The following is a 288,358-nucleotide window of genomic DNA, read 5'->3' as shown; positions in this document are numbered from 1 at the left end:
TGATTACTTAAATTAATTACCTTAAGTTGATTGGAACTTGATTCTGGAGAATAATTTCTTTTGTTTGGAAGAAAACTTAAATTCCTTTTTCTTTTTGGAGTAAACATGGAGGGTACAGAGACGGAAGACGAGGCAAGAGAAACATCACTGGCAGAAATGTTGGAGGTAACCGAAATAGAACGTTCTTTGTCATGCTCATTGTTATTGTGTCTCCTCCACCTATAGATCTTTCCAGAGGATAGATCATTCTGATCTCTTGATAATTTATTGGTATGTTTAATTTGAATATCCTTAACCAATCTTTCTAAATCCTTGTCCAAGGTATCACCAAGATTGCTAAATTGGTCTGGTAACAGAGCAATCTTCGCTTTGCCAAACAAATCATCAAGTTCTGAATCAATCTTGATAATAGATTTCGTGTTCAAGCCAATAAGAAGCTCCATGAGTTTCCATGATGTCTCATTGCAGACTTTTTCCCATGAAGTCACAAACTCAGCATCCTCGATTACAAAAGAGGGTGTCACTCTAATCCTAAGCCCTCTTGGTATCAAACACTTCTGAATATAATTCTCTAAAAAAGCTTTAGTCCACCAAATTCTAGTGCGTTTAAACAATTATTTTTTAATAGAATTAAAAAACGAGTCGAAATTTAGACCATCAACAGTTGCAGTAGTTGTGCCCAATTTACCAAACACATTATTCACCTGGCCCTGCCAGGATAATTCTCTGGTCTTATAATCCATCACAGTAAGTTGAAAAAACCTGTGCAAAACACAGAAAAATTAGAGAGAAGTAGAAAAAGAAACAACAACAATGTGTGACAAAATGTGTAATAAAAGAATATTATACAACAAAGTATACATTAATAAATAACCGATGTGTTTCTTTCAAAGATGGATGGCAGACCATCCGGTATACATAAGAATAAAACAAACTAGTGATGTAGATGGGAGAATCAGAATAATGAGAATGTATAAAAAAACAAAAATAAAACGTGTATAATAAAATAAGCCTTTATTGTAAATTTGGCCAGACAACAACAACGGCAATTAAAATAAATATATGTAAGAAAAGGCAAGAAAAAACCGCTCATTAAATTAGTCAGCAAGTATCAATACTTATAATGGTATCACCACTGTACAGCAAAAATGATTCAGATAAGACATATATAATGTTCCCCATGTAGAACAGCAAAAACACATATATAATAAGTGTGATGGATGGTGAAGTGATAATAATAAAAAATCATGAAAATAAAAAATGTGTGTACATATAGACCAATGTTAATAAATAATGCAAAAAATTGCTGTAAAAAAATAGTGTCTAAATATATATACCACAAGTGAAAACAGTGATGGTGAAATCAAAAAAACTTTAAATATAACAACAAGGTCTTTGCTGAACTGACACAAAAGATGCTAAAAAATAGCGCTGTAAACAATAGGCTGAATGCAGAGATAAATCCAATGTTTTTGAAGTAATAGTGCACTAAAAAAATGGATAATAAATGTGCATTGAAAAATAACTATACAAACGGTCACTAAAAAAGATCATAGAAAGCGCTATGTAGTAGAAGTGGGCCAAAGCCAAGAATCAGGCAGCAAAAACGCTGAACAACGCTGCACAATTAAAATGGGCCGAATCAAAAACAAGCCAGCACAGAAAAAGCGCAAGGAGTAATGAAGCGCCTGTTGGAAACCGGAGGAAAGAGGAACCGGCCCAGATAATCCAGCACGATATAGTGCAGTGCGCTGCCAACAAGGCAAATGACCATAAAGTAATAGGACCGATGTATTAATGGGACATGCCCCAATACGATACCTATACAATAAAGTATACAGCGCAATGCAACATAGTGTGTTACCTGAAAGGCAATGGAGCAGACAGTGGTGAGAGCGGTGTGCCTGAGGAACGCGCCCCGACGCGCGTTTCGGAAAATCTCCTTCGTCAGGGGGGTGTTAATGAATCATTCAGAAGGTCCATTTATAGTCCACAGGTTCTAATGCATAAAGCAAAGCGGCGCATGCGCTGTCACCGTCAACCCGAGACATGAAAGATAATTGACGTCATGCAATTAGTTAGTACACAGCCGTGCATATAATCAAGAGCATAAAGACGCCAATGCCTTGCAGTCTACCATGACGTCAGACAGCGATGCGCACAGCAATATACAAAGCCTGAATTTGTAAATGCACACACATATCTCGTCTAAAACATATATATAATATTAAGACCGAAGCAACAGTGATAACTAATCGCCAATGCAACACGGGGACACATCTCTATATAAATGTATAAATGATACATGGCATAATAATAATAAGATAATATAAACATATAATCAGCAAATAAAATATATGACAAAGTCAAACACATAATAATAATAGACTATGTATGACCAATGATACATGAAAATAATAAATATAAATATGAAAAAATGTATAGAAACTACACAAAAAAAGACAAAAACATATACATGTAAACAGATACATACATGAAAGATATCTATACAAAGAAAAGATATTTATATATGATGTGATATATGATCCCAAAATGTTACATGTAATTGCATATATTATATTATATTTTTAACCAATAAATATAAATATATTTCTTCTCTTGTGATTGTCAAGGTGTCCACATGTATACACAAGCGGAGAATCCCCTGCAGCTTCGATATATATGTATACATTCAAAGTAGTCCATAGGAACATTCACTAGACAGAGAACTGAAAGAAAACAAAACAAATTATTATAAAAATGGTATAAAAGACAGACTCTCATTGAGACCCAGTGGGGACACAGTACATAGTGTCCAAATCCACTGGGTCTCAAGTTGGGCAAGCTTTTTACTGGTGTTACCACCTCTGATCCCACCAGCAATCATATCTATTCCAACGACCCTTAGTAAAGAAGAGTCACTGTTGTGATATTTTAAAATGTTTAGGCAGTGTTTTCAGTGATGAAATATATTCAATATCCTTTGCTGCTTTGATGCCCAACACGTGCTCACGAACCCTCACCTTGAGTTGTCGGGTGGTTAGCCCAACATAGATGAGGGAACATGGGCACGTGGCATAATATACTACCGCCGTAGAGGAACATGTGATGTTCTTAGTGATGCTAAAGGTACAAGAATTATCAGAATTACTAAAAACAGAAGCTTTGATTATATTCGGACAAGCTGTAGACCCTGTGGGTCTTGTGTGGCTTGTCCGAATATAATCAAAGCTTCTGTTTTTAGTAATTCTGATAATTCTTGTACCTTTAGCATCACTAAGAACATCACATGTTCCTCTACGGCGGTAGTATATTATGCCACGTGCCCATGTTCCCTCATCTATGTTGGGCTAACCACCCGACAACTCAAGGTGAGGGTTCGTGAGCACGTGTTGGGCATCAAAGCAGCAAAGGATATTGAAGATATTTCATCACTGAAAACACTGCCTAAACATTTTAAAATATCACAACAGTGACTCTTCTTTACTAAGGGTCGTTGGAATAGATATGATTGCTGGTGGGATCAGAGGTGGTAACACCAGTAAAAAGCTTGCCCAACTTGAGACCCAGTGGATTTGGACACTACGTACTGTGTCCCCACTGGGTCTCAATGAGAGTCTGTCTTTTATACCATTTTTATAATAATTTGTTTTGTTTTCTTTCAGTTCTCTGTCTAGTGAATGTTCCTATGGACTACTTTGAATGTATACATATATATCGAAGCTGCAGGGGATTCTCCGCTTGTGTATACATGTGGACACCTTGACAATCACAAGAGAAGAAATATATTTATATTTATTGGTTAAAAATATAATATAATATATGCAATTACATGTAACATTTTGGGATCATATATCACATCATATATAAATATCTTTTCTTTGTATAGATATCTTTCATGTATGTATCTGTTTACATGTATATGTTTTTGTCTTTTTTTGTGTAGTTTCTATACATTTTTTCATATTTACATTTATTATTTTCATGTATCATTGGTCATACATAGTCTATTATTATTATGTGTTTGACTTTGTCATATATTTTATTTGCTGATTATATGTTTATATTATCTTATTATTATTATGCCATGTATCATTTATACATTTATATAGAGATGTGTCCCCGTGTTGCATTGGCGATTAGTTATCACTGTTGCTTCGGTCTTAATATTATATATATGTTTTAGACGAGATATGTGTGTGCATTTACAAATTCAGGCTTTGTATATTGCTGTGCGCATCGCTGTCTGACGTCCTGGTAGACTGCAAGGCATTGGCGTCTTTATGCTCTTGATTATATGCACGGCTGTGTACTAACTAATTGCATGACGTCAATTATCTTTCATATCTCGGGTTGACGGTGACAGCGCATGCACCGCTTTGCTTTATGCGTTAGAACCTGTGGACTATAAATGGACCTTCTGAATGATTCATTAACACCCCCTGACGAAGGAGATTTTCCGAAACGCGCGTCGGGGCGCGTTCCTCAGGCACACCGCTCTCACCACTGTCTGCTCCATTGCCTTTCAGGTAACACACTATGTTGCATTGCGCTGTATACTTTATTGTATAGGTATCGTATTGGGGCATGTCCCATTAATACATCGGTCCTATTACTTTATGGTCATTTGCCTTGTTGGCAGCGCACTGCACTATATCGTGCTGGATTATCTGGGCCGGTTCCTCTTTCCTCCGGTTTCCAACAGGCGCTTCATTACTCCTTGCGCTTTTTCTGTGCTGGCTTGTTTTTGATTCGGCCCATTTTAATTGTGCAGCGTTGTTCAGCGTTTTTGCTGCCTGATTCCTGGCTTTGGCCCACTTCTACTACATAGCGCTTTCTATGATCTTTTTTAGTGACCGTTTGTATAGTTATTTTTCAATGCACATTTATTATCCATTTTTTTAGTGCACTATTACTTCAAAAACATTGGATTTATCTCTGCATTCAGCCTATTGTTTACAGCGCTATTTTTTAGCATCTTTTGTGTCAGTTCAGCAAAGACCTTGTTGTTATATTTAAAGTTTTTTTGATTTCACCATCACTGTTTTCACTTGTGGTATATATATTTAGACACTATTTTTTTACAGCAATTTTTTGCATTATTTATTAACATTGGTCTATATGTACACACATTTTTTATTTTCATGATTTTTTATTATTATCACTTCACCATCCATCACACTTATTATATATGTGTTTTTGCTGTTCTACATGGGGAACATTATTTATGTCTTATCTGAATCATTTTTGCTGTACAGTGGTGATACCATTATAAGTATTGATACTTGCTGACTAATTTAATGAGCGGTTTTTTCTTGCCTTTTCTTACATATATTTATTTTAATTGCCGTTGTTGTTGTCTGGCCAAATTTACAATAAAGGCTTATTTTATTATACACGTTTTATTTTTGTTTTTTTATACATTCTCATTATTCTGATTCTCCCATCTACATCACTAGTTTGTTTTATTCTTATGTATACCGGATGGTCTGCCATCCATCTTTGAAAGAAACACATCGGTTATTTATTAATGTATACTTTGTTGTATAATATTCTTTTATTACACATTTTGTCACACATTGTTGTTGTTTCTTTTTCTACTTCTCTCTAATTTTTCTGTGTTTTGCACAGGTTTTTTCAACTTACTGTGATGGATTATAAGACCAGAGAATTATCCTGGCAGGGCCAGGTGAATAATGTGTTTGGTAAATTGGGCACAACTACTGCAACTGTTGATGGTCTAAATTTCGACTCGTTTTTTAATTCTATTAAAAAATAATTGTTTAAACGCACTAGAATTTGGTGGACTAAAGCTTTTTTAGAGAATTATATTCAGAAGTGTTTGATACCAAGAGGGCTTAGGATTAGAGTGACACCCTCTTTTGTAATCGAGGATGCTGAGTTTGTGACTTCATGGGAAAAAGTCTGCAATGAGACATCATGGAAACTCATGGAGCTTCTTATTTGCTTGAACACGAAATCTATTATCAAGATTGATTCAGAACTTGATGATTTGTTTGGCAAAGCGAAGATTGCTCTGTTACCAGACCAATTTAGCAATCTTGGTGATACCTTGGACAAGGATTTAGAAAGATTGGTTAAGGATATTCAAATTAAACATACCAATAAATTATCAAGAGATCAGAATGATCTATCCTCTGGAAAGATCTATAGGTGGAGGAGACACAATAACAATGAGCATGACAAAGAACGTTCTATTTCGGTTACCTCCAACATTTCTGCCAGTGATGTTTCTCTTGCCTCGTCTTCCGTCTCTGTACCCTCCATGTTTACTCCAAAAAGAAAAAGGAATTTAAGTTTTCTTCCAAACAAAAGAAATTATTCTCCAGAATCAAGTTCCAATCAACTTAAGGTAATTAATTTAAGTAATCATACTTTTTCTGGTCTTGAGATTGATCTTTTAAGTAGAGGTTTTACATTTTGCCCTACTGCAAATTTTGACCTATTTACAGTGGTCAAAGATCTACATCTTTTTGCTCGTAAACTTTTATTTAAACTTATTTTCCATGATGATAAAACATCTAAACTTTTTCCGACAGAGGCGGAACAAGAGGCGTTAGTGGCTCTTGAACAATTGGCCAAAGAACACACTGGCATAGATGAAGGTGAGGTTCCTGAGATAATTAAAAAACCCTCAATCAAATTTCCTGCTTTGTCATCATGTTCAAGCATTGATATGTATGTGAGGACAGTTTCTAAAGAACTTGAAAAAATCAACAAATTTTCTCAGTTTGACAATCTTACTTATGAGGAAAAGATTGGTCTAAGAAGATTGTCCGGGCTACAGGATATAGTGTTCAAGCCGGCAGATAAGGGTGGGAATGTGGTGGTGTGGCCTAAATCTATGTATGAATCTGAGGCGTTTAGACAATTAAACAATCCACATTGTTATAAAAAACTTACATTTAATCCTTTATCTAAATTCAATTTGGAACTCAGGAATCTATTATGTGAAGCTAAGGATGAAGGGATTATATCTAGTGATCTTTGTTTTAGTCTTCAGATTCATGAACCCACCATTCCCACCCTTTATCTTCTACCAAAGATACACAAAAACCTTGAAGCTCCGCCTGGAAGACCTATTATTTCCGGGAGAGGTAATTTTTTGGAAAACGTGAACAAATACATTGACTACATTTTGCAGCCATTTGTCACGTCTCTCCCTTCGTACACCAGGGATACTGGAGATTTCCTCAAAAAGGTGGATGGCATGTATGTAGGTGGGGACTCCATGTTAGTCACCTGTGACGTGGAGTCCTTATATACAAATATTAGACATTCTGATGGCATCATGGCTGTTAATTATTTTTTACAGCATTCTTCATTTTCCAGGGCATTTATTGTATTTTTTACCAATTTATTAGAATTTTCTTTATCACACAATTTTTTTACATTTAAGGGGTCCTTTTTCCTACAGACCCAGGGAACAGCTATGGGTGCTTCTTTTGCACCGGCTTACGCCAACCTGTTCCTGGGTCTGTGGGAAAGGGACCTCTTCTTATCTGGTAACCACGGCCAAGTAGAACATGTCCCATTTTGGACACGCTATATAGATGATGTGTTCTTCATCTGGCAGGATAATCATTCTGCATTATCAGAATTCATTTCAAAACTTAATTTGAATGCCATCAATATGCATTTCACCTATCAATGTCATGCTGAGGTCATCGAGTTCCTTGATGTGCGGATTTTAAGGGATTCCAATGATTGCCTACAAACGGATCTATATAGAAAACAGACGTCTGTTAACTCATTTCTTCACGCTGCATCTTCGCACCCTCAAGCGTTGATTCGCTCGATACCGATAGGGCAATTTCTACGTCTTAGACGTATATGCTCTGTCGAAGAAGATTTCAATAGACAGGCAGCCATTTTGAAGGACAGATTTTTGGAAAGAGGGTACAGCAAGCGCTCAATTAAGAGAGCTTATAATAGAGCTAGATCTCTGTCACGACATGAAACTCTCTACAATCCAAAAATCTCTAACCCTGACAATGTTGTCCGCTTTATTACACAGTTTAATGGACAGCATGAGTCTATTAGATTATGTCTAAACAAATTTTGGTCTATTTTGAAATTGGACCCCATAGTTTCTAAATATGTAGGGGACCATCCTAATATTACATTTAGGAGATCACCTAATTTGGGTGATGTTTTAGTTAAAAGTCACTATGTCTCTGATATTAGTGACAATACCTCTACTTCTAAACAAATTACTACTAAGGGATGTAGACCCTGTGGGTCTTGTGTGGCTTGTCCGAATATAATCAAAGCTTCTGTTTTTAGTAATTCTGATAATTCTTGTACCTTTAGCATCACTAAGAACATCACATGTTCCTCTACGGCGGTAGTATATTATGCCACGTGCCCATGTTCCCTCATCTATGTTGGGCTAACCACCCGACAACTCAAGGTGAGGGTTCGTGAGCACGTGTTGGGCATCAAAGCAGCAAAGGATATTGAATATATTTCATCACTGAAAACACTGCCTAAACATTTTAAAATATATCACAACAGTGACTCTTCTTTACTAAGGGTCGTTGGAATAGATATGATTGCTGGTGGGATCAGAGGTGGTAACACCAGTAAAAAGCTTGCCCAACTTGAGACCCAGTGGATTTGGACACTACGTACTGTGTCCCCACTGGGTCTCAATGAGAGTCTGTCTTTTATACCATTTTTATAATAATTTGTTTTGTTTTCTTTCAGTTCTCTGTCTAGTGAATGTTCCTATGGACTACTTTGAATGTATACATATATATCGAAGCTGCAGGGGATTCTCCGCTTGTGTATACATGTGGACACCTTGACAATCACAAGAGAAGAAATATATTTATATTTATTGGTTAAAAATATAATATAATATATGCAATTACATGTAACATTTTGGGATCATATATCACATCATATATAAATATCTTTTTTTTGTATAGATATCTTTCATGTATGTATCTGTTTCCATGTATATGTTTTTGTCTTTTTTTGTGTAGTTTCTATACATTTTTTCATATTTATATTTATTATTTTCATGTATCATTGGTCATACATAGTCTATTATTATTATGTGTTTGACTTTGTCATATATTTTATTTGCTGATTATATGTTTATATTATCTTATTATTATTATGCCATGTATCATTTATACATTTATATAGAGATGTGTCCCCGTGTTGCATTGGCGATTAGTTATCACTGTTGCTTCGGTCTTAATATTATATATATGTTTTAGACAAGATATGTGTGTGCATTTACAAATTCAGGCTTTGTATATTGCTGTGCGCATCGCTGTCTGACGTCCTGGTAGACTGCAAGGCATTGGCGTCTTTATGCTCTTGATTATATGCACGGCTGTGTACTAACTAATTGCATGACGTCAATTATCTTTCATGTCTCGGGTTGACGGTGACAGCGCATGCGCCGCTTTGCTTTATGCATTAGAACCTGTGGACTATAAATGGACCTTCTGAATGATTCATTAACACCCCCCCTGACGAAGGAGATTTTCCGAAACGCGCGTCGGGGCGCGTTCCTCAGGCACACCGCTCTCACCACTGTCTGCTCCATTGCCTTTCAGGTAACACACTATGTTGCATTGCGCTGTATACTTTATTGTATAGGTATTGTATTGGGGCATGTCCCATTAATACATCGGTCCTATTACTTTATGGTCATTTGCCTTGTGGGCAGCGCACTGCACTATATCGTGCTGGATTATCTGGGCCGGTTCCTCTTTCCTCCGGTTTCCAACAGGCGCTTCATTACTCCTTGCGCTTTTTCTGTGCTGGCTTGTTTTTGATTCGGCCCATTTTAATTGTGCAGCGTTGTTCAGCGTTTTTGCTGCATGATTCCTGGCTTTGGCCCACTTCTACTACATAGCGCTTTCTATGATCTTTTTTAGTGACCGTTTGTATAGTTATTTTTCAATGCACATTTATTATCCATTTTTTTAGTGCACTATTACTTCAAAAACATTGGATTTATCTCTGCATTCAGCCTATTGTTTACAGCGCTATTTTTTAGCATCTTTTGTGTCAGTTCAGCAAAGACCTTGTTGTTATATTTAAACTTTTTTTGATTTCACCATCACTGTTTTCACTTGTGGTATATATATTTAGACACTATTTTTTTACAGCAATTTTTTGCATTATTTGTTAACATTGGTCTATATGTACACACATTTTTTATTTTCATGATTTTTTATTATTATCACTTCACCATCCATCACACTTATTATATATGTGTTTTTGCTGTTCTACATGGGGAACATTATATATGTCTTATCTGAATCATTTTTGCTGTACAGTGGTGATACTATTATAAGTATTGATACTTGCTGACTAATTTAATGAGCGGTTTTTTCTTGCCTTTTCTTACATATATTTATTTTAATTGCCGTTGTTGTTGTCTGGCCAAATTTACAATAAAGGCTTATTTTATTATACACGTTTTATTTTTGTTTTTTTATACATTCTCATTATTCTGATTCTCCCATCTACATCACTAGTTTGTTTTATTCTTATGTATACCGGATGGTCTGCCATCCATCTTTGAAAGAAACACATCGGTTATTTATTAATGTATACTTTGTTGTATAATATTCTTTTATTACACATTTTATCACACATTGTTGTTGTTTCTTTTTCTACTTCTCTCTATAGATACAGTTGAAATGTTCTCAAATCAGGAGGAGACGCCCTCCGATGAACATAAAATTGACACTGTAAAATCAATATCAGTTCAGCTCCTTGAGCCGAGGACAGTAAATCATATACAGTTTGTGCTCAAAAGTTAACATACCCCGGCATAATTTTTGCTTTCTTGGCCTTTTTTCAGAGAATATGAGTGATAACATCAAAACTTTTTCTCCACTCATGGTTAGTGGTTGGGTGAAGCCATTTATTGTCAAAGTACTGTGTTTTCTCTTTTTAAATCATAATGACAACCCAAAACATGCAAATTACCTTGATCAAAAGTTCACATACCCCATTTGTTAATACCGTGTATTGCCCCCTCTAACATCAATGACAGCTTGAATTCTTTTGAGGCAGTTGTGGATGAGGTTCTTTATTTTCTCAGATGGTAAAGTTCTTCTCAAAAAGCCTCCAGTTTCTGTAAATGCTTGGCCTTGTGTTTTGGATCGTTGTCATGTTGGAGCGTCAAAGTATGTCCAATGCACAGCTTTCGGGCTGATGTTTGCAAATTTGGCTCCAGTATTTGCTGATAACATGCTGCATTTATCTTTCCTTCAACTTTGACCAAGTCTCCTGTGCCTTTGTAGCTCAAATATCCCCAAAACTTCAGCGATCCACCTCCATGCTTTACAGTAGGAATGGTGTTCCTTTCATCATAGACCTTGTTGACCTCTCTCCAAATGTAACATTTATGGTCATGGCCAAAAAGTTCAATTTTGGTCTCATGACTCCAAATTACCTTGTTCCAGAAGTTTTGAGGCCTCTCTCTGTGCTGTTTTGTTTTGTAGGCCGAGATTCTTTTTGGCATTTGTGTAGTAATGGCTTTTTTCTGATGACTCGATCATGCAGCCCATTTTTCTTCAAGTGCCTCCTTTATTGTGCATATTTAATATAATAATAATAAATTTTATTTTTATAGCGCCGACATATTCCGCAGCACTTTACATTTCAGAGGGGATTTGTACAGACAATAGACATTACAGCATAACAATAATCACATACAGTAGATTATAACAAATACCAAGAGGAGTGAGGGCCCTGCTCGCAAGCTTACAGTCTATGAGGAAAGAGGTAGACACGAAAGGTGGGTGGTAACAGTTGCCCTGATTGTATGGACCAGCCATAATGTTAAGTGTGTAACAGTACAGACACAGAGGGCTAATGGATGCATAAAGCATGTGGGAACATGATGCTGGGAACCTGGTTATGGTAAAATTTTTGGCTCTGCCACACAGGGATAGGTTAGGTTAATGTGTTGAGGCGATAGGCCAGTCTGAATAAATGCGTTTTCAGGACACGCTTAAAATTGTGGGGATTGGGGACTAATCGTATTGACCTGGGAAGTGCATTCCAAAGAATTGGCGCGGCACGTGTTAAGTCTTGGAGACGGGAGTGGGAGGTTCTGACTATTGAGGATACTAACCTCAGGTCATCAGCAGAACGGAGGGCGCGGGTAGGGTGGTATACTGAAACAAGGGAGGAGATGTAGGGTGGTGCTGAGCCATGGAGGGCTTTGTGGGTGAGGGTAATAAGTTTATACTGAATTCTGGAGTGGATGGGTAACCAGTGTAATGACTGGCACAAGGTAGAGGCATCGGTGTAACGATTGGTGAGGAATATGATCCTGGCTGCAGCATTCAAGACAGATTGGAGAGGGGAGAGTTTTGTAAGAGGGAGACCGATTAGAAGAGAGTTACAATAGTCGAGACGAGAATGAATAAGAGAAACAGTAAGAGTTTTTGCAGAGTCAAAAGTAAGAAAAGGTCGAATTCTAGAAATGTTTTTGAGGTGCAGATGACAAGAGCGAGCCAGTGATCGAATGTGGGGGGCAAAGGAAAGCTCGGAATCAAGTATGACCCCAAGACAGCGGGCATGTTGCTGGGGAGTAATAGTGGAACCACAGACGGAAATGGCAATGTCGGGTGTAGGTACATTAGTAGCGGGAGGAAACACAAGGAGTTCAGTCTTTGACAGGTTCAGTTTCAGATATAGTGAGGACATGATATTAGACACAGCGTTTAGACAATCGCCAGTGTTTTCTAGAAAGGCTGGCGTGATGTCAGGAGAAGAAGCGTATAATTGGGTGTCATCAGCATAGAGATGGTACTGGAAACCAAATCTACTGATTGTTTGACCAATAGGGGCAGTGTACAAGGAGAAGAGGAGGGGGCCTAGAACCGACCCTTGAGGAACCCCAACAGTAAGGGGAAGGTGAGAGGAGGAGGAACCGGCAAAAGAAACAGTAAAGGAGCGGTCGGAGAGATAGGAGGAGAACCAGGAGAGAACGGTGTCCTTGAGGCCAATGGAATGGAGCATAGTGAGGAGGAGCTGATGATCCACAGTGTCGAATGCTGCAGAGAGATCCAAGAGAATTAGCATGGAGTAATGACCATTTGATTTAGCTGTTAGCAGATCATATATTTAAACAGCCACAACACTAATTTTTAGAGAGTCCACTATTTCAGCTGATGTTGTTTGTGGGTTTTTCTTGGCTTCCTGAATAATTTTCCTGGCAGTTGTGGACAAAATTTTTGTTGGTCTACCTGACAGTGGTTTTGCTTTTACAGAGCCCCTGAATTTCAATTTGTTAATCTTAATCATAGTTCGAACTCTGCTGACTAGCATTATCATTTTCTTGGATATCTTTTTATATCCCTTTCTTGTTTTATACAGTTGAGCTACCTTTTTCTGTAGATCCTTTATCAATTCTTTTGCTTTTCCCATGACTCACAATCCAGAAACATCAGTGGCTGGATGAAGGATGCAAGAGTCTGTCTGGATCCCAGAAACTCACTCAGCATTTATGCACTCACACTGATTGCAACCAAACAGGTCACTGGTGAGGATATTACCTTTAGTACTCATTCAAACCCATTTGTGTCAGCTGTGGTAAAATTGGTATGACAGTTTTATTCTTTGGGTTAGTACGATTACAGTGATACCACATTTATATCTTTTGTATGTTTTGTCGCTTTTATACAATAAAAGCTATTTTATAAAAAAATAATTATTTTTGCATTGCTTTATTCTGAGAGTTATAACTTATTTATTTTTCCGCTGATGGACCTGTATGTATGATGGCTTATTTTTTGCAGTACAAGATGACGTTTTCAGCGGAACCATTCTTATTTACATTCATCTTTTTTATCACGTTTTATTGCACTTTTTCTTCGGTATGATGATAAAGCATTGGGTTTTTTTTACGCTGTTCACTGAAGGGATTAACTAGAGGGACAGTTTTTTTAGGTTGTCGTTACAGACGCGGCGATACCAAATATTTGTAATTTTTGGCTTTTTTTTTACATAAGTTAATGTATTTATTGGATTAATTTTTTTGTTTATTTGAGGATTTTTAAAAATATTATAACACTTTTTAATAACTTTTTTTTGCATTGTCCCACTATGGGACATAATTGAATAGTGACAGATCGCTGATCTGATAATCTGCAATGCTTCTGCACTGCAGAGCATCAAAACAGTGTGTGACAGGCAGGGAGGAGGCCCCTCTTCTTAACAGGCACACACAGGCCACCTTCCCTAAATTACCCCATGGCCATCTCGCAGCCAAGGGTCCCCATGGAGGCCATCAGCATAACATGATCTCATCGCATTGTGCTGATGGAAGGACACAGTGAGCTCATTCCTTGTGCGATGCTCCTGAATGTCGCTGTCACTTTTGACAGCAGCATCAAAGGGGTTAAGTGTCCGCGATCGGTGCTAGCTCTGATCATGGGCATTATGGCAGGGAGTCAGCTCTCATATAGAGCTTACACCAGCACTCAATCGCGGAGGCACTCAGCCAGCGTCGGACTGGAGTATCTTGGGCCCACCAGAGAAATCATTCTTGGGGCTCACTATGTAGCTACATAGAAATAAATAAAAGACCATCAATTGTGCGGTATAATGCGCTAATATCAGGATATAATATAAAGTAGTACACGTCTTAATTATGTAGCAGGGGTTGGGATAGCCCCCCCTTATAGAATATAAAGTAGCCCCCTCATAGTATATGAAGTAGCCCCCTCATATAGTTTAATGTAACCTGGTCACAGAATATAATGCAGCCCCCTCATAGAATATAACGTAGCCCTCTCATAGATTATAATGCAACCAGCCTGAGTATAATGCAACCCCCATAGGGTATAATGTTGCCCCCTTCATATAGTATAATGTAGCCCCCTCAGAGTATAATGCAGCCCCCTCATACGGTATAATGCAGCCCCTCCATAAAATATAAGGCAACTCCCCTCATATAGTCTAATGCAGCCTCTCATAGGGTATCATGCTGCCCCCTCATAGGATAGCCCTTAGACACAGAGCACACAGTCTTAGACAAAGGACTGGTTTCTGCTAATTACCACATTCCTGAGGGAGGGGTGAGAAGTTTAGTGTTACACACAAGCAGGCAGAGGGAGGAAGAAGAGAGCTAGGGGGAAACAGGCTCGCAGCTATAGATGTAGCAGAGCTTAGTGTGTGGAAAATTCTAGAAGGGAACTTTGAATGTAGGCATAATTGTAGTATAATTACTCCCCCGTTATGTAAAAGTGTAGATTTGTGACTTCTTGCATGCTAGGGTTAAACACTCCTCCAACCTTCTAGCCATTTTCTCCCCAGTACAGCTGAACCCTCCCCATTGAGGTGCAGCCCGTCTCTAGCATAGAACCTGTAGCCAACTGAGAAGTTGGCCCAGTTCTCCAGGAACCCAAACCCCTCCTTACTACACCAATTCCTGAGCCACTTACTTTTCTCCCTAATCTCCCATTGCCTCTCTGGTGTGGCATGTGGTACAGGCAGTATTTCAGAGAATACCACCTTGGAGGTCCTTGCTTTAAGCTTGCAGCCTAATTACCTGAAATAATCTTTAAGGACCTTCCACCTACCTCTAAGGCTGGTTTCACATTTGCGTTTTTTAGCGCTGGAAAAAAACGCATACGTGCGCATGCGTTTTTTCCCCTATATTTAACATGGGTGCGCATACCTGCGCGCTGGCATGCGCACGTATGCGATTTTCATGCGCTGCGTTTTTTTGGGGTGTGCGTTGGTATTTTCCAGACGCAGCATGTTGCATTTTTTGGCCCTGGAAAAAAGCGCATGCGCACGTATGCGCACGTTTTGCGCTAAAAATGGCCATTATAGCCTATGGATGCGCATACGTGCGCACTGGCATGCGCATGTATGCGTTTTTTTAGCGCTGCGTTTTTTTGGTGGTGTCCACTTGTTGTCCTAGTTATAATCTTCTAAAGTCAAAAAAAAAAAGTCTATATAAAGGAGGTGCCTGCCAAAACTCTGCCACTACTACACTGACAGATTGAAGAGCAGACAGTCAACCAAGAACCCATTATATCAGCGAAGAATGTGAGTATATTACATTATATGCCTGTCCTTTTAAATTATGTATGTACTAATGATTTTTATTATTTTTACATGCAGTATGTCTTCAGAATCCGAGTATTCCCCATCGCGGCAGGAATTGGCGCAAGCAGACCGTGAGGTGATTATTTTCGTGCATCTGGTAAGTATATCTGCTGCTTCTCCAAATCTCTTACGTTTTTTTCAACTTTTTTAAGACATCGTCATCATCATCTTCTGCGGACGGGACTAGTGAGGGCGAAGAGCAGGAGCAGCGAAGCCAAGTCCCGGTGGTGATACGGAATGTAAGTATCAAATGATTTGTAATGTTCTTTATTTTTTATCTTCTATTTTTACTCTTTTTTATGTTTCTTTTTTTGTAACTTTTTATTCAATTTAAATTTGATTATTCTAATGAATGTGTTTTGTCTAGGTTCCACAACGGGATGAAGACGTCTACCTGTATAATGAGCAGCTCATCAGCCTGGTCCAGGAGCGTTCGCCGTTGTGGGACAGCCGTGACCGGCTGCACAAGGACATTGTGGTGACCCGGCGGCTATGGAATGAGGTGGCCGCAGCGTTGATGGATGGCTGGGACAGCGCCACAGCATCCTCCAAAAAGGCGTTTAGTGAGTATTTCCCTGCTCTGTATTGTGCCGCAGTGACTGTTGTCCTTGACGGCACTGTTGGGTTTCGTGCTAGGCATATTCTAGCAGGAAACCCAACAGTGTCATCGGGGTCTACAGTGACTGCTTTGAGTATTGTATTGCTACATTGTGCCGCAGTGACTGTTGTCCTTGACGGCACTGTTGGGTTTCGTGCTAGGTGTATTCTAGCAGGAAACCCAACAGTGTCATCGGGGTCTACAGTGACTGCTTTGAGTATTGTATTGCTACATTGTGCCGCAGTGACTGTTGTCCTTGACGGCACTGTTGGGTTTCGTGCTAGGTGTATTCTAGCAGGAAACCCAACAGTGTCATCGGGGTCTACAGTGACTGCTTTGAGTATTGTATTGCTACATTGTGCCGCAGTGACTGTTGTCCTTGACGGCACTGTTGGGTTTCGTGCTAGGCATATTCTAGCAGGAAACCCAACAGTGTCATCGGGGTCTACAGTGACTGCTTTGAGTATTGTATTGCTACATTGTGCCGCAGTGACTGTTGTCCTTGACGGCACTGTTGGGTTTCGTGCTAGGTGTATTCTAGCAGGAAACCCAACAGTGTCATCGTGGTCTACAGTGACTGCTTTGAGTATTGTATTGCTACATTGTGCCGCAGTGACTGTTGTCCTTGACGGCACTGTTGGGTTTCGTGCTAGGTGTATTCTAGCAGGAAACCCAACAGTGTCATCGGGGTCTACAGTGACTGCTTTGAGTATTGTATTGCTACATTGTGCCGCAGTGACTGTTGTCCTTGACGGCACTGTTGGGTTTCGTGCTAGGTGTATTCTAGCAGGAAACCCAACAGTGTCATCGGGGTCTACAGTGACTGCTTTGAGTATTGTATTGCTACATTGTGCCGCAGTGACTGTTGTCCTTGACGGCACTGTTTTTTTTTTATCAACAGTGGACAAAGTCCGAACACGTTGGCGTTCGATCAAGGACCGCTTCAACAGTGATGTTCGTGCTGAGGGCCAGGTTCGCAGTGGATCTGCGTCAAGGACCAGAACTAGATACCGTCACTATCACGCGTTGCAGTTCCTAAGACCGGTCCTTGCCACGAGATCGTAAGTATTATAAATTTGGGGTTTTTATTTTTATTAATCTGTGTTTTTCTAATCCACAGCTGATGCTTCTTGTAAAGGCATGGTAGTAATGATTTTCCTTTCTTCCACAGCACCTGGAGCAGCACCCTGCAACCTGGCCCTGAAGCGGTCCTTCCTCGGACGTCCTCTGACCCGTCCCAGCCATCCGACAGCCAGGAAGCACCTTGCAGGTCAACCACACACACAGCTGGTGACCAGGAAGCTGGGCCATCAGGTGTTCCCCTGTCCCAGGTCTCTGCCACTGGTTATGCGGGCACTACCCGCCAGCGGCAGAGGGCCTTGGACAGGAATGTCTTGCCCGAGTTTATGCATTTGAGCGAGACATTTAATTCCAACCTCAAGTCACTGTCCGACAGAGTTGAAAGCGGTTTTGCACTCATGGAACGTGGTTTTAACCACTTTGAACACCGCTTCAATTCTGTAGAACAGCGCCTTGACCGTCTGGAGGCCGACCTCAACAGACCAGCACACCATTTTTTTAGTAAGATTGAAAAGGGCATGGCGGAACACCTTAGTCCTGATCAACAGCTGAATGTGCTGCAGGCCTGCAACAATGCTTTCTTGCAGGCTATGCAGCATAATCGGTACGGTCAGCAGTCAGTGGTGTCCTTTCCACCTGTGCCACCATTGACTCGCTTCACCTCACTACCGACTTGTGCTGCATACCACTGCACGGACACCTCTATTCAAAGCCAGGACACCACCACAAGTCTGAGTGCAGCTGGTCACTTCACCGACACCACCATGGCAAGCGCTGCTCCTGTCTGGAGCACCACCGCCACTCCCATGCATGCGTGGAGCTCAGCCACCACTAGGCAAACATGGAACAGCCCTGCCGCTACAACAACATGTAGTAGCCCTGCCACCACCACTCTGCAAACCTGGACCATCACTGCCGCCACCAGTCCTCCTGCAAGGACGAGCACTGACAACGAAGAGCAGCAGCAGCAGCCACCTCAGCAGTAGCCACCTCAGCAGCAGCAGCAGCCACCTCAGCAGCAGCAGCAGCCACCTCAGCAGCAGCAGCAACCACCTCAGCAGCAGCAACCACCTCAGCAGCAGCAGCCACCTCAGCAGCAGCCGCCACCTCAGCAGCAGCCGCCACCTCAGCAGCAGCAGCCGCCACCTCAGCAGCAGCAGCAGCCATACCAGCAGACGGGGGACCTACATTCAATATTTGCCCCTAGTTCAAGGCGAAATCTATCAAGGCGGGCATTGGGCAAAAGTCGGTCCAGGCACACAAGCCTACGGCGACATGCCATTACAACTAATGTACCTGAACAGATTTCCTCTCCTCCAAGTGTTCCTAGTTTAATTCCCTTAACTGGACTACCTTCCCCCACAAGTTTTGTTGCCCCTTCCCCTCAAACACCGTCTTCAACTGCAAGTGTTGCATATTCCCTGCACACCCCCAAATTGAAACCATCTGCCCCCAAACGCCGGAAAAAATAATTTTTTGGTTTATTTTTGTGATAAAAAATAAATTTACATTTGTGGTTCACCATTACTAAGTTTCATTAATGTTGTTTGCGCCGCTCACACACACTGATGGGTAAATACATGTTAAAAACCAACCCAAGGCCTAGTATAGTCATATGTGAAATAACACGGACTAGTATAGTCATACCAAGGCCTAGTGTAATAACTCGAGTTTTACCAACTTGGATCTGGTTTCATGAAAAACAAACTGTTGAAACTTGTCTTAAAAATAAGTTTCTTTCTAGTTTCACCAGTTTGTTTTTTGTGAAACAAGATGCTAGTTGTTAAAAATCGAGTTATTACAGTAGGCCTTGGTATGACTATACTAGGCCGTGGTATTTCACATATTACTATACTACTAGCCCCAAGGCCTACTATACTCATATTTGAAATACCACGGCCTAGTATAGTCATTACAAGGCCTAGTGTAATAACTCTAGTTTCACCAACTAGAATCTGGTTTCATGAAAAACAAACTGTTGAAACTTGTCAAGTTTCACCAGTTTGTTTTTCGTGAAACAAGATCCTAGTTGGTAAAATTCGAGTAGGCCTTGGTATGACTATACTAGGCCGTGGTATTTCACATATTACTATACTACAAGCCCCAAGGCCTACTATACTCATATTTGAAATACCACGGCCTAGTATAGTCAGTCATTCCAAGGCCTAGTGTAATAACTCTATTTTTACCAACTAGAATCTGGTTTCATGAAAAACAAACTGTTGAAACTTGTCAAGTTTCACCCGTTTGTTTTTCGTGAAACAAGATCCTAGTTGGCAAAAATCGAGTAGGCCTTGTTATGACTATACTAGGCCGTGGTATTTCACATATGACTATACTAGTAGGCCCAAGGCCTACTATACTCATATTTGAAATACCACGGCCTAGTATAGTCAGTCATTCCAAGGCCTAGTGTAATAACTCTAGTTTTACCAACTAGAATCTGGTTTCATGAAAAACAAACCGTTGAAACTTGTCAAGTTTCACCCGTTTGTTTTTCGTGAAACAAGATCCTAGTTGGCAAAAATCGAGTAGGCCTTGTTATGACTATACTAGGCCGTGGTATTTCACATATGACTATACTAGTAGGCCCAAGGCCTACTATACTCATATTTGAAATACCACGGCCTAGTATAGTCATTCCAAGGCCTAGTGTAATAACTTGTAAGTTGGAATGGAGCAGATTACATTCATCCACTCAATGCTGACTTGTATTCCCCATGGACTTTCATTGGGGTTGGGTTTTGAGGGTTGTGTTTTGAGAAAATCACATACTTTGTTTTCAACTAGTTGCACAATTTTCTCTTGAAAAAAAATGGTTTCCTGATTCATGGCCTGCAGCTTTGCTCGTTCCAATATATTTCACGCAGACTAGCAATGCTGCATTTTAACTCATATGTGTATTTACCTGCCCAGGTGTGTGAACATCAAAAAATTCAGTTATACATGGGAAGTTTTTTATTTAATTGGAGTTTAAAAAATATAGTGCACTCAGTAATGGTATCAAATAAGGTTTTTTATTACCATAAACAAACAAAAACATTACACCATTTCATCTTGCCAGTGCACCCGTCCTACATCAGAAATAAAGTAGGCCGCAAATTGGTCCCTCATTTGGCCAACTTCAACGGATGACCTGAGAGTGTGCTGAGTGAATTCAGGCAATGGGTTAGGAGCATCATCGTCCAGTTCAAAGGTCGGGTGCTCTTTAGCCATCACAAAGTTATGTAGAACCACACAGGCCTTCACCACCTCATCGACTGTTTCAAGTTTAAGATTAATGGCCGTGCCCAGAATTCGCCATCTGGAAACAAGAATCCCAAAAGCACACTCGACAGTTCTTCTGGCCCTGGTCAGCCTGTAATTAAATATTTTTTTGGTGTGGTCCAAGTCCCGGCTGGAGTAGGGTTTCAGTAAGTTTCCGCACATTTGAAAAGCCTCATCGCCAACCATTACAAAGGGCAGTGGCGGAGCTTCGGTGTGAGGAAGAGGCCGTGGCATAGGGAAATTAAATTGGTTGCCATACAACCTCCGGCCCATGTCTGAGTTTTTAAAAGCCTGTGAGTCATTACCACGGCCAAATGCTCCAATGTCCACTGCTACAAACATACATCCGGCATCCGCAATCGCAATGAGTACTATTGAAAAGTACTTTTTGTAATTATAGTACTCAGATCCCGTTCTTTGGGGTTTGATGATCCGTATGTGTTTACCATCAACAGCTCCCAAACAGTTGGGAAAATTGCATACTGTCCAGAATTTGTCAGCAATTTCCATCCACTTTTCAGCGGTGGGCAGGGGCATAAATTCTGGGCAAAGAACATTCCAGAGAGCCCGGCAGGTGTCAGCAACAATTCCAGACAAGGTAGAGATTCCAATACGGTACTGGAAGTGTAGTGAAGATAGGGTTTCTCCAGTCGCCAGGAATCTGTGAACAGACAAAGAAGTAAAATTAATATTTATGTATATTATTTTAAAAAACTATAAAATAAAATATTAGTACATTCACGAAAACTAATTACCCAAGGTTTTGAATACTAAATTTAAAAAAAACCATCAGACCGCACCCCTTGGTTTTTAAAACATACCGTAATGTCACCAGTAGCCGTTCCTCAGGAGGAATCGCACGACGGAGCTGTGTGTCCTGTCTCCGGATGGATTGTTGGACACGAGCAAGCAAATCCATGAAACTTTCGTGGGACATCCTGATATAATCTGTAAATTTCTCCGGGTTTGCCTGTAGCTCGCTGTAGAGGGTGTGGTATGCCCCACGGCTCTCCCGGAGTTCAACAATCGGATGTATCCACATACGCCGCCGTCTTCGCTGCCTCTCTCTCTTCCTTTGTTCATGGCAAGCAACTGCATACGCCTGAGCCATCGCGATGTCCAAATCCAAGTTGAAGTGAAAACTCTTCCAGCGCAGATCCATGGTCACGAGAAGAATCAAGCAAATGTGAAGAATACTGTAGACAGGGTCTATATATTAACATACCACACCCACAATGAAGTCCCATTGGTCTTGTGTGTTGTTGAATGGTTGTTTTTTCATTTTTGTGGGGTTTTTCCAAAATCTGTAAAAAAACGCAAACGCACAAAGAACGCATACAAACGCGCAAAAACGCTGCGTTTTTTTCCTGCATGCGCATAAAAATGCTTGAAAAAAACGCAGCGTTTGTATGCATTTGTATGCGTTTTTTTAATGCGTTTTTTTGCGGGAAAAACGCGCTGCAAAAAAAAGCAAGTGTGAAACTAGCCTAACATTGTCATTTGTGCCAATCTGCACCATAACCATTAGGTCCTCACCAGCCCCTCCCAGTAATCTGTCAACCTGATCAGCGATGTGTCGGACTCAAGCACCAGGTAGGCAGCACATTGTTTGACGATCCTTGTCTTTGTGACAGATTGCCTTATCTGTTCCCCTAATAATTGAGTCCCCCACTACCATCACCTGTCTGGCCTGCCCTGCTCTTCTATTTCCCCCATTACTGGAGAAAACACTCCACCAGCTTTCAGAGGACATGCCTTGCTGCAGCAGTGCTACCCCTGCACTGACACTCCCCTCATCTACCAACTTAGCAAACTTATTGGGGTGTGCCTGATCAGGACTAGTCTCCCTGGCCCTCTTCCCTCTACCTCCGCCTTCTGTCACCCGGCTAGCTGTCTCACTGTCCTGCTGTTCCTTACTGCCATGCTCCCCCACATCTATCCCATTGAGCATTTGTTCAGTGAGCAGCAGACTCCTTTCCATATTGTCAATGGATCTCAGTGTTGCCAGTTGCACATTTAGATCCACTACCTGGGATTCCAAATGCTCAATGTGCTCACTAGGGTTGAGTGATACCATCCGATATCGTGAAGTATCGGATCGGATTGGATCGGACCGATACCCAAAAAGTATCGGGTGTCGCCGATTCCGATACCGGAAACCCATGCAATTCAATTTTTTACTTGCACATCCAGTTTGGGAGGGGGGAAGAGTGTGGGCGGTGCGTGGGCGGACACTGCGTGTCTGTGTGTGCGGGCGGGGTCTGTACGGGCCTGCCGGGGGTCTGTGCGGGCTGCCGTGGGTCTGTGCGGGGCTGCCGTGGGTCTGTGCGGGCCTGCCGAGGGTCTGTGTGGGCCTGCCGGGGGTCTGTGCGGGCCTGCCGGGGGTCTGTGCGGGCCTGCCGGGGGATGTGTGTGTGTGCAGGCATCGTCCGATGGGACTACAAGTCCCATCAGGCTATGCCTGCCACAATGACAGTGATTGACACATTAGCCAATGATGGGACAGTAGTAGTCCCATCATCCGGCTAATGTGTTGAATGTAAAAAAAAAAAAATACATACTACTTACATACTACATTCATACAACATACATATATACTACATTCATACAACATACATACATACTACATATATACTACATTCATACAACATACATACATACTACATACATACTACATATATACTACATTCATACAACATACATACATACATACATACTACATATATACTACATTCATACAACATACAGTTGTGGCCAAAAGTATTGACACCCCTGCAATTTTGTTAGATAATACTCAGTTTCTTCCTGAAAATTATTGCAAACACAAATTCTTTGTTATTATTATCTTCATTTAATTTGTCTTAAATGAAAAAACACAAAAAGAATTGTCCTAAAGCCAAATTGGATATAATTCCACACCAAACATAAAAAAAGAGGGTGGACAAAAGTATTGACACTGTTCGAAAAATCATGTGATGCTTCTCTAATTTGTGTAATTAACAGCACCTGTAACTTACCTGTGGCACCTAACAGGTGTTGGCAATAACTAAATCACACTTGCAGCCAGTTAACATGGATTAACGTTGACTCAACCTCTGTCCTGTGTCCTTACATTGAGCATGGAGAAAAGAAAGAAGACCAAAGAACTGTCTGAGGACTTGAGAAACCAAATTGTGAAGAAGCATGAGCAATCTCAAGGCTACAAGTCCATCGCCAAAGACCTGAATGTTCCTGTGTCCTCCGTGCGCAGTGTCATCAAGAAGTTTAAAGCCCATGGCACTGTGGCTAACCTCCCTAGATGTGGACGGAAAAGAAAAATTGACAAGAGATTTCAACACAAGATTGTGTGGATGTTGGATAAAGAACCTCGACTAACATCCAAACAAGTTCAAGCTGCCCTGCAGTCCGAGGGTACAACAGTGTCAACCCGTACTATCCGTCGGCGTCTGAATGAAAAGGGACTGTATGGTAGGAGACCCAGGAAGACCCCACTTCTTACCCCGAGACATAAAAAAGCCAGGCTGGAGTTTGCCAAAACTTACCTGAAAAAGCCTAAAATGTTTTGGAAGAATGTTCTCTGGTCAGATGAGACAAAAGTAGAGCTTTTTGGGCAAAGGCATCAACATAGAGTTTACAGGAGAAAAAAAGAGGCATTCAAAGAAAAGAACACGGTCCCTACAGTCAAACATGGAGGAGGTTCCCTGATGTTTTGGGGTTGCTTTGCTGCCTCTGGCACTGGACTGCTTTACCGTGTGCATGACATTATGAAGTCTGAAGACTACCAACAAATTCTGCAGCATAATGTAGGGCCCAGTGTGAGAAAGCTGGGTGTCCCTCAGAGGTCATAGGTCTTCCAGCAGGACAATGACCCAAAACACACTTCAAAAAGCACTAGAAAATGGTTTGAGAGAAAGCACTGGAGACTTCTAAGGTGGCCAGCAATGAGTCCAGACCTGAATCCCATAGAACACCTGTGGAGAGATCTAAAAATGGCAGTCTGGAGAAGGCACCCTTCAAATATCAGGGACCTGGAGCAGTTTGCCAAAGAAGAATGGTCTAAAATTCCAGCAGAGGGGGGGCGTGGCCTGCATGCTGATGGCGACGGCTGCTTGAAAGGAGAGCTCTGTGCTTCAGCAGGATAAACCAGCTCTTATCAGCTCACAGATAACAGGATTACCAGCTACAGGAGGTGTGAGTAACCCCAGCCCTTAGTGATGCCTAAGTTGAGACCTAAAAAAACTGGCACTCCAGCCAAGCTGACAGACTTTTACCCCCGGGATAGGGAAGTCTCCTCACCTAGCAAGATGGTGCTGGCTTCCCACTCAGCGTCTTCCCACTCCTCACAAGGAGATACAGGCTGCGTGAGAGGCAATACAGGCATTCCTCTGACAGAGGAAACAATGCAATCTCTGCTGAAGACGCTGAGGGCTTCCCTACAGGGTGATCTCAGAGAAATAGTCAGAGAGCTGAAGGAGGAAATCAGGTCTCTGGGTGATCGCACAGAGCATGTAGAAACTAAAATGGCTGAATTTGCAACATCACATAACAATCTGATAGATGCTAACACAGCTTTGGAAAAGGAGGTGGAGGCATTAAAACTTAAAATCAGTGATATAGAGGACAGATCCCGAAGAAATAACCTAAAAATCAGAGGGATTCCCTCATCTGTCGCAGATAAAGACCTCCATGAATACTTTCACAAGTTTCTGCAGCTTATACTTCCTGGATGGGACGCCAGAGACCTGATAGTGGACAGAATTCATAGAGTCCCTAAATCCAAAGGCATAGATCCAGCTCTGCCTAAAGATGTCCTGGCTAGACTTCATTTCTATAAAACAAAAGAAGCTGTGCTGTACACACTGAGGGAAAGTCCAGCCCTGCCAGACACTTTCATGGGACTAAAAATCTTCCCAGATCTTTCTGCTACAACTCTTAATAAAATAAGAGAATTCGCCCACCTTTCTAAACTCCTTAGAGATCAAGACATTAAGTACAAGTGGGGTTTTCCGGTGAGGATGATAATTTTCAAAGATGGAGGCACTTACATATGTCATACTCCTTCTCAGCAGGGCAAATTGCTGGATGACTGGGGAATAGCCCACCCACCAAACCCTGGTGGGCGGGAGAATCAAAGAAGATCTCCAGACAAGATTAACCCTGAATGGTCAGCAACTTAGCTGGGACTCCTTCCTGCTTATGGCACCTGCTGTCCTTGCTCCTGTGACACGGGATGTCACGTAGCCCCCCTGATGTTCTCGCCTATGGCGAGCGGTTATACTCCGGTCACCCTACTCGGGGCAAACCGGTGTTGATGGAACTTTTTTGTTTTTGTTCTTCTTCTCAAAAATGTTCTTTAATTTTTTTCAGAAATTTCTTTCAATTCCTTGTTGGTCTAACCCTTCTCATCCCTGATGGCGTTCCTAGGAATTCAACCCCCCCTGCGGCTCCAATATGAAAATTAAGATATTGTCTATTAATGTGAACGGACTCAACTCCCCAGCAAAAAGGTCAATGATGTGGAGAGAGGTGATGGCATCTAACTGTGATATAGCGTGCATTCAGGAGACCCACCTTCTTTCCACAGATAATAAACGGCTACTTCATCCCAGGTTTCAACACGCCTTTTTTGCTAATGACTTAAAAAAAAGAGGAGGAGTGGCCATTTTAATAAAGAACTCAGTGGCCTTTAAATTGATAAATGTCAGTTATGGAGCGGATGGAAGATATATTATTTTGTCTTGTTATATTAACAGTGTCCCTTATACCTTGGCAACGGTCTACTCCCCAAATTCATCGCAATTGACCTTTGCTAGGAAATTTTTCCAAGCATTCAAGGATACTGCCACAGGGGCGGAAATCATCTGTGGAGATTTTAATATACCTGTTATACGCTCCATGGATTGCTCCAACATCAACATCTCACATGCTAAGGAACTTAAGCATCTCATCAATGAATTCCATTTTCATGACATCTGGAGATATTTACATGCATCAGAAAGAGACTATACATTCTTCTCTTCCAGGCATCGCTCATACAGTAGAATTGATTTCTTTTTGGTCGACAGCAAATCTATAAGTAATTGTGTTGCAGCTGATATTGGTTTAATCACTTGGACAGATCATGCGCCGATCTCTTTGTCTGTTCAGGGTGGCTTTAATGTTCTAAATTCCCCCAGGTGGAGATTGAATACTAGCTTGCTTGGTAGGCAGAAGGTACATGATGAAGTAGAGTCAGTGTTAACAGAATATTTCAAACTTAATAATAATGGGGAAATTTCTGACGAGACCCTGTGGGCTGCTCATAAAGCAGTAGTCAGGGGGCAGTTCATAAAACTGGCCTCCATCCAAAAACGGCAAAAAGACGCAGATATTAAATATATATTAACCCGTATTCATCACCTTGAATCCCTGAATAAAGCCAAAGCAACCCCTAACTTGACTAAAGAAATTGTAACCCATAGATTTCAACTAAGATCCCTACTCCTGCAAAATTACGAACATAATCTAAAAAAAAATAGATCGACATTTTATGCTATGGGGGATAGAGCGGGGTCCTTATTGGCAAGAAGGACGAAAAAACGTGAGAATCAATCTAAAATAGAATTCCTGAGGGACCCAAATGGAACAATCACTAGACATCCCATTGAAATAGCAGAAGCATTTGCGAAATATTATGAGGCCCTGTATAATCTAAAAAATGATTCCAACACGTCACAGCCGACTCAAGTGGATATACAGGGCTTTCTAGACACCCTGGATCTTCCCCGGGTCTCAGATGAGCAATTAGAGGAACTTAATCTTCCCTTTACTACACATGAAATCCTAGGTGCCATCAAAATGACTAAGTCTAACTCTGCCCCGGGCCCCGATGGGCTGCCATACGAATATTACAAACAATTTACATCCACTCTGTCCCCCTTTATGTTAAAAACCTTCAATTTTTGGCAAAATAAAGGGTCAATTTCCCCAGACAACTTGGAAGCGATTATTATCACGCTACCCAAGCCAGGGAAACCTGCAGACACCCCGGGTAATTTTAGGCCCATTTCACTCCTAAATTGTGATGTTAAAATTTATGCCAAACAAGTGGCGGATAGACTTCATAAAGTGATCCCGGCCTTAGTGGCCCCAGACCAAGTTGGTTTTGTGACAGGCAGGCAATCTAAGGATGGCACCAGACGGATGCTTGACTTGATTGGACTGGTGGAGATATCGGGTGAACCCAGTGCATTCCTGTCTCTTGATGCTGAAAAAGCCTTTGACAGGGTGCACTGGGGATACCTGGAGAGAGTCCTAACAAAATTCGGGTTCTTGGGAAGAATTAAGTCATCCATTCTAGCTCTCTACTCTTACCCAAATGCGTCAGTGTTGGCATCGGGGTTTCTGTCATCTAAATTTCAAATAAGTAATGGCACTCGCCAGGGGTGTCCATTGTCTCCCGCTATTTTTGCTTTAGTGGTAGAACCTCTGGCGGAAGCTATACGAAAAAACATAGCCATTTCTGGTATAAGAGTTGGGGAATTTGAACATAAACTTGGTTTATATGCAGATGATGTGATAATTTCCTGTTCTAACCCTGTAGTTTCGATTCCAGCAGTGGTGAACACATTATCGAACTTTTCTAAAGTGTCGTATTATAAGCTTAATGCGGCAAAGTCTTTGATATTGCCGTTTAATGTACCGGTGGAAGCCAGGAGTGTGCTGGAGGGGACCTTTCAATTCAAATGGTGCGACAGGGGGATACCTTATTTAGGTATTAAGCTGACACCATCGCAGATGTTAATTAAAGAAAATTTGGAACCTCTGATCCAAAATTTAGAAAAGGAATTGGGAAGGTATGAAAAAATATCGTTGTCCTGGATGGCCAGGATACAGTCCTTTAAAATGGTTTTCTTACCCAAAATATTGTATGTACTCAGATGCTTACCCATCAAAATTTCTCACAAAACCCTGATGAAACTTCAATCGTTGACTAACAAATTTGTCTGGGGTAATAAAAGGGCCAGGGTCGCAGGTAAAGTGTTATATCCCCCATATGACTCAGGGGGACTGGGCACCCCAAACATATCGGCATATTATAAAGCCTTACTAATTGAATCACTAAAGGAATGGTGGCGTCCAGGTAATTCACATAGATGGGCTCAGATTGAAAATTTCCTGTCCCGCCAGGGCTCGGTCAGAAGAATGATGGAAGCAGAATATTTGAGCCGTTCACGGTTCTCCCCGTGTGTTCCCACCATGTCAGCTTCCCTGGAGGTCTGGCGAAATGACTTGATTCATAAGATTCAGATTCCTCTTTCAGAGATTTCCCTCAAGTCGTTGGAATCTCAAATCCCCTTTTTGAATCTAGCCAGGTGGGAGGGATCAGGCATTACAGTGCTGGCGGATCTATTCTCTGATTTGGGTGTTAACCCCTTTAATGAAATAGTACGGAAACACCCCTCTTTAAAGGGTTGTTTCTATCAACACATCCAAATTAGTCATTTTCTGGCCTCTAAATTTCCTCTAAAGTCGAATCCTCTGTTACCTACAACAAAGGCTTTGGTATTTAAAAAGATAATTAAATCCAAAGGTATCTCCTCAACATACAAATGGCTCAATAACCCCCCCGAAGAGCAAAAATCTCCTTATATGAATAAATGGGACGTGGAGTTGAATGTTTCTACCTCTCCTTCAAACTGGCACTCGGCTTCAGCAAATATCCAAAAATATTCCAAGTGCATAAATCATCTGGAGCAACTGAAAAAAGTACACCTGCGATGGTATCGGTCCCCAGCCAACTTAGCACAGTTCCTCCCAAATTATTCGCCACATTGTTGGAAGGGCTGCCTCCAAAGGGGTACTCTTGGTCACTGCTGGTGGGCTTGTCCCAAGGTTTTCTCGTTCTGGCTGGAGGTGTTTGGCCTGATGGGTGAGCTGACAGGCAATACTATTAATCCGAATCCGGGTCTGGCAGTGCTAAACGTGGGTATAGAAGAGTTCTCTTGGGAATCCAGGGGATTATTGGTTCACATTCTAGTTGCTGCCAGATATTGCATAAGTAGCTATTGGAAATCCCCAAAGACACCTACATTAGTTGAACTATATAACCGAATTAATCTCCATTGCCAATACGAGTTCTGTCTGGCTCACTCCATCCGCGCCAAAAACAAAATACTTCAGACTTGGGACACGTGGCTAAACTCTGTATATGCATCCCCTGTCAGGCATCTGTTTCCAGGGCAAACTGTCTGAGATTAATAAAATGGGTCAAATAGGGTCAAAGAGAGTGTTACGCAGGGAGTTCATCCGTACCACATGTCAATATTCAAGGTGTTTATATCTATGTTGTTGTTACTGCTCGGGCTACCCTGAACGCCATCTAATTCCCTAGCTCCCCCCCCCTCCCTGGTTGCCTCTTTGCAACCATCCATGGTTCACCCCCCCCACCTCTTCCTCCCTCCCCCTTTCTTATCTTCCTTTCTTACTCTCTGGTTCTGGTTGTTTGAAACCCTCGTTTTGAGGATTAAAGATTAAATGGTAGGTTGACTTTATACGTATTAGGTGTTGATTAACCTAAAAAAAAAAAAGTTGTAACTTGTATCAGACATGATTGTTGGTGGTGTGATGGGAAATGTGAATCATAATCAAAAGATATACTACCACGTGTTACAGCGTTGTTCTCTTTGTGTATTAATGCCATTGATACCTGAATTTTTTCCCTTTTCTAATGTAACTTCCTACAATAAAAATTGATTGGAATAAAATTCCAGCAGAGCATTGTAAGAAACTCATTGATGGTTACCGGAAGCGGTTGGTCACAGTTATTTTGGCTAAAGGTTGTGCAATCAAGTATTAGGCTGAGGGTGCCAATACTTTTGCTGGCCCATTTTTGGAGTTTTGTGTGAAATGATCAATGTTTTGCTTTTTGCTTCATTCTCTTTTGTGTTTTTTCATTTAAGACAAATTAAATGAAGATAATAATACCAAAGAATTTGTGATTGCAATCATTTTCAGGAAGAAACTGAGTATTATCTGACAAAATTGCAGGGGTGTCAATACTTTTGGCCACAACTGTACATACATACATACTACATACTATACTATATATATATATATACTACATTCATACAACATACATACATACTACATATATACTACATTCATACAACATACATACTACATATATACAAGATTCATACAGCATACATACTACATGTATACTACATTCATACAACATACGTACATACTACATATATACTACATACATACATACTACATACATACTACATTCATACAACATACATACTACATACTTACTACATACATACAACATACATACTGCATACAATACATTCATACAATACATACATATAGACATACAGTACATATAACATAGAGTACATACTCACCATCACTTGTCACTTTGATCCCCGAAGCCAGTGTCATCTCACTGTAAAAAAATATTAAAATAACAAACAAGCAATATACTCCCTGATCCGCAGAAATCCACCAGTGTAGTATGTATGTTGTATGAATGTAGTGTATATGTAGTATGTATGTATGTTGTATGAATGTAGTATATATGTAGTATGTATGTATTATGCAGTATGTATGTATGCTGTATGAATGTAGTATATATGTAGTATGTATGTAGTATGTATGTATGTTGTATGAATGTAGTATATATGTTGTATGTATGTAGTATGTATGTATGCTGTATGAATGTAGTATATATGTTGTATGGATGTAGTATGTATGTATGTTGTATGAATGTAGTATATATGTAGTATGTTGTATGAATGTAGTATACTGTATATGAAGTATGTATGTAGTATGTATGTACTGTATGTTGTGTGAATGTAGTATATATGTAGTATGTATGTATGTAGCATGTATGTTTTTTTGTTTTTTTTTTACATTCAACACATTAGCCGGATGATGGGACTACTACTGTCCCATCATTGGCTAATGTGTCCATCACTGTCATTGTAGCAGGCATAGCCCGATGGGACATGTAGTCCCATCGGACGATGCCTGCACACACACAACTCCTGGCAGGCCCGTACAGACCCCCGGCAGGCCCGTACAGACCCCCGTCAGGCCCGCACAGACCCCCGGCAGGCCTGCACAGACCCCCGGCAGGCCTGCACAGACCCCCGGCAGCCCGCACAGACCCCTGGGAGGCCCGCACAGACCCCTGGCAGGCCCGCACAGACCCCCAGTAGGCCAGTACAGACCCCCGGCAGCCCGCACAGACCCCCGGCAGGCTCGCACAGACCCCCGGCAGGCCCGCACAGACCGCGCATCATGATGACATCATTTCAGCAGCCAATCACAGCCATGCCATTAGTTAACATGGCTAACACAACTGGCTGATAGCATTATGGGAACTTCCGATTCCGATATTCGATATTGTAAAAATATCGGTACTCGGTATCGGAATTCCGATACCGCGAATATCGGCCGATACCCGATGTTTGCGGTGTCGGAATGCTCAACACTAGAGCTCACATCTCGCACAGCAGTATGCACCCTCGACGAGCTGATCAAGGGTTTCATACATGTGGCAAGATGTACACTGGATGGCATTGTCATTAGTGGAGCACATTTCATAATGGGGATTGCACCTGACAGAAGTGTTAAATAAAAGAAATATAAACTATTAATAAAATATTACAGCAATTCAGTAATACCTCCCTTGGAAACTCCCTGAATCCAAAGTCACTGAATCACAAGTCACACACTTACCATCATTCGCACTTACGCTTCGGTCACACTCAGCTCGTTTACACTCGCTCAGGCAGATTTAAAGAGACTTTTTTTTTCCCTTCACCAGCAATCCACCCTACAGCTTAATGCACTTCCAAAAGTGCATTATAAAATGTTGTAGATAAGACCCAAAAGGCAGTGGCCGCATTTTCTAGTGGCAAAATGAGGTGACAGGTTCCCTTTAAATATATTGATTGTGATAAAACACTCCAGGATCGGCTTTGCTGGGGTCAAAGGTCACGTGCGTTCAGCATGAAACTAAGGCGCAGAGCTGGGATTCGGGTGAAACTGACACTGGGTCAGGTTTATTAACGGTGAAAGCATTGCAAAAAAGGAAATAAAACATAAAACAAATCCTTGCCTGTCCGGCACTACTTAAACAATGGACAACCTAACTACCAACTGGCGGGCTTCTCCCGTCCAGCCAAACCACAGTTGCAGTGGGCACTGCTTCCACTCACGTGTGTCTCTCACACACACAAGCTCTCTGTGTTCCCAGGCTGAGACACTCACACAACCACCTGGCATCCTTTTATATCCACCTCCCATTATTCATTAGCAAGCAGGTGCAATACTGACCAGACTAGGCCACATAGGAAAGGAATCTGGGCGAGATATACCTGCCCTCATCCACTATTCCCACATGATTCTCACATATCCCCCCTTCTGCTCAGACCACTCCGGTCGAGCAATGACACCCGCCAAACAGTGCACTCGGGACAGGGCATCTGCATTTCCCATCTGTACCCCTGGGCGGTGCGCCACCGTAAAAGTGTAGGCCTGCAGGGCAAGGAACCACCAGGTCACCCGGCTATTCCGTTCCTTGTTCAAGTGCATCCACTTGAGAGGGGCATGGTCAGTGATCAGTCTGAACTTTCGGCCCACCAGGTAATATTTGAGGGCCTCTAGAGCCCACTTAATGGCGAGGCACTCTTTTTCTACGACTGCATACCTTTGCTCGTGTTTATTCAGCTTCCTGCTGAGATAGAGGACTGGGTGTTCCACTCCGTCCCTCACTTGTGAGAGTACGGCCCCGATACCGGTATCAGAGGCATCCGTTTGTACCACAAACTCACTGCGGAAGTCCGGAGTCACCAGTACGGGCTGAGAGCAAAGTGCCCGTTTTAGGCTATGGAAGGCTTCTTCAGCCACTAAACTCCATTTAATCATGACGGAGTCTTTCCCTTTTGTAAGATCCGTCAGGGGGGCAGCGATGGCTGCAAAATTGGGTATGAACCGGCGATAATAGCCGGCGATCCCCAGGAAGGCTTGCACCTGCTTCTTGTTGACAGGTTGTGGCCAGTCCTGAACCGCCTGAATCTTATCAACCTGGGGTTTAACAACACCCCTCCCAATTACATACCCCAAATACCAGGCTTCTTCTAGCCCGATGTGACATTTCTTGGGGTTCGCGGTTAGACCTGCCTCCCACAGGTCGTCAATCACAGCTTGTACTTTCTGGAGATGAGTCTCCCAGTCCAAGCTGTAAATGACAATGTCGTCCAAATAGACCGAAGCGTACTGCCTATGTGGCCTCAGGACTCGATCCATCAGTCTCTGGAAGGTCGCCGGTGCTCCGTGCAGACCAAACGGCATATACACATACTGAAATAGACCTTCTGGGGTAGCAAATGCTGTCTTTTCTCTGGCAGCCTCCACCAGAGGGATCTGCCAATACCCCTTTGTTAGGTCTAGGGTCGTAATATACCGGGCTTTTCCTAACCGATCTATCAACTCGTCGACCCGGGGCATGGGGTAGGAATCAAATTTTGAGACCGCATTCAGTTTCCTGAAGTCATTGCAGAACCGGATGGTGCCGTCCAGTTTAGGAATTAGCACAATCGGGCTGGACCAAGCACTGTGCGATTTCTCAATGACACCTAACTCTAACATTGCCTTCACTTCTCGGGAAACGGCTTCACGGCGCGCTTCCGGGATTCGGTAGGGCTTTACGTGAACTGTGACACCAAGTTCCGTTACGATGTGATGTTTTATTAGCGTAGAAAAACTTTTGGTTGTGAAGTAGAAACTGCCTGACCTCAGTCTTTTGCCGCTCCGAGAGAGTCTCTGCAACCCGTACCTCCGGTACGGTATGCGAGCAGACAGGACGGGCCAGCTCCGCTGACAAGGCAGACCAATCCTTCCAGGGCTTTATCAGATTTACATGATAAATCTGTTCAGGTTTCCGTTTACCTGCCTGGTATACTTTGTAGTTTACTTCACCAACTCTTTCCTTGATCTCAAAGGGGCCCTGCCACTTTGCCAGGAACTTACTGTCCACCGTGGGGACCAGGATCAACACCCTATCTCCGGGTGCAAACGTACGGATCTTGGCGCCCCTATCATAGATTCTTTTTTGGGCTCCTTGAGCCTGTATCATGTGTTCTTTGACGATAGGCATAACAGCCGCAATACGGTCCTGCATTTGTGTGACGTGATCTATCACTGTTTTAAACGGAGTGACCTGACCCTCCCAGGTTTCTTTTGCAACGTCTAACAGTCCGCGAGGACGTCGGGCGTACAATAACTCGAAAGGCGAGAATCCCGTGGAAGACTGGGGTACTTCCCTGATGGCAAAAAGCAAATACAGAAGTAAATAGTCCCAGTTCTTCCCATCCTTGTCTATCACCTTTCTCAGCATCTGCTTCAGAGTTTTATTGAACCGTTCGACCAACCCGTCTGTTTGAGGGTGATACACGGATGTGTGTAACGGTTCGATTTGTAACAATCGGCAGAGCTCCTTCATTACCCTGGACATAAAGGGGGTCCCCTGGTCGGTGAGTATCTGTTTTGGTATACCGACCCGACTAAACACATGCACCAGTTCCTTGGCAATCGTCTTGGTGGCCGTGTTACGCAAAGGGATGGCCTCCGGGTAACGAGTGGCATAATCCAAGATGACCAGGATATGTTGGTGTCCACGTGCAGACCGTGGAAGGGGCCCAACTAAATCCATCCCAATCCTCTCAAACGGGACTTCAATAATAGGTAGGGGTACCAAAGGGCTACAGAACCAGGGCTTAGGTGCAGAGGCTTGGCAGTCAGGACAAGACTCACAATATACACGGATATCGTGATGCATGCCTGGCCAAACAAAACAGTGTAATATCCTTTGGGTGGTTTTCTGGACTCCCAGGTGACCTCCCATCACATGTCCGTGGGCCAGGTCCAGCACCTGCCGCCGGTAGGGTTTTGGCACGACTAATAGTTGCACCGTATCTTCCCCCTTTTTCTCTATCTGATAGAGTAAATCATTCTCCAGAACCATGTAAGGATATGCCAGACTAGAGCCAGGTTCTACGGGTACCCCATTTATCACTTTTACATTTGTCCTAGCCTGAGAAAGGGTAGGATCCTTTATTTGCTCGCTTTGGAAGTCATCTTTCTGAACTTCTAAATCCGGCAAACGGGGAGGTGGACGGCTGTCAGCCTCCTCCTCTTCCCCGGTCTGCTCCGTATCACTCGCCATGACTGAAAACGGGAACTGCAGGTCATTTCCCGCAGACTCTTCCCCCGAGTCTTCCGGGGAGACCTCTTCCCGGGGTTCGGGACCCACACGCGCCCTGGGAGAAGAATCATGTACACTATTACCCAAAGGCATCAACTGATTCTCCCACAATTGCCAGAAGTGGGCAATGACGTGCAATAACGCCAGGACGAGTCCCACTTTATGTTGCACAGACCCATAGGAAGTTGTAATGCATATGACCGTGGTGAGGTACGAACAGGTGTCTCCATGCACACATGTTACAGAAAATTTGTCTGATGGTCCAGTCGGGGCTGACACCAGACTGGCCTTCACCAGAGTCACCACACTTCCCGAGTCTAACAATGCCACCACATTTTTGCCATCAACAGTTAAATCAACAGTTAAATCACACAAGTGTTTTTCCACATCCTTTTGACCGGCATTCACACTCACTACCCGTGCAACCATAGACATGCGGTTTTTAGAGTCTGTGACGTCGCACTGCATGGGTTCAGTAGTGACCGGACAGTTCGCAACAATATGTCCCATCTCTTGGCAGCGGAAACACCTAACGGGCCCCTTGCTTAGACCATAGTTCGTTACTCTCGGCCTCGCAGTGCGGGCAGTCCCGTTTTCCTCCCCCACTGTCTTAGGGATTTTTCCATCTCCCCTACTCCCTGGAACAGTCTTACCGGTTCCACGTGGAGATGATGAAGAACGAGGTGGGGTAGCGTCGTCTCGGAGTCCTTCCGCCACGGAGTAACGTTCAACCAGATCCACCAGTTGATCTGCCGTCGTAGGATTTCCATGGCTTACCCACTTCCTCAGGGCTGGCGGTAGAGCTCTCAGGTACTTGTCCATGACGACTCTCTGGATTATCTCTGGCGCTGTCAGCACCTCGGGTTGTAGCCACTTCTTCGTCACGTGGATCAGGTCGAACATCTGTGACCGCGGTGGTTTATCCGGCTGATAAGTCCATTGATGCACTCTCTGTGCACGGACAGCGGTCGTCACTCCCAGCCGGGCCAAGATCTCGGCTTTCACTTTGTCAAAGTCCTGCGCAGCTTCAGGCTCTAAGTCATAATAAGCCTTTTGGGCCTCACCGGAAAGAAACGGGGCAATCAGGCCGGCCCATCTTGCCTTCGGCCATTTTTCTCGAAACGCCGTCCGTTCAAACGTAGTCAGGTATGCCTCGACGTCATCTTCTGTCGTCATCTTCTGCCAGTACCGACTCACGTGAATCACTCTCGACTCGGCTTCCAGGTTAACCTCAGGTAAGCTTGCCAAGCGCTGCGCCACCTGCTGGAGAAGCGAACGATCGGTAACTGTCATGTCCACCAACTCCTTCAGCTGGGCCATCATCACCCGATTAGCTTCTTCCTGGACGGCGGTGGACTGTACCAGCGCTTTCACCACGTCCTCCATGCTCATGCTTGCAACGTGATGCCCGCGTTCTCCACCACAATGTGATAAAACACTCCAGGATCGGCTTTGCTGGGGTCAAAGGTCACGTGCGTTCAGCATGAAACTCAGGCGCAGAGCTGGGATTCGGGTGAAACTGACCCTGGGTCAGGTTTATTAACGGTGAAAGCAATGCAAAAAAGGAAATAAAACATAAAACACTACTTCCACTCACGTGTGTCTCTCACACAGACAAGCTCTCTGTGTTCCCAGGCTGAGACACTCACACAACCACCTGGCATCCTTTTATATCCACCTCCCATTATTCATTAGCAAGCAGGTGCGATACTGACCAGACTAGGCCACATAGGAAAGGAATCTGGGCGAGATATACCTGCCCTCATCCACTATTCCCACATGATTCTCACATGATGATATGGTTCCATTATAAGGGAAACATGTTTCAATTCTGAGTTAAATACAACAATTCATTCGTTCAGTCATATATTCTTATTTTAGTTCATGGCTATACATTCTTACATATTATTGGTCTAATAAATATATTCTATTAATAAAGTTTAAGTAATAAAGATAGAAACACTTGTTACATAAAAAACACTGACACCTATGGGTTGAAAAGGTAATTACACCTATGACATAAAAATGTTCTATCACATAAAGAATATGGTTAACAATGTATTATCGTTTATTATTTCAAACATGAATTCCACATTAATATTCTGATAATAAGTATATGAATGTTACTTATTGCTATGGTATGCTGTGATATTAGGAAAATTACCAGATTTGGTATAGAATAGGGAATGAATGCAACTTGAGAATCTCTTGAAATCAGAATGTAGTCCAGGTAGACAACAACACAGGTATAGAGCAGATCCCTGAAAATCTCATTGATAAACTCCTGAAAAACAGCTGGTGCATTGCTTAGGCCAAACGTCATTACCAGGTACTCGTAGTGACCATCATGGGTGTTGAAGGCTGTTTTTCATTCATCTCCTTCCCGGATTCGGATCAAATTGTATGCACCTCTGAGATCCAGCTTGGTGAAGATTTTTACCCCTCCGAGGCGGTCGAACAGTTCTGAAATGAGAGGCAAATGGTACCTGTTTTCTACCGTGATCTGGTTCAGTCCCCGGTAATCAATACAGGGCCGTAAGGAACCATCCTTTTACTTCACGAAGAAGAATCCTGCTCCTGCCGGTGACGATGATTTTCGGATAAATCCTCTGGCCAAATTCTCCTGGATGTAGTCCAACATAGCTTGAGTCTCTGCTTGGGAAAGAGAGTAAACTCTCCCACGTGGAAGAGATGTTCCAGCAAGAAGATCTATTGGATAGTCATACTGTTAGGGACAGCAGAACGCACTAAATATTAAATAATAGGAAGTGTGTTCGCTGCCCAGGGTCTACCATGCAGTAGGTGTAAAAACCGCTTCTAGATAATGGCAGTCGTGCTATATGGCGGTATAGCACATGCGGGTTAAATGTCACCCGGTGTGCGCTGAGCGTACCCTGTTGATTCACAGAGTCGCCTTATGGCATGAACATAAATGCCGAGCCTGTTGAACTAACAGGACTCAGCGAAGTGCACGCACGGTATGTGGCAACAGGACTAACCCAAGACTCAGGGCGTTGTCCGACTAGACCTACCGTGCGTGCGGCATCGATACCGTGGACGCCAACTAGTGCTGCTACAGCAGCGTGGCGACTGACCCAGCCGCAATGCAACAGTGCCCTAGAGGGACGCACCGTCGGACGCTAGCATTGTGGAGGATGTGCCGTGTGGCCAGTAACTTGCCACTGACTGGCGCTGACTCTATAACTAAATCCCTAACGCACTCGTAATATCAGAGGGAGGGGAATCATAATGAGTCATTTGCAGTCCATACATTCATCACCATTCACACAGTAGCAATTAGAGTCTATACTAGAACATGGCCGAGAGGCCATGCGGACCTTTTATAGGCGTGCGCTTCCGGGACATTCCAGATCTCTGAGATGGACCAATCAGATCAGGAGAAGGATCTGAGCACGTGACTCCTGATCTCCAATGGGAGATCGTCTCGTGAGCATGCCCAGTTGCGCGACGAGAGGACTTAGCCACTGGGGTGGTTTGCTGCAGGACAGCCTGTGCTGCTATTGCTAACCCAGAGGTGGCAGCAACAACCAGTCCCACAGAGCTGGTCAGAGCAGAGCATCTGGGACGCCTAGATTGCTGTGCAGGCTCCTGAGCGGTCGGTGGAGAATGGAAGACCGCTGGATGCAAGGCTCTGGATTCCCGCTGTGCAGCTGCAGGAACCCAACGCCTAACATTACCCGCCCTCCTAGGGCCCCCTCCCCTCTGAGCCTCGCTACGCTCAAATGCCACGAGCGGGGTGTGGATGTTCTCCACTGGCTGCCAGGTTCGGGCCTCAGGCCCATGACCCTTCCAGTGCACCAAACAAAATTTTTTGTCCACGCACAATCCTGCGTCCCACAATGGCGTTGACCTCAAACTCATCCGAGGACAGGTCTGATGTCCAGGCAGATGACTTGGAAAACCGAGCCATGTGAACAGGCATGAAAAGGGACACATGGAAGGCGTCAGAGATGGCTAAGTGTGGTGGAAGAGCCAGATGGTAGACCACTGAGCTGATGCGCTCGAGGACTTTGAAGGGACCAATGTATCGCGGAGCAAACTTGGAGGACTCGGCCCACAGCTTGATATTACGAGCAGAGAGCCACACCAAGTCGCCAGGGGAAAAGTTGGAGAGGGACGCCGATGTGTGTCGGCTGACGCTCTCATTCTCTTTTTAGCGGCTCGAATAGCATCCTGGGTGCGATCCCAAATGTCGCGAACCTCCACTGCCTAGTCTGCCACTCTGGAATCAGTGGTAGACACTGGCATCAGGACAGGGATGCACGGATGCCGACCGTAATTAAGAAGGAACGGCATCTGACCAGTGGAATCAGCCACTGCATTATTCAGGGCAAATTCAGCCCACAGTAGTAAGGATGCCCAGTCATCCTGCCTGGCAGAGACAAAATGTCATAGGTATGTGACCAGAGTTTGATTGGCTCTCTCAACCAACCCATTCGTCTCGGGGTGATAGGCGGAGGACAAGTTTAGCTCGATACTGAGTAGACTGCAGAGCTCCCTCCTAAACTGAGACGCAAATTGGGGACCTCGGTCACTGACTATTTTGTCCGGCACACCGTGCAAATGAAAAACATGCTTTATGAACAGTGCGGCTAGACCGCGAGCGGAAGGCAGCCGCGCGAGTGGCACCAGAAGCACCATTTTAGAAAAATGTTCGGTAACCACCCAGATGACCGTGCTGGTATCGGACTTGGGCAGACCGACCACAAAGTCCATGCTGACCATCTCCCAGGGTTTGTCTGCCACCGGCAAGGGATACAGTAACCCAGCCGGCCTCTGCCTAGAGGACCTGTTCCGAGCACAAGAGACGCATGCTTGAATGTACTCTTTTGTGTCCTGAACCATGTGCGGCCACCAATAAGACCTTGCCAGGAGTTCTGTGGCCCGCTTAATGCCAAAGTGACCACCCACCCTGGATGCGTATGCCCACGCGAGGACCTCCGGCCGCACGCGAGGAAGGACAAAGGTCTTGCCCGGCGGAACTGCCTCAAGAGCGACCGGAGCCACGGTCCTCAAGCTTTCTGTGGGGACGATTAGCCGAGGCTCAGTCTCCTCTTTCTACGCTGAGACCACCGAGCGAGAGAGAGCATCTGCATGGACGTTCTTCTCTCCAGACAGGTAGTGCAGGGTGAAGCGGAAGCTGGAGAAGAGCGACCACCTACAGTAGCTTGACGAGAGTTCAAGCGCTGGGCCGTTTGCAAATAGACCAGATTTTTATGGTCAGTGTACACCTGTAAGGGAAACCGGCCTCCCTCCAGGAGATGTCTCCACTCAGAAAAGGCCAATTTCATGGCAAGCAACTCCCTGTCCCCGATGGAATAATTCCTCTCCGCCGGTGAGAAGGTCTTTGAGCAAAAGAAGCAGGGATGCTTCTGACCTTGAGCATCCTTCTGGAAAAGGACTGCTCCTGCACCAACGGATGATGCATCCACCTCTAGGATAAAGGGTTTATCCACATCGGGACGGTGGAGGATGGGAGTGCCAGCAAAATGGGCTTTCAGAGACGAAAAGGCCGTGGAGACCTGCTCTGACCAAACCTTAGGATTGGCTCCTTTCTTGGTGAGAGCGACCAAAGGAGCTACCAGTGTGTAGAAGTGGGGGATGAACTGACGGTAATAGTTAACGAACCCCAAAAAGTGCTGCACCGCTTTTAGAGTATGGGACTCCTGCCAGTCCATTACCGCTTGCGATTTGGCAGGATCCATAGCCAACCCCTGGGCCGAGATGATATAGCCCAGGAACGGCAAGGACTCCTGCTCAAACTGGCACTTCTCCAGCTTGGCGGAGAGAATTCGCCCGCAAACGGTCGAAGACCTTGCAGACGTTTCTCCGGTGAGAGGTCAAATCTGGAGAAAAGATGAGAAAGTCATCCAGATAGACCACCACCGAGGTGGAAAGCATATCGCGAAAGACATCATTTACGAAGTCCTGGAAGACAGCAGGCGCATTACAGAGGTCGAAGGGCATGACCAGGTACTCATAGTCTCCATCCCTGGTAGTAAAGGCTGTTTTCCACTCGTCTCCTTCGCGTATGCGGATCAGGTTGTACGCCCCCCGTAGATCCAATTTGGTAAAGATCCGGGCCCCTTGCCACCTGTTGAACAACTCAGAGATCAAAGGAAGGGGGTATTTGTTTTTTACAGTAATGGCATTAAGACCTCTGTAGTCAATGCAGGGGCGCAACTCTCCACTCTTCTTCTGCACAAAGAAGAACCCTGCACCAGCCAGTGACACCGATTTTCTGATAAAACCACTTGCCAGGTTCTCCCGGATATATTGTGACATAGCCTCCGTCTCGGGAAGAGATAAAGGATATACGCAGCCTCTAGGAGGTTCCGCGCCAGGCAGTAGGTCTATTGGGCAATCGTATGGACGGTGCAGCAGAAGTGTCTCCGCAGACTTTTTGGAGAAAACATCCGTGTATTGCCAGTAGTGTGTAGGAAGCACGGAAAGATCCGCGGGCACCTCTGTGGAGGCTACTTGGACACTGCCCCTCATGCATCTTCCCTCACAGTTCTTGCTCCAACCCAGTATACTCCCCGAAGACCAATCTATATGAGGGGAGTGATGGCAGAGCCATGGCACTCGGAGAAGTACCTGGTCGATGCCATCTGGCAAAATGAACAGGGACAACGTCTCGTGATGAGAGGGTGAGATTGAGAGACCAAGAGGTGCTGTTTGGTGTGTAATCTGAGATGGTAAAGGTGCACCGTCAGCCACCCTAATGGTCATGGGATGGGGTAGTAGTACCAGCAGAATAGCGTGCTTTTGGGTGAAGGATGAGCACATGAAGTTTCCTTCTGCCCCGGAGTCCACCTTGACCTCTACCTCCCAGGTGGTAGCACCGCAATCTAACGTCCCTCGGAATACTGGTTTGGGGGAAAAGGGTTTCATATCAGGTAGACCCCCACCTACTACCATGGTACGTGTTCGTTTTTTCTAGCGCTGCGGACACCTGTTAACCGGATGACCTAACTGTCGACAATGGTAACAGCGTACGAAGCCTCGCACCGGGCTCGACTTGGATGGATTGAGCTTGCTCCAACCCGCGCTCGGTATAACGGAGATCAATGCGGGTGGAGATAGCAATCAGCTCCTCCAGAGTCACAGAAACCTCCCTGGTAGCTAAGGCATCTTTGACATGCCCCGCCAAACCCTTCCAGAACACAGGGACGAGTGCCTTATCTGGCCGCTCCAACTCGGAAGCTACTGTCCGAAAACGGACGGCGTAATGGCTAACCGAGAGGGAGCCCTGTGTTAAAGCTAATAACTGGAGAGAGGTGTCGTGAGTGACCCGTGGTCCCAAAAGACCTGTTTTAGAGAGGTTAGAAACTGAGCAGCGCTCAGAACCACGGGATCACCATGCTCCCACAGCGGCGTGGCCCATTCTAACGTCTTGGCCAACAGAAGGGAGACGATAAACTCCACTTTCGCCCACTCTGTAGGGAATTACGTGGACAGTAACTCGAGCTGGATAGAGCACTGACTAACGAAACCCCTGCAGGTGGCACTGTCACCGGAAACAATATCGGGCAATGGGAGGCGGGATATTGTCGGCACAGGTGTGGATGTGGGCACACGCGAGACAGCCTCTGCGACTGTCTGGGCAGTGGCCATAGTAGCATTCGCAGCTGAGGTGGAGCTCTCAATAGCCACCAACCTGCTCTCCAGCTGCCGAATGTACCGCTGTAGCTTCTGCAGGTCCGCCATTACTAGCCAGACCCTGGCGCTAGTATAATGTTAGGGACGGCGGAACACACTAAATATTAAATAATAGGAAGTGTGTTTGCCACCCAGGGTCTACCATGCATTAGGTGTAAAAAACGCTGCTAGATAATGGCAGACGCGCTATAACGGTGGTATAGCACACGCGGGTTAAACGTCACCCGGTGTGCGCTGAGCGTACCCTGTTGATTCACAGAGTCGACTTATGGCATGAACGCAAATACCGAGCCTGTTGAACTCACAGGACTCAGCGAAGTGCACGCATGGTATGTGGCCACTGGACTGACCCAAGACTCAGGGCGATGTCCGTCTAGACCTACCGTGCATGCGGTGTCGCTACCGCGGATGCCAACTAGTGCTGCTACAGCAGTGCGGCGACTGACCCAGCTGCAATGCGACAGTGCCCTAGAGGGGTGCACCGTCGGATGCTAGCACTGTGGAGGATGTGCCGTGTGGCCAGTAACTTGCCACTGACTGGCGCTGACTCTATAACTAAATCCCTAACGCATTCGTAATATCAGAGGGAGGGGAATCATAATGAGTCATTTGCAGTCCACACATCCATCACCATTCACACAGTAGCAATTAGAGTCTATACTAGAACATGGCCGAGAGGCCATGCGGACCTTTTATAGGCGTGCGCTTCCGGGACATTCCAGATCTCTGAGATGGACTAATCAGATCAGGAGAAAGACCTGAACATGTGACTCCCGATCTCCAAAGGGAGATCGTCTCGTGAGCATGCCCAGTTGCGCGACATGCCACTGACGTGGCTTGCTGCAGGACAGCCTGCGCTGCTATTGCTGACCCAGAGGTGGCAGCCACAACCAGTCGCACAGAGCTGGTCTGAGCAGAGCATCTGGGACGCAGAGATTGCTATGCAGGCTCCTGAGCGGTCGGAGGAGAATGGGAGACCGCTAGATGCAAGGCTCTGGATTCCCGCTGTGCAGCTGCGGGAGCTCGACACCTAACACATACGACCTGTGGGGAGGAAATCTCTCAGCCTCCTTTTTCCCGAAGATATCCGGGAAGGACCAGTATGTGGATGGTAACCCAGGCAGGGTAGCAGGTTGGATAGGGGGTGAAACTGGTTCAATCCGGGTTAAGCATCGTTCCATGCAGAAATCTCCCCAATGCAGAATCTCGCCTGTTCTCCAATTAAGGACTGGTTCGCGTTTCTGGAACCATGGCAAACCTAAAAGCAAGGGGTTAGACAATCCAGGGTACACATAAAAACAGATTCTTTCAGAATGCATTAGACCTACCCGGAGTTCCACTAGCTCAGTCTGCAACTGGACGGCTTCGGTCAGTGGCTTGCCATCAACAGCGGTCACCCACAATGGATTGGGAAGAGACTGGACTGAAGCGGTAATGATCCACAAGCATCAGGATAAAATTCCCGGCGGCTCCAGAATCCAACAGACAGAGTCCAGAAAATGTTATCGCTCCGTAGGACACGGAGACCGAGATCTGCAATGAAGGAGAGGAATAGTCTCTATCTAGGGTGGCCTCTCCTACCGAGCCTAGGCACTGGAGTTTCCCGACTTCTTTGGACAGGAGCCGATCCGGTGTTCGAAACTACCACAATAAAGACAACTTCCCTCTTTGCGACATGCCTCCTGGTGGCGGCTGGCCAAACTTACTCGGTTAACCTCCATATCTTCGGGAGAAGGAGGTGAGGTAGCCATTTTGAAAGAACTAGAGTCCGGGTGGTTGGACCTCTTGTCTTGCTTGACCTCCATGGAACGCTCCTGAAAACGCAGGTCAATCCGGGTTGCCAAGGATATCAGATCATCCAAGGTGGTAGGCCTGTCCTGTCCCACCAGCTCATCTTTGATTTTTCCAGACAGGCCCTCCCAGAAGGTAGCCACCAAGGCCTCATTGTTCCAGGATAACTCAGACGAGAGAGTGCGGAACTTAACAGCATACTGTGCCACCGTGAGAGTTCCTTGGTGTAAGCAAAGCAAGGCAGAAGCGGTCGACGTGACACGGCCAGGTTCATCGAAGGTCCTGCGAAAAGTCTCTAAGAAAGATTGAAGATCATTTACCAGTGGGACTCCTCTCTCCTTTAGCGGGTTTAACCAGGCAAGAGCTTCTCCTGCTAGATGTGACATAATGAAGCCCTCTTTGGCACTGTCAGAAGCAAACATATGCCCCAAGATTTCAAAGTGTAGGGTGCACTGATTGAGAAAACCCCGACACTGAGTGTGATCACCATGGAAGCGGGTAGGAGCCGCCAGGTGAGGGCCCTTGCTTGCCGTGACGGCAGGTATCTGGGTGCTGGTAGATGAATCAGGAGCATGCCGGGGTCAGCAGAGAATCCATGCGGGTGGACAGGTTACGTAGATAAGTCGTGATCTTGTCCTGTTGATCTCTTAAACGGGTCACCTCTTGGCACAGTTCCATAGACGGAGGCCTCTGGGGTCCAGCGGATTCCATGGCTGGAGCAATCTGTAACGAATGGAAGCGGAGACAGAGATGGTGAAGTTCACATGTGTTTTTTTTTAAAGTGGAACCTCGGGACTATGGTCCGGGGGGCTCCGATGGGGGCGTAACTAGTGAGCCCCGGGGACCCGTAGTAAAGCCCCTCAGACAGGACCAGAATGGAATACCCAGAGGACACAGGTGCTACCTCCAGTTAGACCCCGGACACGTGGCAGCTGTCACAGCGGGACTAAAAGGGATAACAGAAAAAATAGCAGAGTCCGTAATGAGGTGGGTCCTGGATCCGGGTAGTTGGTAGATAGCAGGCTCCAGTAACCTTGCTACAGTCCATGGACTCGGATGGCTGTTGGCGGAACGGGATGGCTTTTGCACAGATGATTGCAGAGATAGCCACGATTATCAGGATACAGATAATCTATGGAGACAGATAGCATGAGAGAATGCACAAAGACTGCAAAAATAATTACCAGATTTGAAAAATGCACGCTGTCCCTTTAAGAAGCCAGGGGAACGCGCGCGCATGCTCTAATAGTTTTGCCTGGAGACCTGCTGGCCGGACATCAGGAGCTGGAGGAGGGGGAGGGAACAGGACGCCGAGGGACAGCATGGAGCAGGCAAGGAGCACGCTGCTGTACAGGGACATCATGCACGGCATGAGGTAAGTGGCCTGAACAGGGTGCAGCGGCAGTCCGGGGTGCAGAGACAGCCGGGGACCGGGTGTAACAAACACCATATAGAGAACACGTGCAATGTGGGATGTCTATAACACATGATCCACAGGAAGGGGGGCTCACATTTAATGCCCTCTTCACACAGGCATCTGATGGACAGGTGGTGAGTTAACCACATGTTTCTTTCAGTCATGCTTTTGACACAGACAAATGCAATCTACCATTCAAGATCCCAGGAAAGATGGGGAACAAACTTTTATATGGACAAATGGACAATCTCTTTGTAACTATTTCAACTATTTTAAGTTTTGCTGCAGTGATGCTTTTTGGTGGACAACCCCCATAAACCACTACATTTTTTATAAGAAGCATCGTGACATTTTATTTAGAGTATTGCATATGGTAAAGAGTCCTGAATAAATAAATTTACAAAATAAGTGTATGTTAGGCCGGTTTCACACGTCCTGATAGTTCCAGTAAAACGTCATTTTTAAATCAAGGTTACCATCTCACCTCCAATGATGATCAGATCATTAGGGGCCACAAGGATCCCTAGAAGTCAAGCACTTCAATACAGAAAAAAAGAGGAAAAAAATCCGTGTACCTCTGGTAGTGACTTACAGCCCACAGCTTGAAATGCTGAGGAAAAATGGCTAAGAAACGTCACCATATCCTACACAAGGATGACCGGTTAAAAATATTATTCAAAGGCCCCCCCCCCTTGCTATGTTACTGGCAACCTCCTAATTTAAGGAACATCATGATCCAAAGTTCAATGCCCTCGGACATATCCTTGCAATGGGAGGAGATGCAAATCCTGCAATCATATAGAGACCAACGACAAGATCCAAATCCCCAACACACAGCAGGACTATAAGATCCCCAGACTTTCACATGTTCCTCTTCCAATGTGGTTTATTTAATTCTATGCAATATATGTCCTGTGGGTGGCCTCTATGTTGGAGAAACAGGACAGAGTCTGAGAGCAAGGATGAGGTCTCATTGTCATACAATTACAGACAATAAAAAACATTTACCTGTGGCCAAACATTTCTGTGGTCCAGGACACAACATAGACAATATGAAAGTTGTCATTTTAAAAGGCAATTTCAAATCACAGAAACATTGCAGGGTCTGGGAATACAAATTCATTACCATCATTGATTCTGTTCACACAGGACTGAATTTGTCAGGAGGATTTATGGCCCACTTCCAAATCTGAGCTATTTCTTCCAAAAACAATGAAGGCACCACCAGCCCTTTGATCTCACGTGCCTATGAGGTCCATAAAACTTTCACACCACTTATCTAATCTTACCTAATGAAGGATTCTCTCTTCAAGCTCAGTGTTTATTGAAATGTCCATGGATCACACCATGCCTGTGCGCTTTACTGTATATAATTGGGTTTCTTCAAATATTTTGTTATATCAGCCTGATGAAGGGACGTAAGCAGTCCCGAAAGCTTGCATTGTAACATCATTCACTATTATTTGTTAGCCATTAAAAGGTATCACACCCACAAGATTCCTCTCTTGTTTCTCCCACTGAGAGCACTCTGTATCTTTTTTCCCATCCGTGTGTGATCCGTGTGCTGTCCGCATACTCTCCGTGTGTCCGTGTATTGAAACAATTTGTTTCATTGTTAACCCTATGACTTTTAAAACGCACATGTATGGCACATGGACGGCACACAGACGCCATCCGTATGCAGTACGTGTTTACACGGACCCACTGACTTGTATAAGTACATTTGATCCGTGCTGTTGCTCAAAAGTGGACATGTCTGCATGTTTTGCACACGGACACACGGTCCATGAAAACACGCTGACATGTACATTGACCCATTCATTTGAATGGGTCTACGTGTGTCAGTGTCTCCGGTATGTGAGAAAACTGTCACCACACGTACCGGAGACACTGTGAAACCGGCCTAACACGTAACACAGTGGAAGAGCCAGTGGTTTCACCCACAGACACAGATTTTGAACCCAGGAATTCCACCCACCTACTGGAGTGTTGCGTATGTCAGTAGCATATGGCGTATGCTAAGAGAGGTATTATGTAGAATTTCCCTTTATAAAGGGATGTGTGGGTAAGATTTTCAAAACCAGCAGCTGATACATATGGAGCTTGTTTCATTACTCATATTATTATTCTGTGTAAGGCTGAAACCTGAAGAAGTGTGTGGAGCATAGTAATGCATTTATGTTCCAAAATGTGCAAGTGCAGACCCAAAAATCAACATCAGGCTCCCAGATACATGGTGAAAGAGCCTGTGAGAAGGGCAACACAATAAACAAATTATAATAATATATGAAGATTGAGAATAGAAATTGAACCTTTGCATTGCACAATGTACAAAGGATTCAAAAAATTACCCCAAGGGGTCTGTATCATACATGCTAAAAAAGGCCGTGATGGGAATCTCACAATACATTTAACGGGTATAACAAGATGAGATATGGAGTACAAGTTTCATCATTGCACAATGTGCCAATTTTTAAAAAAATTAGCCAATGGATTTGTCTCAGACAAGTTGAAAGACTCCATGATGGGAACATCCCAATACACTTTGCAGGTGTTACAAGTGGTAGAGATCGAGTGCAAGTTTCACCATTGCACAATGTGCATAGGTTTCACAAAGTACAAAACATTACCCAAGTGGGGTATACATAGATGAACACTAAGTACTTGTTGCAGTAGGAGGGGCTGATTCCCTGAACAAAATGGTTTGGGATGGTAAGGGAAGGACGTTAAGACAACTTCACAAAAAAAAAACAACATTTAGCCTGTATTTACAAAGCGCTGCTGTCATCCCTAAGGCTTACAAAGTCAGAGGAAATCCAGACCTTGTTCAATTTTTTAGAAGAGTCAGCCTGTCTGCATTTTCCATAGACAGACTTGTGTGCCTATTTGTTATGATTGCACCTGCCGAGCTAAAACCCGCTCAAACAACACACTCACGGCAGGGCATGGCAACATCCCAAAGGCGTATAAGGAGAGGTCTGGCTAAGTGTGCAGCTTGGACAACCAATAGGTAAGAGGAACTGAAGGATCAGGAAGGACGCTGGTGTGGTCACTTAAGTAGGCCTTCACCATCTCTGTTAACTTCTCCTTCCTCGTCATAGTTATACCCACAGATAGCCCTTGCTGATGGGACAGTGTCATGAAAATGGTCCAGACGGTGGACATTTCCCCCCCTAAGTTGCACCTGGTGTGCGTGGCCCTCCCCTGTAATCCTTGTGGGTGAAAAGAGCCGGCCGGTACCTCTGCCAGCAGCGTTATCTGAGGGTAATCTTTTTAGTAAGTCTACGGCCCTCTGTCATGAATGCATGGAAAATGGCGGGTCTGCCTCTGACATTAGACAAGCAAATTTCTCCTTCTATCGTAGGTCAAGAAAGGTGCACAGCTAGTGTTTCATGTTGGACGAAATTTCTTTCACGCTAGGGTCTTGGGAAAGGCATCTGGACATGAACTCTGTCATGTGTGGCAGACTACAATGTCAAATATTCAGTGTCCTCACCAGGAAGAACACTAACCATCCTCTCCATCTCACGATGCAGAACCTCCTCCTCCTCTTCAGGCCATCCATGCTGGACAGGCATTAAGCTGGGATTTTGAGTCCCCTCTGTTGTGCAGAGCAAAAACTCCTGTTCCTCCTCATTATACTCCTACTGTTCCTCATCATCACCCCTTGTGGCCTGAAAATATTGTGTGAGACTTGGGTGTGTGGTACCAGCCACTGTAAAATCTTGTTCCATAGCCACCTGCTCGACATTCAAAGCTTCCTCTTTGATATTCTTGAACCTTTTAATAGACAGAGCAGCAGGATGGTTATGCTGATAATAGCATCATCAGTGCTCAAAGTTTTCAAGAACCTCACATAAGTCAGCAATCCACATCTACATCCACTCAGCAGTTGTTATGTATGGGGGCTGAGTGTTACTCTGATGGCCATTGAGAATCTGGAATTCAGAGACTGCCCTCTGCTGCTCACTAAGCCTTGCCAACATATGGAAGTTCGAATTCCAGAGTGCTGGCAGGTCACAAATCAGTCAGTGATGAGGCAAATTAAAGCGCTGCTGCAGTGAAGCTAGATCAGTCAGGAAAGTCAAGGTGTGTTTTTAAAAAATGCTGTATAACATAGTTCAGCACTTGGACCATGCATGGTACGTGTACCAGCTTGCCAATTTTAAAGCTGCCTCCAAGTCACACCCATTATCGCACACAAAAAGACCTGGTAGGAGGTTCAGTATGGAGAGCCACTGATTGGTCTGTTCTTTTATCCCTTTCAACAGTTCGGTTGCACTGTGAGCTTTATCACCTAAACAGATGAGCTTCAGCAGAGCATGCTGCTGCTTTGCCAAGGCAATGCTGCAGATTTCCCAGCTGGGGACTCATGGGGAGGCTAGTTCCACTCAGGATGAGGAGGAGAACTGGAATACGAGGAGACTGAAACCCTGATGGAAGGTGGGCCCGCTATTCTTAGTGTGGGTAAGATGTGTGATATCCCAGCCTGTGACTCTAACCCAGACTCCACCAGGATAACCCAGTGTGCCATCAGGGAAATGTATCATCCCGGTTCACAAGAACTTGTACTCGTGTCTGTAGCTAGGTGGACCTTCCCTATGACTGCATTGGCCAGAACACGACTGATATTGTGTAACATGTGCTTATGTAATGCGGGATGGCATACCAGGAAAAATAGTGGCAGCTGGGAATCGAGTACCGTGGGGCTGCGACCACCAAGAGGTCAGGGAAATACTCAGTTCTTACAATTCGAAACGGCAACATTTCCAGGGCTAGCAATCTGGCAATGTGGGTGTTTACTGTTTGTGCCGATGGGTGGCTGGATATTTCTGCTTTCTGGGAAAGGTCTGGGGCAGGGACAACTGAATGCTGCACTGGGACAATGAACTGGACATGGTTTCTGACTGTTGTGTGTATGCAACCACTGGTTGTGGGCAGGAGGCATCAGAGCCTGCTTCATGGTCAGCAGATTGGGAATGCCGTAACACAGGGGAAGGGGCAGTGGTTTGACCATCAGACACAGATTTTGTACCCATGCATTCCGCCCACCTACTGGGGTGCTTGGCTGCCATGTGCTTTTCCATGCTGGTGGTGCTCTGGTTGGCAGTGTTCTTGCCTCTTCTTATCTTGGTTTGGCAGATGCTGCAAATTACAGTTCTTTTATCTGAAGGACTTTCAGAAAAAAACTGTCATACAGGAGAACAATGCACCCATGGCCTGTTATCTAGCTGAGTGGGGGGCTCTGTGGAACTGTTGACGAGTTCTCCCTCTTGTCAAACCACTATCTCTTACCTGTTTTCTTGCTGCAGATCCATCCCTCTCTGCATTGCTGTGCTCGCTAGGCGTGCCAGGTTGGTTCAGTGTCCTCATCATTGACCATGTTGTCTTCCAATTCCTCAATGTGATCCTCCTCCTTAATTGCGATTTGAGGGTGACCTAATAACAGCTGTGCATCATGATTATCTTCTACCTCTTCAGACATAAATTCACCTTCCCCAACGTGGCTTGCTCCTAGCCATGGGTGCTCAAATATTTGGAAAATCACTGCACTCCACCGCCTCATTACTGTGATTGGCAAGCCAGTCCAGCATGTTCATTGGCTGCAAATAAAGCACCAAACATGCTGAGTGGGTCACTCGAATATACCAAGGCGAATACCTAATTACTTGCCTAGTTACAAATAGCCCAAATATTTGTGCGAGTGACAAATAGTGATGAATGTATTCGCTCATCACTATTCCTGAACAGTAAAGTTCGGAGACCGTACTGAACACCGCAGTTCAGCCCTGCTGGGAATGCAGCCTTAGTGACCAGCAGTAACCTCGATGACGTCACTGCTAGTCACTGACGCTGCACTCTCAGCAGCTCATTTAACAGTGGTTCTCAGCATGGACGGTTGCATTTTGGCATCGTCCAAGTTGAAAATTGTTTATCCTCCAGATATCTATTATGGAGTGGGACAGAACGATGGACAGGTGAGAGATATTGTTTTTATTTTTGTTTTATTACAGAAGATGAAGTATTAGTTGCTAGGTAAGTATAATTGTGCTTATTTTAAAATAAAAATGGAAAACTGTGTTTTGTTTTATTTCAAATGTCTCCCGGTGAACTTCTATAACCTGTATGATGTCACTACGAGAGAGAGAAAGTTCTCATGCTCGTGGTGCCATCAGCATAAAGTGCCATAGGTTTCATAGGGTCAGTGACCATTTAAATCAACTGCATCCCAGGATCCTGGCCCCCTGAGGAAGCCATTGCGAAATGCATGTAGGGGAGCGTGTCACGCTCACACTCACAGATATGGGTAAGAACCTATAATGATGGGATTTGCTTCACTACCATTGGGATGCAATTGATTTAAATGGTTACTGACCCTATGGAACCTATGGCACTTTATGCTACCCATTTGGTTGTGATTATGAATCGGTCATTACTTTAATGATTTGTTACTTGCAGTCACTTTAATTTGTTCTTGTATCAAATACTTTTGTTATATATTTCTTGTCCTGTATTAGTGTGGGTGGGGTGACAGCAGATTTCGGTCCACCCTTTTGACCGGATTCAATATCTCTGTAATGACATAATTGTTTATGAAAAGTGCTTGTTATGTTTTTATACTTTTGATTTGGGATCAAAGACATATATAATTTTATTACTATTCTTATGTAGTAATTGTGCTCCAAGTCTCACGGGAGTGGAAAAGAGCAACAATGAGAGTTTTTGTTGTTTCCATGGTGAGAATTGCACAGATTCTAGAGATGTTCTTTAGGTGTATATGGGAGGTGAAGGAAAGATTGATGTCAAACATAACACCCAGATGGCGAGCCTGCTACCGGGTCATTATTGTGGTGAAGCACTTGGAGAGGAAGATGTCAGCTTTAGGGAGGTGAATAGATGGCGAGAGCAGAAGTTCAGTTTTGGAAAGGTTGAGTTTCAGCTAGAGTGGACATGATGTTGGAGACTGTGGACAGTCACTGGTGTTCTGTAGTACAGTGGGTGTCAAGTCAGGGGATAGCGTTTACAGTTGTGTTTCATTAGCATAAAGATGGTACTGAAAGCCAAATTTGCTGATGGTCTGTCCAACTGAGGCCATGTAGAGAGAGAAGAGGGCCAAGTATTGAACCTTGGGACCCCAATAGTGAGAGGAAAAGGAGAAGTTGAGCCAGCGAATGATACACTGAAGGAGCGATCAGAAAGATAGGAAGAGAACCAGGAGAAGGCAGTGTCCTTTATGCCTGTTGCTTGAAGCACGGAGGAGGTGGTGGTCAACAGTGTTGAAAGCTGCAGAGAGGTCGAGAAGAATGAACTGCAAGTGTTCACCGTTACGAATGACACAGATTCATTATTAAAGGAGTCTGTCTCTTTCTTTCAATTAAAGGACTTTATTCTGGGTGTGTGTTTCTATACAATATGACTATGGTGTTAGTAATAGGGACATCTTGTAGACGCCTCTCCTTTACTAACCTCTGAGTTTGATGTCACCTGACAATACAAAGGTGACATCAACCCGATGAAGTATTACTCCACTTGCCACTGCATCAGGGCAAGTGGGAAGAGGAAGGCTAAGTGTCAGAATTGGCACATCTTATAGATGTGCCCTTTCTTGGTTGGCTGAGAGCTGATGTTTTTAGCCTGGGGGGCAATATCCAAGGCCCCTTCCTAGGCTATTAATATAAGCCCATAGCTGTCTGCCTAGCCTTTGCTGGTTATTAGTTATAGGGAGACCCTACGTCATTTTTTTGGAGGGAGGTCCTACATTTTAATAGCCAGTAAAGGCTAAGTATACAGCTGTGAGCTGATATTAGTAGCCTCGCAAGCTCCATGGGTATTACCCCCTTCTCAGGTTATAAAAATCAGCCCCCAGCCATTGGCTTTCTTTCTGCTAATTAAGAAAATTCCACCCATGCCATTTTTTTTTCAGGAAAACAATTCTTTAATAATTAAACACACGTACAGTAAGCTGCACACACACTGTACTAATTGTATGTGTCACTGACATCTGCATGTCTATCTATTCTATGTGTATATACTCTGTGTAATCCATTTATTCTATCCTTTCAGCTCCTGCTGTGATTTTACTGTACACAGCAGATTAATTGCTGGCTTTTTATCTATGTTTTTAATCTGTGTATATATACACTCACTGGCCACTTTATTAGGTACACCATGCTAGTAACGGGTTGGACCCCCTTTTGCCTTCAGAACTGCCTCAATTCTTCGTGGCAGAGATTCAACAAGGTGCTGGAAGCATTCCTCAGAGATTTTGGACCATATTGACATGATGGCATCACACAGTTGGCGCAGATTTGTCGGCTGCACATCCCTGATGCGAATCTCCCGTTCCACCACATCCCAAAGATGCTCTATTGGATTGAGATCTGGTGACTGAGGAGGCCATTTGAGTACAGTAAACTCATTGTCATGTTCAAGAAACCAATCTGAGATGATTCGAGCTTTATGACATGGCGCATTATCCTGCTGAAAGTAGCCATCAGATGTTGGGTACATTGTGGTCATAAAGGGATGGACATGGTCAGCAACAATACTCAGGTAGGCTGTGGCGTTGCAACGATGCTCAATTGGTACCAAGGGGCCCAAAGAGTGCCAAGAAAAAATTCCCCACACCATGACACCACCACCACCAGCCTGAACCGTTGATACAAGGCAGGATGGATCCATGCTTTCATGTTGTTTACGCCAAATTCTGACCCTACCATCCGAATGTCGCAGCAGAAATCGAGACTCATCAGACCAGGCAACGTTTTTCCAATCTTCTACTGTCCAATTTCGATGAGCTTGTGCAAATTGTAGCCTCAGTTTCCTGTTCTTAGCTGAGAGGAGTGGTACCCAGTGTGGTCTTCTGCTGCTGTAGCCCATCTGCCTCAAAGTTCGACGCACTGTGCGTTCAGAGATGCTCTTCTGCCTACCTTGGTTGTAACGGGTGGCAATTTGAGTCACTGTTGCCTTTCTATCAGCTCGAACCAGTATGCCCATTCTCCTCTGACCTCTGGCATCAACAAGGCATTTCCGGCCACAGAACTGCCGCTCAATGGATTTTTTTTCTTTTTCGGACCATTCTCTGTAAACCCTAGAGATGGTTGTGCGTGAAAATCCCAGTAGATCAGCAGTTTCTGAAATACTCAGACCAGCCCTTCTGGCACCAACAATCATGCCACGTTCAAAGGCACTCAAATCACCTTTCTTCCCCATACTGATGCTCGGTTTGAACTGCAGGAGATTGTCTTGACCATGTCTACATGCCTAAATGCACTGAGTTGCCGCCATGTGATTGGCTGATTAGAAATTAAGTCTTAACACACAGTTGGACAGGTGTACCTAATAAAGTGGCCAGTGAGTGTATATACATATATATATATATATATATATATATATATATATATATACATATACAGGTTAGTCCATTTATATGGATACACCTAAATAAAATGTGATGGATTGGTGACCCATAGCGGCGTGCTGAATTTGCAGAATGGGCAAAACAAAAAATGGAACAGGACTCTCAGTTTACACAGAACATTATGTTCAATGATGAGGCAAACTTTTTTGGGTGAACCACTCATGCTCTAGGCCATGCTGTGATCTCTGTCTGCTGCGAGCGGCATGCTCTGTCTCCTTTCTGCTCTCTGCATGTTTCTTGGCTGTATATAGAGGGGTGGCGCCAGAACTCTCTGGTTCTTATGGAGTCAGGGTGCACCTGTCTAATCTGTCCCTGTCCAATTACCAAGAGTCCTCTAGTATTTAGCTCAGCTCCATCCACTGGAACCTTGCCTGTGCAATGTGTTAACTCATTTCATATAGTACCCTGAGGATAGGGAATTTAAAAGGGACAGCACCGTGCAGGATCTAGGTGCAATATTAAAATGTCCCAAATAAAAATACAAAGCTGATGCACTCACCAAATTGAGGTTGAAGGAACAGCATATTGGCCTTGGGGGAATGTTCCAAACCAAGGTCCTAATTATTCGGTTTGCTGCACGGCTCCTGGTCAACGGGGTGATCCTCAGTCGTCCGCAGGTGCAAGATAAAAGAAAAAAAATCCAGTCTGATGCCGGCGCTCCCGAAAAAAGTGAAATTTGAGAGATAGGTTCACTTAAAAAAATTTTTTAAAAGATTTTTATTCTGAAGTAAAGCAGTAAAAACAGCATTGCGTTTCGGCTTAAAAAAAGCCTTCATCAGGTAAAACAAGAATAAAAATCTTTTAAAAATTTTTTTTAAGTGAACCGATCTCTCAAATTTCACTTTTTTCAGGCGCGCCGGCACCAGACTAGATTTTTTTTTTCTTTTAATGTGTTAATTCAGTTAGTTTCCTGCTGCTGAGTAAGCCAGGCCCTTTTCTAGGTCTCGCCTTCTCTGGAGGTTTTACTCCTAACTATGCCTAGTGCCTCTCTGTCTGCCCACCAGGAGGCTGATTATCCTGGTCCCTGTGCTATTACTCCTTGCCTTGTCTTGATCTAAGCCTTGCTTTGTATCTGAGTATACTTCAGTCCCTGAACCTTGTCTCGTACTGTTTCCCTGTCTGAACTCTGTCCTACCTTTATCTCTCTGTCTCCTTGTCTGTGGCTTCTTTCCTTGCTGTGTGTTTCCTTGTGTCCTCCCTGTCTCTGCTCTGCACCCTTGCAAGCTTTTCCTGCTCTGCACCATTGCAAGCATTGCCTGCTCTGCACCCTTGCAAGCTCTGTCTGCTCTGCACCCCTGCAAGCTCTAATAATAATAATAATTTTATTTCTATAGCGTCAACATATTCCGCAGCACTTTACATTATAGAGGGGACTTTTACAGACAATAGACATTACAGCATAGCATAGCAATAAACACATAGATCAAAACAGACACCAATAGGAATGAGGGCCCTGCTCGAAAGCTTACACTCTATAAGGGAAAAGGGGAGACACGAAAGGTGGGTGGTAACAATTGCTTTTATTGTTTTTATTGTTTGGACCATCCCTAGTGTAAGAATCGGGTGTTCCTGTTGCTGAATGAACCAGTTAACAGTCTAAATATGTAACAGTACAGACACAGAGGGCTATTAACTGCAAAAAGCATGTTAGAACATGATGTGAGGAAGCTGAATATGGTAAAAATTTTTGAAATGAGTAAGAACGAGAGAGAAGAGAGACATACTACACACCAGGGATCACCAAAAAAAATATATTACAAAATATGAAATACTTTATTCAATTGGTCATAGAAAAACACACGCCAAAAAATGGAATTAAAAACAATTACAAACAAGGACACTGAACCCCCAATGATGTAATGTGCCCCCTGCACCACAAATCGGTCACAATTAAGATGACCCAATTATAATCACATATATACAAAAGTGGTCACATAAATCAAAAACAAATTTGATATATGAAAGCAGAAAAAATGCTAAGAAATAACCATCATATCCTATTCCTGGATCCCCCCAAGACCTGCTGGAAAAATGCAAACTGAAGAAATAACATTTATATCCCACTAGTGGATCCCCCAAAGGCCTGAGGAGCGGTACAAAAGCCAATTTTTAACATGTGCATATAGTCCTGAAAAAAAGAATGTACTCACATGGACCAGAAATATTTAGAAATAGGCAAATAGTGGCTTTTCATTATATCCCACTGAACTTAGAACTCCTCTATACTGTCCATTGATCACACTTTTGCGTCAATAATGGTTAGTGTATCGTTCTCATGGCCTCTTTGGGGATTCAAAGTGGAATATTAATGCCACTTCCAGCATATATTTTGCCTATTTCTAGATATTTATTTCTGGTCCATGTGAGTACATTCTTTTCCAGGACTATATGCACATGTTAAATATTGGCTATTGTACTGCTCCTCAGGCCTTTGGGGGATCCACTAGTGGGATATAAATGTTATTTCTTCAGTTTGCATTTTTCCAGCAGGTCTTGGGGGGATCCAGGAATAGGAAATGATGGTTATTTCTTAGCATTTTTAATTCCTTCATATATCAAATTTGTTTCTGATTTATGTGACCACTTTTGTATATATGTGATTATAATTGGGTCATCTTAATTGTGACCGGTTTGTGGTGCAGGGGGCACAAAACATCATTGGGGGCTCAGTGCCCTTGTTTTTAATTGTTTTAATTCCATTTTTTGGTGTGTGTTTTTCTATGACCAATTGAATAAAGTATTTAATATTTTGTAATATATTTTTTTTTGGTGATCCCTGGTGTGTAGTATGTCTCTCTTCTCTCTCGTTCTTACACATATTTTTGACATACTCCAGGTTTCTATCCCATTGTTTATTTAAATTTGATGGTGCCCTCCATCCCTTGTATTCCAAAATTTTGAAATGAGCCACACAGGAATATTTAGGTTAGTGCGTTGAAGCGATAGGCCAGTCTGAACAATTGCATTTTTAAGGCGCGCTTAAAACTGTGGGGATTAATTGTATTGACCTGGGTAGTGCATTCCAAAGAATTGTCTTGGAGATGGGAGTGGGAGGTTCTGAAAATTGAGGATGTTAACCTCAGGTCATTAGCAGAATGGAGGGCGTGGATAGGGTGGTAGGCTGAGACTAGGGAGGAGATGTAAGGTGGTACTGAGCCATGGAGTGCTTTGTGGGTGAGGGTAATAAGTTTGTACTGAATTCTAGAGTGGATGGGTAGCCAGTGTAATGACTGGCACAAGGTAGAGGCATCGGTATAGTGATTGGTGAGGAATCTGATCCTGGCTGCAGCATTCAAGACACCTTGGAGAGGGGAAAGTTTGGTAAGAGGGAGACCGATTGGAAGAGAGTTACAATAGTCCAGACGAGAATGAATAAGAGAAACAGTAAGAGTTTTTGCAGAGTCAAAAGTAAGAAAAGTTTGAATTGTAGAAATGTTTTTGAGGTGCAGATAACAAGAGCGAGCCAGTGATCGGATGTGGGGGTGAATGAAAGCTCGGAAACAAGTATGACCCCAAGGCAGCGGGCATGTTGCTGGGGAGTAATTTTGGAACCACACACAGAAATGGCAATGTAGGGCATAGGTAGGTTAGTAGAGGGAGTAAACACGAGGAGTTCAGTTTTTGACAGGTTCAGATTCAGATAGAGGGAGTACATGATGTTAGAGACAGCGGTAAGACAATCACTGGTGTTTTCCAAAAAGGCAGGCAGATATCATGAGAAGAAGTAAATAATTGAGTGTCATCAGCATAGAGATGGTACTGGAACCCAAATCTACTGATTGCTTGACCAATAGGGGCAGTATACAAAGAGAAGAGGAGGGGGCCTAGAACCTATCCTTGAGGAACCCCAACAGTAAGGGGAAGATGAGAGGAGGAGGAGCCAGCAAAAGATAGTAAAGGAGCGGTCATAGAGATAGTGTTAGGAACGGCGGAAGGCACTGAATAAATAAATAATGAAGTGCGTTCGCCGCTCGGGGTCCACCGTGCAGTAGGTGTTAAAACCGCTGCTAAACAATGGCAGGCGCACTATATGGTGGTATAATGCGCTCGGGTTCAACGTCACCTGATGAGCGCGGGGCGGACTCTGTTAAACTCACAGAGGCGCTGTAACAAAACATACAAGTATGCACTGAGCCAGTTAGACTCAGTCTAACACAGGACACAGTTTCAAGACAGGGGACGGTGTCCGTCTAGACCTACCGTGCGTCCGGCATTGCTGCTGCGGACGCCGGTAAGTGCTGCTACATGCAGCGCGGTGGCAGACACAGCTGCTAAGCGATAGTGCCTTGAGAGACGTGACACCACCGGACGCTAGTGTAGAGGTGCGATGTGCACAGTGGCCTAAGGCTTGCCACTGATTGGCGCAGACTCTAACTATAGTTCCCTATCCACATGCGAAATATCAGAGGGAGGGGAATCTTAATGAGTCAGTCACCAGAATCATACATCCATCACCATTCACACATCTAGCAAGAATAGCCTATACTAGCGCATGGCCGAATGGCCATGCGGCCTTTTTATAGCCGTGCGCTGCCGAGACCTTCCAGATCTCTGAGATGGACCAATCAGATCAGGAGAAGGACCTGAGCACGTGACTCCCGACCTCCAATGAGAGATCGTCTCATGAGCATGCTCAGAGGAGTGGCAGAGGGACTTAGCCTCAGGAGTAACTTGCTGCGAAACAGTATGTGAGGCTCTGGACTCCTGATGTGTAGCCGCAGGATTCCAACACCTAACAGATAGGAGGAGAACCAAGAGAGAACGATGTCCTTGAGGCCAATGGAACAGAGCATAGTGAGGAGGAGCTGATGATCCACAGTGTCGAATGCTGCGGAGAGATCCAAGAGAATCAGCATGGAATAGTGATTTAGCTGTTAGAAGATAATTAGAGACATTAGTGAGGGCAGTTTCAGTAGAGTGTAGAGAGTGGAAACTGGATTGCAGAGGGTCAAAGAGAGAGTTATCCGAGAGATCTCAGATAAAACGGGTGTGGACCAGGTGTTCCAGGAGGTTAGAGATGAAGGGAAGATTAGAGACAGGTCTATAGTTCGCGGCACAGTTTTGGTTGAGGGATTTTTTTTAAGTAATGGCTGTATGATGGTATGCTTAAATGAGGAAGGAAAGATACTGGAAGAGAGAGAGGTTAAATATTTTAGTTAGGTGAGTGGTGACAGCAGGGACTGGAGGAGATGTGATGGAATGGGGTCACTGGTGCAAGTGGTAGGGCGAGAAGATGCAAGGAACCTGATTACTTCTTCTTCTGTGACTAGTTCAAAATCAGAGAGTGAGCTAGATGCAGTGCGGGAGGGAGGATAGTGCATGGTATGAGGGGATTAAGAGATAATTTCCTGTTGGATATGGTCAATTTTTTCTTTGAAATAATTAGCCAGATCGTCAGCATGGAGATCCGTGGTTGGGGCCTGCACTCTTGGATTAAGTAGGGAATGAAAAGTGTCAAAGAGACGTTTTGGGTTATTGGATAGTGAGGTGATGAGGGTGTTGAAATAGGTTTGTTTTGAGATGTGAAGGGCAATGTTGTATGTTTTAAACATAAACTTATAATGGATAAAATCTTCGGGTAGATTGAATTTTCTTCACAGACATTCGGCACACCTGGAGCACAGCTGTAGGAAACGTGTTTGCAGGGTGTGCGACGGTTGTCGCCGTCTGTGCCTAGTTGATCTATGTATAGGAGGTGCAGTTTCATCCAGGGCACTTTGAAGTGTTTCATTGTAATGTGTCAGTGCAGAAACAAGACATGAGAGGGAGGAGATGGGGGCTAACGATGACTGCAAGTTGTTCATAAGATTCTGGTTGTTAATGGCCTGTATGTTTCTAAAAGTGTGGGAAGTGGGGTTGACCTGGGCGGGATGGCAGTTTTTGATAGAGAATGATAGAAGGTTGTAGTCAGAGAGCGGGTGAGGGGAGTTTGTGAAATCATCCACTGAGCAAAGCCGGGAAAAGACCAAGTCGAAGGAGTTTCCATCTTCATGTGTTGGAGAGTTAGTATGCTGCGAGAGGCCAAAAGAGGAGGTCAGAGAGAAAAAGGTGAGAAGCAGATGGTGAGAGAGGAAGGGCAATGGGAATGTTGAAGTCTCCCATGATGAGGGTGGGGATGTCACAGGAGAGATAGTGTGGAAGCCAGGTGGCAAAGTGATCCAAAAACTGATGGAAGGGGCCCGGAGGCCGATACACCACCGCTACTCACATGGAGAAGGGGGCGTAGAGTCTGACAGCATGGACCTCGAAGGAAGGGAAGACAAGTGACTGTTCTTGAGGGATAACCTGAAAGCTACGTGTGGGTGATAGAAGCAGACCAACACCTCCACCTGCTCTGTTGTCCAATCGTGGGGTATGAGAGAAGTGTACTCCACCATATGAAAGAGCAGCAGCAGCGGTGCTGTCTGACTGCTGGATCCAGGTTTCAGTAAGAGCCAGAAGGTTAAGAGAATCGGAAAGGAAGAGGTCATGGATGAAGGCAAGTTTATTACACACTGAGCGAGAATTCCAAAGGGCACAATTGAAAGAGATAGAAGGCATGCAGGGAATATTAATACAATTAGAGGGGTTTCTTAGTGTAGCAGTTGAGGAGTTCGACTTACTATAACATGAGGGGCCGGGGTTGGGAGAGATATCTCCTGCGACTAGGAGAAGGAGGATAGAAAGAGTGAGCAGATGGTTAAGTGATTTGTGAGAGCGTCTTGTGTGTTGTATGGTGCGAGTGAATGGATCTGTGCTGTGTAGCAATTTGAAAAGAACTTGTGTGCTTTACATAGGAGAGGAAAGGACAGAGGAGCCGATATGGATGGAGTGAAAAGAGTTAATGCAAGGGATGTGGATGTGAGTGAATGCAGCAGCCAGGATATAAATTATACAAATGCATATGGTATATATTTGTGGTAATCCATATGTACAGGGTGTAGATTTATTAAATTGTCTTACCTGTCTCCTGCCCTGTCTAACTGCAATATTATAACTGCCCGTACTTTGATACATGTACTTCGATTATATGTGCATAAATGCCCCATGCATAAATGCATTCTCAGGCTAGCTCTGAATTTATAGAAGGCCAGTTCTAAGAGCTTCCTTTTTTTCCTCCCTCAATCATTAGCACTCAATCAAACTAAGTTAAGACAGCAGGACACAATAAATGTATTGAGCAGATAAACAAATGTCCAGGCATACATGGATCTTAAACCACTTTGAAAACTTACTTGACCTCATACCATAAGGGGACAAGCAGAGTAAGTTGCAATAACTATATACCATCATATATGCTGCAAAGATGAATGATATAGGTAGAACACATGCATGATTCAGTGAAGTAGCTTGAATGAGTTAAATTCCATTATATATGCTGCAAAGATGAATGATATAGGTAGAACACATGCAGTATTCAGTGAAGTAGCTTGAATGAGTTAAATACTCTGCCTGCTCTGCGCCCTTGCAAGCTCTGCCTGCTCTGCACCCTTGCAAGCTCTGCCTGCCTTGCACCCTTGCAAGCTCTGCCTGCTCTGCACCCTTGGAAGCTCTGCCTGCTCTGTACCCTCGCAAGCTCTGCCTGCTCTGTACCCTCACAGGCTTTGCCTGCTCTGTACCCTTGCGTCTCTGCCTGCTCTGTACCATTGCGGCTCTCCTCCTGTGTGAACAGGTCCAAACCTGTCCCTTCAGACTCAACTCTGTTATGATAAGGTAACCAAGGAGGATAACACGGGGATAGGCGAGGCAACCAGATAACCAGAGACGTTGGTAACTAAGCGGATTGCAGACCACTAAAATGACAACACAAATAGAATTAGCCGTGGGACGTCCCTACGATGCCCTAGACACCTCGGCACAGCCAAAGAGTTAACTAAGCCTAAAGAGAGAAAGGGGAAAGCTAAACTGCACCGAAGTAGAACTCCAAAGGAATAGATGGCCCCCGAACATATATTGCCGGTGAGACAAGATGAGGCACAAACACAGACAGAAAATAGAGTAAGCAAATGATGGGGCCCAAACTGTCTAGATAGAATAGGACAGGAAAAGATAGTGTCTGCAATCACGCAAAAAACCCTAAGAAAATCTCCAACATGTCTGATATGCAAAAATACTGAGGCCACATGACCTCTCCCCCACTAAATCAGAACTCTGGTGTAACTGGACGCAAACAAAATATACTGATATAACAGGGGATTAGAAATACTGTAAAGACTGACATAAGCTGTGGGAAATGAAACAGAGTCCAGCACAGGTCCCAGCAGGGAACCAGGATGGACTCACACCAGCAAGACAGAAATCAGAAAAAGCAAAAAATGGATCAAATGCAAAAAGATTCAAGCAGACAAATAACTTATCTGAAAGATGCAGGATGAAGCAGGAGGCAAGTAGACTTCCAAAATGCTCTGGAAGAAAACCAAATCACCGGCAAGAGCTGAGGGAAGATTGCTCACTTAAATCACTCCAGTCTGTAACACCTGACCTCCAATCATCCTGCTCAGGTGATTGACTTCTGTCAGCCAGACCAGCTCCATTACCAGCAGCAACCACCAAAGGGAGCCCACACTCAGAAGCCAGGTTAAAGGTGTTCACAACAGTACCCTCCTCTTGAGGAGGGGTCACCGAACCCTCACCTGTTATGAATGAGTCACCGTAGGAGGCAAAAACAGAAATGCTAGCTAAGTCCAGAAAACCAGAGAAGTTGGCAGCTATCGGATTGCAGACCCCTGAACCTATCAACACAACTAGCAGTAGCTGTGGGGGGTTCCTACGATGCCCTAGACCCATCGATCACAGCCGGAGGACTATATAGCCTAAAGACAGAAAGGGAAATCTAAACTGCCCCAGAGCAGATCCCAAAGCAAAAGGCAGCCCCCAACATATAATGACGGTGAAGCAAGAAGAAAGAACACTAACACAGACAGAAAGATAGACTGAGCAAAGACGGGGCCCAAGCTAACTAGATAGGAAAGGACAGGAAGGCTGCTGTCTGCAATCCGTGAAAAACCCTATGAAAATAAGAGCCAACAGACTGACAGTGAAAAAGGCCCTGAAGATGCTAGGCTTCAAAAAAGCTATGTCAGTACTCAGGAATATTCTGAAGACAGAGCAACCGGCAAAAGGAGATTCAGCTCACCCCAGCAGGGAATGGCAGAATCCAGAAAAGCAAGGCAAACAAAAACAAAACACAAATGCTAACAGGCAAAGCAGAAAACTTAGCTTTAGAGGAGCAGGAATCAGACTGGTCTCCTAGAAGTCCACAGAGAAATCACCCGCAGGGCAGAAGGGCGTCGGCAGCCTTATATCCAGTCCGTGACTCCACTCAGCCAGTCATCATCATTAGGCTCAGGTGCCTGATAATCAGGCTCATTACCTACCTTTACCAGAATAGGGAGTTCACCAGACCTCAGTGACGAAGGGGAAAATGAACTCACAACAGTACCTCCCCCTTGAGGAGGGGTCACCGAACCCTCAACCACGCCACCAGGGCGATCAGGGTGAGCCCGATGAAAGGCACGCACCAATCTTTTGTCATGAATATCAGAGGCAGAGACCCAGGAATTATCCTCCTGACCATAACCCTTCCACTTAACCAAATACTGGAGTCTCCGTCTAGCCAGACGGGAATCCAGTATTTTCTCTACCTCATATTCCATGTTACCTTCAACCAATACAGGGTCCGGAGGTGCCGGCCCAGGAACAACTGATTCAACAAACCTCTTCAACAAGGACTTATGGAACACATTATGGATTTTAAATGTGACAGGAAGAGCCAAACAAAAAGAGACCAGATTAATAATCTCCAAAATCTTGTAAGGTCCAATAAATTTAGGCTTAAACTTAGGAGAAGCCACCTTCATAGCAATATTTTTTGATCATAACCACACCATATCACCAATCTTAAACTGGGGACCAATGGTCCTATGTCGATTGGAAAACCGCTGGGCCTTTTCCTGGGAGAGAGATAACTTATCCACCACTTGGTCCCAGATCTGGTGCATTCTCTCCACAACAGTGTCAACACCTGGGCAGGCAGAAGGCTCCACCTGCCCTGAAGAAAATCGAGGATGAAACCCAAAGTTACAAAAAAAGGTGACATCAAAGTGGCAGAACTAGCTCTATTATTTAAAGCAAATTCGGCCAAGGGCAAAAATGAAACCCAATCATCCTGATCAGCGGAAATAAAACATCTCAAATACGACTCCAAGGTCTGGTTTGTTCTCTCTGTCTGCCCATTGGTCTGAGGGTGAAAAGCAGAGGAGAAGGACAACTGAATTCCCAGCTTGGAACAGAAAGTCCTCCAAAATCTAGACACAAACTGAACTCCTCTGTCAGATACAATGTTCTCAGGAATCCCGTGCAAGCGAACCACCTGTTGCAAAAACAGGGGCACCAACTCAGAGGAAGACGGCAACTTAGGGAGTGGTACAAGATGAACCATCTTAGAGAACCTATCACAAATCACCCAAATAACAGTCATTCTTTGAGAGACCGGCATATCAGAGATGAAATCCATTGAAATATGGGTCCATGGCCTCCTGGGGACCGGAAAAGGCATCAACAACCCACTAGAGCGAGAACAAGATTTAGACCGGGAGCAAGTCCCACAGGACTGCACAAAATTCCTGACGTCATGAGACAAGGTGGGCCACCAAAAAGAGCGACTCACCAGATCTCTAGAACCAAAAATACCTGGATGACCAGCCAATGCAGAGCAATGAACTTCAGACATCACTCTCTTCTTCCACTGGTCAGGAACATACAACTTTCCACTGGGACAACGCTCAAGTTTGTCCTCCTGGAACTCTTGCAGAGCAAGTCTCAAATCGGGCGAGATGGCAGAAAGAACTACCCCTTCGCCTAAGATGGTAGCAGGCTTGGTCACCATAGCAGGCTTGGTCACCACAGGAGAATCAGCAAAGAAGCTCCTAGAGAGGGCGTCTGCCTTGACATTCTTAGTTCCAGGAAGAAAAGAGACCACAAGATCAAAACGTGTAAAAAACAAGGCCCACCTAGCCTGTCTAGGGTTCAAGCGTTTAGCCGACTCTAGGTAAATCAAATTCTTGTGGTCAGTGAGGACCACAACTTGATGTTTAGCTCCCTCCAACCAATGTCCTCAAATGCCCATTTCATGGCCAACAGTTCCCGATTCCCCACATCATAGTTACGTTCAGATGGGGATAACTTTCGGGAAAAGAAAGCACAGGGATTCATTTTAGATGTTACAGGATCCTTTTGGGACAAAACAGCTCCTGCACCAATCTCAGAAGCATCCACCTCTACCTGGAACGGGAGTGAGACATCAGGTTGCCGCAAAACCGGGGCGGAGGTAAATCTTCGTTTCAGCTCCTGAAAGGAAGCAACAGCCTCCGGAGACCAATTCAACACATCAGCACCCTTCTTAGTCAGATCAGTCAATGGCTTGGCAATACTAGAAAATTTTGCTATAAATTTCCGATAAAAATTAGCAAACCCCAAAATCTTCTGGAAGGCCATCAAAGAAGTGGGCTGAACCCAATCATAAATGGCCTGTACCTTGGCTGGGTCCATTTCAATAGTTGACGGAGACAAAATAAATCCCAAAAATGAAATCCTCTGTACTCCAAAAAGGCATTTCGATCCTTTGACATACAGGGAATTCTCCCTCAAGATCCGGAACACAGTCCGAATATGTTCCACATGAGAATCCCAATCCTTGGAGAAGATCAAAATATCATCCAGATAGATAATCAAAAATTTATCGACAAAGTCTCGGAAAATATCGTTCATGAAGCACTGGAAGACAGAAGGGGCATTAGTGAGCCCAAAAGGCATCACCAGGTACTCAAAATGTCCCTCCGGAGTATTAAACGCCGTCTTCCATTCATCCCCCTGCTTAATGCGGATAAGATTATACGCCCCCCTGAGGTCAAGCTTGGTAAACCAGCAAGCCCCTCTAACTCTAGAGAATAGATCCGAAATCAGGGGTAACGGATACTGATATTTAATAGTAATTTTGTTGAGGGCCCGATCAATACAAGGCCTTAAAGAACCATCCTTTTTGGCCACAAAAAAAAACCCGGCACCTAAGGGTGAAGAGGATGGTCTAATATGACCCTTCTCCAACGCCTCCTTAATATAGGATCGCATAGCCTCGTGCTCGGGTACAGATAAATTGAAGAGCCGACCCTTGGGAAATTTACACCCCGGGCTCAGTTCAATTGCACAGTCATAACTCCTATGAGGCAAAGATGCAGACTCATTCTCACTAGAGTTGAGCGAAACGGGTCGAAAAATTTCAAAAGTCGCTGACTTTTGGCAAAGTCGGGTTTCATGAAACGAAACCCGACCCTAGGATGAGGTCGGCCACGAGGTCGGCGACTTACGCGCCAAAGTCGCGTTTCAAAAGTTAGTTTTGCGCTCTTTTCAGCCAATCAGGATCCACGGACACTGTGGGCAACGTGATGACATAGGCAGGGGTCACCACCATCTTTCAGAAGGGCATGCAAGTGATTGGCTTGCTTTGGTGGGCGTCACAGGGGTTATAAAAGGGCGTGCACGCCGACCGCCATCTTACTTCTGCCAATCTTAGCATAGGGAGAGGTTGCTGATTCTGTAGGGAGAGCTTTAGGCAGGGAAGAAGAAAAAAAAACTGCTTCTGCTGCTAGCGATTTTGCCTGTACAACACACCAGTCACTGTGTGTGCAGTGCAAGGGGAGGCTATATTGTGGTGGATCAGCGGTGTTGGTTGTTAGGCTGCCTTCTAAGGCTTCCTGACAGCTGCATTGCTGTTTACCCACTGCTCTGCAAACTGCTTTTTTAAAAGCAATCCCAATTTTTTTTTTCGTCCTGCTGAGGTACTGAGCGTGCATTTTTTCACACCATACAGCGGTGTACGCTCCTCACACAGTACCGTGTAACGGCTGTTATCACAGCCACAGTGAAGCTATCTGTGTGTCACTGTGGAAGGATAAGTGGAGGACTTGTTCCGTTCTTACAGACCTACACTCTAGGGAGATTCCTATTCTGCCCAATTCTACATACACCTTGTAGTTTGTGATACACTAGCCAATTTCTGCCTGTGACATAGCGCTCTGATATTCAGTGGGCCTCACACAATCCAAAAGTGTCCAGTGTCCACTAGTGTGTGCAGAAATTCAAAATCTCTCTTATCCTGTAGTCACTTTTTTCACACCTGTGCCATCGAGCCTGTAACATAGCGCTCTGATATTCAGTGGGCCTCACACAATCCAAAAGTTTCCAGTGTCCACTAGTGTGTGCAGAAATTCAAAATCTCCCTTATCCTGTAGTCACTTTTTTCACACCTGTGCCATCGAGCCTGTGACATAGCGCTCTGATATTCAGTGGGCCTCACACAATCCAAAAGTGTCCAGTGTCCACTAGTGTGTGCAGAAATTCAAAATCTCCCTTATCCTCTAGTGACATTTTTCACACCTGTGCCATCGAGCCTGTGACATAGCGCTCTGATATTCAGTGGGCCTCACACAATCCAAAAGTGTCCAGTGTCCACTAGTGTGTGCAGAAATTCAAAATCTCCCTTATCCTGTAGTCACTTTTTTCACACCTGTGCCATCGAGCCTGTGACATAGCGCTCTGATATTCAGTGGGCCTCACACAATCCAAAAGTGTCCAGTGTCCACTAGTGTGTGCAGAAATTCAAAATCTCCCTTATCCTGTAGTCACTTTTTTCACACCTGTGCCATGGAGCCTGTGACATAGCGCTCTGATATTCAGTGGGCCTCACACAGTCCAAAAGTGTCCAGTGTCCACTAGTGTGTGCAGAAATTCAAAATCTCCGTTATCCTCTAGTGACATTTTTCACACCTGTGCCATCGAGCCTGTGACATAGCGCTCTGATATTCAGTGGGCCTCACACAATCCAAAAGTGTCCAGTGTCCACTAGTGTGTGCAGAAATTCAAAATCTCTCTTATCCTGTAGTCACTTTTTTCACACCTGTGCCATCGAGCCTGTGACATAGAGCTCTGATATTCAGTGGGCCTCACACAATCCAAAAGTTTCCAGTGTCCACTAGTGTGTGCAGAAATTCAAAATCTCCCTTATCCTGTAGTCACTTTTTTCACACCTGTGCCATCGAGCCTGTGACATAGCGCTCTGATATTCAGTGGGCCTCACACAATCCAAAAGTGTCCAGTGTCCACTAGTGTGTGCAGAAATTCAAAATCTCCGTTATCCTCTAGTGACATTTTTCACACCTGTGCCATCGAGCCTGTGACATAGCGCTCTGATATTCAGTGGGCCTCACACAATCCAAAAGTGTCCAGTGTCCACTAGTGTGTGCAGAAATTCAAAATCTCCGTTATCCTCTAGTGACATTTTTCACACCTGTGCCATCGAGCCTGTGACATAGCGCTCTGATATTCAGTGGGCCTCACACAATCCAAAAGTGTCCAGTGTCCACTAGTGTGTGCAGAAATTCAAAATCTCTCTTATCCTGTAGTCACTTTTTTCACACCTGTGCCATCGAGCCTGTGACATAGAGCTCTGATATTCAGTGGGCCTCACACAATCCAAAAGTTTCCAGTGTCCACTAGTGTGTGCAGAAATTCAAAATCTCCCTTATCCTGTAGTCACTTTTTTCACACCTGTGCCATCGAGCCTGTGACATAGCGCTCTGATATTCAGTGGGCCTCACACAATCCAAAAGTGTCCAGTGTCCACTAGTGTGTGCAGAAATTCAAAATCTCCGTTATCCTATAGTGACATTTTTCACACCTGTGCCATCGAGCCTGTGACATAGCGCTCTGATATTCAGTGGGCCTCACACAATCCAAAAGTGTCCAGTGTCCACTAGTGTGTGCAGAAATTCAAAATCTCCCTTATCCTGTAGTCACTTTTTTCACACCTGTGCCATCGAGCCTGTGACATAGCGCTCTGATATTCAGTGGGCCTCACACAATCCAAAAGTGTCCAGTGTCCACTAGTGTGTGCAGAAATTCAAAATCTCCCTTATCCTGTAGTCACTTTTTTCACACCTGTGCCATGGAGCCTGTGACATAGCACTCTGATATTCAGTGGGCCTCACACAGTCCAAAAGTGTCCAGTGTCCACTAGTGTGCGCAGAAATTCAAAATCTCCGTTATCCTCTAGTGACATTTTTCACACCTGTGCCATTGAGCCTGTGACATAGCGCTCTGATATTCAGTGGGCCTCACACAATCCAAAAGTGTCCAGTGTCCACTAGTGTGTGCAGAAATTCAAAATCTCTCTTATCCTGTAGTCACTTTTTTCACACCTGTGCCATCGAGCCTGTGACATAGCGCTCTGATATTCAGTGGGCCTCACACAATCCAAAAGTTTCCAGTGTCCACTAGTGTGTGCAGAAATTCAAAATCTCCCTTATCCTGTAGTCACTTTTTTCACACCTGTGCCATCGAGCCTGTGACATAGCGCTCTGATATTCAGTGGGCCTCACACAATCCAAAAGTGTCCAGTGTCCACTAGTGTGTGCAGAAATTCAAAATCTCCGTTATACTCTAGTGACATTTTTCACACCTGTGCCATCGAGCCTGTGACATAGCGCTCTGATATTCAGTGGGCCTCACACAATCCAAAAGTTTCCAGTGTCCACTAGTGTGTGCAGAAATTCAAAATCTCCCTTATCCTGTAGTCACTTTTTTCACACCTGTGCCATCGAGCCTGTGACATAGCGCTCTGATATTCAGTGGGCCTCACACAATCCAAAAGTGTCCAGTGTCCACTAGTGTGTGCAGAAATTCAAAATCTCCGTTATCCTCTAGTGACATTTTTCACACCTGTGCCATCGAGCCTGTGACATAGCGCTCTGATATTCAGTGGGCCTCACACAATCCAAAAGTGTCCAGTGTCCACTAGTGTGTGCAGAAATTCAAAATCTCCCTTATCCTGTAGTCACTTTTTTCACACCTGTGCCATCGAGCCTGTGACATAGCGCTCTGATATTCAGTGGGCCTCACACAATCCAAAAGTGTCCAGTGTCCACTAGTGTGTGCAGAAATTCAAAATCTCCCTTATCCTGTAGTCACTTTTTTCACACCTGTGCCATGGAGCCTGTGACATAGCACTCTGATATTCAGTGGGCCTCACACAGTCCAAAAGTGTCCAGTGTCCACTAGTGTGTGCAGAAATTCAAAATCTCCGTTATCCTCTAGTGACATTTTTCACACCTGTGCCATTGAGCCTGTGACATAGCGCTCTGATATTCAGTGGGCCTCACACAATCCAAAAGTGTCCAGTGTCCACTAGTGTGTGCAGAAATTCAAAATCTCTCTTATCCTGTAGTCACTTTTTTCACACCTGTGCCATCGAGCCTGTGACATAGCGCTCTGATATTCAGTGGGCCTCACACAATCCAAAAGTTTCCAGTGTCCACTAGTGTGTGCAGAAATTCAAAATCTCCCTTATCCTGTAGTCACTTTTTTCACACCTGTGCCATCGAGCCTGTGACATAGCGCTCTGATATTCAGTGGGCCTCACACAATCCAAAAGTGTCCAGTGTCCACTAGTGTGTGCAGAAATTCAAAATCTCCGTTATACTCTAGTGACATTTTTCACACCTGTGCCATCGAGCCTGTGACATAGCGCTCTGATATTCAGTGGGCCTCACACAATCCAAAAGTGTCCAGTGTCCACTAGTGTGTGCAGAAATTCAAAATCTCCCTTATCCTGTAGTCACTTTTTTCACACCTGTGCCATGGAACCTCTGACATAGCGCTCTGATATTCAGTGGGCCTCACACAGTCCAAAAGTGTCCAGTGTCCACTAGTGTGTGCAGAAATTCAAAATCTCCGTTATCCTCTAGTGACATTTTTCACACCTGTGCCATGGAACCTGTGACATAGCGCTCTGATATTCAGTGGGCCTCACACAATCCAAAAGTGTCCAGTGTCCACTAGTGTGTGCAGAAATTCAAAATCTCCGTTATCCTCTAGTGACATTTTTCACACCTGTGCCATCGAGCCTGTGACATAGCGCTCTGATATTCAGTGGGCCTCACACAATCCAAAAGTGTCCAGTGTCCACTAGTGTGTGCAGAAATTCAAAATCTCCGTTATCCTCTAGTGGCATTTTTCACACCTGTGCCATCGAGCCTGTGACATAGCGCTCTGATATTCAGTGGGCCTCACACAATCCAAAAGTGTCCAGTGTCCACTAGTGTGTGCAGAAATTCAAAATCTCCCTTATCCTGTAGTCACTTTTTTCACACCTGTGCCATCGAGCCTGTGACATAGCGCTCTGATATTCAGTGGGCCTCACACAATCCAAAAGTGTCCAGTGTCCACAAGTGTCTGCAGAAATTCAAAATCTCCCCTGTCCTATAGACACCTTGTACCTTGTTTTACATTACTATATAGTTTGTTGGATTTTGTCTACATTTCTACCAAAAATGAGGAAGGCTGGTGGAAGAGGCCATGGAATTGGGCGGGGGTTGGCAGCTGGTAATGATGGTGTTGGTGGTGGATCTGATGGTAGTGGCAAAAGCAAAATAGGACCGAATGCAGGAGGTGTTGAGCCTGCGTCATCGTCTGGCTCCACAAGGCCTCGAAGGCTTAGTTTTCTAGGAGTTGGCAAACCGCTTTTAAAGCCAGAGCTTCAGGAAAAGTTTTGTCTTACATTGCTGACTCAGCCTCCAGCTCTATCGCCTCCTCTTCTGAAGTTGTAAAAAATAAAAGCACTGAGTCGTCATTGGAGGCTCATGTTCATGAACCACACCTTTCCTTGTGTCCTTCACCCCAACCAAGATTGAAGGATGACGCAGGCCATACTACTGATTACTCCATGGAGCTGTTTTCACATACCATGCCTGGATTATCAAGTGAAATGGTGAATCTGACATGGAGTGCACTGATGCACAACCGCTGATAGATGATTCTGCTGGTACATTCACTCAGAGCACTACATTGTCCTCGCAGTGTACAGAGCCAGATTCTGACCCTGATGAGACTCAGGTGCCCCTTCCCGCACACTATACCACCATACACGGTGACACAGAGGAAGGTGCACATGACATTGAAGAGGAGGTGATGGATGACCCAGTTGTTGACCCAGATTGGCATCCATTGGGGGAAGAGGGTGCTGCTTCCAATAGCTCAGATGAGGAGCATCCACAGCAGACATCGACATCGCAACAGCTGTTATCTGGCAGGCCCGGAGCACTCCAAAGACAGGTTCCAAAAATCAAAAGAGTTGCTGGACAGCTTGTCCAGAGGGTCAAAAGATCACAGCGTGCTAGGCCGCAAAATGTCTGCCAAAGTAGGAAGAGTGCAGTGTGGCACTTTTTTGAACAAAATCCTCATGATCAGGCCAAGGTTATCTGTAAGAAGGGCGCAAAGACCTTTAGCCGAGGGAAAAATCTGAAAAATTTGAATACCAGTTGCATGCTTAGACATTTAACCAGCATGCACTTGCAAGCGTGGACACAACACCAAACCTCAAGTGCCATATGTGCAACTGATCACAAAGAAGGTAGTCAGCAACGCTACATTGTTTCCCCCACTGTAAGCCCACCGGTTAGCACAGCAGCAAATGTTGAGGTGTCGTTGCAAGGCCACAGCAGTCAGGGAATCCCACTGTTATATCAACGAAATACTAAATCTAGGCCATCAGAAAGAACACCAACTCCATCACCATCATCAACCCTCTCTCAGTCCGCCCTGTCCACCGCTACTTCCACTATATGCAGCTCTCAAGTCCAGCTCACCCTCCCAGACACTATGAGTAGGTCAAGAAAGTACTCAGTCTCTCATCCGCGTACACTGGGTTTGAACGCCCACATTGCCAAACTAATCTCGTTTGAGATGATGCCCTATCGGTTGGTGGAAAGCGCAGCTTTCCGCGAACTCATGGCCTATGCAGTACCACGCTATGACCTACCCAGTCGCCACTTCTTCTCTCGCAAAGCCATCCCAGCCCTCCACCATCATGTAAAAGACCGCATTGTCCATGCACTCAAGCAGTCAGTGAGTGGAAAGGTGCACCTCACAACTGATGCATGGTCCAGTCGGCATGACCAGGGCCGTTACGTGTCCATCACTGCGCACTGGGTTAATGTGGTGGATGCAGGGTCCACAGGGGACAGCGGTGGTGGGACAGTGCTGCCTAGCCCACGGTATAGGAAACAGTTGGCTGTAGGCGTTCGACCCTCCTCCTCCTCCTCCAGAAGCGAAAGCTCGTCCACAGAGCGCAGTAGTACGAGCACTCCATCTGCAGCTGCCACTGTTGCACACGAGGTGTCCCCCTATCGAGCAGCTAGTGGAAAGCATCAGCAGGCTGTGTTGCAGATGATGTGTTTGGGCGACAGACACACCGCCGAGGTGCTGGCCGAGTACTTGAAGCGACAAACTGAGTCATGGCTGGGCAGTGTACATCTTGAGGCAGGCAAGGTAGTTAGTGATAACGGCCGTAATTTTGTGGCAGCCATAGCCCTTTCAAAACTCAGCCACATACCTTGCTTGGCTCACACCTTGAACCTGGTGGTGCAGTGCTTCCTCAAAAATTATCCGGAGTTAACAGCCCTGCTCCAGAAGGTGCGAAGACTGTGCGCGCACATCCGCCGGTCGCCTGTACACTCCGTTCGTATGCAGAAGCTGCAGCGATTGCTCCACCTTCCCAACCACCGCCTCATTATCGACATTGCAACAAGGTGGAACTCCACCCTGCACATGGTGGAGCGGCTGTGCGAGCAGAGGCAGGCCATAATGCATTTGTGGGAGGATACACGGCCAGGCACTTTGAGAGCAGACATGGAGTTGACAGGTGTGCAGTGGTCGAAGCTGAAAGACCTCTGTAAAGTCCTTCAGTGTTTTGAGGAGTGCACACGGCTGGTAAGCGCAGACGACGCCATCCTAAGCATGAGCATCCCACTTATGCGTCTGCTCATGCAAACTTTGATGCACCTTAAGGAGCAGGCGTCTGCAGCCAATGTTGATGAGGAGGAAGAGGAGGAGGGAATCCTTGATGACATTCAGCCATTGTCTGCTCAGGGACCTCTCCTGGACGAGGTGGAGGAAGAAGAGGAGGAGGAGGATGATGATGGGGATGATTACTTAAGGGAGGAGGATGCATCTCGTGGGGCAAGTGAAAATGTTGGCGTGGCAAGGTCTGGTACAGGGTTTGTGCGTGACTGGAGGGATGTGGATTTGCCAGAAAGTGCTCCTCCAACCAGCACTCGCAGTGCATCATTGACACCGGGAACATTGGCCCACATGTCAGATTATGCCTTGCAGATCCTAAAAAGGGACCCCCGCATTGCCAAAATGATGAACGATGACGACTACTGGTTGGCCAGCATCCTGGATCCACGCTATAAAGGCAAATTACAAAACATCATGCCACAGGAGAACCTTGACCTAATATTGGCTAATAAACAAGCAACTCTGGTAAATCGGTTGCTTGAGGCATTCCCAGCACACAGCAGCGGTGATGGTTCTCACACGAGCCGTACGGGCCGGGGGCAGCTTGGCAGAGGTGTTCATGGTGCACACAGCAGAAGTGGCGTTGGAGACAGGGGTTTCATGACAATGTTGTGGACTGATTTTTCAAGTACCGCTCACACAACTGGTAATACTGCATCGATGGAAAGTGACAGGAGACAGCAGTTGTCAACTATGGTTACAAACTACTTTTCCTCCCATATCGATGTTCTCCCACACAGGTCATTCCCCTTTGACTATTGGGCCGCTAAACTGGACACCTAGCCTGAATTGGCACAATATGCCTTACAGGAGCTCGCTTGCCCAGCTGCAAATGTGCTATCGGAAAGAGTCTTCAGTGCAGCTGGATCAATCCTGACAGAAAAAAGGACCCGTCTGTCAACCCAAAATGTGGATGATCTAACCTTCATTAAAATGACCCATGCATGGGTTTCCAAGGATTTTGTCCCACCTTCCCCTGATGACACATAGGGTGACAGAAAAATGGCTTGCTTTGGTCCACCTCTTCCTGGGACTTGACCTATTTCGCCTTTTGCATCAGCTGAATGTCCAACATCAACATATGCCACTTTCTAAAACTCCCTAACTGTGCTGCCCCCCCCATGGCCAGGGTCACCACCTAGCGCACGACACCGTGCGAGTGCCGTTGCCCTGGACAGGTGGGTAGGCCGACTCTTGGGCTTGGGCACTGGCACAGGGTCCCTAATAGTGCAATCAAGTGTCTCTGACGGTGGTGGTGCACACCCGCCGTCAGACACACCGCCGTACTATGAGGGGCCCAGTGCCAGTACCGACGCCCACGAGTGGGCCCCCCTTGCTTGGGCAGGGCCCCAGCATTTGCAATCTTTACCTCTCCCTGCTCCTCCGCTGTGTAGTCTGGGCCGTCAAATACATACTGTGCCTGACACCATCTGAGCCTGCCTCCTGATGTATAGACATATATTTTGAATGTGTACGCTATCCATACATGTTATCCGGGGATACGGTACCCTTTCTCACCTTTGTACAATCACGTGCAAGCCATACTGGGCCTAACACCGTCTGAGCCTGCCTCCTGATGTATAGACATATATTTTGAATGTGTACGCTATCCATACATGTTATCCGGGGATAAGGTACCCTTTCTCACCTTTGTGCAATCAAGTGCAAGCCATACTGGGCCTAACACCGTCTGAGCCTGCCTCCTGATGTATAGACATATATTTTGAATGTGTACGCTATCCATACATGTTATCCGGGGATACGGTACCCTTTCTCACCTTTGTGCAATCACGTGCAATCCATACTGGGCCTAACACCGTCTGAGCCTGCCACCTGATGTATAGACATATATTTTGAATGTGTACGCTATCCATACATGTTATCCGGGGATACGGTACCCTTTCTCACCTTTGTGCAATCACGTGTAATCCATACTGGGCGTGAGAACGGCTGGCGAGCTGTTAAGCAAGCTACAGCACCTGTGGTTTGCACACGTAAGTTTTTCATTTTTTCAGGAATGACGGTTAGGCCTAATTCCGGAACTGCGGTTGACCTGCACTTACTGGGAAATCATCATTCGCGGGTAATAATTGTAATCAGTGATCCCCATCACTAACGTTGTTCAGCGGGTTATCTGCACCTGTAAGCGACAAACGCTGGCCTTTTCAGTGTAGCGCACATGCAGCCACGGACATGTAAGGGCATGACACACCAGTTATTGGCCAATCTCATGTGCCAGAGCCTCAAGTGTCCCTCTAGTAAGCCGGACTCGGACCGCGGGGCATGATGGAGTCTCGTTCGTTAACGGAATTAAGCTTGCAATGTGTGCATCTGTTCTGTAGCTGGCATGGTTGAGGTTCCCAGGTGGAGTCAAATTTAACCGTAGGCTCCACTCCTGGTGGTGCCCTTCTGGACATTCCTTTAAGGTTCAGCTTTGCAACCATACTGCCCACGTAAAACAAACACTTTGCCTTCATGAACGCTGTTTGGAGGGTCATGACTCGTGGGAAAAACGCCGCCCAATCAGTTAACCTGCTAGAGAGATCCTTCGTTGCTCCCAAGCATGACATCACACTCCCTAGGAGGAAGGTAATGCCACTGTGGCGACCGTACTCCTGGGGGCGACACAAGTGCACTGATGCCCAGCCACTGCTCGATGAATCTGCTGGTACACTGACCCAGACCACTACATTCCCCTCGCACGCTACACGGCCTGAATCTGACCCTGATGAAACTCAGGTTACCCTTCCCATATACAGTTCCATCTTACCCGGTGACAAAGAGGAAGCTGCAGATGAAAGTGCAGGTTCGGCCCACCCGCCATCAGACACACCACCGTACTATCAGGGGCCCTGTGCCAGTGCCGTCGCCAACGAGTGGGCCCCCCTGCTTGCTCAGGATCACAGCACTTGCAAGGTTGAAATACTGTGCAGTGAGATGGAAGATGGGGACGACGAGGAGTCCAGACTAGTACAGGGATTCCCTAGCGAGGAGACTTATTTGATTGTTTTCAATGTTGGGACAGCAATTTTTGGGGAGCACTATACTCTGGAGAATGATAGATGGGGCCCACTATACACTGGAACATTCCAAAGGTGGACATCAGACACTGGAGCAGCATTTACAGGGCCCATTATACACTAGAGCATTAGAAATGGGGCCCATTATGTTTGGAGCATTATTTGGGCCCATAAGACAGTGGAGCTTCATCCATGGGGACCAACATATACTGTAGCATTATGTGGAGCTCATCATATACTGTTTCAAACATTATATGGGACCAATGATTCTGTATGGAGAAATAGATGGGCCTCATCATGAGATGTAAAAAGTGAAGTATTTTTCATTGTACTATACCGCTATTTCTCTGCCGTATCGGAGCATGATGAGTTGTGGTATGTGTTAAAGGGGCGCTCTTTCACCCAGGGCACATGAAAACCTGGAGCCAGCCCTACCCCCCCACAACTTTAGCCAAATAACCCCCATTTTTCAGTGCGTAACTTGTATTATGAAGTTAATTAAGGTTGACAAGCTTAAGTAAGAAGAATTGATGCTCTTGACATTCAAATGAGCACTGTAGGTGTGTTTCCTGTCCTCCTCTCACTGCCGACTTTTATTCCCCATTGACTTACATTGGGTGTCGTGTTTCGGGACGACCCCGACTTTTCCCTATAATGGGCCGATCTTGCTCGACCCGACTTTTGGAAAAGTCGGGTTTCACGAAACGAAACTCGACCCTAAAAAACCAAAAGTCGCTCAACTCTAATTCTCACTAAATACATCATAAAAGTCCGCCAAATAGTCAGGAACATCATGCGACTGAGGAGAGGTGGAAAAAACCGGAGCCTCACTAAAGGCACACCAACAACCCCAACTCACCACAGACACAGATTTCCAATCCAAAACTGGATTATGAATTTGCAACCAGGGAAACCCCAGAACAACGGCATCATGCAGACCATGCAACACCGAAAATCTGCAATTTTCTTGATGGTCTGGGGCGACCCGCATGACCACCTGGGTCCAAAACTGAGGTTTATTTTTCGCCACAGGAGTAGCATCAATTCCCCTCAAAGGGATAGGCGTCTGCAGAGGTGTCATCGGAAATCCACAACGTTTAGCAAAATCCAAGTCCATTAGGTTTAGCGCTGCTCCTGAATCCACAAAAGCCTTGGCGGAAAATGTGGACAGGGAGCAGATCAGAGTAATTGCCAGAAGAAACTTAGGTTGAACACCACCAACAGAAAACGTGTGTGCAAAGCGTTTCTCTCGTTTAGGACAAACAGAAATAATATGCGAGGCATCTCCACAGAAAAAACACAGCTTATTACGCCTTCTGAACTCCTGACATTGCGCCCTAGACAAAACTCTATCACATTGCATAGGTTCAGACGTCTGTTCAACCGGTGGCAACACCTCTCGTGCAATCCTGCGTTCACGTAAACGCCGATCAACCTGAATGGCTAATGACATAGAATCGTCCAGACCAGAGGGAACAGGAAATCCCACCATAGTATCTTTTATGGCTTCTGACAAACCCTTCCGAAAGAGAGCAGCCAAGGCATTATCATTCCAGGTAGTAAGGACCGCCCACTTTTGGAACTTTTGACAGTACAACTCTGCAGAATCTCGACCCTGGTTCAATGCCAACAGGGTCTTTTCAGCCTGATCAATAGCATTAGGTTCGTCATACAACAACCCCAAGGCTTGAAAGAATGTGTTCACATTAGTCAGAATAGGATCATCTGGTTTCAAAGAAAACGCCCAATCCTGGGGATCGCCACGCAGCAAAGAGATTACAATTTTAACCTGCTGCGTGGAGCTCCCTGACGAGTTAGGCTTCAAGGCAAAAAATAATTTATAATTATTTTTGAAACTCAAAAATTTAGATCGATCCCCAAAAAATACATCAGGTGTAGGGATCTTTGGTTCAACAGCATGCGAACGAGCAAGGTAGGCGGAAATTCCCCGCACTTCCGCAGCGAGCTGCTCCACACGATCAGACAATTGCTTTATCTCCATTGAGAGAAAAAAAAATTCCCCCTACGGCCTCAGAGATAAAGAGGAAAGAATATACACACTTTTTTTTTAAACACAATTCTTTCCTGCTATTGAGTACCCTAGGATCTACGGTATGGCGGGTGATTCTGTTATGAATGAGTCACCGTAGGAGGCAAAAACAGAAATGCTAGCTAAGTCCAGAAAACCAGAGAAGTTGGCAGCTATCGGATTGCAGACCCCTGAACCTATCAACACAACTAGCAGTAGCCGTGGGGGGTTCCTACGATGCCCTAGACCCCTCGATCACAGCCGGAGGACTATATAGCCTAAAGACAGAAAGGGAAATCTAAACTGCCCCAGAGCAGACCCCAAAGCAAAAGGCAGCCCCCAACATATAATGACGGTGAAGCAAGAAGAAAGAACACTAACACAGACAGAAAGATAGACTGAGCAAAGCTAACTAGATAGGAAAGGACAGGAAGGCTGCTGTCTGCAATCCGTGAAAAACCCTATGAAAATAAGAGCCAACAGACTGACAGTGAAAAAGGCCCTGAAGACGCTAGGCTTCAAAAAAGCTATGTCAGTACTCAGGAATAGTCTGAAGACAGAGCAACCGGCAAAAGGAGATTCAGCTCACCCCAGCAGGGAATGGCAGAATCCAGAAAAGCAAGGCAAACAAAAACAAAACACAAATGCTAACAGGCAAAGCAGAAAACTTAGCTTTAGAGGAGCAGGAATCAGACTGGTCTCCTAGAAGTCCACAGAGAAATCACCCGCAGGGCAGAAGGGCGTCTGCAGCCTTATATCCAGTCCGTGACTCCACTCAGCCAGTCATCATCATTAGGCTCAGGTGCCTGATAATCAGGCTCATTACCTTCCTTTACCAGAATAGGGAGTTCACCAGACCTCAGTGACGAAGGGGAAAATGAACTCACAACACTCACCCACGCCACCAGGCAGATCAGGATGGGCCCGGTGAAACGCATGAACCAATCTCTCGGCATGAACGTCAGAAGCAAAGACCCAAGAATTATCCTCCTGACCATAACCTTTCCACTTGGCCAAGTATTGGAGTCTCCATCTAGCCAGATGAGAATCCAATACCTTCTCTACTTCATACTCCTGATTACCCTTAACCAATACAGGATCAGGAGGCACAGCCATGGGAACTACTGGCTCCACAAACCTTTTCAACAAAGGTTTCTGAAAGACGTTGTGAATCTTGTAAGTTCCTGGAAGAGGCAAACGAAAAGAAATGGGATTAAGGATTTCCAAAATCTTATAAGGTCCAATGAACCTTGGCTTAAATTTTGTAGACGCAACTTTCATAGGAATATTTTTTGAGGACAACGAAACCATGTCACCCACTTTAAACCGGGGACCAACAGTCCTATGCCGATTGGCAAACCGTTGGGCCTTCTGAGAGTGAGACAACTTATCCACTACTTGATCTCAAATCTGCTGCATTCTCTCTACCACAGAATCAACCCCTGGAGAGGCCGAAGCCTCCACCTGCCCTGAAGAAAATTAAGGATGAAACCCGAAGTTGCAGAAAAAAGGAGACATCAAAGTGGCAGAACTAGCCCTATTATTTAGAGCAAATTCAGCCAAGGGCAAAAAGAGACCCAGTCATCTTGATCAGCAGACACAAAACATCTCAAATAGGTTTCCAAGGTCTGGTTTGCTCTCTCAGTCTGCCCATTGGTCTGAGGGTGAAACGCAGAGGAGAAGGACAACTGAATTCCCAGTTTAGAACAAAAAGCTCTCCAAAATCTGGAAACAAACTGGACTCCTCTGTCAGACACAATGTTCTCCTGAATACCGTGCAAACAATCCACCTGCTGTAAAAACAAGGGCACCAACTCAGAAGAGGATGGCAACTTCAGCAGTGGTACAAGATGGACCATCTTGAAAAATCTATCACAGATCACCCAGATAACAGTCATTCTCTGAGAGACAGGGAGGTCGGAAATAAAATCCATTTATATATGAGTCCATGGCCTCCTGGCCACCGGCAGTGGCACTAACAATCCACTAGGACGAGAGCAGGGTTTGGACCGAGAACAAGTCCCACAGGACTGCACAAAATTCCTCACATCACGAGATAAAGCAGGCCTTCAAAAAGACCGACTCACCAAATCTCTGGTACCCAAAATATCAGGATGACCAGCTAACGGGAAGCAATGAGTTTCAGACATTGTTCTTCTCCTCCACTGGTCGGGGACATACAATGTCCCCATGGGGCATCACTCTGGTTTGTCCTCCTGAAATTCCTCCAGGGCAAGTCTCAAATCGGGTGAAATAGCGGAAAGAACCACACCCTCATTTAGAATGGTAGTAGGCTCAGTCACATCAAGAGAATCCGCAAAGAAACTCCTAGAGAGAGCATCCGTCTTAATATTCTTAGTGCCCGGAAGAAAGGAGACCACAAAATTAAAGTGCGTGAAAAACAAGGCCCACCTAGCCTGTCTATTCAATCGCTTGGCTGATTCGAGATAGATCAAGTTCTTGTGGTCGGTGAGGACCACAACTTGATGTTTGGCCCCCTCCAACCAATGTCTCCACTCTTCAAATGCCCACTTCATAGCCTACAACTCCCAATTCCCCACATCATAATTACGTTCAGATGGGGAAAATTTTCGAGAAAAGAATGCACGAGGATTCATCTTAGAGGTTACCGGATCTCTTTGAGATAAAACGGCTCCTGCACCAATCTCAGAAGCATCGATCTCCCCCTGAAATGGGAGAGAAACATTAGGTTGACATAGAACGGGAGCAGAAGTGAATCTCCGCTTAAGCTCCTGAAACGCCGAGACTGCCTGTGGAGACCAATTCACCACAACAGGGCCCTTTTTGGTTAAATCCATCAGTGGTTTAACAATACCAGAAAAATTACTTATGAATTTACGGTAGAAATTAGCAAAACCCAAAAATTTCTGGAGAGCCTTTAAGGAAGTGGGCTGAACTCAATCATAAATGGCCTGGACCTTGACCAGGTCCATTTCAATAAGTACGGGGACAAAATGAATCCCAAAAACAAAATTTTTTGTACGCCAAAGAGACATTTCAATCCCTTAACATACAGAGCATTTTCTCTCAAAATCCAAATACAATCCAGACAAGTTCCAGATGAAAATCCCAATCATTGGAAAAAATCAAAATATCGTCCAAATAAACGATCAAAAACTTATCGACAAAATCCCGGAAAATATCGTTCATGAAAAATTGGAAGACGTAAGGGGCATTAGTGAGCCCAAAAGGCATCACTAGGTGCTAAAAATGCCCCTCGGGAGTATTAAACGCCGTCTTCCATTCATCACTGTGCTTGATGCGAATAAGATTTTACGGCCCCCTAAGGTCAAGTTGGTAAACCAACTAGCACCTTTCACTCTGGAGAATAAATCGGAAATCAGGACTAATGGATACTGATATTTAGCAGTGATTTTATTAAGGAGACGATAGTCAATACATTGCCTCAATGAGCCATCTTTCTTGGCCACAAAGAAAAAGCCGGCACCTAAAGGTGAAGAGGACGGTCTGATATGACCCTTCTCCAATGATTTTTTTTATATAGGATCGCATAGCATCATGTTCAGGTACAGATAAATTGAAGAGCCGCCCCTTGGGAAATTAACAACCGGGCGGCGGACACTAACTCGATCGTGTAATCATAACTCCTATGAGGAGGCAAGGACGCAGACTAACTCTCGCTAAACACATCAGAGAAATCAGCCAAATAGTCAGGGACATCATGAGACTGGGGAGAGGTAGAAAAAACAGGAGTGTCACTACGAACACATTGACAACCCCAACTAACCACAGACACAGATTTCCAATCCAGAACAGGATTATGGGTCTGCAACCAAGGAAAACCCAGCACAATAATGTCATGTAAATTATGCAACACCAAAAATTTACAATTCTCTTGGTGGTCCGGGGCTACTCGCATTATCACCTGGATCCAAAACTGGGGTTTATTCTCCGCAAAAGGGGTAGCATCAATACCCCTCAAAGGAATAGGAGTCCGCAGGGGTACCATGGGAAAACCACAACGTTTGACATAGTCAAAATCCATCAGGTTAAGGGCTGCTCCTGAATCAACAAAAGCCTTAGCAGAAAATGAAGATAAGGAGCAGATCAAGAAAACTGACAAAAGGAATTTAGGCTGTACATTGCCCAAAACAAATGAGTGAGCAAAATGTTTTTCCCGCTTAGGGCAGACTGAAATAGTATGAGAGGCGTCCCTACAAAAGAAGCACAACTTATTACGCTTTCTAAATTCTTGATGTTGAGCCCTAGAAAAAACCCTATCACACTGCATGGGCTCAGAAGTTTGTTCGAATGGCAACACAGCCTCTCGCATAGTTTTACGTTCATGTAAACGTCTGTCAATTTAAATGGCTAATGACATAGAGTTGTTGAGACCAGAGGGGACAGGAAATCCCACCATAACATCTTTTATGGTCTCTGTCAGACCTTAGCGAAAAAGAGCCGCAAGGACATCATTGCTCCATTTAGTAAGGACCGCCCACTTTTGGAATTTCTGACTATATAATTCTGCAGCTTCCTGCCCCTGGTTCAGCGCCAATAAGGTTTTCTCAGCTTGATCAATAACATTAGGTTCATCATACAACAACCCCAGAGCCTGAAAAAATGCATCCACATTAGCCAAAACAGGATCCCCAGGTGTCAGGGAAAAAGCCCAGTCCTGAGGGTCGTCGCGCAACAGGGAGATGACAATTTTAACCTGCTGCACAGAGTTCCCCGAGGAATTAGGTTTCAAGGCAAAAACAGTTTACAATTATTCTTAAAGATAAAAAATTTCGACCGATTCCCAGAAAATAAATCACGAATAGGGACTTTAGGTTCAACAGCAGACAACTGAGCGAGATAGGGAGAAATTCTCCGAACTTCAGCAGCGAGCTGCTCAACACGATCAGACAATTGCTTAGTATCCATTATAGACAAAATCCTCCTACGGCCTCAAGAGAAAGAGGAAAAAATATATAAAAAATTCTTACACTTTTTTTTTTCACTATTCTCTCCTTCTTTAGAGTACCCTAGAATCTACAGTTAGGCCAATGATTCAGTTATGATTAGGTAACCAAGGAGGATAGCAGGGGGATGTAAGAGAATGGTCAGCCATAATATACTGAGCGGCCATGATGAATCAGGCAGCCATCTTGTCAAAGTTAGAACAGATTCAACTTTCACAAAAGAACTAATAAGATGTACTTTGAAATGGAGGATGTGAAATGAGATCATGTCTGCTAGCAGAAAATTGGATCAATAGGGGAATAGTATTATCAAATATAAGGTCAATGTGTGTATACATGATAATGTTGGTAGAGAACAGAATCATTAAAATGTCAAATGTATGAATTTATGGATCAAGCCTGAAAGCAGTGATAAGATTAAGGACAGTAGCTATAGATACTGTACCAATGACTTATGGGTTTTAGTGTTGTTTGGGGAAACATTAATTAATGTCTTCGTATTATGTCATTATAGTCTCTGTTCTAAACCACGTTTCTCTAGAATTATCATGTAAATGCCCTCTGCGGCAAAATGCAGCTTTCTTTGTTCTCATTATGTATAAGAAGTCCCTGTTACTGTTGCTCGGGGCCATTCCACCGCCATCATGCCGCTGTGCCACACCATGGCAAGGGCACGGAGCCTTTTCATCGCCATACTTCACAGCGAATTTCTGCCCGTCTGAATTCCTGTTTTTGCCCGCATATTTCAACTTCACTGATTTTCTGTATCTGTTTTGCCATGTATCTCCTGAATAAACTTCGACCTCAGCTCGATAAGAGGATCATCTTCAATTTTTTCCGGCTCTTCCAGCTCTCCCAGTACGAACTTTCTCTTACAAGTGGCGAGACAGCCTGGAGTATCGGCTCCGGAGAGCTGCCTCCAGAAGAACCACGGGACAAAATTGTAGATGAGGGCTTGGAGGTTGGAGGAGTGAAGAAAAAACAAAAAAAAGTGTGTGGCCACACGTGAAACAGATCAAAGGAAACCAGCCTGAAGGAGAACCTCTCGTGATCGCTCCGAGACCGCCTGCCCGATTTTTATAAGAAAACTACAGAAAAAAAAGACTGTAAAAATATATGTGCAACTAAGAAGAAGTTATCTACAGGACGTGAGAACTTTTTTGTGCCACATAGCAAGAAGCTTTAAAAGGGCGTGGGGAGATGCTTGGCAAGCGTAACGAGTGAGGCTGGAATCACGGCTGCACCTCTTTTGATATTTTTTGGTCGACCCGATCAGCAGCAGGTCTTTCATCCAAGAGAGGTGTATCTAACTCTGCTTAAATTGCATTTGTTGATACTAGAACAGAGAAAAATTTGTCCTTGTAGACCACTGTAAATATGGAGAGGTTACAGAAGCAGGCAGAGAAAAAGGCAGGCACACCGCAACTGGAGGGGGTTAATGTGGAAACCACGTTGTTAAATTGTATGCGTTGGTTTACCAAAGAGAACAGGGAATTAGATAGAAAAAATTCACTAGGGAAGACTAGTAGCCGAGTAGCGGCTTTGTGTAAGACAGTCATAACATTTGATCAGGCTATTGATAGGCAGCCTATACAACAATATGTTAACATGATCACCCAGGGAGGAGCAGCGCATGGGGAGAGATTAGAAAAGCTGAATGAGATTCTGGAGCTAGCAGGGAAGCACAGAGAGGAGGGGTGCGAGCTGCAGCAGCTGAGAGCAGTTATGTCACAGATGGACACTGCAGCTTCGAGACACAGTGCTGATGTAAATACAGTTGTAGACTGGAGAAGAGAGTTAGGAGAATGGTTGTAGTATACATAACAAGATATAGTGTCCCAACAGCTCCAGTTTATGTAGACCCTAGGTTAAGTGTGACGCTGCTTCTACCCCAAGAAAAATCCCCGGCCAAATGTCCCTGGTCCATCTTAAATTTGTTAAAAATTTGCCTATTTGGGAGGAAAGTCAGGGAGTGTTTCGTAATATTCTTGGTTTTGAGTCATGGCTAGATAAATTCCAAATTAAGTCTAAGGAGGATGCTTCCTGTTATTTCATGTCTTTTGTGCCTCCTGAGTTCATGTCCCATCTTAAAGCTCAGCAAACCAGAGGGATTCAATATGATCTAACAGAACCCCAGGGGAGAATGAAGTTTGTGATTTCACAGAAGTTAGGGGGGAGAAAGCCCTCTCCGGCATTGTTAGATTCTTTTAAAATTAAGAAGGGGAGTGATTGAGGATAGAGGCAGATAAAGGGGTTGCAGCCTGGTGTGCTGTGTTTGATAAGACCTTAGATACTATGGACCAGGGTGATAAATTTGCTATGATGGAACAATTTGTAAAAAAGGTGCCCTTGGAAGGAGTGAAGGAGTTTTTAAATCAGGAGTTTTGCAAAATGCTGAATCTATTGAAGATGTTGTGAAGGCTTTGTTAACCAATGTTAGGACAATGCAGTCCGAGATGAAGGGTGATGAGTCCAATGTTTTTGCATAACATTCTCCTCGGGGTGTATCTGCTGATTCAGGGAGGCCAGGAATTCCGGGGGGGGGGTACAGATAGCTGCCGAGAATGGGCAGGTCCCGTTCGGCCGAGCCCCCAGGGGATCCCATGAGGGGCCTTCCCTTGTGTTAATTTTGCGGACATCTAGGACGCTAGACGTTTTTGTCCCAACCTAGTGCCAGGGACTGTACCCCGAGAACCTCGGGAGCCATTTAACCCCCAACGGCACTGGGAGTTCTCTAGACGACCTTTCGGAGTTAGACCTCCATATCCAGCAGTGAATGGCCCTAGGCAGAATCAGCAGTATAATGGTCTCCAAATGGTTAGCCCAGTCTCTCAGGAGCCTTCTGCTTCTGCTCCTTCCCCAATAGCTCCCACTCATCCATGCCCAGAGATCCATGCAATTCAGGGAGGGGTCACTCCTCTTCGTCCCTATGCTCCCCTAATCAAGCAGCTAAGGGAACATGAGAACCGGACCCTGACTAAGGATCTCTTTGGGGCAGAGGTGGCAGCTGTTGGACGGAAGCCATGTCCAGATGGGGATGATGGATTTTTCGGGCTTCCCACGCCAGGTAACACTGATTGATGGGGTGTACCCCTGTTCCCCTTACCCTCCTTGCCCACCTTTCCCTGGGCAAGAACCGGAGACCATACGTCAGAGGGAGAATAGAGAGGCTTCTGTGGAAAGACATCCTCATCGATACAGGGGCCTCAGTTTCAGTAACAAGACACAAATTGCAGTCTCCCCCTGGACTGCCTGAGACTACCACTTTGGTAGGATTTGAGGGCTCCTGTATTCAAGCAGTAAAAAGTCATCCATTAAACCTGAGATTTCAGGACACAGGGGGATCGAAGCAAAGGGGTCTTCAATGCGCTTTTTGGGTAAACCCACAGTTACGGTCCACTATTTTGGGTACTGATGTTTTGGGAGCAATGGGAATTGTTGCTGATTTATGTAACAAAGTCCTGTGGTGAAACAAAGAAGCAACTATCTGTTCTGTAATTGTACCTGTGGAGGAGCATGAGGAGAGTCACAAATTACCCATTGCTAGTTATGGATTATGTACTGAAGAAAATGTTGAAAATGCTGACAATGATGCTTTGAAAAATGAATTGAAGCAATGGTTCCCTGAATTGTGGATCTCAAAAAAAAAATTGTGGGTGAATGCAAATTCAGGTTAAAATTGATGGTGAAAAACTGCCACCTTTCCAGCGTCAGTACCGTATTCCTGAGGACGCCCTCCCTTACATAAGGGTTGCAGTCAGTGAATTGGAGAAGCAAGGTGTTGTTGTGAAAGGTAATTCTCCATGTAACAGTCCTATTCTACCTGTAAAAAAGGAAGATGGCAGTTTTGGAATGGTAGTAGACCTGAGACTTGTAAATAAGTACACTCCCTCAGCAGCTCACCTTGTTGCATCTGTCCCTGAGGTTATGTTACAGCTGAGGAGTGATTGTAAAGTGTTTTCTTGTTTGGACATTGCAAATGGCTTTTTCTCAGTACCTCTAACACCTGGATCTGCCCTCCGCTTCGCATTCACTTTTGAGAATGTGCAATACTTGTTCACGCGGTTGCCCATGGGATTTCACAGTTCTCCTGTGTATTTCCATCAGGCATTGGCTCAAGTGTTAGAACCCCTTGGCTACGGGGACAAAGTCTTACAGTATGTGGATAATTTATTGATTCAAACTGTCGATGAATGTGAACACAAAGAGACCCTTGAAAATGTTTTTCAGGCTTTATAAGATGCAGGACTCAAAATGAGTCTTGACAAAGAACAATTGATGAAATCAGAGGTTAAATTTCTGGGTGTGTCTGTCTCAGCAGAAGGAAAGAAACCCATGCATGACAGGGTTAAAGCTATTCAAGCTGTCTCCATACCAACTAATATTACTGAGCACTGAAAATTTTTGGATCTTATCAATTTTTCCAGAGAATTTATTGAAGATTTTGCTTTTCTGGCTAAACCACTGTATGATTTACTAAAATCTGTTGATGATGACTTTGCCCCTGTCAATATAGAGGGAGCCACCTTACAGGCTTTTGAGGGATTGAAGGGCTTTTGATTTTTTACGGCAGCTACCTCATTGGTTTATCCAGATCTGTCCCAGCCATTTTGCATTCAGACTCACACCGGTGATATCTCTCTTTCTTCTGTGCTTCCACAAAAATGGCTCAAAGAAAGCCCAGAAGTGTCTAGTCAGTTGTATGCCCTAGGTTACTGCTCTAGGTTGCTTACCCCTGTGGAAAAAGGATTCACTTTGTGCATGAAGCACCTACTGGGCGTGCACTGGACTATGAATCAATTGAGACATATAGTGGGGTTTGCTCCTTTAATTTTACAAACCCCGCATGTCACTTTAAAAACTTTGCTGAAAGGAAAAGCTTCAGGTATTAATTGACAGAGAATGGCCCAATGGATCATTGATTTTGAGACTAGAGCCTTACAAGTCGAAGTGGTTGAGAAATATCACTTAGCCCAGATGATGCAATATGCAGGAAAAACTCACGATTGTCAAATTGAACAGGCTAATGTCACTCCCTCCCCCCCTTTCGAGCAGATTTTCAGGAAGGAATTCGAGCAGATTTTCAGGAAGGAATCCCTTGAGCCTATATCGATGGAGCTCGCTATTGGCATGAGGGGCATTACGTCACAGGCTTCGCAGTGTGGCTTCCAGCTAAGCCACTGCTGCTGCAGTATAAACTCCCTGATCATTTCTCTGCTCAAAGAGCTGAATTGGAAGCAGCTTTACAGGCCATTCTTGTGTGTACAGAGCCAATGAATATCTTCAGTGACAGCGCCTATGTTGTTTCCTCCCTCACCCTGTATCTCAATGTATGGGCCCTGAGGGGGATGGTTGACTCACAGAATAAGCCTTTGCAACATGCAGACATTCTGAAACAAAGTGAACAATGGGGCAAAGAATTCCCGAATTTATGGTCCTTCTGTAAAATTAAAGGGCACCAGAGGTTGATTCCTGAACCCAACATCGTTGGCAATGCATATGTAGACCACGCAGCCAAGGAAGCTGCACTTACGGGTGATGACAAATATCCTCAAGAAGTCATTGCAGCAGTCGTTAAAAAACCCAGAGAGCCACCCCCTCATTTTTTCTCCTCTTCAAGATCTCGTAAAGGCACAGGAGAAGGATGGAGACTCATCCCTGTTCAATTCCCTTGAGTCCCTGCCCATTGAGGGGGAGTGCCTGTACTACAAAAGGGATAATGACAGGCTAGTTCCTTACATCCCAACAACAATGATTAAGTCTTTGCTCAAATTTCAAACTACAAAGGTCTTAAAGTTGTTCATATCAATCATTGTAGACTTATTTTACTGAGATTTCTGGTGAGGACTGATACTCCACTTTTTTCTATTTTCTCCAGGTCAGCTGAAGATTTTGATATTCGACTCCTGGGACCATGAACCTACTGGATGATCAGGAGAAGATGTTTCACACTATACAGTGGGACTCTGATAGAGTGAGAGGGGGAGAAGATCAGGAAAATCCAGAAGCCAAAGAATGAGAAGAAAACGACCAATAGACTTAATTATTGTGCAACTTATTTTTTTGGGACTAATATTTGAATTATTTTTTATTATGTGTTTGTACTATTTTTAGGGACTTTTGCCTTACACACACACATGCATAAAGCGTTGAATTACCTCAATATTCTTATTTTCAATAATTCACCCATGAATATTACAGTACTGTATGTTGTACTCTGGATAGAGTACAAGAGTCGGACTTGTAAGAGAATGGTCAGCCATAATATACTGAGCGGCCATGATGAATCAGGCAGCCATCTTGTCAAAGTTAGAACAGATTCAACTTTCACAAAAGAACTAATAAGATGTACTTTAAAATGGAGGATGTGAAATGAGATCATGTCTGCTAGCAGATCTGGCAGGAAAATTGGATCAATAGGGGAATAGGGTTAGCAAATATATGGTCAATGTGTGTATACGTGATAATCTTGGTAGAGAACAAAATCACTAAAATGTCAAATGCATGAATTTATGGATGAAGCCTGAAAGCAGTGATAAGATTAAGAACAGTAGCTATAGATACCAATGACTTATGGGTTTTAGTGTTGTTTGGGGAAACATTAATTAATGTCTTCGTATTATGCCATTATATTCTCTGTTCTAAACCATGTTTCTCTAGAATTATCATGTAAACGCGTTCTGCAGCAAAATGCACCATTCTTTGTTCTCATTATGTATAAGAAGTCCCTGTTACTGTTGCTCGGAGCCATTCCACTGCCATCATGCCGCTGTGCCACACCATGGCCAGGGCACGGAGCCTTTTCATCACCAGACTTCACAGCGAATCTCTGCCCATCTGAATTCCTGTTTTTGCCCACATATTTCAACTTCACTGATTTTCTGTATCTGTTTTGCCGTGTATCTCCTGAATAAACTTCGACCTCAGCTCGATAAGAGGATCGTCTTCAATTTTGTCCGGCTCTTCCAGCTCTACCAGTAAGAACTTTCTCTTACAAGTAGGCGAGGCAACCTGATAACCAGAGAGGTTGGTAACTTAGCGGATTGCAGACCCCTAAACTGACAACACAACTAGAATTAGTTGTGGGACATACCTACGATGCGCTAGACGCCTCGGCACAGCCAAAGAATTAACTAAGCCTAAAGAGAGAAAGGGGAAAGCTAAACTGCACCGGAGTAGAACCCCAAAGGAATAGATGGCCCCCGAACATATATTGCCGGTGAGACAAGATGAGGCACAAACACAGACAGAAAATAGAGTAAGCAAATGATGGGGCCCAAACTGTCTTGATAGAATAGGACAGGAAAGGATAGTGTCTGCAATCACGCAAAAAACCCTAAGAAAAACTCCAACATGTCTGTTATGCAAAAATACTGAGGCCACATGACCTCTCCCCCACTAAATCAGAACTCTGGTGTAACTGGACGCAAACAAAATATACTGATATAACAGGGGATTAGAAATACTGTAAAGACTGACATAAGCTGTGGCAAATGAAACAGAGTCCAGCACAGGTCCCAGCAGGGAACCAGGCTGGACTCACACCAGCAAGACAGAAATCAGAGAAAAGCAAAATATGGATCAAATGCAAAAAGATTCAAGCAGACAAATAACTTATCTGAAAGATGCAGGACGAAGCAGGAGGCAAGCAGACTTCCAAAAAGCTCAGGAAGAATACCAAATCACCGGCAAGAGCTGAGCGAAGGTTGCTCACTTAAATCACTCCAGTCTGTAACACCTGACCTCCAATCATCCTGCTCAGGTGATTAACTTCTGTCAGGCAGACCAGCTCCATTACCAGCAGCAACCACCAGAGGGAGCCCATACTCAGAATCCAGGTCAAAAGTGTTCACAACACCACTCCTTCCTTTCAGTACCCGTACCTGCACCTCCTGTGTGAACAAGTCCAAACCTGTCCCATCATACTCCACTCTCTCCTATCAGTACCCGCACCTGGACCTCCTGTGTGAACAGGTCCAAACCTGTCCCGTCATACTCCTCTCCTTCCTGTCTGTTCCAGTATCAGCACTCGCTCTGTGAACAGGTCTCTACCTGTTCCTCCATGCACCACACCTGCCTGCCCCGTGTCCCAGCTGTACCTGTCAGCCCTGTGTCTGAAGCCTTGCCCACTTACCAGTGTCTCAAGCCATGCCCGTCTGCCCTGTGTCTCAAGCCATGCCCGCCTGCCAGTGCTTCAAGTCATGCCTGCCTGCCAGTGTCTCAAGCCGTGCCAGCCTGCCAGTGTCTCAAGCCATGCCCACCTGCCATTGTCTCAAGCCATGCCCGCCTGCCAGTGTCTCAAGCCGTGCCTGCTTGCCAGTGTTTCAAGCTGTGCTCACTTGCCAGTGTCTTAAGCCGTGCCTGCCTGCCAGTGTCTCTGCCGTACCCACCTGCTAGTGTCTCAGCCGTGCCAAGGCCTGCCCAAGTGCGATCAGCAGCCACAGCCAGACACCACCCTGGAGTGGCACCTGGCAGCTGCCTGCTGCACAAGCCTGACCTCACCATCAGAGGCTCCAGTGAAAACCAAGGCAGCTGTCCTAGTCACGCCCTTTCCAGGGTAATCTGGTTTGTGGCAGAGTGGGGCCACAACCCCCTGGCTCACGCCCAACAGTCAGGGCGTGAGCATAACATATGGCTACACCTAAATAACATGGGAATGGTGACAGTTTTCTTGTGCAAGGTGTCTTGCATTGAAATCTGCTGCAATGACCCGAATATTGTGTTCACCAGACATCAACGCAATTTCAATCCTCTCCTCACGTGTTAACCTCTGTGAGATGTCAATGGCTGTAAACAAAGAGAAACTTGTAAATAACTGTTTTGCCAAGTATGCAAAGAGATCGAATTCGGCTTTAAAGAAGGTGATTAATTTTATTACAATAATTCAATGATTACAGTAAATAGGAAATATGGTGATACTGCGTACACTTTTGTATAATATACATTACAAAGGTTAAGTACTTACATTATACAGTACACAAGAAAAACTTCACCAGGAAAGAGGATCATCTATCCATAACGTCAACTGTGAGAAGCCAAACGGCGAAGACAGAGAATTGCTGGGATATCTACACTATAGATCTACATGGGCGTCCCCTTCCGATCTATAGGTTACAGGCTTCTGTCTTAGCTGAAATCTTCACTGGTTTATATCTTACTCTTGAAAAAATGCTTGTGTAACCCAATATTCACAAGCTATAACAAATTCTATTTGTCCCATATAGTATTTTTCTTCTGAGTTGCAAGCTGAACCCCAGCTTTAGTTATGGCCAAAGCCACCTTTTTTATTTCACTTTACCATGTTTCTTTTTACAAGTGTATTGTGCTACTCGTATTCCTGCTTTTTCTGCAACATGTTGATACACATCACATTTATCTATAAGCAGCATGTTCTGGCATTGTGCCACTGTGAAAACACTCTGCATCTCACATACTTGCTGTTCTAATGCTTGCATTTTTCCAAGAGCTGAATTCGTCTCTCATGCTGTTTCCTATAAGCATGCAGCAAAATCCAGCATCTCCTGCTCACTCCATTCAATTCCTTGTTCCTTTTAACTTTCACCTTCTGTAAACATGTCACTACTTCAGCTGGTTCAACCTACTTCATACACTTAAGGTGGAGTCACACATAGCGACCCCGACAATGATATCAATGTGTCAGGATCGCTGGTAAGTCGCTATATGATCGCTGGTGTTGTAGCTGCTTTTTGTCCTGACCAAGCGTCAGCTATGCCAGATCACCAGTGAGGCCGAATTATGAGGTTTCGCCCTTCTGTTGCAAGCGCTTGGAGACAAAGAGACTCAACACACACAAGCCATGGTCAAATCACTTTATCTGACGTAATGAAATACAAGGAAACTTTTATACCATTTACAACAATATGTGACTCTATGGAGCTCATTTGGCCCCCACCATCACCTTAGGGTCGTACCTTGTTTACAATGTACGCAGAACATGTTGTTGAGAACAAATATGATAACAAGTATAGTTTCCTTGAAGACAGAGACTAATAGTCTACATAAGAATAACACATAGCAATAATAGGCAAAAGGCAGTTGAAGTCTTAAAGGCAATTAAAGGGATATAAAAGCAAATCATTAACACTTCTATATCAATTTCACCCTTTTGTAAATGGTATAACCTTTGCCACAGGATCAGCTGATGTCCACAAAGGAGCTACTGTCTCATGGGTCTAGTACCCATAAGGGGGCTTCCTACCTGCTTCGCCCATCCACCCTCAGTGTGGACACTCACCTTCCCCATCAGCAATGGCCACCTGGGGTCTATGATACACTACAGGAGGTTCAGCCTTAGATTTCTTTCCCACACATACATTATTCAGTAGCTTAAGTAATACATATATTAGCGCTTTTATGGCTACATAAAGCAATAAGCAAAACAACAAAATTTGCATATAAGTCTATATAATGCCCAAAAAAATCCATCCTGCAAGGCCATTAAACCAATTTGCTGGATTTAGGAAAGAGAATGTGTTACCCCACCTGGTGTCTCTGGTTGCACTGTGTTGTTTTAACCATTGGTCTCAAAGTTCACCTATTTTGTCCATACTGGCTCCGATCTGGAGATTGCCAGAAGGGTCGATATAACTACAACAGGTGGGACCAATTATCTGACACATTCCTTCTTTTGCTGTCAGGTAATCTAATACTATAGTATGTTGGTTAGTAACTATGATTAATTGTCTCTGTTGTATTAGTTTCATTAAGAACTTCAAGAATCTGGAAAAATATGATCGTCCAGGTAGTCGGTAGCTTCCACTAATTTATCCCACATTTCTGTTATGAAGGGATCTATTAGCATACTACTGAATATTTTATTTGTTATCCCCATTTCTACTAGACGCGGCCTACCATTTGGCTGGGGCTTATTGTCTGCAGCCCTTCTATACGAGGTGTGAATTGGAACTGCTGCTGTGTCTATTTTACTATGATGAACTATGAAAGCGGCTGGTGTCAGTTTGGCAAGAGTGCAAACCCCTCTTATGTCTGGGCTCACCCACCTGTAGGCACGATGTCCGCAAACCAAGAATACTCCTTCGGGGAGAACACAAACGTGACCAGGGGTCTGTATACATTGGTATAAACTCAAAAGTCCTGACATAGGCTTAAGGGCACACCAAGTATTATTCATTTGTTTTCCACTTATACCAGATGTACATTTATCCCTCTCTTTCCTTATTATTTTACCCATAGATGCTTTACATCCGATTATAGCCAATGAGGCAGATATACCACGGGACACATCTTTTCCCCAAAACCTAGACTGAGTCCAAGTCTCATTATGTATGCAGTGTGGGGTTAATACCTCCTGTGGCTCAAGAGGTAAGGCTAAGTACGGCATAGTCCTCGCAGATACAGGGCTGTGTACAGATCCAACAGTCCTTCGGTTTCTGTCCTTCCATGTCCTTTATAAGAAGAGCATGATGCCGAATAAGTTTGTTGTCCCAGTCAGCATTTAAGAGTTTATCCTGTGTCTCTGTAGAGTGCAGTAATCCTGTCACTGCCAGCAAGGTGATGAGGAGTACAGTCATTCTACTGGTGGAAGGACCTTCTTGCAGTGACTGTCGTGGATCCAGGTGGGTTTTCTCTCAAGTTTTACTGAGGTGGATGTGGTCAGCTGGACTTGGAAGGGGTCATCAAATCGTGGGTCCAGGCTCCTTCTCACGTGTCTGCATATAACCACCAAATCACCTGGATTCAGCTGATGTACATCTGCACTGGCATTAGGATCTGGAATGTATGAGAACACGTTTATGCACCACATTAAGGTTTTCCTGCAAGGCTTGGACGTAAGCTTTCATAGAGACGTGTTGCATTTGTAGCACCTGTGGGAAGTACAGACCAGTCTTTGGTGCACTACCAAACAGGACTTCAAAGGGAGACAAGCCTGTGTTTCTATTTGGAGTGTGTCTGACTGAAAAGAGTGCAAGAGGCAAGCACTCTACCCAGCTCTTTCCTGTGTCTGCCATGGCCTTTTGAATTTTCAGTTTAAGTGTCCCATTTAGTCTTTCCACTTTCCCACTACTTTGTGGCCTATATGGTGTATGAAATGCTTGCTGTACACCCAGGGCCTGCATGACTTCCCTCATTAATTCTCCCATGAAGTGTGTACCCCTATCAGTTTCTACGGTTTCTGGGACACCATACCTGCAGATCAGTTCTTTCATCAGTTTGTCTGCAGTCGTTTTAGCATTTTCACATTTTACCGGATAGGCTTCCGGCCAACCAGAGAAGAGATCTACACATACTAGGATATTTGCATACACTCCTACCTTGGTAGCTGTATGTCGTCAATCTGCAGTCTCTGAAACGGGTACAGAGGCCTAGGTGTCGCTTTCTTAGGGACTTTTATTGTTTTACCTGGGTTGTGCTGTGCACAGATGAGGCATGATTGTACAAGTTTCGCGGCTGCGTAACTGAAACCAGGAGCGATCCAGAAGGCATCTACCATGGCACACATGTGACTTTTTGAGGTGTGAGTGGGGCCATGTGCTGCTTGCGCCATGATTGGGAACAGGGACTTTGGTGGGCACAATTTATCCTTATGCTCCCATACTCCATTTGAGTTCAGCTCAGCTCCCAGTCTCCCCCGGTGTACCGTCTCTGTTTGGGCAGCCTTTTGCCGGAGGGATTTCAGGACATCTAGACCCAATGTGGCTGGAATACGCTGACTCCCCACCACCGTCCACTGCTCTCTCTAGGCCGCCTTGTGCTACTTTAGCAGCCTCGTTCGCCCTTCTGTTGCCTCCACGGAGTCACCTTTGTGTGTGCTTTTACCTTGACAATGCCAACCTGGACTGGTAACATCAATGCCTCCATCAATTGTTTCCCCAGCTCTGCATTTTTAATGGGCTTACCGGCTGCTGTAAGGAGCGCTCTGCTTCTCCAGATAGGGCCATAATCATGGTCTATTCCCCATGCATAATTCGAATCAGTGTAAATATTAGCGACTTTACCTACAGTGGCTCTACATGCCTCAGTGAGTGCCTTCAACTCTGCCTCCTGCGCCGATATGTGAGGAGAGAGTGTTCCGCTCGGATTACCTCATGTGAGGATACTACTGCATATCCAGTGTAGAATCGTCCATCCTGGTGGTATCTGGAGCCATCTACAAAAAAAAACTCAAAGTCTGCATTAGGAACAGGTTTTTTTCATGAACGTGTGCAAACCCAACTGTCTCCTGACTCATCAGTTCTATGCAGTCATGTTCATGCGTCATGTCAAAGTATTCTTCCTCACTCGCTAACACGGTCACCAATTCCCCCTTTTCTGAATCCACAGGCAGGAGGGTGGCTGGATTCAGAACGTTACACCTTTTGAGGGTGACATACTCAGAAATTAGTAGAGCACACTCAAGTCGGAGCTGTCTGGCCATAGACAGATGTTTTGGTTGAACTTGTATGAGTATGGCATGGATGTCATGCGGAGAATAGATTGTCAAGGGAAACGTCAGTGTGATCTCACATGCCTTTCCTAGTAGTAGTGCAGCGGCGCCTACCGCACGGACACACGTAGGTGACCCTCTGATCACTGGGTCTAATTGTGCTGAGTAGTAAGCTATTGGTCTCTGTTTCCCTCCATGTTGTTGTGTCAGTACTGCGGCAGCATGTCCTCCCTGCTCTGTGCAAAACAAGAAAAATGGCTGGTTATAATTTGGAATGACACAATGAGCAGTTTGAGAGAATGGAAAGAATCAATTGTATTTTGTGTGAGGTCCCGGGTCTGATGACAAGCAGTCATAAAGTGGTTGCAACATTTGTGAAGCAGGCCTTATCCAAGGCCTACTGTAGGTCACTAAACCTAGGAAAGTGCATAGATGCTGATGTGACCTGGGTAGAGGGAGATTTTGAATTGCCTGTTTCCTGTCAGATGTCTGGTACCTTCTGCAATACAATGTCCCAACAAATGTCACCTTTTGTTTGCAATACTGTAATAAAAAAAACATAGCAAGGAAACCGTAGCTTCCCTGCAGGACCTCTGGTCCAGGCAGAACAGCAAAAGGTCATCCACGTACTGTAATAGTACAATCTGCGGATGAGGTGATTGCCACTACTCAAGGATCCCTGCCATCGCTGCTGAATAGATGGCAGGGGATTTCTTTCCCCCTTTGTGGGAGGACTGTCCAACAATATTGTTCACCTTTATGAGTAAAGGAGAAAGATACTGAAAGTCAGGGTGCAGGGGTACAGAGAAAAATGCACCTGCTAAATCAATGACTGTAAAACATTCTGACATCACTGGGATCTGTGACAGTATTGTGTGTGGATCAAGGACAATTGAGGTCACACTCACTGTATCATCATTAATAGCCCTTAAGTCATAGAATCATAGAATCGTAGAGTTGGAAGGGACCTCCTGGGCCATCTGGTCCAACCCCCATGAACCTTTCTGTAAGGGTCAGCAAACCCTTGAGTCCTTTTTTTTCCTAATGGGATACAAAGGGGTGTCGAAGGGGATAGATGTTTGCACTAGAACCCCTGCCTTAACATACTCTCTAATATCTCTGCTGGGGCCATTGATTTGGCTAGGCTCAAGGGGTATTGCTTTAAACAAGGAGTGTTTCCTTCTTTCAACTTAATCATGACAGTAAATTCATAGGGGTATTGTCACTAACAATAAGTTTTGTAAGTACCACAATTCCAGCACCTCACTGTTTCTAGGTACCTTGGTACCTTACTACATCTCCACTGTTTTCCTTGTGCTCCAGCATACATGACAGGTCGTCTTACCGTCCTTGTTTGCTCAACTTTTTAGCTACCTTAAGGAGGTCTTTCGGATCTACATATCTCCATTCAGGTCTGGTTGTCTGTACTGCGTCTCGTAAGTCTTTGTTCATACCGTCAATGAATGCATTCGCCAGTATTCTAACATCAAGTGGGTTTATGCAAATGTACCCCATGTCTGCACATTTCAGCTGTAACTGTCCAAAGTACATCTCTACCCTCTCTCCCTTTTGCTGTGTCACATTAGTCAGGAGTACGGACTGCTCTGATTGTTCCACTGTAGCCCATTGTCTTAGTGACTCACAGTACGTCTCCCCAGACCATGCAGATTTATCATCCATGCCCCAAGCCTGATTCTTTGTCATATCTGTGTGTGTCTTAATTATATGGCTTAGTGTATCACCTGCCTTTAAACTCACCAACCTCTCTAGGTCTGCCCAGGTACACTTATATGTCTGCTGTATTTTCTTTATGTGTCTGTAAAACGGGAATGGTTGGTCCTCAGGGTCAGGCAATTGCTTCAACAAAGCTAGCTGGTCAGAGGGGCTCCAAGGATAATACACCTGCATCTTTCTTATTCTAGTCGCCCTTCTAGGTCCTGATGTGGTTGGTCGTCTAATGTCTACTGTCAGCTTACTACTCAAAGGTCAATGTCCCCACTACCCACACTATTATGTCACTACATATGATCTTGTCTGGATAGGACTTAGTGCAATTTACTTAGGTCAGTGGCACAGGACATGTAAGTAGCTATTCAGTCTGGGTTTGTCGGAGTCTGACCACAGTGTTTACAAGTCCATCTGTTTTGTCTGGGTCTCTGGTTAAATTTTGTCAATCAAAACATTCATAATACACCTTCCATACTGCTGCACATTCTCAAACATCATTTATTCACTTGCTATTTTCTTCCCTTGTCTGTGCCTTTTTGTACATCCAAGCATTCACACTCTGGTATTTTTGCCTTTTCCAATATTTGTCCCACTTGTTTCACTGCTTCCTTTCTTCTGTCTTTTACAGTTTGCATAGCTGTCTTGGATCCCATTGGGGGCACCGACTGTATACAGAAAAAGTTGCCATGGCTTCAACCTTTTTCTACCGACAGCTAACTTTTATTCTGAAATGCCCCTCTAGTGTGCCTAACCTTATCTATGGGCGGCCACACGTAGCAAGTCAGAGCGAGCCTGCCAAGGTGTAGCAGGAAGACTCCTTGCCTCTCACCCGGTAGACCTACAGGATGTAATGAGAAGGCTCTCTGCCTCTCACCCGTTAGATCAGCTGGCTAGAATAGGAATAGGCCTTTTTCCTTCCAGCCCAGCTCCATGGATTGTGGGAAGGCTGCTTCAACTTAGACAGCTCACCTTTATTCTGAAATGCCCCTCTAGTGTGCATTACCTTATCTACGGGCGGCCACACGTAGCAAGCCAGAGCGAGCTTGCCAAGGTATAACCAGAAGGCTCCTTGCCTTCACCTCTCACCCACAACAAAAACCCAGCTGACTAAAGTAAGAAGGCCCAGGTGTGATAGGCCTCTGACCTACTTCATCAGCCATACAGTCGGCTACCTCCTTTGTTGATCCACAATTTGCTATACAAATCAATCACACAACTAGAAGCAGGTTCAAAACACATTAATGACCAAACAATCACTTACAATTTCCTTCTAAATTAGGCACCATATTTTACTTTCAACTTCAACTTACAAAATTTCATTCCACCTCAATTAAGTACTGTTGCTTTAAAATGCACAAATCTTATAGCGAGCATTTCAGAACCACAGTTCTGTGAATCCTCTTATTAGACACTCAGCAGAGATAAGACGAGGGGAGTGAGAGAAGGGGAGAGAAGAAACCATGCAGCGCCATCCTTCCTCCTCCCATCCGAATGTAGTGTCCTTCACAGAATTCCGTAGTTCTTTAGACTTATCAAAATCAATTTCTACAAAGAAAACTCAAAATCACGGGATTTCACTGTAAGAGCAGATAACTGTATAATGTGAGCAACCACGTCTTGCCCTTTTTCTGGCCAAATGCATTCAGGAAACTTTACAATGTAATGCCACATATAACACAAGCTATATCATTACTAAATTCATTCAGTCTCAGATGTAGATTTGAAATATCTATAATCCATCTGTCCGGGATTCCCCCACAACTAGAAAGGTAACAAATCTCTTGACACAAAAATGATGTGTGATGATTCATTCATATGTGCTCATTCAGGGATTTTTTTTTCCTTTCACTTTTCAGCAGTAATTTGATTTTACAAATCCCTTATCTCAATCATGCCACCTAATTCAGCTCAAAGTGAGTTGAATAATGTCCTCTGTCACATACAGAGGACCACGCCTAATGGAACCCCTCATCAATCAGGGATTTATTTATATCCCTTATACTCAATTACTCATCTCTCAACTCATTCAGAGGTTCTCATACAAGGATTCACACAGCCTGCCTATCTTGCGCTTTGGATTTGATACCTTAACTTACAGCAGTGTCCACTGACACTCTGAGAACATCAAAGCCAACTTTTTAAACAACAAGAATCAATGAAAACCAAACCAACGTCAGAAGGTCGAAAACAGCCAAAAACCACAGCCCTATACAAAATACAGCCTCATATGATTTACTGCCAATCCAAAATAGACGCTGCACAGAGTCTATTCCAGGCTCTGTGCTACACAGTACACCAGTACACAACCAGTTAGTATATTAGTATATTACCAGAACAGATTAACAGATAATACAGATGACAATTATTATCTTATTACTCTATTATTCAACTCTCATACAGACATACTCACCACTCACTGGTGATGTGGGTTCTTTTGAACCGTGTTGTACAGTCTTACCCAGAGATATGTAGGCATCCTTAGAAAGGTTGCAGATGCAGAATCAATGTAAGAATAAATGTTCTCACCTGCTGCAGCCTGGATTCTGCATATTCAACCTCCCAGGAAGCTCCCACATACGGATTCCGAATAGGCTGGTTTCCACAGTCCCCGTTGCACGTCAAAAACTGTTGTAGCTGCTTTTTGTTCTGACCAAGCATCAGCTATGCCAGATCACCAGTGAGTCCGAATTATGAGGTTTCGCCCTTCTGTTGCAAGCACTTGGAGACAAAGAGACTCAACACACAAGCCGTGGTCAAATCACTTTATCTGACGTAATGAAATACAAGGAAACTTTTATACCATTTACAACAATATGTGACTCTATGGAGCTCATTTGGCCCCCACCATCACCTCAGGGTCGTACCTTGTTTACAATGTACCCAGAACATGTTGGTGAGAACAAATATGATAATAAGTATAGTTTCCTTGGAGACAGAGACTAATAGTCTACATAAGAATAACACATAGCAATAATAGGCAAAAGGCAGTTGAAGTCTTAAAGGTAATTAAAGGGATATAAAGTAAACCATTAACTCTTCTATATCACTGGTGAGCTGTCAAACAGACAGCTTCACCAGCGATCAGCACAGCGATGCCGAGCGCGCGGCGTCGCTGTGTTCATTAGTTACCAGCGCGCTGATGCAGGGAGCTGGTAACTAACGTAAACATCGGGTATCCAAGGGACGTGCTTCCCTTAGATGCCCGATGTGTACGTTAGTTACCAGCTCCCTGTAACAGCGCGCTCGTAACTAACGTACACATCGGGTATCCAAGGGACGCACGTCAACTGTCAAATATTTCTTACAGAAGTCTTAAAAGGGTCTTCAAAGACAGGTTGTCTTAAAGGAGTCATTAAAGTCAGGATACCAATATGGGTTCCTGATGGTCTTTTGACATTTTAGCAGTACAATAACTCATGAAAGAATAGTTACATTAAAACTAACCACACCATTGTTTTCTTGTGAAATTTTCAATAAGTTTGATGTGTCACATAACCCTATTCCCATTGAAAAAAATAAAGATGGATCCAAAATGGTCGACTTCAAAATGGCCGCAATGGTCACCACCCATCTTGAAAAATGTTCCCCCTCCCATATACTAATATGCCACAAACAGGAAATTCATATCATCAATCATTCCCATTTTATTTAGGTGCATCCATATAAATGGCCCACCCTGTATACATATACAGTGCCTTGCGAAAGTAGTCGGCCCCCTGGAACTTTTCAACCTTTTCCCACATATCATGCTTCAAACATAAAGATACCAATTGTAAATTTATGGTGAAGAATCAACAACAAGTGGGACACAATTGTGAAGTTGAACTAAATTTATTGGTTATTTTAAAATTTTGTGGAAAGTCAAAAACTGAAAAGTGGGGCGTGCAATATTATTCGGCCCCTTTAACTTAATACTTTATTGCGCCACCTTTTGCTGCGATTACAGCTGCAAGTTGCTTGGGGTATGTCTCTATCAGTTTTGTACATCGAGAGAATGAAATTCTTGCCCTTTCTTCCTGGGAAACAGCTCGAGCTCAGTGAGGTTTGATGGAGATCGTTTGTGAACAGCAGTTTTCAGCTCTTTCCACAGACTCTCGATGGGATTCAGGTCTGGACTTTGACTTGGCCATTCTAACACCTGGATTAATATGATCGCTTGCACAGTGCTCCTTGGGATGTTTAAAGTTTTGGAAATCATTTTGTATCCAAATCCGGCTTTAAACTTCTCCACAACAGTATCACGGATCTGCCTGTTGTGTTCCTTGGTCTTCATGATGCTCTCTGTGCTTCAAACAGAACCCTGAGACTATCACAGAGCAGGGGCATTTATATGGAGACTTGATTACACACAGGTGGATAATTATCATCATTAGTCATTTAGGACAACATTGGATCATTCAGAGATGCACAACGAACTTCTGGAGTGAGTTTGCTGCACTGAAAGTAAAGGGGCCGAATAATATTGCACGCCCCACTTTTCAGTTTTTGTATTTCCCAAAAAATTTAAAATAACCAATAAATTTCATTCAACTTCACAATTGTTTCCTACTTGTTGATTCTTCACCAAAATTTTACATTTGGTATCTTTATGTTTGAAGCGTGATATGTGGGAAAAGGTTGAAAAGTTCCAGGGGGTCGAATACTTTCGCAAGGCACTGTACAGTCCTGTAGTAATGACTTTGTTCTCATGTTTTGTAGGAAGGTTCATCTGACTCCATCTTCTGTTATCAGTGTATTTGCGAAAGACGAGAGACCGACGACCAGTTTTACCGAGTGTGTCCGGGGTCAGATCTACAGGGGGATAGAGCCGGGGTTCTGTGACCAAAGCTGGGGGTATATGGGTATATACAGCATACACAGAGGGGTTTGTAACCAAATCTGGTGGAATACAGGTGTATATACGGGTGTATACAGTGTACACAGAGGGGTCTGAAACCAAAGGTGGGGGTATACGGGTGTATACAGTATACACAGAGGGGTCTGCGACCGAAGTTGGGGGTATATGGGTGTATACAGTGTACACAGAGGGGTCTGAAACTGAAGCTGGGAGTATACGGGTGTATACAGTGTACAGAGGGGTCTGCGACTGAAGCAGAGGTATACGGGTGTATACAGCGTAGACAGAGGGGTCTGTGACCAAAGCTGGGGGTATACAGGTGTGTACAGCATACACAGAGGGGTCTATGACTGAAGCTGGGGGTATATGGGTGTATACAGCATACACAGAGGGGTCTGTGACCGAAGCCGGGGGTATACGGGGGTATACAATGTACACAGAGTGATCTGCGACTGAAGCGGGGGAATACAGTGTCCACAAAGGAGTCTGCAACCGAAGCTGGGGGTATACGGGTGTATGCAGTGTACACAGAGGGGTCTGCGACCAAAGCTGGGGGTATACAGGTGGTTTCAGCATTCTCAGAGGAGTCTGTGACCGAAGTCGAGGGTATACAGGTGTATACAGCGTACACAAAGGGGTCTGTGACCGAAGATGAGGGTATATACAGCATACAAAGAGGGGTCTGCCCCCGAAGCTGGGGTATACGGGTGTATACAGCGTACACAGAGGGGTCTGAGACCGAAGCTGGGGGTATACAGCATACACAGAGGGGTCCGCGCACAGGAGTCTTTACACATGGCACTGCACACACAGGGGTCTGTACACAGAAGGCTCTGCTCCTTACACCTTGTACACACATGACTCCGCTCCGTGCACCTTGTACACACATGCCTCCGCTCCGTACACCTTGTACACAGACGGCTCCACTCCGTACACCTCATACACATGGCTCCGCTCCGTACACCTCATACACACACGGCTCCGCTCCGTACATCTCGTACACACATGCCTCCGCTCCGTACACCTTGTACACACACAGCTCTGCTCCGTACACCTCGTACACACACGGCTCTGCTCCGTACACCTCGTACACACGGCTCCACTCCGTACACCTCGTACACACACGGCTCTGCTCCGTACATCTCGTACACACGGCTCCGCTCCGTACACCTCGTACACACATGCCTCCGCTCTGTACACCTCGTACACACATGCCTCCGCTCCGTACACCTCGTACACACACGGCTCTGCTCCGCACACCTCGTACACACACGGCTCTGCTCCGTACATCTCGTACACACACGGCTCCGCTCCGTACACCTCGTACACACACGGCTCCGCTCCGTACACCTCGTACACACACGGCTCTGCTCCGTACACCTCGTACACACACGGCTCTGCTCCGTACACCTCGTACACACACGGCTCCGCTCCGTACACCTCGTACACACACGGCTCTGCTCCGTACGTCTTGTACACACACGGCTCCGCTCCGTACACCTCGTACACACGCGGCTCTGCTACATCCACCCTGTAAACCCCTCCTGACCCCACACAGAAACTTGCCCTCATCCAGCACCATGACAACCAGCACAGCAGAGTCCTGCATACACTGAGGCCCTGATCATGTGACCCCTGAGTCCTCCCCTCCTGTGACCTCATCACAGGTCCTGTGCGCACAGAGCAGCCATATATGTGGAGTGCGGCTCTGCGGGTGGAGGCTCCACACCAGGACTGTAGCAGGTAAAGACCCCAATATCCACAGGTGTCCCTTCTAATTGTGGAGAAACTATCCCCTCTAATAATCCTTGGACAGTTCTGACAAACACGGGAAAGTGCCCCTTTATGGAGGGGACAGAAAGTCTGTTTAGTCACTTTAGCTTCATAGTATCAGCTCTAATCCAATGGTGAGAGAGCGATTTACCCCGAAGAGTCACAGATTGTGGGGTTGTTAGAAAATGTTATATTTAGGGTTTTTTTTAAGGAAGCATGTTAGTCTAATAGTACGGTGCCTTTCTTGGTTCGCACACACAGTATAATGTTCCTAGAAATCCTCCATCCCCAATTTTTGTTGCTCTTGGTGTTTTCCATATGGAAGCCTACAAGAAAAAGCTAAACACATCATATCCATAGGAAACAATCTCTGTACATGGAGACATTGGCCTCAGATATCTCCTGTCTTGTTCTTACAAAAAATCTTTTATAAAAGCCTCAAACTTCTGTGTGTGACTCAGACCTGAGATCTAACGTGATAGAAGATTACAGTGCGGGGAAGACGGGAAACCTTCATATAGACGGCCGGTGGGGATGGAGTCAGTGACGGACTCTGGCCAAATATGTTTCTAGAGCCGTAGTAGAAGATGAAGATGTCGTCCTCACCATGAAGTAGTTATTTCTCCTGTCCCGTATAATGAATATCTCCTGCAGTATTACTAATGCCGATTCCAGTGTCGGGAAATGAGACGAGAATTAGCGTTATGGAAGATGAGTCTATGAGGAACGTATTCAGCTGCCGACTCCGAGGGAGAAACTGCTTGTTGTCTGTGGCCTAAATATATAGGTTTTATTAGTAGATGTAAAGAAGGAAACTAAATACTGTAAAATAATAAATCTCCTCATATGTTTCCCTTATTACCTCCAGTAATTGTATTATTACACAGGATTTTTATGATGTTACATCGTTTCATCTTCTTCTCATTCAGGTCTCTACAATATCGGATCCTCTCAGTGAAGATCTTCTGTATAAGAGAATTTTCCTGATTTACCCATCAAGGATGGATATGGACAGAGACAAGATGGTGGAGAGGATATTACACCTCACCCTAGAGATCCTCTTCCGGATTACTGGAGAGGTGAGAAATTCTGATGACGTCACATTACATCATTCTTATCTATGGGAATAACAGATGGACAGAACTGGAGAGGTGAGGACTCTGGAAATGTCTGTAGTGAGATTTATTAATGTGTCTCTCCATTACCAGGATTACACAGTGGTGAAGAAGACCTCTAGTGAGCGCTGTCAGGACCCTGTGTCTGAGGGATGGGGAAGACCCCTGAGCCCAATCACACGGCCTCCACCTCACCCCCTGATACATGAGGACATCAATAACCAGAAGATCCTAGAACTCGCCTACAAGATGATTGAGCTGCTGACTGGAGAGGTGACACTGCTGGGAATGCTGGGACATTATACAGTAACGCTATGAAGGGATTGGGAGATGACGGTATCATTGTATGTGTCAGGTTCCTATAAGGTGTCAGGATGTCGCTATCTATTTCTCCATGGAGGAGTGGGAGTATTTAGAAGGACACAAAGATCTGTACAAGGACGCCATGATGGAGGTTCCCCAGCCCCTCACATCACCAGGTAAGAGACAGGACTAAATACACACGGCCTATAATTATCTGTATGTAAAGAATGAATTCAGTCCCTGTATGTGTTTCCTCCAGATCTATCCAGTAAGAGGACAACACCAGAGAGATGTCCCCGTCCTCTTCTTCCACAGGACTGTAAAGAAGAAGATCCCAATGTTCCTCAGGATCATCAGGTAGATGGAGTGAAGGTGTCATGAGATCTCCCCTATGATGTGTAGCCGGCTGTGAAGATCTTGTGCTCAGTCTTGTTTTATCCACCAGTATTATATGTTTTATACTTGTGTAATGAGAACGGTGGAGATGGCAGGATTAGAGCTGATCATAGATGTGACTTCTCCATCTGTCTGTGACTTTTACAATATTTGTTTCAGGGTGAAGATCTGACCCATATTAATACTACAGAGACATATGTGAGGGGTGATGAGCGGTGTAAAGAGGAGATTCCTACAGATAACCGCCCAGGTGAGTAGTAACCACTAAATGTAGATTAGTCACAGATTATTTTCAGTCACCAGCTGAGGCTGCTTTATCAGGGATGTAGTCCGGACCTATCACAATTGTGTGATCGCCATTTTGCCTTTTATACCACAATATTCTCCTCCATCTGAAAATGTTAAAATTACTTTGTGAAATTGTGAAAGTGGCTGATCGTTACCTTCCCAAATCTGTAAACTATAAAGTCAAATGACAGCATACGTAGAATGTGCCGACAAGTTAGAAAATCACTTGAAAAAAATATTATGATGGGCCTGTAAGAAATACAAAATCAGAAGATGCAAGAACAATCCGTAAATGGGCAGGGGTCACAACAGGAAACAAATACACAAATCTGGAGCTGAGCACAGAGGACTGAACCAGAGGAGAACATGGCTGTATGTGGCAGATTCCAGCTATATGCTTCGAACTTCAGTAGAGTGTGGTACTTTCCAGTTGCCTGAAGCAGGGAGCAGATTACTCCAGCTGGACAGCTCACTCATCCATTCTGCTAGACTAGATGGTATTACTGGTCACAGGCACCCTAATTTTAGTGGCTGGACAGAGCCTGTGCCACCCAGAGCTTCTGGTTCTGACGTCTCTTCCATTACCAGCGACACCTGGAAAATGAATAAGGCTGCACCTGGTGACAGAAGCAGATGTCGCAGGAGCGGATCCCAGAAGAGATGGGACACACCATTTGCAGAAGCCCTAATATGACAAAAGGGCAGAAAATCAGAGCAGTAAGGTAAGGAGGAGGGAGGGCTCCCTGCAAAATTTGGGAAATTATAACCCTCAGTGAATTAATCCACAGGCTCTTTCTGGAAATTAGCACACAGTGGATGTTGGAGTGATAATTGCAAATATACTTTTTTATTACCCAGAACATAGCGCCCAGATTGTGCCCTAGGAGACACACACTGTAAATTAAGTGGCTTCCTCTCATTATAGTAATGCCAAATACATGGATGCTAAATGTGGTTTGGGCTCACTGCAAGGCTCAGAATCGGGGAGATTTGACATTGGGATAGCAGATATTGCTGGATTCGTTTATGGAAGCCTTGTTGCTTTTTAAGAGCCTTTTTTTTTAATCACATATTTTTTATTGAAATTTTAAAAACATAACATTCCCTACCTCCCCCCCATCCCATTCCCTGGTACAATGCTAAGTTATACCAAAATAGATACAAAGCATACATAAATAAGGCACACATCCTAAGGCGCATAGTATGATAATGTACACATAAATCATATTCAGAGTATCATGAACATGTTGTTACGATAACAAATTTACAGATGATAAACCTGGAATGTTCAACCATCCTGCCCAAATTTTTTCAAACATTGCCGGCCTTCCTCGTTTAAGATAAATGGCCTTCTCTCTGCACAATGTAAGGTTAAGCTTATTTACATATTCTCTACGCGTGGGGACTTTATCTGAGATCCAGTGATGCGCTATTAGTTTCCTAGCAATAAAGAGCATTCTAGCAACTGATGTTTGTAGATGATCGTCGCCCCTCACCTCCTCCACACATCCCAGTACACAGATAATGGGATCTCTGGGAATGTCCTGCTCAGTGGCTACATATATTAAGTTAAGAACCATAATCCAAAATATCTGTAAGCACGGACACGTCCAGAGCATATGTAGAATATCCGCATTGTCAAGCGCACATTTGGGACATTTTGAATCTTATCTCAAACCCAAATCAAACAACCACTTTGGAGTTCTATAAACCCTGTAGAGGATGTATAGTTGGGACAAACGACTGGGCTCACTAAGGGACAACTTAGGGATCATTTGCATTATTGATTCCCATTGGTCTGCCGAAATCCCACCTACTTGTTATTCCCATTTCATTAACGCCGTTATCGGGTGACATAATAGCACCTTTGAAAGGAGTTCCCCATACACAAAAGAAATCAATCCTCTCGTGGATGTCAGCAGACCGAGCCTATTAATTACAGCATCATGATGTATAATAATAGGGTGCATGCGAGTCTGCATTGTATAAGCATGCCTCACCTGTAAATACTGGTAGAATGTAGAATGTTGAAGTGGGAAATCTCTTCGCAGGTCATCGAATGATTTGAAGACCCCCCCCATCTATCAGCTGTGCAAGCCACCAGATACCCACAAGTCGCCACTGCGCGAACCCTTTCAATGTCCTCAATTGCGGCAAATGTGGATTGTCCCATATGGGAGCATACCTCGTGAACCCAGCAATTCCTCTTAAACTTTTGATTTGACCCCACACCTTAACCAAAAGCATTACCGTCGGAAGTTTAGCTATCCAAGGTCTGAATTTATTCGCCTCCAACTTAGACAATTGAGGTCCCCGACCCCCAAGAAACTGGAGAATCCCTCGAGCTCCCCCCATCTCCACAAATGCGTCTTCCGATCCCCCTGCTAGATGCTGACACTGAGAAGATAAAAAATATAACCAAGGGTTAGGCAATGCCAGCCCTCCCTCCTCCTTACCCCTTTGTAAGTGTTCTGACTTGATCCTCGCACCCTTTTTTAGCCAAATAAGTTCCCTCAACAGTGCATTAATTTTAAAGAACCTATTTTCAGAGAGCCAAATCGGGGAGTTATGAACAACATACAAAAGTTATGGCATAATCACCATTTTCAACAGATTCACTCTCCCCACCATTGACAGATGTAACTTAGCCCATGCCTTAATCTTTTGTTTAATCTTAGCTACAAGCTGTGAGAGATTTAAACGCTCATAGTCTGGTATGTTATTAGATACATTAATACCCAGGTATTTAAGGCACGACACCACCGGCACTTGTGGAACTCTGATCACAGTTGGGTCTAATGGGAGAATAGCAGACTTTTCCCAGTTTATAACTAGTCCCGAGACAGCTCCAAATGAGGTAAGAAGTGACATTGCACTATTCAGTGATCTGTCAGGGTCGGCTAAGAACAAAAGAATATCATCTGCATAAAGAGCCACTTTCTCCTCCAATGCCCCATACCTAAATCCTTCAATTTCCGGGTTTAGTCTTATCCTCGAAGCCAAGGGCTCCACCGCCAAGGCAAAGAGCAGCGGAGATAGAGGACAGCCCTGCCTCGTACCCCTGTGAAGAGGGAAGGGCCCAGACAGCAATCCGTTCGCGTGCAATCTTGCCAATGGTGCAGAGTACAGAAGCTTAATCCAACCAATGAAGCCATGCATTGAAGTGTGGCAAAAAGGTATTTCCACTCCACGCTGTCAAATGCCTTAGCAGCATCAAGAGACAGGACTGCCCTCCTCCCCACATTATCCGCCCCCACCTGCATGTTAAGATACAATCTTCTAATATTTAGGGCCGTTGACTTACCAGGCATAAATCCCGTCTGATCCGGGTGTACTAAAGATTCTACTACCTTCGAAAGACGAGTGGCCAGTACCTTTGCTAATAATTTGATGTCTACTGTCAGAAGGGAAATTGGCCTGTACGAGGCCGGGAGGGTGGGATCCTTATCTTTTTTCAGTAAGGCAGTAATAATAGCTTCCCGCATGGATGTCGGGAGGACCCCAAGTCCAAGGCTATCATTAAGTGTAGTCAGCAGCAGTGGGAGTAATACTGACTTATATTTTTTATAGACTTCCACTGGCAGGCCATCCACCCCCGGTGCCTTGCCATTAGACATAGTGCTCAAGGCCTCCTCAAGCTCATCCAAATCCAGGGGTTCGTCCAGCAAATTTCTGTCTGCGTCAGAGAGTCGTGAAAGTTTAGCTAATCCCAAAAAATCCTTAAGATCTTCCGCGGAAGCCCCAGAATGAGAGGAATACAGGTTAGTAAAGAAGGCCCCCAAAACTCCCATGATTCCCGGTGCATCAGTAACAAGTGTCCCATTTTCACCACTGAGCCCAGGTATGAATGATGACCCCTTTTGTGCTGACGTTATAACTGAGAGTAGGTGCCCCACACTTTCTGCATTTTCAAAGAATTGGGTCGATTGGAACATACGTTTCTGCGCTGCCACTTCCAGAGTCATTTTGGTCACTCGCAACTGAGCATCCTTAAGTCTCTGTTGTGCACTGGGAGTGACCTGTATTGAAAAAGCCCGCTCTGCATCGTCCAATTCCTGGAGCAAAAGTTTGGATTTCATTCTACTTTAGAACTAGACTTAATCTTTGAAATCTCACGTATGAACATACCACGCAAATATGCCTTCAGAGACTCCCAAACCACCGGACTAGAGGCCGAATTCTCATTAAACCCTAGAAATTCCTGTAATTCAGACGTGAATGAATCAGTCCTGTCAACTAGTTGTAGCCAAAACGGATTTAAACGCCAAAGCGGCCTATCTCGTGATATATTATTATCTCCTTTAATTATAATAGACAGGGGCGAATGGTCCGACACCGTCCTCGATAGATATTCAACATTCATAATTTTCCCCAGTATGAGACCGTCGCCCAGAGCCAAGTCGACGCGAGACAAGGAGGAAAAAGTAGAGGAGAAACATGAGTACTGATATACCCCAGGATTCCTGCATCTCCACAGATCAGTTAAGGCTAGTTCGCGCAGGAGCGCCCCGAATGGTGTGCAGTTGCCTTCCGGTTTTATAGGTGCATGATTACCTCTATCCCAATGGGCATCCAAAATGTTGTTAAAGTCACCCACCACTAAATATGGGACTCCTGGAAAATCTCTCGAAATAGTTAGGATTTTATATATGATTTTGCTACTATATGGCGGAGGAATATATATAGATATGAGTACCATCGTGACCGCAGACAACGTACAATACAAAAGAACAAATTGCCCCTCTTCATCTACCAACACCCGATTACATGAAAATTGAGCACCCTGTCTAATTAGTATACTGTTACCTCTAGAGTACTGGTAGAATGATATCACGCCACTATCCACCTTTTATCCAGAATATTAAGTGTTTCACGTGTAAGGTGCGTCTCTTGCAAGCAAATTACAGTTGGTTTGCGATCCATAATAAAAGAAAAAATCACCTGTCTTTTTACAGGAGATTTCATCCCTCTTACATTCCAGCTAAGAATTTTAACGTCCCCCATAATTGGTATTTTTAAATTTAAACAACAATATGCAACTAATCTTAGCTAAATACCTTTGGACATATGTGCACCTATCAAAGGACCTAACACCCCCCCATTCCCTCCCTCCCTCCCCCCTAATAACACATCCCAACGTAACTCTCAACTGTATTAGGCCCATCACAAAGAAGGACAATGTTATCCCCCTTAAAATGTATAAAGCCAAATACTGGGCGCTTTAGTTCCTAGCTCGCCCCCACATATTTCAGGATAATGCCCCACAACACAAAGCAACCATCTAGACACAGGAACAGCTCAAAACACCCAGAACGTCCAAAAGATTCATGTTTCTTCACCACAGTCCTCCACCTCCCTTCTTAGATGTTGTTCGTTCAGGTCCAACCATTCAGCTGCCTCTGTAGCTTCCAGAAAAAAATGAGATTTGTTCCCAACTTCGACCCGTAATTTGTCCGGGAAGATCATAGAGTACTTGATGTCAAGGGCCCTCAGTCGTTTTTTAATATCAACAAATTGAGCTCTCATTTTTTGCACTTTCGGTGAAAAATCTGGATAGAATGAAACTCTAGAACCATCAATAGTTAGATCAGGGTGGTCTCTTGAGAAGCGAAGAATACTGTCCATGTCTCTGTAGTGAAGTATTTTAGCCAGGATGGGTCTTGGTGGATGGCCAGGGGGAGGGGGACGAGCCGGGACCCTATGAGCGCGCTCCACCGCATACAAGTGAGTCAGATTGTCTGGCCCAACTTTTTCCTTTATCCAGGCTTCGATTAAAAGTAGTAGGGTTTTTGCCCTCGCAGCGCTCCGGGACTCCGACAATACGGACATTATTGCGCCTGGACCTGTTTTCAAGGTCATCCGTTTTATTCCATACAGCAGCAAGATCTTTTTTGAGCTCCTTATTATGCTGCGCAGAGTTAGAGACTGTATTTTTCACCACACCAACTCTTTTTTCTAATTGCTCAGTTCTGTCCTTAACTGTGTGGAGGTCATATTTTACATTCTGCATTGACGCCTGTACAAAGCCCAGCTGAGTGAGCACATTAGTAATGGCTGATCCACAATGCATAACAGCCACAAGCACGTCTTTTATAGTGGGTTCAGCAGGAACCTGCAGCTTCAGCGCTGTGAGCTGTTTCTTATTTTGCTCCACCAGTTCTCCCCAGCTAGCCAGAGCCGCCTGGTTCCTCTGCCCTCCAGCACTCTGTCTCCTCCTCCCCCTCTTCACTCATCCCCCGCTCTGTACCTTCTCCTCCGGTGCCTGGATCTTCTCCAACTGTTTGAGGAGATTCCTTCTCCACTTCCTCCACTCGGGCAAATCGCTGCAGACGAGCCGCTACTTCTCTATTTCTAGCTGCACTATCAGCTTCTGCATCTGCCAAAGCACGCGCTGAAGCAGCGGCACCATCTTGGGAACCAGCGGCCATCTCTCCTGCAATCCTCTTTTGACTTTTTTCAGCACGTTGCACGCCATGAATGCTCCCACGATGGCCCTACGACCTCCACCAGTCCCCAGGGCCTCTCCACAGTTAATTACCGGTTGTGCTGTGGGGATTTAGCAGCAGTAATTAACTAGGACATGCGGGAGCTCTGCAGGCACATGTCCTCCTCACATGCCGCTAGGCCACGCCCCCCTTTTTAAGAGCCTTTGAGACACTAATGATGTGGAAACCTCTGTTTTTCCATTGATAGACGATGGACCTGAGTAGAAACTTGTTTATTGTGAGATGAGTTGACATTTTTATTGGTATTATTTTCAGCTACATAACATTGGTGTCTTTTTTTTATTCCACATTTGGGAGGCAGAATGAACAAAGAAATGAACACCATGCTCTACTGGTTCATCCTATGATGTTTTCTATTAGAGTATGAACTGTCATTGTCTCAGTGAATGATTCAATATTTTACATAACTTGTCATTTTTACAGTTTAAGTGGAAATATTAAAAAATGAAAAATTCAAGAATATTTTACCCCAAAATAATAGGTTTTATTCTTAGCAGATGACTGTACCAGGAGATCAGAGGAACAGCTGACATCTTCAGTTTTCAAATCAGAAGATTTTGAGATCCCACAGGATACAACTGAAGTGAATGTCATTACTTCAGATATATCAACATCTCTTCACAGCAAAGATCAATCATCTGATTCCTTTAAACAGGTCCTGTCTTCTGATTCATTACCAATTACTGAGGAAAATCAAAGTTGCAAAATAAGCATTAAAAAACTTACTGGTCCTAAAGCAAAGAAGCCACTTTCACGTTCAGAATATGGAAACAGTTTTCCCCTCGAAAAGTCTTTTCTTAAGATTCACACAGCAGAGAATAGATTTTCCTGTTCAGAATGTGGGAAATGTTTTAACCAGAAAACGCAACTTGCTAGACACCAGAGAACCCACACAGGTGATAAGCCTTTTTCATGTTCAGAATGTGGGAAATGTTTTAGCCAAAAATCAGATTTGCTTAGGCACCAGAGAATTCACACAGGGGAGAAGCCTTTTTTATGTTCAGAATGTGGGAAATGTTTTAACTGGAAAACGCATCTTGATAGACACCAGAGAACGCACAAAGAGGAGAAGCCTTTTTCATGTTCAGAATGTGGGAAATGTTTTAGCCAAAAATCAGATTTGCTTAGGCACCAGAGAATTCACACAGGGGAGAAGCCTTTTTCATGTTCAGAATGTGGGAAATGTTTTAATCAGAAAACAAGTTTGCTTATGCACCAGAGAACTCACACAGGGGAGAAGCCTTTTTCATGTTCAGAATGTGGGAAATGTTTTAACTGGAAAACGCATCTTAATAGACACCAGAGAACGCACAAAGAGGAGAAGTCTTTTTCATGTTCAGAATGTGGAAAATGTTTTAACCATAAATCAGATTTGCTTAGGCACCAGAGAATTCACACAGGGGAGAAGCCTTTTTCATGTTCAGAATGTGGGAAATGTTTTAATCAGAAAATAAGTTTGCTTATGCACCAGAGAACTCACACAGGGGAGAAGCCTTTTTCATGTTCAGAATGTGGGAAATGTTTTAATCAGAAAACAAGTTTGCTTATGCACCAGATAATTCACACAGGGGAGAAGCCTTTTTCATGTTCAGAATGTGGGAAATGTTTTAACCATAAATCAGATTTGCTTAGGCACCAGAGAATTCACACAGGGGAGAAGCCTTTTTCATGTTCAGAATGTGGGAAATGTTTTAATCAGAAAACAAGTTTGCTTATGCACCAGATAATTCACACAGGGGAGAAGCCTTTTTCATGTTCAGAATGTGGAAAATGTTTTAACCATAAGTCAGGTTTGCTTAGGCACCAGAGAATTCACACAGAGGAGAAGCCTTTTTCATGTTCAGAATGTGGGAAATGTTTTAACCATAAATCAGATTTGCTTAGGCACCAGAGAATGCACACAGGGGAGAAGCCTTTTTCATGTTCAGAATGTGGGAAATGTTTTGTAGCAAAATCATCTCTTCTTAGTCACATGAGCAGTCACACAGGGTAGAAGCCGTTTTCATATTCAGAATGTTTTAACTGAAAAATGTACCTTCTTAAAGTTGTTGTCAACTACCAGGTAACCTCTTGTCATTCCTCATGTTTGGCCTCATTAATGTAAAATCAGTAATAATCTCCTACCTTGCCAGTGCCATTCCCAGCGCTGTCGGAACTCGCTTTCCCAGGGCTCATGTGACGTTACATTACACAAGCCCTGCGCCCAATCAAGGCCAGCTTCACTGTCCCCGCCTTCGGACATGTTGAATATCAACTGTAAGCCAGGGGTATGACTGCTCTCCAATTTCTTTTTAATGTTTGATTTGTTCAGGGCTCGCATAAGCCCTGGGTGTCGACACCTCTGGAAGGTCATCTGTATGGGAGGTTTGTATAATTGTTTTTATTTTAACAGGATCAAACCTGAGGAATGAAAAGGGGTTGTCCAAGTAGTGGACAACCTCTTTAAACATCAAAAATCCCACTATATATATACAGCTCTGGCAAAAATTAAGAGACCTCTTTCAGATTTTCGGTTTGTCTGATTTTTCTCTTTATAGGTATATTTTTGAGTAAAATGTAAATTGTTCTTTTAGTCTATAAACTTCTGACAACATGTCTCCGAATTTCCAAGCAATAAATTTTGTATTTTTGTTCTGACAAAGAAAAATGGTCAAAATATAAAAAAACAGTGTTTTCAGACCTCAAATAATGCAAATAAAACAAGTTCATAATCATTTAGAAACAATAATACTAATGTTTCTACTCAGGAAGAGTTCTGAAATCAATATTTTGTAGAATAAACATGATTTTAAAAAACAGCTATCTTGCCTCTTGGCATGCTTTCCACCAGTCTGTCACTCTGCTTCTGGCTCAAAAATTTCAGGAGTTCTTCTTTGTTTGATGGCTTGTGACTATCCATCATCCTCTTGACTACATTCCAGAGGTTTTCAATGGGGTTCAGGTCTGGATAATGGGCTGCCCATGACAGGGTTTTGATGTGGTGGTCTCTTAATTTTTTCCAGAGCTGTGTGTGTATGTGTGTTATATTGAATTTCACTCAAGAAATACTTATAAGCAAGAAATGGTTAGAAAAGAAAATGACCAAAAAGAAGTGTAACCCATAAAAATATTTTTATTGTAATCAATAAATATTAAAAACGTTTTTTTACAGTGCATAAATACTACTGGGCATTTGACAAAATGGGGGACCAACATCATGTATCATATAAAGTAGTGTATTCAAGCCGGTATCTAGCAAGTTTTACCCAAAGACCATGTACCAGAAATATTTAGGGATCACAATTCCCACTAATTAAAAACATACATAATTAAAACAAGCACGGTAGCAACACTTACATGGATGTAAAATAAGACAGGTCTCCACCGCCTCAACGCAGGTTTCATATTAAAATTTCTTCAGATGAGCCATTACTAATAAATGACTCATCCCATTTCCTATCGTTGGTCCTACTGAACTGACTATACCTATTGATACAGTTGAAATGTCAAATCAGGAGGAGACGTCCTCCGATGAACATAAAATTGACACTGTAAAATCAATATCAGTTCAGCTCCTTGAGCCGAGGACAGTAAATCATATACAGTTTGTGCTCAAAAGTTAACATACCCCGGCATAATTTTTGCTTTCTTGGCCTTTTTTCAGAGAATATGAGTGATAACACCAAAACTTTTTCTCCACTCATGGTTAGTGGTTGGGTGAAGCCATTTATTGTCAAAGTACTGTGTTTTCTCTTTTTAAATCATAATGATAACCCAAAACATGCAAATTACCTTGATCAAAAGTTCACATACCCCATTTGTTAATACCGTGTATTGCCCCCTCTATCATCAATGACAGCTTGAATTCTTTTGAGGCAGTTGTGGATGAGGTTCTTTATTTTCTCAGATGGTAAAGTTCTTCTCAAAAAGTCTCCAGTTCCTGTAAATGCTTGGCCTTGTGTTTTGGATCGTTGTCATGTTGGAACGTCAAAGTACGTCCCATGCACAGCTTTCGGGCTGATGTTTGCAAATTTGGCTCCAGTATTTGCTGATAACATGCTGCATTCATCTTTCCTTCAATTTTGACCAAGTCTCCTGTGCCTTTGTAGTTCAAATATCCCCAAAACTTCAGCGATCCACCTCCATGCTTTACAGTAGGAATGGTGTTCCTTTCATCATAGACCTTGTTGACCTCTCTCCAAATGTAACATGTATGGTCGTGGCCAAAAAGTTCAATTTTGGTCTCATGACTCCAAATTACCTTGTTCCAGAAGTTTTGAGGCTTGTCTCTGTGCTGTTTTGTTTTGTAGGCGAGATTCTTTTTAGCATTTGTGTAGTAATGGCTTTTTTCTGATGACTCGATTTATTGTGCATCTTTAAACAGCCACAACACTAATCTTTAGAGAGTCCACTATTTCAGCTGATGTTATTTGTGGGTTTTTCTTGGCTTCCTGAACAATTTTCCTGGCAGTTGTGGACAAAATTTTTGTTGGTCTACCTGACAGTGGTTTTGATTTTACAGAGCCCCTGAATTTCAATTTGTTAATATTAATCATTGTTCGAACTCTGCTGACAGGCATTATCATTTTCTTGGATATCTTTTTATATCCCTTTTTTGTTTTATACAGTTGAGCTACCTTTTTCTGTAGATCCTTTATCAATTCTTTTGCTTTTCCCATGACTCACAATCCAGAAACGTCAGTGGCTGGATGAAAGATGCAAGAGTCTGTCTGGATCCCAGAAACTCACTCAGCTTTTATGCACACACACTGATTGCAAGCAAACAGTTGACTGGTGAGGATATTACCTTTAGTGGTCATTCAAACTCATTTGTGTCAAATGTGGTAAAATAGTTAATACTGTTTTATTCTTCGGGTTAGTACGATTACAGTGATACCACATTTATATCTTTTGTATGTTTTGTCGCTTTTATACAATAAAAGCTATTTTATAAAAAAAATAATTATTTTTGCATTGCTTTATTCTGAGAGCTATAACTTATTTATTTTTCCGCTGATGGAGCTGTATGTATGGGGGCTTATTTTTTGCAGGACAAGATGACGTTTTCAGCAGAACCATTCTTATTTACATTCATCTTTTTTATCACGTTTTATTGCACTTTTTCTTCGGTATGATGATAAAGCATTGGGTTTTTTTACGCTGTTCACTGAAGGGATTAACTAGTGGGACAGTTTTTTTAGGTTGTCGTTACCGATGCGGCGATACCAAATATTTGTAATTTTTTGCTTTTTTTACATAAGTTAATGTATTTATTGGATTAATTTTTTTGTTTATTTGGGGATTTTTAAAAATATTATAACACTTTTTAATAACGTTTTTTGCATTGTCCCACTATGGGACATCATTGAATAGTGACAGATCGCTGATCTGATAATCTGCAATGCTTCTGCACTGCAGAGCATCAAAACAGTGTCTGACAGGCAGGGAGGAGGCTCCTCTTCTTAACAGGCACACACAGGTCACCTTCCCCAAAGGACCCCATGGCCATCTTGCAGCCAAGGGTTCCCACCGAAGCCATCAGCATAACATGATCTCATCGCATTGTGCTGATGGAAGGACACAGTGAGCTCACTCCTTGTGCGATGCTCCTGAATGTCGCTGTCACTTTTGACAGCGGCATCAAAAGGGGATAAGTGTCCGCGATCGGTGCTAGCACTGATCATGGGCATTATGGCAGGGAGTCAGCTCTCATATAGAGCTTACACCAGCACCCAATCGCGGAGGCGCTCAGCCAGCGTCGGACTGGAGTACCTTGGGCCCACCAGAGAAATCATTCTTGGGGCTCACTATGTAGCTACATAGAAATAAATAAAAGACCATCAATTGTGCGGTAAAATGTGCTAATATCAGGATATAATATAAAGTAGTACACGTCTTAATTATGTAGCAGGGGTTGGGATAGCCCCCCTTATAGAATATAAAGTAGCCCCCTCATAGGGTACAATATAGCCCCCTCATAGTATATGAAGTAGCCCCCTCATATAGTATAATGTAACCCGGTCACAGAATATAATGCAGCCCCCTCATAGAATATAACGTAGCCCCCTCATAGATTTTAATGCAACCAGCCTGAGTGTAATGCAGCCCCCATAGTGTATAATGTAGCCCCCTCCTTATAGTATAATACAGCCCCCCACAGAATATAATGTAGCCCCCTCAGAGTATAATGCAGCCCCTTCATAAGGTATAATGCAGCCCCTCCATAGAATATAATGCAACTCCCCTCATAGTCTAATGCAGCCCCTCATAGGGTATCATGCTGCCCCCCTCATAGGATAGCCCTGAGACACAGAGCACACAGTCTTAGACAAAGGACTGGTTTCTGCTTATTACCACATTCCTGAGTGAGGGGTGAGAGGTTTAGTGTTACACACAAGCAGCAGAGGGAGGAAGAAGAGAGCTAGGGGGAAACAGGCTCGCAGCTATAGATGTAGCAGATTTAGTGTGTGGAAAATTCTAGAAGGGAACTTTGAATGTAGGCATAATTGTAGTATCATTACACCCCCGTTACGTAAAAGTGTAGATTTGTGACTTCATGCATACTAGGGTTAAACAATCCTCCAACCTTCTAGTCATTTTCTCCCCAGTACAGCTGAACCCTCCCCATTGAGGTGCAGCCCGTCCCTAGCGTAGAACCTGTAGCCAACTGAGAAGTTGGTCAAGTTCTCCATGAACCCAAACCCCTCCTTACTACACCAATTCCTGAGCCACTTACTTTTCTCCCTAATCTCCCATTGCCTCTCTGGTGTGGCATGTGGTACAGGCAGTATTTCAGAGAATACCACCTTGGAGGTCCTTGCTTTAAGCTTGCAGCCTAATTACCTGAAATAATCTTTAAGGACTTTCCACCTACCTCTAACTTTGTCATTTTTGCCAATGTGCACCATAACCACTAGGTCCTCACCAGCCCCTCCCAGTGATCTGTCAACCTGATCAGCGATGTGTCGGACTCAAGCACCAGGTAGGCAGCACATTGTTTGACGATCCCTGTCTTTGTGACAGATTGCCTTATCTGTTCCCCTAATAATTGAGTCCCCCACTACCATCACCTGTCTGGCCTGCCCTGCTCTCCTATTTCCCCCTTTACTGGAGCAGACACTCCTCTGGCTCTCAGAGGACATGCCTTGTTGCAGCAGTGCTACCCCTGTACTGACACTCCCCTCAGCTGCCAACTTAGCAAACTTATTGGGGTGTGCCTGATCAGGACTAGTCTCCCTGGCCCTCTTCCCTCTACCTCCGCCTTCTAACTGTCACTCAGCTAGCTGTCTCACTGTCTTGCTGTTCCTTACTGCCATCCTCCCCCACATCTATCCCATTGAGCATTTGTTCAGTGAACAGCAGACTCCTTTCCATATTGTCTCTGGATCTCAGTGTTGCCAGCTGCACATTTAGATCCAGTACTTGAGCTTCCAAATGCTCAACGTGCTCACATCTCACACATCAGTATGCACCCTCGACCAGCTGATCAAGGGTTTCATACATGTGGCAAGATGTACACTGGATGGCATTGTCATTAGTGGAGCACATTTCATAATGGGGATTGCACCTGACAGAAATGTTAAGTAAAATAAATATAAACTATTAATAAAATATAACAGCAATTCAGTAATACCTCCCTTGGAAACTCCCTGAATCCAAAGTCACTGAATCACAAGTCAGACACTTACCATCATTCGCACTTACGCTTCGGTCACACTCAGCTCGTTCAGACTCGCACAACAGATTTAAAGAGACTTTTTTTCCCTTCACCAGCAATCCACCCTACAGCTTAATGCACTTCCAAAAGTGCATTATAAAATGTTGTAGATAAGCCCCAAAAGGCAGTGGCCGCATCTTATAGTGGCAAAACGAGGTGACACGTTCCCTTTAAATATATTGATGATATGGTTCCATTATAAGGGAAACATGTTTCAATTCTGAGTTAAATACAACAATTCATTCGTTCAGTCATATATTCTTATTTTAGTTCATGGCTATACATTCTTACATATTATTGGTCTAATAAATATATTCTATTAATAAAGTTTAAGTAATAAAGATGGATGTAAATACTTATGTCCCCCCCAAAAATTGAGAAAAGTATTCAAGGTGTGATACCTTTATTGGCTAACCAGAGAAATTATATTTGCATGCAAGCTTTCAGGGCTCAAAAGGCCCCTTCATCAGGCTGGATTAGCCTGATGAAGGGGCCTTTTGAGCCCTGAAAGCTTGCTTGCAAATATAATTTCTCTGGTTAGCCAATAAAGGTATCACACCTTGAATACTTTTCTCAATTTTTTGGGGGGGCATAAGTATTTACATCTATTTTTCTGGCTAACACGGTACCACAATTTTATTTTGTATTGTACATAGTAATAAAGATGGAAATACTTGTTACATAAAAAACACACTGACACCTATGGGTTGAAAAGGTAATTACACCTATGACATAAAAATGTTCTATCACATAAAGAATATGGTTAACAATATATTATCGTTTATAATTTCAAACATGAATTCCATATTAATATTCTGTATACAAAGGGGGCTAAAGGAAAAGAGGAAAGCGCAATAGGGTCTTATCCGGGTGGTGATTCAGAATAAATATGAAAAATCCACTCACCTATTCCAGGAGAGATAAAGGCACATGAACCAACTGTCAGCCTGCTGCACGCCCGAAGGTCCACTCCGTGACCGTCAATGTGAATCCTTATGGATAAAGTATTTTTCTCGAACTTACTGTGCGCTGCTTGACAAAGTTCAATTTAGTACGACATGAGAAATTTTAAGATACGCTTGGGAGAAGCAACCCGCACAAATAAAAAAATTTTTTTATACATATAAAAATAGTCCCCTTCTCCCAAGCGTATCTTCTTCCAGTATAGTGGTTCTGACCCCATACTTGGAGTCCCTTTCCCCTTTTTTTAACGGGTTCGTTATTTCGTTATTTCCAGTATAACCACTTTTTATTCATCATTTTTTTCTCTTTTCTTTTTTCTCCTTTCTTTTTTCCAATATAATGTCTTTCCTGTAACACAAACCAAAAGAAAAAGCATTTAATATTATTGTAAATGTATTAACATACTGTGCGTAGTTCCAACCTGTGAACTTTGACATTTGTTCCCCTATCACATGTGCTTTTGGCGCCAAATTTCAAATAATGTATGTATATAACTGGAGATGGCTGTATTTGTTCACTTCATGTCATCCCCTGAGGAAGAAGTGATAGACACTTTGAAACGCGTTGGGAATTAAACAGTTAAAATTTCTCATGTCGTACTAAATTGAACTGCGTCAAGCAGCGCACAGTAAGTCCGAGAAAAATACTTTATCCATAAGGATTCATATTAATATTCTGATAATAAGTATATAGATGTTACTTATTGCTATGGTACGCTGTGATATTAGGAAAATTACCAGATTTAGTATAGAATAGGGAATGAATGCAACTTTTGAGAATCTCTTGAAATCAGAATGTCGTCCAGGTAGACAACAACACAGGTATGGAGCAGATCCCTGAAAATGTCATTGATGATCTCCTGAAAAACAGCTGGTGCATTGCTTAGGCCAAATGGCATTACCAGGTACTCGTAGTGACCATCATGGGTGTTGAAGGCTGTTTTTCATTCATCTCCTTCCCGGATTCGGATCAAATTGTAGGCACCTCTGAGATCCAGCTTGGTGAAGATTTTGGTCCCTCCAAAGCGGTCGAACAGTTCTGAAATGAGAGGCAAAGGGTACCTGTTTTTTACCGTGATGTGGTTCAGTCCCCGGTAATCAATACAGGGCCGTAAGGATCCATCCTTTTTCTTTGCGAAGAAGAATCCTGCTCCTGCCGGTGATGATGATTTTCGGATAAATCCTCTGGCCAAATTCTCCTGGATGTAGTCCAACATAGCTTGAGTCTCTGCTTGGGAAAGAGGGTAAACTCTCCCACGGGGAGGAGATGTTCCAGGAAGAAGATCTATTGGATAGTGTTAGGCGTTGGGTTCCTGCCACTGCACAGCAGGAATCCAGAGCCTTGCACCTAGCGGTCTCCAATTCTGCGGCCGCAGTGGAGCCTGCTCAGCAGATTCGTCGGTCCCGGCACTCTGCCCAGGCCAACTCCGTGGGTTTGCTTGCTCCTGCCACCTCTGGCACAGCTATGACAATGCATGCTGCTCAGCAGCAAGATTCTCCAGGGACTTAGTCCTCATGTTGGGCCACTGAGCATGCCCGTGGAGTGATCTCCCATTGGAGATCGAGGGTCACGTGCTCAGGTCCTGCTCGTGTTCGGATTGGCCCATCCGAGAAGCCAGGAAGGTCCTGGACGCCCGTGGCTATAAAAGGTTCGCATGGCCGCTCGCCCATGCGCTAGGATAGACTGTATTTACAGGCTATAAGGTGTGAGATGTATGCACGTATGAATGTATCTGGTGATTGACTCATTATGAAACCCCTACCCTTGGTACGCATGTGTTGTGCAGCCTAGTCTGCTGGCGCCCAGGCTTAGGTGTAGGTAGGTCAGGGTTTGAGTCAGACATTGGTCCTCACCAGTGATCCAGCACGCCTCAGTGCACGTGCTCCACACTCCACTGCCAACCTCTTTAGCAGCGCTCGTGGCAGTGACGCCACGCGCTCAGTGGGCCTAGAGGGACTCTAACCCCGTGTCCTTGGGGTAGCGTTCTGTGGCCATACACTGTGCGCTCTTTTAGCCGAGCTCTGTGAGCACAAACAGGCTCCGGCATTTATGTTCAGCGGCAGTGCGGCTCTGTGAAGCAACAGAGTCCGCCCCCATACACATCGGGTGACGATAACCCGCGTGTGTTTCTATAGTATACCGCCATATAACATCCGCCATTACTGAGCAGCAGGTTACCACCCCTGCACGGTGGACCCCGGGCTGCGAACGCACCTTATTACCATCTTTATTATTTGGTGCGTTCCGCCAGCCCTAACATTATCCTAGCGCCAGGGTCTGGCTAGTAATGGCGGATGAACAGCGACTGCTGCAGTACATCCGGCAGCTGCAGGGCAGGTTGGCGACTCTCGAGCGTTCAGCCTCTGCTGTGGATATTACTGTGGTCGCTGTTCAGGCAGCCACAGAGGCTGTCTCCCGTGTGACCACAGCCATCCCTGCCCCGACTTTGTCCCGCCTCCCGCTGCCCGAGAAGTTCTCGGGTGATAGTGCTTCTTGTAGGAGTTTCGAAAGCCAGTGCTCTATACAGCTGGAGCTGCTGGCCGCACGATTCCCCTCTGAGCGGGCTAAAGTGGGATTTATTATTTCCCTCTTGTCGGGCAGGGCTTTGGAGTGGGCCACACCGCTGTGGGAGCGTGGTAATCATGTGGTGCAGAGTGTCTCTCGGTTCTTGGACACTCTGAAGCAGGTCTTCCTGGGACCACGAGTCACCCATGACACCGCGCTCTGGCTGCTGGCATTGTCACAGGGCTCGTCCATGGTCAGCCACTTTGCCATCCAGTTCCGGATGCTGGCCTCAGAGTTAGTGGCCAGATAAGGTCCTCATTCCGGCATTCTGGAGAGGTTTGGCTGGCCATGTGAAGGACGCTCTGGCCACCAGGGAGATTCCCGCTACACTGGAGGAGCTTATCACTGTCTCCACCCATGTTGATCTTCGTTTCGCCGAGCGAAGGTTGGAGCGAGACCAGTGTAGGCAGAGGTTTAGGTTGGCACCTAGTTTTGCTAAACCTCTGGAATCTTCCGATCGGGTGTCCGAGCATCAGGGGGCTTCCCGTGAGGGATCCAGGCCCCGGTCCGCTCGAGCTCCTGTGAGCTGTCATGTTTGCTGGCAGTCCGGTCACCTTGCCAACCGGTGCCCACAGCAGCTGGGAGTATGCTCGCGCCTAGTGGCCGTAGGAGGCGGCGCACTAGAATCAGCGGCGTTTTCCTCCAAGCTGTCCTTTATGGGGACACTTGAGTTTGATTCTTCCACTCTGGTGGTGGAGGTTTGCATGGATTCCGGGGCAGAGGGCAATTTTTTGTCATCAGCCTTCGTTCAACGGCATGCTATACCCCTGGTTATGATGTCTACACCAGTCACCGTCAGAGTGGTGAACGGCGCCACTCTACCCTCACAGATAACCCACCAGACCGCCCCCTTGTTACTCTCAGTGGCTCCATCTCATCAGGAGACGATATCCCTCCTCGTCATGCCCGAGGGTATTGACCAGGTGCTTCTAGGGGTACCCTGGTTGCGGTACCATTCCCCCCATATAGAGTGGTCCTCAGGGAGGATTATTGGGTGGAGTAAATCATGTGAGGGTAGATGTCTGAAGGAGTGCGTTCAGGTTGCCTCCACCGAGGTTCCCGCAGATCTCTCCTCGCTCCCCAAACACTATCGACAGTATGCGGACGTGTTCTCCAAAAAGGCGGCTGAGACCCTTCCACCGCATGGCCCCTATGACTGACCTATTGACCTCTTGCCTGGTGCTGAGCCTCCCCGTGGTCGAGTCTATCCCCTATCTCTCTCGGAGACAGAGGCCATGTCTCAATACATCAGGGAGAATCTGGCAAGAGGAATTATTAGGAAGTCAGTGTCACCAGCGGGGGCGAGATTCTTCTTCGTCCAGAAGAAGAGTGGGGAACTACGTCCTTGCATGGATTACAGGGGTCTTAACGCCATCACCGTTAAGAATAAGTATCCTCTGCCCCTGATATCAGAGCTGTTTGATAGGCTACGGGGAGCGAGGGTGTTTTCCAAACTTGATCTGCGGGGGGGCTTACAACCTGATTCGCTTCCGTGATGGGGACGAAGGGAAGATGGCATTTAACACCAGGGATGGGCACTATGAATACCTAGTGATGCCTTTCGGCCTCTGTAATGCCCCGGCCGTCTTCCAAGACTTTGGGAACGGCATCTTCCGGGATATGCTTACCACCTCGGTTGTAGTCTATCTGGATGATATTCTGATTTTCTCTCCAGGTATTGACTCCCACCAGAGAGATGTTTGCAAAGTTTTTGATCGCCTGCGGGCAAACTCCCTCTATGCCAAGTTGGAGAAGTGTGTGTTTGAGCAGGAGTCTTTGCCTTTCCTGGGCTATATCATCTCAGCCCGGGGATTGGCCATGGATCCTGCCAAGCTACAGGCGATGATGGATTGGCAGGAACCTCATTCTCTCAAAGCGGTGCAGCGCTTTATGGGGTTCATAAATTATCGCCAATTCATCCCCCACTTCTCGACTTTGGTAGCATCCTTGGTAGCCCTCACAAAGAAGGGTGCAAATCCCAAGTTGTGGTCGGAAGCGGTCTCCAAGGCCTTCTCCTCCATTAAGTCCCATTTCGCTAGCGCTCCCATTCTACATTGCTCCGGTCCTGTCTTCCATGTCCTTGATCCGTCCTGCTGTCTGAGGTTCGGTTCCGCAGTGCTACTCCGGTCCGGTCCTCCATAACCTTGCTCCGTCCTCCTGTCCGTGGTCTTACTCCAGTCCATTCTGAGCAGCCCCTCTCGGTACCGGCTATCGTGGTACCTGAACCCCTGGGCCTGCTCCTAACAATCCCTGTATAGGGGTCGGCTCCACCTGGCGGCTCGCCCGGGGACCCTCAGTGCCACTATCCAGAGGGTCCAGTCCTGGAGACTTTTTCCCACCTGTCCAGTCCGCTAACACTAAGTATACAGCTGTGAGCTGATATTAATAGCGTGGAAAGCTCCATGGATATTACCCCCTTCCCATGTTATAAACATCAGCCCCCAGCCATTGGCTTTCCTTCTGCTAATTAAGAAAATTCTGCTCACGCCATTTTTTTCAGAAAAACAATTATTTAATAATTAAACACATGTACAGTAAGCTGCACACACACTGTACTAATTGCATGTGTCACTGACATCTGTACATCTATCTATTCTATGTACTGCATATCTACTGTGTGTAATCCATCTATTCTATCCTGTCAGCTCCTGCTGTGATTTTACTGTACACGGCAGATGAATTTCTGGCTTTTTATCTATGTTTTTAATCTGTATATATATATATATATATATATATATATATATATATTGTGGAAGGGCTAAGGGTCGTGTAATCGATGGGTGATATGTGTCTCATAAATGGCTTGTCTCCATAATATAAGGCATAACAGATATTACTAGATGTGTATTTCCTGAAGGAAGTACAGATAGTGCTTTGAAATGGAGCCTGGGCTGCCCCTTTAAGAGAGACTTGCCTGCTGCCCCTGCAAGACTTTCAACTCAGGATCCGTTTTAACTGTGGGTGCCTCTCAGGGGCCACTTTGGCCTTTACGGCCCCTCAGGGTCTGATTTGGTGGGTGGGGCCCCTCAGGATCCGATTCGGTGGCCTGGGCTCCTCAGGGCTTGAATTGGTGGGCGGGGCCCCTCAGGGTCCAATTTGATGGGCGGGGCCCCTCAGGGTCCAATTTGGTGAGCGGGGCCCCTCAGAGTCCGATTTGGTGGGCGGGGCCCCTCAGGGTCCGATTTGGTGGGTGGGGCCCCTCAGGGTTCGATTTTGTGGGTGGGGCCCCTCAGGGTCCGATTTTGTGGCCGGGGCCCCTCAGGGTCCAATTTTCTGGCCGGGGCCCCTCAGGGTCCGATTTTGTGGCCGGGGCCCCTCAGGGTCCAATTTTGTGGGTGGGGCCCCTTAGGGTCTGATTTTGTGGGCGGAGCCCCTCTGGGTCCGATTTGGTGGGCGGGGCCACTCTGGGTCCGATTTGGAGGCCAGGGTGGCTCAGCCTCCTTTTTGTAGGCCAGGGTCGATCAGCCTCCGATTTGTAGCCTGGGGTCACTCAGCTTTCGATTTGGCGCGCAGGCCCTTTAAGACTCATTTTTGGTGCGCCGGCCCTTTAAGAATCACTTTGGCGCGTCAGCCCTTTAAGAGCTAGTTTGGTTCACTGGGCTTCTAAATCCACTTTGGCGCACATTCTCTCTCAGGGCATGCGTCATGTGATGAAGCTAGATTTGCATTTGTGCTGTGGGTTTCGCTTTAAGAACTGATATTATCTGCCAGAAACTCTGTCCTGGAGAGGTCATGTGACGTTCGTAGGCGTTGGCATAGTAACTGGGTCTGCCTGCGCATGTCAATGAGCTTAACTGCCATTTGAATCGCCTCAGGGCATGTTTTACCTTCCATTGAAAAGCATTGAGACAGTGCTGTTGTGAGTTCATTTTTCCCTTCACCATTGAGGTCTGATGAACTCCCTCCTCTGGTGAAGGAAGGTAGTGAGACTGATTACCAAACACCTGGGCAGCTAGATGATAACTGGGTGGCTGGAATTGAGGACTGGATATAAGGCTGCCGACGCCCTCCTTCCTGGCTGGTGATTTTCCTGCTGGATTCTTGGAGACCAGTCTGATTCCTACGTCTCAAAGCTAAGTTTTTCTGCTCTGCTTTGTACTCTTCAGTTTTCTGTTTGTTTTGCCTTGTTTTTTGGGAGTTCTGCCATCCCCGGCCGGGGGTGAGCTGAATTCCATTTTTGTCTCTGATCTGTTGATCTTTTGCTCTGTCTTCAGAAGATACCTGAGTGCTGATATAGTCTTTTGAAGCCTAGCGACTTCAGGGCCTGTTTTTCCTATCAGTCGGTTGGCTCATTTTGATAGGGTTTTTGCGGATGGCAGACAGCAGCTTTCCTATCCTGTCCTATGTAGTTAGCTTGGGCCCCATCATTTGCTCAACCTATCTTTCTGTGTTAGTGTTTTCATCTTGCTTCACCGTCATTATATGTTGGGGGCTGCCTATTGCTTTGGGGTCTGCTCTGGGGCAGTTTAGTTTTTCCCCTTTCTGTCTTTAGGCTATGTAGCTCTACGGCTGTGATCGAGGGGTCTAGGGCACCGTAGGAACCCCCCACGGCTACTGCTAGTTGTTGTGGATAGGTTCTGGGGTCTGCAGTCCGATAGCTGCCAACCTCTCTGGTTTTTCTGGACTTAGCTGGTATTTTGTTTTTTCCTCCTTCGGTGACTTATCATAACAGAATCACCAGCCATACCGCAGATCCTAGGGTACTCAATAGCAGGAGAGAATTGTAAAAAAAAAAAAAAAAAAAGTGTCAGAATTTTTTTTTTTTTTGTGTGCATATTTTTTCCTCTATATCTCTGAGGCCGTAGGGGGAATTTTTCTCTCAATGGAGATGAAGGAATTGTGTGATCGTGTGGAGCAGCTCGCTGCTGAAGTGCGGGGAATTTCCGCCTATCTTGCTCATTCACATGCTGCTGAACCAAAGATTCCTACTCCTGATGTGTTTTTTGGGGATCGGTCTAAATTCTTGAATTTCAAGAATAATTGTAAATTATTTTTTGCCTTGAAGCCTAACTCGTCGGGGAACTCCGCGCAGCAGGTTAAAATTGTCATCTCTTTGCTGCACGGCGATCCCCAGGATTGGGCGTTTTCTTTGAAACCTGATGATCCTATTCTGAATAATGTGAACGCATTTTTTCAAGCCTTGGGGTTGTTGTATGATGAACCTAATGCTATTGATCAGGCTGAAAAGACCCTGTTGGCATTAAGCCAGGGTCGAGATTCGGCAGAGTTGTACTGTCAAAAATTCCGAAAGTGGGCGGTCCTTACTACCTGGAATGATGGTGCCTTGGCAGCCCTCTTTCGGAAGGGTTTGTCAGAAACTGTAAAAGATACTATGGTGGGATTTCCTGTTCCCTCTGGTCTTGACGATTCTATGTCATTAGCCATTCAGGTGGATCGGCGTTTACGTGAACGCAAAACTACACGAGAGATGTTGCCACCTGTTGAACAGGTGTCTGAACCTATGCAATGTGATAGAGTTTTGTCTAGGGTGCAACGTCAGGAGTTCAGAAGGCGTAATAAGCTGTGATTTTTTTGTTGAGATGCCTCGCATATTATTTCTGTGTGCCCTAAACGAGAGAAACATTGTGCACACACGTTTTCTGTGGGTGGTGTTCAACCTAAGTTTCTTCTGGCAATTACTCTGATCTGCTCCCTGTCCACATTTTCCGCCAAGGCTTTTGTGGATTCAGGAGCAGCTCTGAACCTGATGGACTTGGATTTTGCTAAACGTTCTGGATTTCCTATGACACCTCTGCGGACGCCTATCCCTTTGAGGGGTATTGATGCTACTCCTTTGGCGAAGAATAAACCTCAGTTTTGGACCCAGGTGGTAATGCGGGTCGCCCCAGACCATCAAGAAAATTGCAGATTTTTGGTGTTGCATAATTTGCATGATACCATTGTTCTGGGGTTTCCCTGGTTGCAAATCCATAATCCAGTTCTGGATTGGAAATCTTTGTCTGTGGTGAGTTGGGGTTGTCGGTGTGCCCTTAGTGATGCTCCTGTTTTCTCCACCTCTCCCCAGTCGCATGATGTTCCTGACTATTTGGCTGACTTTTATGATGTATTTAGTGAGAATGAGTCTGCGTCTTTGCCTCCTCATAGGAGTTATGACTGCAATTGAGCTGAACCCGGGGTGTAAATTCCCCAAGGGTCGGCTTTTCAATTTATCTGTACCCGAGCGTGAGGCTATGCGATCCTATATTAAGGAGGCATTGGAGAAGGGTCATATTAGACCATCCTCTTCACCCTTAGGTGCTGGTTTTTTTTTCGTGGCTAAAAAGGATGGTTCATTAAGGCCTTGTATTGACTATCGTGCCCTCAACAAAATTACTGTTAAATATCAGTATCCGTTACCCCTGATTTCTGATCTATTCTTCAGAGTTAAAGGTGCTTGCTGGTTTACCAAGCTTGACCTCAGGGGGGGCGTATAATCTTATTCGCATTAAGCATGGGGATGAATGGAAGACGGCGTTTAATACTCCGGAGGGACATTTTGAGTACCTGGTGATGCCTTTTGGGCTCACTAATGCCCCTTCTGTCTTCCAGTGCTTCATGAACGATATATTCCGAGACTTTGTGGATAAATTTTTGATTATCTATCTGGATGATATTTTGATCTTCTCCAAGAATTGGGACTCTCATGTGGAACATGTTCGGACTGTGTTCCGGATTTTGAGGGAGAATTCCCTGTATGTCAAGGGATCGAAATGCCTTTTTGGGGTACAGAGGGTTTCATTTTTGGGATTTATTTTGTCTCCGTCAACTACTGAAATGGAACCGGCCAAGGTACAGGCCATTTATGATTGGGTTCAGCCCACTTCTTTGAAGGCCTTCCAGAAGTTTTTGGGTTTTGCTAATTTTTATCGGAAATTTATAGCTAATTTTTCTGGTATTGCCAAGCCATTGACAGATTTGACTAGGAAGGGTGCTGATGTGCTGAATTGGTCTCCGGAGGCTGTTTCTTCCTTTCAGGAGCTGAAGCGAAGATTCACTTCTGCTCCGGTTTTGCAGCAACCTGATGTCTCACTCCCGTTTCAGGTGGAGGTGGACGCTTCTGAGATTGGTGCAGGAGCGGTGTTGTCCCAAAAAGATCCTTTGACATCTAAAATGAATCCTTGTGCTTTCTTTTCCCGAAAGTTCTCCCCATCCGAACGTAACTATGATGTGGGGAATCGGGAACTGTTGGCCATGAAATGGGCATTTGAGGAGTGGAGACATTGGTTGGAGGGAGCCAAACACCACATCGTGGTCCTTACTGACCACAAGAATTTGATTTACCTGGAGTCGGCCAAGCGCTTGAATCCTAGACAGGCTAGGTGGGCCTTGTTTTTCACACGTTTTGATTTTGTGGTCTCTTTTCTTCCGGGCACTAAGAATGTCAAGGCAGACGCCCTCTCTAGGAGTTTCCTTGCTGATTCTCTTGTTGTGACTAAGCCTGCTACCATCTTAGGCGAGGGGGTAGTTCTTTCTGCCATCTCGCCCGATTTGAGACGTGCTCTGGAAGAGTTTCAGGAGGACAAACCTGAGTGTTGTCCCAGTGGAAAGTTGTCTGTTCCTGACCAGTGGAGGAAGAGAGTGATGTCTGAAGTTCATTGCTCTGCATTGGCTGGTCATCCAGGTATTTTTGGTACTAGAGATCTGGTGAGTCGGTCTTTTTGGTGACCCGCCTTGTCTCGTGATGTCAGGAATTTTGTGCAGTCCTGTGGGACTTGCTCCCGGTCTAAACCTTGTTCTCGCTCTAGTGGGTTGTTGATGCCTTTGCCGGTGCCCAGGAGGCCATGGACCCATATTTCAATGGATTTTATCTCTGATATGCCTGTCTCTCAGAGAATGACTGTTATTTGGGTGATTTGTGATAGATTCTCTAAGATGGTCCATCTTGTACCACTCCCTAAGTTGCCATCTTCCTCTGAGTTGGTGCCCTTGTTTTTGCAACAGGTGGTTCGCTTGCACGGGATTCCCGAGAACATTGTATCTGACAGAGGAGTTCAGTTTGTGTCTAGATTTTGGAGGACTTTCTGTTCCAAGCTGGGAATTCAGTTGTCCTTCTCCTCTGCGTTTCACCCTCAGACCAATGGGCAGACGGAGAGAACAAACCAGACTTTGGAGTCGCATTTGAGATGTTTTATTTCTGCCGATCAGGATGATTGGATTTCATTTTTGCCCTTGGCCGAATTTGCTTTAAATAATAGAGCTAGTTCTGCCACTTTGATGTCACCTTTTTTTTGTAACTTTGGTTTTCACCCTCGATTTTCTTCAGGGCAGGTGGAGCCTTCTGCCTGCCCAGGTGTTGACACTGGGGTGGAGAGAATGCACCAGATCTGGGACCAAGTAGTGGATAAGTTGTCTCTCTCCCAGGAAAAGGCCCAGCGGTTTTCCAACCGGCGTAGGACCGTTGGTCCCCAGTTTAAGGTGGGTGATATGGTTTGGTTGTCATAAAAAAATATCGCTATGAAGGTGGCTTCTCCTAAGTTTAAGCCTAGATTTATTGGACCTTACAAGATTTTGGAGATTATTAATCCAGTCTCTTTTCGGTTGGCTCTTCCTGTCACATTTAAAATTCATAATGTGTTTCATAAGTCCTTGTTGAAGAGGTTTGTTGAACCAGTAGTTCCTGTGGTGGCACCTCCTGACCCTATATTGGTTGAAGGTAACATGGAATATGAGGTAGAGAAGATACTGGATTCCCGTCTGGCTAGACGGAGACTCCAGTATTTGGTTAAGTGGAAGGGTTATGGTCAGGAAGATAATTCCTGGGTCTCTGCCTCTGATATTCATGCCAAAAGATTGGTGCGTGCCTTTCATCGGGCTCACCCGGATCGCCCTGGTGGCATGGATGAGGGTTCGGTGACCTCTCCTCAAGGGGGAGGTACTGTTGTGAGTTCATTTTTCCCTTCACCATTGAGGTCTGATGAACTCCCTCCTCTGGTGAAGGAAGGTAGTGAGACTCATTACCAAACACCTGGGCAGCTAGATGATAACTGGGTGGCTGGAATTGAGGACTGGATATAAGGCTGCCGACGCCCTTCTTGCTGGCTGGTGATTTTCCTGCTGGATTCTTGGAGACCAGTCTGATTCCTGCGTCTCAAAGCTAAGTTTTTCTGCTCTGCTTTGTACTCTTCAGTTTTGTTTTTGTTTTGCCTTGTTTTTTGGGAGTTCTGCCATCTCCGGCCGGGGGTGAGCTGAATTCCATTTTTGTCTCTGATCTGTTGATCTTTTGCTCTGTCTTCAGAATATACCTGAGTGCTGATATAGTCTTTTGAAGCCTAGCGACTTCAGGGCCTGTTTTTCCTATCAGTCGGTTGGCTCATTTTGTTAGGGTTTTTGCGGATGGCAGACAGCAACTTTCCTATCCTGTCCTATGTAGTTAGCTTGGGCCCCATCATTTGCTCAACCTATCTTTCTATCTGTGTTAGTGTTTTCATCTTGCTTCACCGTCATTATATGTTGGGGGCTGCCTATTGCTTTGGGGTCTGCTCTGGGGCAGTTTAGTTTTTCCCCTTTCTGTCTTTAGGCTATGTAGCTCTCCGGCTGTGATCGAGGGGTCTAGGGCACCGTAGGAACCCCCCACAGCTACTGCTAGTTGTTGTGGATAGGTTCAGGGGTGTGCAATCCAATAGCTGCCAACCTCTCTGGTTTTTCTGGACTTAGCTGGTATTTTGTTTTTTCCTCCTTCGGTGACTCATCATAACACAGTGCATTCCAATGACGGGAAAAAAAATTTTCAAACGCAAATTGCGCAAAAACTACAAATCCGATTGACACGAAAAATACTTAGCACACTCCTCGTGGACACTGGCTTCGGAACGAAACCTCAATGGAAATCAACTGAATAATAATAATAAGAAGAATAAGTTAGCAGCGTTCGGATTACAATATAGTGGTTTTTTCAAACCACTATAATTATTATTGTTTTGCAAGGACCTTTGGTGAGGTCACAGTCATGTGACCAGTCAGCTGCTGGGTTCGTGGGTGTGGCTACACCCTTATAATGTGGCCAGCTCCTGAACCAAGGGGCTGTATGTGAGGGGGTATACACCTCCTGTGTGCGCTGAGGCTCGCAGACTGAGCCTAAAGGAAAGGACATATGATGTTACTTTGTCGCCTGAACTGAAGGCTGTTTATTTTGGTGTCGCGCTGTTTGGTTTATGATGTAATAAACTGCATGAACTTTAAGGGAACCTGCCTCCTGACTGTCTCCCGTCGCACCTAAGCGAGTAGAATCCTTACAATTGGTGCTAGACGTGCGGGCAGTGTTCCCAGCAGAGCTGTGAGACTGTTGCTGCATGTCCTGGGTCAAGTCTGCAACAAGCCAGCAAGCGTTGCCTGGAAAAATGGAGGACCTGCTGAAACACCTGGTCCAGATACAGTCACAACAACAGGAGACCAACAGGCTGCTGTTACAACAGAGCCAGCAGGAGCAATGGCAGCAGTTCCAGCAGAGCCAGCAGTTCCACGGCAGCAGATACAGCTTCTGGCAACCGCCGTACAGGAGGTCAGGACGAGCGCCCCAACCCCAGGGGGCTGATGACACCCACGTCAGGAAGGCAGTAACACACATTGCAAAAAATGACCCCTGAGGATGATGTTAAGGCCTTCCTGACAGTGTTTGAGAGGGTGGCTGAGAGGGAAAAACTTCAGCCAGAGCAGTGGGCAGAGGTACTGGCCCCATACCTGACGGGGGAGCCCCAGAATCATAGAATCATAGAATCATAGAATCATAGAATCGTAGAGTTGGAAGGGACCTCCTGGGCCATCTGGTCCAACCCCCTGCTCAAAGCAGGATTCGCTAAATCATCCCAGTCAGATGTCTGTCCAGCCTCTGTTTGAAGACTTCCATTGAAGGAGAACTCACCACTTCTCGTGGCAGCCTGTTCCACTCATTGATCACTCTAACTGTCAAAAAGTTTTTTCTAATATCTAATCTGTGTCTCCTCCCATTCAGTTTCATCCCATTGCTTCTAGTCTTTCCTTGTGCAAATGAGAATAAAGTTGATCCTTCTACAATGTGACAGCCCTTTAGATATTTGTAGACAGCTATTAAGTCTCCTCTCAGTCTTCTCTTTTGCAAACTAAACATTCCCAAATCCTGCAACCTTTCCTCATAAGACAGGGTTTGCAGACCGGTCACCATTCTGGTCGCTCTTTTCTGAACTTGCTCCAGTTTGTTGATGTCTTTTTTAAAATGTGGTGCCCAAAACTGGACACAATATTCCAGATGAGGTCTGACCAAAGAGGAGTAGAGGGAAATAATGACTTCACGTGATCTAGACTGTATGCTTCTGTTAATACATCCTAGAATTGCATTTGCCTTTTTTGCTGCTGCATCACACTGTTGACTCATATTCAGTCTGTGATCTATTAGTATACCCAAATCTTTTTCACATGTGCTGTCACTTAGCCCTATTCCTCCCATTCTATATATGCTTTTTACATTTTTATTGCCAAGATGTAGTACTTTGCATTTCTCCCTGTTAAAAACCATTCTGTTAGTTGCTGCCCACTTCTCCAGTTTATTTAAATCTTTTTGAATCCTCTCTCTATCTTCTCTAGTATTAGCTATCCCTCCTAGCTTTGTGTCATCAGCAAAGTTAATCAGTTTACCCTCAATTCCTTCATCTAAATCGTTGATAAAGATGTTGAACAATACAGGGCCCAGGACAGAGCCCTGTGGAACCCCACTTGAGACATTCTTCCAACTGGATGTGCAGCCATTTATGACCACTCTTTGGGTCCGATCACTAAGCCAGTTATGAATCCACCTAACAGTTGCCTTGTCCATTCCATACTTAATCATTTTTTCAATAAGGATTGTATGAGAGACTTTGTCAAATGCTTTGCTGAAGTCAATATATACTATATCTACAGCATTTCCTTGATCCACCCAATCAGTGATACCGTCATAGAAGGAAATTAAGTTAGTCTGACATGACTTATTAGTTACAAACCCATGCTGACTCTGTTTAATCACTTCATTCTTATCCAGGTATTGACATACATGTTGTTTAATAATTTGTTCAAAGATCTTTCCTGGTATAGAAGTCAGACTCACCGGCCTATAGTTACCTGGGTCCACCTTCTTCCCCTTTTTGAAGATAGGAACAACATTTGCTCTTCTCCAGTCTTCTGGCACTTCTCCTGTTCTCCAAGAATTTTCAAAGATTATAGAGAGGGGTTCAAAAATTTCTTCTGCTATCTCCTTCAGTAGTCTGGGGTGTAATTCATCTGGACCTGGAGACTTGAATTCATTTAGGCTAGCTAAGTGTTTCCTCACTATCTTTCTGTTTATAGATATCCTGGATTCTTCTATTCCCTTAATAGGACAGTGAATAACAGTTGATGTTACATTTCCTTTCTGAGAGAAAACAGATGCAAAATAGGAATTTAAAAGTTCAGCCTTCTCAACATCCTGTCTTACCATTTCATCATTTTCATCCTGTAAAAATCCTATAGCATCTTTGACTTTTCTTTTACTTTTGACATATCCCCAAAATCCTTTATTATTGCTTTTGACATCTCTTGCAAGCCTCAATTCATTTTCAGCTTTAGATAATCTGATTTGTGCCCTGCAGGTTCTGCAGACAGCATTATATTCTTCTTTAGATATGCCTCCCTCTTTCCATTTTATAAACATTTTTTTCTTCCTTTTTAGCATGTGCTTAAGTTCTGTGTTCATCCATCCTGGTTTCCTTAACTGCTTTCCTTTGAAGGCGTACTTTGATTTGACTTTGCAAGATGCGAAGGAGTATCCCAAACTAAAAGCTGAGATTCTTGCACATTTGGGGGTGACAATGACTGTCAGGGCACAGCGAGTTCACCGCTGGGCCTATCACAGGGACAAACCGCCTCGCTCTCAAATGTTCGACCTGTTGCACCTGGTCCAGAAATGGCTGCAGCCCGAGTCTTCTACGCCTGCGCAGATGGTAGAGCGAGTGGTGATGGATCGGTTTGTGCATTCCATGCCGAGACCCCTACAGACTTGGGTTGCTCAGGGCGATCCCCAAAATGCCGATGAACTGGTTGGGCTGGTCGAGAGATACCAGGGATGGAAGGTTCCTTGGGGAAGCAGCCGATTCCGTATTGGGGGTCCCAGCAGGGGGCGGAGTCCCAAAAACGGGTGGCACGTCCAAGGTCAAAAGGGGCGGGGGAGGCGGTGCCTAAGGTCCCCACGGGTGATATTGTTTGCTGGAGGTGCCACGGGCCAGGACATATAGCTGGCCGTTGTTCCCAGACCACCGAGCAGATGGACTGCAGCATGGGACGCCGTAGTTCATACTATGCATATCCGGCTTGCAGTGTGAACTCGCCACCTAACGAGGGGCCGCATGCATGTCCCGTGAAAGTGAACGGTCGAGCAGTAATGGCGCTTCTGGACTCCGGAAGCTTGGTGACCCTTCTGAGGGCCAGTTTTCCTCTCAACATACTCCCGGGTAAAAAGTTTGGCGTTCGGTGCATACATGGCGATGCAAAGGACTACCCTATGGCTAGGGTGAATATTGAAACGGCGCATGGCACCGAGTTGCATGAAGTTGGCGTTGTTCGAGACTTGTTTGTAGCATCCTATAATTATTGGCTGGGATTTCTGTCTGTTTTGGGATTTGTGGGGGAAGGGTTCTGAGTGTGCTAGCAAGAGCAGGGAACCAATCCACCCCAATGAGGTATCGCCACTACCAGAGGCAGACGGGTTTCCTTTATGTGTCCTTGTTGGGGATGAAGAGGAAGGATCCCCTGTCCCTGACTGTCATGATCTGCTGTGTTTGTGTGATCAGGTAGTTCAGAGGTTAATCTGGACGGCCTCACTCTGAGACTCTGGGAGGCTTTTTATAGCCTCATTGTGGGCTCACTCCTTGTCGCTTATACTCAGACCCTTGGCTGAGTGTGTGACCCTAGTGTGCTTTGTGACTGTGATACTTTATGCTTGCTTGGTTTTGATCCGGTTCTGTTCCTGTTACGAGTTCTGCCTGTTCCTTTTGTACTGCTCTGCTATTCCCGTGTATGACTCTTTTGCCTTGGACCTGACTAATCTCTGACTGCCTCCCTTGTACTGCGTTGCTATCTCTGTGTATGATTCATTTTGACTATTCTCTGCTTGTCCCCCTGGTACCGCGCCGCCCTCTCTGTGTACGACCCCCGTTTGTCTGATCTGAGTTTCCCTAGCCTTTACTCCAGGAGTCCTGTTATAGAGCCCTATAGCCCTCTCCTGCAGCAAGACGCTAAGCCACGCCCCCTATGGTCACATGATCGTAGGTCCTGGTGCTGCTTAACTACTTTCAGTGTCGCAGGTCCTGGTGTCAGAATTTTCACTGCAGTATCGGACCCCGGGTCCCCCCGTAGTCTGGGTGAGTTATCCTGTTCAGCCGCAGCAGTCCGCCGGCGCTGACAGGATCCTGATACTGACATCCCGGAGTTAGGGGTGGCCGGGGAGAATTTTGGGACTGCTCAACATAGGGACCCCACGCTGAGGGAAGCCTTTAACACTGTCACCGTCATTAATGAGGTTGCACAAGAGCCGGGAGCAGACACAAGGTATCCCTATTTTATGTTGAGTGGGAAATTGTTATACCGGGTCACGAAAATAAGGGAGGAGGTGGTAGAGCAGTTAATAGTACCAGGCCCCTATAGACGGAAAGTGTTGGACATGGCCCATTCACACATCTTGGGGGGACACCTGGGGGTGGAAAAAACACAGGAACGGATTATACAGAGGTTCTGTTGGCCTGAGTGTCACCGGGAAATAAAAAACTATAGCAGGTCCTGCCTGACATGTCAGTTAACTGCCCCCACATCTTATTTTTGGAACCCTCTTGTGCCACTGCCCATTATTGAGGTACCATTTGAGAGAATTGCCATGGACTTGGTCGGTCCCTTAGTTAAATCAGCTCGGGGCCATCAGTATATATTAGTCACCCTGGACTATGCCACATGCTATCCTGAGGCCATTCCCCTGAGAAACTCCTCCGCGAAGAGTATAGCCCGCGAGCTGGTCCATGTGTTTTCCCAGACGGGTTTGCCGAAGGAGATCCTGACTGACCAGGGGATACCTTTTATGAGCAATGTGATGAGGGAATTGTGCAGAGTCTTGCAAATCTCCCAGCTGAGGACTTCAGTGTACCATCTGCAGTCAGATGGCCTTGTTGAGAGGTTTAACAAGACACTGAAGAGCATGTTGAGAAAAGTCATAGAGAAAGATGGTAGAGACTGGGATTGTCTCTTACCGTATTTGCTGTTTTCTATCCGTGAAGTCCCCCAGGCCTCCACGGGGTCCTCGCCCTTCGAGATTCTGTACGGCCGGCATCCGCGAGGTCTCCTAGATATAGCCAAGGAAACCTGGGAAGCCGAGATCATGCCACACAGAAGCGTCATTGAGCATGTGGCACTGATGCAGCAGAGGGTTGCGAAGGTGATGCCCATTGTTAAAGAACATCTCCGCCAGGCACAAGAGGCTCAGGCCAGGGTCTACAAGCGGTCAGCCAGAGTGAGGAAGTTCAATCCTTGAGACCGAGTTCTCGTGCTAATCCCGACGGTGGAGAGTAAGTTCTTGGCCAAGTGGCAAGGGCCGTATGAGGTGGTGGACAAGCTGGGAGATGTAAACTACAAGATCCAGGAAGACGGAAGCCATACCAGGTTTACCATGTCAACCTCATCAAGCCGTGGCAAGATAGAGAGCCAGCGGTAACTCCATGCTTGCTAGGCAACCTACAACGGGAGGTTGGAGTGGTTACCATAGCGGAGACTCTATCGAAGACCCAGAAACAGCAGTGCGGGGAGTTAGTCCAGAAAAACAGGGACCTGTTTTCAGAGTTGCCGGGGTGCACGAAGGTGGTGGAGCATGAAGTTCTGACCGAGCCACATGTGCGGGTGAGCGTGAAACCGTATCGTATTCCTGAGGCTCGGTGAGAGGTAATCTCCAAGGAGGTGCAGCATATGTTGAAGCTCGGGGTCATTGAGGAATCCAAGACCGACTGGTCGAGCCCAATTGTATTGGTCCCAAAACCTGATGGTGAATGGAGGTTCTGCAACGATTACCAGAAGCTGAATGAGGTCTCCAAGTTCGACACTTATCCCATGCCACACGTTGATGAGCTCATCGAGAGACTTGGACCTGCACAGGGAGCCAAGGAGAAGACTGCATTCTCCACACCAGACAGGCGCTTGCAGTATGTCCGGATGCCGTTTGGCCTGCAAGGAGCTCCAGCGACCTTCCAGAGGGCTATGGATAGAATCCTTGCACCTCATAAGCTATACGCTGCTGCGTACCTGGATGATATAGTCATCTTTACCCTGGACTGGGAGTCTCACCTGGAAAAGGTCCAAGCAGTGTTTGACACTCTAAGGGAGGCGGGGTTTACAATAAACCCGAAAAAGTGTGCCTTGGGTAAGGAGGAAGCCAAGGACCTCGGATATGTAGTGGGGCGTGGCGAGATCAACCCCAAATCAATAAAGTGGAGGCGATTCAAACATGGCCGAGACCTCTGTCAAAGAAGCAAGTTAAAGCCTTCCTGGGGATCGTGGGATATTACAGGAGGTTCATCCCTAACTTCGCCACAATGGCTGCACCTCTAACTGATCTGCTTAAGGGTACAAAGTCAGTGATGGTCAGCTGGTCTGAAGAGGCAGAGTCAGCCTTCCAAGAAATGATGGGAGCTCTTTGTAAGCAACCCGTTTTGGTGGCCCTAGACTTTAAACGTGAATTTGTCCTCCAGACAGATGCCTCAGATGTCAGGGTAGGAGCAGTCCTTTCCCAAGAGATACGTGGGAAGGAGCATCCTGTTCTCTACTTGAGTAGGAAGTTGTCTTCTTGTGAGAAAAATTACTCAGTTGTAGAGAAGGAATGTTGGCCATAAAATGGGCAGTGGATACATTACGATACTACCTGGTGGGATGGAAGTTCAGATTAATATCCGACCATGCCCCGCTCAGATGGATGAGGGAAACAAAGGGTCAGAATGCTAGGGTCACCCGCTGGTTCTTAGCCCTACAAGACTTCAGCTTCCATGTAGAGCATAGGGCCGGGAAGCTACATGGGAATGCCGATGCCCTCTCCAGAATCCCTTGCCTGGTTGGTGAAAGTGCCAAGCCCCATGGCTTTAGGCAGAGGGGGGCGTATGTGGCAGGGCTAAGGGTTGTGTAATCGATGGGAGATATCTGTTTCATAGATGGCTTGTCTCCATAATATAAGGCATAACAGATATTATTATTGTTTTGCAAGGACCTTTGGTGAGGTCACAGTCATGTCACCAGTCAGCTGCTGGGTTCGTGGGTGTGGCTACACCCTTATAATGTTGCCAGCTCCTGAACCAAGGGGCGGAATGTCAGGGGGTATACACCTCCTGTGTGCGCTGAGGCTCGCAGACTGAGCCTGAAGGAAAGGACATTTGATGTTATTTTGTCGCCTGAACTGAAGGCTGTTTATTTTGGTGACATGCTGTTTGGTTTATGATGTAATAAACCGCATGAACTTTAAGGGAACCTGCCTCCTGACTGTCTCCCGTCGCACCTAAGCGAGTAGAATCCCTACAATATATATACACAGATTGCAATTGTATTTAATTGTATACCGCACATGATATTATCTTCATTGTGCCTTTTGTTACTTTCTATTTCTATTTGCTGTCATTTGCCTATTTTATTACAAGTCATTTGATAACAAAACTCAGCAGATGCAATATTCTGCATTTTTATAGTTATCATATCTTCAGTAAGGAAATCCTCTCTCGTACAGTTTATACAAGAACTAGATAGTGGCCCGATTCTAGAATACGTATGTACTTTATTTATGAGGTTTTAATAATAATGCAATAATGCACCCCCCAATCCTGGTATGCATGGTCACCCTCATCCCCCTATCCTGGTATGCATGGTCCCTTCACCCCCCCTTTGCTGGTATGCATGGTCCCCCTCCCCCCCTTTGCTGGTATGTATGGTCCCCCCTTTGCTGGTATGTATGGTCCCCCCCTTTGCTGGTATGCATGGTCCCCCCCCTTTGCTGGTATGCATGGTCCCCCTCACCCCCTTTTGCTGGTATGCATGGTCCCCCCCTTTGCTGGTAAGCATGATCCCCTCACCTCCTTTTGATGGTATGTATGGTCACCCTCACCCCCCTTTGCTGGTAAGCATGGTCCCCTCACCCCCCCTTTGATGGTATGCATGGTCCCACTCACCCCCCTTTGCTGGTATGTATGGTAACCCTCTCCCCCTTTCCTGGTATGTATGGTCACCCTCACCCCTTTTCTGTTATGCATGGTCTCTGTTAAAATAACAAAAATATAGTTATATACTCACCTTCCGATGGCCCGCGATCTCCACTCCACGCGCCTGGCCTCGCGGTCCTAGTAATACATTGCGCAAAACACTGCTGATGACGTCGCGCTCTCGCGAGAGAGACGTCATCTCCGTTCTAAGGCGCGATGCATTACTGGGACCGCGAAGGCTAGGCATGTGGAGTTGAGATCGCGGCCGTCGGAAGGTGAGTATAACCTTTTTTTATTTTAATTCTTTTTTTTTTACAGAGCTCTGCGCCCGATTAAGCGCTGCACCCGACTGCGCCGCGACCAATCAGCACCACGGGATTTCGGTTACAGACAGGCAGACAGACATGATAAGACGATTATATATATATATATATATATATATATATATATATTGTGAGAATCATGTGGGAATAGTGGATGAGGGCAGGTATATCTCGCCCAGATTCCTTTCCTATGTGGCCTAGTCTGGTCAGTATCGCACCTGCTTGCTAATGAATAATGGGAGGTGGATATAAAAGGATGCCAGGTGGTTGTGTGAGTGTCTCAGCCTGGGAACACAGAGAGCCTGTCTGTGTGAGAGACACACGTGAGTGGAAGCAGTGCCCACTGCAACTGTGGTTTGGCTGGACGGGAGAAGCCCGCCAGTTGGTAGTTAGGTTGTCCATTGTTTAGTTAGTGCCGGACAGGCAAGGATTTGTTTTATGTTTTATTTCCTTTTGCATTGCTTTCACCGTTAATAAACTTGACCCAGGGTCAGTTACACCCGAATCCCAGCTCTGCGCCTGAGTTTCATGCTGAATGCACGTGACCTTTGACCCCAGCAAAGGCGACCCCGGAGTGTTTTATCACATTGTGGTGGAGAACGCGGGCATCACGTTGCAAGCATGAGCATGGAGGACGTGGTGAAAGTGCTGGTACAGTCCACCGCCGTCCAGCAAGAAGCTAATCGGGTGATGATGGCCCAGCTGAAGGAGTTGGTGGACATGACAGTTACCGATCGTTCGCTTCTCCAGCAGGTGGCGCAGCGCTTGGCAAGCTTACCTGAGGTTAACCTGGAAGCCGAGTCGAGAGTGAATTAACGTGAGTCGGTACTGGCAGAAAATGACGACCGAAGATGACGTCGAGGCATACCTGACCACGTTTGAATGGACGGCGGTGCGAGAAAAATGGCCGAAGGCACGATGGGCCGGCCTGATTGCCCCGTTTCTTTCCGGTGAGGCCCAAAAGGCTTATTATGACTTAGAGCCTGAAGCTGCGCAGGACTTTGACAAACTGAAAGCCGAGATCTTGGCCCGGCTGGGAGTGACGACCGCTGTCCGTGCACAGAGAGTGCATCAATGGACTTATCAGCCGGATAAACCACCGCGGTCACAGATGTTCGACCTGATCCACGTGACGAAGAAGTGGCTACAACCCGAGGTGCTGACAGCGCCAGAGATAATCCAGAGAGTCGTCATGGACAAGTACCTGAGAGCTCTACCGCCAGCCCTGAGGAAGTGGGTAAGCCATGGAAATCCTACGACGGCAGATCAACTGGTGAATCTGGTTGAACGTTACTCCGTGGCGGAAGGACTCCGAGACGACGCTACCCCACCTCGTTCTTCATCATCTCCACGTGGAACCGGTAAGACTGTTCCAGGGAGTAGGGGAGATGGAAAAATCCCTAAGACAGTGGGGGAGGAAAACGGGATTGCCCGCACTGCGAGGCCGAGAGTAACGAACTATGGTCTAAGCAAGGGGCCCGTTAGGTGTTTCCGCTGCCAAGAGATGGGACATATTGCTGCGAACTGTCCGCTCACTACTGAACCCATGCAGTGCGACGTCACAGACTCTAAAAACCGCATGTCTATGGTTGCACGGGTAGTGAGTGTGAATGCCGGTCAAAAGGATGTGGAAAAACACTTGTGTGATTTAACTGTTGATGGCAAAAATGTGGTGGCATTGTTAGACTCGGGAAGTGTGGTGACTCTGGTGAAGGCCAGTCTGGTGTCAGCCCCGACTGGACCATCAGACAAATTTTCTGTAACGTGTGTGCATGGAGACACCTGTTCGTACCTCACCACGGTCATATGCATTACAACTTCCTATGGGTCTGTGCAACATAAAGTGGGACTCGTCCCGGCGTTATTGCATGATGTTATCCTGGGCCGGGATTTTCCCCACTTCTGGCAATTGTGGGAGAATCAGTTGATACCTTTGGGTAATAGTGTACATGATTCTTCTCCCAGGGCGCGTGTGGGTCCCGAACCCCGGGAAGAGGTCTCCCCGGAAGACTCGGGGGAAGAGTCTGCGGGAAAGTACCTGCAGTTCCCGTTTTTAGTCATGGCGGGTGATACGGAGGAGACCGGGGAAGAGGAGGAGGCTGACAGCCGTCCACCTCCCCGTTTGCCGGATTTAGAAGTTCAGAAAGATGACTTCCAAAGCGAGCAAATAAAGGATCCTACCCTTTCTCAGGCTAGGACAAATGTGAAAGTGATAAATGGGGTACCCGTAGAACCTGGCTAGGCTGGCATATCCTTACATGGTTCTGGAGAATGATTTACTCTATCAGATAGAGAAAAAGGGGGAAGACACGGTGCAACTATTAGTCGTGCCAAAACCCTACCGGCGGCAGGTGCTGCACCTGGCCCACGGACATGTGATGGGAGGTCACCTGGGAGTCCAGAAAACCACCGAAAGGATATTACACTGTTTTGTTTGGCCAGGCATGCATCACGATATCCGTGTATATTGTGAGTCTTGTCCTGACTGCCAAGCCTCTGCACCTAAGCCCCGGTTCTGTAGCCCTTTGGTACCCCTACCTATTATTGAAGTCCCGTTTGAGAGGATTGGGATGGATTTAGTTGGGCCCCTTCCACGGTCTGCACGTGGACACCAACATATCCTGGTCATCTTGGATTATGCCACTCGTTACCCGGAGGCCATCCCTTTGCGTAACACGGCCACCAAGACGATTGCCAAGGAACTGGTGCATGTGTTTAGTCGGGTCGGTATACCAAAACAGATACTCACCGACCAGGGGACCCCCTTTATGTCCAGGGTAATGAAGGAGCTCTGCCGATTGTTACAAATCGAACCGTTACGCACATCCGTGTATCACCCTCAAACAGACGGGTTGGTCGAACGGTTCAATAAAACTCCGAAGCAGATGCTGAGAAAGGTGATAGACAAGGATGGGAAGAACTGGGACTATTTACTTCCGTATTTGCTTTTTGCCATCAGGGAAGTACCCCAGTCTTCCACGGGATTCTCGCCTTTCGAGTTATTGTACGCCCGACGTCCTCGCGGACTGTTAGACGTTGCAAAAGAAACCTGGGAGGGTCAGGTCACTCCGTTTAAAACAGTGATAGATCACGTCACACAAATGCAGGACCGTATTGCGGCTGTTATGCCTATCGTCAAAGAACACATGATACAGGCTCAAGGAGCCCAAAAAAGAATCTATGATAGGGGCGCCAAGATTCGTACGTTTGCACCCGGAGATAGGGTGTTGATCCTGGTCCCCACAGTGGACAGTAAGTTCCTGGCAAAGTGGCAGGGCCCCTTTGAGATCAAGGAAAGAGTTGGTGAAGTAAACTACAAAGTATACCAGGCAGGTAAACGGAAACCTGAACAGATTTATCATGTAAATCTGATAAAGCCCTGGAAGGATCGGTCTGCCTTGTCAGCGGAGCTGGCCCGTCCTGTCTGCTCGCATACCGTACCGGAGGTACGGGTTGCAGAGACTCTCTCGGAGCGGCAAAAGACTGAGGTCAGGCAGTTTCTACTTCACAACCAAAAGTTTTTCTCAGAAAAACCCGGGCAGACTACGCTAATAAAACATGACATCGTAACGGAACCTGGTGTCACAGTTCACGTAAAGCCCTACCGAATCCCGGAAGCGCGCCGTGAAGCCGTTTCCCGAGAAGTGAAGGCAAGGTTAGAGTTAGGTGTCATTGAGGAATCGCACAGTGCTTGGTCCAGCCCGATTGTGCTAATTCCTAAACCGGATGGCACCATCCGGTTCTGCAATGACTTCAGGAAACTGAATGCGGTCTCAAAATTTGATGCCTACCCCATGCCCCGGGTCGACGAGTTGATAGATCGGTTAGGAAAAGCCCGGTATATTACGACCCTAGACCTAACAAAGGGGTATTGGCAGATCCCTCTGGTGGAGGCTGCCAGAGAAAAGACAGCATTTGCTACCCCAGAAGGTCTATTTCAGTATGTGTATATGCCGTTTGGTCTGCACGGAGCACCGGCGACCTTCCAGAGACTGATGGATCGAGTCCTGAGGCCACATAGGCAGTACGCTTCGGCCTATTTGGACGACATTGTCATTTACAGCTTGGACTGGGAGACTCATCTCCAGAAAGTACAAGCTGTGATTGACGACCTGTGGGAGGCAGGTCTAACCGTGAACCCCAAGAAATGTCACATCGGGCTAGAAGAAGCCCGGTATTTGGGGTATGTAATTGGGAGGGGTGTTGTTAAACCCCAGGTTGATAAGATTCAGGCGGTTCAGGACTGGCCACAACCTGTCAACAAGAAGCAGGTGCAAGCCTTCCTGGGGATCGCCGGTTATTATCGCCGGTTCATACCCAATTTTGCAGCCATCGCTACCCCCCTGACGGATCTTACAAAAGGGAAAGACTCCGTCATGATTAAATGGAGTTTAGCGGCTGAAGAAGCCTTCCATAGCCTAAAACGGGCACTTTGCTCTCAGCCCGTACTGGTGACTCCGGACTTCCGCAGTGAGTTTGTGGTACAAACGGATGCCTCTGATACCGGTATCGGGGCCGTACTCTCACAAGTGAGGGACGGAGTGGAACACCCAGTCCTCTATCTCAGCAGGAAGCTGAATAAACACGAGCAAAGGTATGCAGTCGTAGAAAAAGAGTGCCTTGCCATTAAGTGGGCTCTAGAGGCCCTCAAATATTACCTGGTGGGCCGAAAGTTCAGGCTGATCACTGACCATGCCCCTCTCAAGTGGATGCACTTGAACAAGGAACGGAATAGCCGGGTGACCCGGTGGTTCCTTGCCCTGCAGGCCTACACTTTTACGGTGGAGTACCGCCCAGGGGTACAGATGGGAAATGCAGATGCCCTGTCCCGAGTGCACTGTTTGGCGGGTGTCATTGCTCGACCGGAGTGGTCTGAGCAGAAGGGGGGGATATGTGAGAATCATGTGGGAATAGTGGATGAGGGCAGGTATATCTCGCCCAGATTCCTTTCCTATGTGGCCTAGTCTGGTCAGTATCGCACCTGCTTGCTAATGAATAATGGGAGGTGGATATAAAAGGATGCCAGGTGGTTGTGTGTCTCAGCCTGGGAACACAGAGAGCCTGTCTGTGTGAGAGACACACGTGAGTGGAAGCAGTGCCCACTGCAACTGTGGTTTGGCTGGACGGGAGAAGCCCGCCAGTTGGTAGTTAGGTTGTCCATTGTTTAGTTAGTGCCGGACAGGCAAGGATTTGTTTTATGTTTTATTTCCTTTTGCATTGCTTTCACCGTTAATAAACCTGACCCAGGGTCAGTTACACCCGAATCCCAGCTCTGCGCCTGAGTTTCATGCTGAATGCACGTGACCTTTGACCCCAGCAAAGGCAACCCCGGAGTGTTTTATCACAATATATATATAGATAATATAGGTTGTATGTATAATTTTGGATCACATCTCTGTATTCAATCTCCTCATCTTGGCTAACCCTCCTATCAATTTTGTCCGCAGTTGTAAAGGGGTTGGTATAGCTAATAATAATAATAATAATAATAATAATAATCTTTATTTATATAGCGCCAACATATTCCGCAGCGCTTTACAGTTGAACAGTTTCAAACACAACAGTCATAAGTAACAACGTTAACAATACAATAATTAAAGCGAAATAAGACGACCCTGCTCGTGAGAGCTTACAATCTACAATGAGGTGGGGGAGATACAAAGCACAGGTTTGTATTTACAATGATGTATTTACAATGATGGTCCAGTCATCTTCAGGGGGTGGGGGTTAGATGGAGATAGTGAATGGGCTACACACACAAACATAACATGACTTTGATTACTGAATGTGATAGGCCGCTCTGAACAAATGTGTTTTGAGCGAGCGCCTAAAACTATGCAAATTGTGGATGGTCCTAATATCTTGGGGTAGAGCATTCCAGAGAATTGGCGCAGCACGGGAGAAGTCTTGGAGTCGGGAGTGGGAGGTACGGATTAGGGCAGAGGTTAGTCGAAAGTCATTTGCAGAGCGCAGCGGTCGGTTAGGCTGATAGACAGAAATGAGGGAGGAGATGTAAGGGGGTGCCGCACTGTGGAGAGCTTTGTGGGTGAGAACAAGTACTTTGAATTGTACCCTGTAATGAATTGGCAGCCAGTGTAACGACTGGCGAAGAGCGGACGCGTCTGAGTAACGATTAGCCAGATGGACAACCCTGGCTGCTGCATTAAGGATAGACTGGAGAGGGGAGAGTCGAGTGAGAGGGAGGCCAATTAATAGAGCATTACAGTAGTCCAGGCGGGAGTGGATCAGGGCGACAGTGAGAGTTTTTGTTGTTTCCATGGTGAGAAAAGGGCGGATTCTAGAGATGTTCTTTAGGTGTAAGCGGCACGAGCGGGCAAGAGATTGTATATGGGAGGTGAAGGAGAGATCAGAGTCAAACATAACACCCAGACAGCGCGCCTGCTGTCGGGGTGTTATTATGGTGCCACCCACAGAGAGGGAAATGTCAGATTTAGGGAGGTTGGTAGATGGTGGGAGCAGAAGAAGTTCAGTTTTGGAGAGGTTGAGTTTCAGATAGAGAGCAGACATGATGTTGGAGACTGCAGACAGACAGTCAGTGGCGTTCTGTAGTACAGCGGAGGTAAGGTCAGGGGATGATGTGTACAGTTGTGTGTCATCAGCATAAAGATGGTACTGAAAGCCAAATCTGCTGATGGTCTGTCCAATTGGGGCCGTGTAGAGAGAGAAGAGAAGGGGGCCAAGGACTGAGCCCTGAGGTACCCCAACAGCGATAGGAAGAGGAGATGAAGTGGAGCCAGAAAACAGAACACTGAAGGAGCGGTCGGAAAGATAGGAGGAGAACCAGGAAAGAGCAGTGTCCTTAATGCCTAGTGACTGGAGCCTAGAGAGTAGGAGAGGATGGTCAACAGTGTCGAAAGCTGCAGAAAGGTCGAGAAGAATGAGCAGAGAGTGGTCACCATTACGTTTTGCTGTCAGAAGGTCATTGGTCACTTTGATGAGTGCAGTTTCTGTCAAATGTAGGGGGCGGAAACCGGACTGTGAAGGGTCTAGGAGGGCGTGAGTGGAGAGGTAACGGGTAAGGCGGGAGTATATCAGGCGCTCCAAGAGTTTAGAGATGAAGGGGAGATTGGAGACTGGTCTGTAGTTGTTTGTGCAGGATGGGTCGAGGGTGGGTTTCTTTAGTAATGGAGTAATGATAGAGTGTTTGAAGGAGGAGGGGAAGATGCCAGAGGAGAGGGAGAGATTAAAGATTGTAGTTAGGTGAGTTGTGACGACTGGAGAGAGAGACTGGAGGAGATGTGAGGGAATGGGTCGGTTGTGCATGTAGTCGGACGAGAAGAGGAGAGGAGCCTGGAGACTTCTTCTGTGATGGGATCGAATGTGGAGAGTGAGCCAGGGGACATGCAGGGAGGGATGGGAATCACTGAATTTGGTGATTGGGAGCGGATTTCCTGATGGATATTGTCTATTTTCTCTATAAAGTGGGAGGCAAGGTCATCAGTGCAAATGTCTGTGATAGGGGCTTGTGCTTTTGGCCTGAGGAGGGAGTGAAAGGTGTCAAAAAGTTTCTTGGGGTTGTTGGATAGTGAGGAGATCAGGGTGGTGAAGTAGGTCTGTTTGGCGAGGTGAAGGGCAGAGTTATATGTCCTTAACATAAATTTGAAGTGTATGAAGTCTTCTGGTGTGCGTGTTTTCCTCCATAAGCGTTCAGCACACCTAGAGCATCGCTGGAGAAATCGGGTTTGCGATGTGAGCCAGGGCTGTTTCACTCTGTGTTTGGAGGTTCTGAGGGTGAGGGGAGCTACTTGGTCAAGGGTGCTTCTAAGAGTGTCATTGAAGTGATGTACAGCCAGATCAGGACAGGACAAAGAAGAGATTGGGGACAATGATGAGTGTAGGGAGTCTGAAAGTGTATGAGGGTTAATGGCTTGTAGATTTCTGACTGAATGGTAGGTAGGAGGGTGCTGGGGTGAGCGAGGATTTGTGAGTGTAAAGGAGAGAATGTTGTGGTCAGAGAGGGGAAGTGGTGAGTTATCTAGGTAGGAGATTGAGCAGAGCCGGGCGAAAACCAGGTCCAGGGTGTTACCGTCTTTGTGTGTTTCAGAGGTTGAGAGCTGAGAGAGGCCTAGAGAAGTGGTTAGTGATAGAAGCTGGGATGCAGATGTGGAAGTGGGGCTGTTAATGGGGATGTTGAAGTCTCCCAGGATAAGGGTTAGTAGTTCTGAGGACATGAAGTGCGGCAGCCAGGCAGAGAAATGGTCCAGGAAGTGGGTGGGTGAGCCTGGGGGCCGGTATATGACCGCTACTCTGAGGGAGAGGGGACGAAAGAGCCTGATGGTGTGGACTTCAAAAGAAGGGAATGAGAGTGATGGAACTGGGGGGATGACCTGGAAAGTGCATTGTGGGGACAGGAGTATGCCGACTCCACCACCAGGTCTGTTTGTCGGTCTCGGGGAATGGGAGAATTGTAAGCCACCATGGGAAATGGCAGCAGGAGAGACAGTGTCAGAATCCTGAATCCAGGTTTCCGTGATGGCCAACAGATTAAGAGAGTTGTTCAGAAAGTAATTGTGTAGGAAAGGAAGCTTGTTGCATACAGACCGTGGATTCCAAAGGGCACAATTGAAAGAAGGAGATGAAGGAGTGCAAATAATATTAGTAAGATTATTAAGGTTTCGATGTGAGGTAGGGTAGGGGTTGAGGTTGGGGGATGGTGGACCGGGGTTGGGGGAGATGTCCCCTGAAATCAGTAGGAGCAGGAAGATAAAGAGCAAGTAGTTTTTGGAATTGTATGAAGATTTTTTGTGCAGTGTGTTTGGGCAAGATGGACTGAGGTTTTTTAAGAAGGTGAGAAGTGCATGGGAGCTGTACATGGGAGAAGGAAAGAGAGAGGAGTTGATGTATATGAGTTGTGATGGAGGGGGGATTGGTCGGTGAAAGTGGATTGCAAGAGAACATAGGAGGATAGGAATAAAGCACATGGATAAAAGGGAGAGCAGAGTGTGGGTTACCTGACTCCAGCCCTGACTAACTGCCATGTAATAACTGCTGTATCCCGACGCTTATCTTCGTGACGCTTTGCTTCTGTGATGCGTGCACCCCTATGGATGGTTCTAAATTTATAGTCCAGACTGCAGGGTCAGAAGAGATGGATTGTGGGAACTGGTTGAGGATAATTTGGCAGCTGGGGTCAGCACACCAGGGTTTTTTTTTTTTTGGGATGATCAAAGACATTCAGCCTGGCAACATCTATTTTAACACCTCCACCATTTAAGATCTACACTGATCCCAGTCATGGAAATGCAACAGTGAGTTTTAAGTACAATGCACCAAATGATTTATAACACTGAATTAGCAGACACATTAAAATATGTTTCTAGATGGTAAAGCAGCAGATGACACAGCAGACAGCAAGCAGAGGGAATTTTTACCATTAGAGTCTATTGCAGCAGATGAGACAGCAATCAGAGGTGGGAAGTTGTACCATTTGAATATGTTGCAGAAGACAGCAAGCTACCATGCAAGCTTCTAGTATATTGGTAGCAGTCTTTGTTGATACAACGGTTGGGTAATGACAGAGGCCAAAAGGTCCATGCCTGTAACACCGATCAGCCACCATCTACAGAATTGAATTGGACACTAAACGGAAAGAACAGACTCATTATTCTCCGAGCTAACACCTGTCTGCTGGAACATGTTCCCACTTTTCTTGTCCTGGTTTCATCACTATGAACACATTGTCTGCCCCTCTAGCAGTCATCTCTGCAGGCTGTGGGGGACCTTTATCTCCAGGTTGTTTTACCCAAATTTTTGCACCATCATTTAATGTATGAGTGGGGCTAAAATCTTTATCCCCTCTGACTGTTATTACTGTAGGGGCTGTTCTCTTAATCATCTCCACTTTCTGGAGAGACAAAATCAACAATTGAGCTACCCTATCTCCTTTTTGAATCAACAAGTCACTATCCTTCATCACACCTAAAGGCCCTTTTACATTTAGCGATGCACAGCGATCCGACTGGCGATCCGACCCGGTCAGGATCGCTGGTGCATCGCTAAATGATCGCTAGTGAGCTTTCACACAGAAAGATCTCACAGCGATGCAGCAGCGACGCAGCGCACGATACTCACCTTTCACACACAGCGATCCAGACGTCCTCCTGCCCGCGTCCAGCGTCGCTCGTCTCACACAGCAGGAAGCCCAGCAGGAAGCAGACGACGAGAAATGGAGCCGCCCGATCTCGCGCGATCAGCGATGGACAGCGGGGGAGCCGGTCGGAGGTAAGTATCACACATAGCGATATTGCTAGCAATATCGCTATAACGTTACAAAACCAGTGACGTTTTAGCGATATTACTAGCGATATCGCTATGTGTAAAACCCCCTTTACCTGAGCACACCCCTCTGGTTTGTGCCCATCGATAAGTAGCTTTTTTTCTCCCAGATCTCCACATTTCTGGTGGGCTCACTGAGTCAATCCAAGTCGTTTTTCAGCTGAGTCAGGCTCTTCACTGGCATCAGCAACTGATATTCTGGAATGTTCTTCTGCTACTGAGTTGGAGTCTTTCCAGTGTACCTGAAGCTCAATCAGCATTAAACACAGTCACTTACATTCTTTGTACAATTGCCCAAATATCTTGCCACAGTTCTTTCCCCCACACATCCTTGCTGTATATTTTCCAATCATTCTGAGCTCAATTGGTAACCAGGTAGTTAACCCATTCACCACAGACCATGAATCTGTATACAAATAACATTCACTCAGTGACTCCTGTCTCAAGACACTGTAGATAAAGTTCGGCACATTGGCTTCTCGTTCCCTGTTTTTACCACAAACTCCAGTTAGCATACTGTTCCTGTACTGACACTTTTAGTTCCACAGGTTTATCCTCCAACACCGGCAACAAATCCAATGCCTTTTTGCACTGCTTCTTTTGCTTGTTCAAACTTTATCTGTTGCTCCTCACCCCATTCAGACTGATACTTTTTCCTAGTTACCTTGTAGAAAGATGTATTTGGTCCAGGTGTGGAATGTGCTGTCTCCAAAACCTCAAAAGTCTAATGACCCCTGTGGAGAAACAGGGTTAGTGGGTGCTTTCATCCGCTGGCCCGGCTGTCATTAGCAAGACTGCATGGACCAAGGCTCATACCACTGAACGCCCGCTCTACCTCCCCGTGGGCAACATAGTACACAGACAACACAGGGTTAGGGTAAAACAGTGTGGCCAAGCTTTATTGAACCACAACACCCAGTAGCAAACAGAACAATTCCAGCAATTCCCCCAAGATGGTGCACATTACAAGGTCTCTCCCCTCCGCTGGCTCATAGCGATGCTAGTGGATGTTATGTCAGAGCTCCCAGGGTCGCTATTCCACCTGTGATAACACAGAGAGGAGGTCACGACAAGCGTACGGAGATAACCAAGAGCAGTCCTGTGTTCTTTCAGCTGGGTCTGACATACCCTCAGCTGGGATCCTGAAGAGATTCTTGTCCGTTAAGTGTTTAGCAGAATGTCCGGCTGGTGGCTCTATGTGATGAGATGAGACCCCCGTCTCTCTGTCTCAGGGTCTTTTAAACCCGAGGCAGGTAAGCTAGTTTTAGAATTACCCAGTGTCCTTCAGTCCACCCTCACAGCCTTTCCCTATCTACATTCAAGTCAACAAACTGATTCCAGAATATAAACAAACATCAGATAAGTACACACTATGTTACATGATATATCATTGCGCAAGTCAGCCTTCTGAACCCACCAGAATCCACACTTAAATCCACAAGCCAAATATACAGACAAAAAGTCAATTCCTCCAGGCCTGTAAAAAAGCATAGTCGTCTGGGCAATTAAGATATACTCTGGTTTCTTCACAACCCCAAAAGTCCACTGTTGTGTTTGTACTTTGTCTTTAGGAACAGCAAAGGCAAGAACCCTTCTGTCTAGCCTTTGGTGTAATTTCCCTGTGTCCTTTGTTCCACTGGATACCAGGAACTGTACTGTTTGTGCAGGTCTCTGCACTTTATTAACCCCTTTCTGCCATCTGACGTACTATCCCGTCCATGGTACCCGGGCCCGTATGACCGGGGACGGGATAGTAAATCAGTAAGATCAGTGGCGCTCACGGGGGGGCACTACTATAGAAATTACATAGTTGAAGATCCACCTATCTAAATTAGAAGACGTTACCTGTCCAGATCTGTAAACTTTGAAGCCAAATGACAGCGTACATAGAATGTGCTGACAAGTTAGAAAATCACTTGAAGAAAAATATTATGATGGGCCTGTAAGAGAAAGCGGAGGGTAATGATGCTGTTGGCTTCCTAGATCCCTGATATCTTATTGGGTGAATCCACCTTCTCTCCTTCTGTGCTGCTGAATGTGCTCCTATGGTCCCTATAAGACCAGGTCCTGTCTTTCTGGCCAAACTTTACTGTAATGATCAACAACATTAACCCCTTTCTGCCTTGTGACATACTATCCCGTCCATGTGACCTGGGAATTAATTCACATGGACGGGATAGTACGTCATATGAGATCAGCGGCGCTCACAGGGGGAGCGCCACTGATCGTGGCCAGGTGTCAGCTGATTATCACAGCTGACACCCAGCACTATGTGCCAGGGGTGGTCACGGACCACCGCCTGGCACATTAACCCCTGGCACACTGCGATCAAGCATGATCGCAGTGTACCGTGGGAACAGGGAAGAATCACGTAGGCAGGGATGTGATTGTGCTGTTCCGAGGGCCTCCTCCCTGCAGGCCCCCTGGATCGAATATGGCAGCGGGGGCCTTCAGGGTCCTGCAGGGAGGCGTCTTCCTCAGTGTCTGCTGAGAGCAGGCACTGAGAAAGCCTCTGCAGCACCTGTCAGATCGCTGATATGACAAGGCGCTGTGCAAAGTGTCAGATCAGCGATCTGACACTAGACAGTGATGTCCCCTCCGGGACAATAAAATAAAGTAAAAAAAAAAAAAAAAAAAACACATGTAAAAATAATTTTAAAAAAATCTCTAAATAAATTTAAAAAAACATTCCCCAATAAATTGTTTTTTTTGTAAATAAAAAAAACAATAAAAGTACACATATTTAGTATCGCCGCATCCGTAACAACCTACCCTACAAAACTTTCCTACTAGTTAACCCCTTTAGTGAACCCAATAAAAAACAAAGCAAAAAACAATGCTTTATCATCATACCGCCGAACAAAAAGTGCAATAACGTGCAATCAAAAAGACGAATATAAATTACCATGGTACCACTGAAAACATCATCTTGACCCGCAAAAAACGAGTGACCATACAGCGTCATCAGCAAAACAATAAAAAAGTTATAGCTCGCAGAATAAAGCGATGCAAAAATAATTATTTTTTTATAAAATTGTATAAAAGCGCCAAAGCATAAAAAAATATAAATGAGGTATCGCTTTAATCATTCTGACCTGAAGAATAAAACTGCTTTATCAATTTTACAACATGTGGAACGGTGATGGTACCAATAAAAACATCAACTCGTCCCGCAAAAAATAAGACCTCACATGACTCAGTGGGTCAAAATACGGAAAAATTATGGCTCTCAAAATGTTGTGATGCAAAAACTATTTTTATAATAAAAAGCATCTTTTAGCGTGTGACAGCTGCCAAACATAAAAACCGCCATAAATAGTAAATCAAACCCCCCTTTATCACCCCCTTAGTTAGGGAAAAATAATAACATTTTAAAAAAATGCATTTCTTTCCATTTTCCCACTAGTGTTAGGGTTAGGGCTAGGGTTTGTGTTAGGGTTAGGGCTGAGATTAGGATTAGGGGTGTGTTGGGGTTAGGTTTGTAGGTAGAATTGGGAGGTTTCTACTGTTTAGGCACATCAGGGCTCTCCAAATGCAACATGGCGTCTGATCTCAATTCCAGCCAATTCTGCATTGAAAAAGTCAAACGGTGCTCCTTCCCTTCCAAGCTCTGCCATGAGCCCAAACAGTGGCTTACCCCCACATATGGGGTATCAGCCTACTCAGGACAAATTGGACAACAACTTTTTGGGTCCAATTGCTTCTGTTACCCTTAGGAAAATGATAAAATTGGGGTCTAAAAGATCATGTTTGTGAAAAAAATATGATTTTTTATTTTCACGCCCGGGCATAATAAACTTCTGTGAAGCACCTGGGGGTTCAAAGTGCTCACCACACATCTAGATAAGTTCCTTTGGGGGTCTAGTTTCCAAAATGGGGTCACTTGTGGGGGGTTTCCACAGTTTAGGCACATCAGGGACTTTCCAAACACGACATGGTGTTCGATCTCAATTCCAGCCAAAAATGTCAAATGGTGCTGCTTCTCTTCCGAGCTCTGCCATGCGCCCAAATAGTCATTTACCCTCACATATGGGGTATCATCGTACTCAAAAAAAATTTGCACAATAACTTTTGGGTCCTGTTACCCTTGGGAAAATAAAAATTTGGTTGTGAAAAGATCATTTTTGTGGAAAAAATATGACTTTTTAATTGTACGGCTGTACGTTATAAACTTCTGTGAAGCCCTTGGGGATTCAAAGTTCTCACAACATATCTAGCAAAGTTCCATGGGGGTCTAATTTTCAAAATGGGGTCACTTGTGGGGGATTTTCACTGTTTAGGCACATCAGGGGCTCTCCAAACGTAATATGGTGTCCGATCTGAATTCCAGCCAATTTGGCGTTGAAACAGTCAACCGGCGCTCATTCCCTTCTGAGCTCTGCCATGCGCCGAAACAGTGGTTCCCCCCACATATCAGATATCAGCGTACTCAGGACAAATTTCACAATAACTATTGCAGTCCAATATCTCCTGTTACCCTTGGTAAAATAAAAAAAATTGGACATGAAGTAATTTTTTTGTGAAAAAAAGTTAAATGTTCATTTTTTTTAAACATTCAAAAAATTCCTGTGAAGCACCAGAAGGGTCAGTAAACTTCTTGAATGTGGTTTTGAGCACCTTGAGGGGTGTAGTTTTTAGAATGGTGTCACTTTCTATTTTCTATCATACAGACCCCTCAAAGAGACTTCAAATGTGATGTGGTCCCTAAAAATAAAATGGTGTTGTAAAAATGAGAAATTGCTGGTCAACTTTTAACCTTTATAACTTCCTAAAAAAAAACAAAAAACTGTTGTTCTAAAATTGTGCTGAGGTAAAGTAAACATGTGGGAAATGTTACTTATTAAGTTTTTTGTGTGCCATATCTCTGTGATTTAAGGGCATATAACTTCAAAGTTGAAAAGTTGCGAAATTTTTGCCAAATTTCCATTTTTTCACAAATAAACGAAATTTATATGAATGAAATTTTACCATTGACATGAAGGACAATATGTCACGAGAAAACAGTGTCAGAATCACCGGGATCCATAGAAGTGTTCCAGAGTTATGACCTCATAAAGGGAAAGTGGTCAGAATTGTAAAAATTGGCCCGGTCATTAACGTGCAAACCACCCTTGGGGTAAAGGGGTTAAGATTGATCTCCCACTACCCGGTGACTAATGGTTGGGCTGTATCCACCCTTGGGGAGGACATGTGAATGTATATTGTCTTCCACGTGAAAGAAAACTGATTCTAGTATTTCTTGTCAGTTGGTTTGATGAAGAAAGCATTAGCTAAATCGATCTCTCCATAGCAGGTTCCTTTCTGTTTCTGTATTTGTCCAGTTCCCTATAATCCACACTCGTTCTCCATAAACCATCACTCTTTTTCACGGTCCAAACAGAATTGTTCCATACAGTAATTACAAACACAAGCCCACCTTATACCTTATTCCTCCTCCCTCCCATCCCCCGGACTCGGTATTGTTTCATACTGATCACCTTTGAGCTGAGAGGAATTCCTACAAGAGACAGCTTCATTTTCCCAAATATCACTGGCGCCGCTTCGATACTGGGCTTCACTGACAGCTGAGATGGTCCAGCTGCTACTGCGGGAGGTATCCCAAACTGATGCTATCCGGTAACTATAATATCATCCCTTTCAGTATATTAATGCCAATTATATACTCTGGAATAAGAACAATCATCACTTTGTACATTGTAGTAAGCAAATTTCCTATTTTTAACCCCTTACTTACCGATGACGGAATAGTATGTCATCGGTAAGTATCCCCTGCTTTGGGGTGGGCTTCAGCGGTGAGCCCATCTCAAAGCCGCAACATGTCAGCTGTTATAAACAGCTGACATGTGCCCACAATAAGCGCGATTGGAATCGCGATCCGCTCGCACCTATTAACTAGTTAAATCTCGCTGTCAAAGTTGCGTTTCCGACCGGAGGTGAGCGCGTCTCCGACACCCATCACGTGATCGGGGGTCGGCGACACTTTGCCTCGACAACCGGAGGTCTCATAGAAATGCATTGGGGCTGCAAAATCGGCCAGCAAAACACGGCAAGTGTAAAGCTAGCCTAATAAAGACTAGACTGCTACTGTCAAATATTTCTTAAAGTAGTCTTAAAAGGATCTTCAAAGACAAGTTGTCTTAACGGAGTCCTTAAAGACCGGCTACCAATATGGGTTCCGTCATTTGACATTTTAGCACTACAATAATTCATGAAAGAATAGTTATGTTAAAACCAAGCACACCATTGTTTACTTGAGAAATTTTCAATAAGTTTGATGTGTCACATGACCCTATTCCTATTGAAAAAAATAAAGCTGGATCCAAAATGGCCGACTTCAAAATGGCCGCCATGGTCACCACCCATCTTGAAAAATTTCCCCCCTCCCATATATTAATGTGCCACAAACAGGAAGTTGATATCACCAGTCATTCCCATTATATTTAGGTGCATAAATAAATCGATGTGTAAATGACAGAGAATTGGTCTATGTAAAAGCTCATGTTAAAATTGCATTGCAGTCTGATGTAAATTGGATGCTGGTGTGAAAAATCGGATTGTACTCACATAAAAACGCACTCGTCTGTTTTCTCGGTCCTGATATTGTAACTTTTTTCACACATATGGGTATGAGCTCTTCTGTCGCCTTCTGGAGATAAAGCAGCTTCAGCCGCGGCTCTTTGCCTCTCCTACAGGCAAAATGGGGAAATGAAATACTTTTATTAATCAGTTATTTTTTATTACAATTTTTATGAAGGGAAATTAGAGTAAAATGTCCCCAATCCCTTTTCCCTTCCCCCAATCCAGAATTCTGGGGTGGGATTATCTCTCCAGAGTCCCCTGTACAGGAATATTCGGGCCCCAGCCCCATTATACAGGAGAATAGCGCGATCCCCAGAGTTCTTACACCGGACACAGAGATCAGACAAGGTCTCATATTCAGGCAGTTTCTATTTTACTCCAACCCTCTTTATATGACCGAGATCAGAGTCTCATTATACCGAGTAGAGAAGCTCCAGGGACAAAGACCCCGTCTGGTCCTAACACGCGGGGGCCCGGAGTATCCAGCCACGGGGCCCGGATTCTCTCATTGTGGCCCCAGCGTTTCTTGTAGAATAAATCCCTTTCTCATTCAGTCCTGTAGTAATGACTTTGTTCTCACGTTTTGTAGGAGGGTTCGTCTGTCTCCATCTTATGTTATCAGTGTATGTGCGAGAGACGAGAGACCGACAACCACAGTTTTACCGTGTGTGTCCGGGGTCAGTTCTACAGGGGGATAAAGACACAGGGTCTGTGACCGAAGCTGGGGGTATACAGGTGTATATAACGCACACAGAGGGGTCTGCGACCGAAGCTGGGGATATACAGGTGTATACAGCATACACAGAGGGGTCTGTGACCGAAGCTGGGGGTATACAGGTGTATATAACGCACACAGAGGGGTCTGCGACCGAAGCTGGGGATATACAGGTGTATACAGTGTACACAGAGGGGTCTGTGACCGAAGCTGGGGGTATACAGGTGTATATAACACACACAGAGGGGTCTGTGACCGAAGATGGGGATATACAGATGTATACAGTGTACACAGAGGGGTTTGTGACTGAAGCTGGGGGTGTATGGGTGTAAACAACATACACTGGGGGGTCTGTGACCAAAGCTAGGGGTATACAGGTGTATACAGAGTATACACAGGGGTCTGCGACCGAAGCTGGGGGTATATGGTTGTATACAGTGTACATAGAGGGGTCTGCGACTGAAGCTGGGGGTATACACAGTACACAGAGGGGTCTTCGCTGGGGGTATACAGAGGACACAGAGGGGAACGCACACAGGGGTCTGTACACAGAGGGGTCCTCTCCGTACACCTTGTGCACACACAGCTCCGTTCCATACACCTCGTACACCTCGCAGAAAAAATAAAGACGCGCACTCGTGCTGTAGGAGGAGGTGCTGACTGAACGTGGATATACCACAGGTAAAAGTCAATGGGTAGACAGTCGCACTCAAAATTGAATGTCACTTGCATCAGAGTCATTAAAGGAATTATTATGATTTTTATTTATTTTTTCAATTAATCAAAAAAAGTGAAAAAACACCGCAAACAGAGATCAGATTCCAAACATGAGTATTATACGGATTACACGGTTACGTTTCGACCTATACCTAGGTCTTTCTCAAACCATACTCAATAGGAGTGTCAAAGCATAAGGAAAAAAGAGAATTTTTCAGAGTCTCAAAGCAGGGGCTGTGGCAAGAGAGCGGCAGGAGTCTGCGGTCCGCGACTGTCTAACCATTGACTCGTACACCTCGTACACACGTGGCTCCTCTCTGTAAACCTCGCACACATGGCTCCGCTCCGTACACCTCGTACACACACGGCTCCGCTCCATACACCTCGTACACACACGGCTCCGCTCTGTAAACCTCGTACACACACGGCTCCGCTCCGTATACCTCGTACACACGGCTCCGCTCCGTACACCTCGTACACACACGGCTCCGCTCCGTACACCTCGTACACACTCGGCTTCGCTCCGTACACCTCGTACACACGCGGCTCCGCTCCGTACACCTCGTACACACACGGCTCCGCTCCGTACACCTCGTACACACTCGGCTCCGCTCCGTACACCTCGCACACACACGGCTCCGCTCCGTACACCTCGTACACACACGGCTCCGCTCCGTACACCTCGTACACACACGGCTCCGCACCGTACACCTCGTACACACTCGGCTCCGCTCCGTACACCTCGTACACACGCGGCTCCGCTCTGTACACCTCGTACACACACGGCTCCGCTCCGTACACCTCGTACACACTCGGCTCCGCTCCGTACACCTCGTACACACACGGCTCCGCTCCGTACACCTTACACACACGGCTCCGCTCCGTACACCTCTTACACACACGGCTCCGCTCCGTACACCTCGTACACACGGGGTTCTGCTCCGTACACCTCGTACACACACGGCTCCGCTCCGTACACCTCGTACACACGCGGCTCTGCTCCGTACACCTCGTACACACGGCTCCGCTCCGTACACCTCGTACACACACGGCTCTGCTCCGTACACCTCGTACACACGGCTCCGCTCCGTACACCTCGTACACACACGGCTCCGCTCCGTACACCTCGTACACACACGGCTCCGCTCCGTACACCTCGTACACACGCGGCTCTGCTCCGTACACCTCGTACACACATGGCTCCGCTCTATACACCTCATACACACACGGCTCCGCTCCGTACACCTCGTACACACTCGGCTCTGCTCCGTACACCTCGTACACACACGGCTCCGCTCCGTACACCTCGTACACACACGGCTCCGCTCCGTACACCTCGTACACAGGGGTTCTGCTCCGTACACCTCGTACACACGCGGCTCTGCTCCGTACACCTCGTACACACATGGCTCCGCTCTATACACCTCGTACACACGCGGCTCTGCTCCGTACACCTCGTACACACACGGCTCCGCTCCGTACTCCTCGCACACAGCGGCTCTGCTACATCCACCCTGTAAACCCCTCCTGACCCCACACATAAACTTCCCCTCATCCAGCACCATGACAACCAGCACAGCAGAGTCCTGCATACACTGAGGCCCCTGATCATGTGACCCCTGACTCCTCCCCTCCTGTGACCTCATCACAGGTCCTGTGCGCACAGAGCAGCCATACATGTGGAGTGCGGCTCTGCGGGTGGAGGTCGGTGCCGGAGGCTCCATTATTCTCTGTGGAGTGCGGCTCTGCGGGTGGAGGTCGGTGCCGGAGGCTCCATTATTCTCTGTGGAGTGCGGCTCTGCGGGTGGAGGTCGGTGCTGGAGGCTCCATTATTCTCTATGTGGAGTGCGGCTCTGCGGGTGGAGGTCGGTGCTGGAGGCTCCATTATTCTCTATGTGGAGTGCGGCTCTGCGGGTGGAGGTCGGTGCCGGAGGCTCCATTATTCTCTATGTGGAGTGTGGCTCTGCGGGTGGAGGTAGGTGCTGGAGGCTCCATTATTCTCTATGTGGAGTGCGGCTCTGCGGGTGGAGGTCGGTGCTGGAGGCTCCATTATTCTCTATGTGGAGTGCGGCTCTGCGGGTGGAGGTCGGTGCTGGAGGCTCCATTATTCTCTATGTGGAGTGCGGCTCTGCGGGTGGAGGTCAGTGCTGGAGGCTCCATTATTCTCTGTGGAGTGCGGCTCTGCGGGTGGAGGTCGGTGCTGGAGGCTCCATTATTCTCTATGTGGAGTGCGGCTCTGCGGGTGGAGGTCGGTGCTGGAGGCTCCATTATTCTCTATGTGGAGTGCGGCTCTGCGGGTGGAGGTCGGTGCTGGAGGCTCCATTATTCTCTATGTGGAGTGCGGCTCTGCGGGTGGAGGTAGGTGCTGGAGGCTCCATTATTCTCTATGTGGAGTGCGGCTCTGCGGGTGGAGGTCGGTGCTGGAGGCTCCATTATTCTCTGTGGAGTGCGGCTCTGCGGGTGGAGGTCGGTGCTGGAGGCTCCATTATTCTCTATGTGGAGTGCGGCTCTGCGGGTGGAGGTCGGTGCTTGAGGCTCCATTATTCTCTATGTGGAGTGCGGCTCTGCGGGTGGAGGTCGGTGCTGGAGGCTCCATTATTCTCTATGTGCAGTGTGGCTCTGCGGGTGGAATTCGATGCTGGAGGCTCCATTATTCTCTATGTGGAGTGTGGCTCTGCGGGTGGAGGTCGGCTGGAGGAGCGCTGCACAATGGAGGAGATGGTAAACCGCAGCGGAATCCGCAGAAAGAATTGATATATCATTTCTTTCTGCGGATTGAAAACCGCAGCAAATCCGCGTGGAAAATTCCGCAGCGTCTGCACAGCGGTTTTTTTTTTCACATAGGGTATAATGCTACCGTACAACGCATCAGAAACTGCTGCGGATCCGCAGAGCCAAATCAGCTACGGATCCACAGCAGAATCCGCAGCGTGTGCTCAGATCCCAAGTCTAATAGTACGGTGCCTTTCTTGGTTCGCACACACAGTATAATGTTCCTAGAAATCCTCCATCCCCAATTTTTGTTGTTCTTGGTGTTTTCCATATGGAAGCCTACAAGAAAATGCTAAACACATCGTATCCATAGGAAACAATCTCTGTACATGGAGACATTGGCCTCAGATATCTCCTGTCTTGTTATTCTTTTCTAAAAGCCTCAAACTTTTGTGTGTGACTCAGACCTGAGATCTAACGTGATAGAAGATTACAGTGCGGGGAAGACGGGAAACCTTCATATAGACGGCCGGTGGGGATGGAGTCAGTGACGGACTCTGGCCAAATATGTTCCTAGAGCCGTAGTAGAAGATGAAGATGTCGTCCTCATCATGAAGTAGTTATTTCTCCTGTCCCGTGTAATGAATATCTCCTGCAGTATTGCTAATGCCGATTCCAGTGTCGATAAATGAGACGAGAATTAGCGTTATGGAAGATGTCTATGAGAAACGTATTCAGCTGCCGACTCCGAGGAGGAAACTGCTTGTTGTCTGTGGCCTAAATATATAGGTTTTATTAGTAGATGTAAAGAAGGAAACTAAATACTGTAAAATAATAAATCTCCTCATATGTTTCCCTTATTATCTCCAGTAATTGTATTATTACACAGGATTGTTATGATGTTACATCGGCTCATCATCTTCTCATTCAGGTCTCTACAATATCGGATCCTCTCAGTGAAGATATTCTATAGAAGATAATTTTCCTGATTTACCCATCAAGGATGGATATGGACAGAGACAAGATGGCGGAGAGGATATTACACCTCACCCTAGAGATCCTCTTCCGGCTTACTGGAGAGGTGAGAGATTCTGATGACGTCACATTACATCATTCTTATCTATGGGAATAACAGATGGACAGAACTGGAGAGGTGAGGACTCTGGAAATGTCTGTAGTGAGATTTATTAATGTGTCTCTCCATAACCAGGATTACACAGTAGTGAAGAAGACCTCTAGTGAGCGCTGTCAGGATCCTGTGTCTGAGGGATGGAGAAGACCCCTGAGCCCAATCACAGGGCCTCCACCTCACCCCCTGATACATGAGGACATCAATGACCAGAAGATCCTAGAACTCACCTACAAGATGACTGAGCTGCTGACTGGAGAGGTGACACTGCTGGGAATGCTGGGACATTATACAGTATTGCTATGAAGGGATCGGAGGGATGACGGTATCATTGTATGTGTCAGGTTCCTATAAGATGTCAGGATGTCGCAGTCTATTTCTCCATGGAGGAGTGGGAGTATTTAGAAGGACACAAAGATTTATACAAGGATGTCATGATGGAGGTTCACCAGCCCCTCACATCATCAGGTAATAGACAGGACTAAATACACATGGCCTATAATTATCTGTATGTAAAGAATGAATTCAGTCCCTGTATGTGTTTCCTCCAGATCTATCCAGTAAGATGAGACCAGAGAGATGTCCCCGTCCTCTTCCACAGGACTGTAAACAAGAAGATCCCAATGTTCCTCAGGATCATCAGGTAGATGGAGAGAAGGTGTCATGAGATCTCCCCTATGATGTGTAGACGGCTGTGAAGGTCTTGTGCTCAGTCTTGTTTTATCCACCAGTATTATATGTTTTATACTTGTGTAATGAGAACGGTGGAGATGGCAGGATTAGAGCTGATCATAGATGTGACTTCTCCATCTGTCTGTGACTTTTACAATATTTGTTTCAGGGTGAAGATCTGACCCATATTAATACTACAGAGACATATGTGAGAGGTGATGAGTGGTGTAAAGAGGAGATTCCTACATATGACTACCCTGGTGAGTTGTAACCTCTAAATGCAGACAAGTCACAGATTCTTCTCAGTCACCGGCTGTGGCTGCTTTATCGGGGGGTGCAATCCGGCCATATCACAATTGTGTGATCGCCATTTTGCCTTTAGACAACAATATTCTCCTCCATCTGAAAATGTTAAAATTACTTTGTGAAAGTGGCTGATTGTTACCTTCCCAAATTTGTAAACTACAGTACAAAGCCAAATGACAGCATATGTAGAATGTGCTGACAAGTTAAAAAATCACTTGGGAAAAAAAATATGATGGGCCTGTAAGAAAATACAAAATCAGAAGATGTACATGAAACAAGAGGGGATTATAGGGAGAAAAATGTGAAGCGCAAGCTTCTAAGTGTAGTAGTTAATTATCAAAGGTATCTACTTAGTGTGAATACACTCACCTATTTGGTGTCTTGAGATACTGCATGTAGATCCAATCCCTGGATCACTCCATTCCTCTTTCCATTCAGTTTGCTGCAAAGATCTGTGAACTAGTGAGAGCACTGGAAAGTGCTTTCATAGGTTATAACACTTGGTGAATGTTTTTCCCAGCAGTATGCGCTCCTGAAGGATGATGATGGAACTTGATATTTAGATTCAAGGATGATTTTTATTTTTTTTATTTTTAATTCAAAAATAGAATACTATTGTATGTGTATGTGGTTCCAGACTTCCCTCTGCATATAGCAAGAAGCTTTGTCTGTCCTGCACGGACGATGTATTACGTGCAGAGCAGCCCTCCCTACTGGACAGTATAAAAACACTCATCAGACAGGAAGTCCAATTTTCTATGGCGACATTTTCCCATACACTGACACCACAGCCCCCTCCTACTAGAAAGTGGAAATTGGCACCTATGGAATCTGACTCGGGTGAGATTGATACCTCTAACTCAGAGGATGCTTGGGAAAATGAGGGTTCCACTTTCGCCCACAAATCCGATAACAAGAAATACTATTTCTCTTCCGATATGGGAGAATTAGTTAGTATGGTGAGGGGCACTATGGGATTGGAAGAGGAGGAAGTGGAATTCTCTATACAGTATGAGATGTTTGGGGGGCTGAAGCCTAAAGCCCAAAAGGGGTTTCCCCTTCACGAAAATATCCGAAATCTGGTTATGCAGGAATGGGCCCTCCCCGAGAAGGGGCTTAGTGTCCCCTCAGAATTGAGAAAGTGGTTTCCCTTGGATGGAGATTGCTCCTTATGGGAAGTCCCTAAATTGGACGTGCAGGTATCCAGGGTAACTAAGAGAACAGCTCTTCCATTTGAGGATTCATCGCAGCTCAAGGATCCCATGGATCGGAAGATAGAGAGTTTGCCTAGGAAATCCTGTGACACCTCCACAACCCTGCTTAAAGCCAATATAGCCTCTACGTGTGTAGCCAGGTCCCGGTTCTGCTGGCTGTGTATGCTGGAGGATCACCTCACTCAGGGGACCTCCAGGGAAGAAATCCTTGACTCTCTCCCCCTATTACAAAAAGTGACAGGGTTCCTAGCGGATGCTTCCGCTGAGTCCGTCTGGGTAGCAGCAAAATCTGCGGTCCTCTCCCACTCAGCCAGGAGAACACTGTGGCTGAAATCTTGGGGAGGAGACTTTGCATCAAAAAACAAAACTCTGTGTGATTCCCTTTCAGGGAAATTATATATTTGGCCCAGTTCTGGACGATATCTTGTAGAAAGCCACTGATAAAAAGAAGTCGCTTCCGGAACAAAAGAAACACAGGAAACTATTTTTTCATTCCCCCCCCCGTGACCAGTCCTCCCAGAGAGATTTCAAGGGGAAGGGCAAAACGGGCTGGTGGAGTTATCCAAAAGGAGGTAAGGGCAGAAATATTCTTGCCCTCAACAACAACAAAATACCACGGACAAACAATGACGGTTCTCCAATCGGGGCCGACTCTCAAATTTCATAGATCATTGGAAATCCATATCAGACTCATTGAATAATAAAAGGAATATAACCATAATTTTTTGTGTACATGAATTCCCTTAAAAAACGAAACCTTTATTGATAATTTGGATTAAAAAATACCTATTCCCGTGAAAAAAATGGAACAAAGTCCACAAAAATTGACAAAATAGAAGACCATGAAAAAGCCCTACAAAAGAACTACAATAACCTATCTGCACACCTTCCTGTTATGATTGAGTCACTGTAGGAGGCAAAAACAGAAATGCTAGCTAAGTCCAGAAAACCAGAAAAGTTGGCAACTATCGGATTGCAGACCCCTGAACCTATCAACACAACTAGCAGTAGCCGTGGGGGGTTCCTACGATGCCCTAGACCCCTCGATCACAGCTGGAGAATTAAATAGGCCTAAAGAAAGGGGAAATCTAAACTGCCCCAGAGCAGACCCCAAAGCAATAGGCAGCCCCCAACATATAATGACGGTGAAGCAAGATGAAAACACTAACACAGGCAGAAAGATAGACTGAGCAAAGACGGGGCCCAAGCTAACTAGATAGAAAAGGACAGGAAGGCTGCTGTCTGCAATCCGTGAAAAACCCTATGAAAATAAGAGCCAACAGACTGACAGTGAAAAAGGCCCTGAAGACGCTAGGCTTCAAAAAAGCTATGTCAGTACTCAGGAATATTCTGAAGACAGAGCTACAGGCAAAAGGAGATTCAGCTCACCCCAGCAGGGAATGGCAGAATACAGAAAAGCAAGGAAAACAAAACACAAAAGCTAACAGGCAAAGCAGAAAACTTAGCTTTAGAGGAGCAGGAATCAGACTGGTGTCCTAGAAGTCCACAGAGAAATCACCCGCAGGGCAGAAGGGCGTCGGCAGCCTTATATCCAGTCCGTGACTCCACTCAGCCAGTCATCCTCATTAGGCTCAGGTGCCTGATAATCGGGCTCATTACCTTCCTTTACCAGAATAGGTAGTTCACCAGACCTCAGTGACTAAGGGGAAAATGAACTCACAACACCTTCCTTACCGTGGAGGTTGGCACCCTAAAAGATACGATTATTTGGCGCCCCCACTCAACGTCGACTCACCCTATCTCCCCTATCTCACCCTAGATGAAAAGGTGGGAAAACAATATTCAATAGAAAGGGGATGAAGGAAGGGGAAATAAAGCAAAAATGCAGAAAAAACCTTTTGTATAGGAAAAGATAACAATTCCTATTGTATCCACATGAAGGGCTAGCAGAAAAAAAGGCTATTTAGCCTAAAAATACTAAGCAATATATGCTACCCCAAAAAAGACCACTTTACAAAGATTTAGAAAATGTGATCAAAAAGAAGTACTAAACGTACATTGCCACAATTAATGATAGGCATAACCCCATGCAGTAATATACATGCGCCAAAAAGCGGTACTGATAGTAAATAACCTTATTTTGGACATTTAAAGTCCAATAGATGAAAACATATATAATATGCACCACATGGTGGTTACTTCTCATAAGAAGTCGCCTCGACGCATTTCCCCGGTGTAACGGTTCATCAGGCGGCCTAAGACTTTAGTGCCACAGATGTTGGATAAACTCTATGATGCCCCAGATACCATGATGAAAAAGGCATGGAAAGACTGGAATTCGAGAGTCCTCCCCCTCATCCCTGCAGGCACACCTCCAAACATCCTTGCTGTCAGATATACAGACACTTCTACAAGCAAGAGCAATCTCCCCAGTACCGCAACAGGAGATAGGCCACTCCTCTTGCCTGTTCGTAATAGTAAAACCATCAGGAAAGCACAGAGTCATCATAAACGTAAAACCCTTGAACCAAGTAGTAAAGTACAGACGATTCAAAATGGAGTCGGTCAAGTCAGCAATCCCTCTCTTAGGACAGAATTGGGTTATGGCCACAATAGACTTGAGGGACACCAACTATCACGTCCCAATTCATCCAGATCACAGGAAATTCCTCAGGTTTGCGGTTTCCCAGGGTCACCAGGTCAACCACTACCAATTCAATGTCCTGCCGTTCGGGGTGTCATCAGCCCCTCAAGTGTTTACCAAGATAATGGCAGAGGCAATGATCTTCATTCATCAGCAGGGGATTTGCATTGTCACGTACGTAGACAACCTTCAAATAGTGGCTCCATCCATAACTTGCCTGAACCAAGACTTGGGTCTCTGGAAATTTTACAGTCCTTGGTTTGGATCCCAAACTTGGAAAAATCAGACCTTCATCCTTCACCAAGGAAGAAGTTTTTGGGGATACTCCTGGACTCAGAAAAGAGAATGTCCTTTGTCCTTTTTACCCAGGGAATGACAGCTCGACCTTGTAAAGAGGCTCTCCAGGTTCAGGGATCAGAGAGCATCAACCCTGAGGGACTCGATGTCCATCCTGGGTTCACTTACAGCATGCATCCAAGCGGTCGCCTGGGCTCAAGCCCCTACTCTGATTCTTCAGTCCCATGTACTCTGGTGTGCAAAGAAATGTCGGAACTCGCTGACCAAGAGAACCCTCCCCCCTCCCCTTCCTGGTCATGTGAAGGCTTCTCTCCTATGGTGGATGTACTACCAGAACCACCAGCGGGGTGTCAGCTGGAATCGGCTTCCCCTAAAAATCCTCACCACAGACGCCAGTCAGAGAGACTAAGGTGCTATAGTGGAGAGATCACACTTCCATGATATATGGACCCCAGACGTCAGAGCCAGCTCCTCAAATGTGAGAGAGCTGAAAGTGGTAGAGGAGGCGTTGAAGGCAGGCAGCATCAACCCTTGTCCGAAATCATCATGTATGCATCTGTTCAGACATCGTAACTACAGTGGACTACCTCCGACACAAAATACTTCAATCTAAAATTAGTGGCTGCAAGAATTTTTTTCCTGGCAGAAAAACATCTGTTTTCCATATCAGCAGTACATCTGAGGGCATCAGACAATGCACAGGCAGACTTCCTCAGCAGGAAGGACGTTCATCCTGGGAATGGTGCCTGGACCAAACAGTATTTTTGTCTCTGGTGTCAAGGTGCAGAAATTCCGATGTAGACCTTTTTGCCAGCAGTCAAAACGCGAAGGTGGATACAATTTTTCTTTTTTTTTTTTCCCCTCAGTCCCATCGACGGAGCATGGGGAGTGGATACCCTCTACCATCCTTGCAAGTTCAGTTTAGCTTACGCCTTCCCACCGATTCCCATGATAGCAAGAACAATACAGAAGATGCGTTCGGAGCAGGTCACTACAATCCTGGTGGCTCGCATGTGGCCAGGGAGAAGCTGGTACGGAGCTCTATGAAACATGGCTCAGGAAGGCCCAATACTTCTGCCCCAGAAGGTCAACCGCTTTCTCCAGGGTCCTCTGCTGCATCCAAACCCACACAAGTTGAACCTTGTGGCCTCGCTACTGAAGCCAGAATTCTTAAGGCTAAAGGCCTTTCCGATAAAGTGATTCAAACTCTACAGAGAATCATAGAATCGTAGAGTTGGAAGGGACCTCCTGGGCCATCTGGTCCAACCCCCTGCTCAAAGCAGGATTCGCTAAATCATCCCAGTCAGATGTCTGTCCAGCCTCTGTTTGAAGACTTCCATTGAAGGAGAACTCACCACTTCTCGTGGCAGCCTGTTCCACTCATTGATCACTCTAACTGTCAAAAAGTTTTTTCTAATATCTAATCTGTGTCTCCTCCCATTCAGTTTCATCCCATTGCTTCTAGTCTTTCCTTGTGCAAATGAGAATAAAGTTGATCCTTCTACAATGTGACAGCCCTTTAGATATTTGTAGACAGCTATTAAGTCTCCTCTCAGTCTTCTCTTTTGCAAACTAAACATTCCCAAATCCTGCAACCTTTCCTCATAAGACAGGGTTTGCAGACCGGTCACCATTCTGGTCACTCGTTTCTGAACTTGCTCCAGTTTGTTGATGTCTTTTTTAAAATGTGGTGCCCAAAACTGGACACAATATTCCAGATGAGGTCTGACCAAAGAGGAGTAGAGGGAAATAATGACTTCACGTGATCTAGACTGTATGCTTCTGTTAATACATCCTAGAATTGCATTTGCCTTTTTTGCTGCTGCATCACACTGTTGACTCATATTCAGTCTGTGATCTATTAGTATACCCAAGTCTTTTTCACATGTGCTGTTGCTTAGCCCTATTCCTCCCATTCTGTATATGATTTTTTCATTTTTATTGCCCAGATGTAGTACTTTGCATTTCTCCCTGTTAAAAACCATTCTGTTAGTTGCTGCCCACTTCTCCAGTTTATTTAAATCTTTTTGAATCCTCTCTCTCTCTTCTCTAGTATTAGCTATCCCTCCTAGCTTTGTGTCATCAGCAAATTTAATCAGTTTACCCTCAATTCCTTCATCTAAATCGTTGATAAAGATGTTGAACAATACAGGGCCCAGGACAGAGCCCTGTGGTACCCCACTTGAGACATTCTTCCAACTGGATGTGCAGCCATTTACGACCACTCTTTAGGTCCGATCACTAAGCCAGTTATGAATCCACCTAACAGTTGCCTTGTCCATTCCATACTTAGTCATTTTTTCAATAAGGATTGTATGAGAGACTTTGTCAAATGCTTTGCTGAAGTCAAGATATACTATATCTACAGCATTTCCTTGATCCACCCAATCGGTGATACCGTCATAGAAGGAAATTAAGTTAGTCTGACATGACTTATTAGTTACAAACCCATGCTGACTCTGTTTAATCACTTCATTCTTATCCAGGTATTGACATACATGTTGTTTAATAATTTGTTCAAAGATCTTTCCTGGTATAGAAGTCAGACTCACCGGCCTATAGTTGCCTGGGTCCACCTTCTTCCCCTATTTGAAGATAGGAACAACATTTGCTCTTCTCCAGTCTTCTGGCACTTCTCCTGTTCTCCAAGAATTTTCAAAGATTATGGAGAGGGGTTCAAAAATTTCTTCTGCTATCTCCTTCAGTACTCTGGGGTGTAATTCATCTGGACCTGGAGACTTGAATTCATTTAGGTTAGCTAAGTGTTTCCTCACTATCTTTCTGTTTATAGATATCCTGGATTCTTCTATTCCCTTAATAGGACAGTGAAGAACAGTTGATGTTACATTTCCTTTCTGAGAGAAAACAGATGCAAAATAGGAATTTAAAAGTTCAGCCTTCTCAACATCCTGTCTTACCATTTCATCATTTTCATCCTGTAAAAATCCTATAGCATCTTTGACTTTTCTTTTACTTTTGACATATCCCCAAAATCCTTTATTGCTTTTGACATCTCTTGCAAGTCTCAATTCATTTTCAGCTTTAGTAATCTGATTTGTGCTCTGCAGGTTCTGCAGACAGCATTATATTCTTCTTTAGATATGCCTCCCTCTTTCCATTTTATAAACATTTTTTTCTTCCTTTTTAGCATGTGCTTAAGTTCTGTGTTCATCCATCCTGGTTTCCTTAAATGCTTCCTATTCTTCCCTCTTTTCGGAATTGTTAACAACTGTGCTCTGAGAATTTCATTTTTCAAGATTTCCCATCCTTCCTGGACATTTTTGTCTTTAAGGATATCCAGCCATTGGATCCCTCCAATTCTCTTTCTGAATCCCTTAAAATCTGCCTTTCTGAAATCTAACCTTGACGTCTGAGTCTTCACAGGTCTTCCGCCTCTAGTTATCCAAAATTCTAAAATGGCATGGTCGCTACCTCCTAGGGTCCCAGCCACTTTTACCTCCTCAACCATTTCCTCCCTGTTTATAAGGATTAGATCCAAGGTAGCAGTTCCCCTTGTTTTCTCCCTTACCTTTTGGAAGATAAAGTTGTCAGCAAGAGAGGATAAGGATTTCCTTGACCTGTTAGTTTTGCCTGAGAGAGATTCCCAACAAATGTCTGGATAGTTGAAATCTCCCATGACAACTATGTCATATTTTTTGGAGAACTTGGCCATTTGATGCATAAAGAGTTCATCCATATCTTCAGCTTGCACAGGCGGCCTGTAGTAAATGCCTACAATGGTGTCCTTTCCATTGTTCTGTCCTTGTATTCTTACCCAAACAGTTTCCACAGAACTCCCAGTCTCTGAAGCTTCAATCTCTGTGCAGATATACTCGTTTCTAACATACAATGCGACACCCCCTCCTCGTTTATCAAGTCTGTTTCTTGCAAATAAGTTGTATCCTTCTAGTCTTGTATTCCAATCATGTGTATCGTCCCACCAAGTTTCTGTGATTCCAATGACATCATATTTCTTTTCCTGTGTTAGTAGTTCCAATTCTCCTTGTTTGTTGCCCATGCTTTGTGCATTAGTATAGAAACATTTTAGTTTGTGATTGGTTTCTCTTTCTCCAATATTTTTATTAATTAGATTCTTTCGTCTTTGTTCTTCCTTTCCACTTCTAATTGCAGAGTTCTCAATAGCATTTGTCAGGTGTATGGCTTTTTCTGGTCTTTTGCTTCCCTTCCCATGTTGTTCTAGTTTAAAGCTCTCCTTACAAGTGTAGCAAGGCGACTTCCAAATACATGATAGCAAGAACAATACAAGAAGTAAGAAACCCGTGACTAACGCCATTTATGGGAAGGGTTTGGAAAAAATTTTCATCTTGGTGTTTCCCAGTCACTCCTGATCCCTTCCATCCTAATATCGCACAAATATTAGTTTCTTCAAAACGGCTTATATCTAGGACTCACACCTAGTACACTGAAGGTGCAGGTGTCAGCCCTTAGTTCTTTTTACGATCAAGATCCGGCGGGCCATTGATGGGTCAAACGCTTCATGACCTCAGAAACTAGAATTCATCCTAGACTCCGAGGTCAAGTTCCCCCTAGGACTTGAATATAGTTCTTAAATGTTTGACCAAGGATCCGTTTGAGCCTCTGTCATCCGTGACTCTAAAGAACTTAACACTTAAAACTCTGTTTTTGGTAGCAATTACTACCACGAGGTGTGTAGGAGAATTAAAGGCCCTGTCAATTCAAGAACCCTATTTGACTATCACAGAGGATAGTATCATCCTAAGACTGGATCCCTCCTTTACTGTATGTCTAAAGTAGTCTCAAACTTTCATAGGTTCCAGGACACTGTATTGCCTTCCTTCTGTCCAAATCCCTCCAATGCAAAGGAAGAAGTCTTCCACACCCTCGATGTCCGTAGGATAGTTGGAGAGTTGACCAGAATTTATTCGTTCAGTTTTCCGTTCGGAATAAAGGCAAAAAGGTGGCAAAGAATACAATTGCAAATTGGATCAGGCAAGCTATCAGCCTCACATTCATCCCAGAACGTTCCTCCTACATCTCTGAAAGCCCATTCTACTCGTTCAGTTTCAACATCATGGGCAAAGAGAGGGGACACTTCTTCGGAGCAGATATGCAGAGCCGCCACCTGGTCGTCTGTCCATACATTCACCAGACACTATAGACTAAGTTTCAACAGGGAGTTAACGTTTGGCAGACGAGTTCTGCAGGCTGTTGTCCCTCTCTAGAAATTAGTTGCTGGTACTCCTCCGATATGGCTGTCGTGGAAGGTGACTAGAGAAAATAGAGTTAGTCTTGCCAGTAATTCGGTTTCTAGGAACCTTCCAAGACAGCACTAATTTCCCTCCCTAGCTAATACTTATTGGATGGTTCCTGAACTTTGGTAACTATACCTGCTAGTGTGTCCAGTTAAAACACTGGAGATAGCAGGAAGGGGAGGGTTATTTAACCTCTTGTGTGTTTCCTGTCCCTCATTAGGGCGATGTGACATCCTCTGATATGGCTGTCGTGGAAGGTTCCTAGAAACCGAACTAATTCTATTTTTATTACCCGGCACACAGCGCCCAGATTGAGCTCCAGGAGACACACAAACTAAGTGGCTTCCTCTCATTATAGTAATGCCAAATACATGGATGCTAAATGTGGTTTGGGCTCACTGCAAGGCTCAGAATCGGGGAGATTTGACATTGGGATAGCAGATATTGCTGGGTTGGTTTATGGAAGCCTTGTTGCTTTTTAAGAGCCTTTGAGCCACTAATGATGTGGCAACCTCTGTTTTTCTACTGACAGATGAAAGACCTGAGTAGAGACTTGTTTTTTGTGAGATGAGTTGAAGTTTTTATTGGCATTTTCACCTACATAACATTGGTGGTTTTCTATTCCATATTTGGGAGGCAGAATGAACAAACAAAAGAACACCATGCTCTACTGGTTCATCCTATGATGTTTTCTATTAGACTATGAACTGTCATTGTCTTAGTGAATGATTCAATATTTTACATAACTTGCCATGTTTACAGACAGTTTAAGTAGAAATATTAAAAAATGAAAAATTCAAGAATATTTTATCCAAAAATAATAGGTTTTATTCTTAGCAGACGACTGTACCTGGAGATCAGAGGCACAGCTGACATCTTCAGTTTTTAAATCAGAAGATTTTGAGATCCCACCGGATACAAATGAAGTGAATACCATTACTCCAGATATATCATCATCCCTTCACAGCAAAGATCAATCATCTGATTCCTTTAAACAGGTCCTGTCTTCTGATTCATTACCAATTACTGAGGAAAATCAAAGTCACAAAATAAACATTAAAAAACTTACTTTTCCTAAAGCAAAGAAGCCATTTTCACGTTCAGAATATGGAAACAGTTTTCCCCTCGAAAAGTCTTTTCTTAAGATTCACACAGCAGAGAATAGATTTTCCTGTTCAGAATGTGGGAAATGTTTTAATCAGAAATCAGATTTGCGTAAGCATGAGATAATTCACACAGGGGAGAAGCCTTTTTCATGTTCAGAATGTGGGAAATGTTTTAACCGGAAAGCACATCTTGCTAGACACCAGGGAACCCACACAGGGGAGAAGCCTTTTTCATGTTCAGAATGTGGGAAATGTTTTAACCAGAAAAGAAATTTGGTTATACACCAGAGAACTCACACTGGGGTGAAGCCTTTTTCATGTTCAGAATGTGGGAAATGTTTTAACCAGAAAAGAAATTTGGTTATACACCAGAGAACTCACACTGGGGAGAAGCCTTTTTCATGTTCAGAATGTGGGAAATGTTTTAACCAGAAAAGAAATTTGGTTATGCACCAGAGAACTCACACAGGGGAGAAGCCTTTTTCATGTTCAGAATGTGGAAAATGTTTCAAACATAAATCAGATTTGCGTAAGCATGAGAGAATTCACACAGGGGAGAAGCCTTTTTCATGTTCAGAATGTGGAAAATGTTTCAACCATAAATCAGATTTAAGTAAGCATGAGAGAATTCACACAGGGGAGAAGCCTTTTTCATGTTCAGAATGTGGAAAATGTTTTAACCGGAAAACACATCTTGTTAGACACCAGGGAACCCACACAGGGGAGAAGCCTTTTTCATGTTCAGAATGTGGGAAATGTTTTGTATCGAAATCATCTCTTCTTAGTCACATGAGCAGTCACACAAGGTAAAAGCTTTTTTTGTGTTCAGAATGTAAATGTTTTAGCTGAAAAATGTACCTTCTTAAAGGTGTTGTCAACTACCAGGTAACCTCTTGTCATTCCTTATGTTTGGCCTCATTAAAATAAAATCAGTCATGCTCTCCTTCCTTGCCAGCGACATTCCCAGCGTTGTCGGAACTCGCTTTCCCAGGGTTCATGTGACGCTACATCACACAAGCCCTGCGTCCAATCAAGGCCAGCTTCACTGTCCCACCTTCGGACATGTTGAATATCAACTGGAAGTCAGGGGTTTGTCTGCTGTCCACTTTCTTTTTAATGTTTGATTTGTTCAGGGCTCACATTACTTAAGAACCTCACATGATCCCTGGGTGCCGACACCTATGGAAGTTCATCTGTATGGGAGATTTGTATAATTGTTTTTATACTAGCAGGATCAAACCGGAGGAATGAAAAGGGGTTATCCAAGTAGTGGACGACCCCTTTAAACACCAAAAATCCAACTATAAAATATATATATATATACAGCTCTGGGAGAAATTTAAGAGACCTCTTTCAAATTTTCAGTTTGTCTGATTTTTCTCTTTATAGGTATATTTTAAGTAAAATGTAAATGTATTCTTATATTCTATAACCTTCTGACATGTCTCCGAATTTCCAAGCAATAGATTTTGTATTTTTTTTCTGACTGTAATGTTTAAGTAAGATATGATTTTGCAGACCATTCTAGAATCTCCCATTGTTATTACTGTTGAGAAATCTTGCCTGTCACTCGATGCAGATGTGATCCTCCCCCCCCCCCCCCCCCCAGCAGCTGTGTGTGTCCTCTGCCTGCTGGTAATAGGACACCAGCCATTTCCTGTCCATTCTCCCCCTGCAAGGAATGTTGATTAGCTAAGTGAAAGGATCTCTTTTGTTTAAGCCCCATGCGGCTGAATAAAACTATGGATGATGTTAAAGAAGTCATATCGCAAGAGCCATATGCGACAGAGATATAAAAACCACATCTCTGCGTAGGGCATGAACCCAGTATTCTGATCCCTAATTTTCACGGTTCTAACACCCCCAGAAACTGAGATATGGGTTACTCCCAAATGGTGTGTCAGAACTACTGCATGTTTGGTTTTGTTTTATTGTATTCGACGAACTACAACAAATGATACCATATGCTTGTTTATATGAACTTCCCTCGTTTAGATATAGTCATTATAAGTTGTGGAGTTAGATTATAACTTCAAGAGTAGGGGGCAGACCATCTCCAGACAACCCCTTCTGTGATGTCACACAGCAGAGGCCATGCTGAAAGGACCCACCAGATGTTGGGAGATGTATGGCTGGCTGCCCATCCCCCGACCACATGGCTTGCCTAATGACCATTAAGCAACTGTAAGTGTTGATCTATGTTAACCCCTTTTATTTTATATTTGCAATGTACATATCTAATGTCTCAACTTTGTAACATCTGTTTATCTTTGTAATCACTGCCCCTTTGGGGAATAAATTGTAAATTTACGCTACTGAATTGGGTTGGCTTCGAACCCCTCTATTAAGTCTATAACTTAAGCAGAGACATTGGGAGCTGGTGGCAGCGTGGTGTGTTTCGCTTGGTTGGGCTAGCTGAAAATACGCAAGGGTCATATATGCTGAATGGGTGGCTGCGGCCACAGCATTGATAATTCCCTGTTATGATTGAGTCACCATAGGAGGCAAAAACAGGAATGCTAGCTAAGTCCAGAAAACCAGAGTAGTTAGCAGCTATCGGATTGCAGACCCCTGAACCTATCAACACAACTAGCAGTAGCCGTGGGGGGTTCCTACGATGCCCTAGACCCCTCGATCACAGCCGGAGAAATAAATAGGCCTAAAGAAAGAAAGGGGAAAACTAAACTGCCCCAGAGCAGACCCCAAAGCAATAGGCAGCCCCCAACATATAATGACGGTGAAGCAAGATGAAAACACTAACACAGGCAGAAAGATAGACGGGGCCCAAGCTAACTAGATAGAAAAGGACAGGAAGGCTGCTGTCTGCAATCCGTGAAAAACCCTATGAAAATAAGAGCCAACAGACTGACAGTGAAAAAGGCCCTGAAGACGCTAGGCTTCAAAAAAGCTATGTCAGTACTCAGGAATATTCTGAAGACAGAGCTACAGGCAAAAGGAGATTCAGCTCACCCCAGCAGGGAATGGTAGAATCCAGAAAAGCAAGGAAAACAAAAACAAAACACTAATGCTAACAGGCAAAGCAGAAAAACTTAGCTTTAGAGGAGCAGGAATCAGACTGGTGTCCTAGAAGTCCACAGAGAAATCGCCCGCAGGGCAGAATGGCGTCGGCAGCCTTATATCCAGTCCATGACTCCACTCAGCCAGTCATCCTCATCAGTCTCAGGTGCCTGATAATCAGGCTCATTACCTTCCTTCACCAGAATAGGGAGTTCACCAGACCTCAGTGACGAAGGGGAAAATGAACTCGCGACAGTACCTCCCCCTTGAGGAGGCGTCACCGAACCCTCAACCACGCCACCAGGGCGATCAGGGTGAGCCCGATGAAAGGCACGCACCAATCTTTTGGCATGAATATCAGAGGCAGAGACCCAGGAATTATCCTCCTGACCATAACCTTTCCACTTAACCAAATACTGGAGTCTCCGTCTAGCCAGACGGGAATCCAGTATTTTCTCTACCACATATTCCATGTTACCTTCAACCAATACAGGGTCCGGAGGTGCCCCCCCAGGAACAACTGGTTCAACAAACCTCTTCAACAAGGACTTATGGAACACATTATGGATTTTAAATGTAACAGGAAGAGCCAAACGGAAAGAGACCGGATTAATAATCTCCAAAATCTTGTAAGGTCCAATAAATCTAGGCTTAAACTTAGGAGAAGCCACCTTCATAGCAATATTTTTTGATGATAACCACACCATATCACCAATCTTAAACTGGGGACCAATGGTCCTATGTCGATTGGAAAACCGCTGGGCCTTTTCCTGGGAGAGAGAGAACTTATCCACCACTTGGTCCCAGATCTGGTGCATTCTCTCCACCACAGTGTCAACACCTGGGCAGGCAGAAGGCTCCACCTGCCCTGAAGAAAATCGAGAATGAAACCCAAAGTTACAAAAAAAAGGTGACATCAAAGTGGCAGAACTAGCTCTATTATTTAAAGCAAATTCGGCCAAGGGCAAAAATGAAACCCAATCCTCCTGATCAGCGGAAATAAAACATCTCAAATACGACTCCAAGGTCTGGTTTGTTCTCTGTCTGCCCATTGGTCTGAGGGTGAAAAGCAGAGGAGAAGGACAACTGAATTCCCAGCTTGGAACAGAAAGTCCTCCAAAATCTAGACAACTGAACTCCTCTGTCAGATACAATGTTCTCAGGAATCCCGTGTAAGCGAACAACCTGTTGCAAAAACAGGGGCACCAACTCAGAGGAAGATGGCAACTTAGGGAGTGGTACAAGATGAACCATCTTAGAGAACCTATCACAAATCACCCAAATGACAGTCATTCTCTGAGAGACAGGCATATCAGAGATGAAATCCATTTAAATATGGGTCCATGGCCTCCTGGGGACCGGCAAAGGCATCAACAACCCACTAGAGCGAGAACAAGATTTAGACCGGGAGCAAGTCCCACAGGACTGCACAAAATTCCTGACATCATGAGACAAGGTGGGCCACCAAAAAGACCGACTCACCAGATCTCTAGTACCAAAAATACCTGGATGACCAGCCAATGCAGAGCAATGAACTTCAGACATCACTCTCTTCCTCCACTGGTCGCGAACATACAACTTTTCACTGGGACAACGCTCAGGTTTGTCCTCCTGCAACTCTTGCAGAGCAAGTCTCAAATCGGGCGAGATGGCCGAAAGAACTACCCCTTCGCCTAAGATGGTAGAAGGCTTGGTCACCACAGGAGAATCAGCAAAGAAACTCCTAGAGAAGGCGTCTGCCTTGACATTCTTAATTCCAGGAAGAAAAGAGACCACAAAATCAAAACGTGTAAAAAACAAGGCCCACCTAGCCTGTCTAGGGTTCAAGCGTTTAGCCGACTCTAGGTAAATCAAATTCTTGTGGTCAGTGAGGACCACAACTTGATGTTTCGCTCCCTCCAAACAATGTCTCCACTCCTCAAATGCCCATTTCATGGCCAACAGTTCCCGATTCCCCACATCATAGTTACGTTCAGATGGAGAGAACTTTCGGGAAAAGAAAGCACAGGGATTCATTTTAGCTGTTACAGGATCCTTTTGGGACAAAACAGCTCCTGCACCAATCTCAGAAGCATCCACCTCTACCTGGAACGGGAGTGAGACATCAGTTTGCCACAAAACCGGGGCGGAGGTAAATCTTCGCTTCAGCTCCTAAAAGGAAGCAACAGCCTCCGGAGACCAATTCAACACATCAGCACCCTTCTTAGTCAGATCAGTCAATGGCTTGGCAATACTAGAACATTTTGCTATAAATTTCCAAGAAAAATTAGCAAAACCCAAAAACTTCTGGAGGGCCTTCAAAGAAGTGGGCTGAACCCAATCATAAATGGCCTGTACCTTGGCCGGGTCCATTTCAATAGTTGATGGAGACAAAATAAATCCCAAAAATGAAATCCTCTGTACTCCAAAAAGGCATTTCGATCCTTTGACATACAGGAAATTCTCCCTCAAGATCCGGAACACAGTCCGAATATGTTCCACATGAGAATCCCAATCCTTGGAGAAGATCAAAATATCATCCAGATAGATAATCAAAAATTTATCCACAAAGTCTCGGAAAATATCGTTCATGAAGCACTGGAGGACAGAAGGGGCATTAGTGAGCCCAAAAGGCATCACCATGTACTCAAAATGTCCCTCCGGAGTATTAAACGCCGTCTTCCATTCATCCCCCTGCTTAATGCGGATAAGATTATACGCCCCCTGAGGTCAAGCTTGGTAAACCAGCAAGCACCTCTAACTCTAGAGAATAGATCCGAAATCAGGGGTAACGGATACTGATATTTAATAGTAATTTTATTGAGGGCACGATAATCAATACAAGGCCTTAAAGAACTATCCTTTTTGGCCACAAAAAAAAAAGGCACCTAAGGGTGAAGAGGATGGTCTAATATGACCCTTCTCCAACGCCTCCTTAATATAGGACCGCATAGCCTCGTGCTCGGGTACAGATAAATTGAAGAGCCGACCCTTGGGAAATTTACACCCCGGGCTTAGTTCAATTGCACAGTCATAACTCCTATGAGGAGGCAAGGACGCAGACTCATTCTCACTAAATACATCATAAAAGTCTGCCAAATAGTCAGGAACATCATGCGACTGAGGAGAGGTGGAAAAAACCGGAGCCTCACTAAAGGCACACCGACAACCCCAACTCACCACAGACACAGATTTCCAATCCAAAACTGGATTATGAATTTGCAACCAGGGAAACCCCAGAACAACGGCATCATGCAGACCATGCAACACCAAAAATCTGCAATTTTCTTGATGGTCTGGGGCGACCCGCATGACCACCTGGGTCCAAAACTGAGGTTTATTTTTAGCCAAAGGAGTAGCATCAATCCCCCTCAAAGGGATAGGCGTCTGCAGAGGTGTCATCGGAAATCCACAACGTTTAGCAAAATCCAAGTCCATTAGGTTTAGCGCTGCTCCCGAATCCACAAAAGCCTTGGCAGAAAATGTGGACAGAGAGCAGATCAGAGTAATTGCCAGAAGAAACTTAGGTTGAACACCACCAACAGAAAACGTGTGTGCAAAGCGTTTCTCTCGTTTAGGACAAACAGAAATAATATGCGAGGCGTCTCCACAGAAAAAACACAGCTTATTACGCCTTCTGAACTCCTGACATTGCTCCTTAGACAAAACTCTATCACATTGCATAGGTTCAGGCGTCTGTTCAACCGGTGGCAACACCTCTCGTGCAATCCTGCGTTCACGTAAACGCCGATCAACCTGAATGGCTAATGACATAGAATCGTCCAGACCAGAGGGAACAGGAAATCCCACCATAGTATCTTTTATGGCTTCTGACAAACCCTTCCGAAAGAGAGCAGCCAAGGCATTATCATTCCAGGTAGTAAGGACCGCCCACTTTCGGAACTTTTGACAGTACAACTCTGCAGAATCTCGACCCTGGTTCAATGCCAACAGGGTCTTTTCAGCCTGATCAATAGCATTAGGTTCGTCATACAACAACCCCAAAGCTTGAAAGAATGCGTTCACATTAGTCAGAATAGGATCATCTGGTTTCAAAGAAAACGCCCAATCCTGGGGATCGCCACGCAGCAAAGAGATGACAATTTTAACCTGCTGCACGGAGCTCCCTGACGAGTTAGGCTTCAAGGCAAAAAATAATTTACAATTATTTTTGAAACTCAAAAATTTAGATCGATCCCCAAAAAATACATCAGGTGTAGAGGGATCTTTGGTTCAACAGCATGCGAACGAGCAAGATAGGCGGAAATTCCCCGCACATCCGCAGCGAGCTGCTCCACACAATCAGACAATTGCTTTATCTCCATTGAGAGAAAAAAAAATTCCCCCTACGGCCTCAGAGATATAGTGGAAAGAATATACACACTTTTTTTTTTTTAAACACAATTCTTTCCTGCTATTGAGTACCCTAGGATCTGCGGTATGGCGGGTGATTCTGTTATGATTGAGTCACCGTAGGAGGCAAAAACAGAAATGCTAGCTAAGTCCAGAAAACCAGAGAAGTTGGCAGCTATCGGATTGCAGACCCCTGAACCTATCAACACAACTAGCAGTAGCCGTGGGGGGTTCCTACGATGCCCTAGACCCCTCGATCACAGCCGGAGAAATAAATAGGCCTAAAGAAAGAAAGGGGAAAACTAAACTGCCCCAGAGCAGACCCCCAAAGCAATAGGCAACCCCCAACATATAATGACGGTGAAGCAAGATGAAAACACTAACACAGGCAGAAAGATAGACTGAGCAAAGACGGGGCCCAAGCTAACTAGATAGAAAAGGACAGGAAGGCTGCTGTCTGCAATCCGTGAAAAACCCTATGAAAATAAGAGCCAACAGACTGACAGTGAAAAAGGCCCTGAAGATGCTAGGCTTCAAAAAAGCTATGTCAGTACTCAGGAATATTCTGAAGACAGAGCTACAGGCAAAAGGAGATTCAGCTCACCCCAGCAGGGAATGGCAGAATCCAGAAAAGCAAGGAAAACAAAAACAAAACACTAATGCTAACAGGCAAAGCAGAAAAACTTGGCTTTAGAGGAGCAGGAATCAGACTGGTGTCCTAGAAGTCCACAGAGAAATCACCCGCAGGGCAGAAGGGCATCGGCAGCCTTGTATCCAGTCCGTGACTCCACTCAGCCAGTCATCCTCATCAGTCTCAGGTGCCTGATAATCAGGCTCATTACCTTCCTTCACCAGAATAGGGAGTTCACCAGACCTCAGTGACGAAGGGGAAAATGAACTCGCAACAATTCCCTTACTGCAGCGGTCTAATCGCCTGTGCACAACAAGCAGCCCGTCCGGCGACGACACTCTAAAAATAAATTTGCAAAAGTCAGTGCACAAGAAGTACCCATGGCAGTGCCTTTCTCAAAGTGGTAAAAGATACAGTCAAAGATAAAATAATTGTGTTTCAAAATGAACTGTAAAAATGTTTTTACCAAGTCATAATGTACACTGAATTGTTTGGCTTTAGTGGAAAGGAATTGTGCAACCACTGGGATGCCAAGATCTGTTGTGAGTTCATTTTCCCCTTTATCGTTGAGGTCTGATGAACTCCCTCTTCTGGTGAAGGAAGGTAGTGAGGCTGATTACCAAGCACCTGAGCAGAATGATGATGACTGGAATTGCTGACTAGATATAAGGCAGCCGACGCCCTTCTGCCTTGCTGGTGATTTCTCTGAGGGATTCTAGGAGACCAATCTGATTCCTGCTCCTCAAAAGCTAAGTTTTCTGCTCTGCTTTTTCCATTGTGTTTTGGTTTTGTTTTGCCTTGTTTTTCCGGATTTCTGCCATCCCCTGCTGGGGTGAGCTGAATTCCTTTTTGCTCTGTCTTCAGAGTACTGATGTAGTCTTTTTGAAGCCTAGCGTCTCCAGGACTTTTTTCCCCATCAGTCTGTTGGCTCTTGTTTTGATAGGGTTTTGGTGGATTACAGACAGCAGCTTTTCTATCCTGTCCTATTTAGTTAGCTTGGGCCCCATCATTTGCTCAGCCTATCTTTCTATCTGTGTGAGTGTTTTTTCATCTTGCTTCACCGTCATTATATGTTGGGGGCTGCCTATTGCTTTGGGGTCTGCTCTGGGGCAGTTTAGACTTCCCTTTCTGTCTTTAGGCTATTTAGTTCTCCGGCTGTGATCGAGGGGTCTAGGGCACCGTAGGAACCCCCCACGGCTACTGCTAGTTGTTGATAGGTTCAGGGGTCTGCAATCCGATAGCTGCCAACTTCTCTGGTTTTCTTGACTTAGCTAGTATTTCTGTTTTTGCCTCCTACGGTGACTCATTCATAACAAAGATCAATATTAGAGTATAAGGTGTAAACATCGAGGCTCGTGAGAATAGTGGATGAAGAGATGGTGATGTCACGTAATTTTAATACCATTTCCTTCGTGTCTTTGATATAACAGGGTAATGCATGGACGAATGGTGACAATCTCATCCGTGTTATCTGCTTATGCCCTCTATATATCATTGATTACCGGAGATAATCGGTCACCCTGGAACATGCTGGACCCTCTTGGGCACTTTTGGTAGTGCATAAAATGTGGCTATAGTGGAATGAGGGTTAAACAGAAATTTGTATTCATCTTCTGAGATCAAATTATCCTTAAGAGCTTCCTTACGTAAATTATGCAATTCTCTCAAATAGCTCTCAGTGGGGTCACTTTTTAGGCCCTCATATTTTTTTATTTTTTTAACCCCTTCATGACCCAGCCTATTTTGACCTTAATGACCTGGCCATTTTTGGCAATATTGACCAGTGTCCCTTTATGAGGTAATAACTCAGGAACGCTTCAACGGATCCTAGCGATTCTGAGATTGTTTTTTCGTGACATATTTGGCTTCATGTTAGTGGTAAACTTAGGTCAATAATGTTTTCATTTATTTGTGAAAAAAACGGAAATTTGGCGAAAATTTTGAAAATTTCGCAATTTTCACATTTTTAATTTTTATTCCGTTAAACCAGAGAGTTATGTGACACAAAATAGTTAATAAATAACACTTCCCACATGTCTACTTTACATCAGCACAATTTTGGAAACAAAATTTTTTTTTGTTGGGAAGTTATAAGGGTTAAAAGTTGACCAGCGATTTCTCATTTTTTACAACAAAATTTACAGAACCATTTTTTTAGGGACCGCCTCACATTTGAAGTCACTTTGAGGGGTCTATATGGCAGAAAATACCCCAAAGTGACACCATTCTAAAAACTGCACCCCTCAAGCTACTCAAAACTACATTCAAGAAGATTATTAACCCTTCAGGTGCTTCACAGCTACTAAAGCAATGTGGAAGGAAAAAATGAACATTTTAATTTTTCCAATAAAAAATTTCTTTTAGCATCAATTTTTTCATTTTCACATGGGCAACAGGATAAAATGGATCCTAAAATTTGTTGCGCAATTTCTCCTGAGTACACCGATACCTCATATGTGGTCATAAACCACTGTTTGGGCGCACGGCAGGGCTCAGAAGGGAAGGAGCGTCATTTGACTTTTTGAATGGAAAATATGCTGGAATATTTAGCGGTTGCCATGTCGCGTTTGGAGAGTCCCTGTGCGCCTAAACATTGGAACTCTCCCACAAGTGACCCCATTTTGGAAACTAGACTCTCCAAGGAACTTATTTAGATGCATAGTGAGCACTTTGAACCCCCAGGTGCTTCACAAATTGATCCATAAAAAAAAAAAGGACTTTTTTTTCACAAAAATTTTCTTTTAGCCTCAGTTTTTTCATTTTCACATGGGCAGTGGGATAAAATGGATCCTAAAATTTGTTGGGCAATTTCTCCTGAGTGCACAGATACCTCATATGTGGTCATAAACCACTGTTTGGGCACACGGCAGGGTCCCGAAGGGAAGGAGCACCATTTGACTTTTTGAATGGAAAACTAGCTCCAATCGTTAGTGGACACCATGTCGTGTTTGGAGAGCCCCTGTGTGCCTAAACATTAGAGCTCCCCCACAAGTGACCCCATTTTGGAAACTAGACCACCCAAGGAACTTTTCTAGATGTGTGGTGAGGACTTTGAACCCACAAGTGCTTCACAGAAGTTTATGACGCAGAAAAGTGAAAATAAAAAAATAATTTTTTTTCCTCAAAAATGATTTTTTAGCCCGCTATTTTTTATTTTCACAAGGCTAACAGGAGAAATTGGACCACAAAAGTTGTTGTGTAATTTGTCCTGAGTACACCGATACCACATATGTCAGGGGAAACCACTGTTTGGGCGCATGGGAGAGCTCAGAAGGGAAGGAGCGCAATTTTGGAATGCAGACTGATGGGATGTTCTGCGGGCATCATGTTGCGTTTGCAGAGCCCCTGATGTGCCTAAACAGTAGAAACCCCCCACAAGTGACCCCATTTTGGAAACTAGACCCCCCAAGGAGCTTATCTAGATGTGTAGTGAGCACTTTGAACCCCCAAGTGCTTCACAGAAGTTTATAAACGCAGAGCCATGAAAATAAAAAATCATTTTTTTTCCTCAAAAATGATTTTTTAGCCCGCTATTTTTTATTTTCACAAGGGTAACAGGATAAATTGGACCCCTAAAGTTGCTGTTCAGTTTGTCCTGAGTACGGTGGCACCCCATATGTGGGAGGGAACCACTGTTTGGGCGCACGGCAGGGCTCAGAAGGGAAGGAGCGCCATTTGACTTTTTGAATGGAAAATTCGCTCCAATCGTTAGCGGACACCATGTCGTGTTTGGAGAGGCCCTGTCTGCCTACACTTTGGAGCTCCCCCACATATCACCCCATTTTGGAAACTAGACCCCCTAAGGAAGTTATCTAGATGCATAGTGAGCACTTTGAACCCCCAGGTGCTTTACAGAAGTGTATAACGCAGAGCTGTGAAAATAAAAATATTTTTTTTCCTCAAAAAATGATTTTTTTTAGCCCGCTATTTTTTTATTTTCACAATAGTAACAGGAGAAATTGGACCCCAAAAGTTGTTGTCCAGTTTGTCCTGAGTACGCTGGTACCCAATATGTGGGGAGGGACCACTGTTTGGGCACGCGTCGGGGCTCAGAAGGGAAGTAGTGATGTTTTGAAATACCGACTTGATGGAATCGTCTGCGGGCGTCATGTTACGTTTGCAGAGCCCCTGATGTGCCTAAACAGTGGAAACCCCCCACAAGTGATCCCATTTTGGAAACTAGACCCCCAAGGAACTTATCTAGATGTGTGGTGAGCACTTTGAACCCCCAAGTGCTTCACAGAAGTTTATAACGCAGAACCGTGAAAATAAGAAATCTATTTTTTTCCTCAAAAAATGATTTTTTAGCCCGCAAATTTTTATTTTCACAAGGTTAACAGGATAAATTCGACCCCAAAAGTTGTTGTACAGTTTGTCCTGAGTACGCTGGTACCCCATATGTGGGGGGGGACCACTGTTTGGGCACACATCGGGGCTCGGAAGGGAAGTAGTGACGTTTTGAAATACCGACTTGATGGAATGGTCTGCGGGCGTCATGTTACGTTTGCAGAGCCCCTGATGTGCCTAAACAGTGGAAACCCCCTACAAATGACCCCATTTTGGAAACTAGACCACCCAAGGAACTTATCTAGATATGTGGTGAGCATTTTGAACCCCCAAGTGCTTCACAGAAGTTTATAACGCAGAACCGTGAAAATAAAAAAATCATTTTTTTTCACAAAAATCATTTTTTTAGCCCCCAATTTTTTATTTTCCCAAGGGTAACAGGAGAAATTAGACTCCCAAAGTTGTTGTGCAATTTTTCCTGAGTACGCTGATACCCCATATGTGGGGGTAAACCACTGTTTGGGCACACGTCGGGGCTCGGAATGGAGAGAGTGCTGTTTGACATTTTGAACGCAAAATTGGCTGGAATAAATCGTGGCGCCATGTCGCGCTCGGAGACCCCGTGATGTGCCTAAACAGTGGAAACCCCTCAATTCTAACTCCAACCCTAACTCCAACACACCCCTAACCAAAATCCCACCCTAATAATAACCCTAACCACAGCCCTAACGCCAACACACCCCTAACCCTAATCCCAACTCTAACCCTAATTCCAGCCCTAACCCTAATTCCAGCCCTAACCCTAATTCCAGCCCTAACCCTAATTCCAGCCCTAACCCTAATTCCAGCCCTAACCCTAATTCCAGCCCTAACCCTAATTCCAGCCCTAACCCTAATTCCAGCCCTAACCCTAATTCCAGCCCTAACCCTAATTCCAGCCCTAACCCTAATTCCAGCCCTAACCCTAATTCGAACCCTAAATGGAAAAAAAAATATTTTTTTTATTTTATTATTTGCACCTGGCTATGGGGGTGATAAAAGGGGGGTGTATTTACTTTTTTTTTCATTTTGATCACTGTGAGAGTGTATCACAGTGATCAAAATGAAAAATGAACGGGCAACCGGCAAATTCATGGGCGCCGCCATCTTGGACAATGGCAGGTGCACTGCGCATGCGCCCGCCATTTTGCAAGATGGCGGCGCCCATGATCCGGACGCCGGGAGCCACGGCGGGACACCGGGAGCACGATCGGAGGTCCTGGGGGCATCGGAAGGTGGGAGGGAGCGATAGACAGGGGAGGGGGAGCAGATGATGACGGCGGCGAACGATTGCCGCCGTCCATCGGTGGCGGGGGCCGATCGGCCCCGCCAGTCGGTGTGTGGGGGGGTCGGGGGTCAGTGTCCAGCCATGTCCGATGCTATTGCAGCATCGGCCATGGCTGGATTGTAATATTTCACCAAATTTCATTGGTGAAATATTACAAATCGCTCCGATTGGCTGTTTCACTTTTAACAGCCAATCAGAGCGATCGTAGGCACGTGGGGGCTAAGCCACGCCCCCAGGGATTAACTGTAGAGTGTCCTTTGTGTGCGGGTCGGGTGACCTTTCAGTGACCCCGGTCACCCGACCCGCAGGGGGGCTATTTATAGCATGACGCCTACGTAGGCGTCATAGGTCGTTTGGGCACGACTTTTCATGACGCCTACGTAGGCGTCATGGGTCGTGAAGGGGTTAATATTTTAAGTTATTTATTTTTAGTTCCTGTAATATTTCAGGTCCTTCATTTCAGCAAAAAATAATGAATGAGATGTGGTTGACATCACAGCACCTGGACCCGTAGAAGCAAGCAATCACGAAATGGCCATTGTCCGGCACCTCCCTCCCCTAGCATTTCTCTAACGTCCTGCATGTCCACTTTTTTTTGATGGAATCCATGTAAAATAAAGACGCACAGTGTTTCGGCTTTATTGGTGAGTGCTGCATTTTTTTCTTTTTTCATAATATCCATGATTTACCCTGGAAGGACATCTGTTGTGAATTCACTTTCTGGCCTACCTCTGGTTGCTAGTGAAGGTAGTGGAGCTGGTTGAATTGACAGAGGGGTCGTGAGTTCTCTTTCCGGGCTCCCTCTGGTGGATACAGGAGGTAATGGAGCTGATCTAATTAACAGAGGCCTGCCACCTGATAATGAGGAGGAGGATTGGAGATCTGGAGTTTTTGACTGGATTTAAGACAGCCAACTCCCTCTATCCCTGCAGGTGATTTTTTTTTTTTCTGCCTCCTGAGGTCTTAGTTTCCAGTTCAGTCCCTGCATGCTCAAGCTAAGTGTTCTTTGCTATTGTTCACATTTGATTTGGTTTTGTCTATTCAGTTTTGTGTGGTCAGCCAACCCCGGCTGGGGCTGTGCCAAATTTCCATCCTTATGTAACTGCTTGTGCCAGTTTGTTTTTGTCCCTTATTAGATTGGCCTCTTTTTTGCTATGCTTTCAGAATATGCCAGAGTGCTGATATAGTGGACGAAGTCTAGTGACTTCAGTGTTTTTTGTGCATCAGACGTGTTGGACATTTTTTGCAGGGTTTTTGGCGTGATTGCAGACAGTATCTTTCCTTTCCTGTCCTGTCTAGTCAGTGTGGGCTCCATTGTTTGCTCAGCCTATTTTCCTACCTGCGTTTGTGCTTTCATCTTGTCTCACCGACAATATATGTTTGGGGGCTATCTATTCCTTTGGGGTCTACTCTGGGGCAGTTTAGATTTCCCCTTTCTTACTTTAGGCTTATTTAATTCTCCGGCTGTGTCGATACGTCAAGAATCATCGTAGATAAGCTCCACGGCTAATGCTAGTTGTGTGGATAGGATCAGGGGTCTGCAATCCGCTTAGTTACCAACCTCTCTGGTTTACTGTGGCTTAGCTTGGTCTTTTTTTCCTCCTCGGTGACCCAATCATAACAGACATCCCCATTGGATAGGTGAGTGTTTCATAGTTCAAGCATAATGATTGACCTCTCTCTCAACAAATTGGATCTATTTTTTTTCAGTCTATTGAAAATCTCTTTTTGATTGGGTACTATAACTAAGCCATTCAGTGGAATACCCCTATGACATCACAACCTATCTTATATAAACTTGATTCTGCCCAGTAACCATTGTAGCCTCATTCCCATGAAGAAGCCAGCAATGGTGAAACATGTTGGGGAGGCAGGTGGTCATATGTTTTAACAGCAGTTGTTGTTATGGCCATGAAACATAACAAGTGGTAGTTTATAGCCACATAATGAAGAGGAACAATATAATGAATTACTAATTAGTCCTGAGTTGAGCGAAACGGGTTGGTCAAATTCAAAAGTCGCCAACTTAAGCTAAAGTCGGGTTTCGCCGAGCGAAACCCGACCATAGCGTGAGATCGGCCATGCGGTCGCCGACCCGAGCGCCAAAGTCGCGTTTCCCATAATGCTTACAGGTGCCTTTGCTCAGCCAATAAGCAAGGACGCACATTGTTGGCAGTGCGATGACATGTGCAGCGGCCACCACCATCTTATAGAAGGGCATTTCAGTGATTGGCTTGCTTTTGTGTGGCGTCACAGTGGCTATAAAAGCCCTGACTGCCGACCGCCATCTTGCTTCTGCTGATCTTAGCATTGGGAGAGGTTGCTGGCTTCTGCTGCTTCTCAATAGGGAGAGTGTTAGGCAGGAAAGGAAACAGATGGGCAAGAAAAAAGAATCTGTGCTTCTGCTCATAGCAATTGTGCTGTAAAGTTAGTGTGCAGTGACAGGGGAGAATTTTTATGTGTGCAGCAGCGCTGGTTATTAGGTTGCCTTATTAGGCTACCTGATAGCTGTATTGCTGTGTGCACAGCAGACTACTTTTTACACAGCACTCCTACTTTTATTCTTTTTTTCTGAACAGTTACTGAGCGTTCATTTTTTCCCTCACCGTATTGGGGTTGTACGCTCCTCACACACTACCGTGTATCTGCTGGTATCACGGACAAATACATGCTGTGTGTGACTCCTGAAAAAAAAAGACAAGAGATTTACATTTTTCCATATATCGGAACTACCCATTGTGCTGATAGGATCTGCACGCGGCTCACATTGCTCAGCAACGTTGGCTTGCGTGCACTCCGAAGACACAGTAGGAAGTTTCCTGTTGTAGGATGAGAGCTGCGTCCGCGCACACGCCGCTTGGTCATCTGGCACTAATAGTCGGGACTTCTGATTCGCTATGATGGGGTATATAAACTATATCCGAGGCTAGGTTAAACCACGCCTCCTGACAAAGTTATATCGAAACGTGCGAAGGGGCGCCAATGCACTTCCATATTAGTAAGTACTCAGCTGCCGGCATTATTTATATTCCCTGATTAACAAACTTAAGGTCCGGTCTCTGACATATGACATATTGGGACTAGCGGCACTCTTATTTTCATTAAGCTATGTTTGTCACTGGCACTACAAAATAGCTAATCACTTTGTTTTAAATAGCACTAATTGCACTTTATTCAAGTGACCTGAGCGATTAGGGATTGATATTGTGGCTGAGGAATTTTGTAGTGCAGATTGTTATGTACATTTATTAATTAGTATTATCTTTTTGTAATATAGGCTGTTTTTCATATGGGGATCATGTGATTGGTTCTCTTATATATTATATGGACTAGTTTTTTGCCTATGATTTAACCCTGATTGTATGTTGCCTGTTTGGTACTGGGTGCTCCAAATTTTAGTGTTCAATTTTTGAATAAAAATTTATGTACTTTTCCAAGAATACTCTTCTTTGAACCGTGTTTTCCTTCCTATGTGAATTTGGTATAACATGGTTGTGTTTGTTCATACACCATATAGAGCTGTCCACTTCTGATACAGTGCCGTATATCTGCTACAGTTGTGGCAAAAAGTATTGACACCCCTGCAATTTTTATCAGATAATACTCAGTTTCTTCCTGAAAATGATTGCAAACACAAATTCTTTGGTATGATCTTCATTTAGTTTGTCTTAAATGAACAAACACAAAAAGAATTGTCCTAAAGCCAAATTGGATATAATTCCACACCAAACAAAAAAGAGGGTGGACAAAAGTATTGGCACTGTTCGAAAAATCATGTGATGCTTCTCTAATTTGTGTGATTAACAGCACCTGTAACTTACCTGTGGCACCTAACAGCTGTTGGCAATAACTAAATCACACTTGCAGCCAGTTGACATGGATTAAAGTTGACTCAACCTCTGTCCTGTGTCCTTGTGTGTACCACATTGAGCATGGAGAAAAGAAAGAAGACCAAAGAACTGTCTGAGGACTTGAGGAAGCATGAGCAATCTCAAGGCTACAAGCCCATCTCCAAAGACCTGAATGTTCCTGTGTCTACCGTGCGCAGTGTCATCAAGAAGTTTAAAGCCCCTAGCACTGTGGCTAACCTCACTAGATGTGGACAGAAAAGAAAAATTGACAAGAGATTTCAACGCAAGATTGTGCGGATGTTGGATAAAGAACCTCGACTAACATCCAAACAAGTTCAAGCTGCCCTGCAGTCCGAGGGTACAACAGTGTCAACCCGTACTATCCGTTGGCATCTGAATGAAAAGGGACTGTATGGTAGGAGACCTAGGAAGACCCCACTTCTTACCCCGAGACATAAAAAAGCCAGGCTGGAGTTTGCCAAAACTTACCTGAAAAAGCCTAAAACATTTTGGAAGAATGTTCTCTGGTCAGATGAGACAAAAGTAGATCTTTTTGGGCAAAGGCATCAACATATAGTTTACAGGAGAAAAAAGAGGCATTCAAAGAAAAGAACACGGTCCCTACAGTCAAACATGGCAGAGGTACCCTGATGTTTTGGGGTTGCTTTGCTGCCTCTGGCACTAGACTTCTTGACCGTGTGCATGGCATTAAGAAGTCAGAAGACTACCAACAAATTTTGCAGCATAACGTAGGGCCCAGTGTGAGAAAGCTGGGTCTCCCTCAGAAGTCATGGGTCTTCCAGCAGGACAATGACCCAAAACACACTTCAAAAAGCACTAGAAAATGGTTTGAGAGAAAGCACTGGAGACTTCTAAGGTGGCCAGCAATGAGTCCAGACCTGAATCCCATAGAACACCCGTGGAGAGATCTAAAAATGGCAGTTTGGAGAAGGCACCCTTCAAATATATCAGGGACCTGGAGCAGTTTGCCAAAGAAGAATGGTCTAAAATTCCAGCAGAGCATTGTAAGAAACTCATTGATGGTTACCGGAAGCGGTTGGTCGCAGTTATTTTGGCTAAAGGTTGTGCAACCAAGTATTAGGCTGAGGGTGCCAATACTTTTGTCTGGCCCATTTTTGGAGTTTTGTGTGAAATGATCAATGTTTTGCTTTTTGCTTCATTCTCTTTTGTGTTTTTTCATTTAAGACAAATTAAATGAAGATAATACAAAAGAATGTGTTTGCAATCATTTTCAGGAAGAAACTGAGTATTATCTGACAAAATTGCAGGGGTGTTAATACTTTTGGCCACAACTGTATTTGGATTACGGTCAAATCCATACTGAGACAGCGTCTGTGTGTGACTCTGGGAAAAAAATAGACGGAGAGTTACATTTTTCCAGACATACACCATATAGAGCTGTCCGCTTCTGATACAGTACCGTATATCTGCTGGTTGGATTACGGTCAAATACATACTAGGAGAGCGTCTGTGAATAAGGAAATATATATGGACATTTAACATTTTCACTACACTCTATATAGCTGTACGCTCCTTATATAGTACCCTATATCTGCTGGTATTTTTGGTACATTTTCCCAAACATGAGGAAGCATGGTGGAAGAGGACATGGACGAGGGGGGGCAGCTGGTACAGTTGGTGGTGGTGGTACATCTGCTGGTTATGCCAAAAGCACAATAGCAGCTAAGGAAGGAGATGTTGACCCAGCGTCATCGTCTGGCTCAAGAAGGCCTGTAAGGATCCCTTTTCTGGGAGTAGGTAAACCGCTTTTAAAGCCGGAGCATCAGGAACAGGTTTTGGCTTACATTGCCGAAACAGCCTCCAGCTCTATCGCCTCCTCTTCTGAAGTTTCAAAAACGGCAAGCACTGAGTCGTCAGTGCAGGCTTCTGGTCATGAACAACACCTTTCCTTGTGTCCTTCACCCCCATGAAAAGTAAAGGATGCGGCAGGCCACACTTCAAATTACTCCATGGAGTTCTTTTCACATACCATACCTGGGTTATCAAGTCAAATCCTGAATTCCCCAGTCCAAGATAAATCTGACATGGAGTGCACTGATGCACAGCCACTGCTAGAGGATTCTGCTGGCACATTGACCCAGAGCACTACATTGCCCTCGTAGTCTACTGAGCCAGAAACTGACCCTGATGAAATTCAGGAGCCCCTTCCCGCATACTATACCACTTTACACGGTGACACAGAGGAAGGTGCATATGAACTTGAAGAGGTGATGGATGACCCAGTTGTTGACCCGGATTGGCATCCATTGGGAGAAGAGGGTGCCGCTGGCAATAGCTCAGAAGAGGAGAAGGATCCGCAGCAGGCATCATCATTGCAGCAGCAGTTATCCGGCAGGCCCGTAGCTGTCCAAAAACGTGGTGCAAAAAGAGATACAGGACAGCTTTACCAGATGGTCAAATTAGCACAGCGTGCAAGCCCTGAAAATTTATACCATAGTAGGAAGAGTGCAGTGTGGCACTTTTTTGACCAAACTACTATTGATGAGGCAAAGGTTATCTGTAGGAAGTGCGGAAGGACCTTTAGCCGAGGGAAAAATCTCAGAAATTTGAATACCAGTTGCATGCTTAGACATTTAACCACCATGCACTTGCAAGTGTAGATGGACTACAAAACCTCAGGTAGCACATGTGCACCTGCTCCGACTGAAGGTAGCCAGCAGCACTCCATTGCTTCCCCCACTGTAAGCACACCAGCAGCAAGAAATGTTGAGTTGTTGTCGCAAGGCCAAAGCAGTCAGGGAAGCACAATGTTTTTGCAGCGAAATACTGAATCTAGGCCATCACCACCATCACCAACCCCCTGTCAGTCCGTCAGGTCCACCGCTAGTTCCCCCATATGCAGCTCTCAAGTCCAGCTCACCCTACCAGACACTCTGAGTAGGGCAAGAAAGTACTCATCCACGTACACTGGCTTTGAACGCCTATATTGCCAAACTGATCTCATTAGAGATGATGCGCTTCTGTTTGGTTGAAAGCGAAGCGTTCCGAGAGCTCATGGCCTATGCTGTCCCACGCTATGACCTACCCAGTCGGCACTTTTCTAGAAAAGCCATCCCTGCCCTCCACCTGCATGTGAAAGACCGTATTGTCTATGCACTCAAACAATCAGTGAGTGGAAAGGTGCACCTCACAACAGATGCATGGGCCAGTAGGCATGGCCAGGGCCGTTACGTGTCCATCACTGCGCACTGGGTTAATGTGGTAGATGCAGGGTCCACAGGGGACAGTGACGGTGGGACAGTGCTGCCTAACCCACAGTATAGGAAACAGTTGGCTGTAGGCGTTTTGACCCTCTCCTCCAGAAGCGAAAGCTCATCGACAGCGCAGTCACAAGACCACTCCATCCGCAGCTGCCAGTGTTACACCCGAGGTGTCCCACTATCAAACAGCTAGTGGTAAGCGTCAGCAGGCTGTTTTAAAGATGATGTGTTTGGGCGACAACAGACACACCATGGAGGTACTGGCCGACTACTTGCAGCGAGAAACTGAGTCATGGCTGGGCAGTCTAGATCTTGAGCCAGGCAAGGTAGTCAGTGATAACGACTGTAATTTTGTGGCAGCCATACCCCTTGCAAAGCTCACACACATACCTTGCCTGGCTCACACCTTGAACCTGGTGGTGCAGTGCTTCCTAAATAATTATCCGGAGTTAACAGGCCTGCTCCATAAGGTGTGAAGACTGTGCTCGCACATCCGTCGCTTGCCTGTAGACTCCAGTGTATGCAGAGGCTGCAGCGATCACTCCACCTCCCCAAGCAAAGCCTAATCATAGACGTTGCAACAAGGTGGAACTCCACCATGCACATGGTTGAGAGGCTGTGCGAACAGAGGCAGGCTGTAATGCATTTGTGGGAGGATACACAGGCAGGCAGTTTGAGGGCAGACATGGAGTTGTCGGGTGTGCAGTGGTCAAAGCTGAAAGACCTCTGTGAAGTCCTTAAGTGTTTTGAGGAATGCACACGGCTGGTAAGCGCAGACGACGCCATCATAAGCATGAGCATACCACTTATACATCTGCTCATGCAAATTTTGACGCACATTAAGGATCAGGCGTCTACAGCGGAGGAGGAACAGGAGGAGGAGGATGAGGAGGGAAGCCATGCTGACAGTCATCCTTTGCTCAGGGAACTGTCCTGGATGAGGCGGTGGAAGAGGAGGAGGATGAGGGGGATGATTATTTTGGGGAGGAGGATGCTTCTTGGGTGGCAAGAGAAAATGTTGGCTTTCCAAGGTCAGGTACAGGGTTTGTGCGTGACTGGAGGGATGTGGATTTGGCAGAAAGTGCTCCTCCACCCGCACTGTCAGTGCATCATTGACACCTGGAACATTGGCCCACATGTGTGATTATCTCGTGCGGATCCTAAAACATTTAGGGACCCCCGCATCGTCAAAATTATGAAGGATGACGACTGATTGTCCAGCATCCTCGATCCACGCTATAAAGGCAAATTACAGAACATCATGCCACAGGAGAACCTAGAGCTAATATTGGCAAACAAACAAGCAACTCTGGTAAACCGTTTGTTAGAGGCATTCCCAGCACACAGCAGCGGTGCAGGTTCTACCACGAGCCGTACTGGGCCAAATGGAAGAGGTGTTCGTGGTGCACACAGCCGAACTGGCGTTGGAGACAGGGGTTTCATGACCAGGTTGTGGACTGATTCCTCGTTGACAGCTCACATGACTGGTAATACTGAATCAATTGCAACAGATAGGAGACAGCAGTTGTCAACTATGGTTCAAAATTACCTCTCCTATCGATGTTCTCCCTCACAGTTCATTCCTCTTTGACTACTGGGCCTCTTAACTGGACACCTGGCCTGAATAGGCACAATATGCCTTACAGGAGCTCGCTTGCCCTGCTGGTAGTGTGCTATCAAAGAGTTTTCAGTGCTGCTGGATCAATCCTGACAGAAAGCAGGACCCAGCTTCCGACCCAAAATGTGGGTTATCTCACCTTCATTAAAATGAACCATGCCTGGGTTTCAAAGGATTTTGTACGACCTTCCCCTGATGACATAGGTTGACAGCAAAATGGCTCGCTTTGTCCTCCTCTTCCTCCGACTTCTGCAATTTCTCCATTTGCAGCTGCTGAATGTCCAGCCTACACCTCAACATATGCCAGTTTTTTCACCTCCCTAATTGGGCTGTACCCCTCCCCCAGGGCCGCGTCAGCACCTGGCGCACCCAGGCAAGTGCTGGGGCCCTGAGAAGGTGGGGGGGCCCACTCGTGGGCGACAGCACTGGCACAGGGCCCCTCACAGTACGCAAAAGTCTGACAGTGGGGGGGCCCACTCGCTGTCACAGACACTGTCGTACTATGAGGGGCCCTGTGCCACTACCGTCGCCCATGAGTGGGCCACCCCTGCTTGCTCAGGACACCAGCACTTGCAATACTTACCTCTCCCTGCTCCACCGCTGTGACCTCTTCCGCGGTTCCTGACAGTGACATTCAGATCAGAGAGCGCGATGATGTCACATCTGTACGCCATCTGCCTGAACAGTCCAAGTGCAGAGAGCTGGAATATGGCGACGCTGAGGAGTCTAGAGTCGAGCAGTGCCCAGGGAGGAGAGGTGTTTCATTTTTTTAATGTTTGGAGCAATATATGAGGAGCATTATACACTGGAGAATTATATATGGGGCTCATTATATATGGAGCATTATAAATGGGGCCCATCATACACCTGCGCATTATAAATGGGGCCCATCATACACTGGAGCATCATTCATGGGGCCCATCATACACTGGAGCATTATAAATGGGGCCCATTATATATGGAGCATTATACACTGTTTGCATATTTAATTTTTTTATGTCAGGAAATTTTTAAGTAAACATTTACCAAAATTGAAAAAACAGGTAGTCATATACAGGATATTTCCCAAATAGTGTATTACATAAACACAATAGAACACCACAGAAATTCCTCCCAACTCACCCCCCCACCCTCACCCGAAAAAACACCTCTCGTCTCTCCCGATGCATTTGGTCTCTCACAGCTAAAATTTTTGGGTTCTATCCTCCTCAACGCTCTCATCCATGTTAATCTAGGAGGCGCCAACCCGGGTGTGTCCAACCAAGGTGCCCACATATCTTCCCATTTCTTAGTTGTTCTTCTGTTTTGATACACATATTTTCCATATCTATATTATTATTAACTGCAGCGGTAACTTCCGTGATTGTGGGTACAGAAGATCCCTTCCAGTGAGCCGCCACCCTTTTACGAGCTTGATATAATATTCGTGACACTGCCAGCTGGTGCTCCTCCGAAAGCAGCAAAGTCTCCACCCGCCACAGAAGAGCCATTTTGGGGTCTAGTACCATTTCACATTGATAGATAGTATTAAGTAAATCATTCACACCTCCCCAAAACCTACGTAACCGAGCACTGTTCCAGGTCATGTGTATCAGGTCCGCATTGGGCGTTCCACATTTTCAACAATCTGTCCTCTGTAGCATAGCACATTTTCAACAGCTGTACAGGGGTTCGATAAACTCGATGAAGCAAATAAAGATGTGACACTCTCTGCGCCTCGCTAACCGAGACTTTCGTGACTTCTTGCAATGCATCCTCCCATTTATCATCTGTTAAATCACCTACATCAACTTGCCACTTATTCTTCAGCGTCGCCAAACTTGCCACTCTCTTTTCCAACATGGTTGCATGTATCATGGATATACCTCTTGATCCTCCTCCCATCACTACTCTATCCAACAGCGGAGTTTTAGATGGATTACCTAGTGGAGCGAGTCGCTGTTGTGCTTCACAAGCATGTCTCAGCTGGAGATATTGAAAAAATCTTTTATTAGGGATGGAAAATGTCTGTTTGAGATCCTCAAAAGATCAAAACTCCCCTTCAGAATAAAGCTGTGATACTAGTTTAAGTCCTCTCCTCTCCCATAGCTCAAAACCCTCTAATTTATTTAGCTCTGTACAAGTCAAGTTTCTCCAGATCAGGGAATGCGCCGTGACTCCCTGTATACCCAATATTTCTTTGGCCGTGTTCCATACCTTATCCATGCACTTCATTATCGGAATATTGATAGCTTGACCCTGACGGAACCGCCCTGAGTCTAGCGCCTGCACCAGTAAGTCCTTTCCCACTACGCATGTAAGCATACATCCCGAGGAAGTTCGCATGAAGGAATCCTCCTCCCCCCTCCTCTGAAATGCTGCAACTGTGCTGCAAGACAATACAGAAATGGGTCAGGAACCTCTAATCCCCCCCCCCCCCCCAATTATTTAGATGTACGCAAAACCTCCATCCGAATTCTAGGAACACTCCTCTTCCAGATAAGCTCTCTAAATATTCTGTTTATCTGATAAAAGATTCGACCAGGAATCCAAATGGGCGCATTGTGGAGGACATACAAAGCGTGTGGCATTTTTACCATGTTTGCCCTTCCCACCATACTCAGCGGTAACTTGCACCAGTCCTTTATTTTTGGATGAAATTTAGCAAGTAGCGGTGTAATATTTAAACGCTCAAAATCTTGTATATTATACCCAATATGAATTTCCAAGTATTTAAACTCTTTGACTACATTTGATCGTCCGGCCAATTCCATGGAGTTCGCGGGATCATCTCCCACCCGCATAATTGAAGATTTCTCCCAGTTAAAACATAAACCAGAGATCACTGCGAAGGATCCAAAGACTTCCATTGCCACCCTCAGAGAAGACGGCCACTCTCCCAAAAACAAGAGCATGTCATCAGCATACAACGCTATTTTTTTTCTTGCAAAAACTCATACCAAAACCCCTTAATTTCAGGTGTCGCCCGAATTACTACTGCCAAGGGTTCAATTGCCAGAGCAAACAGTAGGGGAGACAGGGGGCACCCCTGTCTGGTCCCTCTGTGTAAGTTGATTGTATTTGAGATCTCCCCATTAATTCTACTTTTGGCCTCTGGACTCGGATACAGCAGCTGTATCCAGGCAATAAAATTTTTACGGGAACCTATCTTGGCTAATATAGCCCACAGATATGGCCATTCGACGCTGTCAAATGCTTTAGCAGCATCCAAAGATGCAACACCCCTAGGTTCCTTACCCTTTTATGGGATCTGTAAATTTAGATACAACTGCCAGATATTAATTGCAGTTGATTTCTCTGGCATAAAACCAGTTTGATCTGGATGAATAATACTAGATATTACTCTAGACAGCCGCATCGCCAGAATATTTTCAAAAATCTTGACATAAATGTTTAAAAGGGAGATAGACCTGTATGACTCTGGAAGACAAGGATCCTTATCAGCCTTGGGGATCACCACTATGATTGCTTCATTCAAGGACCGGGGCAAGTGCCCATCTTCCCTAGCCGCCTCAAACACCTTCAACAGCTGTGGAGGTATTATATTTGAGTACTGTTTATATACCTCCACAGGCAGCCCATCAGACCCCGGTGTCTTATTCCTGCCATAGAATCTAGAGCCTCCTCTAATTCCTCCAGACTAATTGGTGCCTCCAGCCCAACAGCTTCCGATTCCAACAGTAGGCACACACCAGCAGTCCCCAAAAAGCTACTGAGCAACTCGTCATAGAACCCGCCCTGCGAATTATATAATGTCTCAAAAAGCTTGCTAAAAGTTGCTAGAATGGCCCCAGAAGATCTTTCAAGCTCCCAATTTTTGTTTTGTTTTTCTTTTTATCTCCGGTACCATTGCAGGGCCAGATTGAGTCTTGATCAGGGTAGCTAGTAGATGTCCAGTTCCCTCCCCGAAATAGACCTGCCGCCGGAAGTATCGTTTATCTGCAGCTTTAGAAAGCTTATGTTGGGCTGATCGTTGTTCCGCATCTTTTAATGCGTTAAAATGTATATCTGACGGCGTTTTCAAATATTGCAATTCTGCAGAGATGGCTTCCTCCTGTAAAAGTTCCTCATATTCTCTAGACTTAGTTGTAACTCTATTCACTTCCGAAATCAACAGTCCTCTCAGATAAGCTTTAGACGCATCCCATAATCTTTCCCTGGGGGCTGTACCCTCATTAATAGCGAAAAATTATTTTAGCAAGTCAGGGATCCTAGCATCTGCTTGAATAATAGGTAACCAGAATGCGTTAAACGACCATGGTGCCCCTTCCCCTCTCCCGCCATTTTCCCAATTAAATGTCACCATAGCAGGGGAGTGATCTGACAAGGCCCTAGGTTGGTACTTGTTTGCATAATTATTACTAGGCAAGTAGTATTTGAGAGGATTCTTTTTATTATTGAACAACAACTACAGTATGTTCTCAATCAACCGAAAAGACTCCTAAATATCAAAGCTTAATATTTTTGGAAGTTGGAGTCGTTTTTTTTAGATTTGGCTATCGTAGGAGGATATCTGTTTGTGCAGGTAACTATAACTGTGCAGAATTATTAGGCAACTTGATAAAAGCCAAATATATACCCATCTCACTTGTTTATTTTCACCAGGTAAACCAATATAACAACACAAAATGTAGAAATACACTGTTATAAGTTTATACTAGAGTTCTATGGAGCCCGATGACGTGGGTCAGAAATCGAGACAGACACGGTATATCACAGTTCAAGATGTGTGTATATATTGAAGAGATATGCACTTCAGCTGACAGATGCAAAGCAGGCAATAAGACAGTCTCAGTAGTATGCACAAGAAGTAGTACAGACCGAGGGTGCGAGTACCAGTCCAGCAATGCGGAGTCCAGGATCCAGAGCCCAGGCCTAATGGAGGGCAGACTGTAGCAGAGGTGGGTGCAGAGCAGATATAGCAGCAGAGTCCTTCCTGTGGTACATAGATCTGACAACAGGCGGGGTATCCCGAAGAGTAGAAGAGGCAAGCAGGTTGCTAGTCCTTCCAACTTGGCAGCAAGTAAAGAACAAGATACACAAGCAATGCTTAGTGTGCAGAGTTCCCTTATGTATACAGGAAACAAGGAATCTCAGACAGGAAACAAGATGGCCCCCGTGAAGCCAGCAACTCCATCTTGGTTCAGGGCAGGATTCATCAGAAGTAAGGGCAAGAGCAGACGCAACAGGTACACAGTTCCAGTCCTTACATACACATTTCTGACATTCAAAACCAAAAAAAAAAAAAAAAAAGGGACCAACAGAGCCACCTTTCTTTACGATGACACTCAAAAGCCTACCATCCATACATTGTCAGTTGCTTGATCTGTTTACGATCAACATTGCGTGCAGCAGCCACCACAGCCTCCCTGACAATGTCCACAGAGGTGTAATGTTTTCACTCCATGTAGATCTCACATTTTATGAGGGCCACAGGTTCTCTATGGGGTTCAGATCAGGTGAACAAGGGAGCCATGTCATTATTTTTCCTTCTTTTAGACCTTTACTGGGCAGCCACACTGTGGAGTATTTGGATGCATGTGTCTTCCAGAAACTGCAAGTAGGTCTGGGAGTTGAGCTTCACTTCATCCTCAACCTGAAAAGGTCCCACAAGTTCATCTTTGATGATACAGCCCATACCAGTACCCCACCTCCACCTTGCTGGCGTCTGAGTCAGAGTGGAGCTCTCTCGCCTTTACTGATCCAGCCTCGGGCCCATCCATCTTGCCCTTCAAGAGTCACTCTCATTTCATCAGTTCATAAAACCTTACAAAAATCTGTATTAACATATTTCTTGGCCCAGAGCTTGACATTTTATCTTATGTTTCTTGTTTAGAGGTGGTCGTTTTCCAGCCTTCCTTACCTTGGCCATGTCCCTGAGTACGGCACACCTTGTGCTTTTTGATACTCCAGTAACATTGCAGCTCTCAAATATGGCAAAAATGGTGTCAAATGGCAACTTGGCAGCTTCATGCTTGATTTTCATCAATTCATGGGCAGTTATTTTGAGCCTTTTTTTTTTTTTTATCAACACGCTTCTTGCGACCCTGTTGGCTATTTGCCATGAAACACTTGATTGTTCAGTGATCAGTCACGCTTCAAAAGTTTGGCAATTTCAAGACTGCTGCATCCCTCTGCAAGACATCTCACAATTTTTGACTTTTCAGAGTCCGTCAAATCTCTTTTGACCCATTTTGCCAAAGGAAAGGAAGTTACCTAATAATTGAGCCCACCTTATATAGGGTGTTGATGTCATTAGACCACACCCCTCATTAGAGATGCAAATAACCTGATTTACATAATTTGCAGTTGGCTTTCAAGCTTATACAGCTTGGAGTAGGACAACATGTATGAAAAGGATGATGTGATCAAAATACTCATTTGCCTTATAATTATGCACGCAGTGTATAGGCCCATCATACACTGGAGCATCATCCATGGGGCCCATAATATACTGCAGCATCATATGGGGCCCATTATATATGGAGCATAATATAGGCCCATCATACAATGGAGCATCAGCCATGGGACTCATCATATACTGGAGCATCCTATGGGGCCCTTCATATTCTAGAGCATCATATGGGGCACATTATATATGGAGCATTTTATAGGTCCATCATACAATGAAGCATCATCCATGGGGCCCATCATATACTGGAGCATCATATGGGGTTCTTTATTTATGGGGCATCATATAGGGTATGGAGCACATATGGGGCCTATTCTGTATGGAGCATTATATGGAGCCCATTCTGTATGGAGCAATATATGGGGCCCATCATATACTGTATGGAGCTTTATATGCGACTCATTATACTGTATGGAGCAATATGTGGGGCTCATTCTACTCTATGGGGACCGTCCTATACTGTATGGTACATTATATGGGGTACATCATATACTGTAGCATTATGTGGAGCTCATCATATACTGTATAGAACATTATATGGGACCAATTATTCTGTATGGAGCAATATATGGGGCTCATTATTCTGTATGGCGCACTATGTGGTGGCCATAATACTTTATGGAGGAATATACTGTCCAGTGTTTGAGCTATTGTAGAATTTAAAATAGATATCAGTCATGTAATTTAAGAAGTGAAGTATTTGTCATTGCACTATACCAATATTTCTCTGCTGTATCGGAGCATCATGAATTGTGGTATGTGTTAAAGGTGTCCACTGACACTCTTTCGCCCGGGGCACACGAAAACCTGGAGCCAGCTCTACCCCCCCCACAACTTTAGCCAAATAACCCCCAGTTTTCAGTGCGTAACTATTATTATAAAGTAAATTAAGGTTGACAAGCTTAAGTAATAGGAATTGATAGCGTTGGCATTGAAATGGGCACTGTAGGTGTGTTTACTGTCCTCCACTCCCTGACTACTTTGCTTCCCCATTGACTTGCATTGGGTTTCGTGTTTCAGTTGGACGTCCGACTTTTCACCATAGTCGGCCGATTTCGTTCGACTCGACTTTTGAGAAAGTCGGGTTTTATGAAACCCGACTCGACCCTAAAAAAGGCAGTCGCTCATCTCCTCTAGTCCTGAGGGCTCATGTGTAAGGACCTAGGCATAGGTTAGTGGGGCAAGTAGATAGTGCCACATCTTAAAACATCAAATTAATGCATTTAATAACAGATAAATTAAAGGGTTGGGCGATAGACCTAATAAGATAACGAAGCTCTATAGAACAATATGAGCCAATAAGATGAGCCATTACTAATAAATGACTCGTCCCATTTCTTATGGCCGGTCCTACTGAACTGACTATACCTATAGATACAGTTGAAATGTTGTCAAATCAGGAGGAGACGTCTTCCAATGAACATAAAATTATTGACACTGTAGAATCAATATCAGTTTAGCTCCTTGAGCCAAGGACAGTAAATCATATACAGTTTGTGCTCAAATGTTAACATACCCCGGCATAATTTTTACTTTCTTGGCCTTTTTTAGAGAATGAGTGATAACACCAAAACTTTTTCTCCACTCATGGTTAGTGGTTGAGTGAAGCCATTTATTGTCAAAGTACTGTGTTTTCTCTTTTTAAATCATAATGACAGCGTAAAACATGCAAATTACCCTGATCAAAAGTTCACATACCCCATTTGTTAATACCGTGTATTGCCCCCTCTAACATCAATGACAGCTTGAATTCTTTTGAGGCAGTTGTGGATGAGGTTCTTTATTTTTTCAGATGGTAAAGTTCTTCTCAAAAAGCCTCCAGTTCCTGTAAATACTTGGCCTTGTGTTTTGCATCGTTATCATGTTGGAACATCGAAGTACGTCCCATGCGCAGCTTTCGGGCTGATGTTTGCAAATTTGCCTCCAGTATTTGCTGATAACATGCTACATTCATCTTTCCTTCAACTTTGACCAAGTCTCCTGTGCCTTTGTAGCTCAAATATCCCCAAAATTTAAGCGATCTACTTCCATGCTTTACAGTAGGAATGATGTTCCTTTCATAATAGACCTTGCTGACCTCTCTCCAAATGTAACATTTATGGTCGTGGACAAAAAGTTCAATTTTGGTCTCATGACTCCAAATTACCTTGTTCTAGAAGTTTTGAGGCTTGTCTCTGCGCTGTTTTGTTTTGTAGGCAAGATTCTTTTTGGCATTTGTGTAATGACTTTTTTCTGATGACTCGACCCTGCAGCCCATTTTTCTTCAAGTGCCTCCTTTATTGTGCATCTTTAAACAGCCGCAACACTAATTTTTAGAGAGTCCTCTATTTCAGCTGATGTTATTTGTGGGTTTTTCTTGGCTTCTCGAACAATTTTCCTGGCAGTTGTGGACAAAATTTTTGTTCGTCTACCTGACAGTGGTTTTGCTTTTACAGAGCCCTGGAATTTCAATTTGTTAATCACAGTTCAAACTCTGCTAACTGGCATTATCAATTTCTTGGATATCTTTTTATATCCCTTTCTTGTTTTATTATTATTATACATTTATATAGCGCCATTTATTCCATGGCGCTTTACATGTGAAAAGGGAAAATATAGACAAGTACAATAAACATGTGCAAGACAAGGGACACACAAGTACAGAAGGAGAGAGGACCCTGCCCGCGAGGGCTCACAGTCTACAGGGATGGGTGAGGATACACTAGGAGAGGGGAGAGCTGGTTGTGCGTTGGTTCAGTAGACTGAGGATCATTGCTGGCTGTAGGCTTGTCGGAACAGGTGGGTCTTCAGGTTCTAATTGAAGGTTTCCGTTGTTGGTGTGAGTCTGACGTGTTGCGGCAGAGTGTTCCAGAGTATGGGGGAAGCACGGGAGAAGTCTTGTATGTGGTTGTGGGAAGAAGAGATGAGGGGGGAGTAGAGAAGGAGATGTTGAGAGGATCGAAGGTTGCATGCGGGTAGGTATTGGGAGACCATGTTACAGATGTATGGAGGAGACAGGTTGTGGATGGCTTTGTATGTCATGGTTAGGGTTTTGAACTGGAGCCTCTAGACAATAGGAAGCCAGTGAAGGGCCTCGCATAGGGGGAAGCGGAGGGACAGATGGATTAGTCAGGCAGCAGAGTGTAGGATAGACTGGAGTGGTGTCAGAGTGCTGGAGGGGAGGCCAGAGAGTAGGAGGTTGCAGTAGTCGAGGCGGGCGCTAGTGTTTTTGTGGTTTCATGGTTGAGGAATGCACGGATCCGGGAAATATTTTTGAGCTTGAGGCGCTAGGAGGAGGCAAGGGCTTGGATATGTGATTTGAAAGTGAGGGCAGAGTCGAGGATCACCCCAAGGCACCGAGCGTGCGGGACTGGGGAAAGAGAGCAGCCATTGACATTGATGGATAGGTCTGGTGGAGGGGTAGAGTGAGATGGGGGAAAGATGATGAATTCTGTTTTGTCCATGTTCAGTTTGAGAAAGCAAGCAGAAAAGAAGGCTGAAATGGCAGACAGACATTGTGGGATTTTGGTAGGTAAGGAGATGAGGTCAGGTCCAGATAGGTAGATCTGCATGTCATCGGTGTAGAGGTGGGTACTGTAAGCCGTGGGATTCTATGAGCTGTCCCAGGCCAAAGGTGTAGATGGAGAAGAGTAGGGGTCCGAGGACTGAGCCTTGAGGAACACCGACAGACAGGGGGCGAGGTGAGGAGGTGGCATGTCAGAGGGAGACACTGAATGTTCGGTCTGTTAGGTATGATGAGATCCAGGATAGGGCCAAGTCTGTGATGCCAAGAGATGAGAGAATCTGCAGCAGGAGGGAATGGTCCACGGTGTTGATGGCAGAAGACAGGTCCAGGAGAAGGAGGGCAGAGTAGTGTTGCTTGCTCTTAGCGGTTAGTAGGTCGTTAGTGACTTTAGTTAGGGCAGTTTCAGTTGAGTGATGCAGTTGGAAGCCAGATTGAAATGGGTCGCCCTCCCAGGGCTGTGGGGTACTCGGTACCGGGCCCGATGAGCTTCAATGGGAGATGTCACGGCAGCGGGGACCCGGCCCGTGGCCCTGGGTGCCCATTGTAAAGAGGGGAAAGTTTATGAATGATTCGTGACGCCACCTGTGGTGTTCAGCAATGAAGCCGATGCTGCAGACAGAGCCTCTGGGACAGATGGTGTGGTGCAGGAGTGATGTTATAGCCCTCCGCAGGCAGGGCTGGAGTCCCAGGGCAATGTAGGTGAAGTGATACGTAGCTGGTGTAGTGTCAGGCGCAAGGGATGTAGCAGTGCTGGGCAGATTGGCACAGGAATAAGTGGAGGACACCAGGGCCTGTAGTTCCAAAGCTTTACACAGTCTGTGCAGGTAGAGGTGCCCGCATCCCTGCCGTGTCCTCCGGGTCAGGAGCTCAGCCAACTTCCAGGCAAGATAAAGTACTCCTTTCCAACACTCCTCCAACATATGTGCCTTTTCTGAACGTCTCCTCTTATAGCGCCTTTGAATGAAGTACTCCTAGTACTGAGTTACACTGGAGTTCCTCCTGTCAGATGTTCCTATGAACTCTACTTGTACGGCAGACAGCTGTAGCCTGCTTCGGGGACTCCTTGCTATTAAGTCCTGGCTCACTATTATGTTGCTGTTGTACCCCCAAGTCATGTGTGGGAATAAAGCGATCACTACTTCTATTCCTCCGGTGTCTGCTGCAGGACCATTAGTATCCGTACAACCTCGGGGACCGGACCCCGGCCTTGCGCTGTGAACTTGGGAAGCGTTCTCTCTTCCAACCCTGTTCCTTAGTTCCTCTATTCTCCTTACGTTCCGTACTAATCCTTCTTTCCAATGGAGAATCAAGCTTCCTTTCTTTGTCTGTTTCCTGTGCCAGCAGACCCAGATCACTGTGGCCTGCTGCAGCACTTCCTTCTCCCATTCCTCTCCCAGGGATCTTCTCGGTCTCACTCTCTGTCCTTCTACATCCTCACTCACTGACTGAATAAAAGACTGACTTGAACTCAACTCTTCCCGCACTCTTATGTGTGTACACTACTTTGTGGTGTGGGTGCAGGTGTTGGAGCGTGGTCAGGTGTCTCCACCTTACCTGGATAGTGGGGCACCACACCTCAGGAGGAGGTGCAGTACCTCTGTGGTGACTGAACCCTCAGGGGCGCCACAGTAACTGGTCAAGGAGGGAACAGGAGGAGAGGTGGGAGGACAGTTCAAGATATACATGCTGTTCCAGTAGTTTTGAGGCGTAAGGGAGAAGAGATATCGGGCGATAGACACCGAGGATGGGTCAAGGGATGGCTTTTTGAGGATGGGTGTGATTGAGGCGTGTTTGAAGGATGAGGGAAAGACACCATTTGTAAGTGAAAGGTTGAAGAGGTGTGTTAGAGTTGGGATGAAGACTGTGGCAAAGTTAGGGATGAGGTGGGATGGGAGCGGGTCAAGCGCACAAGTGGTGAGGTGTGATCTTGACAGGAGGGTGGAGAGCTGATCTTCTGTAATGGTGGGGAAGCTGGTTTTGGGAGAACAGGGCTGAGCGGCTAAGAGGGGCATTGGGGGCTGCGGGCCAAAGCTTTCTCTGATCATATCGATCTTCTGCTTAAAGAAGGAGGCAAAGTCTTCAGCAGAAATGAGAGGAGATGGAGGAGGTGCTGTGGGTCAGAGTAGAGAATTGAAAGTGTTGAAAAGCTGTTTATGGTTCTGAGACAGTGAGGATATGAGGGATGCAAAGTAAGTTTGTTTTGTGGCAGAGAGCGTGTACTTGAAGCTGGAAAGGGACTGCTTGTATGCGTTGAAGTGCTAGGCAGAATGGTTTCTCTTCCATCTCCGCTCAGCGGCCCTGGAAACCCATCTCAGTTCTTTGGTCAGGCTGGTCAGCCAGGGCTGCCTGTTGATTGTACGAGTTTTGCTCTGCGTGAGGGGGTGGCCGAATTAAGTGCTGCTGCTATTGTGGTGTTCTAAAAGGTGGCAGCAGCATCTGTGTCATGAAGGGAAGCTATGTCTGTGAGAGGGAGAAGGGACTCAGAGAGTGATTGTAGATTGAGGTGTTTGAGATTTCTGCGAGGGTGAGCAAGTTTGTGGAGTGGGGGTTGCGCAGTCGGATATGAGAGGGAAGAGAATGTCAGTAGGTTGTGGTCGGACAGGGGGAGGGGTGAGTTAGTGAGATTAGTGAGGGAACAGACGGGTGAAGATGAGGTCCAGCATGTGACCATCTTTGTGAGTGGCTGCAGAGGACCATTGAGTGAGGCCAAAGGAGGCAGTCAGTGATAAAATAGAGGCAGCTGAGGTGGAAGTGTCAATGGAGATGTTGAAGTTGCCCATGATGATGGTTGGGATGTCAGCAGAGAGGAAATGGAGTAGCCAGGTGGTGAAGTGGTTGAGAAAGGTGGAGATGGCTAGTTCTGGGGGGCGGTAGATGACAGACATTTGGAGGGGGAATAGATGCGGACAGAGTGCAGCTCGAACGAGGGAAGAGTAGCGGAGGGTGGAAGTTGAATTGGGGTAAAGGAGTAGGTATCAGACAGGAGCAAGCCAACTCCTCCACCACGTTTGTTGCTGGGGCGAGGGGTGTGAGAGAGATGGAATCTGCCATAGGAAAGCGCAGCTGGAGAGGCTGTGTCAGAAGGCGTGAGCCAGGTTTCAGTGATGTCAAGGAAGGAGTGTTTGTTGGTGATAAAGAGGTCATGGATAAATGACAGCTTATTGCAGACAGAGCGTGCGTTCCATAAGGCGCCAGGTAGGAGGACCGGGGGGGTGGGGGCTGGATGAATAGGTATGAGGTTATCATGGTTGCAAAAACGTGTAGAGGATCGTGGGAGGGTGTTAGAAATGAGTGTGGGGATACGTTGCCAGCAATGAGTAGCAGCAGAGCGTTAGAAGGTAGGAGCAGGATAGGACATGATGTGGCCGTGTGTGTCTGGAGAAACAATTCTGAGGAAAAGGTTAGGTGGCTGGGGAGGATGGAGGGGGAAATGACAAGTTCCTTACTATGTGGGGGGATTACAGGAGATTGGACAAAATAGAGAAGTATGGTGGTGAAAGTGAGAAGAAACCGAAACATTGTTGTGGTTATATAATCAGTTACCTTTCAGTCAAATTCCAGTCCAATTCTAGTCTAATTCACAGTAGTGTAATTAGAAAGCTGTAATTTGAAAGATGCATTTTTAAAGATACGTGGTTAGACACGTCTGGTCAGATCTATGGCCCTGAATATATGTGCAATTGAGAGGGGTCAGCTGTGAGGAGGTTGTGGCCGTGATTGCCCAGACCACATGTTCTGACTCAAAGAGAGGTGATAAAAAGGGGGGGGAGGGATTGACTACTCAGTTTTGCATGGAAGACACAAGAGGAATGAATGCATTATGGATACAAAAAGCAGTGCAATACCATGGTAGGGTTATATGCAATTCATATACACAGAGAAGGCAGGAAAGTTCAATGGATGAGGGCGCATACCAAAGCAGGATTAAATGCAATTCATATACACAGAGAAGGCAGGAAAGTTTAATGGATGAGGGAGCATACCTGTGGGTAGACAAAACAACTTGACAAGATGACGCAGGTGGTGGTGAGGACGACGATAATACAGCAGTGATGAATGGGTAAGTGCATCGTGCAATTCTAGTCTAATTCACAGTAGTGTAATTAGAAAGCTGTAATTTGAAAGATGTATTTTGAAAGCTACATGGTCAGACACGTCTGGTCAGACGTATGGCCTGATTATATGTGCTTGTGTGTTTTATACAGTTGAGCTTCCTTTTTCTGTAGATCCTTTGTCAATTCTTTTGCTTTTCCCAAAGTAGAGCATCAAAACAGTGTCTGACAGGCAGGGAGGAGGCTCCTCCTCTTAACAGGCACACACAGGCCACCTTCCCTAAAGGACCCCATGGCCATCTTGCAGCCAAGGGTCCCCATGGAGACCAGCAGCATAATGTGATCTCATCGAATTGTGCTGATGGAATAACACAGTGAGCTCACTCCTTGTGTGATGCTCCTGAATGTCGCTGTCACTTTTGACAGCGGCATCAAAGGGGTTAAGTGTCCGCGATCGGTGCTAGCACTGATCATGGGCATTATGGCAGGGAGTCAGCTCTCATATAGAGCTTACACCAGCACCCAATCGCGGAGGTGCTCAGCCAGCGTCGGACAGGAGGACCTTGAGCCCACCAAAGAAATCATTCTTGGGGCTCACTGTTGTGAGTTCATTTTCTGGTCTACCAGTTGTGAGTTCTCCTTCCAGGCTCCCTCTGGTGGTAACAGGAGGTAGTGAGGCTGATTTAATCAGTAGAGATTTGCCACCTGATAAGGAGGATGACGATTGGATCTCAGGAATCTCAGACTGGATTTAAGACAGCCGATGCCCTATTCTGGTGCTGGTGATTCCTTCTGGCTTGTTAAGTCTTGGTTCTCAGCTCTGTTCCAGTCAGCTCAAGCTAAGTTTTTCTGCTAATGTTCACACTTGATTTTGTTGGTCTATTCAGTTTTTTGTGTCGTCAGCCAGCCCCGGCTGGGGATGTGCTGAATTTCCACTCTTACTTATCTGTATTTGCCAATTTGCTTTTTGTCCCTTATTAGATTGGCCTCTTTTTGCTCTGCCTCAGAATATTTCAGAGTGCTGATATAGTGGGAGAAGTCTAGTGACTTCAGTGTTAATTTTGTTATCAGAAGTGTTGGACATTATTTTGTAGGGTTTTTGGCAGATTGCAGACAGTGTCTTTCCTTTCCTATCCTTTCTAGTTAGTTTGGGCCCCATCGTTTGCTCAGCCTATTTTCCTGCCTATGTTTGTGTTTTCATCTTGTTTCACCGTCAATACATGTGTGGGGGCTGTCTATTTCTTTGGGGTCTGCTCTGGGGCAGTTAGTTTTCCCCTTTTCTTGCTTTAGGCTTATTTAGTCTTCCAGCCGTGAAGAGGCGTCTAGGTTCATCGTAGGTACGCTCCACGGCTGCTGCTAGTTGTGTGGTTAGGATCAGGGATCTGCAATGTGCATAGTTACCAACCTCTCTGGTTTTTCTGGGGCTTAGCTTGTTTTGGTTTTTCCTCCACGGTGACCCATTCATAACAGAATCACCAGCCATACCGCAGATTCTAAGGTACTCAAAAGCAGGAAAAGGTTGTTAAAAAAGGAAGAAAAAAAAAAAAAAAAAAAATTCTGACACTTTTTTTTCATGTATTTTTTCCTCTTCTTTGGGGCCGTAGGAGGATTTTTTTTTTCCCTAATGGAGATTAAGCAATCTGATCGTGTGGAGCAACTTGCTGCTGAAGTGCAGGGAATTTCCACCTACCTCATTCAGTCACAAGCTGCTGAACCGAATATCCCTACTCCTGATGTGTTTTCCGGGGATTTGTCTAAATTTCTGAATTTTAAGAATAATTGTAAATTATTTCTTGCTTTGAAGCCTAACTCATCGGGGAGCTCTGCGCAGCAGGTTAAAATTGTCATCTACTTGCTGTGCGGCGATCCCCAGGATTGGGCTTTTTCTCTGACACCTGAAAATCCTATTCTCACTAATGTGGATGCATTTTTTCAGGCCTTGGGGTTGTTGTATGATGAACCTAACGCTGTTGATCAAGCTGAGAGAACCCTGTTGGCATTAAACCAGGGTCAGGATTCTGCAGAGTTATACTGTCAAAAGTTCCAAAAGTGGGCGGTCCTTACTACATGGAATGATAGTGCATTGGCAGCTCTCTTTCAGAAGGGTTTATCAGAGACCATAAAAGATGTTATGGTGGGATTTCCTGTTCCCTCTGGTCTGGATGATTCCATGTCATTAGCCATTCAAGTTGATCGGCGTTTACGTGAACGTAAAACTACACGGGAGGCGTTGCCACCTTTTGAACAAACGTCTGAACTTATGCAATGTGATGGGGTTTTGCCTAGGGCGCAACGTCAGGAGTTTAGAAGGCGTAATAAGCTGTGTTTTTTCTGTGGAGACGCCTCTCATACTATTTCTGTCTGCCCTAAATGAGAGAAACGTTTTTGCACACACATTTGCTGTGGGCAGGGTACAACCTAAGTTCCTTTTGGCAATTACTCTGATCTGCTCCTTATCCACGTTTTCCACTAAGGCTTTTGTGGATTCAGGAGCAGCTTTGAATCTGATGGATTTGGACTTTGCTAAACGTTGTGGTTTTTCCATGACGCCTCTGTGGATGCCTATTCCTTTTGAGGGGTATTGATGCTACTCCTTTGGCGGAGAATAAACCTCAGTTTTGGACCCAGGTGATAATGCGACTTGCCCCAGACCACCAAGAAAGTTGTAAATTTTTGGTGCTGCATGATACTATTGTTCTGGGTTTTCCCTGGTTACAAACTCATAATCCTGTTTTGGATTGGAAACCTGGGTCTGTGGTGAGTTGGGGTTGTCAGTGTGTTCTTAGGGACGCTCCTGTTTCCTCCACCTCTCCTCAGTCTCATGATATTCCTGATTATCTGGACGATTTTTTTGATGTATTTAGTGAGAGTAAGTCTGCATCTTTGCCTCCTCATAGGAGTTATGACTGTGCAATTGAGTTTATGCCTGGGTGTAAATTTCCCAAGGGTCGGCTTTTCAACTTATCAGTGCCCGAACATGATGCTATGCGATCCTATATTAAGGAGTCATTGGAGAAGGGTCATATTAGACCATCCTCGTCACCTTTAGGTGCTGGGTTTTTATTGTGGCCAAGAAAGATGGTTCATTAAGACCGTGTATTGATTATCGTTCCCTTAACAAGATGACGGTTAAATATCAGTACCCGTTACCTCTGATGTCTGATTTATTCTCCAGAGTTAAGAGTGCCTGCTGGTTTACTAAGCTTGACCTCAGGGGGGCGTATAATCTTATTCGCATCAAGCACGGGGATGAATGGAAGACAGCGTTTAATACTCCAGAGGGACATTTTGTGTGGTCAACCAGCCCCGGCTGGGGCTGTGCTGAATTTCCACTCTTACTTATCTGTATTTGCCAATTTGCTTTTTGTCCCTTATTAGATTGGCCTCTTTTTGCTCTGCCTTAGAATATTTCAGAGTGCTGATATAGTGGGAGAAGTCTAGTGACTTCAGGGTTAATTTTGTTATCAGAAGTGTTGGACATTATTTTTGTAGGGTTTTTGGCAGATTGCAGACAGTGTCTTTCCTTTCTAGTTAGTTTGGGCCCCATCGTTTGCTCAGCCTATTTTCCTGCCTATGTTTGTGTTTTTTCATCTTGTTTCACTGTCAATACATGTGTGGGGGATATCTTTCCTTTGGGGTCTGCTCTGGGGCAGTTAGTTTTCCCCTTTTCTTGCTTTAGGCTTATTTAGTCCTCCGGCTGTGACGAGGCGTCTAGGTTCATCGTAGGTACGCTCCACGGCTGCTGCTAGTTGTGTGGTTAGGATCAGGGATCTGCAATCTGCATAGTTACCAACCTGTCTTGTTTTTCTGGGGCTTAGCTTGTTTTGTTTTTTCCTCCACGGTGACCCATTCATAACAGCTCACTATGTAGCTACATAGAAATAAATACAAGACCACCAATTGTGCGGTAAAATGCACTAATATCAGAATATAATATAAAGTAGTACACGTCTTAACAAGGCAAGTCTTCATTGTTCAACCACCACAACCCCTTTGTATACCAGACCAATGCCCAAACCCCATAACCTCCCTCTCCAACATCACTGAAGGGGAGCTTAATCACCTCTTCTCCAAATCGCACCTCACAACCTTTGCACTTGACCCCATCCCATCCCACCTCCTCCCCAACCTCACCACCACACTTATCCCATCCCTAACCCACTTCTTCAACCTATCGCTAACATCTGGTAGCTTCCCTTCTGCTTTTAAACATGCCACAATCACGCCTATCCTTAAAAATCCAACCCTCGACCCAACCGCTATGTTCAGCTATCGCCCAATATCACTGCTCCCATTCGCTTCTAAACTCCTGGAGCTGCACATCTACGCTAAACTTTCCTCCCACCTCTCTTCTATCTTGCTCTTTGACAATCTACAATCTGGTTTCCGCCCCCATCACTCCACTGAGACAGCCCTGACCAAAACTACTAATGACCTAATTACAGCCAAAGCAAACTGACAATACTCTATACTACTGCTTCTAGACCTGTCCTCTGTATTCTATATATAAGAAAAAGGGCGCCCTATTGATGTAGCAAATGGAGGGAGGTGCAAATTGGTAGTAAAAATATATGCTAAAAAGATAAAAGAAAGCACTACCATAACATGCACACTACACCAATTATTAAACATAGTAGTGAAAACAAGGCTTTATTGGTACACACAATAGAAAAGTGCATAATAAAATATAATTAAAAACAAGGACCCAGAACCGGGTACCTGCCAATGTGCAGACATGTCGCATAATATAATCTAATACAAAAAATCATGCTGGAGACCCAATGAGCAAATATGCAATGCAAAGAACAATGCTTGCTTAGGCTAAGGCTAATGCGAAAAATCCATCAGAGTAACATAATATATAATTGTACTAGCTGCTGAACTGCCAGGCTGCTTCAGGAGTAGGAACCAGAAGATTGCAAGTCATATATTTAATAATAAAGACCGCTATAAAAAAGGTTCACAAGAATAGTGTAGATATGATCCATCCCACAAATGAGCATACAGAGATGAATGCATTCCAGACCATAGCATATAGGCTAAATGTAGCCACAGAGCAGCGGTCACAATAGACAGTTATGCAAACACATATGGCATATGTGTTTGCATAACTTCTTGTCTCTGGTGCAGCTCTCTGCCTGATACAGGCTTTTTGCACTGTGCCAATGGCAGCATACTTCCATGAGGGATCCCTCTTCTACTCTTTTGCGTTCCTTCCCACTTGACGCTTGCGCCCTGTATATGGTGATGCAGAGACGTCTGCTCACCGCATCTTGGGCTTCATGCCTACTTCCGCCTCCCCCCGCTGACTTCTTGTTCTAGCCCCGCCCACATCGTGGCCGCTGCCTTCTCACACCTGTGCCTCCTGTAGCTGATTTTTTAAAGGTATTTATCAGCGGTTTGGTCACACCACCAGTACTTCCCCTGACGAAGCCGTACCTGCTACGGCGATATGCGTGGGGCCACCGTTCTGGTCCCCAGGACGGGTCCTGCCGTTCCTTGTGCATGTATGATTTTGGTTTGGTAATCCTTTTATGCTCTCGCCAGGAATCATTTATTGTGGCTACTGCTCCCAGGTCTATTGTGACCGCTGCTCTGTGGCAACACTTAGCCTATATGCTATGGTCTGGAATGTATTCATCTCTATATGCTTATTTGTGGGATTGATCATATCTACACTATTATTATGAACCTTTTTTTATAGTAGTCTTTATTATTATATATATGACTTGCAATCTTCTGGTTCCTACTCCTGAAGCAGCCTGGCAGTTCAGCAGCTAGTACCATTATATTTTATGTTACTCTGATGGATTTTTCGCATTAGCCTAAGCAAGCATTGTTCTTGGCATTGCATATTTGCTCATTGGGTCTCCAGCATGATTTTTTGTATTGTATTATATTATGCGACATGTCTGCATATTGGCAGGTACCCGGTTCTGGGTCCTTGTTTTTAATTTTTATTATGCAATTTTCTATTGTGTGTACCAATAAAGCCTTGTTTTCACTACTTTGTTTAATAATTGGTGTAGTGTGCATGTTATGGTAGTGCTTTCTCTTCTCTGTCCTCCGCATTCGACACAGTTGACCATTGCCTCCTACTATAGATCCCCTCCTTTAGCATCAAAGACCTCGCCCTATCCTGGATCTCTTCATACCTCTCAAACTGCACATTCAGCATCTCCCACTCCCACACTACCTACTCATCCCACCCTCTCTCTGGTGGAGTCCCCCACGGCTCTGTTCTAGGACCCCTACTCTTCTCAATTTATACCCTTGGCCTGGGTCAACTCATAAAGTCCCATGGATTCCAGTACCACCTTTATGCTGACGACACAAAGATCTACCTCTCTGGCCCAGACGTCACCTCTCTTCTGTCCAGAATCCCGGAGTGTCTATCAGCCATATCTTCCTTCTTCTCCTCTCGCTTCCTCAAGCTCAATGTGGACAAATCCGAACTCCTAATCTTTCCTCCATCTCACAGATCTTCCTTACCTGACCTATCTGTCACAATTAATTACATCACGCTTTCCCCAGTACCGGAAGTCTGCTGCCTCAGAGTAACCCTTGACTCTGCCCTGTCCTTCAACCACATTCGGATCCTTCAGATGGAACCTGAAAACCCACCTCTTCAAGAAAGCCTACAGCCTGCAATGACCCCACTACCTCCTCACCACTACCAGAAGTATCACCTCAACCAACACTGGAACTGCTGCAACCCTCCAACCTACTGTCTCCTTCCCCACCATCCTGTAGCATGTAAGCCCGAAAGGCCAGGGTCCTCTCGACTCTGTACCAGTCTGTCATTGTAAGTTTGTTTACTGTAAGTGATATCTGTAATTTGTGTGTAACCCCTTCTTATGTACAGCACCATGGAATCAATGGTGCTATATACATAGTAACATAGTAACATAGTTATTAAGGTTAAAGGGAGACTTTAAGTCCATCTAGTTCAACCCATATCCTATGCTAACTTGCCCTAACATGTTGATCCAGAGGAAGGCAAAAAAAACCCATGTGGCAAACAGTAAGCTTCACATTGGGGAAAAAAATTCCTTCCCGACTCCACATACGGCAATCAGACTAGCACCCTGGATCAACGCAATATTAAGGAAACTAGTGTATATACCATGTAATATTATACTTTTCAAGAAAGGCATCCAGTCCCTTCTTAAATTTTAGTAGGGAATCACTCATTACAACATCATATGGCAGAGAGTTCCATAGTCTCACTGCTCTTACAGTAAAGAATCCGCATCTGTGAGTATGCTTAAACCTTCTTTCCTCCAGACGTAGAGGATGCCCCCTTGTCCCCGTCACAGGTTTAAGAGTAAAAAGATCATTAGAAAGGTCTTGGTATTGTCCCCGCATATATTTATACATTGTAATAAGATCACCCCTAAGCCTTCGATTCTCCAAACTAAATAACCCCAAGTGTAATAACCTGTCTTGGTATTGCAGACCCCCTAGTTCCCTAATAACCTTGGTCGCTCTTCTCTGCACCCGCTCCAGTTCAGCTATGTCTTTCTTATACACCGGAGACCAGAACTGTACACAGTATTCTAAGTGTGGTCGCACTAGTGACTTATATAGAGGTAAAATTATGTTCTCCTCATGAGCATCTATGCCTCTTTTAATGCATCCCATTATTTTATTTGCCTTTGCAGCAGCTGCCTGACACTGGCCGCTAAATGTGAGTTTGTCGTCCACCCATACACCCAGGTCTTTTTCAGTGACTGTTTTGCCCAGTGTTTTACAATTAAGCACATAATTATACATCTTGTTCTTTCTACCCAAGTGCATGACCTTACATTTATCCCTATTAAAGCTCATTTGCCATTTATCAGCCCAAGCTTCTAGTTTACAAAAATACTCCTGTAATATAAAATTGTCCTCCTCTGTATTGATTACCCTGCAGAGTTTAGTGTCATCTGCAAATATTGAAATTCTACTCTCTATGCCCCCTACAAGGTCATTAATAAATATGTTAAAAAGAAGCGGGCCCAAAACTGACCCCTGTGGTACCCCACTGCTAACCGTGACCCAGTCCGAGTGTGCTCCATTAATAACCACCCTTTGTTTCCTATCCCTGAGCCAGCTCTTAACCCACCTACACATATTTTCCCCTATCCCCATTGTTCTCATTTTATGTATCAACCTTTTGTGTGGCATCGTATCAAAAGCTTTTGAAAAGTCCATGTACGCCATGTCCACTGCATTCCTTTGGTCCAGTCCGGAACTTACCTCTTCATAAAAGCTTATCAGATTAGTCTGACAGAAACGGTCCCTTGTAAACCCATGTTGATATTGGGTCATAAGGTTATTCTTCTCCAGATACTCCAGTATAGTATCTCTTAGAAAACCCTCCAGGTTTTTACCCACAGTTGAGGTTAAACTTACTGGCCTATAATTTCCAAGTTCAGTTTTTGTCCCCTTTTTGAATATTGGCACCACATTTGCTATACGCCAGTCCTGTGGTACAGACCCTGTTATTATGGAATCTTTAAAGATTAAAAATAATGGTCTATCTATGACTGTGCTTAATTCCTGCAGTACTCGGGGGTGTATCCCATCCGGGCCCGGGGATTTGTCAATTTTAGTGATTTTTAGACGCCGCTGTAATTCCTGCTGAGTTAAGCAGGTGACATTTAACGGAGAATTTTTATCCCTGATCATGTTATCTGTCATGGGATTTTCTTGTGTAAATACTGTTGAAAAAAAGTCATTTAGCATATTGGCTTTTTCCTCATCCTCATCCACCATTTCACCCAGACTATTTTTAAGGGGACCAACACTATCATTTTTTAGTTTCTTACTATTTATGTAAGAATATTTTGTGATTATTTTTACTTTCTCTGGCAATGAGTCTCTCTGTCTCAATCTTTGCTGTTTTAATTTGCTTTTTACAGAATTAATTTAATTTTCTGTATTTATTTAATGCCTCATCACTACCTACTTGCTTTAATTCTCTAAATGCTTTCTTTTTGTCACTTATTGCACCCCTTACAGCTCTATTTAGCCATAGTGGTTTCCTCCTATTTCTAGCATGTTTATTCCCATACGGTATATATTGTGCACAGGTCCTATTCAGGATGCTAATAAACGTCTCACATTTTCTTTGTGTATTTTTATGTCTCAGGATATCGTCCCAGTTAATTGCACCAAGATCATCTCTCATCTGTTGGAAATTTGCTTTCCTGAAGTTTAGTGTCCTTGTAACCCCTCTACTACACATCTTATTAAAGGATACATGAAAACTTATTAATTTGTGATCACTATTACCCAAGTGACCCTCAACCCTTACATTTGATATGCGGTCTGGCCTGTTGGTTAATATTAGGTCTAGCAGTGCCCCCCTCTTGTTGGGTCCTGAACCAGTTGTGAAAGGTAATTGTCTCTCATAGTTGTCAAAAACCTATTACCTTTGCTGGAACTGCAGGTTTCGGTTCCCCAATGTATTTCAGGGTAGTTGAAGTCCCCCATAATAATGACCTCCTTGAGTCGCAGCTTCATCTATTTGCTTTATGAGGATATTCTCTGTTGCTTCCATTATTTTTGGAGACTTATAACAAACCCCTATCAGTAATTTATTATTTTTCCCCCCTCCCCTTATCTCTACCCACAGGGACTCTACATTTACAATAATAATAATAAAAAAATAATTATGAAGCAAAGGTTGGGATAGCCCCCCCTTATAGGATATAAAGTAGCCACCTCATAGGTACAATATAGTCCCCTCATATAGTTTAATGTAACCCGGTCACAGAATATAATGCAGCCCCCTCATAGATTATAATGCAACCAGCCTGAATATAATGCAGCCCCCATAGGGTATAATGTAGCCCCCTTCATATAGTATAATACAGCCCCCCACAGAATATAATGCAGCCCCCTCATAAGGTATAATGCAGCCCCTCCATAGAATATAATGCAACTTCCCTCATGTAGTCTAATGCAGCCCCTCATAGGGTATCATGCTGCCCCCTCATAGGATAGCGCTGAGACACAGAGAACACAGTCTTAGACAAGGGACTGGTTTCTGCTAATTACCACATTCCTGAGGGAGGGGTGAGAGGTTTAGAGTTATATATATATATATATATATGTGTGTGTATGTATATGTAATTGTGTGTGTGTGTATGTATATATATATATATATATATATATATATATATATATATTATATGTGTGTGTGTGTGTATGTGTATATATATGTGTGTGTGTGTATGTGTAATATATATATATATATATATATATATATTTATTATCACACATACACATACACATACACATACATACACACACACACACACACACACACACACACACACACACACACACACATTGAGCTTTATATATTAGACTAGCTGAAGATCCCAGCATTGCCTGGGCCTAGTAACCACCTGTGGTTAGTTGTTGTGAGTTCATTTTTTCCCTTCACCGTTGAGGTCTGATGAACTCCCTCCTCTGGTGAAGGAAGGTAGTGAGGCTGATTACCAAACACCTGGGCAGCTAGATGATGACTGGGTGGCTGGAATTGAGGACTGAATATAAGGCAGTCGACGCCCTTCTACCTTGCTGGTGATCCTGCTGGATTCTAGGAGACCAGTCTGATTCCTGCATCTCAAAGCTAAGTTTTTCTGCTCTGCTTTGTACACTTCAGTTTTGTTTTTGTTTTGCTTTGTTTTTTGGGAGTTCTGCCATCCCCGGCCGGGGGTGAGCTGAATTCCATTTTTTGTCTCTGATCTGTTGATCTTTTGCTCTGTCTTCAGAATATACTTGAGTGATGATTTAGTCTTTTGAAGCCTAGCGACTTCAGAGCCTGTTTTTCCTATCAGTCGGTTGGCACATTTTTTATAGGGTTTTTGCGGATGGCAGACAGCAGCTTTCCTATCCTGTCCTATTTTAGTTAGCTTGGGCCCCATCATTTGCTCAACCTATCTTTCTATCTGTGTTAGTGTTTTCATCTTGCTTCACTGTCATTATATGTTGGGGGCTGCCTATTGCTTTGGGGTCTGCTCTGGGGCAGTTTAGTTTTTCCCCTTTCTGTCTTTAGGCTATGTAGTTCTCCGGCTGTGATCAAGGGGTCTAGGGCACCGTAGGAACCCCCCACGGCTACTGCTAGTTGTTGTGGATAGGTTCAGGGGTCTGCAATCCGATAGCTGCCAACCTCTCTGGTTTTTCTGGACTTAGCTAGTATTTTGTTTTTTCCTCCTTCGGTGACTCATCATAACAGTTAGTTATAACAAATTATAATAATTATATTGTACATAAAAACATTTCACATCATATATTCAACACTACAGATTTGCAACACAAATTAAGGAAACGATTACCCAAGTATTGATAGTATTTTATTTTCAACTCATTCAAGAGCCTTTTGATAAACAAGATTTCTGGTTTTTCCTTTCGATGCAAAGATGAACAGATTTTTGGCAGTTCCAACTATTGGACAGACCACATAAAGTTGACCATGAGAAAAGCATGGAGATTGCAAATCGATCCCTACTACTTTCAAGGACCGTCCCTGAGCCTTGTTAATGGACATTGCAAATAGCAGTTGAACTGGAAACTGGAGGCGTTTAAAATAAAAAAACAAATCAGATGGAATGAGTGGAATTCTTGGAAGGAAAATGTCCTCTACTTTGGCACATCCTGTTTCTGAGCTGTGTATCTAACCCTATCCTGTGTGATGTCTGCTGAGCTGTGTACCTAATCCTGTCCTGTGTGATACTTTCTGCTGAGCTGTGTATCTAATCCTATCATGTGTTAATGACTGCTCAGCCGTGTATCTAATCCTATCCTGTGTGATGCCGTCTGCTGAGCCGTGTCTCTAATCCTATCCTGTGTGATACTGACTGCTGAGCTGTGTATCTAATCCTATTCTGTTTGAACTGGAAACTGGAGGAGTTTAAAATCAAAAAACAAATCAGATGGAATGAGTGGAATTCTTGAAATGAAAATGTCCTCTCCTTTGGTACAACCTGTTTCTGAGCCGTGTATCTAATCCTATCCTGTGTGATACTGTCTGCTGATCCGTGTATCTATTCCTATTGTGAGGTAGCGCTGTCATCTAAGTAGGGGATTCTCGCTAGGCATCCATCAAAACCAGATCCGGCACGGATTTTCCAACAAATCATAACAGTCCTTGCGGTTTATTCAACATCATAAACCATAGAAGCAACATAACTTCATAACATCTGCATAGCGTCCATTATAGTGCTTCACTCTGGTTATCAGCGTCCAGTACGCAGGCTCTCTTAGCTTCACAATTATCTCACCCACGTCAGGGCTCCTCATGCGGCTTCAGCATCCCGCACACGTTCATTCCCTCCAGAGAACACTCAGGCACACATCGCCATTGGTCACAGCGTCCATACGTGCTGTCAGGCAGGAAGCTCCATCTCTGCAGGACCTTCCACACTGGACCAACCAGGTCCCTGCATTCACCACTTGTGACTCACCCTGGCCACATTATATCGTTCGTAGCCACGCCCACTGGGTCACATGACTCTGACCTCATCACTGGTCCTTCAGGCATTTTCACACTCTTTACAACCGTGCTTTAAACACACCCCCTGGGTGGGTTTGTAGGTAACTGGCCCGCCCAACTCTCTAGTTACCTGGAGACTTCTCCCTTATACCTTGAAACAACACCTCAGCAATACCATTGCTGATCAATACGCATACCTAAGTCTCCATCTCAAAGCCAACCACTTTGAGATACATAACCATCCTTCAGGATTCTGCCACTCATCCGTTCTCTTGGGACATCCACACAGCGCCCCCTAGTGGACACAGTGGTTACTACACCACACTATCCTGTGTGATACTGACTGCTGAGCTGTGTATCTAATCCTATCCTGTGTGATACTGACTGCTGAGCCGTGTATCTAATCCTATCCTGTGTGATACTGGGCTCCCCTGCAGTCTGTGTCAGATGGTGGTCTGTGTTGGCACAGTAATAAATTGTGTTATTTCCAGCTTTACAGAAGGACGATAACATCATAGAAATGATAATAATAGGCAAAATTGTTTGGTGAATTGGAACGCGCGGGGTTAAAATTTCACCTCACAACATAGCCTCTGACGCGCTCGGGGTCCAGACGTGTGACTGTGCAAAATTTTGTGGCTGTAGCTGCAACGGTGCACATGCCAATCCCGGACATCTACACATACATACATACATACATACATACATACATACATACATACATACATACACTTTTTCCCCATTATGTACCTAGAGGCAAAATAGTTTGGTGAATAGGAACGCGCAGGGTTAAAATTTAACCTCACAACATAGCCTATGACACTCTCGGGGTCCAGATGTGTGAATGTGCAAAATTTTGTGGCTGTAGCTTCGACGGTGCAGATGCCAATCCCGGACATACACACACGCATTGAGCTTTATATATTAGATATACAGTGTGTGTGTGTGTGTGTATATGTATATATATATATATATATATGTATATATATATAATATATATATATAGTTGTGGCCAAAAGTATTGACACCCCTGCAATTCTGTCAGATAATACTCAGTTTCTTCCTGAAAATGATTGCAAACACAAATTCTTTGGTATTATTATCTTCATTTTATTTGTCTTAAATGAAAAAACACAAAAAGAATTGTCCTAAAGCCAAATTGGATATAATTCCACACCAAACATAAAAAAGAGGGTGGACAAAAGTATTGGCACTGTTTGAAAAATCATGTGATGTTTCTCTAATTTGTGTAATTAACAGCACCTGTAACTTACCTGTGGCACCTAACAGGTGTTGGCAATAACTAAATCAAACTTGCAGCCAGTTGACATGGATTAAAGTTGACTCAACCTCTGTCCTGTGTCCTTGTGTGTACCACATTGAGCATGGAGAAAAGAAAAAAGACCAAAGAACTGTCTGAGGATTTGAGAAACCAAATTGTGAGGAAGCATGAGCAATCTCAAGGCTACAAGTCTATCTCCAAAGACCTGAATGTTCCTGTGTCTACCGTGCGCAGTGTCATCAAGAAGTTTAAAGCCCATGGCACTGTGGCTAACCTCCCTAGATGTAGACGGAAAAGAAAAATTGACAAGAGATTTCAACGCAAGATTGTGCGGATGTTGGATAAAGAACCTCGACTAACATCCAAACAAGTTCAAGCTGCCCTGCAGTCCGAGGGTACAACAGTGTCAACCCATACTATCCGTCGGCATCTGAATGAAAAGGGACTGTATGGTAGGAGACCCAGGAAGACCCCACTTCTTACCCCGAGACATAAAAAAGCCAGGCTGGAGTTTGCCAAAACTTACCTGAAAAAGCCTAAAACATTTTGGAAGAATGTTCTCTGGTCAGATGAGACAAAAGTGGAGCTTTTTGGGCAAAGGCATCAACATAGAGTTTACAGGAGAAAAAAAGAGGCATTCAAAGAAAAAAACACGGTCCCTACAGTCAAACATGGCGGAGGTTCCCTGATGTTTTGGGGTTGCTTTGCTGCCTCTGGCACTGGACTGCTTGACCGTGTGCATGGCATTATGAAGTCTGAAGACTACCAACAAATTTTGCAGCATAATGTAGGGCCCAGTGTGAGAAAGCTGGGTCTCCCTCAGAGGTCATGGGTCTTCCAGCAGGACAATGACCCAAAACACACTTCAAAAAGCACTAGAAAATGGTTTGAGAGAAAGCACTGGAGACTTCTAAGGTGGCCAGCAATGAGTCCAGACCTGAATCCCATAGAACACCTGTGGAGAGATCTAAAAATGGCAGTTTGGAGAAGGCACCCTTTAAATATCAGGGACCTGGAGCAGTTTGCCAAAGAAGAATGGTTTAAAATTCCAGCAGAGCATTGTAAGAAACTCATTGATGGTTACCGGAAGCGGTTGGTTGCAGTTATTTTGGCTAAAGGTTGTGCAACCAAGTATTAGGCTGAGGGTGCCAATACTCTTGTCTGGCCCATTTTTGGAGTTTTGTGTGAAATGATCAATGTTTTGCTTTTTGCTTTATTCTCTTTTATGTTTTTTCATTTAAGACAAATTAAATGAAGATAATAATACCAAAGAATTTGTGATTGCAATCATTTTCAGGAAGAAACTGAGTATTATCTGACAGAATTGCAGGGGTGTCAATACTTTTGGCCACAACTGTATGTATATGTATATATATATATATATATATATATATATATATACAGGGTAGTCCATTTATATGGATACACCTAAATAAAATGGGAATGGTTGGTAACCCGTATCGGCGTGCTGAATTTGCAGAATGGGCAAAACAAAAAATGGAACAGTACCCTCAGTTTACACAGAACATTATGTTCAATGATGTGGCAAACTTTTTTGGGTGAGCCATTTATATGGTGTAACAACACTGCTAGCATCGCTGCATGGCCTCCCATCCCCCACTCACCAACTTGCTCACTGCTCCAGGCCATGCTGTGATCTCTGTCTGCTGCCAGCTTCATGCTCTGTCTCCTGTCTGCTCTCTGCATGTTTCCTGGCTGTGTATAGAGGGGCAGCGCCAGAACTCTCTGGTTCTTATGGAGTCAGGGTGCATCTGTCTAATCTGTCCCTGACCAATTACCAAGAGCCCTCTAGTATTTAGCTCAGCTCCATCCACTGGAACCTTGCATGTGCAATGTGTTAACTCAGTTAGTTTCCTGCTGCTTAGTAAGTTTTTGACAGGTTCAGTTTCAGATAGAGGGAGGACATGATGTTAGAGACAGCGGTAAGACAATCACTGACGTTTTCCAAAAAGGCAGGCGTGATATCAGGAGAAGTGTATAACTGAGTGTCATCAGCATAGAGATTGTACTGGAACCCAAATCTACTGATTGCTTGACCAATAGGGGCAGTATACAAAGAGAAGAGGAGGGGGCCTAGAACCGATCCTTGAGGAACCCCAACAGTAAGGGGAAGATGAGAGGAGGAAGAGCCAGCAAAAGATACAGTAAAGGAGTGGTCAGAGAAATAGGAGGAGAACCAAGAGAGAACGGTGTCCTTGAGGCCAATGGAAAGGAGCATTGTGAGGAGGAGCTGATGATCCACAGTGTCGAATGCTGGGGAAAGATCCAAGAGAATTAGCATGGAGTAGTGACCATTAGATTTAGCTGTTAGAAGATCATTAGAGACTGTAGTGAGGGCAGTTTCAGTAGAGTATAGAGAGCAGAAACCGGATTGAAGAGGGTTGAGAAGAGAGTTATCTGAGAGATAGCGGATAAGACGGGTGTGAACCAGGCGTTCCAGGAGTTTAGAGATGAAGGGAAGATTAGAGACAGGTCTATATGTTGTGAGCTCATCTGTTCATTCATCTTTTGTATCCGAGGATCTCCCTCTTCTGGTGAAGGAAGGTAGTGAGGCTGATTTAGATGAAAGAAACCAAACACCTGATCAGGTGGATGGTGACTGGGTAACGGGAACTTCAGACTGGATATAAGGCAGCCGATGCCCTTCTGAGTCGCTGGTGATTTCTCTGCTGGATTCTTGGAGACCAGTCTGATTCCTGCTTCCCAAAGATAAGTTTTTGCTCTGTTATTGAACTTATTAGTTTTGGTTTTGTTTACTTTTGATTTTTGGAGTTCAGCCATCCCCGACCGGGGGTGTGCTGGATTCTTTTTCCTTGATCAGTGTTCTCTTTTGCTCTGCTTCCAGAATATTCTGAGTGCTGATATAGGGTTTGAAGTCTAGTGACTTCAGCGTCCTTTTTGCTTATCAGTTGTGTTGGTAATATTTTTTGGCGGGGTTTTCTCGGATTGCAGACAACAGCTTTTCTGTCCTGTCCTTTTTAGTTAGCTTGGGCCCCATTGTTTGCTCAACCTATCTTTTTATCTGTGTTAGTGTTTTCATCTTGCTTCACCGTCATTATATGTTGGGGGCTGCCTATTGCTTTGGGGTCTGCTCTGGGGCAGTCAGTTTTTCCCTTTTCTCTCTTTAGGCTTAAGTAGATCTCCGGCTGTGACGAGTTGTCTAGGATCACCGTAGGAACACTCCACGGCTACTGCTAGTTGTGTGATAGGATTAGGGGTCTGCAATCCGCTAGTTACCTCTCTGATTTTCTGGGCTGAGCTTGTGTTTTGTTTTTTCCTCCTCGGTGACTCAATCATAACATCTATAGTTAGCGGCACAGTTTTGGTCGAGGGATGTTTAAGTAATGGCTGAATGATCGCATGCTTAAATGAGGAAGAAAAGATACCAGAAGAGAGGAGAGAGGTTAAATATTTTAGTTAGGTGAGCAAGGGAAAGGGACTGGAGGAGATGTGATGGAATGGGGTCACTGATACAAGTGGTAGGGCGAGAAGATGCAACGAACCTGATTACTTCTTCTGTGACTGGTTCAAAATCAGAGAGTGAGCTAGATGCATTGTGGGAGGGAGGAAAGTGCATGGTATGAGGGGATTAAGAGATAATTTCCTGTTGGATATGGTCAATTTTTTCTTTGAAATAATTAGCCAGATCGTCAGCATGGAGATCCGTGGTTGGGGGCAATGGTTGTCGCCATCTGTGCCTAGTTGATCTATGTATAGGAGGTGCAATTTCATCCAGGGCACTTTGAAGTGTTTCATTGTAAGGCTTCAGTGCAGAAACAGGACATGAGAGGGAGGACATGGCGGCCAACGATGACTGCAAGTTTTTCATAAGATTCTGGGTGTTAATGGCCTGTATGTTTCTAAAAGTGGGGTTGACCTGGGCGGGATGGCAGTTCTTGATAGAGAATGATAGAAGGTTGTGGTCAGAGAGCGGGAGAGGGGAGTTTGTGAAATCATCCACTGAGCAAAGCCAGGAGAAGACCAAGTCGAGGGAATTTCCGTCTTCATGCATTGGAGAGTTAGTATGCTGCGAGAGGCTAAAAGAGGTGGCTAGAGAAAAAAGGTGAGAAGCAGATGGTGAGAGGGGAAGGGCAATGGGAATGTTGAAGTCTCCCAAGATGAGGGTGGGGATGTCAGAGGAGAGATAGTGTGGAAGCCAGGTGGCAAAGTGATCCAAAAACTGATGGGAGGGGCCCAGAGGACAATACACCACCGCTACTCACATGGAGAAGGGGACATAGATTCTGACAGCATCGACCTCGAAAGAAGGGAAGACAAGTGACTGTACTTGAGGGATAACCTGAAAGATACATGTGGATGATAGGAGCAGACCAATGCCTCCACCTGCTTTGTTGTCCGATCGTGGGGTATGAGAGAAGTGTACTCCACCATATGAAAGAGCAGCAGTAGCGGTGCTGTCTGACTGCTGGATCCAGGCTTCAGTAAGAGCCAGAAGGTTAAGAGAATCGGAAAGGAAGGGGTCATGGATGAAGGCGAGTTTATTACACACTGAGCGAGAATTCCAAAGGGCACAATTGAAAGAGATAGAAGGCATGCAGGGAATATTAATAAGATTAGAGGGGTTTCTGAGTGTAGCAGTTGAGGGGTTCGGCTTACTGTAACATGAGGGGCCTGGGTTGGGAGAGATATCTCCTGCGACTAAGAGGAGGATAGAAAGAATGAGCAGACGGTTAAGTGATTTGTGAGAGCGTCTCGTGTGTTATATGGTGCGAGTGAATGGATCTGTGCTGTGTAGCAATGTGAAAAGTGCATGAGTGCTATACATAGGAGAGGAAAGGACAGAGGGGTCAATATGGATGGAGTGAAAAGAGTTAATGCAAGGGCTGTGGATGTGAGTGAATGCAGCAGCCAGGATATAAATTATACAAATGCATATGGTATATATTTGTGGTAATCCAAATGTACAGGGAGTAGATTTATTAAATTGTCTTACCTGTCTCCTGCCCTATCTAACTGCCATGTTATAACTGCCCGTACTTTGATATATGTACTTTGATTACATGTGCATAAATGCCTCCTACATAAATGCATCCGCAGGCTAGCTCTGAATTTATAGAAGGACATTTCTAATATCTTCCTTTTTTTTTTTTCCTCCCTCACTCATTAGCAATCAATCTAAGTTAAGACTTGTGACGTTCAGTAGCAGACAACGTCCAAGAGTAGACCCTCTGGGTCGCGGATCTGGAGCCCCTGGGCCGAGCACGCCAGGTGATGACCGACCCCTATACAGGGATCGTTAGGGGCAGGACCGCAGAGGTCAGAACTGCGACAGCCGGTACCAAGAGGGGCAGCTCACAGGAGGCACGGATGAGTGTATGGGAACTGGGTACCAGGAACACAAAGAGTGTAGACGGAAGTGCGCAAACTACAGTGCGAGACAGGTAGCCGTGAGCACGTATGGCGTATAGCGAGTAATACGTCCTGAGGTAAACAAAGCAGGACGCGTGCCAGGAGCAAGACAGAGTACTGAATGGAGCAGCAGTCGTGCCAGGAGGAGTTACAGAGCACAGGAACAGAAAGTACCAGGAGGTACGACAGAGCAAGGGTCAGAGGACAGGATACTAGAGTGTGCCAAGAGGCACTACAGAGCATGAAGCAACGTGAAAGTTCAGAGCAAGTGCTAGAAGCACAATAGAATGCCAGACAGAGCAGAGGACCTGAGAACAGCGCACGGCCCGACTGGGACTAAGCAGACCCAGCCAGGAAGCACAACAATAATCAGGCACCTCCCATAGGGGAGGATAGCCTGATATAGCACATGACCATGACAGGTTCCGGGTCAGATCCTAGCCAGAAAGCACATGACCACTACAGCTTCCGGATCAGGTCCTCCATTACCATAGAGGAGACTGACCCAGAGGCACCACTGACAGGAGCGTGCAAGCGCAAACGTGACATGGAAGAGGAGCCCCGAGGACGAGGGCTGCGCGTGCGCACCCGACGGAGGCCCCACCGTACTGGAGGGAGTGACGTTGAGACCGAAGCCCCGCCTCCTGGTGAGCGCGGCATGACAAGACTGCAGAACACAATAAATGTATTGAGCAGATAAACAAATGTCCAGGCCTACCTGGATCATAAACCACTTTGAAAAATTACTTGATCTCATACCATAAGGGGACAAGAAGAGTAGGTTGCAATAACTATATACCATTATATATGCTGCAAAGATGAATGATATAGGTAGAACACATGCAGGATTCAGTGAAGTAGCTTGAATGAGTTAAATACTCTGCCTGCTCTGCACCCTTGCAAGCTCTGCACCTTTGCCAGCTCTGCCTGCTCTGCACCCTTGCAAGCTCTGCCTGCTCTACACCCTTGCAAGCTCTGCCTGCTCTGTACTCTCTCAAGCACTGCCTGCTCTGTACATTCGCAGGCTTTGCCTGCTCTGTACCCTTGCGGCCCTCTTCCTGTGTGAACAGGTCCAAACCTGTCCCGGCAGACTCCACTCCTTGCTATCAGTACCTGTACCTGCACCGCCTGTGTGAACAGGTCCAAACCTGTCCCGTCATACTCCACTCCCTCCTATCAGTACCCACACCTGCACTTCCTGGGTGAACAGGTCCAAACCTGTCCCATCATACTTCTCTCCTTCCTGTCTGTTCCAGTACCAGCACCTGCTCTGTGAACAGGTCTCTACCTGTTCCTTCATACACCACACCTGCCTGCCCCGTGTCACAGCTGTACCTGCCAGCCCTATGTCTCAAGCCATGCCCCCTTGCCAGTGTCTCAAGCCATGCCCACTTGCAAGTGTCTCAAGCCATGCCCACTTGCAAGTGTCTCAAGCCGTGCCCACTTACCAGTGTCTCAAGCCGTGCCCGCCTGCCAGTGTCTCAAGCCGTGCCCGCCTGCCAGTGTCTCAAGCCGTGCCCGCCTGCCAGTGTCTCAAGCCGTGCCTGCCTGCCAGTGTCTCTGCCGTACCCGCCTGCCAGTGTCTCAGCCATGCCAACGTCTCCCCAAGTGGGATCAGCAGCCACAGCCAGACACCACCCTGGAGTGGCACCTGGCAGCTGCCTGCTGCACAAGCCTGACCTGACCATCAGAGGTTCCAGTGAAAACCAAGGCAGCTGTCCTAGTCACGCTCCTTCCAGGGTAGTCTGGTTTGTGGCACAGTGGGGCCACAACCCCCTGGCTCACGCCCACCAGTCAGGGTGTGGGAGTGACATATGGAAACACCTAAATAACATGGGAATGGTGACCGTTTTCTTGCGCAAGGTGTCTTGCATTGAAATCTGCTGCAATGACCTGGATACTGCGTTCACCAGACATCAACGCAATTTCTATCCGCTCCTCACGTGTTAACCTCTACGAGATGTCAATGGCTGTAAACAAAGAGAAACTTGTAAATAACTGTTTTGCCAAGTATTCAAAGGGATCGGATACGGCTTTAAAGAAGGAGATTAATTTTATTACAATAATTCAATGATTACAGTAAATAGGAAATAGTGTGATATTGCGTACACTTTTGCATAATATACATCACAAAGGTTAAGTACTTACATTATACACTACACAAGAAAAACTTCACCAGGAAAGAGGATCATCTATCCATAATGTCAACTGTGAGAAGCCAAACGGCGAAGACAGAGAATTCCTGGGATATCCACACTATAGATCCACACGGGCGTCCCCTTCCGATCTATAGGTTACAGGCTTCTGTCTTAGCTGAAGTCTTCACTGGTTTATATCTTACTCTTGAAAAAATGCTTGTGTAACCCAATATTCACAAGCTATAACAAATTCTATTTGTCCAGTATAGTATCTTTCTTGTGAGTGGCCAGCTCTTCAGATGTCAATCTACCCCGGACAAATACATCATCACATAAAACATGCCCAAAAGCTTCCTGGCACCGAATAGTCTACCATAATACAAAGACTTACACACTTAAGACTAATAAGACTTGTTTCTCACTAACATTAATCACACAGGTACACTGATAGCAGACTGCCATAATTGGCTGGTACTATAAACATGTTCTCTCTGAACACTGATAACAGACTAACATTAATCACCAGATGTCAAGAGAGTTACAGAGCTAAGGCTGCTTTTACAGTAGCAGCTGTTTTTGCAGCCCATTATTGCGGCCCGTGTTTGTGGGCCATATCACCGCAAATAAGGCGGTCTTCCACAATAACAGGCCGCAAAAAAAGTTTGCATATAAAAATGCCCCATAGAAATGCATTGGGGCCACAAAATCGGCCCACAAAAACACGGCAAGTGTAAAACCAGCCTAATAAAGACTGGACTGTTACTGTCAAATATTTCTTAAAGAAGTCTTAATAGGATCTTCAAAGACAAGTTGTCTTAAAGGAGTCCTTAAAGACCGGCTACCAATATGGGTTCCCGATGGTCATTTGACATTTTAGCACTACAATAACTCATAGTTACATTAAAACTAACCACACCATTGTTTTCTTGTGAAATTTTCAATAACTTTGATGTGTCACTTGACCCTATTCGGTCGACTTCAAAATGGCCGCCATGGTCACCACCCATCTTGAAAAATTTTCCCCCTCCCATATACTAATATGCCACAAACAGGAAGTTGATATCACCAACCATTCCCATTTTATTTAGGTGCATCCATATAAATGGCCCAGCCTGTGTGTATGTGTGTGTGTGTATATATATATATATATATATATAATATAGTGCCTTGTGAAAGTATTCGGCCCCCTGGAACTTTTCAACCTTTTCCCACATATCATGCTTCAAACATAAAGATACCAAATGTAAATTTTTAGTGAAGAATCAATTACAAGTGGGACACAATTGTAAAGTTGAACTAAATTTATTGGTTATTTTAAAATTTTGTGGAAAGTCAAAAACAGAAAAGTGGGGCGTGCAATATTATTCGGCCCCTTTAACTTAATACTTTGTTGCGCCACCTTTTGCTGCGATTACAGCTGCAAGTTGCTTGGGGTTTGTCTCTATCAGTTTTGTACATCAAGAGACTGAATTTCTTGCCCATTCTTCCTTGGCAAACAGCTCGAGCTCAGTGAGGTTGGATGGAGATCGTTTGTGAACAGCAGTTTTCAGCTCTTTCCACAGATTCTCGATGGGATTCAGGTCTGGACTTTGACTTGGCCATTCTATCACCTGGATTAATATGATCGCTTGCACAGTGCTCCTTGGGATGTTTAAAGTTTTGGAAATCATTTTGTATCCAAATCCGGCTTTAAACTTCTCCACAACAGTATCACGGACCTGCCTGTTGTGTTCCTTGGTCTCCATGATGTTCTCTGTGCTTCAAACAGAACCCTGAGACTATCACAGAGCAGGTGCATTTATATGGAGACTTGATTACACACAGGTGGATAATTATCATCATTAGTCATTTAGGACAACATTGGATCATTCAGAGATCCACAATGAACTTCTGGAGTGAGTTTGCTGCACTGAAAGTAAAGGGGCCGAATAATATTGCACGCCCCACTATTCAGTTTTTGTATTTCCAAAAAAATGTAAAATGTAAAATAACCAATAAATTTCATTCAACTTCACAATTATGTCCCACGTGTCGATTCTTCACCAAAAATTTACATTTGGTATCTTTATGTTTGAAGCATGATATGTGGGAAAAGGTTGAAAAGTTCCAGGGGGCCAAATACTTTCGCAAGGCACTATACAGTCCTGTAGTAATGACTTTGTTCTCACGTTTTGTAGGAGGGTTCGTCTGTCTCCATCTTATGTTATCAGTGTATGTGCGAGAGACGAGAGACCGACAACCACAGTTTTACCGTGTGTGTCCGGGGTCCGTTCTACAGGGGGATAGAGCCGCGGGGTCTGTGACCAAAGCTGGGGGTATATACAGCATACACAGAGGGGTTTGTAACCAAAGCTGGTGGTATACAGGTATATATAGGGGTGTATACAGTGTACACAGAGGGGTCTGAAACCGAAGCTGGGCATATACGGGTATATAGAGTGTACACAGAGGGGTCTGCGACTGAAGCAGGGGTATATGGGCGTTTACAGCGTACACAGAGGAGTCTGCAACCGAAGCTGGGGGTATACGGGTGTATACAGTGTACACATAGGGGTCTGTGACTGAAGCTGAGGGTATATACAGCGTACACAGAGGGGTCTGCCACCGAAACTGGGGGTATACGGGTGTATACAGTGTACACAGAGGGGTCTGAGACCAAAGCTGAGGGTATACAGCATACACAAAGGGGTCCACTCCATACACCTCATACACACACAGCTCCTCTCCGTACACCTCGTACACACACGGCTCCGCTCCGTACACCTCGTACACACACGGCTCTGCTACATCCACCCTGTAAACCCCTCCTGACCCCACACATAAACTTCCCCCATCCAGCACCATGACAACCAGCACAGCAGAGTCCTGCATACACTGAGGCCCCTGATCATGTGACCCCTGACTCCTCCCCTCCTGTGACCTCATCACAGGTCCTGTGCGCACAGAGCAGCCATATATGTGGAGTGCGGCTCTGCGGGTGGAGGCTCCACACCAGGACTGTAGCAGGTAAAGACCCCAATATCCACAGGTGTCCCTTCTAATTGGGGGAAACTATCCCCTCTAATAATCCTCGGACAGTTCTGACAAACACGGGAAAGTGCCCCTTTATGGAGGGGACAGAAAGTCTGTTTAGTCTCTTTAGCTCCATAGTATCAGCTCTAATCCAATGGTGAGAGAGCGATTTACCCCGAAGAGTCACAGATTGTGGGGTTGGTACAGAAATGTTATATTTAGGGGGTTTGTGAAGGAAACGTGTTAGTCTAATAGTACAGTGCCTTTCTTGGTTCGCACACACAGTATAATGTTCCTAGAAATCCTCCATCCCCAATTTTTGTTGTTCTTGGTGTTTTCCATATGGAAGCCTACAAGAAAATGCTAAACACATCGTATCCATAGGAAACAATCTCTGTACATGGAGACATTGGCTTCAGATATCTCCTGTCTTGTTCTTACAAAGAATCTTTTATAAAAGCCTCAAACTTCTGTGTGTGACTCAGACCTGAGATCTAATGTGAGGCCGGGGTCACACTGGCGGGGAATACGGACGAGTGAGAGGCGTTAAAAGCACGCATTACACACGGACAAATGATTCTCTATGGTCTTCCCATTGCCCTGTAGTGGTGGCGAATGTAACAAAGGATTAATGTCACCTTACAGTCGAATGGTGACATTAACCCTTTGTTACATTAACCCAATTGCCACCACTACAGGGCAATGGGAAGCCCAGGCATTTTTTTAACAACAAATTAACCCCTTAAAATAACAACTACAACTCCCAAAGTTTGCACACAAACCCTCATTAATTATTAGTCAGGGACATATAAAAAAAAACATGAAATGAAATGCTTTACTGAATGTAAACCATGTGTCATTTCACGTCGGGTTGGGGATTAATTTGATAGAAGCCGGCAATTTAATTAGCGGCTATTCTGTTCTGAAGAACTCTGTGAAATATATATATATATATATATATATATATATATATATATATATATATATGTATGTATGTTTGTCTCAATGACTTGTGTGTGTGTGTGTGTGTGTGTGTGTATATATACAGTCATATGTTAAAGTTTGGGCACCCCTATTAATGTTAACCTTTTTTCTTTATAACAATTTTGGTTTTTGCAACAGCTATTTCAGTTTCATATATCTAATAACTGATGGACTCAGTTATATTTCTGTATTCAAATGAGGTTTATTGTACTAAAAGAAAATGTGCAATCTGCATTTAAACAAAATTTGACTGGTGCAAAAGTATGGGCACCTCAACATAAAAGTGACATTAATATTTCGTAGATCCTCCTTTTGCAAAAATAACAACAGCCTCTAGTCGCTTCCTGTAGCTATTAATGAGTTCCTGGATTCTGGATGAAGGTATTTGTGACCATTCCTGTTTACAAAACAATTCCAGTTCAGTTAAGTTTGATGGTCGCCGAGCATGGACAGCCCGCTTCAAATCATCCCACAGATGTTCAATGGTATTCAGGTCTGGGGACTGGGATGGCCATTCCAGAACATTGTAATTGTTCCTCTGCGTGAATGCCTGAGTAGATTTGGAGCGGTGTTTTGGATCATTGTCTTGCTGAAATATCCATCCCCTGCGTAACTTCAACTTCGTCACTGATTCTTGCACATTATTGTCAAGAATCTGCTGATACTGAGTTGAATCCATGCGACCCTCAACTTTAACAAGATTCCCGGTGCTGGCATTGGCCACACAGCCCCAAAGCATGATGGAACCTCCACCAAATTTTACTGTGGGTAGCAAGTGTTTTTCTTGGAATGCTGTGTTTTTTAGCCTCCATGCATAACGCCTTTTTGTATGACCAAACAACTCAATCTTTGTTTCATCAGTCCACAGGACCTTCTTCCAAAATGTAACTGGTTTGTCCAAATGTGCTTTTGCATACCTCAGGAGACTCTGTTTGTGGCGTGCTTGCAGAAACGGCTTCTTTCGCATCACTCTCCCATACAGCTTCTCCTTGTGCAAAGTGCGCTGTATTGTTGACCAATGCACAGTGACACCATCTGCAGCAAGATGATGCTGCAGGTCTTTGGAGGTGGTCTGTGGATTGTCCTTGACTGTTCTCATCATTCTTCTTCTCTGCCTTTCTGATATTTTTCTTGGCCTGCCACTTCTGGGCTTAACAAGAACTGTACCTTTTGTTCTTCCATTTCCTTACTATGTTCCCCACAGTGGAAACTGACAGGTTAAATCTCTGAGACAACTTTTTGTATCCTTCCCCTGAAAAGCTATGTTGAATAATCTTTGTTTTCAGATCATTTGAGATTGTTTTGAGGAGCCCATGATGCCACTCTTCATAGGAGAATCAAATAGGAGAACTACTTGCAAGTGGCCACCTTAAATACCTTTTCTCATGATTTGATACACCTGACTATGAAGTTCAAAGCTCAATGAGGTTACAAAACCAATTTAGTGCTTCAGAAAGTCAGTAAAAAGTAGTTAGGAGTGTTCAAATCAAGAAAATGATAAGGGTGCCCATACTTTTGCACCGGTCAAATTTTGTTTAAATGCAGAGTGCACATTTTCTGTTAGTACAATAAACCTCATTTGAATCCAGAAATATAACTGAGTCCATCAGTTATTAGATATATGAAACTGAAATAGCTGTTGCAAAAACCAAAATTGTTATAAAGAAAAAAGGGTAACATTAATAGGGGTGCCCAAACTTTAACATATGACTGTATATGTATATGTATATATATATATATATATATATATATATATATATATATATATATATATATATATATATATATATATATATATGTGTCTATATCTATTTTTCCGTTTCTGTTCTAAACCATGTCATAGGGCTCCATTATATGTCCATTTTGCAAGGCGGCGAGAAAATCTCAGCATACAGATTACATACGGATGCTGACATGCGCAAAATACGCAACCACACCTTGCTTACGGATGACATACGGAGCACTATTTAGGGGTCATTCATCCGTATTATGCCTGTAAACTACGGACCGTATTTTGTGTCGGTTAGTGTGACCCCGGCCTGATAGAAGATTACAGTGCGGGAAAGACGGGAAACCTTCATATAGACGGCCGGTGGGGATGGAGTCAGTGACGGACTCTGGCCAAATATGTTTCTAGAGCCGTAGTAGAAGATGAAGATGTCGTCCTCATCATGAAGTAGTTATTTCTCCTGTCACGTGTAATGAATATCTCCTGCAGTATTGCTAATGCCGATTCCAGTGTCGGGAAATGAGACGAGAATTAGCGTTATGGAAGATGAGTCTATGAGGAACGTATTCAGCTGCCGACTCCGAGGGAGAAACTGCTTGTTGTCTGTGGCCTCAATATATAGGTTTTATTAGTAGATGTAAAGAAGGAAACTAAATACTGTAAAATAATCTCATATGTTTCCCTTATTATCTCCAGTAATTGTATTATTACACAGGATTTTTATGATGTTACATCGGCTCATCTTCTCATTCAGGTCTCTACAACATCGGATCCTCTCAGTGAAGATCTTCTATATAAGAGATTTTTCCTGATTTACCCATCAATGATGGATATGGAAAGAGACAAGATGGCGGAGAGGATATTACACCTCACCCTAGAGATCCTCTTCCGTCTTACTGGAGAGGTGAGAGATTCTGATGACGTCACATTACATCATTCTTATCTATGGGAATAACAGATGGACAGAACTGGAGAGGTGAGGACTCTGGAAATGTCTGTAGTGAGATTTATTAATGTGTCTCTCCATTACAAGGATTACACAGTAGTGAAGAAGACCTCTAGTGAGCGCTGTCATGACCCTGTGTCTGAGGGATGGGGAAGACCCCTGAGCCCAATCACTGGGCCTCCACCTCACTGCCTGATACATGAGGACATCAATGACCAGAAGATCCTAGAACTCGTCTACAAGATGATTGAGCTGCTGACTGGAGAGGTGACACTGCTGGGAATGCTGGGACATTACACAGTAACACTATGAAGGGATCGGGGGATGACGGTATCATTGTATGTATCAGGTTCCTATAAGGTGTCAGGATGTCGCTGTCTATTTCTCCATGGAGGAGTGGGAGTATTTAGAAGGACATAAAGATCTGTACAAGGATGTCATGATGGAGGTTCCCCAGCCCCTCACATCACCAGGTAATAGACAGGACTAAATACACACGGCCTATAATTATCTGTATGTAAAGAATGAATTCAGTCCCTGTATGTGTTTTCTTTCAGATCTATCCAGTAAGAGGACAACACCAGAGAGATGTCCCCGTCCTCTTCTTCCACAGGACTGTAAACAAGAAGATCCCAGTGTTCCTCAGGATCATCAGGTAGATGGAGAGAAGGTGTCATGAGATCTCCCCTATGATGTGTAGACGGCTGTGAAGGTCTTGTGCTCAGTCTTGTTTTATCCACCAGTATTATATGTTTTATACTTGTGTAATGAGAACGGTGGAGATGGCAGGATTAGAGCTGATCATAGATGTGACTTCTCCATCTGTCTGTTACTTTTATAATATTTGATTCAGGGTGAAGATCTGGCCCATATTAATAATACAGAGACATATGTGAGGGGCAATGAGCGGTGTAAAGAGGAGATTTCTACAGATAACCACCCAGGTGAGTAGTGACCACTAAATGCAGATTATTTTCAGAGGAGAACATGGCTGTATGTGGCAGCTTCTGGCTATATGCTTGGAACTTCAGTAGAGTGTGGTGCTTTCCAGTTGGCTGAAGCAGGGAGCAGATTACTCCAGATGGACAGCTCACTCATCCATTCTGCTAGACTAGATGATATTACTGGTCCCAGGCACCCTAATTTTAGTGGCTGGACAGAGCCTGTGCCACCCAGAGCTTCTGGTTCCGACGTCTCTTCCATTACCAGCGACACCTGGAAAATGAATAAGGCTGCACCTGGTGACAGAAGCAGATGTCGCAGGAGCAGATCCCAGAGGAGATAGGACACACCATTTGCAGAAGCCCTAATATGACAAAAGGGCAGAAAATCAGAGCGGTAGAAATATCCATAAAGTTGCAAAGTTTGGGAAGTAATAACCCTCAGTGAATTAATCCACAGGCTCTTTCTGGAAATTAGCACACAGTGGATGTTGGAGTGATAATTGCAAATATACCTTTTTATTACCCAGAACATAGTGCCCAGATTGTGCCCCAGGAGACACACACTGTAAATTAAGTGGCTTCCTCTCATTATAATAATGCCAAATATATGGATGCTAAATGTGGTTTGGGCTCACTGCAAGGCTCAGAATCGGGGATATTTGACATTGGGATAGCAGATATTGCTGGATTCGTTTTTGGAAGCCTTGTTGCTTTTTAAAAGCCTTTGAGCCACTAATGATGTGGAAATCTCTGTTTTTCCATTGACAGACGATGGACCTGAGTAGAGACTTGTTTTTTGTGAGATGAGTTGAAGTTTTTATTGGTATTATTTTCACCTACATAACATTGGTGTTTTTTTACTCCATATTTGGGAGGCAGAATGAACAAAGAAATGAACACCATGCTCTACTGGTTCATCCTGTGATGTTTTTTATTAGACTATGAACTGTCATTGTCTCAGTGAATGATTCAATATTTTACATAACTTTCCATTTTTACAGTTTAAGTGGAAATATTAAAAAATGAAAAATTTAAGAATATTTTATCCAAAAATAATAGGTTTTATTCTTAGCAGATGACTGTACCAGGAGATCAGAGGGACAGCTGACATCTTCAGTTTTTAAATCAGAAGATTTTGAGATCCCACAGGATACAATTGAAGTGAATACCATTACTTCAGATATATCATCATCCCTTCACAGCAAAGATCAATCATCTGATTCCTTTAAACAGGTCCTGTTTTCTGATTCATTACCAATTACTGAGGAAAATCAAAGTCGCAAAATAAGCATTAAAAAACTTACTGGTCCTAAAGCAAAGAAGCCATTTTCACGTTCAGAATATGGAAACATTTTTTCCTTCGAAAAGTCTTTTCTTAAGATTCACACAGCAGAGAATAGATTTTCCTGTTCAGAATGTGGGAAGTGTTTTAACTGGAAAACGCAACTTGCTAGACACCAGAGAACCCACACAGGCGAGAAGCCTTTTTCATGTTCAGAATGTGGGAAATGTTTTAATCAGAAAACAAATTTGCTTAAGCACCAGAGAACGCACACAGAGGAGAAGCCTTTTTCATGTTCAGAATGTGGGAAATGTTTTAGCCATAAATCAGATTTGCTTAGGCACCAGAGAATTCACACAGGGGAGAAGCCTTTTTCATGTTCAGAATGTGGGAAATGTTTTAATCAGAAAACAAATTTGCTTAAGCACCAGAGAACGCACACAGAGGAGAAGCCTTTTTCATGTTCAGAATGTGGGAAATGTTTTAGCCATAAATCAGATTTGCCTAGGCACCAGAGAATTCACACAGAGGAGAAGCCTTTTTCATGTTCAGAATGTGGGAAATGTTTTAATCAAAAAACAAGTTTGCTTATGCACCAGAGAACTCACACAGGGGAAAAGTCTTTTTCTTGTTCAGAATGTGGGAAATGTTTTAACCATAAATCAGATTTGCTTAGGCACCAGAGAATTCACACAGGGGAGAAGCCTTTTTCATGTTTAGAATGTGGGAAATGTTTTAACCATAAATCAGATTTGCTTAGGCACCAGAGAATTCACACAGGGGAGAAGCCTTTTTCATGTTCAGAATGTGGGAAATGTTTTAATCAGAAAACAAGTTTGCTTATGCACCAGAGAACTCACACAGGGGAGAAGTCTTTTTCATGTTCAGAATGTGGGAAATGTTTTAACCATAAATCAGATTTGCTTAGGCACCAGAGAATTCACACAGGGGAGAAGCCTTTTTCATGTTCAGAATGTGGGAAATGTTTTGTAAGGAAATCATCTCTTCTTAGTCACATGAGGAGTCACACAGGGTAGAAGTCATTTTCGTGTTCAGAATGTTTTAACTGAAAAATGTACCTTAATGGTGCTGTCAACTACCAGGTAACCTCTTGTCATTCCTCATGTTTGACCTCATTAAAGTAAAATCAGTCATAATCTCCTACCTTGTCAGTGCCATTCCCAGTGCTGTCGGAACGCGCCTTCCCAGGGTTCATGTGGCGTTACATCACACAAGCCCTGTGCCCAATCAAGGCCAGCTTCACTGTCCCCGCCTTTGGACTTGTTGAATATCAACTGTAAGTCAGGGGAATGGCTGCTCTCCAATTTCTCTTTAATGTTTTATTTGTTCAGGGCTCATATGTGCCGACACCTCTGGAAGGTCATCTGCTTGGGAGGTTTGTTTAATTGTTTTTATTTTAACAGGATCAAACCTGAGGAATGAAAAGGGGTTATCCAAGTAGTGACAACCCCTTTAAACATCAAAAATCCCTCTATATATATACAGCTCTGGCAAAAATGAAGAGACCTCTTTCAAATTTTCAGTTTGTCTGATTTTTCTCTTTATAGGTATATTTTTGAGTAAAAAATGAAAATTGTTCTTTTAGTCTATAAACTTCTGACAACATATCTCCGAATTTCCAAGCAATAAATTTTGTATTTTTTTTCTGACAAAGAAAAATGGTCAAAATATAAAAAAAAACAGTGCTTTTAGACCTCAAATAATGCAAATAAAACAAGTTCATAATCATTTAGAAACAACAATACTAATGTTTTTACTCAGGAAGAGTTCTGAAATCAATATTTTGTGGAATAACCATGATTTTAAAAAACAGCTTTCTTGCCTCTTGGCATGCTTGCCACCAGTCTTTCACTCTGCTTCTGGCTCAAAAATATAAGGAGTTCTTTGTTTGATGGCTTGTGACTATCCATCATCCTCTTGACTACATTCCAGAGGTTTTCAATGGGGTTCAGGTCTGGATAATGGGCTGCACATGACAGGGTTTTGATGTGGTGGTGTCTTAATTCTTTCCAGAGCTGTGTGTGTGTGTGTGTGTGTGTGTGTGTGTATATATATATATAAGACAGGTCTCCACTGCCTCAACGCACATTTCATATTAAAACTTCTTCAGATGAGCCATTACTAATAAATGACTCATCCCATTTCCTATCATTGGTCCTACTGAACTGACTACAGTATACCTATAGATACAGTTGAAATGTTGTCAAATCAGGAGGAGACGTCCTCCGATGAACATAAAATTGACACTGTAAAATCAATATCAGTTCAGCTCCTTGAGCCGAAGACAGTAAATCATATACAGTTTGTGCTCAAAAGTTAATATACCCCTGCATAATTTTTGCTTTCTTGGCCTTTTTTCAGAGAATATAAGTGATAACAGCAAAACTTTTTCTCCACTCATGGTTAGTGGTTGGGTGAAGCCATTTATTGTCAAACTACTGTGTTTTCTCTTTTTAAATCATAATGACAACCCAAAACATGCAAATTACCCTGATCAAAAGTTCACATACTCCATTTGTTAATACCGTGTATTGCCTCTTCTAACATCAATGACAGCTTGAATTCTTTTAAGGCAGTTGTGGATGAGGTTCTTTATTTTCTCAGATGATAAAGTTCTTCTCAAAAAGCCTCCAGTTCCTGTAAATGCTTGACCTTGTGTTTTGGATCGTTGTCATGTTGGAACGTCAAAGTACGTCCCATGCACAGCTTTCGAGCTGATGTTTGCAAATTTGGCTCCAGTATTTGCTGATAACATGCTGCATTCATCTTTCCTTCCACTTTGACTAAGTCTCCTGTACCTTTGTGGCTCAAATATCCCCAAAACTTCAGCGATCCACCTCCATGCTTTACAGTAGAAATGGTGTTCCTTTCATCATAGATCTTGTTGACTTCTCTCCAAATGTAACATTTATGGTCGTGGCCAAAAAGTTCAATTTTGGTCTCATGACTCCAAATTACCTTGTTCTAGAAGTTTTGAGGCTTGTCTCTGTGCTGTTTTGTTTTGTAGGCGAGATTCTTTTTGGCATTTGTGTAGTAATGGCTTTTTTCTGATGACTCGATCATGCAGCCCATTTTTCATCAAGTGCCTCCTTTATTGTGCATCTTTAAACAGCCACGACACTAATTTTTAGAGAGTCCACTATTTCAGCTGATGTTATTTGTGGGTTTTTCTTGGCTTCCCGAACAATTTTCCCGGCAATTGTGGACAAAATTTTTGTTGGTCTACTTGACAGTGGTTTTGCTTTTACAGAGCCCTGAATTTCAATTTGTTAATCACAGTTCGAACTCTGCTGACTGGCATTATCAATTTCTTGGATATCTTTTTATATCCCTTTCTTGTTTTATACAGTTGAGCTACCTTTTTCTGTAGATCCTTTGTCAATTCTTTTGCTTTTCCCATGACTCACAATCCATAAATGTCAATGGCTGGATGAAAGATGCAAGAGTCTGTCTGGATCCCAGAAACTCACTCAGCTTTTATGCGCACACACTGATTGCAAGCAAACAGGTCACTGGTGAGGATATTACCTTTAGTAGTCATTCAAACCCATTTGTGTCAAATGTGGTAAAATAGTTAAGACTGTTTTATTCTTCGGGTTAGTACGATTGCAGTGATACCACATTTGAACACATGAAAAGAAGAAAGTATATGCACACAAATAGGGATCACCACAAAGATATGAAAAAAGTATCAATTTTATTAATGGACACAACAAACAGACACTTTGTGGTTAAAAACAATTAAAAAGTCTGAACAACCAGACATTAATAACAAAACAAAGACAATGGGTCATTTTGATAAATAGTTAAATGCTATGGGTCCCAAGACCAACCATACAGTATAATGCCAGGTATCTGCTAGTTACCATCACCTAGGGTCTATCAAATCAATTGTTATGACAATCATGACCTTAAATCAAAAAATACCATATCATCAATAACTACTATGGTTACATAGAAACTCTACATATACCATGGACAGAAAATTGAATGCTTATCATGTTGCCAACACAAATAAACATACATTAACAAGTCCCTTTCCCTAGCATGATATCACCTGGTTTCTGAGGATGAACAAGCTACCGGGTAGGTTACATGGGACCCCCCAAACCCACGCGTATCGACACAGTGATGTGTCTTTCTCAAGGTCAGTGTGATGTTCTGTTGAAGTCCTTTATATACCTATCCAGTTAGTAATCACTCTTACCAGCTGAGTTTCAGAGTGGGGGAGAAAGGTAGATTGGATCTGAGTTTAATGAAACAGCGTCCTGCTCCCATCAGTGTGCAGGAGCTTATATTAAGATCATATATCACATCAATACATTCAAGCACAAGCACCAAAACATAAGGTGACGCATAGTGTGAACACGGCCACAGTTTGATGTGTCAAAAAAGAATCTGGACACTGGCACAACATAACAGTAATAATAAACTTTATCTGTGCACCCAATATAATGCGCTAAAAGCGCTACCATAAGATGACGCATAGTGTGAATAAAGCCCAAAAAAAGACGCTTTATTCACACTATGCGTCATCTTATGGTAGCGCTTTTAGCGCATTATATTGTGCTTGAATGTATTGATGTGATATATGATCTTAATATAAGCTCCTGCACACTGATGGGAGCAGGACGCTGTTTCATTAAACTCAGATCCGATCTACCTTTCTCCCCCACTCTGAAACTCAGCTGGTAAGAGTGATTACTAATTGGATAGGTATATAAAGGACTTCAACAGAACATCACACTGACCTTGAGAAAGACACATCACTGTGTTGATACGCGTGGGTTTGGGGGTCCCATGTAACCTACCCGGTAGCTTGTTCATCCTCAGAAACCAGGTGATATCATGCTAGGGAAAGGGACTTATTAATGTATGTTTATTTGTGTTGGCAACATGATAAGCATTCAATTTTCTGTCCATGGTATATGTAGAATTTCTATGTAACCATAGTAGTTATTGATAATATGGTATTTTTTGATTTAAGGTCATGATTGTCATAACAATTGATTTGATAGACCCTAGGTTATGGTAACTAGCAGATACCTGGCATTATACTGTATGGTTGGTCTTGGGACCCATAGCATTTAACTATTTATCAAAATGACCCATTGTCTTTGTTTTGTTATTAATGTCTGGTTGTTCAGACTTTTTAATTGTTTTTAACCACAAAGTGTCTGTTTGTTGTGTCCATTAATAAAATTGATACTTTTTTCATATCTTTGTGGTGATCCCTATTTGTGTGCATATACTTTCTTCTTTTCATGTGTTCTCATGTCAATCCATTTATATGCACTAGGTGATCCCACCTAAATTGATATTGTGGTTGGTGCCCGTTTATTCTATATCTTGTCAGACAGTGATACCACATTTATATCTTTTGTATGTTTTGTCGCTTTTATACAATAAAAGCTATTTTATAAAAAAAAATATTTTTGCATTGCTTTATTCTGAGAGCTATAACTTATTTATTTTTCCGCTGATGGAGCTGTATGTATAATGGCTTATTTTTTGCAGGACAAGATGACGTTTTCAGCGGAACCATTCTTATTTACATTCATCTTTTTTATCACGTTTTATTGCACTTTTTATTCGGTATGATGATAAAGCATTGGTTTTTTTTTACACTGTTCACTGAAGGGATTAACTAGTGGGACAGTTTTTTAGGTTGTCGTTACAGACACGGCGATATCAAATATTTGTAATTTTTTGCTTTTTTATGTTGAATCTATTTTTATTGAAAGAAAGATCAAATAGACAAAGTAAACATACAAAATGGTAAGGATTATACACCAACTGAACAATATCACAGTATAACAATCCCTTATAAATCCGTCACGTCTGCTTAAGGTGAAATCTCGCAGCTTCCCAATAGAGTGCATGTTGAGTACACACAGACCCACTGTCGCTACCCAAGTTCCACCCGAGTGATTGGCCCTATGTATTAATTAACCCCACTATATAGGTTGCATTAAACATTTTGCTTATATGAAGTAGTACAGACTGGGGAGTGAACCTTCCTCTCATTATCTTAATTCTTAATAACATAGATAGGTAGGAACAGTATAACAGCGGTCGTGGTCATTCAAAGTACATTTTACATTTCTCAGTAGGGGTGCGTTATAGAAAGAAGAAGAGAGAAAGAAAAGTAAGAAAAAGGAGGGGAGAGAAAGAACACAAAAATTTTTTTTAAATGGAACGTTTAGGGGTGGTAAAGAAGGGAGAAGTTGGGAGGAAGGGGAGAAAGAGGGAAAACGGGCGCTAGACTCCCGAACCAGCTCCTAAGAAGCCTCCTCAATCAGTTGAGGCAGCCCAGCGGTTTCTTTGAACAAGATCCAGGGACGCCAAGTACGAATCAAGTGGGAGTTGTTTTGCTTTTTTTTTTTTAACATAAGTTAATGTATTTATTGGATTAATTAACTTTTTTTTGCATTGTCCCACTATGGGACATCATTGAATAGTGACAGATCACTGATCTGATAATCTGCAGTGCTTCTGACAGGCAGGGAGGAGGCTCCTCTTCTTAACAGGCACACACAGGCCACCTTCCCTAAAGGACCCCATGGCCATCTTGCAGCCAAGGGTCCCCATGGAGGCCATCAGCATAACGTGATCTCATCGCATTGTGCTGATGGAAGGACACAGTGAGCTCACTCCTTGTGCGATGCTCCTGAATGTCGCTGTCACTTTTGACAGCGGCATCAAAGGGGTTAAGTATCCGCGATCGGTCCTAGCACTGATCATGGGCATTATGGCAGGGAGTCAGCTCTCATATAGAGCTTACACCAGCACCCAATCGTAGAGGCGCTCAGCCAGCGTTGGACTGGAGTACTTTGGGCCCACCAGAGAAATCATTCTTGGGGTTCACTATAAAAAACACAAATATTGAGCTTGGTTTGAGTTGGTACACATGCAGCATATAAATGCATGTTCACGGGGGCGTGGCATGGCCAGCGAGGAGTGAGGACGCGTCCTGGAGAGCTCCCGCTCCTATACCGAGAACCGATCCAACCAGAGACTCACCCAGATGTAACACCCCGATGTCCACCAGGAGAAGCCGAGGGAGTGCGCCCACAGGCCCCACGGCACCTGAAAAGGTTCCCCACAGCATTTCCCGCTACTTCACGGGGGCGGGAAAGAAGAAGGTTGCAGGCGCCATGATGAATGCGGCGCGCAGGGGACAACCAGCTCCGCTGCCAGCGGGGAACAAGGTACCGGAGGTGGGGGAGCAACGTGGGAGGAGAGGAGACGATGGGGGGGACTTCCCCGGAATCTATTGAGGTGACCCCGGCGGCCATAAAAGGAATGGGGCAATCTCATGAAGGTAACGGCACCGCTGAGCCCCTGTAAACATGCGCTTCACAAGGAGACCCCGTGGCCATGCCAGAGAGGCCTCACACTGATACAGCTTGTGCAGGCCTAGGAAAAGCCTCCCTGAAACACCCTGCGCCATACTCCCGGGGAGATCATCATATTATTCCCCCTGAAGGCAACTTTGCCATCACAGGTGACGATATAATGCAAGAAGGAGCGGATCCCACAATGAGAGGGCAGCTTAACCATTCCATGACACCTGCTCATCAAAATGACCTGCCGTTAGTCTTACTCTCCCACCTACCCTTCAACTAGCAGTGTCCCTAACATCACAGTGTGGACCTTCGGCCCTTCTTCCTGCGGGACAACCTGCAACACCCATAGAAGTCGATTTCACATTACTGTATGATAAAATTAGAGACATACCGACGAAACAAGATATGGAACAATATATTGTTCGCCTGGAATCTTCTTACAAAGCTGAGCTTTCTATACTTAAGGACGATATCCAACAATGTGGAGAGAAGGTTGAATCTCATGACCAGCTTCTAGCTTCCCTGAAAGAAAGAGTAGAGGCTCAGGAGACTGCCGTGGCTACCCAGGCTAGACAGCTGCAGACCCTAGCAGAGATGCTAGACGATTATGAAAACGGGACGCAGGAATAACATAAGAGTTTGGTTTACCTGAATCTATACCCCCTCAGGCGTTAAATAGCACTTTGAGAGGCATTTTCAACTCGGTATTAGACAGGCCCCAAGATACTCCACTGGAGTTAGATAGTGCTCACAGGGCTCTAGGCTCGCGTCCTAGTGAACAGGACCCACCGAGAGATGTGATTTGCCGGGTCCATAAGTATCAACTTAAAGATGCAGTCATGGGAGCGGCCAGGAAGGCAGGACCCATTAAGCACTTGGATACCCACATACAGCTCCTACCGGACCTATCCAGATGGACCTTGCAGAGGCGCAGAGCCCTTCGCCCACTCTTAGATGAGCTACGACAACATGATTTTCCTTATACCTGGGGGTTTACATTTTGCCTCCGGGTCCAGAAGAGGGGCAGAGTGCATCGCTTGAGCCATCCTAGCGGAATCCCGGCATTCTCAGCTGCTCTGGATGTACCTGAGGTGGACGTCCCCGATTGGCCACCCTTACCGTCCCATTACAGAATGAATGACCCTCGCAGGGGACGAGTTCCTCAACGACAGCGCCAACCCGGAAGACGGCCCAATGGACTTGGGCATGCACATCCAGGAGAAAGAGAGAATGACTGATCAAGAAGTTCTGTGATTCGGGGAGGGTTTTTTCATGAATGGATGGGGGGTTAGGGATGGAGGACCAGTTTTATTAACAATGCAGAATTGTAGGTTGAATCAGTTGTCATTATCAGTCGATTTTCTTTCTCTTCCTCCTCCTCTCTCGACCCCCCCCACCCTCCCCTTGCCCTCTCCTATGTACTCTTGAATGGCTATGTCTTCTTATTGAATACCTTCAGACACCTGGGTGGCTCGCCACTTTGTAGTGCTCCATTTTAACGGAAGGCATGATTTCTGGAAGCTTATGTTGTTTTAGATTTAAAGATTGTGATGTCCTTAACACAATGAGTTCTGATGCTACTGTAGTTATATACGATGCGTGATGTGTTAACGATTCATGGATTCGGTAGATATAAGTATATATAATCTTAAGGGGTTGGATCTCTTGTTTTAGGGGTATGTGAATGTTATATCTCCACGGTGTCGGGTCTCCACTTCTCTTCTTGTCGTACACTTACCCCCCCTGGAGGTGCTGTTCTGCCATTGTGGCGTACAGCAATTAGTACATACAGTGGGGCAAAAAAGTATTTAGTCAGTCAGCAATAGTGCAAGTTCCACCACTTAAAAAGATGAGAGGCGTCTGTAATTTACATCATAGGTAGACCTCAACTATGGGAGACAAACTGAGAAAAAAAAATCCAGAAAATCACATTGTTTTTTTTTCATTTTATTTGCATATTATGGTGGAAAATAAGTATTTGGTCAGAAACAAGCAATCAAGATTTCTGGCTCTCACAGACCTGTAACTTCTTTGAGTCTCCTCTTTCCTCCACTCATTACCTGTAGTAATGGCACCTGTTTAAACTTGTTATCAGTATAAAAAGACACCTGTGCACACCCTCAAACAGTCTGACTCCAAACTCCACTATGGTGAAGACCAAAGAGCTGTCAAAGGACACCAGAAACAAAATTGTAGCCCTGCACCAGGCTGGGAAGACTGAATCTGCAATAGCCAACCAGCTTGGAGTGAAGAAATCAACTGTGGGAGCAATAATTAGAAAATGGAAGACATACAAGACCACTGATAATCTCCCTCGATCTGGTGCTCCACGCAAAATCCCACCCCGTGGGGTCAGAATGAACACAAGAACGGTGAGCAAAAATCCCAGAACCACGCGGGGGGACCTAGTGAATGAACTGCAGAGAGCTGGGACCAATGTAACAAGGCCTACCATAAGTAACACACTACGCCACCATGGACTCAGATCCTGCAGTGCCAGACGTGTCCCACTGCTTAAGCCTGTACATGTCCGGGCCCGTCTGAAGTTTGCTAGAGAGCATTTGGATGATCCAGAGGAGTTTTGGGAGAATGTCTTATGGTCTGATGAAACCAAACTGGAACTGTTTGGTAGAAACACAACTTGTCGTGTTTGGAGGAAAAAGAATACTGAGTTGCATCCATCAAACACCATACCTACTGTAAAGCATGGTGGTGGAAACATCATGCTTTGGGGCTGTTTCTCTGCAAAGGGGACAGGACGACTGATCCGGGTACATGAAAGAATGAATGGGGCCATGTATCGTGAGATTTTGAGTGCAAACCTCCTTCCATCAGCAAGGGCATTGAAGATGAAACGTGGCTGGGTCTTTCAACATGACAATGATCCAAAGCACACCGCCAGGGCAACGAAGGAGTGGCTTCGTAAGAAGTATTTCAAGGTCCTGGAGTGGCCTAGCCAGTCTCCAGATCTCAACCCTATAGAAAACCTTTGGAGGGAGTTGAAAGTCCGTGTTGCCAAGCGAAAAGCCAAAAACATCACTGCTCTAGAGGAGATCTGCATGGAGGAATGGGCCAACATACCAACAACAGTGTGTGGCAACCTTGTGAAGACTTACAGAAAACGTTTGACCTCTGTCATTGCCAACAAAGGATATATCAAAGTATTGAGATGAAATTTTGTTTCTGACCAAATACTTATTTTCCACCATAATATGCAAATAAAATGAAAAAAAAACAGACAATGTGATTTTCTGGATTTTTTTTTCTCAGTTTGTTTCCCATAGTTGAGGTCTACCTATGATGTAAATTTACAGACGCCTTTCATCTTTTTAAGTGGTGGAACTTGCACTATTGCTGACTGACTAAATACTTTTTTGCCCCACTGTACCTCCACCTGGTTCCACGTTACCTGTGGGTGTGTGCTTACTCGCACTCACACCGTTAATTCTACTGTTACTTTGCCTTTTCTAACTCAATTCTTTATTCACTCTTAGTGTTCAACCTATCCCCACTCTACTAGTCTCTTCCCCCTTTCCACAGCGGGCGCCGGACCTCGGAGCGGACCTACCCTTTCAGAGGAGGCCTGATTCTCTCGGCCCCAGACTGCAAATACAATGCCTGGTAAGATTGCCACACGAAAGATTACACTTGGCTCCTTGAATGTTAGGGGCTTTAATACACCACAGAAATGGTCGCATATCTTATATGGTATGCACAAGAAAAGAATTAACGTATTGATTCTGCAAGAGACACATTTTAAGATTGGACATGTCCCTAATATACCCGACCGCTATTACACGACTTGGTTCTATAGCGCCAACCCGGACTCACGGTCCCGAGGTGTTTCCATTTCACTCCACAAGTCCCTCCAACATACCATACTGGATACGCATACCATAATTGATACTGGGGGAAGATACGTGAATTTGAAAATCCAGATTTTTTTTCAACAACATATACTATAGCGGGGTGGTACACCCCCAGCCGGGACCAAATTCGAGCTGCAAAGTCCTTTTTGAAGACAGTAGCTGATTTCGCCGAAGGGGTTGTTATCCTTGGGGGAGACTTTAATCTGACTCTTAATCCGACGCTGGACTCAACAGCGGTGAGGTCTTACCTCTCTCTTCGCCAATTGACCTCTCTGAAAAGAGACCTTCATGACCTACATCTCACTGATGTTTGGAGGCTCCTTAACCCCAACACAAAGGATTATATGTTCTTCTCCACGCCACATAACTCATACGGCAGAATAGATTTCTTTCTTCTCAGTCATTGCGCGTTGGCCTGGGACCCGAAACCGTCCATTGGGAGTTTCCTGAGGTCGGATCATGCTCCCGTTTTTCTGGACATTAGCCCTCCTGATTCGGGGATGCGACAGTGGACGTGGAGATTGAACGATAATCTTTTAAAAGACCCTACATGTGTGGCTGACGTTAAAACTACTATAGCGACTTTTTTCCAAGATCACAAACACGACGCTACTGCCATGCCTATCAAATGGGAAACTCTTAAATGCGTCCTTACAGGGGTTCTTATTAAACATGGCTCCCACTTAAAGCAAATGAAAAATAAAGAAATTAGAGATCTCACGGAAAAAATATTAATTTTGGAGATGACTCATAAGAATGACTTAAAGGCGGAGACGCAGTCTGACCTGATCAAATGTAGAGACAATCTGAAGTCTCTGCTAAATGAGAAGTCCCGTATTCATAGAAATCATTTTAAAAGTATATTATACGGCCAAGCTAATAAATGTGGATGCATGCTGGCCAGATTTTTACACCCACACTGCCAGACCACATACATTCCATCCCTTCAGAAGCATCGAGGTCAGGCGACATCGAATCCAACCGAAATTCTAGACATAATGCGACGCTACTACCATACATTGTACAATATTAAGGGAAATGACCCCCCACAGCCGCCCCTGGACCCCCAACCACAAATATAATCTTATATTCATGATACTGCACTCCCGACATTGACTACAGATTTGATGGAACCATTAGAAGCAGATTTTAAAACTGAGGAGATTGACGAGGTCATTCGGAGCACCCCGGCTGGTAAGAGTCCGGGTCCGGATGGCTTTTCCCCTCATATTCACAAGATGTTTCGAGAGCAACTTAATCCCATTATGATACAGGTCTTTAACTCCATCGCGGGCGATGCCTCGTTTGTCCCACAATCCTTAGAGGCCTTCATTACAGTAATACCGAAGCCGGGAAGGGATCCTACGGTGGTGACCAACTACAATATCACTCATTAACGTAGACATGAAACTTTACGCAAAAATTTTAGCTAACAGACTAGCTCCCCTTCTACCTTTGGTTGTGCATTCGGACCAGGTGGGGTTTGTAAGGGGGAGGGAGGCGAGGGACGAGATAGGCAAAACCCTCATTTTGACTGCACATGCTAAATCAAAACATAAACCGATGGCTCTGTCGATTGACACGGAAGAAGCCTTTGACCCAGTGCACTGGGGATTCATGTTCTCGGCCTTACAACAGATAGACCTGGGGAGCCATTTCCTACATAGGATTGCGGCTCTATATTCCAACCCTACGGCGAGAGTTAGGGTCAATGGCGCATTGTCAGATCCTATAGCCATCGGGAATGGCACACGACAGGGATGCCCTCTGTTGCCCCTTCTATACACGGTAGTTATGGAACATTTAATGGTAGCGATTAGAGGGAACCCCATTGTGCACGGTCTATGGGTGGACCGCGTTCATTATAAGGTCTCTCTTTATGCAGATGATCTTCTACTCTATGTATCTCAGCCGCACATTTCCCTCCCGTCATTGATGGTGGAGTTTCAAAAATATGGTGCAGTCAGTAATTTTAAAATTAATTTTCAGAAGACCGAAGCCCTTAATATATCCCTGGGACAAGCAGAACTTACGAGAATAATGGAGAATTTCACTTTTCGTTGGAAAAATGAAGCTATTCAATACTTGGGTGCTCGGGTTCCTACCGATATGACTGACCTTTACAAACTTAATTACTTACCCCTCCTGGAGTCAACCCTGAAACATTTGAAAGAGTACGGATGAAGGAACATCTTGTGGTTTGGCAGGATGAACTCCTTTAAAATGGATGTTCTTCCCAGATTTTTATATTTGTTTCAGGCTGTCCTGATTATGCCGCCGAAGGCATTCTTCCAAACCATCAGATCTGCATTGACCCGATTTGTCTGGCAGGCTTCTAAGCCCCGTTTAAAGTATACCAGTCTGACTACTCCGAAGTCCAGGGGCGGGGCGGGTCTCCCTGATTTAGAACTTTACCATAGAGCCTCCTTGCTAACACGTCTATTCGACTGGCAATTTGGCCACCGTTCTAAACAATGGGTTCAATTGGAACAGACATCCTTTGACATCCCCTTGCGATACCTTCCCTGGATTCGATGTTATGACCTTACTCCAAACGACGCTGAGGAATCAACGGGCGTTTTGGTGCGAGAGACATTATGACTAGTTGATCAGTGCCCTGAATCCGCTGACGCCAATTTTTGGCAACCCAGATTTTCCCCCTGGTCGTTTCAGGGAACGTTTTTTAGGTTAGCTTGTGGGCTCGGACTTGCGCCTGGGACAGGTACTGGTGGGAGGAGAGATTCCACCTCTGGAGACCCTACAGGAACAATTTCCCACTGGGGGGCTCTCCTGGATGGAATATAATCAGTTGAAGTCGTTTATCCAGGGACACATAGCTGACCGCAATTCCTGCCCCCCATGACAAGAATGGAAAATTTATTAAAGCAGCAGGACCCTCCTTCTCATCTGATTTCTCTCATATATAAGAAGCTTCATGTTGAGGATTCGGAGGTGATCCCGAGCTATATTCGGGCATGGGAAGAGGAGATGGGGTGTAAATTCTCGGTTGAGGACTATAACAAAGCTTACCTATTCACACACAAAATGTCCCCGGCTGGGGGCGCACAGGAGAAAAATTTCAAGATATTGACCAGATGGTATCTGTCCCCTGCTAGACTAAAGTCTATTTTTCCATCAGTAGAGGACACCTGTTGGCGCTGTGGAACTGAGAGGCACACTATTTCATATATGGTGGCAGTGTTCCGCTATACAATATTTTTGGAAGAAGGTGTTTCTGGCTTATCATAAAATTTCCGGAGATTATGTTCCCCTTTCCCCTCAAATTGCCATCCTTTTGATCCTTCCGGGCCCCATATCCGCTCAGAAGCGGAGCCTTCTCAGGTTTTGTGTCACAGTGGCACGCATGGTTATTCCACGCCATTGGTGAGAAGTAATACCGCCAACAATGGCGGTATGGGTATCCGAATTTGCAGAAATCTTCTGGATGGAGGAACTGATGGCGGAAATGGAAGGGGACAACTCCCGCTTGATTTGTACTTGGCATCCCTGGATCATATTCAAAGAAAAGGCCGGGCTATCTCAACTGGTCGAGGAGGCTTCTTAGGGGCTGGCTCGGAGGTTTGGTGCCCGTCTCTTCTCTTCCCTTTCATCCCCCTCTTTCCTTTCCTACTACCCTACTACTCCTGAATGTTCCATCCTAAATTCTTTCAGGCTCTTTCCCTCTTCTTTCTCATATTTTCCCCTTTTCTTTTCTGTAATACACCCTTGTTGATATATGTTAAAGTACACTATGAATGCTCGCGACTATTATGTTAATGCATCTCCCCATTTATGTTACCAATATACCAAAGATAGTGGGAGAGAAAGGTTTGCTCTCTAGTCTATTTTATTGGATATCAGTCAAATGTTAATGTATGCTATATAGCTGGGTTAACCAACCTACAATGAGAGTCACTTGTTTGGAGTCTGGTTCATGATGGGGTACTTGTGCTTTCTCAATATATACCCTATTGTAAGGTTACAAGTTCATATTTCAGAAGATATGTAGGCTTTACATGAGATTGTTTATACTATGATCTTGTACAGACGGGTGTATAACTTTTGTTATCTTGTATGCTTCCTTTTGTCGACTTGTTTTTTCAATAAAAATAGATTCAACATAAATGCATGTTCACATGGCCAAAAAGCATACAAAACCTACAAAAGACAAAATGAAAAAACCCTGCTATAATTAAATAAGTAAAAAGCAAAAGTGCATTTAAATCATACAGAGTTCTTAGTAATACTGTATTTGATCAAACATAGCATAAAAACCGTACCACCATCGAAAAGGTGACTCTCTGGTCGGGGCGGTCCTACACTGTCTAGTATTAATAACTATCATGTGTCAAAGTTGATGTCTGTGTGAATAAGGGCAGACAAGGACCACGTCCCAACCACTGGACACCAGTCAGGGGAAGCCTTTAAATACAATTTCCAGCTCAGGAGAAGGAGGGCACACCCCAGCTTGCACAGAATGCAAAAATACAAAGAAAAAACACAAAAATTGAGCTTGGTTTGAGCTGGTACACATTCAGCATATAAATGCATGTTCACATGGCCAAAAAGCATACAAAACCTACAAAAGACAAAATGAAAAAACCCTGCTGTAATTAAATAAGTAAAAAGCAAAAGTGTATTTAAATCATACAGAGTTCTTAGTAATGTTGTATTTGATCAAACATAGCATAAAAGCTGTCCCACCATCGACAAGGTGACTCTGTGGTCGGGGCGGTCCTACACTGTCTAGTATTAATAACCTTAGCTTTTATGCTATGTTTGATCAAATACAGTATTACTAAGAACTCTTTATGATTTAAATGCACTTTTGCTTTTTACTTATTTAATTATAGCAGGGTTTTTTCATTTTGTCTTTTGTAGGTTTTGTATGCGTTTTGGCCTTGGGGTTCACTATGTAGCTACATAGAAATAAATAAAAGACCATCAATTGTGCAGTAAAATGCGCTAATATCAGGATACAATATAAAGTAGTACACGTCTTAATTATGTAGCAGGGGTTGGGATAGCCCCCCCTTATAGAATATAACGTAGCCCACTCATAGGGTACAATATAGCCCCCTCATAGTATATGAGCTTATGGAGGAAAACACACACACCAGAAGACTTCATACACTTCAAATTTATGTTAAGGACATATAACTCTGCCCTTCACCTCGCCAAACAGACCTACTTCACCACCCTGATCTCCTCACTATCCAACAACCCCAAGAAACTTTTTGACACCTTTCACCCCCTCCTCAGGCCAAAAGCACAAGCCCCTATCACAGACATTTGCGCTGATGACCTGGCCTCCCACTTTATAGAGAAAATAGACAATATCCGTCAGGAAATCCGCTCCCAATCACCAAGTTCAGTGACTCCCATCCCTCCCTGCATTTCCCCTGGCTCACTCTCCACATTTGCTCCCATCACAGAAGAAGAAGTCTCCAGGCTCCTCTCCTCTTCTCGTCCAACTACATGCACAACCGACCCCATTCCCTCACATCTCCTCCAGTCTCTCTCCCCAGTCGTCACAACTCACCTAACTACAATCTTTAATCTCTCCCTCTCCTCTGGCATTTTCCCCTCCTCCTTCAAACACTCTATCATTACTCCATTACTAAAGAAACCCACCCTTGACCCATCCTGCACAAACAACTACAGACCAGTCTCCAATCTCCCCTTCATCTCTAAACTCTTGGAGCGCCTGATATACTCACGCCTTACCCGTTACCTCTCCACTCACTCCCTCCTAGACCCTTCACAGTCCGGTTTCCGCCCCCTACATTCGACAGAAACTGCACTCATCAAAGTGACCAATGACCTTCTGACAGCAAAACGTAATGGTGACCATTCTCTGCTCATTCTTCTCGACCTTTCTGCAGCTTTCGACACTGTTGACCATCCTCTCCTACTCTCTAGGCTCCAGTCACTAGGCATTAAGGACACTGCTCTTTCCTGGTTCTCCTCCTATCTTTCCGACCGCTCCTTCAGTGTTCTGTTTTCTGGCTCCACTTCATCTCCTCTTCCTCTCACTGTTGGGGTACCTCAGGGCTCAGTCCTTGGCCCCCTTCTCTTCTCTCTCTATACAGCCCCAATTGGACAGACCATCAGCAGATTTAGCTTTCAGTACCATCTTTATGCTGATGACACACAACTGTACACATCATCCCCTGACCTTACCTCCGCTGTACTACAGAACGCCACTGACTGTCTGTCTGCAGTCTCCAACATCATGTCTGCTCTCTATCTGAAACTCAACCTCTCCAAAACTGAACTTCTTCTGCTCCCACCATCTACTAACCTCCCTAAATCTGACATTTCCCTCTCTGTGGGTGGCACCATAATAACACCCCGACAGCAGGTGCGCTGTCTGGGTGTTATGTTCGACTCCGATCTCTCCTTCACCTCCCATATACAATCTCTTGCCCGCTCATGCCGCTTACACCTAAAGAACATCTCTAGAATCCGCCCTTTTCTCACCATGGAAACAACAAAAACTCTCACTGTCGCCCTGATCCACTCCCGCCTAGACTACTGTAATGCTCTATTAATTGGCCTCCCTCTCACTCGACTCTCCCCTCTCCAGTCTATCCTTAATGCAGCAGCCAGGGTTGTCCATCTGGCTAATCGTTTCTCAGACGCGTCCGCTCTTCGCCAGTCGTTACACTGGCTGCCAATTCATTACAGGGTACAATTCAAAGTACTTGTTCTCACCCACAAAGCTCTCCACAGTGCGGCACCCCCTTACATCTCCTCCCTCATTTCTGTCTATCGGCCTAACCGACCGCTGCGCTCTGCAAATGACTTTCGACTAACCTCTGCCCTAATCCGTACCTCCCACTCCCGACTCCAAGACTTCTCCCGTGCTGCGCCAATCCTCTGGAATGCTCTACCCCAAAATATTAGGACCATCCACAATTTGCATAGTTTTAGGCGCTCGCTCAAAACACATTTGTTCAGAGCGGCCTATCACATTCAGTAATCAAAGTCATGTTTGTGTGTGTGTAGCCCATTCACTATCTCCATCTAACCCCCACCCCCTGAAGATGGCTGGACCGTCATTGTAAATACATCATTGTAAATACAAACCTGTGCTTTGTATCCCCCCCACCTCATTGTAGATTGTAAGCTCCACGAGCAGGGTCGTCTTATTTCGCTTTAATTATTGTATTGTTAACGTTGTTACTTATGACTGTTGTGTTTGAAACTGTTCAACTGTAAAGCGCTGCGGAATATGTTGGCGCTATATAAATAAAGATTATTATTATTATTATTATTAAGTAGTCCCCTCATATAGTTTAATGTAACCTGGTCACAGAATATAATGCAGCCCCCTCATAGAATATAACGTAGCCCCCTCATAGATTATAATGCAACCAGCCTGAGTATAATGCAACCCCCATAGGGTATAATGTAGCCCCCTTCATATAGTATAATACAGCCCCCCACAGAATATAATGTAGCCCCCTCAGAGTATAATGCAACTTCCCTCATATAGTCTAATGCAGCCCCTCATAGGGTATCATGCTGCCCCCCTCATAGGATAGCCCTGAGACACAGAGCACACTGTAATGATTGGGTCACCGAGGAGGAAAACAAGGCCAAGCTAAGCCACAGAAAACCAGAGAGGTTGGTAACTAAGCAGATTGCAGACCCCTGATACTATCCACACAACTAGCAGTAGCCGTGGAGCATACCTACAATGATTCTAGACGCCTCGACACAGCTGGAGAGCTAAATAAGCCTAAAGCAAGAAAGGGGAAATCTAAACTGACCCAGAGCAGACCTCAAAGGAATAGATAGCCCCAAAACATATATTGTCAGTGAGACAAGGTGAAAACACAAACAGGTAGGAAAATAGGCTGAGCAAACGATGGGGCCCTCACTAACTAGAAAGGAAAGACACTGTCTGCAATCACGCAAAAAACCCTGCAAAAATGTCCAACACTTCTGATGGCAAAAAACTCTGAAGTCACTAGACTTCACACACTATATCAGCACTCTGGCATATTCTGAAAGCAGAGCAAAAAGAGGCCAATCTAATAAGGGACAAAAAACAAACTGGCACAAACAGTAACATAAGGATGGAAATTCAGCACAGCCCCAGCCAGGGCTGGCTGACCACACAAAACTGAATAGACAAAAACAAATCAAATGTGAACAATAGCAAAGAACACTTAGTTTCCAGTTCATTCCCTGCATGCTCAAGCTAAGACCTCAGGGGGCAGGAAAAATCAGCAGGGATGGAGGGAGTCGGCTGTCTTAACACCTTTACTACCAAGGGTGGTTTGCAAGTTAACTCCCGGGCCAATTTTTACAATTCTGACCACTGTCCCTTTATGAGGTAATAACTCTGGAACGCTTCCATGGATCCCGGTGATTCCGACATTGTTTTCTAGTGACATATTGTAATTCATGTTAGTGGTAAAATTTCATTGATATAACTTGCGTTTATTTGTGAAAAATGGAAATTTGGCGAAAATTTTGAAAATTTCGCAATTTTCTAACTTTTAATTTTTATGCTCTTAAATCACAGAGATATGGCACACAAAAAACTTAATAAGTAACATTTCCCACATGTTTACTTTACATCAGCATAATTTGGGAACCAAAATTTTTTTTTGTTAGGAAGTTATAAGGGTTAAAAGTTGACCAGCGATTTCTCATTTTTACAACACCATTTTATTTTTACGGACCACATCACATTTGAAGTCACTTTGGGTGTCAATATGATAGAAAATACCCAAAAGTGACACCATTCTAAAAACTGCACCCCTCAAGGTGCTCAAAACCACATTCAAGAAGTTTATTAACCCTTCAGGTGCATCACAGGAATTTTTTGAATGTTTAAAAAAAAATGAACATTTATCTTTTTTTCACTCAAAAAATTACTTCAGGTTCAATTTTTTTATTTTACCAAGAGTAACAGAAGAAATTGGACTGGAAAAGTTATTGTGCAATTTGTCCTGAGTATGCAGATACCTGATATGTGGGGGGGAACCACTGTTTGGGCGCATGGCAGAGCTCGGAAGGGAAGGAGCGCCGTTTGACTTTTTCACTGCAAAATTGGCTGGAATTCAGATCGGATGCCTTGTCACGTTTAGAGAGCCCCTGATGTGCCTAAACAGTGGAAACCCCCCACAAGTGACCCCATTTTGGAAACTAGACCCCCCAAGGAAGTTATCTAGATATGTGGTGAGCACTTTAAATCTCCAAGGGCTTCACAGAAGTTTATAGCGTACAGCCATACAATTAAAAAATCATTTTTTCCACAAAAATGATCTTTTCACCCCCAATTGTTATTTTCCCAAGAGTAACAGGACCTCAAAAGTTATTGTGCAATTTGTCCTGAGTGCGCTGAAACCCCATATGTGGGGTTAAACCACTATTTGGGCGCATGGCAGAGCTTGGAAGGGAAGCAGCGCCATTTGACTATTTTGGCTGGAATTGAGATCGGACGCCATGTCGCGTTTGGAAAGCCCCTGATGTGCCAAAACAGTGGAAACTCCCAATTCTAACTCCAACCTTAACCCCAACACACCCCTAGCCCTAACCCTAGCCCTAATGGGAAAATGGAAATAAATACATTTTTTTTATTTTATTATATTTTCACTAACTAAGCGGGTGATAAAGGGGGGTTTGATTTACTATTTATGGCGGGTTTTTATTTTTGGCAGCTGTCGCACGCTAAAAGACGCTTTTTATTGTAAAAATAGTTTATGCATCACCACATTTTGAGAGCTATCATTTTTCCATATTTTGACCCACCAAGTCATGTGAGGTCTTACTTTTTGCGGGATGAGTTGACGTTTTTATTGGTACCATTTTCGGGCACGTGACGTTTTTTGATCGCATTTTATTCTGATTTTTGGGACGCAGAATGAACAAAAACCAGCATTTCATGAATTTCTTTTGGGGGGTGCGTTTACACCGCTCCGCGTGTGGTAAAATTGATACAGCGGTTTTATTCTTCAGGTCAGTACGGTTACAGCGATATCTCATTTATGTCTTTTTTTTGTTTTGGCGGTTTTATGCAATGAAAACAATTTTATATAAAAAAATAATTATTTTTGCATCGCTTTATTCTGCGAGCTATAACTTTTTTATTTTTTCACTGATGATGCTGTATGGCGGCTCATTTTTTGCGGGATAAGATGACGTTTATGGCGGTACCATGGATATTTATATGCGTCTTTTTGATCGTGCGTTATTGCACTTTTTGTTCGGCGGTATAATAAATAAATATTTTTTGCATCGTCTTTTATTTATTTTTTTAAGGGGTTCGCTAAAGGGGTTAACTAATGAGACAGTTTTATAGGGTAGGTCATTACGGACGTGGCGATACCAAAGATGTGTACTTTTATTGTTTATTTTCAAAAAATGAATTTATTAGGGAATTTTTTTTTTTTTTTAATTATTTTTACACTTTTTTTTTTACCTTATTATAATGTCCCATGGGGGACATCACTGTCCTGTGACAGATCGCTGATCTGTCACATCACAGATCGCTGTGACAGATCAGCGATCTGTCACAGACACTGCTGCAGGCTTCCTCATGCCTGCGCTCTGCAGGCAGTGAGGAAGCCAGCTCCCTGCAGGCCCCCGAAGGTCCCCGTCACCATATTGGATCTGGGGACCTGCAGGGAAGGTGACCCCCCCGCAGCTGCGCTGCACATCGTGCTGTTGTGGGGATCGCAGGGAAGCACGGAGGGATGAGAGAGTGAGAGGGTGAGATTGAGAGACCAAGAGGTGCTGTTTGGTGTGTAACCGGAGATGGTAAAGGTGCACCGTCAACCACCCTAATGGTCATGGGATGGGGCAGTAGTACCAGCGGAATAGCGTGCTTTTGGGCGAAGGACAAGGACATGAAGTTTCCTTCTGCCCCTGAGTCCACCGTGACCTCTACCTCCCAGGTGGAAGCACCGCTATCTAACGTCCCTCGGAATACTGGTTTGGGGGAAAAGGGTTTCATATCAGGTAGAGCCCCACCTACTACCATGGTATGTGCTCGTTTTTTCGAGCGCTGCGGACACCTGTTACCCGGATGACCAAACTGTCGACAATGGTAACAGCGTGCGAAGCCTCGCGCCGGGCTCGACTTGGAACCGGTGCAAGACACCTCCGTGGGTACAAGAGGTACAGAGAACGGTGCCAACCTAACCTTCTGTCTGGATTGAGCTCGCTCCAACCCGCGCTTGGTATAACGGAGATCAATGCGGGTGGAGATAGCAATCAGCTCCTCCAGAGTCACAGGAACCTGCCTGGTAGCTAAGGCATCTTTGACATGCCCCGCCAAACCCTTCTAGAACACAGGGACGAGTACCTTATCTGGCCACTCCAACTCGGAAGCCAGTGTCCGAAAACGGACAGCGTAATGGCTAACCGAGAGGGAGCCGTGTGTAAAGGCTAATAACTGGAGAGAGGTGTCGTGAGTGACCCGTGGTCCCAAAAAGACCTGTTTTAGAGAGGTTAGAAACTGAGCAGTGCTCAGAACCACGGGATCACGACGCTCCCACAGCGGCGTGGCCCATTCTAACGCCCTGCCCGACAGAAGGGAGACGATAAACCCCACTTTCGCCGGCTCTGTAAGGAATTGCGTGGCCAGTAACTTGAGCTGGATAGAGCACTGACTCACGAAACCCCTGCAGGTGGCGCTGTCACCGGAAAATTTATCGGGCAATGGGAGGCGGGATATTGTCGGCACAGGCGTGGATGTGGTCACACGCGAGACAGCCTCTGCGACTGTCTGGGCAGCGGCCATAGTAGCATTCGCAGCTGAGGTGGAGCTCTCAATAGCAGCCAACCTGCTCTCCAGCTGCCGAATGTACTGCTGTAGCTTCTGCAGGTCCGCCATTACTAGCCAGACCCTGGCGCTAGTATAATGTTAGGGACGCCGGAACGCACTAAATATTAAATAGGAAGTGTGTTCGCCGCCCGGGGTCCACCATGCAGTAGGTGTAAAAACCGCTACTAGATAATGGCAGATGCGCTATATGGCGGTTTAACAAGCGCGGGTTAAACGTCATCCGGTGTGCGCTGAGCGTACCCTGTTGATTCACAGAGTCGCCTTACGGCATGAACATAAATGCCGAGCCTGTTGAACTCACAGGACTCAGCGAAGTGCACGCACGGTATGTGGTCACAGGACTAATCCAAGACTCAGGGCGATGTCCGTCTAGACCTACCGTGCGTGCAGCATCGATACTGCGGACGCCAACTAGTGCTGCTACAGCAGCGCAGTGACTGACCCAGTCGCAATGCGATGGTGCCCTAGAGGGGCGCACCGTCGGACACTAGCACTGTGGAGGATGTGCCGTGTGGCCAGTAACTTGCCACTGACTGGCGCAGACTCTATAACTAAATCTCTGACGCAATTGTAATATCAGAGGGAGGGGAATCATAATGAGTCATTTGCAGTCCATACATCCATCACCATTCACACAGTAGCAATTAGAGTCTATACTAGCGCATGGCCGAGCGGCCATGCGGACCTCTTATAGCCGTGCGCTTCCGGGACCTTCCATATCTCTGAGATGGACCAATCAAATCAGGAGCAGTACCTGAGCACATGACTCCCGATCTCCAATGGGAGATCGTCTTGTGAGCATGCCCAGTAGCACGACGAGAGGACTTAGCCACTGGGGTGGTTTGCTGTAGGACAGCCTTCGCTGCTATTGCTGACCCAGAGGTGGCAGCAACAACCAATCCCACAGAGCTGGTCTGAGCAGAGCATCTGGAACGCCGAGCTTGCTGTGCAGGCTCCTGAGCGGTCGGTGGAGAATGAGAGACCACTAGATGCAAGGCTCTGGATTCCCACTGTGCAGCTGCAGGAACCCGACGCCTAACACATACGACCTGTGGGGAGGAAGTCTCTCAGCCTCCTTTTTCCCGAAGATATCCGCGAAGGACCAGTATGAGGATGGTAACCCAGGCAGGGTAGCAGGTTGGACAGGGGGTGAAACTGCTTCAATCCGGATTAAGCATCGTTCCGTGCAGGAATCTCCCCAACGCAGAATCTCGCCTGTTCTCCATTTAAGGACTGGTTCGCGTTTCTGGAACCATGGCAAACCTAAAAGCAAAGGGTTACACAAACCAGGGTACACATAAAAACGGATTCTTTCAGAATGCATTAGACCTACCCAGAGTTCCACTAGCTCAGTCTGCAACTGGACGGGTTCGGTCAGTGGCTTGCCATCAACAGCGTTAACCCACAATGGATTGGGAAGAGACTAGAGTGGTAAGCGGTAATGATCCACAAGTGTCTGGATAAAATTCCCGGCGGCTCCAGAATCCAACAAAGTACAGAAAATGTTATTGCTCCGTAGGACAAAGAGACCGAGATCTGCAACGAAGGAGAGGAATAGTCTCTACCTAGGGTGGCCTATCCTACCGAGCCTAGGCACTGGAGTTTCCCGACTTTGGACAGGAGCGGATCCGGTGTTCGAAACTACCACAATAAAGACAACTTCCCTCTTTGCGACGTGCCTCCTGGCGGCTGGCCAAACGTACTCGGTCAACCTCAATATCTTCGGGAGAAGGAGGTGAGGTAGCCATTTTGGAAGAACTAGAGTCTGGGTGGTAGGACCTCTTGTCTTGCTTGATCTCCATGGAACGCTCCTGAAAACGCAGGTCAATCCGGGTTGCCAAGGATATCAGATCATTCAAGGTGGTAGGCCTGTCCGTCCCACCAGCTCATCTTTGATTTTTCCAGATAGGCCCTCCCAGAAGGTAGCCACCAAGGCCTCATTGTTCAAGGATAACTCAGACGAGAGAGTGCGGAACTTATCAGCATACTGAGCCACCGTGAGAGTTCCTTGGTGTAAGCGAAGGAAGGCAGAAGCGGTCGACGTTACATGGCCAGGTTCATCGAAGGTCCTGCGAAAAGTCTCTAAGAAAGATTGAAGATCATTTACCAGCGGGACTACTCTCTCCTATAATGGGTTTAACCAGGTGAGAGCTTCTCCTGCTAGATGTGACATAATGAAGCCCTCTTTGGCATGGTCAGAAGCAAACATATGCCCCAAGATTTCAAAGTGTAGGGTGCACTGATTGAGAAAACCCCGACACTGAGTGGGATCACCATGGAAGCGTGTAGGAGCAGCCAGGCGAGGGCCCTTGCTTGCCGTGACGGCAGGTATCTGGGTGCTGGTAGATGAATCAGGAGCAGCCGGGGTCAGCAGAGAATCCATGCGGGTGGACAGGTTATGTAGATAAGTCGTGATCTTGTCCTGTTGATCTCTTAAACGGGTCACCTCTTGGCACAGTTCCATAGTCGGAAGCCTCTGGGGTCCAGCGGATTCCATGGCCGGAGCAATCTGTAACGAATGGAAGCGGAGGCAGAGATGGTGAAGTTCACATGCGTTTCTTTTGAAGTGGAACCTTGGGATCACGGTCCGGGGGGCTCCGATGGGGGCGTAAATAGTGAGCCCCAGGGACCCGTAGTAAAGCCCCTCAGACAGGACCAGAATGGAATACCTGGAGGACACAGGTGCTACCTCCAGTTAGACCCTGGACATGTGGCAGCTGTCCCAGCGGGACCAAATGGGATAACAGAAACAATAGCAGAGTCCATAATGAGGCGGGTCCTGGATCCGGGTAGTTGGTAGATAGCAGGCTCCAGTAACCTTGCTACAGTCCACGGACTCGGATGGCTGTTGGCGGAACAGGATGACTTTTGCACAGATGATTGCAGAGATAGCCAGGGTTATCAGGATACAGATAATCTATGGAGACAGATAGCATGAGAGAATGCACAAAGACTGTAAATGCAGCGCAGACAGGTTAGGTACACATCCAGATGTAGCAATGGTAGATACTCATTGCTCTGGCACTCTCCCTATGGAGGAGAGACCAGAAATAGCTGCCATTGAGTAATTACCAGATTTGAAAAATGCACGCTGTCCCTTTAAGAAGCCAGGGGAACGCGCGCGCGTGCTCTAATAGTTTTGCCTGGAGACCTGCTGGCCGGACACCAGGAGGTGGGGGAGGGAACAGGACGCCGAGGGGCAGCATGGAGCAGGCAAGGAGCACGCTGCTGTACAGGGACATCGTGCACGGCATGAGGTAAGTGGCCTGAACGGGGTGCAGCGGCAGACCGGGGTGCAGAGCCAGCCGGGGACCGGGTGTAACAAACACCATATAGAGAACACGTGCAATGTGGGACGTCTATAACACATGATCCACAGGAAGGAGGGCTCACATTTAATGCCCTCTTCACACAGGCATCTGATGGACAGGTGGTGAGTTAACCACGTTTCTTTCAGTCATGCTTTTGACACAGACAAATGCAATCTACCATTCAAGATCCCAGGAAAGATGGGGAACAAATTTTTATATGGACAAATGGACAATCTCTTTGTAACTATTTCACCTATTTTAAGTTTTGCTGCAGTGATGCTTTTTGGTGGACAACCCCCATAAACCACTACATTTTTTATAAGAAGCATTGTGACATTTTATTTAGAGTATTGCATCTGGTGAAGAGTCTTGAATAAATAAATTTACAAAATACGTGTATGTTAGGCCGGTTTCACATGTCCTGATAGTTCCGGTAAAATGTCATTTTTAAATCAAGGTTTCAAGGTTACCAACTCACCTCCAATGATGATCAGATCATTAGGGCCACAAGGATCCATAGAAGTCAAGCACTTCAATACAGAAAAAAAGAGGAAAAAAATCTGTGTACCTCTGATAGTGACTTACAGCCCACAGCTTGAAATGCTGAGGAAAAATGGCTAAGAAACGTCACCATATCCTACACAAGGATGACCGGTTAAAAATATTATTCAAAGACCCCCCCCTTGCTATGTTACTGGCAACCTCCTAATTTAAGGAACATCATGATCCGAAGTTCAATGCCCTCGGACATATCCTTGCAATGGGAGGAGATGCAAAACCTGCATTCATATAGAGACCAACGACAAGATCCAAATCCCCAACACACAGCAGGACTATAAGATCCCCTGTACATTCACATGTTCCTCTTCCAATGTTATTTATTTAATTCTATGCAATATATGTCCTGTGGGTGGCCTCTATGTTGGAGAAACAGGACAGAGTCTGAGACCAAGGATGAGGTCTCATTGTCATACAATTACAGACAAAAAAAAATTTACCTGTGGCCAAACATTTCTGTGGTCCAGGACACAACGTAGACAATATGAAATTTGTCATTTTGAAAAGCAAAAAATCTGAACTCGAAGACGATCATATACCGTCGGACTTCCCACCATAAATTAGGCCAACTGCCAAACGGGTGGCGTTATTCCCACGAACCTCCAAACAGCGTCCATGAAGGCAAAGTGTTTGGTTTCTGGGGCAGTATGGTTGCAAAGCTGAACCTTAAAGGAATGTCCAGAAGGGCACCACCAGGAGTGGAGCCTGTGGCTTAATTCGACTCCATCCGGGAAACCTCAACCATGCCACCTACAGAAAAGATGGACAGATTGCAAGCTTTGTCGATTCTGTGGGTGGTGGTGGATGTCCGGTTTTAGCTGTGCTAGCGATTTGTCAGCTTAATTCCGTTAATGAACGAGACTCCGGAAGGCCCCCGCGGTACGCGTCAAACTTACTAGAGGGACACGCGAGGCTCTGGCACGCGAGATCGAGCAATAACAGGTCTGTCATGTCCTTACATGTCCGGGGCTGCATGCGCTACACTGAAAGGACCAGCGTGTATCGCTTACAGGTGCAGATAACCCACTGAACACCGTTAGTGATGGGGATCTGGGATTCCAATTCTTCCCCGCAAACGAGGATTTCCCAGTAAGTGCAGGTCAACCGGAATTCCGGAATTAGGCCTAACCGGCATTCCAGAAACAATGAAAAAATTAAGTGTCCAAACCACAGGTGCTGTAGCTTGCTTAACAGCTGGGCTCCTATGCTGAGTAGCACGCAGTTCTTGCATAAACAGGCGGCATAGCTTGGTTCACGGGTGGGCAACTCTGCTGAGTAGCAGACAGTGCTTACATAAACAGGCGACATAGCTAGGTTCACAGGTGGGCTCCTCTGCTGAGCAGTAGACACCGGTACTAGTCCCAAAGTACTCACTGGGCTAAATGGAGTTAAAAAATGGTTCTTACATAAACAGGCGGCACAGCTTGGTTCACGGGTGGGCTTTTCTGATGAGTAGCAGACACAGTTACTAGGCCCAAAGTATTAACTGTGCTAAATGCAGTCAAAAACTGGTTCTTTCATAAACAGGTTCACTGGTGGGCTCCTCTGCTGAGTAGCAGACAGTGCTACAAGGCCCTAAAGGATTTTCTGAACAAGATGCGGTAAAAAATTATTAGAAACACACACGGTGTAGCTCCTTGACAGGTGTACTACACCACTTGCTACCACACACCACTACTATGCCATAAAACAGTCTATTAAAATTGAAAACCATTATTAATGTGAAAATGAAGTTACGCTTTTGGTGAACGAACCGTTCTCGAACGGAACCTCGAACAGCCGAATTTTAAGCAATGTGTTCCAGTTCGATGAACGGCTCGAACACTGCCCAAAACAGCTGGAATTTTAACTTGGCGAACTGGTCGACTCGAACACCGCTCATCTCTAATCAGGAGGCAGACTCAGACGTTCTCAGGCCCAGTATGGATTCGACAAGATTGTAGAAAGTTGAGAAAGGGTACAGTATCACCGGTTAACAGGTATATATGTAGCATAGTTTACATATTAAAAACCTATGTCTACATATCAGGAGGCAGACTCAGACGGTCTCAGGCCCAGTATGGATTTGACGTGATTGTACAAAGTTGCAAAAGGGTACAGTATCACCGGAGAACAGGTATATATAGCATAGTTTACACATTAAAAACCTATGTCTATATATCAGGAGGCAGACTCAGATGGTCTCAGGCCCAGTATGGATTCAACGTGATTGTAGAAAGTTGAGAAAGGGTACAGTATCACTGGATAGCAGGTATATATAGCATAGTTTAAACATTAAAAATCTGCGTGTATGTTTCCGGAGTCCAACAAAGACACTCACAGCCTCAGTATGGATTAGACAAGAATCTAAAAAGTAGAAAAAGGGTTATGTATTCGAAGCGTACACCAGTATACACTGTTGGGGTATTTTTCAATCTTTATATATATTTCAGTCTCAGTAAGACAGTTCAGACTCTCCGCAAGAGGAAACAAGATGGATACAAGTACAGACGGAAAGTCGAGTGATTGCAGAAATTTTGGAATTACTAATCACAGGAAAAACTCCCGGGAGAATTCTCAAAGGCGATGCTGACCCTCAATTACTTTGTCTGTGGAGACAGCGAATACAGTTCTTGTGAAGAAAGGTTTGCTGTATCGCAGTACCGTGGAACCCATCACCGTTACTCATCTCCATCAAATTGTAATCACAGGAAGAGGTGTAGACATTGTCCTCACTGCCTATCATGATCTGTCAGGTAACTTTGGAGTGCAAAAGACTCAAGCCACAGGCCGTAGGCGATTCTATTGGATTGGCATGAGAGGACACATTTAAAATGGGCAGGAATGTCACACGTCTGTGAGTCGGAAAACCGTGAAAACTGATGATAAACCACCACTGCATCTCATTGTGAGACGACGTCCATAACAAATGGAAGCCGTTGATCATCTGAAGATAGAGCCCAGCAAGACAGGGCATAGCTGCGTCTTAACCATCATCTATCATTTCACCAAATTTGTATTGGCAGTCCCAGTGAAGTATTTAACAGGCCAGACTACACAGTGGTGGAGCAGGGAAAGGTGCCCTGAGCAAGCAGGGGTGGCCCACTCATGGCCGGTAGTACTGGCACAGGGCCCCTCATAGTACGCCGGTGTGTCTGACGGCGGGTGTGCACCTCCACCGTCAGAGACACTTGATTGTACTATGAGGGACCCTGTGCCAGTGCCGTTGACCAAGAGTGGACCCACCCACCTGTCCAGGGCAACGGCACTCGCACGGGTGCGTGCGCCAGGTGGTGACCCCGGCCCTGTGGGGGGAGGCAGCCCAGTTAGGGAGATGGAAAAAATGGCATATGTTGATGTTGGACACTCAGCAGCTGCAAATGGAGTAATTGGAGAAGTCCGCGGAAGAGGAGGACAAAAGCGAGGCATTTTTCTGGCAACCTACGTGTCAGCAGGGGAGGGTGAGACAAAATCCTTGGAAACCCATGCATGGTTCATTTTAATGAAGGTTAGATCATCAACATTTTGGGTCGACAGACGGGTCCTTTTTTCTGTCAGGATTGATCCAGCAGCACTGAAGACTCTTTCAGATAACACACTAGCAGCAGGGCAAGTGAGCTCCTGTAAGGCATATTGTGCCAATTCAGGCCAGATGTCAAGTTTACTGGCCCAATAGTCAAAGGGGAATGACCGGTGAGGGAGAACATCAATATGGGAAGAGAAGTAGTTTGTTACCATAGTTGACAACTGCTGTCTCCTGTCACTTTCAATCGATGCAGTATTACCAGTCGTGTGAGCGGTACTTGAAAAATCAGTCCACAACATGGTCATGAAACCCGTGTCCAACGCCACTTCGGCTGTGTGCACCACGAACACCTCTTCCATGTTGCCCCCTACGGCTCGTGGGAGAAACCACCACCGCTGTGTGCTGGGAATGCCTCAAACAAACAGTTTACCAGAGTTGCTTGTTTGTTAGCCAATATTAGCTCTAGGTTCTCCTGTGGCATGATGTTTTGGAATTTGCCTTTATAGCGTGGATCCAGGATGCTGGCCAACCAGTAGTCGTCATCGTTCATCATTTTGGCAATGCGGGGGTCCCTTTTTTGGATCTGCAAGGCATAATCAGACATGTGGGCCAATGTTCCAGGTGTCAATGATGCAGTGCGAGCACTGGGTGGAGGAGCACTTTCTGGCAAATCAACATCCCTCCAGTCACGCACAAACCCTGTACCTGACCTTGCCACGCCAACATTTTTTCTTGCCCCCTGAGAAGCATCCTCCTCCCCAAAATAATCATCCCCATCATCCTCCTCCTCCTATTCTTCCTCCACCTTGTCCACGAGACTTCCCTGAGCAGACAATGGCTGACTGTCATCAAGGCTTCCCTCCTCCCCTTCCTCCTCGGCTGCAGATGCCTGCTCCTTAATGTGCGTCAAAGTTTGCATGAGCAGACGCATAAGTGGGATGCTCATGCTTATGATGCGCTTACCAGCTGTGTGCATTCCTCAAAACACTGAAGGACTTTACAGAGGTCTTTCAGCTTCGACCACTGCACACCAGACAACTCCATGTCTGCCCGCAAACTGCCTGCCCATATATCCTCCCACAAATGAATTACAGTCTGACTCTGTTTGCACAGCCTCTGAACCATGTGCAGGGTGGAGTTCCACCTTGTTGCATTGTCGATAATTAGGCGATGCTTGGGAAGGTGGAGCAATCGCTGCAGCTTCTGCATACGACTGGAGTGTACGGGCGACGGATGTGCGAGCACAGTCTTCGCACCTTATGGAGCAGGGCAGGGCTGTTAACTCCGGAAAATTATTGAGGAAGCACTGCACCACCAGGTTCAAGGTGTGAGCCAGGCAAGGTATGTGTCTGAGTTTTGAAAGGGCTATGGCTGCCACAAAATTCCGTCCGTTATCACTAACTACCTTGCCTGCCTCAAGATGTAGACTGCCCAGCCATGACTCAGTTTGTCACTGCAAGTAGTCGGCCAGTACCTCCGCGATGTGTCTGTTGTCGCCCAAACACATCATCTTCAATACAACCTGCTGACGCTTACCACTAGCTGTTCGATAGTGGGACACCTCGTGTGCAACACTGGCAGCTGCGGATGGAGTGCTCGTGCGACTGCACTCTGTGGACGAGCTTTTGCTTCTGGAGGAGGAGGGTCGAACACCTACAGCCAACAGTTTCCTATACCGTGGGCTAGGCAGCACTGTCCCACCGCCGCTGTCCCCTGTGGACCCTGCATCCACCACATTAACCCAGTGCGCAGTGATGGACACGTAACGGCCCTGGCCATCCCTACTGGACCATGCATCTGTTGTGTGGTGCACCTTTCCACTCACTGATTGCTTGAATGCATGGACAATGCGGTCTTTCACATGCACGTGGAGGACTGGGATGGCTTTTCGCGAAAAGAAGTGCCGACTGGGTAGGTCATAGCGTGGTGCTGCGTAGGCCATGAGCTCGCGGAAAGCTTTGCTTTCAACCAACCGGTAGGGCATCATCTCTAATGAGATTAGTTTGGCAATGTGGGCGTTCAAAGCCAGTGTACGCGGATGAGAGGATGAGTACTTTCTTGTCCTAATCAGAGTCTCTGGTAGGGTGAGCTGGACTTGAGAGCTGCATATGGTGGAACTAGCGGTGGACATGGCGGACTGAGAGAAGGTTGGTCATGGTGATGGTGTTGGTGGTGTTGCTGATGGCCTAGAATCAATCTTTCGTAGCAATAACATTTTGATTCCATGACTGCTTTGCCCTTGCGACGACAACTCTACATTTGCTGCTGGTGGTGTGCTAACCGGTGAGCTTACAGTGGGGGAAGCAATGTAGCATTGCTGACTACCTTCATTCGGAGCAGGTGCATATGTGGTACGTGAGGTTTGGTAGTCCGTCCACGCTTGCAAGTGCATGGTGGTTAAATGTCTAAGCATGCAACTGGTATTCAAATTTCTCAGATTTTTCCCTCGGCTAAAGGTCTTTGCGCACTTCTTACAGATAACTTTTGCCTGATCATTAGGATTTTGTTCAAAAAAGTGCCACACTGCACTTTTCTTACTATGGAAGACATTTTGAGGCCTTGCACGCTGTGCTAATTTGACCATCTGGCCACGCTGTCCTGCAACTCTTTTGATTTTTGTAATACGTTTTTGGACTGCTATGGTCCTGCCAGATAACAGCTGTTGCGATGTCGTTGCCTGCTGCGGATCCTCCTCCTCCTCTTCTGAGCTATTGGCATCGGCACCCTCTTACCCCAATGGATGCCAATCTGGGTCAACAACTGGGTCATCCATCACCTCCTCTTAAATTTCATGTGCACCTTCCTCTGTGTCACCATGTAAGGCGGTATAGTATGCAGGAAGGGGCACCTGAGTTTCATCAGGGTCTGATTCTGCCTCAGTACACTGCGAGGACAATGTAGTGCTCTGAGTGAATGTACCAGCAGAAAGAGCTAGCAGTGGCTGTGCATCAGTGCACTCCATGTCAGATTCATCTTGGACCGGGGAATTCACGATTTAACTTGATAACCCAGGCATGGTATGTGAAAAGAGCTCCATGGAGTAATCTGTAGTGTGGCCTGCCGCATCTTTCACTTTTGGTAGGGGTGAAGGACACAAGGAAAGGTGTTGTTCCTGACCAGGAGCCTCCACTGACGACTCAGTGCTTTTATTTTTTGAAACTTCAGAAGAGGAGGCTGTGAAGGGTTAATACTAAAATCAGAGTTGAAGTTTCGTTTTATCCATTCTCTGAAGGTTTCGTTTCTCCGATTTTGTTGCTGTAAGATAAATTTTGTAATTAGGTAAAAGTTCAAACTGTCATGAAACCAGACTGTTCCCATCAGGTGCAAGATAAGGGAGGCGGGGTGTAAAACTCTGAAGAATATGCCATTATACTACTTTCTATTTGGATACGGACATATACGTAGTTTCCGGTTTTCTTGCAATATTATTGGCTTACAAAGTGAAATGAAGTTATTGGTAGTTGAGAACTTTGCATAATTAAGCAAAATGTTATAAAAGAAGTGACTAAAATAAAGGGGCTTAGTGATCTGCCTCGATCCTCCCGTACAGAGACCCCCGTCTCCGTGTGGTCATTTGAGTTGCTAGCAACACTGGAATAATTTGGACATCACTGGCTCAACCGTGAAGGGTTAATTTAGCCCTCCCTAAATAGCTACCCCGACAAGGCAAGAGAGCTGGAGGCTGTGTCAGCAATGTAAGCCAAAACTTGTTCCTGAAGCTCCGGCTTTAAAAGCGGTTTACCTACTCCCAGAAAAGGGAGCCTTCGAGGTCTTGTGGAGCCAGACGATGACGCAGGCTCAACACCTGCTGCCTTAGGTGCTATTGTGCTTTTGCCACTACCAACAGATGCACCACCAACACCACCACCATCAGGACCAGCTGGCAACCCCCGCCCACTTCCACGGCCTCTTCTACCATACTTCCTCATTTTTGTGAAAATGTACCCAAAATACCACCAGCTATATGGTACTGTAAAACAAGGTAGAAGGTGTATACAGTATTGGTGAGAATTTGAATCTCACTAGAGATTTGAGGACGCTGAACTAGTATCTCAGGGCTAGTAGAGATTACACCTCAATGTAACAGGCTGAAATTGGATGGTGTTTGACAAGGTGGAGGGTTTATATAGTATTGGTGAGAATTTGAATCTCACTGTAGATTTGAGGACGCTGAACTATTGTCTCAGGCCCAGTAGAGATTACACCTCAATGTAACAGGCTGAAATTGGATGGTGTATGACAAGGTAGAGGGGGTATATAGTATTGGTGAGAATTTGAATCTCACTATAGATTTGAGGACGCTGAGCTAGTTTCTCAGGGCCAGTAGAGATTACACCTCAATGTAACAGGCTGAAATTGGATGGTGTATGACAAGGTGGAGGGTGTATATAGTATTGGTGAGAATTTGGATCTCACTAGAGATTTTAGGAGGCGGACAATGATGCTCTCAGTATGGACGCAGGCAGCTTAATAAGCAGGACTGCTGCACACAAAAGGGTGGAAAAATGAACGCTTGGTAACTGTGCAGAAAAGAGGAAGAAAAGTATTTTTGCTTTTAAAAAAGCTGTTTGCACAGCAGTGTGCAAACAGCAATGCAGCTTTCAGGGAGCCTTATAAGGCAGCCTAATAACCAACAGAGCTGATGCACAAAAATATAGCCTCCCCTGTCACTGCACACAAACTGTTGTGTTGTAAGTGGAAATCGCTAACAGCAGAAGCAGTTTTTTGGTTCTTCTTCCCTGCCTAACGCTCTCCCTTATTCTGAATCAGCAGCAGCAACCTCTCCCTAATGCTAAGATCGGCAGAAGTAAGATGGCAGTCGGCATGCACGCCCTTTTATAGCCCCTGTGATGCCACACAAAGCCAGCCAATCACTTACATGCCCTTTTCAAAGATGGTGGTGACCGATGCCTATGTCATCGCGTTGCCCACAGTGTGCGTCCTCCATGATTGGCTGAAAAAGGGCACTGGAAGCATAATTTGAAACGCGACTTTGGCGCTCTGGTCGCCGACCTCGTGACCGACCTCACGCTATGGTCGGGTTTCGTTTCATGAAACCAGACTTCAGCGAAAGTTGCCGATTTTTGAATTTGACCAACCCGTTTCGCTCAACTCTAGTCATGAGGTTATTCTTCTATAGATACTCCAGTATAGTATCTCTTAGAAAATCCTCCAGGATTTTACCCACAGTTGAGGTTAAGCTTACTGGCCTATAATTTCCAAGTTCAGTTTTTGTCCCCTTTTTGAATATTGGCACCACATTTGCTATACGCCAATCCTGTGGTAAAGACCCTGTTATTTTGGAATCTTTAAAGATTAAAATTAATGGTCTATGTATGACTGTACTTAATTCCTGCAGTACTCGGGGGTGTATCCCATCCGGGCCTGGGGATTTGTCAATTTTAGTGATTTTTAGACGCCACCGTACTTCCTGCTGGGTTAGGAACAGAACACATGAGACACGCAAAACAATGAACAGGTCATTAAGACCCTGTTCACACCACCCAAAGACTAAGACACAGAAAGAACACACAGTATGACAAATGTGCATGAATACTCTGTTGTAAGATATATGTAACAGTATGCAGCAAGTGCTTGTAAAAGATGTTAACAAAACCAGGGTATTTAGTAGATAAGTTTTTTGCAAAAAAAAGTACGCTAAGCCACTCCACCTCATCACTGTAACCCTTTTCGGAGCAGTCCTATCTAATATATCTAAAACCTAATCATGTGAACAATACCTTCATGAGCAGGGTTCAGAAAGGTGCTGCCCGGTATGGGCACACTGGGCAAAATGGCTTTTTATGTGCGTGTCCCAAAAGAGAGAGGCGGGTAGCTCCCAAAGCTTGCATAAGCAAGAAATCGATAGATTCAGAACACATGAGACACGCACAAAAATGAACAGGCCAGTAAGAACCTGTTCACACCACCCAAAGACTAAGACACAGAAAGATCACACAGTATGACAAACGTGCATGAATACTCTGTTATAAAATATATGTAACAGTATGCAGCAAGTGCTTGTAAAAGATGTTAACAAAACCAGGGTATTTAGTTGATACTTATGCAAGCTTTGGGAGATCCCCGCCTCTCTATTTTGGGACACACACATAAAAAGCCATTTTGCCCAGTGTGCCCATACCGGGCAGCACTGTTAGAGCTGGCGGAACACACAAAATTATAAATAATAGTAGGTGCGTTCGCAGCCCGGGGTCCACCGTGCAGAGGTGGTACACTGCTGCTAGGTAATGGTGGAAGAATAGAGCGGCGTGAAAACAGTCACACGTGGGTTACGTCACCCAGTGTGAACAGGGGCGAACTCTGTTGACTCACAGAGCCACACAGCAGCTGAACGTAAATACCAGAGCCTGTTTAGCTCACAGAGCCCGGCCAAAAAGCGCACAGAAAGCGGCCACAGAACTCTACCCCAAGGACACAGGGTTAGAGTTCCTCTAGGCCCTCTGAACGCATGGTGTCGCTGCCACGAACGCCGCTATAGATGCTGGCTACGGAGTGTGGAGCACGTGCACTGTGGCGTGCCGAGTCACTGATGGGGACTAATGCCTGACTCCGACTCTGCCCTACCTACACCTAAGCCTGGGCGCTAGCAGGCTAGGCTGCACAACACATGCGTACCAAGGGTAGGGGTTTCATAGTGAGTCAGTCACCAGACACATTCATACGTGCATACATCACTCTCTCCACATAGTCTGTAAATACAGTCTATCCTAGCGCATGGGCGAGCGGCCATTCGGACCTTTTATAGCCACGGGTGTCCGGGACCTTCCTGGCTTCTCGGATGGCCAATCCAAACACGAGCAGGACCTGAGCACGTGACCCTCGATGTCCAATAGGAGATCACTCCATGGGCATGCTCAGTGGCCCGACATGAGGACTTAGTCCCTGGAGAATCTCGCTGCTGATCAGCATGCATTGTCATAGCTGTGCCAGAGATGGCAGCAGCAAGCAAACCCACGGAGTTGGCCTGGACAGAGCGCTGGGACCGACGAATCTGCTGAGCAGGCTCCACTGCAGCTGAAGAAGAATGGGAGACCGCTGGGTGCAAGGTTCTGGATTCTTGCTGTGCAGTGGCAGGAACCCGATGCCTAATATTACCCCCCCTCTGAACCTTGCTACGCCGCAATGAGGAGCGGAGCGTGGATGTTCTCCACTGGCTCCCAGGTCCGAGCCTCTGGACCATGACCCTTCCAAATAAAACTTTTTGCCCCGCATCACCTTGCATCCCACGATGGCATAGACCTCAAACTCCTTCGAAGACAAGTCTGATGTCCCGGCAGATGACTCGGAGAATCGGGACAAATGAACAGTGTTATGAATGAGTCACCGTAGGAGGCAAAAACAGAAATGCTAGCTAAGTCCAGAAAATCAGAGAAGTTGGCAGCTATCGGATTGCAGACCCCTGAACCTATCAACAACAACTTGCAGTAGCCGTGGGGGTTCCTACGATGCCCTAGACCCCTCGATCACAGCCGGAGAACTGCCTAGCCTAAAGACAGAAAGGGAAATCTAAACTGCCCCAGAGCAGACCCCAAAGCAATAGGCAGCCCCCAACATATAATGACGGTGAAGCAAGAAGAAAAAACACTAACACAGATAGAAAGATAGACTGAGCAAATGATGGGGCCCAAGCTAACTAGATAGGACAGAATAGGAAGGCTGCTGTCTGCAATCCGCGAAAAACCCTATCAAAATAAGAGCCAACAGACTGACAGGGAAAAAGGCCCTGAAGACGCTAGGCTTCAAAAAGACTATGTCAGTACTCAGGTACTTTCTGAAGACAGAGCAAACCGACAAAAAGGAATTCAGCTCACAACAGCAAGGAAAGGCAGAATCCAGAAAAGCAAGGCAAACTAAAACCAAAACACAAATGCAAAAAGGCAAAGCTTAAAACTTAGCTTTTGAGGAGCAGGAATCAGACTGGTCTCCTAGAATTCCACAGAGAAATCACCAGCGAGGCAGAAGGGCGTCGGCTGCCTTATATCCAGTCAGAGATCCCCGTCGCCCAGTCATCCTCTCCCAGCTCAGGTGCTTGGTAATCAGCCTCACTACCTTCCTTCACCAGAAGAGGGAGTTCATCAGACCTCAATGGTGAAGGGGAAAATGAACTCATAAGAGTACCTCCCCCTTGAGGAGGGGTCACCGAACCCTCATCCACGCCACCAGGGCGATCAGGGTGAGCCCGATAAAAGGCACGCACCAATCTTTTGGCATGAATATCAGAGGCAGAGACCCAGGAATTATCCTCCTGACCATAACCCTTCCACTTAACCAAATACTGGAGTCTCCGTCTAGCCAGACGGGAATCCAGTATCTTCTCTACCTCATATTCCATGTTACCTTCAACCAATACAGGGTCCGGAGGTGCCACCCCAGGAACTACTGGTTCAACAAACCTCTTCAACAAGGACTTATGAAACACATTATGGATTTTAAATGTGACAGGAAGAGCCAACCGTAAAGAGACCAGATTAATGATCTCCAAAATCTTGTAAGGCCCAATAAATCTAGGCCTAGACTTAGGAGAAGCTACCTTCATAGCGATATTTTTTGATGATAACAAAACCATATCACCCACCTTAAACTGGGGACCAACGGTCCTATGTCGGTTGGAAAACCGCTGGGCCTTTTCCTGAGAGAGAGATAACTTATCCACCACTTGGTCCCAGATCTGGTGCATTCTCTCCACCACAGTGTCAACACCTGGGCAGGCAAAAGGCTCCACCTGCCCTGAAGAAATTCGAGGATGAAACCCAAAGTTACAAAAAAAAGGTGACATCAAAGTGGCAGAACTAGCTCTATTATTTAAAGCAAATTCGGCCAAGGGCAAAAATGAAACCCAATCATCCTGATCAGCGGAAATAAAACATCTCAAATACGACTCCAAGGTCTGGTTTGTTCTCTCTGTCTGCCCATTGGTCTGATTGTGAAACGCAGAGGAGAAGGACAACTGAATTCCCAGCTTGGAACAGAACGTCCTCCAAAATCTAGACACAAACTGAACTCCTCTGTCAGATACAATGTTCTCAGGAATCCCGTGCAAGCGAACCACCTGTTGCTAAAACAGGGGCACCATCTCAGAAGAAGATGGCAACTTAGGGAGTGGTACAAGATGAACCATCTTAGAGAACCTATCACAAATCACCCAAATAACAGTCATTCTCTGAGAGACAGGCATATCAGAGATGAAATCCATTGAAATATGGGTCCATGGCCTCCTGCGGACCGGCAAAGGCATCAACAACCCACTAGAGCGAGAACAAGGTTTAGACCGGGAGCAAGTCCCACAGGACTGCACAAAATTCCTGACATCACGAGACAAGGCGGGCCACCAAAAAGACCGACTCACCAGATCTCTAGTACCAAAAATACCTGGATGACCAGCCAATGCAGAGCAATGAACTTCAGACATCACTCTCTTCTTCCACTGGTCAGGAACATATAACTTTCCACTGGGACAACGCCCAGGTTTGTCCTCCTGGAACTCTTCCAGAGCACGTCTCAAATCGGGTGAGATGGCAGAAAGAACTACCCCTTCGCCTAAGATGGTAGCAGGCTTGGTCACCACAGGAGAATCAGCAAAGAAGCTCCTAGAAAGAGCGTCAGCCTTGACCTTCTTAGTGCCAGGAAGAAAAGAGACCACAAAATTAAAACATGTAAAAAACAAGGCCCATCTAGCCTGTCTAGGGTTCAAGCGTTTGGCCGACTCCAGGTAAATCAAATTCTTGTGGTCAGTGATGTTTAGCTCCCTCCAACCAATGTCTCCACTCCTCAAATGCCCATTTCATGGCCAACAGTTCCCGATTCCCCACATCATAGTTACGTTCAGATGGGGAGAACTTTCGGGAAAAGAAAGCACAGGGATTCATTTTAGATGTTACAGGATCCTTTTGGGACAAAACAGCTCCTGCACCAATCTCAGAAGCGTCCACCTCTACCTGGAACGGGAGTGAGACATCAGGTTGCCGCAAAACCGTGGCAGAAGTGAATCTTCGCTTCAGCTCCTGAAAGGAAGAAACAGCCTCCGGAGACCAATTCAACACATCAGCACCCTTCTTAGTCAGATCAGTCAATGGCTTGGCAATACTAGAAAATTTTGCTATAAATTTCCGATAAAAATTAGCAAAACCCAAAAACTTCTGAAGGACCTTCAAAAAAGTGGGCTGAACCCAATCATAAATGGCCTGTACCTTGGCCGGATCCATTTCAATAGTTGACGGAGACAAAATAAATCCCAAAAATGAAATCCTCTGTACCCCAAAAAGGCATTTCGATCCCTTGACATACAGGGAATTCTCCCTCAAGATCCGGAACACCGTCCGAACATGTTCCACATGAGAATTCCAATCCTTGGACAAGATCAAAATATCATCCAGATAGATAATCAAAAATGTATCCACAAAGTCTCGGAAAATGTCGTTCATGAAGCACTGGAAGACAGAAGGGGCATTAGTGAGCCCAAAAGGCATCACCAGGTACTAAAAATGTCCCTCTGGAGTATTAAACGCCGTCTTCCATTCATCCCCATGCTTAATGCGGATAAGATTATACGCCCCCCTGAGGTCAAGCTTGGTAAACCAGCAAGCACCTTTAACTCTGGAGAATAGATCCGAAATCAGGGGTAACGGATACTGATATTTAATAGTAATTTTGTTGAGTGCACGATAATCAATTCAAGGCCTTAATGAACCATCCTTTTTGGCCACAAAAAAAACCCCAGCACCTAATGGTGAAGAGGATGGTCTAATATGACCCTTCTCCAATGCCTCCTTAATATAGGATCGCATAGCCTCGTGCTCGGGTACAGATAAATTGAAGAGCCGACCCTTGGGAAATTTACACCCCGGGCTCAGTTCAATTGCACAGTCATAACTCCTATGAGGAGGCAAAGACGCAGACTCATTCTCACTAAATACATCATAAAAGTCCGCCAAATAGTCAGGAACATCATGCGACTGAGGAGAGGTGGAAAAAGCCGGAGCCTCACTAAGGGCACACCGACAACCCCAACTCACCACAGACACAGATTTCCAGTCCAAAACTGAATTATGAATTTGCAACCAAGGAAACCCCAGAACAATGGTATCATGCAAATTATGCAACACCAAAAATCTGCAATTTTCTTGATGGTTTGGGGCGACCCGCATTACCACCTGGGTCCAAAACTGAGGTTTATTTTTCACCAAAGGAGTAGCATCAATCCCCCTCAAAGGGATAGGCGTCCGCAGAGGTGTCATAG

The 288,358-nt window shown here is 45.0% G+C and overlaps 1 protein-coding gene across 1 annotated transcript; it reads left to right on the top strand.

The window, feature by feature from the left end:
* Nucleotides 1-109,207: 109,207 nt before the first annotated feature.
* LOC141047158 (uncharacterized) lies at nucleotides 109,208-248,428 on the top strand. Its single transcript, XM_073542116.1, has 19 exons — nucleotides 109,208-109,354; nucleotides 109,484-109,663; nucleotides 109,746-109,869; nucleotides 109,953-110,050; nucleotides 110,249-110,339; nucleotides 117,381-118,874; nucleotides 118,929-118,945; nucleotides 168,860-169,033; nucleotides 169,117-169,240; nucleotides 169,324-169,415; nucleotides 169,614-169,704; nucleotides 179,938-181,012; nucleotides 181,075-181,204; nucleotides 244,265-244,411; nucleotides 244,541-244,720; nucleotides 244,803-244,926; nucleotides 245,011-245,108; nucleotides 245,307-245,397; nucleotides 246,470-248,428. The coding sequence occupies exons 1-19, from the start codon at nucleotides 109,277-109,279 to the stop codon at nucleotides 247,714-247,716; spliced, it is 5,655 nt and encodes a 1,884-aa protein (XP_073398217.1). The 5' UTR covers nucleotides 109,208-109,276; the 3' UTR covers nucleotides 247,717-248,428.
* Nucleotides 248,429-288,358: the final 39,930 nt, after the last annotated feature.

The sequence above is a fragment of the Dendrobates tinctorius genome, unplaced genomic scaffold (genome assembly GCF_039654945.1).
Source record: "Dendrobates tinctorius isolate UK_male_01 unplaced genomic scaffold, ASM3965494v1 ptg000126l, whole genome shotgun sequence".
In the NCBI taxonomy this organism is placed as follows: Eukaryota; Metazoa; Chordata; class Amphibia; order Anura; family Dendrobatidae; genus Dendrobates; species Dendrobates tinctorius.
The sequence above is the reverse complement of the archived record's forward strand: the minus strand, read 5'-3'. Positions and strand labels throughout refer to the sequence as shown.

What these genes read in the sequence shown, in the direction of transcription:
- LOC141047158 (XM_073542116.1), top strand. Translation starts at nt 109,277, where the DNA reads ATGGATATGGACAGAGACAAGATGGTGGAGAGGATATTACACCTCACC. An exon ending in CTGAGCTGCTGACTGGAGAG is followed by an intron (nt 169,034 to 169,116) that starts GTGACACTGCTG and finishes TGTATGTGTCAG; the next exon opens with GTTCCTATAAGATGTCAGGA. An exon ending in CCAGCCCCTCACATCATCAG is followed by an intron (nt 169,241 to 169,323) that starts GTAATAGACAGG and finishes TGTTTCCTCCAG; the next exon opens with ATCTATCCAGTAAGATGAGA.